The sequence below is a fragment of the Dipodomys spectabilis genome, unplaced genomic scaffold (genome assembly GCF_019054845.1).
Source record: "Dipodomys spectabilis isolate Male_0828 unplaced genomic scaffold, ASM1905484v1 ptg000051l, whole genome shotgun sequence".
In the NCBI taxonomy this organism is placed as follows: Eukaryota; Metazoa; Chordata; class Mammalia; order Rodentia; family Heteromyidae; genus Dipodomys; species Dipodomys spectabilis.
The window spans coordinates 22,440,945-22,729,302 of record NW_024870728.1 but is presented as its reverse complement, the minus strand read 5'-3'; the positions used below and the strand labels follow the sequence as shown (position 1 = coordinate 22,729,302).

The 288,358-nt window shown below is 43.2% G+C and overlaps 1 protein-coding gene across 2 annotated transcripts; it reads left to right on the top strand.

The window, feature by feature from the left end:
• Positions 1–54,617: 54,617 nt before the first annotated feature.
• Nrp2 (neuropilin 2) lies at positions 54,618–179,831 on the top strand. Of its 2 annotated transcripts, XM_042678995.1 has the most exons (17): positions 54,618–55,502; positions 70,323–70,500; positions 91,342–91,523; positions 98,326–98,556; positions 99,468–99,623; positions 101,323–101,492; positions 103,426–103,581; positions 116,948–117,092; positions 119,497–119,846; positions 121,898–122,042; positions 126,185–126,301; positions 129,305–129,445; positions 141,304–141,566; positions 143,088–143,184; positions 144,353–144,373; positions 175,450–175,500; positions 177,727–179,831. In XM_042678995.1, the coding sequence occupies exons 1-17, from the start codon at positions 55,430–55,432 to the stop codon at positions 178,029–178,031; spliced, it is 2,781 nt and encodes a 926-aa protein (XP_042534929.1). In that variant the 5' UTR covers positions 54,618–55,429; the 3' UTR covers positions 178,032–179,831. The 2 variants fall into 2 exon arrangements, with proteins under 2 accessions (XP_042534929.1, XP_042534930.1); XM_042678996.1 differs by lacking the exons at positions 175,450–175,500; positions 177,727–179,831 and adding an exon at positions 154,810–155,259.
• The last annotated feature ends 108,527 nt before the right edge of the window (positions 179,832–288,358 follow it).

Genomic DNA, 288,358 nt, shown 5'->3' with positions numbered 1-288,358 from the left:
AATTCTTTCCCCCTCATTTCTTTAGTCATACGATCACGCTGACTTTTCAAGTCAGGCTTGGCTTGCAAGCACAGAGTGAAAAGGAAGTGAACAACCCCAAAGACTCTCCCAGTCCATCCCCTGACTCAGAAAGTGTTCTGTTCCATCTGCAGTGCTGTTTACTACTGGAACATAAAACAAAACCTGTTGTTTATACCCTCGCTTTTTCTCATGTTTCCTGTGCTTTTATGATACCAAGTCTGTGCGTATGCTCTGAAGATGAATTATGTGAAATCATATTTTGGCATATGTGGATGGAGAGTGAATTCTTTACAAACTTTTTAAAGATGATCCCATTTACACCACAGAAAACATTTCGGATGTTGTTATATAAAGAGTATATAAATTTTTCTTGTGTTATTTTGCATTAAAATAAAGCTTTATTCAGTCAGTAATGCACCCGAGTCTTGGTTTTCACCTGTACCACTGGGCTGTTTGAGGACCTGAAGAGGAAAGCATGGGCTTCAGCCTTCTTGCACTGGGCCAATGTTTAGTGGTCCCCTAGTTTAAAGTAACAGCAATAAGAGCACCTGGGCCAAAGGCGAGAGAAAGGAGTCTGCCACATTCTGGACTCCCCAAGAAGCAGATGTAGACATTTAATTCTCCAGTAAGGGGTTTATTGGGGGATATATATGGGTTCAATATCTCAACAGAGACAGGATTGGACAGAACTTGAAGCTACGCTGCCATGCACTCCCAACATTGGCCTTAGTCAACCCACGAGGAACTCTTGGTCAAATTAGGATGAGGGAGCTGGACCTTTCTCCACAGGATAGACCAACAGGCATGAACTACCCCCATGAAAGAGGAACGACTTAAGAGTCAGGCAGCTTTCTGAGTTAAGGCAATCCCCAAAGAGGGCTTGGCAGCTTGGAGTCACCCTTGGGAGGTTGGGAAGATAGTCCCTTCCTGAAGTGAGATCTCAGCACCCCCTCACAGCACTCACGGTAGCATCCAACATTGATAACCTCTCTGCAAGGCTGTGATTTTTCTTTCTACAAAATGTTCTGAACACCATCTCTGTCTCTCTGGAGCTCCTTTATCCTTTATTCATTAATACTCATAATTTCAGCAAGATAACTACAGCTCCCACCTCTAAACTTACTATCTCAGCTCAGATCTGCTTCATTGATTTCTTCTTTTCTACTGCACATCTGAATGGAAGAGTCCAACAAGCACTGAAAATAAGATTTCTCCAAGATACCCCTACCTGGAAATTCTGTCCTGGCCAATGACAGGATGCGTCCTGTCCACAGTTACAAACCATGTCCACAATTACAAACCAGATGCCTTGGTCTCACCCAAATGATGAAATGAAGACCAAGATGATACAACCACCCTGTCAAGAATGCCTCCTGATGCCCACATATGCCTTGTCTCACTTCTGGAATGATCTCCCCATTTCTAGCCCTGCTTCCTTCCTCACAACCAACCTCTATAACAGTTCAGGCCTGCCACCTGCTCTTGTAAATAAAATTTTATTGGTATACATAGATGCTCATTCATGGCTATAATCATCTAAGGCTCTTTCTTGATACAATATCAACCCATACTCTATACTCCTTGCCAGAGGACTTTTCTGAGATAGAGATCTGGCCATGTATTATTTTTCTAAAGGCAGAATAGTCTTGTTGGGAAAACATTGGTTTTGAAAACTGGCATGCAAATTTCAAACCCTGATCAGTTTGAGTTGGGGGCTAGCCTGGGCTACACAGTAACAGTGTGTCCCCCAGAAAATCACTATTAGTCAACTAGTCAATAAAAACAAACCACACTAGTTATCAGTCATTGATTAGCTATGTAGCCTTCGATAAGTATTTTACCTATTTCTCTAACACCATTTGTAAAATGATGTTATAAACTGCTAAACATGTTTTGGGTTGTTTACAGTGTATAGAAGAGATAACTGGGAGGGAACACATGAAGGTCACAAGAATAAAATGCAGGATTATCTAGATCAGAACCAGCAGGAGCAGAGAAGATTAGAGGAGGCAGTGAAGGAAGTGAAGGAAGTACTTCATACACATATATCAAATTTAAAATATGAAGCTGGCTAAAAATCATTTAAAATATAGTAGGAGGGAGAATACAAAAAAATAATAATAGAGTGAATTTGACCAGAGTACATTATATTCATGCGTGGAACCATCACCATGAAACTCCTTTGTACAATCAATATATGCTTATTTTTTTCAAGTACAAAGAAGAAGAAAGGCTAATTATATGCATCTCTTCCCAACTCTGCACTCAATGATAACATGTTGGCAGGTTGAAATGGGCCATGTTGGAAATATTTACAACACAAAAATTGGCATATGCTATAAACTAGAGTTCCTTTCTTTTCCCTCCAGAGAATCATTTGTCAACCCACATCAGTCATGAAAAACAAATCCATGTCCCCTTTCATACATACCCATGCATATGTACATACATACATACACACACACACACACACACACACACATTCCTTAAAATGTATCTCTTTGTCCCTTCTACTTTCATCTTTAAGTCAGAAGTCTCAAGTCCTTCAAAATCAGTCCCCTGTGCACCTCTCATTTTACTACACCTAGTTTTACATTTTGTGCTACTGTTTGAGTTTTCTTTTATTTCTTTGACCTGGACACACACACTTTCTCAGCTCTGCACCATGGCAACAACAAAAATTGCAACTACCTCTGATGAAAACGCCTTCATCCCTCACCCAGCCTTGTCCTCTGGATCTTCATTCATCCCTGCAGTCCCAGATCAAGCAGGTCTTAGACGTTGAGACTTTGAATTCAGAAGTCGGGGCCTGGCCCCTCAGACCCAGCCTGCCTCCTGGTCTCAGGGCTTACTGCAGGCTTCTAGGATTTCTTTACAACCTTCATTCTAGGTGAAGCACCACCTTCTATCAAGTTATCCCAAAACACTAAAAGGTAGAACTGAGGACTAGACGTGCTTTTGCTGGCAAACATGGTCACAGAAAACTTGGTTTACACAGGCTCTTACTTCCTGGGGGTCAAGAGTCTCTGTGAAGGCAGCCATTGTTCTAGCCTGGGACACTGGAGACAGCATCATTTGCTGCTGCTGTCCATTGGCACACTGGCATTTTGAGCCTCCTGACTTTCTGATTGTTGCAAAGGTAAGCAACCAACCCCTTTGGGCCAGTTCTGTGTCGTTTTTTATGAGGCTTTTTCCTAGAAGTAGTGCCTAAAACCTGCTTCTTCAGCTCTTTCAACAATTCTGCAAACACTTCAGTCCCCTTCTATTTCAACTACCCAGAAGGGGCTTGGGTTATCTGCAAAACCAACCAAGACACTTTCTATTCCCCTCCTCCCAAGGCAGAGTTGGTAATTCCACACTGTAGGTTAGCAAGATACTTTCTGCAGATCCTCAATGAAAACTTTTATGACCCGTATTTACAATGATTAGTTTCCATGGCTGTGTGGCCTTCTACGGCATTCTACATTTGTAACACATTGCCTGGCTCCAGCTATGCGCTCAAGAAATATTTGTTGAATTCATTTGAATGAAGAAATGAGGTGTGAGGATTCTTTCCCTGCATTGCTGCTCTGCTGACATTCTGCATCCAAACCCAAAACTGTAAATCTCAAAACCCTGTTGTTCAAGATCGCCTGGTATTACTCTTGAGGTGAAAGGTGTTAGCCCACGTGAATAGGCCAGAGTCATTTAAAACATGGAAAAAGCAGGCCAGGAGATTGTAAATGCAGTGGGTAATGTATTATTTAGAGAGTAAAAAGAGATTTAAGTAAAGAGAAAATGTATTACTTACAACCTACTAAGATGGAAAGACTTTTAGTTGCAGAAGATTACTATTATTATTGTGTAATTCCTTGGATTTTAGGCAAGCTCTTTGCAATCACTTGTATTACCATTCCTTTCAACGAGTGCTGACGGTGAGTCAGAACAACTTTCTGACTTTTCATAAAGCAACTGAATCCTACTTCCAATGGCACTAAAATCAAGATTTAATGAAAGCTCTTTAGACAGATCCAAAGAAACTATAGATTTCTTTATGTCTGAGCAAAGAAGTGCATATCTCCTTTGGTAGGCATGTTGATTCTGACTAATTACTATTTACATTATGTGCTGCCTGTTTCATGGTCCCAGATATTTTGGCTTCTCTCACAAAGATATCCGGTTCAGGCTTACTTTCCAGCTGAAGAAAACGAGGCCTAGAGACTCTCTGGAGACAACCCTGTATTCAATATGGAAGTTTCAAAGAACCCACTGTGTTCTAAGTCATTGAGGTGGGCTCTCTGAAAGCAGACATGGGTGGGTACCTCAGCAGGCTCTATTAAATAGGTTTTTTTATTTGTGTCTTCCTAACTACTAGATTCTCCGAGGTCATTGGTCAGAGTTAAAGATGATTCTGCTGTCAACATGAGCATTTTTCCATTATTATACGATAACAACTCTCCCTAGGTAGGCCAAATACTTAAATTGAAACTAATCTTAACTGGACAGATCTTCTCAATCTGTGACTTTGGAGCTCTTCTGCCTACTCAATCTAATAAGAGGTACAAAAATAAAATGACACTCAATTATAGCCCGACAGATACTTCTTGTAAAACATTGTGGCAATCCCAGATATGGAAAAGCCTGGGACTCTGCCCTTAAGGCCCTGAGAATTGAGAACACAAGAGTAGAGACAGGAGGCTCCCAAATATATGTAATTAGGGAGTGAGGAAGGTTTACAGGCTAATAATAGCCAATCGCTTTCTAATGCTTAGTAAGAGCCACATACAATGGCTTACATACTTTTTCACCAGTGGACATCTCAAAGTTAAGAGAAAACAAAGCCATACATGAATTAAGTAACCTGCCCTTGCAAACTCAGATCCACCAAAAGGAAATTACTTAGGAACTCAAGATTTAACTTAGAACTGGGCACTGGTAACTCACACTTGTAGTCCTAACTACTCAGGAGGCTGAGATCTGAGGATCACCTTTCAAAACAGCTCAGGCAGAGTCCATGAGACTCATTTCCAATTATCCACCAAAAAGCAGGAAGTGAAGGTATGGCTCAAGTGGTAGAGTGCCAGTCTTAAATGAGAACAGCCAAACAAGAATGTGAGGCCCTGAGTTCAAGCTCCAATACTCTCTGTCTGTCTGTCTGTCTGACTGTATGTCTGTCTCTCTCTCTCTCTCTCTCTCTCTCACACACACACACACACACACACACACACACACACAGATTTAGCTTAGGTACTTAAATTAGGTATTTAATTAAAATCTGCCTGATTGAAGCACCAAGTGCACAGAACTAAAAACTTCAGGAAGTGGCGCTGTGCCTCAAGCGGTAGAGCGCTCACCTTGAGCTGAAAGAGCGCAGAGACAGTGTTCAAGCTCAGAGTTCAAGCCCCATGACCGACCAAAAAAAAAAAAAAGAGAACTAAAAACGTCAACAAATCAGTATGCACTAGAACAAAGAGAGGCCCAATACTTATTGAGTGTATAGAATCCACAGTTTTCCTACATTTATCTCCTTTTTCTCTTCAAATCAACATGGTGAGCAGGATCCCACTGTACAGATGAGAAAACTAAGGATCTGTGAGTAGCCAAATCCAGGTATGGCTGTTCTGGTTTCAAATTCAGCCTTGCTCCTCTCTGCAACACAAGCAAGGGAGATAAATAAATAAATCTCCTCTTCATTTCTTTTACTTCTTCATAGTTGATGTTGTGTGTGTTATTCTTCATAGCAGAGTGTGTAAGGTTGAAGATAATTCAGGATGTGTAAATGCAGATTTTGACATTTCCAATTCAAGCAACAGGCAGTCTTGTGTTAGTTGCACTATATATTAAATTAAAATCTATGTAGACAGCAGTTTTGAAAGGTATCCAGGCAAATAAGTTGTACTTCTTGTTGAAGTCAGACAGGTAGATGAAACTTTGATGACTTAATTCCCCCAACGATTAAAGGTATAAGCAGCCCAGGACCCTGAGCTGGGAGAGACTGCCAGAAAATTTATTAAGAGCCATAAAGTGCAGGGCCATAATTTCAACAGGTTATCTTGCTTCCCTGGCTAATTGTTTTCCAAGGCTTCTCTGCTCCCAGACATTCAGCCTTCTTATCACCTGGGAAATGCACACACTCCGTAGGATATTTTCCAGCGTGGAACCACTCCTCTCCTCCAGTCACGGCTGGATTTTTGCTCAAAGAGCTGTCGATTAGATTTAAGGGCTGCCCGGCCCTTCGATGCAGCGTCTTGCTGATCTACGGAGAGGGCTGTGGTGTTGCCCTTTGATTTATGAAGAGTGCAGCTCAAAGCCAGCCCCGCACTTTATTAAAGCAGCTTTTAGTCATATTCCACCTCCCCCGCTCCAGGCTCCCAAGAGCTCCACCACCTAGCATCAAAATCCCTTTGATAAGCAGCCTTCTCTGTGATTGGAAATGAGGGACCCACCCACCATCTTGCCTGCTGAACCCCTCGGTGGAAGATAGGGAGGGGGAGGGAGGGATGGGGGATGGAGACCCAGACCTCCTCTCAAAGAGGCCTTTCTATATCCATTCTTTGACCCTCTCTTGACCTTCTCAGTGGGACAGTGTTTGGCCTGGGGCTATGCCTCTTCACAGTAATTTTTTTTTTCCAATCCAGGCTTTAAAGGGAAAACCTCTGAGAGGTGTGGCCATACTGCTTTGGGATCCACTTTCAAAGGCTTTCTGGCCTGCCTGTGTGCTGTAGAGCCAAGTGACAGGACGGAGGCAGTCTGGGAGAACACATTAGATCAATGGGCCTTTGCATATCTGCAGGTGAACTGTCTGTCCTCCCCCCCAGGCACCGCGTGCACAAACCCAGGCTTTGTCTCCTGCAGTGGAACTTTGCCTGTGCTGGCGTCTCTCCCCTCCCCCACCACAAACCAAGCCTCTGGGGGTGGGGAAACCGGTATTTGTTGCCACCAGGGTCTTTCCCAAGCAGTGTGGTTCTTCCTCAGGAACCTGGTAGCAGACTGTCCCAATTGTCCTTAGCAGTGAAGCCCCAACTTCCTCTGAGAAAAGCCTCAAGGTTTTATTCCTCTCTCGCTAAGACCCAGTGAGCTCAATGGAGCAGGGTAGAGAAGCAGGTGGAGGTGGGGCTGTGATCACTGAAGGAGACAGCTGCCTTCCCCTCCCCAATTCTAATGGAGGAGGAGCAGCCCCAAGTCAGGCACTATGACCCTGGCATTGGCAATCTGGGAGACTCAGCTACTTACTGACCACCTATCAGCCCCTCAGCTATCTATTTGCAAGGTGGTGATACTCACATTCTAACCTCTGAGTGTTATTGAGGATCACACAAAGCATTTAGTAATTAGCCTGGTTGGGGGAGGGGGGCAGTTAGGGCTATGTTACTTAGCGTCATTGTCCCTGATTTCCACAAAAATTCTGAGGGTAAAGTGGTATTTAATAAGCACACAATCACCATGAGAAAGCTGTTCTCTACTTTTACCCTGCCTAGAACTTAGATGTGATCTGTTCAGCTACTCTGCAACCATGAGGTGACAAAACTCAAAGGCATGCTAAACCTGAGGAAGCAAAAGATAGCACTTAAAACAGTCAAAATTAATGTCTACTATGTGTGGCTGTGTGTACATTTATTCTACCCCTGTTGGATGAGTATATTGGCTCTCCCTATATTCGTATATATACATATATATGTGATATATATATATTTATATTAATATATTTATACAGATGTAAAAATATGTCTTTACATTCATATAAGAATAGATGCCATGAACCCAGGCAGTGCCTACAGAATCCATTCTCTTAATAATTATAGAAAATCTCTGGGGTCTTGGTGGCATCATTGAGCTGCTATTTGGCTTCTTTTGATTTTCAAATTTTTATTTTCAAACTGGTTACAATTCTAGGATTTGCAGCTGATTTATTTCTTGGCTGGTCCAGTGATACTTCCTCATAAGCCATCAAAAAGATTCAATGAGGGCTGGGAAGGTGGCTCAGTGGTAGAGCGCTTGCCTTGCATGCTCAAGGCCCTGGGTTCGATTCCTCAGCACCACATAAGCAGAAAAAAAAAGCCAGAAGTGGTGCTGTGGCTCAAGTGGTAGAGCGCTAGCCTTGAGCTGAAGAGCTGAGGGACAGGGCCCAGACCCAGAGTTAGGCCCCACGACCGGACCCCAAAAAAAAAAATGATTCAATGAGAATACGTATCCCTATGGATGGAAGAAGACAACAACAAATTTATTAATTGCATCAAAAGCACAGCGGTTCACAGTAAATAATTGGTTTTAATGTTTAATCATTTGAAGAAGGAGGATAGTTCAATCAATAAAGTGGTAGGCAGGAGAGTGTCTTCCCAAAGGAATCTTCACCCTAATTCTAAGAACCTATGCATATGTCAAGCAGCTTTGACTGAGGTTAGGACCTGAAGACAGGGAGAGGAGTTTGAATTCTTCAGGTGAGCCCAATCCAATCACACTGAGAACCCGCCCAGCTACGGTGAGAGATTTAATGGCAAAAACTCAGAGGTTGCTTGTTCTAATCTGTAGCAGGCTGAGTGTAAGGACACAAAGCCCACTTTAGAAACCAGTAAGAAAGTGGGAAATTCAGTCCTACAACTGCATGGATTTGAGCTTTACCAACATCCAATTGAACATGAAAAGGAACTCTCTTCAATTACAGCCTACAGGAAAGAATATGGCCCTGACTGAACCTTGCTAGACCCATCCTAGACTTCTGGCTTACAGAATTGTAAGTTAATTCATTTATATTATTTAAGCTATTAAGTGTGTGGAAACTTGTTAGAACAGCAATAAGAATAGGGAGATGGGTAATAATGAAATTTCAGATTTCATTATTGCTTGTTAGAAAAGAAGTTAGCTTAGCGGCTTTAAGAAGCTGAGAAGATGATTACAAAGGCCAGGGAAATTTTCATCTGGATATAGAATCACAAAGATTCTTCGTAGGATGTCTTTGTGCCTAATGGTGTTGGTGATTTTATTTTAATGTAGAATCCAAGGGACAGTCCCATAACCCTGAAGGCTAGAGTGGACAGTGTCTCCTTCCATTGTGTGGTGCAATGGTTGCTAGTATACGAGGTCATCTTTGAAAATACTGGCCAGAGTTCCATGGGCCAGGGATAAATGGAGCCAATGTCTATGTGGGCATTGTGCAGCAGCCTTTCTGAAAAGCACTTGGCTTGCAGTCCAGTGATGTTGGTATTTGATAATGAGGACCAAATGCCACCTTTTAATGTCAAAAACTGCATTTAAAAAGAGAACAGAAAGGAAAGCTTCCTGAGTTTCCCTCTCCTGGCTGAACTTCTCCAGTTTGATAAGCTGGGGTTATTGTAGACTTTGGGTGGCCCAGTTGATCTCTCTGTAGTGGCTAGTGAGGAATAGACTCTTTTTAATAGGCCAGTCAGGCTTCCCTTTGAAGGTTAAACTGAGGACAAAGTTGACTCTGAGATGACAAGGATCTGGATTGTGAATCAAAATTTGGTGAGAGAACGATTCCAGGATCTTGAGAAATTCCTATCCATTGTTAACCTTCTTCCTAGAGAGAATGGAGACTCCTAATTAGAGCTGTGAAAACCCACTGAAGCCCATGACCTGCAGGGATCCAGATTACAGGGCTGGTTTGTCAAACACAGTTACAGCTGCTGACAAGAAACCAGTTATGTAAAGATGCGAGAAATTGAAATGCCGCACCAATTTTCCAGAACAAAAATCTGTCTCTAAAAAGGTGTAACTTCATGCAAAATATGCTTCATCATTTGAATAACAAAATAAGATATGCAAAAGAAAGAAAAAAATAAGATTCCTCAAAGCGAGTCTGCATTCAGGTTGCAGTGAGTTACAAGAGATATGCATATTTCTGGTGCTATATTTAAAATGTTTTGTGAGAAAATAATGTGTTTCAGAAATGGAGCTGAGATAATACCAGAGACTTCGCTTTAGCAACTATCAAATAAGTTTCCAGGCAGGTCTTTCTGTGTCTTAAAGATTCCTGCAGGTAATGGCGAATGCTGCCATTAAAATTCATTGGCTGAAAGCTAAACTTGTATTACAATTGATGACATTCTCCTTTAAATGGTTAGCCCTATTAGTGACACACCTCTTGTCTGCCAAACTCTACTTACAGTATCTATGTCTTCCTAAACAGTCTCTTGCATTTAATCTAAGGATGCTGGATTTCTTTCATGCCCCTCCTAGCACCAGGCGATCTATGAACTATCCCTGCAATGCTTTTCAGCTTTTAGAAACAAGATACTGAGGTTGCAAGTAAATTCTTCTGTTTCTAGCATAGAGGTTGGGAAAAACAACCTAAGAATGATAGGAAAGGATTTTTTAATATGCTAGTTACTATGACCTGAAATGCAGTTTGTTCAGCTGAGAACATTCCCTCTATGCTTTCCCACTAAACAGCCATTAGGTTCAAAGCAATTCAAGAAGCCCAGAGATGGTGAGGATCCTCCATCTTTGCTTACCAACAGCTGCTGTTCTCACCTAGCTGGGCCCCTCCCACCACTTCTTCCCATAGATTAGATCGACAGGAAGTGGAGACCTCATCCCATTGATGCAGTCACCCCTATCGTGGTCCCAACGTGTGTTGTCTCCTCCAAATTTCCATATAGAAAGCTGGACCGCAGTGTGATGGTATTTAGGAAGTAACTGAAATTTAATGGGATCATGAAGTAAGGTTCCTGTGATCAAATCAATACTGTTATAAAAGACAGAAGAGAGGGTTCCCTGCTTCTCCCTGTGCCATGTAAGATACAGTGAGAAGGTGGCCATCTGCAACCCAGCAGCCAATCTTCTACACCTATTGGATTTCCCAGCTAACATTCCCCCCATCCCCACTTGCCCACAAAATGGCATGATCATTTCTTTATGGATTTCCCCATCTATGGGGACTGCTTTTGAAAACTTGCCTTCTGCAGAATGTGCCAAGGTGTTCAACAGCTTGGCAAAACAAAATCCTTAGAGTCAGAAGTGTACTCCAGAAGAGTTCTAGAGCTAGCTCACCAGAAAGGTTGCATTCAGCTGCATGAACCCTATGCTAATCTGCTCCTGTGGGAAAAACCAAATTCATCTCCCTGATAGGCAGAGGGTCACCTCAGGAGAAGCACCTCCTTTGTCCACAAAACCTGGCTGCAACAAAAGCTGAGGGAGAGAAGTGGAATAGAAAAACTTTCTTCTCCTCTCCCAGGCTTCTCCATTTGCTGCACTAACTGGAGGGAAAAGCCCTCCCCAGCAGGTCCCAGTACATGGCAAAAGACTGCCCTTCTCAGCCAGATAGGCATGGTTAGAATCCTTGCTCTGCCATCAACTGTATAGGTTTGAGTGGGTTCTTGAACTCTGAAATGCACCTTCTTCATTTATGAGGTAGTATTAAGGATTCAGCTTCAGGGGATAAGAAGTTAAAGATACCTGTGTGAACACACCTACCAAGACACCTAGAAAGATCTCTATCTTCTGCCCTTTGTTCTTGGCCTCTGTCACCTAAGACTTAACAACTCCCACAGGTGGGTGTGATCTCTTCCTGTAGTAACAACCCTCACTCTTTCCAGGCATTCAGTGGCCCATAGCTTAGAGCACAGCCTCCTAACAGTATATGGCGAGGCTTCACAGGAAGGAGTCTAGGCTCTACTGTCCTTAGGTTTACCTCTGGAGAAAATAAGCATGAACCGTAAAGCAGAAAAAGTAAGAAAAGGTGGTCAAACCAAGCAACCACAAAAAAAGTCCTGAGCTCAATGGTTTCCTACCTCGGAAAAAGTTGAGTATGAGTGAATCATTCTTGAGAGCTTAATGATAGTACTTTGCCTTCTCCCCACTGAAGCTGCTGAGAAGTTTGGGCCCTTGATATGAGCTTTGTATTGGAAATGAAATTGACTTAAAATCTATTCATAACCCAGCTCTGAATCTCATCCTTTCAGAACTTCCAGCAATAAAAATAATAATAATAAAAGCTAAGGAAAGAAGGGTGAAGCAATTCGACTTATTTCATTACCTTGGATTTTACACTCTTTGTTTGCTAGCTTGATAAGGGATGCTACAATCTTTTATGACATCAATCTTTTATGATATCCTTTTTATTGCACTGGATGGCAGGGGAATTGCCCCAAATTAATAAAAACCATATGCTAGATTTTGATTAGAGATCACCTTGGAATAATGATTGATCTGGCTTGGGAATGAAAATAGGCTTTTCCCTTTCCCTTTCTTTTTTTAATCATATGCCTTTCAGAGTCCCTGTGGCCTCCTTTTCTCCCTCACTCTTGCCTTTACACACAAGATAATGAAAGGACTTATAAATCACTGGTGTATATATTTGTTTCTAAAAGTTGCATCATAATCTGAACTACTGACCTATCCAAATCCATTTCTAGTATACAAGGGATAGTAATAACAGACTTTCCTGCCTGTATCTAGATGTATGTGAGCAACTAACATATATGATGATATCTGTCTTCGAAGTATGTGGTATGTGACGTGGAGAAGGACCCATTTCTAAGGGAATGTCCAGGCGAAGAGGGAAAATTCTCCTGCAGTAAGAACAAGCTTCCCTGGTTAGCAGAACTTGTTCCCTAAGCAATGGAAGAGTTCCTTGCTTGTGGTCCCCAGCCCATTTAGGAGGTTAATTTGTCAATGTTTGACAGTACTTCTTTTCAACACCATCAATAACCAGAACCAAGATGGTCCATCTTCAAAAATCTTTCATCTTACTCCCTACTAAAGAATTTCCCCAACTGCACAAATCACCTGGGAACTCTATTTAAAATGATGATTACTGGGCCTGTCTCCAAATATTCAGATTTACTAGAGCTAGGGTTATCCAGGGATTCTGCATTGATATCACATGGTCCTATGTAGGTGGACTAGAGGCCAACCTTGAAGAAATAGTAGAACCTTCAACTTAGCATAGTTGTGTTTACGACCATTATCTTTGGAATAAAATCTCAGTTCCAGCCTTGCCATGCAGAAGCCATGTGTAATCCTGAGCAACTTAATTATTCTTAAGAATCAATTCCCTAACCTAGAGAATGAAGATAATAAGAACTGTATCATATGGCTGTTGAGTATCAAATAGAATAATAAATAAACATGTTTAAAACTAAACCTGATAATGGTAAGCATTCTGTATCTAGTTAGCTATTCCTAAGGGAAAATGTTCCAAGGAGAGGAACCACCAAAAAGCTGGCTACTGTCTTACTGTGATGTTGATTTTCTATAATAAAAATAAGGGATTAAAAACTAAGAAATCAGGCTGGGAAGGTGGCTCAATGGTAGAGTGCTTGCCTTGCATGCATGAGGCTCTGGGTTCGATTCCTCAGCACCACATAAGCAAAAAAGAAAAAAGCCGAAAGTGGCACTGTGGCTCAAGTGGTAGAGCGCTAGCCTTGAGCTGAAGAGCTGAAGGACAGCGCCCAGGCCCAGAGTTCAGGCCCCATGACCGGACCCAAAAATAAATAAATAAACATAAACAAATAAAAACTAAGAAATCCTTGGAAACATCAGTGGTAGAAAAGGGAATCAAAGTTAAATTATGAAGTAATGATAGTGAGAAAAGGTAATCAAAAGATGGTAGTGATGGAAATTCCATGATTGTTCTCATTTGTGTACTAGAGAGTAACATCATGTGAAATGGAAATGTGACTTGGTCACTGTCTTTAACTGGAGTTGAACTACGATTTAAGGAGATGTGAATGGCTGACAAATGACCATGAGAGGATGATGGCATTTTGATGTATCCATCTTGCTAGGCTACAGCCCCCACTTATTCAAACACTAATTTAGCTATGGAAGGGAATTTGCAAAGTAACTGATGTCCTAATCAGCTGACCAATTTAGAGATTATCCTGGTAGGCCTGAGTGAAAGCCTTAAAGCAAGCTGAATTGTTCTTCAGAGAATGATGAGACTCTAGCCTATGGACCACAGATCCAAGCCTGTGCTTGTAAGGTTCTATACTGTTCCTGATCTTCTCTTCTTGATGGTCTGCCCTATGGATCTTCAACTTGCTTATCCTGTATGTATCAACTGATCTGTGTATATAAAATTGTCTCTGTCTCTGTCTCCCTCTCCCTTCCTCTCTCTCTCTCTTTTTCTCTTTCCCTCCTTTCCTTTCTCCCTCCCTCTCACTGGTTTGCTTCTCTGCTTGGGCTTAATACAATAAATCTTAACCTGACCCAGATGATAGACACTGGATTACATTACATGACTCATAACTAGACCCCCTCTGTAACTAAGACCAGTACATCTCTGCAGAAGCTCATAGACAATGTTTAAAACATGCTGTCTTTACTTTTAAAGTGAATCATTTTTTAATATCACGAAAGGACAGTTTAGAATTCTTAGATAAATCCATAGTGTCTTATATTTATCACTCTATCAGTAATCTAGAGCAATATGTAAATTTTATCATAATAGAATGCTGGAACTATCCTGTAGGTGAGCTAGGCAAAGAATTAATATTCTTGTCTTACATAAAGAAATGAAAAGTCTTGTGAGAGCTCAACCAGCCACCATGTGAGACCCCACAAGACCTGGGGATATGAATTTCAAAACTCTCACACTAATGTTGCCATCTGATTTGTGGAAAATAAAGGGTTTCTTAAAATGGAAAGAGACTTCACTTTACTTGGAGAAGTAAAAAAGGGAAAACACTTGTGGATAATAGATCTCAAAGAGAAAAATACAAGAAGATATCATTAAAAATACCTTAGATAGTTAAAAGCTTAGTTTCTTTTTAATATCTTTATTGTAAAGGTGATGAACGGGTAAGGTAATGAGTACAATTCTTTTGTTGTTGTTGGTTGTTGTTGGTCACGAGACCTGAACTCTGGGCCTGGGCACTGTCCCTCAGCTCTTCAGCTTAAGGCTAGCATTCTACCACTGGCCACCTTTCCAGCCCCAGTATATTTCTTTTTAAACACTGTTATCCCCACCCTCATTTTCTTCCACTTACCCCTCCCTAGTCCTCTCCCCCCAAGTTGTATAGTTCATTTCCAACATAGTGTCTAGAGAGTATCATTATTGCATTCATTCATCCTTTGTCCTACTGTTTCTATTATTCCCTTTCCCTTCCATGGATCAGATAAACTTATATACAAGACAAAGGATACAGAAAACTAAAATAGAAAAAAAATAAATAACTGTACACAGGACATAATAAAAACCTCTTGTTTCCAATTCTTGGAGTTCATTTTGATACACTTCATTACATATGGTCCTATGCACTTAGCAATTGGACTATTGTGATCCCCTGTTAAGAATATCATAGACGTATTCTAGTTACTACAAATGAGAGAAACCATGCAACCTACTTTTCTCTGGGCCTGGCTTGCTTCACTTAATATAATTTTTTTCAAGTCTTTCCATTTCCTTACAAATGGGGCGATGTCATTCTTTCTGATAGAAGCATAGAACTCTGTTGTGTATATATACCACATCTTCCTGATCCATTCATCTACTGAGAGGCGTCTGAGTTGGCCTATATCTTAGCTACAGTAAATAATACTCCAATGAACATGGTTGTGCTGGTAGCTTTGGTATGGCCTTGTTTGTGGTCACCTGGATAAATGCCCAGGAGTAGGATTGCTGTGTCATAGGGGAGCTCCATGTGTAGTCTTTTGAGGAACCTCCATACTGCTTTCCAGAGTGCCTGACCAAGTTTACACTCCCATCAACAGTGTAGTAGCTTTCCGTCTTGGCTACATCCCCACCAACATCTGTTGTTATGGATTTCTTGATAATGTACATTCTAACTGGGATAAGGTAGAATCTCATTGTTGTTTTGATTTGCATTTCTTTGAAGGCCAAAGATGTTGAGCATTTCTTCATGTATTTGTTAATCTGTTGGCCATTCTTTTTTTTTTTTTTTAATTGTGAGAATACCGTACAGAGGAGTTACAATTACTTGGCCATTCTTATTTCTTCTTCAGAGAAGTCTCCTTTAAGTCTTTAGCTCATTTGTTAGTGGGGTGGTTGTTTCTTTGAGGATTTGTTTTGGTGAGATTTAATTTTTTTAGTTCTAGTTATATTTTTTATATGAGGCCCTTGTCTGTTGTATACTGGTGAAGAACTTCTCCCAATCTGTAGGCTTCCTATTTATCTTGCTAACTATGTCCTTTGCCATGCAGAAGCTCTGCAGGGTTTTTTGTTTGGTTTGGTTTGGTTTGGTTTGGTTTGGTTTTTTACATTTTTTTTCTTTTCTTGTAAAGATGCTGTACAGGGGGTTACAGTTACATGAATAAGGTAATGAGTACATTTCTTGTTGAACATTGTTACCCCCTCCTTTGTTTTTCTCATATCAGCTCTACAGTTTAATGCAATCTCATCTATCCAACATTTCTTTGAATTGTGTTTCTGGGTCCTCTGCCAAGAAGCCCTAGTGTTTCCCCTATTCCTTCCTGTAATATTGTCAGGGTAACTCAGATAGTTTTTTAATGGCCTGTGGATTTTTTTTTAATTAGCAGCTAAGTACAGGTATGCCTCCACTTTCATTTCTACAATGCACTGGGAGACAGTCCGAAAGAAAACATACAAAGATGTGTGATAGGTGGATAGGTGATAGGTGGATTTTATCCTGTTTTTGTTTCTGTCTTTTTATTTAAATTATTTTTAAAAGCCTTTTTAAAAAAAATCTCCTTTTTTATATGGGGCTTACAGTTCCTGTTGTGATTCAAGGAAAGACCTGATCATTTGGCTACATCAGTGTGCCCAAGGATCTAATGGAAGTTTAGAAGAGATTTGGGGAAACCCACAGAATGTACATCTCTAATTAGAATCCCTAGGGACTTCTTTTCCAGTCCATCCAGAGATAACCCTTTGAGAAATGATCTGATATGGACCACTTCTTACTGAGAAGAGATCTCTACAGTCATAAAGTAGTTGCGTACTAAATATGGATAACTGCAGAAAATCAAGTGCCGCCTATCATTGCATCCAACTTCCTTTTCTTGTTTTTTTTCATGCATTTTTATTGTGATTATAAAGGGGAGGTATAGAGGGGCTACAGTGACTTAGTCACATAAAGGGAACATTTCTCTTTGGACAATGTCACCCCTTCCTCATTCTCTCCCAGTTCTTCCCTCCCATCCCCACCCACAAGTTGTGTAGTTCATTATCAACATATTGTGAGTACCATTGCTGCATTTGTCCTTCCATTTCTGTGCCCCCCGACCCTCCCAAAGACAGATGAGTGAACAAAAAAATGACAAAGAAGAAAAGAAAAACAGCAACAGAGAAAGGAAAACTCTTGTCTGCATTTCTTGGAGTTCATTTTGATAAATATTATTTTATATGATTAGATGTGCATAGGTATAACACCTTTGTGCTCCTCTCTGTAAGGTCTGCCCTGGGAAGGTGACGATTCTTGGCTAAGTCTCCACCCAGTCAGTACCTGCCTCACCTAGGTAACTGGCACACCAGGAAGCAGTCACCTCTTCCTTCCCTGAGGTCACATCTGCATCAGGCATGGCCATACCTTCTCCCCACTCCTGGCCTTGATAGGTCCTGGCCTGGTTTGAGGGGACTGTGTGGGCTTCTAACTTGATCAGAGGCCAACAATTCAGCCCCTGCCTTGCGCAGGGAGTCTGATATCTACTGCTTCCAGGTGTGCCAGCTACCTAGGTGATACAGGTACTAGGCAAACACTTATGAAGGAGGTGGGGAGGTCAGGGTCTGTATGGCCAAGTAAGACCTTACACGCTCCTCAGACCTTCTTTTGGTCTCATTGTGTGTGAATGACTAGAGACTTACACACAGGTTGCATGGTTTCTCTCATTTGTGGTAGCTAGAATGTGCCTACAAATCTACTGGAAGATTGAACATACACAGACACACACAGACACACACACAGTTTTGTTTTTAATGACTGATGAACAAAACTTTCTCTCACTGTCTAGGCCTCAGGCTTCTGTTTCTCATGTCTATACTCTGCTTTTATGCCAAGCAAGCACACTTGCTACCCAAAATTGTGGTCCATACCACCTCAGCAATACCCCTGAGATGGAGACTGTGAGCTTCCCCTCCAGACCAGAGCCTCATCACCTGTGTTTCAATGACCTCAAACACCTATAGGTATCAGAAACAGCCACTGAAATCCCCAGTTCCTAGATCCTCAGACATCCTTTCCCAGAATCCCCTGTGGAGTGACTCTCTCTGGCACTTCTCATGCTCCCTGACTACAGGGCAAATTACTGGGGCCTCTCCTAAGGTCTGGGGCCTGGAGGGCAGGTCAATGCCATCCTTCCTGTGTGGATGTGTCTGCTGTTAGTGCCTCAGATCAGTGACTTCCTCCATTGGCCTTTCTTCCTCCCTCAACTAGCCAGAGTTTCAGAGTCATGGGACAGCACTGTCCTATGCTTGAGTAGAGACTATTTCCAACCATTCATTCCCCCAGTCTCCTCCCTCTAACATCCTGGACAAAGTCAGACAGTTAAAGTTAGCCTTGTCATCATATTAGCAAATGTGGCAGTATGAGGGCAGAAACACAGGAAAAGACCAAGACAAAAAGGAAAACCAGAAACTAATGCACCACACCCTGTCCTCTCTACAAAGCCGGATATTCCTTTTGCTTGCCTAGCAGGATATGACATATCCGGTATATTTTTTTTTTCCTATTTGTACTCTTTTTCTTTTTTTCTCCCCTTTTCATATAGACACATTTCAAATGTCAGTGGGTGATAGTGGAGCCAAGTCAAATGGGATACAGGAGACCAAATAGCTAAAGGGTTTGATCTTTGCCATGGCTTCTTCAAAGGCAGGCCAGAGACTACCCAGCAAGGCAAGTTCCTGAGAAACCATGTGAGCGTTCCCGATGCTAACTCAGGTTGACCTGTATTTACAGACTTGAACCAAGTCTCTTTCTGTTCACAGGCTTGAAGAAGAGGTTTACATCCCCCTTCACCCTGATCTCCTGTTCCCTTTTCCCCAGGATGAAAAAGAAGGCAGAGGCTAAGTGAAAAAGACAATTTCTTTTAAAAAAGGAAAGAAATTCTTATCGAAAATCTGAGTGAGTGGCTTTGAGTGGCAGGTCTGTGTTCAGCTTCCATTTTTTAAATGTTCTCTCTTAAAATCCCAAGAGAGATTTAGCCAAATGGATCCCTACCTCTCCCAGTCAGCCAAATGGAAATTAGGCTCTAAGCATCTCCCTCCCAAGAAGAGCTAAGGCTAATCAGGTATCCTCTCAGAGGGCCTGAATATCCAGAAACATCCCATATTTTAGCCAAGTAATTCAGACTTACTTGCCTAATACCTTACTGAATCTTGTCATCACAGTAGCCGCGTAAGAATTATGTCTCTAGGCCATGAGGAGCCATAAATCCTGGAACCCGCATTCTCAGTCATCCCATATTTCAAGGCAGGAAAGCTTATTTCTGTAAGGCTGTTAATAACAAAAGTGACTATAGAAGAAAAAGGAAAGCTTGTGTCTGCCAGGGAGCCTGCTCACAGATCCATCCTGGATCAAAAGCATTTGAGGCACCTTGTTTCTATGGGACTACCAATGGGTGTCAGAAAGCTCTACTGGAGTCTCATCATGTCCCAATGGTTGGAAGAGGCAGCGTCTCTTCATTGGTTAGGTGGGGCTGAGTGGCCCTCTAGTTTTAATGTGACGATGGGAATCATCCAAGTTTGATGGGAGAAGAAGATGGCATGGGAGATCTAGTAAGGAAGGAGGAAACTGAGTCCGTGGGCTTTAAAAAAGACAACAGGGTAGAATTAGCTGAGCCTTCAAAAAAGGCAAATGCATCTTGGGAGGAGCAGTGAGCAGTTCCAGGTAGAGCAGGCTGGAATTCTAGACAGGAAGAAGTATCTGGTATGAGTCATGTAGCTTTTCCCAGATCCTGGATCAAAAGCAGGATCTCTCCTGTACTGGATTCAATTCTAATGCTATTTTCTGTCCACAGAGTCTCTTCTTCCTCTCCCTACCCTCCTAAAAATACCAATTCATTCTTCAAAATGTTCATTATATTTTACAACCTTGTCATAACCTTCCATTTTCCTCATCCTGGATGCTTGTGTTTGTTAAATTCAGCATACACCACACTCCCCTGAGAAGCATTCTAGGGCCATGGTAAAAAAGTATGCTTTGTAGTTTGTCTGTCTGGCTTCAAGCCCTGCTACCTACTTACAAGCTAGGCAAACTTGGGCAAGTTTTGTAACTTGTATCACTTTGAAATTCACTCAGAGTTAAGTAGTACCTACCTCAAATGCTTGTTAGGAAAAATAAAATAGATTTTTTTGCATAAAGAGTTTAAAATAGTGACTTACACATAGTAATCATTCAACAGGGGCTGGTGATCCCAGATATGTGGTATATTGCCTACCGTCGTGCAATACAGTACAGTTAATGACAGAGGCTAAAGCATCTTAACCCAGCATCACAGCTATTGACACAGAGGAGCTGAGTGAATGACAGATGAAAAACTGTTCTGATTTGTTAGTACTTCAAATTTCCCTATTGTTTATAGAAGAGTAGTTGCTTCACACTAAAGATAAATAGTCATACTTATTGTTACATATACTGGTCTAAATCCATAGTTTCCAATGCCTCACCATGAGAAGGGTACCATGATAAAGAGGCAGAGACACCTGGAAAAACTCTTGAGTGGGGACTGCAAAGATCCAAGTCCCATAATTATTGATCTGACTCCATCTTCCATCTGAGGTGACTGATATAGAGGGAAAAGGAAAGGTCAGGATGATGGTAGATCATAGCTCTTGAAGTGCATTTGCAACACTAATTCCAAGAAAAAGTTTCTGTGGCCAATTTCAACTCTCCCAGACACTGCCAAGTTGCTGTCCAAAATAGATCGAACCAATCCACATTCTTGCCACATTGTCTGGAAATTTCCATTACTCTGCAACTTCTCTAGCACTTGGAATGCCATAATTTAAAAAGGCAGAAAGGCAGAAATTAAATACAGTGGTTCTCCCTTTCCCTATACCCTAAGAAATTCACAGTGTTGATATTTCTGGTGTCCAAGAGAGAAGGAGAGCAGGAAGGAAGGGAAGGAAGAAAGAAGACATTGAGGGAGATGAAGAGGGAGGAAGAGAGGAAGCGCTGAGAAGCAGAAAGGGGAGAATAGAAGAAGAGGAGGCAGAGACAGAAACAGAATAAAATAGTACAAGAGAAAAAATAAAGAGAAAGTGGTCTGTTTAACCTTGCTTACCCTGATGTTCTCCAAACTTTATTTGACTATGAAACCATCTCCCTTTTAGGATCTATTACCATTCTGGGGAACACAGAATATGATATTTGGGGGCTGTGGGGCTTGAACCTGATCAGGGCCTTGGCACTGTCCAAGTCTCTTTGTGCTCAAGGCTAGCACTCTACCACTTGAACCACAGCACTGCTTCAGGCTTTTGAATGATCAGTTGGAGATAAGAGTTTCATGGAGACTTTTCTGCCTAGTCTGGCTTCAAACTGTGATCCTCAGATCTTAGCCTCCTGAGTAGCTAGGATTCCAGGTGTGAGCCACCAGCGCCCGGTGTATTTGGGAAATTTTGCAACACATCAACTGTCTTTTTACCACCCCAGTTGGTCTTTAAAACATAGTGGGAAAATACCAATGTTGAGATTGTATAAGCACTCACATTTGTATCTTTAGACCACAGAGCTCCAATTCTCACAACAGTATGTTGAATTTTCCAAAACAACTGCTCAGTTAAATGTCATAATTTACATTAAGTTGGACAACACATTAAGCCATGTTTCTGCATGCCCCATTTAGTCTATGCATGGACTGTTTTGTTTCTTTTTTGAGGTTAAATATTTAATTAAAGGGCTCTGTGTTGACCACAGATCTACCTCATGCAAACGTCTGCCTAGCCTGGATGGCAGACCTACCAGCTCCACCAGGCCTCTCCCACTCTCAGGCTGTATGAACTTCCCAGGCCTCCATTCCCGGGGTGATAAGATGAAAGCATCTTTAAGGCTGCCTATTCATCACCAACACGTCTATTTCAAAACACTTGCCATAGCAAACCTCATAGCTGTCTGTCTATGATCTAAATATTTGACTTGTAAAATGTGGGCAGATTTCATTTACTAAAAAGCCTCTAATCAAGACCAAAACCTTTTACTTAAACAATTAGAAAACAATTAGCCAGGGGAATAAAACAATTTTAATTTGCTAAATGGGCTTCCTTCCTTCTAATAGATATGGACAAGACCCTAACTAATGCTTTTGACCACATGGAAACCACACAAGCATCGCTGAGTCTGTGGATGGAGGCGCGGGTTGGCTCGATTTCCTATTAGGAAAGTGAAAGGCACTCGCATTAACCTCAGGCTTTTGCAGTGATTCATGTTTATACATATGCCTGTTTGTGGTACTTAGTGCTTTCTACTCATTGATCTAACCTGAGGCTGAAACACAGATAGCCCAATGTTGTGTATACACATCACTAGACCTCTTCCATGGCCATGAATTTATGAGCCTCTCCCGTAGACATAAGCGCAGTCTTGAGCACATGTCATGTGCCCAACAAAAGCCACTTTTAATTAATGAAATGTGACAACAGTGGCTTAAATAATTCCAGTAGATCCTACTAGAAAATGTCTTTATTTTACATGACACTCCAAGGAGTCAATAAGGAAGCCTCCCATTTTCATCATGACCCAATAGCAGTTTAGAGAGCACTGCCTTTATATACTTTTAATGTACTGCTTTTGTTTAATGGGAAGTAAATTATTCCATTTATAGCACAAAAATGGAACAAGTCCCATTTTAGGGGTTTTGTGAACTGATATCTTTCTTTGTCTTTATGCCCCTTTTCTTTTTTGTCTCTGTGCTTTTTACCTCTGTGTGTTATTTTGTGCTCAGATCAGCCTGGATTGTGGTCCTTCTATTTGTGCTCTCCTGGGTCACTGCTTTGACAGTGCTATCATGGCCAACCATTGACTGAGGAGTCAGGTGAGCTTTCATGCTCAGACTAGCCTCAAACTCCAATCTGATCTCAGCCTCTTAAGTAGATCCAATTGCTAGCTTAAGACACCACGCTTAGCTCTGGTTCTTCTTTTCTTATTCTCTGACATACATATATTTTAATCTTGGGTGAGTTATTTTATTCTTCTGGATTCTTTGCATTCCACTTTTAAAGCAAAGCATAGGTTTTGGCCATCTTCCTTTAAGACATTCATTTGCCTTCCCTTACCTTCTCAAAATACATATATTTTTTTCTTGGTCAAGTTCCTTGCTTTTCTTAGCCTCAGCTTGCTTGCTTTCTTATGGATGAATGAATTCTCCAAGGTTCCCTCATATTCCATTTAATGAAGGTGGTGGCAGTGACTTTTCATGCAAATATTGGGAGTAGGGGCTTGTACTATTAGTCTGCCATGGCTACCATAACAAAGTGCCACACTGAGTGGCTTGAACAACAGGGATGGTGTTCTTTATGGTTCTGGTGTTTACAAGGATAAAGTCAAAGAGATGATAAGATTAGTTTCTTCTGAAGCCTCTCTCTCTTTGGCTTTCAGATGGCCACTTTCTCACTTCTGCTCACATTGCTATTATTTGACTTAAGCTGTATATATCCTAAATTCTTCATATGAAGATAGTTATAATGGATGGTGGCCCACCCATGTGCTCTAATTTGACCTTAATTACCTCTTTAAAAGTCCTATCTCAAATATAGTCACATTCTAAGGTACTGGAAATTAGGACTTAATATATGAATTTGAGAAAGACATAATTCAGCCCATAATGTGACTGTCTTTTCTGTCTTGAAAAAAATTCTTTAAAATTTCCTGTCCTTTTATATTCCTTCTTGACCCACATCAATTTATGTTCAGTCTAACAAGGGTTAAGTGGGTTAGCTTTCTCTAGACTACTTGGACCTAAAGGACAACTCTGCAACTGACCGTATCACACAGCAAACCTAAAAAAAAGACTGTGAGGCTCATTGAGCTAGGTTTCTCCTCCACTAAATGGAGATTAGCTGGGCACTGGTGCCTCACAGCTGTAATCCTAGCTACTCAGGAGGCTGAGATCTGAGGATCATAGTTTGAAGCTAGCCTGGGCATAAAAGTTCTTATCTCCAATTAACCACAAAAAGCCAGAAGTGGAGCTGTGGCTCAAATGGTAAAGCACTAGCTTTGAGCACAAAATCTCAGGAACAACTCTTAGGCCCAGTGTTTAGGCCTCAGGACCACCCCCCTCCCCCAAGAAAAAAAGTAGATTAAAATAACAATGCCTATCTCCCAGATTGGACAGGAATATGAAGAGATCCAGTACAGGTGCAGTGTTTAGAAGATTGTCTGGCTTTGTTGGCCTTCATCATTCATTTTTTTTGCAGATAACTATGAGGATGTCATTGAGGGGTCAATTTACCTGAGTAGAGATTCATGATACATTCTGGTTGGGAGAACTTAGAATAGGGAAGAAAGATAATTCTAAGCCAAAGATCAGTGCCAGAATGAATCCTTCATCAATGCTACAGAAGCCTGTGGACAGAAAGAACACAACTAGCACTAGCACAGAAAGACACACACAGAGCTCTTTGAGAAATTTTCTGCATTAAAAATAATAACTCAAATTCAGGCACTGATAGGTCATGCCTGTAATCCTAGCTATTTAAGAGGATGAGATCCAGAGGTTCTAGGTTTAAATCCAGCCCAGGCAGAAACGTCTGTGAGACTACATCTCCAAAAGGAGATACGGCTGTTAGCATCATCCATAGATAAACCAGTTTTGAGTTCATACCTGAATAGGCTATTAAGAAGTATGACCTGGTTGGAGGAATTGGTCATAAAAAGTATATTTAAAAGGAATATCTTGTCTGTTGCTGTTTCCTGTCACTCTCAACTTCCTGACTGCCATGAAGTAAACAGCTACCCCATCCTTCCGCCATAATATTACATCCTTCCGCCATAATATCACATCCTTCCGCCATAGTAGCACATCCTTCCGCCATAATAGCACATCCTTCCGCCATAATAGCACATCCTTCCGCCATAATAGCACATCCTTCCACCATAATATTCTGCCTGTTGCATGCTAACAACAATGGAGCCATCCAACTCTTGAATGAAAGCTCTGATACCGCGAGCCAAAATAAATTTTCTTCTTTCAGTTGTTGAAAACTAACCCAGGAGAAAGGAATAACTTTAGTGGTCCTGTGCAAAAAGAGCCCTAGAGCAGAGAAATATAAATCCTCTTATAGCCAGGAATGTCTGAAGATGGAAAGCTAAGCTGAGAGTGCCTGGATCTTTCTTCCAAATTTAGCAAGTAATAAAAGCAGATGCACCAGAGGTATTGCTCACATGAAACTTTCTCCACATATAAACATGAAAGAAGGGAGATGTGGTGCTTTCCCTACCAAACCGCATCTGAGGGTCACAAACTCAAATGTTTGTAGGTTATGGGGTTACTATGGAAAGTGAGCAGTATTAGAGTATTAGAGCAGCAGTGAGCAAACCTAGGGTCTGAAAGATGCTGGGTGGCATGGGAGCGGGACAGAAGTCCAGCTTAGGGAACAACAATGGTGCTGCCCCCTGCTCCTGCCGCATTGAATGATGCAGGCTACTTGGCTCCCACAATTATTGCTAAGCAGGAATGCAGTTCTGGCTACCACCCAAGCTTCTCAACTAGGATTCTTTTTTTAAATGTGAAATCTGATTGTTAAATAATGACACAGAATCCAACCTTAAACATCCTGTGAACTTCACATAGCTCATTTGAGGGCCAGCTCTGGCCCCACTGTCTAGTAACCAAGTAGCAGTCTGAGAATGGATGAATCTCAGAAATAAAGGACAAACCAACCCTAAGGCGAAGTTATAGGCAGAAGAAAAGAAAAAGATTTCCTCAACAACAAAGATAAGTCCCAGGGGCTGGGGACAGAAGACAGGGTCTTCTGTTGTAAACAGGGTCGTCTGTTATAAACCTTGATCCACAAACACAAGAGGATCAAGGGTTCTCGTCTGAGAGAGACAGTTTTGACCACATTTTGCCTGGTCCTCCAACTCACACCCTCCATTGTCTTCAGTCCATTCAAAGGCTTAAGGAGGGGCAGTCTCAGAAGCTGAGTCACTCAGTCTGGGAGGAGAGCTTCCCTTTCTGCTTCCCTCCCCTCACTAATTGTTTCCAGGGCTAGTGCTGGGGGCAGACACATCCAAAGGCCTTCTCTGTTCACTTTCCTGACCCTCTACTGAGTAGGCCACACAGGCTGCCCTGTGTTGCTAATGCCCATTCATCTGGAACTAGCTGTTCACAGTCTGACTAAAAGGACCTTTCATCCACTCATTATCCTTCCACCAAGACCTCAGACAGGAAGAGACTTCAAAGTGCCAGGGCTGAGTTTGATTTCCAGTCAGCAACAGATCTCCCCATCAGTGGAGGTGCTAAGGAAGTATGGCCCAACCAGCCCCGGGTTTGGCTTCTGCCTGTGGAGCTGTCATCTGTTCATCATAGCATACAGTCTGCCGTGTGCCTACCCTTTCGTGTCTACTGGAGAAACCAATATTTCAAAGGAGGGCTCCCTACAGCCCTGAAACACCCTCCTCTATTTAGAATCCCTTGGGACACAAGCTACAATGCTGTCTTGAGCTCCCAGTGGGTTGAGTTTTAAAACCTAAAGGTTCCTGGCACAGTTCTGGATTTTTCCATCAGATTTGCCCCCTCCCACTACTTCATTCCTGATTAGAGCCATATTTCTAAGAGCAGGCCTCATGTGGTATTTGTCAGTAAGTAGGGTGGCCAAGTAAGGTTTACTTATCCTCATCTGAAGAAGCTATGCTAACATTGTCTGGTCCTTTGTTTTAATATTATTTTAAATTGAGATTGTGATGAATGTTCATAGTTCAGGTATCTCTGGAGATTTGTGGTAGTTGTATGGTTCTCAAGTCCCACCAGAATCAAAGAGTGAATTTAAAAGCTGAGCTGCTTCCTTCTTCCATACCACCTTCTTGTTTTCTTTAGCAAGAGATGCTAAGCTGATTGGACAGTACTCTACACCACATTCTGGCAGCAAATAAGCTGCTCAGTGAATAACTCTAGCTATGCTGGATTCTTGAGCAACCAATTTCTGATCCACTTGGAAATTAAACATTTGATTCATGAACCAACCAGAGAGTTGGTTCTTACCTTATTTGGTAATAAACCAGTCTTGATTTCTTTGTGTGTGGGGGGTGGTGGTTGTGGTGGTGGTGGTGTGTGTGTGTGTGTGTGTGTGTGCACGTGTGTGTGTGCGTGTGTGTGTGTGTGTGTGTGTGTCTTAAAGTAGCCTTTGAGAAAACCCACAGAAGTTGAATTAGTTTGCATTGTTACCTCTCAGTTGTCTCTCAAACAATTCACTTCCTAAAGGCCAAGACTTGGTGGTGTGTGTTTTTTTTTCACCTTGTTCCATCATGTCTAGCATATATATTAATCACCTGCTACTACTAAACTAAGTTGAAAATTTTTTCCTGTAGTACTTTATTATCTCAAGCACTTAGTTCAAGGTCATGCAAATACCAATGGGGGGAAAACATCAAACCCATACTTTAGCCCCATTGTACTGAATTTCAGAAATAAACGTATTGGCCTTGGAACCCAAAGACGATTCAAATATGAATTCTTCTACTGGAGCTTAGCCAATAATACTGGCCATGTGACTTGTGCCCATTCTTTACCACATGGACCTGTTGTAGAGACAGCATTGGCCTCTAAAATGGAGATGAAAAAACTGACATGGTAGGGAAGGGTTATGAAATGTAAAATCCTGTTGGATGGGGCTGATAAGACATCACTGTTGATGGGCAGAATGGCTTTCCCAACAGCATCAACTGGTATTTGTAGCTTGTTGTTGAACAGAACTATGGTGGACGGCTCTATCTCCAGTTGGATCCATGCCCCCAACTTGGATTTTCTGAGAGGCGCCATCATCAGATTGCCCAGATTAGAGATGGCTTTCTCACTGGAAGCATCCTTGTATCACCTGTCCCAGCCCCCATCAAATGATATGTTTCAAACCTCTCAATTTACAGAAGTTGAAACTGAGGCTAGATATGTGAAGTGATTCATTCAAAGAATGTGCCAGCTGGGTATCAGCAATTGCCTTTGGTCAAAATCAAATGCAAGGACAAGAGGCTATTTACTCTCCCTCTGACCAGATAGCCATGAGAATACACTCTCATCCCTTACTTAACTACCCTGAGAATCTTACTTAACTACCCTGAGATGACACGTTGATTCATTGGCACCACACTCTTGAAGCCCAGGAGACTACCCAAAAATGGCTGCCTTGACATGTCGGCTCCTGGAGCAAGCAAGTTCCTCTTCAGTCTGGAAAGCTGTGGTCATGAATGTGTGCAGTATTAAAACCAGAATATGGGAACAGAGGTATCATCGAAGTGCTACTCAAGTCTGACTAGCCAGCCTCTTAGCATGTTGAAGTCATTTGTCTAACAGGAGGATCATTTTCCCCTTTGGATTTATTTCAGTTGTAGAATGGTTGGGGTTTCAGGGAGCTGTCCGGGTTCTGACACTTGAGCTGCTTCAGCAATGCTGATTTATAGCAGACCCTTCCTGCTGGAAAAGCTAGTATGTAGCCCAGACTTCCTCTCTACCCACACCCTTAATTTTATTCCCCCACACTACACAGGGATGGAAGAAAAAACAGAATGTAAAATATAGAATCTACTGGTGACAAAAAGGGAGGAGGGGGGACAGCTACTGGCTGCACTGGGTTTCTAAGTGGAAACCAGGTGCATTTTCTCCAGCATGGCTGCAGACTTTGAAACAGATGTCATCAGCTCCCCTGCCATTCTCTGCATAAGGGAGGCACAGAGTTCCAGAATGGGAGACAATAGGCATTAATATCCATTGGAATGACAGCTGTTTATGACTTGCTTTGCTTGGGACACGTGTCCCTCAAGCAGAATGATTAGTGCTCTGGCAGAATACAGTATTTGTGGGTAATCAAAAGTGAATGGCAGATCGTTTGGACTAATGGGAAGCAGGGTTCACGTGAACCTTTCTGGAAATTCCCACCAAGAATAAATATTAAAGTGAGTTTATAGCAGTAGCCTCCCTCCCACTTATAATATGGTAGATTTGTTTAGCGTATCCTGGGAAAACTTACCTGCCCTGCCAGGGTGTTATGAGGATTAATTAATGTTTGTAAAGTGCTTGGAATTCTACTGAAGAAATGTATCTTGTCGATGCTAATTATTATCATTATATAGTGCCTTTCATCCCAGAATCTCAAAGTGCTTCCCCAACAATTAATTAAGCCTCACTACACCCCTTTGAGAGGAAAGCATCATTCTGCCCACACTAATACAGCCACGCTTGTGCACCTGAGTCACAGAGTCTAATGTTCAAGTCGCCCTCCAGGAGGGAGACAGACTCCATTAGCCAGCATCCCTAAGTGCTTCATAATACATGAGTCGCTAACAATGCAAGGCAAAGCACTATACACCATACCTATAGCCATAAGGACTTGTTTAATTTTGTTTGGTTTCTAATTGTCTGCACTGCTTGTTTTATTTTCTTCCCTCCCCTGTAAAGCAATAAGGTGCTTGTCAGATGAGAGCCTAATTAGCAGCTGTAACCAGTTACAGTGTTCTGACTACACCTTCTAATCCTATTCCTTAGCATCTGTAATGCCAGAAACAGATTGCACCCTTCCCTTACTGCTTACACCAACCCCATCAAAACCAGTGAACTTACCTTTTCAGTAAACATTTTAATGGCATTATGAACAGAATGGACAGTTAGGTCTGTGTTAGCAATCTGGAAGATGCATGCCCGTCTTACCTGTGAGTATCTCAAGCCTATATTGTAATTCTCCTTTTGTGACAACCGTGGTAATTCATAAGCATGAATCTCTTGTATTGGACCTTTTAGAAGAAGAAGCCTGAAAATCAAGTGAACGTATGCCCACATTCCAGAGGTGCAGTATGCACTAGAGACAAGTCAGCCAGCACAGTCCTTAGTGAATGCGTTTTGAAACAGAACTTTCTGGCATCCGTTCTGGACAGGTTTTAAGATAAGAATTTCCTTAGGAGGCCAACACTGTAGTTTGAAAATCTGGGAGGAAAATCACCATTCCTAACTCTAATCCTATCTCAGGGGTTGAGTTGCTATATGACCTCAGAATTGTCCCCTAAGCTCACAGGAAGCTTCTCCTTGGTCTCACAGGGCTTCTTGAACAGGAAGCCCTGCATTTCCTGAGTTGACCAGTTATCACTCATGTTACCCCCTACACAAGCCCCTCACCTCTTGGAGTCTCCTTTCCCTTACCTATGAATGATGACTACTCCATACACTTTCCATGCTACCATACAGGTAGAACGCAAGATATTTATGTGGAAGTGTTTTGTCAATCACGCAGGTACCCAAGTATAAGTAGCTGCTAATAGCAAAAGTCCAGTCAGCATAAGAACCCTGTTGTTACAGGAAGACAGGCTTGCTTCTAGTCATAAAGCACACGGGGTAGCTTCTCTAAGGTGTGGCATGCTTCTTACCTGCACAGGTTTCACTGATAAGGGAAGATGAAAAGCTCTAAGATGGTCAATCTTAGGTATTACCAGTTCTGGTTTTTGTCGACCTAGCTTCTCCCATCCCTCCCTATCTAGTCTCTTAATTCCAATGAGAAATTCTTCTCCAACACCATGCAGTCCTGGTTGGGCTTCCATGCATGGCATCCTACTCACACCCTTGGATAGAGTGAGCACATGACTAGGGTTAGCCAATCAGAACATTCCATTTCTGACCTACAGGCTTGGCATTAACTCCAGCTTGGCCAGCTTGGAGTCTTTTCAACGGCTAATGTACAGATAGATGTTGGTAGAACGAAACCCTGTTTTCACTAACATTATTAAGTCAAAAGAATATGAGTTGCTTGTCTTGAACAAAGCCTTCTTGTGAATGTCATCAAGCAGAAACATGCTGAGACAGGAGAGATGATTCCTTAGAGCACATGTGTAATGTGAGGCAATAGTTTAATGCTTTAACAATATTACTTGTGTTCCTGGATCAAGCTGTGCCTTGACTCCTGATTTCCTGGTTATATGAATCAGTGAATTCCTCTTTTTATTTAAGCTAATTTGAGTTGAATATCTATTCCTCCCAATAGTGAAAAGCTTAACTAATACTGTCATGAACCACTGAACAACAGACAAAGTTTATCAGTTTTGCCTTTGGGAAAAAGTGAGCCACATAACCTCCTACTTCCATGCTTTGGATGAAGCAGCTGCCTTGTGAATCTTCTCACAGAAAGTATGAAAAAGATAGAAAACAATCATTTGAAATATTCCTATTTTTCAAAAAGAATATAACTGGCCTCCTCTGAGTGGGGCATCACCAGAAATCTGAGGTCCATTCTCCCAGTCTGCTTCTTACATTTCATTTATATTCTCACTCAGTTACTATTCCTCTACTATTTATTCATGTCTCACTGCTCTGCCATGGCATCTTATGATTGTCTATAGGTTAGGAATAAGCTGAGTGCTGTCCTATGGATACACTGGAAGTTCTGTAAAGACAAAGTCAGAACTGATAGCTGTTTAGTACCCTGCCAAATTATGTTAGCTGTTTTCATCATTGTGAGACTACACCTGAAGGTGAAAAAATACTTAAAGGAGAAGGAGTTTATTTTGGCCTATGGTTTCATAGATGTGGTCCACTGTCACCTGACTCCATTGTGTCCTGTGGCAAGGCAAAAACATGGCAGAAGATGAAGAAAGACTGCTCAGCTCATGATGGACAAGAGGAGAGATGGGGGAGAAGAAAGAGGGGAAAAGAGAGGAGAGAGAGAGGGGAGAGACCAACCAGTGGCTTATTCCTCCAACTAAGCCCTTACCTCTCATTAGCCCTTTCAGCTTTGACCTAATCAGCAGATTAATCCATTGAGATCAGCATCCTCATGATCCAATCATCTCTCCATAACACATTTGCGGAAGACTAAGCCTTCACCACATGAGCCTTTGGGAACTTTTTATATCTAAACTATAGCACTGATATATGGTAGGATCTTGTGTTTGTTAAGTTGGTATTAGTTGTCACAAGCTGCTCATGAGATTTTAAGGAAGGATAGGCCAAAAGAACAAATTTTCATTCTGAGATCAGTGTGATTACTTAGTTCCATCAAAGCATTAAGATGTAACTCGTGCGTGTGTGTGTGTGTGTGTGTGTGTGTGTGTGTGTGTGTGTGTGTTGACTAATTTACAGGATTTTGTTGACTGGATTGGAGTACTTATAGACTAGAGAGCATTAATGCTAATGCTCAATGGCCCAGATTTGAATCCTGACATACTCTGTGACTTTAGACTAGTTACTGTTTCTTTCTCAGTTTCATTCTTCTTACCTGCAAAAGGGGGAAGCAAAAATAAAGCTACCTCATTATTGTAAATATTAAATTGTTTTGCACCAGTATAAGAGTTGAGATAGGGCCTGAATCATAGCATATACTCAAGAGATAGATGCTAATATCATAAGTGATATCTAGCCTACAGTACTCATTTGACTATGAGTGTGTAGACACAATCCCTCTACTACACAAGGTGTACTTCATATTCTCTTGATTGTTTTACCTGTGAAATCCAGGTGCTGTTTCTCCACACTGAATCCTTGTCCTGTGGGGTTGGACAGCAGGTGGCATGCTCAGGAAAGCCTATCACAGAATGTCACCACTATGAAGAGTCGCAGATGGCATCCTGAGTCACTGTGAGGGAAGCCATCAAGGGGAGACTAAGGACACTCATCAACCTTCAACAAAGAATTTCGAAGCTTTTCCTTTTATGCTTGTCAATAATTTTTTTCTGGCTTGTTACTTTTGTGAACATTTATTTTTCCTTATCATATCCCAATGGTAGGTTTTCAGCCTATACTTTTGGACATTAACTTTTACTTTGGGGCCAATTTCCTGTCCCAGCAGCCCTCATCTGATCTTCATTTGCATCCCCTTGCTTTCCTGAGAAATATAGCTTGACATGAGTGTCAAATGAATGAAATGTTTTCTCATAGCAATGCAAGTTTATGTGTCTTCAGAGGTCTCCCACAAAGTACCTTCTGACCTACATGCACTTCATTCACATAGCTTTGAAATTTGTTCAACTTGCTAACAAGTCAGAGAGTATTTACAGAGCAGGGATGAGTCAAATGGGGAACATGAACAGATGGAGAAGAGCCAGTTGTTCTGCTTCAAGTACATTTCCCACATTGGAATGCGTCAAAGCCTGGCGGTATACCCTGGATACAAGTCACCCACATGGTATAAAATGATTTAATTTACTACCAAGTGCCTTTGTTTTGCCATTACATAATCATAAATGTGCCCCCAAAGAGGCACTATTAGAATGTAAGCCAGGGCAAAAAGCCAACCAGACTTGAGTTCTAGTTATATTTTATAATATCTTCCATGTTCCTACAAATCCTCAGTGGCCTTTCTGGTCTGGGACAGGGACATTCCATGACACTACTCTTGCCAGTTGACTTGTCTTCTATTTATCTCTGGTGGACTGTGGAGTTTGCCTGCCAGATCCTGAACATGCTGGAGAGACACATATATGTAGGCTAATTGGAGCTGGTACCTTGAAATGTCTAGCCACATCCCTCTACAAAACCCTTCTCTTGAGAAGTTCCTGCTTTTAAAACAGTGGGCCAGCACAGCTGGAGAAAGTTCTGGAGAGGACAACCCTCCTCACATTTTCCCCCAAGGCCTTGCTGTTAAGTCTCCCACAAGCTCTAAGAGCAAATTGTCAGTGAGCCACTTAACCAGCTCTAAACACCTCAGCCACATCCACCCAGATGAAGGAAATTGCTTTCAGGATTAGATGCATCTCAAGAAAGTTGGCTACAAAATGGATTTCTATAAAGAGAATTCCATTTTCTCCCGGCTTCCATTACAAAATTGGAAGATTTGTCACACTGGGGGAAAAGAATCCTCACAGGAGACAAAAATGAGCATTTGGGATGAAAATGAAATTAAAAATAAAGCCATAGCATTGGCACATCTCTCCTAAGGATATGCTGGTGCCTGCTGGGAACCACCAAATGGTTCATTTTGCCTTTCAATCATTTCCAATGTTTGGTGGACGTGCTGGAATTCGTAGTCCTTATCCACTCCACCCGTCCTTTCCTGTCCATCTTCATATGTTTTAGAATTTTCCTCATGACTGGAAGTTCTACTGACATGTTCTTGAACTTCACAAAACTGTGAGTGAGTCAGGTGCTGGTGGCTCACACCTGTAATCCTAGATACTTGGGAGGCTAAGATCTGAGGATTGTAGTTCAAAGGCATCCTGGGAAGAAAAGTCCCCACGAGACTCTTATTTCCAATTAACCACCCCAAAACCAGAAAAAGAGCTGTGGCTCAAAGTGGTAGGGTACTAGCCTTGAGCAAAAGAGCTCAAAGACTGTGCTCAGGTCCTGAGTTCAAGCCCCATACCAACAAAACAAAACAAAATAAAAACAAGTGACAGACTACTCACTAATATTAGTCTAATTTGGTGTTAAGGCTATTTATTCACTTATTTATACCTTACTTCAGTCCTAGAAATAATTTTATGTGACTTGTAGGAATCAACAAAACACACTGGTATACTTACATCTTACATTTAATTCTATTTGCTTCATTTTACTTGCATTTTAGACTTAATTCCACTTGTTTGCCCTAATTAAGTCAATTTTGACATTTTAATGTCATGAGCCATAGCATTAAATAATAAATATTAATCTGTTTGTGTTGGAAGAGTTGGAGAGGTCAGCTAGCCTACCTCCTACCAATGCAGCTCCTACGCCACCCTGTTCTGTGAATGGGAGAGACATGTCTACTTCACTCTGTAACAGATAACTGAGAAACTTTCCTTCAAGGCTCTTGTTGATGCCATGAAGCTTGGTGAGTTTCCCAGTAAGCCTATCTTGGGAGACTATGTCACCAATTACTCAGGTAATTCCCCATTGCTATGAGAAAAGAACAGAGTTCATTCTTTTGGGGGAAAAAAAAGCCTTGGGGCATTTCAAGCTTCTCTCTCAGTTTTGTTTATTTGCTTTTGTGTTTTTTCACGTTTTTTTTTTTAAGGTTTCTATAAAATCAGGAATCTTTACTCTCTCAAGCCCAGCTTCACACCACTTCCCTACATCCTAAAAAAAAACCTGCTTGTTTTAAGCTGGGCATTGTTGGCTTGAGCCTACAATCCTAGCTGCTCAGAAAGCTGAGATCAAAGGATCAAAATTCAAAAATCCATGAGAGCCTTATGCCAGAAGTGGAAGTGTGGTTCAAGTGGTAGAGCACCAGCCTTGAGCAAAAAAATGCCAAGCAAGAGGCCTTGAATTTAAGCCCCAGTTCTGGCACAAAAGAAGCAAGGAAGGAAGGAGAGAAAAATGAAAGGAGAAAGGAGAAAGAGAAAAAGAAAAATCATTTCATTTTTCACCACACTGTAATTCAGTGGAACTTCCTGGACTCAGAATCCCTTGCCCCAAACTTCCTTTTTCTGTTGGTCAATTCTGCATTCTTTCTGCTTTGTAAAGACTTGGTGATAGTGAATGAGGCAATAGGATCCTTCTTTGGGTCCTGTATGAGGTGGGTATAGCTGGGAATGTCCTTATTTGAAAGCTTGGCTTAGAAGTCTCTGCACTTTTGATCTCTCCCACCCACTCTGTGGGGGTTGAAAATACCTCCTTCTGCCAAGGTCATACCTTGTCTCAGAACCCTAGGAAATGCCACTTCTCACTTTGTTCAAAAATCAGGAGGGACAACCACACAAAGAATAAACGTCAGTCCACATTTACTAGATTCGTTTGGTACGAACCCAAACATCTTAATGACTCTCAGCACAAAGGTTGTATCTTGCTCACAGCATGGTTCTGCCGCTCATGACCTCTTCAAGCTGAGATCCCAACTCACCAGGTGCCCTGCCTGATACATGGTATTCCTGTGGCAAGGACGAGGGGCAACAGCCAAATCACATGGCTCTCCATATGCCTATTCACAGGCAGTATCTGTCACCTTCACCCGCATTCTATTGGGCCAAAATGGCCAGGGCCACTTCTGATGGCAAAAGGAAGGAACATCCATTGCGCCATGGAGAAGGACATACACTAAAGAAAAGACAGATACATAAACCTCTGCAACAAGTAAGGTGAATCATTAGGATCAATAGTACAATCCATCTCAGTTAGTAACATTAGTGTGGGGAAGGCTCCTGCTGGGAAGCTAACTTCTTTATATCAAGTAAACGGTCTCAGAGTTTCCCTGTCCCCAGCATCAGCTACATGAGGGTGTCTGCAGCCTTCTATTCCCTCCACAGATCTTCCTGCCACTTCTTCATGCCACTCTGTTCATCCACCGGCTCTCATCCTGTCCTATACTCACATAAGATCTGGGTTTTCTTATTCACATGAGTACCAACTCTTTTTTTTTTGGGGGGGGGGGGGCGGTCCAGTGTTGGGCACTGTCCCTCAGCTCTTCAGTAAACGCTAGCGCTCTACCACTTGAGCCACAGCACACTTCCGGCTTTTTTTTTTTCTTATGTGGTGCTGAGGAATTGAACCCAGGGCCTCAGGCATGCAAGGCAAGCACTCTACCACTGAGCCACCTTCCCAGCCCCAAGATCTGGGTTTTCTTTTCTCTGTCCTCCCAAATGTTCTCCTTCCCCTTCATTCCCAAAGATGAGGCACTAATAGATGTTCTTCCTGTTTCCTCTCTGGGTAAGGTGAGTTTCTGAGAACCTGGCAGAGTCTCAAGTTCTCATGGAAAAGCAAGGAGAGACAAGGTGGACTTAACATTGAAGCAGCTTGATTTTGCTTGTTTTTGCATTTCCTCCCCTCTCCCCCAATATGCGAAATAAATCCAGTAACTTACACCGCAGTTTTCTTCTACCAATGAGCTTCCTTTGTTTATAGATGGGGCTTCTTTTCTCCCTTCTAGAAAAGCTTTTATTATCTTCATATGCTTAAAGGAGATCTGTCTTCGTCATAACATTTGGTTATGTACAAATTACCTTCCTATTAACTTGAAGGTGTGTAATCCTAGCTACTCAGGAGGCTGAGATCTAAGAGTCACAGTTTGAAACCAGCCCAGGCAGGAAAGTCCATGAGACTCTTATTTCAATTAATTACAGAAAAAAGCCAGAAGTAAAGTTGTGACTCAAGTGGTAGAGCATTAGCCTTGAGCAAAAAAGCTAAGGACAGGGCAGACCCTGAGTTCAAGCCCTAGGAGCTGCACAAAAAAGAAAAGAAGAAAGGAAGAAAAGAAGAAGGAAGGAAGGAAGGAAGGAAGGAAGGAAGGAAGGAAAGAAGAGAGGGAGGGAGGGAGGGAGGGAGGGAGGAAGAAAGAAAGGGAGGGAGGGAGGGAGGAAGATGTGTGTGTGTCTGCGTGCATGCAGGTACATGTGTGTGTGTTCTGTGTTTGCTCTTTCTTTGCCTGGACTGCACAGAATAGGTCTAATCTGTTCTGCTTGACCACAGCAGCCCCGTGTGCATTACCAGCCACATCATAGCACTGACCTCCCCCTTACTCCACCACATTTCCCCTTTCTTCTCAAGGTAGGACCCTCCTACCTTCGTAGGATCCTCCTCCTGACCAGAAGGTGCTTGGTTCAGATGAACTGTCTTACATGCTTCTCCCAGCATTAGAGTTATTATTGACTCTAAACCACTGTGTAAGCCCCTAAATATTTCAGGGGAATAGCCTGGGGTTGTCACACAATGACACTTCTAGATCACTGCCAAAACAACACGTACGTGCACCAGGATTTTCACTTCTCGCCATACCACACTGCCTTCTTATGGTAACAAATAGAACTCAGCCATGGACTCTGCCTTCACCGCCCAGTCTCTTCTTTCGGACTGGGCAAGGAGCCCCTACCTTGTACATGACAGAATACACCAGAAGAAGGGACCTTGCCACTGGTCCAGATCAAGATCCTATTGCATCCATTATGCATTTGTCTTATCCATGACCCAGGAAGAACATGGCCTCTGACTCTCATCATCTTTGCATTCCTGAACTTGGGCCTCATTCTGCAACTTTGGGGTGAAGGCTTCTAACCTATAAATTGCCAGGCTCTCTCTTCCAATGTGAGAGCAACCATTTTCATTGTGCAAAGCCAAGTGCCTCATGGAAGTATAAGGAACTTGTGCTTTATAAAACTATGGAACTCAGATGGTGGCTCACACCTGAAATCCTAGCTACACAGGAGGTTGAGATCTGAGGATTGTGGTTTGAAGTTTCTAGGAGAGACAAATCCCTGAGATTCCAATTAATCAACCCAAACTAACCAATACAAAGCAGGAAGTGGAGGTATGGCTCCAGTGATAGAACACCAGCCTTGAGCCAAAAGAGCTAAGGGAGAGTGTGAGGCCCTGAGTTCAAGCCCCTCTGCAGGCACAACACACACACACACACACACACACACACACACACACACAAACACACACTGTGGAGCACAAACTACAGTCATCTAAGAAAATAATCTCTCCAAACTCCCCATTTTATTCAGCAAGAAGTAAATGCTGAGAGTTGTGTGAAATGAGTGCTACTCATGATATACACAAGACAACATGTTGGAAATGACCTGTACAACTTGGGGGTAAGGAGAGGGAGAGGGAGAGTAGGGGAAAAATGAGGGAAGGGATAACAAGTTTGACAAGAAATGTACTTATTACCTTACTTATGTAACTGTAACCCCTCTGTGCATCACTTTGACAATTTAGAAAATGTAAAAGAAAATAAGTTAAAAATAGAAAAAAATGAATGCTACTCAGCTTTGCAATTGCTATGATAAAATACCCGAAACAATCAACTATTTTTTAAAAAAGAAAGAAAGGTTTATTTTGGTTCACAGCTTCAGATGTTGGCCCTTGGGCCTGAGGAAGCATAGTCCAATGAGGGGAGTACCTGGAAAAGGAAGCAAAGAGGAAAACAGGAAGGTACCAAGATCCCAATATTGCCCTCAAGAGCATAATCCCAAGGACCTACCTTTCTCCTTAACAATGCTATCACCTCCCACAATGTACCACAGGCTGGTGGCCAGGCTTTCAGCATATATGCCTTTGGGAGATATCTGAAATCAAAACCAAACCAGCTTGTTTGCAAGGCTGATGAATGAGTCTGCACCCCCCACACCTGGCCCCAACACGGAGCTAAGCACAGCTGTTTGGGAAAGGATGGGGGCTATCAGGAGATAACAACTCAAAAAGAGCTATTTGAAATGTTCTGCTTTTAAGACTGCTGTATGGCATTGAGGTAAGATTTGGTGTGTTTAACTTAGCCCCCATTGGAACTAGTAAAAAATAACCTTCACCCAAGTACCTCTATCTGCTTGATCCTGGCTGCAATATGCCACACAATATGCCATGTTATACTACTCAAGAGTATGAACTCATATCCGGGCATGCTACATCTGCTGCTGTCCCACTCCTAATCACCAGCAGTTGAATTGGGTGTGTTTATGCTTATCAATGATCACAGATATGCTAGAGAAGGAGCTCTCTCTCTCTCTCTGCATGACACCAACTACACACCAGGCACAATTAGGTATTTAGTAAAAGCAAGATACATGTTTTCACTTAGGGTAGTTATGACCTTTTATTTTCGGGGACAGAGGGTGTTGTTTTGAATCATCACCCTGGTAACAGAACCCAGATTGGCCAGCTAATGCTAATTTGTAGTATGTTTTGGAATCTCTTACCTAGTCTTTTTGTAGGTGTATGAGTAAATAAACCATGTGGAAAAATGTGGGAAGACTCCAACTTTAGTTGGAGTCTGAACATTGCCCCATGGTGAGAGTACAGAATTTTGTGTCAGAAGTTTAGTTTCATTTCCTTGTCAGCCAACAATTCTTTGTGTGATAAATAAACTGGCGCCCCTGTACACATAGGGAAGAAGACTGTCTAAACAACTCCAGAGCAGGGGGAGCTGTTTATTTTGCAATTAACAAAAGGTAAAGGGTCTTGTCTGAAACATTTAGTTAGGATCCCAGACTTGACATTCTTCCTGGGCTGTATCTGCCTCCTTTGTCTTTAAACAAACTTTCTACTGCCACCTTTTAGACGCTGAATTTTTTTAATGTTCTAACAGATACCACAGTAGTCTTGATTCAAATTGATTTTTACAAATCATTTCAGCCAGGCACCAATGGTTACTCAGGAGGCTGAGATCTGAGGATTGGGACTTTGAAGCAACCCAGACAGGGTAAGTCCATGAGACTCTTATCTCCCATTAATCAACAAAAATTTAGAAGTGAAGCTGTGGCTCAAATGGTAAAACACTAGCCTTGAATAAAAAAAGCTCAGGGACAGTGCCCAGGCCCTGAGTTCAAGCCCTAGGACCAGCACACGCACGTGCACGCGCGCGCGCACACACACACACACACACACACACACACACATTTCACTGGATCTAGTGATTCTTTTATCCTGTTAACCTTAAATATATATGATCAAAATATGAAAGCTAGTGTAACTGTATTCCAGTCGAATTTCCCTGATGAGTATTTTTAAAATAGCAGCAAGAGAGGCTTTGATTTCTTCCTCACAATGTTGCAAAAGTGCCTAAATACAGCTTTGCATTTGTTTAACTGAAACCTGCCGTCACTCAGTGTCATTTGGGTATCTTAGCTTATACTGATGAGTTCAGTTAACTTTAGCAACTGAAAACAAATGAGTCTTAGCATATCTTCACCAGTGTCATTTTTAAAAAAAAGTCTATGAGACACTCTGCAATGGGAAAAAAATATACAAAAGCTGAGGTGATATTTGATATGACTTACAGTTGGTCATGCAAAGAAAATTTGAATACATCGAATTTCCCTTATCTGGGCAACTTCATCACTGGTAGCAGCAATAGCAATACAAGTAAGGTCTTTTGAGAGTTTTACACATTTTGGACTAAACAGTGTTTTCAGAACTAATTCTAAGCAAATATGCTTCGGTAAGTTTCATGTCAATTGAAATTTACAGGGCTCCACATTCACTTCAAAAAAGCAGTGCAGGTCCTGGTGGCTCATGCCTGTAATCCTAGCTACTCAGGAGGCTGAGATCTGAGGATCACATTTCAAAGCCCGCCCGGGCAGCAAAGTCCATGAGACTCTTATCTCCAATTAACTACCAGAAAACTGAAAGTGGCGCTGTGGCTCAAGTGGTAGAGCGCTAACCTTAAGCTGAAGAGCTGGGGCTCAGAGTTCAAGCCCCACGACTGACCAGAATAAATAGGTTCAGGACTATCAGCTGCTCAGGAGGCTGAGATCTGAGGATCAAGGTTTCCCAGACAGGAAATTCTGTGAAAATCTTATCTCTAATAAACAACCGAAAAGCTAAAAATGGAGCTGTGATTCAAGTAGTAGAGTGCTAGCCTTGAGCAAAAACACAAAAGCTCAGAGACTGCCCCAGGACTTGAGTTCAAGTCCTACCACTAGCATGTGTGTGAGCTCACACACACATGCTAGAGCATACACACACACACATATACACTCACAGTAGAGGAAGCCTCTTAGCTCCAAGAGTCCCTTCTTTTAGATTATTTATGAAACACTTTGATGCACAAAAATGTGATTTTCTATATCTCCAGTGAATTTTTGCATCAGCCAATATGTTCCTTAATGGAAGCATGACATTGGCTATTGGTGTGCACTAGGTGAGCAGTGGCAATGGGACTGGAGTGCTAGCTTGCTACTGTTTCCTCTTGGTGTGTGTGTGTGTGTGTGTGTGTGTGTGTGTGTGTGTGTGTGTGTGTGTGTGTCTGCCCTGCTCTGGAGGAGGTGGGAGAGCATGGTTACAGAAGGATGAGTGTGGCAGTCCTAAACTCTGAGTCAATTTGTCTGGCCATGGATTTTCAGGCAATTAAGGAAATGAACTTGAAAATTAACTCATGAACACATGCATTGGCTGTGAGCGGGGTCCATTGCCTCTTGCCTTTCTTCAGGATGATGTATCATTGGTTCCTCAATGGGATCTCCTTGGTCTGGTTCTCCCTCCCCAGTGGGTGTCAACAAGGGTTTCTGGAGAGGAAAGATAGAAGACTTGGATCATCTATTTCTAATCAAATGCATAATTTTTGAAAAATGATTTTGAGACTGCTTTAAAGCCTACTAGTTAAGCCATAACTAGGGGAAAGAAGTTGTATTTAAATAAGATTACTGCTGCTCAGCAAAGATGATTTAGCAAATGACATCTCATGAGGTCAGAAGAATTTTTAAGCGGGAAGAATTATCTGGCTCCCCAAGGACAAGAAATAGAAAACAAATTCCCTAATAAATCTGTTCTTTCTTGAAGAAGTACAGTTTATTGAATGATAGTTATAAGAAAGAGAAGAATAATGTTTTAAGCTCTTTTTTTGTTTTTCCCCTTTAATCTCAATAGACTTTCCAAAAATTTCAAGAAAAAGATAATTCCTAGTTTCACAAGGAGAAAAGCCAATATATTTTTTAATTTGGCTTATAAGCGTCACATTTGGGGAGATATAATAAATTATTTTGAGACAACTGATTGGTAAGTTTGCTCAGTTATTCATTTAGGCTGTATTTATAATAAGACAAGACCTAGTATATAAATCTTACTTCCATTAATTTGAAACAGATTAATCAACTACCCATCATGGTGCCTGTGACTGAGTTAGGCCTTCAGATACTCTGATGACTAATTCTATTTATTCAATGATAAGAGCAAGCAAAAACTATGCTACTTTGGGTTCTTCTATAACATTTTAGTAGAATCCAAGTTTGAAACTTGAAAATATTTTAGAGATCTTATGATCCATTGCAATGCACAAAAGAAACACATTTTACATATGGCTCATAAGTCAAGTATATTTACATACATATGAAATATATGTGTGTGTATTCATGGAAAGTTCCATGAAACAAAATAGTCTCTTGTTTTTCTTGTCTCTTACATTTTATAAAAATGCAGATCACAATCCCCATAAATTGATTCTCTAACCCACTAATAGATCTTAATTTAAATTTTGAAAAGCAATAGTGTTGCACAACCCCTTATCTTAAAAAGAGATTGAGTCTGAGCTGGGTGACTTGCTCATATGAGAGCTTTGGGTAGTAAAAGGGGCAGATTTCCTGTCTGTTTATTGGTCTTAGTCATAGTCTCCTCTATTCTTTTCTTTTTTCTGAATTCCCTATCACCATCTGACTGGTTTTTATTCATTGTCCTCTTGAGTGTTATCAGTTTTTTCTTGTAAATCTAAGAACAGCCATCTTCATTTATGTATCACTGGCTGTTATTCTGTCCATGCAGATCCTGGAATATACTACATGCTCAATAAATACTGAATCAACAAATGCTCTAAACTGAACCCACCACTTCACAGAAGTAGTCTAGGAGGGTCATTAATGTGAAGGAACATCACACCCTTTTTGAGTGAGGGAACGGAATCATAGAGATAAAAAAGAATTAGCTCTAAGGCAGTCAATATCCATACAAAAGCCAGAAACAGAAACTAGGATACAATGTCCTATATTTCTAACCGAATGTTCAGTACTTTTAGATCGTCTCATCCTAGAGTATTCCTTTCCACCAAAATGTAATCTTTCTACTTTCTAAGTCTGGAGAACCAGTCTCAGAGAAGTCACTGTTTATGATACAACTCTCAGACACAGAAAGAGGAAAACATGTACCCATTTGTATTGACAGGTCAAACATATTTATTTCTCCTAAATTACTACCATTTTCATATATAATATCCTTGCCAGATCTCTTAACAAAGAATCACTGAAAGGTTCTTGTTTCAAAAAGGTTTCTGGGTTTTTTAAATAAATTTTTTATTGGGAAAACACTGTACAGAGGAGTTACAATCACATGAACAAGATAATGAGTACATTTCTTATCAAGCATTGTTGCCTCCTCCTTTGTTTTTCCCCTTCCCATCCCTTCCCTCCCACCTCCACAACTACACTCCCCCATTCCTCACCGCCCCCTGCCTAAATTGTAAAGCTCTGTTTTTGACATAGCCTCTTGTAATTCTCATTGTTGCAATGGGTCAACCTGTATCCCTATTTAAACAATATGTTTTTTCCCTTCTGCTCCCCAAATTATACCAACATCAAATACAGTGAAAACAGGGTTATACTGTGGGGAAGGGACATACAAAGCAACAAAAAAAATCATGTATTACCTTATAAATACGTTAGAAACGATAGCAAGAAAGAAAAAACCACTTGTGTCCTTATCTTGGGGTTCATTTCACTTAACATCATCTTATCTGACCTTTTCTGCTTGTCTCAGATATATACTAGTTATTGCAAATAAGGGAAAACATGGGACCTATGTTTCTGGCTTACTTCACTTAATATAATTTTTTCCAAGTCTTTCCATTTCCTAACAAATGGGGAAATGTCATTTTTTCTGATGGAGGCATAAAATTCCATGTGTAAATATACCACATTTTCTTGATCCATTCATCTACAGAGGGGCATCTGGGTTGGTTCCATATCTTAGCTATGATAAATAATGCTGCAATAAACATAGTTGTACTGGTAGCTTTAGTATGGTCTTATTTGTGATCATTTGGGTAAATGCCCAAAAGTGGGACTGCTGGGTCATAGGGGAGCTCTTATGTGGAGTCTTTTGAGGAACCTCCATACTGCTTTCCAAAGTGATTGAACAAGTTTACACTCCCACCAGCAATGAAGTAGGGTTCCCTTCTGGCCACATTCTTTCCAGCATCTGTTGTTATTAGAGTTCTTGATTATAGCCATTCTAACTGGAGTGAGGTGATATCTCAATGTTGTTTTGAGTTGCATTTCTTTTATGGCTAGAGAGGTTGAGCATCTCTTCATGTGTCTATTGACCATTCTTATTTCCTCTTCAGAGAAGTTTCTCTTTAAGTCTTTAGCCCACTTATTTATCGGGCAGTTGTTTCTTTGAGGATTTGTTGTTGGGAGATTTATTTTTTTGAGTTCCAGGTATATTTTAGATATGAGACCCTTGTCCACTGTATGGCTAGTAAAGATCTTCTCCCAATCCAGGGCTTTCTATTCATCTTCTAGCTATGTCCTTTGCCATGCAGAAGCTCTGCAACTTCATGCAATCCTATTTGTCCAACCTTCAAAAAGGTTTCTGTTTGGTCAAGCTTACAGTATTCATTTTAATGTTTCTTAGATACTAAATTCTATGAATTTATGTCATTGAAAAGGGGGAACTAGAGAGAGATTAGAGAAAACATCTCATTTCTAAGGGAAATCCCAAATTCTGTAAAACAACCACTGTTTTTTAAGTTGTTCACCTTACACTAATTCATTAAAACTCTGATGTCCAGCCAGGCACCGGTGGCTTATACCTGTAATCCCTGCTACTCAGAAGGCTATGATTTAAGCATTGTGGTTCAAAGCAAGCCCAAGGAAACAAATCTGCAAAGCTCATCTCCAATCAACCAGCAGAAGAAAAAAAAAGAAATGGAGGTGTAGCTCAAGTGGTAGAGCACCAGTTTTGAATGGAAAAAGCCGATCAAGAGTGTGAGGCCAGATTGGGAGAAAATCTTTACTAGCTATACAACAGACAAAGGCCTGATATTCCAAATATACATAAAACTCAAAAAATTAAACCCCCAATAAAAAATCCTCAAAGAAACAACTACCCTGATAATAAGTGGGCTAAAGAATTAAAAAGAGACTTCTCTGGAAAGGAAATAAGAATAGCCAATAGACACATGAAGAAATGTTCAACATCTCTGGCCATAAAAGAAATACCACACTGAGATTCCACCTCACCCCAGTTAGAATGGCCATTAACAAGAAAACAAATAATAGTAGATGCTGGAGGAGATATGGCCAAAATAGAATTCTACTACACTGTTGGTGGGAATATAAAATGGTTTAGCCACTCTGGAAAGCAGTATGGAGGTTCCTCAAAAGACTAAACATAGAACTACCCTATGATGCAGCAATCCCACTCCTGGGCATTTACCCAAATGAACAAGGCCACACTAAAGCTACCAGCACAACTAGGTTCATTGCAGCACTATTTACCATAGGTAAGCTATGGAACCAACCCAGGTGCCCTTGAGTAGATGAATAGATCAAAAAAATGATACACATACACACAGACACATACACACACACACACACACACACACACACACATTGGAATTCTATGCTTCCATCCGAATGGCATCACCCCATTCATAAGGAAATGGAAAGACTTGGAAAAATCTTATTAAGTGAAGTAAGCCAGAACCAAAGAAACATAAGCTCCATGGTTTCCCTTATTTGTAATAATTAGTGTATGTCTAGGATAGTCTTAGCAAAGGATTACAATAGCTCAATAGCTATGTGCATATGATCATATAAAATGATGCTAACTGAAATGAACTCCAAGATAGGGAAACAAAGGGTTTGGGTTTTGTTGTTGTTATTGTTGTTAATGTACTGTATGATGGTATTTCTTTTTTCTTTCATTTTCTTTTTTCTTTTCCTTAGGTTTATCCCCTGTTGTCCCTGTTTTTGATTTTGGTATCATATGTCTTGTATATCTGATTTGGAGAAGGGAAGGGGAATAAAAAGCGGTGAGCAAAGAACAAAGGGGAACCAATGCAACAGTGATATTCACAAGACACTATGTTGGAAATTAACATTGCAACCTGGGGGAGGGGCAGTTGGAGGGAAGGGAAAGTGGAAGAAAAATGAGAGAGGGGGGAACAATTTTTGACAAGAAATGCACTCATAGCCTTACTTATATAACTGTATCCCTTCTGTACACCTTTACAATAAGATTAAAAATTAAAAAATAAAGTACTGGGCACTGGTGGCTCACACCAGTAATCCCAGCTACTCAAGAGGCTGAGATCTGAGGATTGTGGTTCAAAGCCAGCCTGGGCAGGAAAGTCCACGAGACTCTTAACTCCAATTAACCACCAGAAAACCAGAAATGGCACTGTGGCTCAAATGGAAGAGTACTCACCTTGAGCTGAAGGCCTCAGGGTCAGCGCCCAGGCCCAGAGATCAAGCCCCACAACCAACAAACAAACAAACAAAAAAGAGCATGAAGCCCTGAGTTCAAGCCTCAGTACACACACACACACACACACACACACACACACACACAGAGACACACACACACAGCCTCCAGAGTCCACTTGAGAAAGCTCTACCTTTGTCTACCACAAGGTTCAAGGCTTTCTTGCAGCAAACACATTGCTGGCATTTTCTTTAGTAACCCCAGCATGCCCAAAGTGTCCACTATCCATCCTGGCTGTTCAACAACTTACATGAATCCATCAACTGTGTAGGAAAGTTGAGATTGACTTGAAAATGAAAGTTTTCACCAGATTTTGAAGCATGGCACAGGGAACAGAGTTGAGAAGAGCTTGGGATGTCTTCAGAATCAGTAGATACTTATACACAGAGCATGTGCAAGCATTGCATTTAGTATGTTGACTCTAGATGAGGCTTTCCAGAACTTCTTGCCAGGGGGAGTTTGAATTCAAGACCAGAAAGCATTAACTAAAATGATCAGTATGTATTATGCTCTAGAAGCAACTTTTCATTTAATTTTATCTCCCACATCAACGTTGTTCCTGTATTCTATTCCCAATGCAAAACATCAGGGTACACAGCTCCCATGAGGGCTTGTTTCTGCTTAATGTACCCAAGGCAGGGGACAGGAAACATTAAAGCAGTAGCTAGGAGCTTTAATGAAGTTAACCTGCTGCATCCAGGGAAAGTTTGCCCCAAGTACACCTAAAAGCACTTTGATTATGGCACCAGCTTCAAAGAAACCATTCCTTGGTTTCTGAGTTCTGCTGCACAGAGAAATAGAATTACACCTTTACATTCAGGCTAATTTCACTGCCTGGCTGAGGGCTGAAAGCATTCCTATGCATTCTGAAGATGTAAGGGAAGGGGGCTACTCTTCCCCACTCTCACATCCCACCTCCCATACCTGAGTGGGCACAGTGTGCTCAAAACACTTCTGTTTGAAACAGATCCTGAGAATATAAAATCTAGCATAATAATAGCTTCTGGTTCCAAAAAAGATAAACCCCTACTTTCTGCTGACAGGGAACAAATTTAAGCTCAACAGGTTGGCTTTAAACACACACACACACACACACACACACACACACACACACACACACACACACACACTTGCAGGCCTTTCGAAAATGGCTCTTCTGCTGACTTTTTAATTAGCTTTTTAGTACTTGGACTCCATTCTCCATTGCTCTTTATTTTGTAATGCTTTGGGTTTATTTACTTCTTTTTTCTTTCTTTCTTTGTATTTTCCTCTTTGGCTGATCTCTGTTCTTAGCATTCCTTTCATTTCCTTTTGGTCTCTCCCTCTTTAAGATTTTGGCTCTTCATTTTTTTGCCTGCGGTTTTCTTTTTTGGTCACAGCTGCCCCCTAATGGTATTCAAGATCATTACTGCTTAGGCTGGAGGAGAGGAAGAGGGAAGGAGAACTGGAGAAAGCAAGCTGGAGAAAAACATCAAATGTATCCTAGCTTTTGTAGCTTTTAACTTGGAAGATCCGTCTTGGTCCCTGGGGGGAAGGGAAGAGTGAACTACAGAACTTAGAAAGGGGCAGGTATTAAGTTTTCATTAAATAACCTTTCGTGCTGTTTGAATTTTTTAATGTGTATGAATGACTTACTTCCTCTTCCCCCCCCCCCCAATTCAGAAAGGAAATAGAATCTAAATGTGGAGCCTGAAAGATTATTTCTATAAATGATTTCTTGGTCTCTGCAGCAAACACATGCCATTCCAAACCTCCACCCTTTGTCAGTGCGCTCATCCGGATACTAAGGGTTGATTGGCAGCTCAGTAAACTGTGTAGGAGTAAATATGAAGGAGGAGAGTGAGAACTAATGACTGTAGTGGGTGTGAATTAACCCACCCTGTGCAGTATCCTCAATAGCAAAAGGTCAGCTGCCTGACTCTTGCCTTTCCATCACAACTTTCATGCTCAAATTAGCAGCTCTTGGCCATCATAATGTAACAATCACCTGCCATGTAGATGTCTAATTAAGGCACCATAAGTCACAGGTTACAAATCTGAAAACAGAAATAACAAACAAAAAATATCCCTTACAAATCTACAGGGATGGATAGAACGTTTGTACATGTGAATGAGGACAAAGCAGTATACAAGTGTTGAGCTCCCCAGAAAATTAGCCTGTGAATTTAGGAAAAGAAGGAAATTTTGCCTCCCAAGAAGATTTTCCTGGTTGGTAAAATACTTCAGATTTTAACCCTAAGATTCCCAATCACATAGCCAGCCAGTCCCTGCTGAAAAGGTGAAAATAAATTCTCAGAATTTACTCTTGGTTAGTAAGTGGAATCTGTTTGTATCTGTTTTTTATTGTCTTATTTTTTTCCTGTCAGTTGTAGAGCTTGAACTCAGGGCCTGGGCACTGTTCCTAAACTCTTTTGCTCAAGGTTAGTGTTCTACCACTTTGAGCCACAGCTCTACTTCCAGTTTTCTGGTGGTTAATTGTAAATGAGAGTCTCGTAGGGACTTTTCAGCCTAGGCTGACTTCAAACCATGACCGCGATCCTCAGATCTCAGCCTCCTGAATATCTAGGTTTACAGGCATGAGCCACTGGTATACAACTTCTCTCTCTCTGTCTCTGTCTCTGTCTGTCTCTGTCTCTCTATCTCTTTTGGAGCCTTTGTCTAAAAATACCTTAGGAGAGCCTTTATCCAAAAATACCTCCCATGGAAGCTCTGTGCAAACACCTGACATACTATAATTCTTGGAGAAAAGAAGATGGGTTGGCAGTATTCAATGAAGCCCCATAAACACATTTAAATTCTTAAATAATAATTAATTTCAGAAGACTGGAGGTGGACTGTGGAATCCAGACTAAAACCAGTTTTAATTTCATGAATGAGACTAGGACTAGGAAAGAGATCTAGCCCAAATCCAAAAACAAATAGGGTTAAAAGTCATTCAAATTGCCGGGCGCTGGTGGCTCACGCCTGTAATCCTAGCTACTCAGGAGGCTGAGATCTGAGGATTGCGGTTCAAAGCCAGCCTGGGCAGGAGAGACCGTGAGACTCCTATCTCCAATAAACCACCAGAAAACCGGAAGTGGTGCTGTAGCTCAAGTGGTAGAACGCTCGCCTTGAGCTGAAGAGCTGAGGGACAGCACCCAGGCCCAGAGTTCAAGCCCCACGGCCGACCAAAAAAAAAAAAGTCATTCAAATCAAACCTTTCATTAGAAATGTGAGATGACCTATGGTCATCCACTCTGCCTTCAAGGTGTCTGCTGTTCCTGTCTGCTTCTCTGTCTTGTTTTGAAGTGTGAACTTTTTAGTGACTTTTGCCAAGAAGAGCTGTTTGAATGAATATCATACAATTCTTGCTGTGTTGAGGTTGTTTTCATTTATGAGGTTTCCTCCTACCAGATCCACTGTTTGTGTCTGAGGAAGAGGAGGAAGAGACACATGTAGTTCAGGTAAAAGAGATTTCAATACTTACTGGAAATCTGCAAGGACTGTGGGAACCTACTAGAGATAAAATCAAATAAAACCTAATTAGCCATGTTGAGGGGGGGTTGATTGTTTTCAAAGTGAGTGGGAAGGGGCTGGTGAATCAACGCTATTGATTACAACCTGGACTTCAATGTCAAACAAGAGAGAGAATAAAAAATGAGGACCTATTACTTTTTAACTGAAGGTTTGCTTCTGAGACAGATGTAGCTAAACATTACCGAGGACAGTGTGGTAAATTACAGATTAAGATGCAATTATGCCTCCTCTCACCCCTTTCAGGGTGAGAGCTTGTCAGTGTTCAGGCTGAGGTAAGGGAAGCACTATGTGACGGGCAGCGTCTATAGTGGAAGCACGAAACTTCTGGAGCTCTTAGATCCTGTGTTCCCAAGAGGCAAGACCTTAGGTCTGTCTTGCTTCCATACCTCCTGTGCAGTCATGCCTCCATGAGCATTTAATAAGTACAATGTGACAAGCACAGATGGAAAGCCATACCTGATGCTAACTTCCAGTAATGGTCTATGGTTGGGAGTGGGTAAAGGGTGGCCCTAGTTCACAAACCCTGCCCACTGGTCCTTTGAACATTCTTGCACACCTCCTGCCCATACAGGATGAGCTCTGTGTGTGTGTGTGTGTTTCAGGCTCCGGGTTATTAAGGCTGAAACTCAGAGGGTAAACCTGGGAACCCAATCACGTTGGTATTTTAAAAGATGTGTTCTTGTAGTTTTTCTCTGCATCCTGAAACAGCTTCCCCTTCTCTAGAAAGTGTCCAGAGAGAAACTGTGAAGGGATACTTGTCCAGATGTCCTTTTGTGGAAGAACATGTATTAAGCCTGTATGTAAATATAATACATTAGAATTATTTCTTGCATAAGAATCATCTAAAATGCATGTGTATTTTAATACAGATTGTGCCAGCACAGGTGGCTCATGCCTATAATCACAGGAGGAGAAATAGGAGAATGGAGGTTCAAGACCAGCTGGGAAAAAATGAATTTAGACTCTTTATCAAGGAATAAGCCAGGTATGCTGGGGTACCCCCTGTAATTCCAGCTATATGGGAGGCTGTTGAGGGCAGAAAAGCATGATAAACTTTCAGAAAAGTAACAGAATAAAAGGAGGGGGCCTGGAAGTGTGTACAGCATTTGCCTAGCAAATACAAGGCCACAGGTTCAAATCCCAGCATGGATATATATGACCTGAGGAGTCCAGTTGGTGGTCCAGGAGTCCAGGAGTCCAGGTGGTGTTCAGGGATCTATACTTGTCCTAGATGATTTTAGGGCTATCTGGAAGCAACCCAACTTTCCACTGGGATGTGACTGAAAAACAGCTTTCTCTTGTCATCATTTACACATTCATTCCATGTTCCCCCACATCCTTTCCTGTCAAAAGAATGGAATGTAGGATAGGATGATCTCTTATTATTTCACAATTAAAGCTAATGAGTGATGTGGTCACTAGCTAGCTGTTTCCTAGCCAGTTCAGTGATTCTACTCATAACCCTATTGTCTCTTGCACCAATGTGGCCTTTTTGTAGGCTTTCTTGCAGGTCAAGGACATGAACTCACAGAGCCCTTTGATATCTGGCTCCTCATCATTGCACCTCTGGTAGAAACCAAACCAATTGAAGCTGAACCCCAAAGATTCTAGTCTAGAAACAAACAAGGCTGGCAGGTGTAAGCCAGCCCCTATCTGGAGAATTTCCCTACAGCTGTCAAGACTGTGGGGCACATGTGGGATTTGTGCCTTGTTCTTAAGAGTCCTTAGCAATTCTCAGCCCTCCCTAGGCTGGTAGGGTCTTGTTCAGAGTGGACTGGAGGAGAGAGAGCTAGCCTCATTCTCAATTTTCCACAGCCCCATGAAATGCTTTGAGCTCTTAGAAGCAAAGGCACTCACCACAGTTGTGATTGTAGGTGGTGGTGGCATTATTTATTGAGTGCTGCCCCCTTGAGGACTGAAAAATGTTATGGCTGCTTGGAGTCCCTAGAGCTCTGGACCTAAGGCTCTTCTCCCAACCCCATGCAGGAAAGGAAGCCTTTACCCTAGTGGGCTGCTTGAGTAGTCTTGCAGCAGACAGAACACAGGCTCCCAGGAAGCAAGTTAGCGCCCCCTTTAGGGTACCTCTGAAAAATGAAAATTGTCATATTGGGTGTGGATCCAGGAACAGTACAGTGACACTCTCCCTGACTTTTTCCAGACCATACTCAGGACTCTGGAAATAACCTGATAGGACTTCAATTCTGGGACCCCAAGGCTAGCAATCTAGAGTTACCAATTCTGGGTTCTCTAAGGGCTCCTGTTTCCTTTTTCTCACTCTTGTCTTCACCATGCCTTTTACCTAAACTCTAGCTATGGTGGCCAGGCCAGCACTCACCTGCTGGTTTGGTGAGTAGTGGGAGAGGTGATGCTAAGTGATCCTTTCTGCTCATGGACTCTCGTAGCATATCGTGTTATTTGTCCTTTGGTTTGCATTCTGGCAATGGCATAATCTGGGATCTCTGAATGAGGTTCAAAATCCAGACCACCCCCTTTTCTTCATCAAATATGTGGGGCTGGGATTCATTTAAAGTTCACAAGTGAACTTTTAAATAGGAACATTGTTGAACTGGAGTAGTTTGAAATACTTTGTGCTTTCCAGTCTAAGGAAGGAGGTAGAGAGTGGAAGGAAAGGGAAACTGAGTGATTAAGGTTGTGTATGCTGCATGGTCCCTAGCAGAAGTCAGGAGGCCTCTGCTACCTGCCCTGGATTTCCAAAGCAAAATCCTGTGGATTTCCAAGGCAAAATCCCTCTATCATTTGGCTGAACTAGTTGCACATCACTTCTGATTCAATTCTGTTCGGGTTATCTCCGTGTAAATAACAGTTAAGTGGGAGTTACAGATTTTTCAAACACTGAAAGTGATAAACAGAGCTAATGGCAACTCCAGATAAGAAGGAATACCACCCAGAAGATCCGCAAGTATAAGCAAAGAAGGAAATGGTATAGTCAGATGTGTGTGCCTTGGTCACCCAAACTTCGCTTACCTTTCGTCTGCAGACCGGAAGTAAAGGCATTGATGCGGAGGGGTATGAGTTTTTTTTTTTCTTTTTCTATTGAGTCTTTATGATAGCAGAGTAATAGGGTCCAGTGAACAGACATTTGGGAATCCATGGTCATCCCCAGAAACAAAGATGCAAGTGTTTTCCTCCAACTGTCAGCTTCAGCTAGCAACCCTTACACAATTTTCACGCCTCCGCTTAAAAATAGTTGGCATAATGCTGTGAGGATGTGTGTGTGTGTGTGTGTGTGTGTGTGTGTGTTGACCACATTTCCATGTAAAAAAATGTGAACAGCATTTCCGGGAGAAGGCTTCGTGTACTTGTGCTTTCTGGGGTGACTCTTGAGGGCTGGACCCAATGTCACTACCTGGAGAAATTCTTTACAAAAATCTTCACTGGTCTGAGGAGTCCTAAATAACTAACTCCTAATCCAAGGGAGCCTCGGAGCCTGCTGGGACACAACAAAGGACCCGAGTAGTAAAGGCTGGGAGGGTGTGGGGTTCGAGGCCGCGCGGGCGGACGGTGCGCGTGTGTCGCCGCCACGCACGGCTGCCTCTGCGAACGCACGGCCGAGCTGCGGAGCAGTTCCCTGCCCCAAACACCGCAGCCACCCAACTCGTGAGGCGAACGCCATTGCGCACCGGCATTGTGTTGGGCTCTGCGTGTGTGGCCTCGGAGTCACAGACTTGAAGGGGAACAAGCATGCCCCCCCCAACACACACGCACACGCACACACACGCCCTGGTCCGCGATGCTGCGGAGTCCCTCCGGCGGGGGCGATGCGGCCAAGGGCAGCGCGCCCCGGAGGTACCCGGGGAGGCAGAGGCTGCTTCCCTGGGGCATAACGCACTCTCGGCGGCGAGCACTGAGGTGTGCGGGCCGGGTGGAAGGTGCGGGGTGGCAGAGGGGTGCGTGAACTTAGACCGGGCGGCAGCCGGGAGTGGAGGTGGGGTGCGGAGGGGAGCGCGCGCCCCGCCCGAGCGGGTGCAGCGGCTCCGGGCTGTGCGCCGCGCGTCTCCGCCGCTGCCTCTTTAATCAGGAACACAGAAGGGGCGGGCCCTGAGCCGGCGCGTAATCGGATAGCTCTGCGCGGCTCTGACATCCACATGCTGCTCGGCCTGAAAAGGCAGCGGGGGGAGCCGGAGGGGAGGCAGAGGAGGCGAGCGAGCGAGGCGGCAGCCCGCAGTCCGCTTCCCCCCCACCCCCTCCCACCACCACCCCAGCCCGGCCACCTCCTCAGACGCGCAGACCCTCGGCGAGCCGCTGGGCGAGGTGGAGGTGAGGGCGGGCGCCAGCGAACTCGGAGAGGGGCTCGCTCACTCCCAGGCGATCCCAGCTGCCGCCGCTCCAGCCGCAGCACCCGCCGCCGCCGCCGCCGCCACCGCCGCCGCTTCCTTCCTCCGACTCCCCTCGAGAGGCTGGCCAAGCGGGTGTCGCCGCTGGGAGAGTAGGGGAACCCAGCGAGGACAAGAGCGAGGCTGCCGCCTCCCACTCCGGCTGTCCAGCCGTCCCTGCCTCGCCCGCGTGTCTGTCCCGGGTGCCGGGCGCGGAGGGTCGGGGTACGCCGCTGAGATCGCAGCGCTGCCGGGGGCACAGTGGGATGCCCAAGGCAAGTCTTGCCTTTGATTATTACTATTATTACTACTACTACCACTATCGTTATTATTATTCACTTACGCTTGGCTTTCGGGAAATACTCGCGATGTTGTAGGATAAAGGAAATGACACTTTGAGGAACTGGAAAGCACATAGATGCGTTTTGTTTTTGAGAGGAAACCCGTGCCCTCTTGCCGGCTTGTTCCCTCTTGGCTGATTCCGAGCGCTACCCTCCTCCTGACCAGGTGGGAATTCCAGCAAGAAGCAAGGTGAAGACGGGCCGCCCGGGACCCCAGGAAGGAAACACTCACTGACCATTAGAAGCCTGTGCAGAAGACATTGAAAGCGAGAAAATAGGAGAGAGGAGAAAAAACACAAAGACTTATAATTACACAAGAATCCTATAAGCCCAGCCCTGGAGAAAGCCTGTCTCACCAAAATGGATATGGTTCCACTCACCTGGGTTTTCTTAGCTCTCTACTTTTCAGGACAGGAAGTGAGAGGCCAACCAGGTAAGCCCCTCAAAGTTCCCCCCCCCCTTCATTTCAATATGGTTACCCCCTTTGAAAGCGGATGTTAATGCAGGGAGGCCCGCGCAGAAAGGCTTTGGAGGAGGCTCCCTCAATAATTTAAAGAGAGATCTTAGCCAGCCCTCCACACCACCAGGGTTACTAAATCCAACTTTTCTCTCCTGCTAGGAGTGTGTGTGTGTGTGTGTGTGTGTGTGTGTTTTGTAACAGAATTTGGCAGTGTTCAGATGTCACATATGGACTGAATCAAAGGTTTAAAAATACTACAAAGCCTTTGCATTACAGTTTTGGGGAGATTTTTTCCCCCCTGTCTTGAAGCAGAACACATCTCCCTTGAGTTTTTTCAACCTAGCCAGGGAAATATAAATCATTTGCATTCTCTCCACTTAGCTACATTGAGCAATGTTGGGTTTGGGAAAGACCAGAGTCTAGTTCGGGTTTCAGATGCTGTGGATTTTTATACAGAATGGGTGCTTCAGCCTGGAAACCCTAGAACTCAGGCTGGTAGAACAAGCTGGCTGGCTAGCGGCTGAGACAGGAGCTTTCTGCTGGGCGCTGCTGGCATTCAAGGCAGTTGGTGGTCCCTGCTCTCTTTCTTACATCCATGTGTTTTCTGGGAAAGTAAATCATATGTTCTTTTCAAAAAATTATTAGTAGATAAAACAAACTGCATGGCCCTGGAAGGCCTCTCACTCTTGTGAAGTGGTTAGAAACTTTTGAGTGGAATGTGTTTTCAACCTCTGCCAAAAAGGGTGTGTGGACACAGACTGCGGAGATAAGCATGGTGAGGCCCACTAGGGTCCTAGCATTTATTTGTAGGGTGTGCCTAGAGGTCCTCCTCTCCCTGAGAAGGGATCTCTCTTTTCAGGGACTCCTGCAGTAGGGGCTTATAGCCCTTCCATCCTGGGACCACACTCCAGGTGAGCCCCTCTCTGCTCTGCGAATCTGACAAACTCTTAACAGCTGCTACAGGTGATTGAGGATGGGAAACCATCTATGGAGGAAATAGGAAAGAAAGTAGGGGAGGAAGATTCCAGAAGCGTCTTTACTCCGGAGGACTGGAAAGGTACGGGTCGCTGGCGGCGGGGCTGACTCCGCATAGCCTCCCGCGTCTCTCTCAGCACCTTGAGTAGCGTAGCGGGTCCTGAGCAGAAAGCTATGCGCCTGGTCGGTGCACTGATTTTTCAGCCCTCCTCCTCCCCCCGCAATACACGCAGCGGCTTCGAGCTGGGGTGTTTCGGGATGTTTTTTGTTTCTTGGAGAGGTTGGAAGATTGAGGTTTGCCTTTGCCGTCTAAATCTGACCATTTGGCAGCTCTTCCTCTGCCATAACTGGTCAATCGACAGCTGCAGATCCCACCCAAGGGACTAGTGCGAGTCCGACCATGGAGAGGTTTTCGGGGCCTCCTATCCCTTCATGGCTTAGTTCTAAATTCCCAGCTTGAAGTGAAATTAAATTACTTCCTACAGATCTGAGTGCCGCGTAAATTATGTATGTTTGTGTGATTTGCTCTGGATGCGTGTGCGTGTGCGCGCGCGCGCGCCGTGAGAATGCCCACGGTGTATTATGCATCCAGGCGTGGACTCCGGTAGGCCCCGGCGTGCGAGTGCGCGCACACTGGCACACACATCACACACCCGGACGTATACACAGGACAACTTCAGGCTCCGTGTGTTGGGTGCAGGTTGGGTGCACAGGGAGAGGTTCCGAAGATTCCCGAGGCCATCTCCTAGTCCAGATGTTCCCACATCTGTCCCCGAGCGCTGTGCAGAGTCTGCGTACGTGTGTGCGACACCCGCTCGGACCCGCTCCCGCTCTGCCACCTGCCTCCCGCGCTCTCCGCAGAGCCCCCTCCCTCCCTACCCCTGCTCGCGCTGCGTCACCGAGGCGCGGAGTGCGGGGGGGGGGGGGCAGGTCACCCACTCCGGAGGCTGCGGGCCGCTTTGGCCACGGGAGTGGAAACGCAGTCGGGACCTGCCCATAGCAGGTCTTCTCCAACTGCCAGAAAAAGCCGATCGCAAGCCAGAGCGACCGACGGGCACCTCGGGAGCTGGCGTCGGGTGGCAAAGGGCGAGGCCGAAGGAGACCTCTGACTCACCCGGCGTGCGCGGGCTGGGCGGTGGGCCGGCCCAGGCGCCCCAAGCGGCGGCCAGAACCGATTCCGAGAAGGAATCAAGGGGGGAAAGAAGGCGGAAAGCTTGCCCCGGGGAGCAACTGAGCAAATACCCGGACCTGGGGGTGGCAGAGCGCAGATCCACCTCCCCCCCTTCCCTCTCCTGGGTTGGCAAGAGGCCGGGTCCTAGGCACCACGCACCACGCGTCTCCTCTCCGCCCGACGCTGCCTGGCCTGACTGCAGCCCAGCCGCCAGCCTCCCTCTTCCGCTCGGGCTCGGGGATTCCGGGCGGGCTGCTCTGCTGCCGCTGCCCGGAGCGCCCCCTCCCGCCCTGGCGCACGGGTTCTACGCCGCAGGCTCGCCGCAGCCTCTGGAGAGTGGGCTCTGAGGGCGCGGGGGGGCCCAGAGGCTTGGCGGAGCAGGGTGGCGGGGAGCCCGAGCCGAAGGCGGTGGGGAGAGAAGCGGGAAGGAGCCAGCGGGAGCCGCGGCGATGCGCGCCAACTCGCACGCTCTCGGAAGCGCTGCGCGCTCGCTCTCAGGGGCGACCGAACAGGTGAAGAGCACGCGGCGCGCTGGCGTCCACGTGGTGGAGGGAGATGCGGTGGAGATGCGGTGTCTCCCCCAGCCACCCCCCCCCCCCCCCCCCGGCACCGCCCGGCCCCGAGCGCTGCATCGATTTGTTTGGGCTACGCAGCAGAAACCGAGCTGAGCAATCCATAAACATTCTATTAGGCAACAATATTCCCAGGGAAGAGCAAAACCCAGGCTCACGCCTCCCAGACGCTGGCGCCTCACACTCCTCCTCCGGACTTGGGGCACCCGGGGCCGAAGCCCGCGGCGCGTCCTTGGCGTTGCTTTGCTGGGTGCCAGAAAGTTGTGTCTGGGCTACGGCTGCGGCTCTTCTGCTCTGAACCCGCCCCGCAGGGCCCGCAGCCCAGGCCGCCCCTCCTCCCAGAGCTTAGCTTTTGCATATGAGTGGGGGGGAGGGAGAGGAGAGAGCTCCAGTCCCCTCATTTTCACTGATCGATCTTTTTCATATCAACGTAAGTTCTTGGAAGCCAGGCAAACTGCCATTAAACGACTGCCCCCAACCTTCGCCTGAGGCTGGCGGCGCCCCCACCGGGTCAGGCAGTTGGAGGTGATGGAGGAGAGGGCGACCAGAAGGGAGTGACGTCGGTAGGGCTAATCTTCCCAGAGAGAGAGAGGGAGAGAGAGAGAGAGTGTGTAGGTGGAACCCACCGAGCCGCCTGGGGCCTGGGGTAGGAGGGGTGGGATGGAATGGACAGCTTGGGGAATCTCATCCCAGGGTTACAGGGCGGGAATCAGCTTTCCAAACCAAGTTTGGCGAATCCCGCCCATCCTTGCTTGCGGCCGCCTCCGTGGCTCGGGTTGAATTTCTTCGGGCAGAGTGGGGGCTCCAGGCTGGGATTATTGGCGCGTGCTCACTACTCGGCTCGCTCCCTCCCCCTATCCTTTCCCTTCGGTTTCTGACTGAGAGGAGAGCCCCCTGGCGCTAGCCATTCCCCTGCAGTGCTGGCTTGGAAGCTGTGTTAGCGTTCAATCCGTGTGTGGGGGGGCTGGGGGGGGGAGGGCACCTCACCCCGCCCAGCCCTGACAGTGGATGAGGATAGCACCTCCCCCTCCTAAAAGTTCCCACCTCCTGCCTCGTGGACACATCACTTGGAGCCCAAAGAACCCAGACTTCAGTACCAATGCCCCCCTCCCCCTCCCCCCCTTGGCTGGGAAAGCTTTGATCTGTGCTGGGCTTGAACACCATCGCCATAGACACGGGCTGACACAGTCTATCCAACCTTCTGTCTGGACTGTATGATCAGATAAGAGGTGTAAATTGGCTATGTGAGATGGGTCTGAGTTCAAACAAATCCCTGCAAGAGAGACAGTGATGGTCTCAGCACCAGATTTGAAGATTTCTTTTAACCCCTCTCCCCAAAGCGTGGGATGGCCCCAGGGATGTGCTTCATTTGTAAGGAATAGGTTAACAACAACAACAAAAATAAATCCTAGATTCTAGCTTGAACTGGGTTCCCAGAGACTGGAGTCCTACCCACATTAAACAGTGCCCAGTCAACTTTTCCCCAGAAACACACCGAGGTAATGGAGCTGTTGCTAGTTGCCAAAGGAGCACACAGTGCAAAGCAGTGGAAAGGGGCAAGCTCCCCACAGGACTTCAGCACAGGCCCTTACTTGTCCCCGCTGTGCTTGGGTAGATTTGTGGATGCCCAGCGATAGCACCTGGGTTTGAAGTTTTATGTCATCCCCTGGAACCTTTAGCAAGCCCTGGAGCTCTCAACTGGCAAAATGCAAAATAAGAAAGCTGTGGAGACTGGAACCCAGGCTCTCCAGACAAGTCTGCTACTGACTATCAAATGGCTCCTGTCTCCTGCTGTTGCATGGGAAGTCTGCATTCTGCTGTAAACTGGCCAGCTCTTAGCTTCTAAACACAGGAAAAACTGAGTCCCAACACCAATTCATATGCAACAAGGCACAGATGCGAATAACAGTTAAGGGAAGGTTGGGGGCAGGAGCGGGGTTGGTCAATAGGGAAAGACACCATAAACTATGTAACTCTGAGGAAGGACTTCGGTGTTTTGTATCTCATTCAGCTGTTCACTAAAGCAATGGAGAATAAACAGACTTGGGATGAGCTAAGTATGGACCATTTCTGAGTTCACTGTATTTTCAGAACTGTATTTTCAGAACACATTCCTCAAAGATCCGATTTGGAAAGGTGTTAGAAATCAGAAGTGAGATTTTTTTTCCTTTATAAAAATATAAGCATCAAAGCATGGTATATAAAAAATGTTTAGACCATTGTCTTGGATTAGGCTCCTGAGCTAACTAAGCCTGACAGCAAATCAGACCAAAATATATACCAAATAAGAATGGAGTATTTCATGTTAGCTTCTGGGTGTCAGGTTATCAAACTGAACTCTGAACTGGGCCAGAACAAAACCAGAAAGTGATAACAACCAATGAAAGGCTTCCTGGATCCTTTGGCTGATACATTAGCAAGACCTGAAGTCCCCTCTACTTTAACCTTATAAAAAAGGTAACCTTGAATCCAGGAATCAAGTTTGTGTTCTGTTCCCATTTCTGCACACCTCCTTTGCTTAACTCACAAGAATCTCATCCTAATCTTGTAGATGCCATGTTGACCAATTCATGAATCGGAAAGCCAATTAAATCCATAACTAAATTTGTCATGATTTGGCCTTTTGACAAGTATAGCACTTGAAATTTCTTGAACAGGACTTGAAAAGGGATACCAGAGCAGTAGTTGACAGTATCATAAACATATTTGAGATATTTACCATTTAACCATCATTTTCCAAATAAGGCATTCCTCCCCAACACTCCCTCCCTACCCCCCCCCCCACCCCCCCACCTCACCCCCCCCCCCCCCCCCCCGCCCTTGCCAGTGGCAGGTGTATGTTTTGAGCTAGAAGTTAATCCTTGTACTATACCTTCCAGGTAAGGACTTAGCTATTTGTGTAATGCTTTAAACTTATTCCTGGAAGATGTTAGTTTTTTTTTTTTTTCTTTTTTCTGATGCTCCAACAGCGTTTTTTCCAGGCATTACCTGTCTCTATGATAAAGGGCCCCAGGCTTAATGGTTTCCTTACCCAACAAGATTCAGTGGGGTTGTATCCTAGGACACTCTGGCCTTGTCCCTTTGCTGGCCCTCTAGGAGAAAGCTTCTTCTAAAGGTTTAGGAAGCTGTCAAGTTTAGATAAGACTGAGCTCCCATCCTATGGGACCTTGGTTGTATTAATAAGGAAAAATTAATTTTTAACCACTGGGAACATTGCCAAATTATGTGACCTTTGGCAGACCAGCTGTGCTATAAAAATAAATCCCCCATTTCTGAAAATGCTGCTCTATCCAATAGAACAATAATAATGTGGCATTTAGGATAGACAAGAGGGGGTTTAAAAAAAATGGGTGTTGACAAAAAAAAAAAAAAAAAAACTTTGATGCATGATACTTGATTTCAGACCTGTGCAAAGTCTCTCCTCCCTAAGGAGTTTTTAGAACACAGGAAGAGGATCTGGATGACAGAGTACGGGGCCTGTATATACAGAGTAGAGGTGTTAAATGCTTCCAGCCTGCTCCCACCCAGCCTTGAACACATCTCTTATTGTTCACACTGGCATATTGCTGGCATGGGCACAGAAAAAGGGGTTTTCAAACTGGCAAAAACATTTGTCATTCCTTACATACCACTAAATAAGTGTGTCACTGAGAAGTTAGGGAGGGGTGTCATCACTGCACTTCTTAGCATCTGAATGATGGGAGCCAGACAGCATGGGTTTAAGAGCCAATTGTTTAAGCCAGTTGCCAAGAATACCTGCAAGTACTCTGTGTAATCACTGAGCTTGGTCACTCTGCCTGTTTCCTTGTCTGTAAAATGTTTTCAGTTAATAGTATCTACCCCTAGGGTGGTTGTACTATGTCAAACTCTTTCTTGCCTTTTCTCACTCAATACTCATGCTCTACCCCTGGAGCCACACTTCCACTTCTGCCTTTTTGCTGACTAATTGGAAAAGAGAGTCTTTGCTTGAGAGAGACTCTCAAGAGTGTCTCTTGGAGAAGAGAGTATCTGCTTGGCCTAGTTTTGAACCCTGATCCTCAGATCTGGCCTCTTGAGTAGCTTGGATTACAGGTGTGAATCACCAGCACCTGCCTAGTTTATTTTATCTTTATGAGATTATTTTAGGGGGAGAAGTAAATAATTTTTCAGTCTCAGCTCTTCCCCCACAAAACACTAAGGTTTAATGTACCAGATTATCTCTCCCCACACTGTTCTTCAAAGATGGATATTCTCTGCTGGATTTTCCTCTGAGATTTACATCTCCTTTTTGCATTTTTTTTTCTCTCCTTGTTCTGTTTTCCATGTTCTCATCCATACTTTTTTTCTTTCAAATCTTTCTTCTTCCCATTCCTTTTCCTCCCCTTCCATCCTTCATCACTGAAAGTACACTCAGCAGGGATCACGGTGTTTAAGGCGCTCTCCAGAATTTGTAATAAGTTAGACTCTGGCATTAAGGCCCCTTAGCAGCTGAACTCAAAAAAAGTCGTCAGAAAGACAAAATAGCTTTTACCCAGCAAGACTCTTAATAATCCCATTTCCCTCTAGATCTTCATAAAAGAGTCATGATCTAATCCAGGAAAAAGGGAAGGAGGCTAGGAATAACAAAAGAGAGCTCTCCCTGGTTGCTTGCAGTGGATGGGGCTGCTAGATGGGGCTACATGCTCCTGCTTGTTCCTGGTACCCTGCTTCCTGCCTCCAAAGATGCTCTGATAACCAGCCACTGGTTTGGTAGTCTGGAGAGCAGAAGATAAAGGGAATTGCAAATTACACTAGACTGAGTGATAATAATAATTGTTTGAATAAAGGGAAAAAACATAAAACAGACTTCAAAGGCATATTAGGGGCCAGATGTAAGGGTACTGGGACCCACTGAGTAGAGAGAGGTGAGCTGAAGCCAAGCAAGGCAAAATCCAATACCAGCAAGTGGTTTAGGGATGAGGTAATGTTTCCTCTTCCTGGTGCTGCTGTCAATAAATGCTTAGAATTTGCCTTTAGGAGTCAGAAGGGGGTGGAGAGAATACATTATTGTATTATTACTAAAATTAAAATGTGTGCTTCCATTATCACAGGCTAGAATCAGCTAGAAGACAGTTTACACCAAGTCCACCTTGACCTCTACCTAGATGTGACTATCCCAGGAAAGTTAGTTAAACTCTCAATTTACCCATACAAATATCTTTGCTTAATAATAGCTGTTGGTCAGAAAAGAAAGGTAGTAGCTAGAAAAGTGGAATCATAAGAAAAAAAAACTCCGAAATTTTTATATCTAGTGGTACTTTTGGAACTACTTTAGTTTATTCTTAATTTGTTATAATTAGTCAAATCTCATTGACTTTGACTTTTGCGTAAAGCTCTGGATTTGCCAGAGGTAGTCAGAAAGGGTTTATATACTCAGGTAGCTGATGGTCCAGCAGAGAGGATAAGAGGCCAAATTCTCCTACTTCTTAGAAGATGCCGAACTTCTGCCTTTGTTGTACAGGGATTGGGAAAAATACTCCTGGCACCAGTGGTGTGTGTGTAGGTGAGGATCAGCAAAGGCCAGGTGAAATTTACAACAGAGAAGCAGATGCAGAAGACAAGACAGATGAGACCAGAGACCTGGACACTAGGTTAGTTTGGGGGGGGGGGGGAACACCTAGAAACTGCATTTTAGAACATGTGGTTGCCTAGCTACTCAGGAGGCTGAGATCTGAGGATCATGGTTCCAGGCCAGCCTGGGAAAGAAAGTCCATGAAACTCCTATCTCCAACTAACCACCAAAAAGCCAGAAGTGGAGTTGTGGCTCAAAGGTAGAGCACTAGCTATGAGCAAAAGAGCTAAGGGACAAGGCCCAGGTCCTGAGTTTCAACTCTAGTCCCAGCATGACAGAAAATAAACAAACCCACAATGTATAAGTGCAAATAAGGTTAGAAATAACAGTGTGGATTAAATGCAATGCAAGGTCCAAGTCACCAGGCTCAGGAGAGGGGTTGATGATTTGGGAGAGGGTTGAGCAGCATGTGCTAACCAATGCGGGGAGCCATTGATATTTCAACTTGAAGCTTCAATTAATCAAAATAACTGAAAACAATATATTCTATTACTATTTTTCCTCCTTTGGATTTTTGGAGAGACTTTAATATTATTCTTCTATGTTTCCTTCCCCCAAATGTCTGTTAAAATGGTCAGGATTTGTAATCCCAGATCTCTCATCAATGGCATCAAAATTGCATTTGCAGTGAGGGCTGGAAAAGAGTGGACATAAATATAAACTAATGATATTATATCGGCTGCCCTATTGGAATTGCATTTGTTTATGATATAAGATGACAAATAACAAGGTTACCACAGGTGGCATGATTCGAGGTCAGGGGAGGTAATCACATCAAACTTACATTTTACTGATTAAATGAGGGTTCATTTTTAGCATCCAGATTGAAGGGAAGAGACGTTCAAAAGGCCCCATTTCCTGGCCCAATCTCCAGTTGTTTGCGCATTGAATTCCTTGGAGGTGTTTGAGACAAGGCAGCTTGCTCCAATCCTTCCTGTCTTCCATGGACACGTGCAGGCTTCCTCTGCTGCTCCCTGGTCCCTTCTCTCATCCCCTCCCAGATGGCCCTTTTATTCAGATTTTGAACTTTATCATTGCACACGTTCATAGCGATTCCCATTGGCTACGTTTTTGAGAGCATTGCTCAATGCCACCTGGCTCTATAAATTGAATAGATTGCATCCTTTCCTACTTGCCTTAGGAAGTGGTCAAACAGCCGCATTCCTGGGCTGATGGATTGGCTCATTTCTTCCCAGCTTCAGCCAAGATACGGGTTTTATGAGAGTGTCTTGTGACAGGCTCAAGTCACTTTGAATAAAACAAAATCCAGCCTCAGCTCACAGAAAGAACTCTTCAAAAGCAGCTTATCCTGGGTTGGTGAGCAAAATTTGGTTAAAACCCTGAGCAGAGGGCTCAGATGATCTGGGTGAGGGATTTAAAGAAACTCATTTTCAGTCTTTCTTTTTCATGTATCTCTGTGGTGCTCACACACTGAACTGCGTGTCCATAAATATGCAGCCACAGACTCAGTGCAGAAAAGCAACTCACGTCAGTAGAGCTAAATGTGATTAAAAGAGACATTTGAACCCTCCATAATGTGGGACAGACATGTTCATCTGCAGATCCTAGAGTTTTGTTTCAGGCTTACCAAGCAAACACAAGTAGGGTAACACCTTGAATAAATAAATGTCCTATTGTTTAGGAGAAAAGAAAATCTTTTGAATGTTTTGTGTTGATCGATCTATGGCTTATAGAGTTTTCCCCCACTTCACGATGTAGGCTTTGAAGTTTGAATGGAATCTGACCTTTAAGAGCCCAGAGTGCTTGACTAACTTACCAATGGCCATACAGCTTTCCAGTGGTGAGACTAGATTTGATTAGGTTTTTGTACTTTTCTCTTTTTTTTTTTGGTGACAGTAGGGGGCCCTAGTTTCTCCTTTAGCTTTTTCCTTTTAAGTCTGCTACTCTACCACTTGAGCCACACCCTCACCTCTAGCTTTCTGCTGAAATTCATTGGAAATAAGAGTCTCATGGACTTTTCCGCCTGGGCTGGCTTCAAACCTTGATCTGAGGACCTCAACCTCCTGAGCAGTTAGGATTATAGGCATGAGCAAGCAGTACCCCTTGATTAGGAGGCTCTTAATCCTTACCCAATGCTGTTTCCAGTAACGTGCTCTGCCAGAGTGAGTGACATGGCAAGGTGACAGCTTTCTCTCCCTTTCAGTAAGTAGGCAAGATAGTTTCTTTCTTGGCCTGGCTACCGATGATCAAATTAAAACAATGCTGGAAATTGGAGATAAGACAGGATTATGTGGTGAGCAAAGAATAAATCGTAATAAATCTCTTGTTCTTTTCAAGAGAGCTGAGACTGCTTTTCTCCACAGTGCCCTGGGCTACATCAGACCACCCTCAACCTCAGATGAACACTGTTTGTTCCTACGTATACATTCCCGTAAAAAAAAGTTTAGTTTACAAATGAAGCTTTTCAAAGAGATGAACCACAATAACTAATAACAAAAAATAACAAGTGTTGTCATATACTTATAGTGAACATTATGTAGATGTGGTTTCTTGGCTTCCAAGATATCGTCCTCTCCTAAACTCACTGTCCTCATGACAGAGTGGGATGATTGCATACCTAGTCATGAAATGCAGTTCGGTGAATGATGACACATTGTGAGTTGGGGTTAGGCTTACTACTGGCCTCCTGACACATGTCAAAGGAGGAGGCTCATTGAGCTATACCAGTGCAGGTTGACTGCAGGTGAATGAGATTCTGACCCCATAGAATTCTGTATGGCAAAGAAGGGATTAAGAAATAGATGCCTGTAATCCTTCCTCTCCTCTTCTCAAGGACACATTAAAGTCACAGAGACATAGGGTTGCAAGAGGAGCCCCTGGGCCTAGGAATCTAGTGGGCTCTCAGCTCTCTTCCCAAAGCAAAAAGATCTTGTCATACATTCAGTTTTCCACGAAAGCAGTTTTAGCGATTTTTAACCTCTCCTTCATATTCTTCAAAATGAAATTCTGCCAACATGCTAGTGATCTGCCTAGAATGGCTCAGAGGATGAGCTCCTAAGTGAATAAGCACCAGCATCCCCCAGACTCTTATCCTGTTCAGAGCTAGGTTATCCCTGACAACATCAGATGATGCTGTGTATTTAGGGGAGGTTTTATAAAATCACCTGGCATTTTATATTTCAGATACAAGCACCTAAATAGTCATCATATGAGAAAACTAGTGGGTGACTTTAGAAGTTAGAGATGTCTTTCCTTGAGATTACTTGGAGAGGTGTCACATGGGGCCTTTTATACGCTGACCTCTGACCTGACCCTGCTTATCCCTTCAGCGCCGCCCCCCCCTTCCCAGAGGCAGGAGAAAACTGCTCTGAACATTCTAGGACTGGATTTTTCTGCTACTTTTCTTTGGGAAATGAATTTGCCCCAGGTGAAAGGTATTCAAGGAGTAGTTGGAGAGACTGGCAGTCCCTTGTCAACTCACCAAACAGGCTCTGTAGCTCCTACTTCAGCTCAGTCAATTTCTCCTCTGTATATGGAGATTGGCCTTAAGGGGTTTGCCCTTGAGTTCAACTCTCCCTTGGCTTGGTTTGACTCCTCTGAAACAGGACAGAAAGCATTTATGAAGTTCATTTCTTGAACACAATAGTTGCCTACAGAGTAATGGATGGTATAGCTCTTCAGAAGAAATTCTAGCTAATTTCTATTAGGGCATGTTTGTATTTAAGAAATAAAGGGCTTCCAGCCGTGGAGATGAAAGTTCAATTATCAAGAAGAAATGAAGAAGTGTGTTTTCTTTACAGTTTTTCCTGATGTCTTTCAAGAATTCTGGGCTCTCCAAGAAAAATAGAGACAGAAAATTCTAGTATTTATCTTTGTAGATATATGTCTGTGCAAATGATGTGTGATATTTTCTGAGAGGTGTGAACGTGTGTACAGGACTAAAGTGTGAATTACCAATATGTACGTGTAATTGATGTATGTTCAATATCTGTGCCTGTGTGTGCTTGAGTGTGAATGTAATCTAAACAAGAAAGGGAGTTTGTAAATGTTTGGGTATTAAAGAGGTTAACCACATATACACTGAAACAGATGTTTTAATGGCTTCTGAGATATTTCAATAAGTCCCTTGATTTTCTTCATATAAAGGACAGACCCAAAGAAAAAGAAATGTGCTACTCTTTTTTTTCTTTTGATAAGAGAAAAATTAACAACAGAAAGTGCAAACTATCAGCCTTGGAATACATGATACAGTTTTTTTTTTAATTTTTTTTCAGGGCAATGATTGCTCCTAGTGTAGATGAGAAATGAAACCATCCTGGGAGGATGATTTCTTTCCTGTCTTTGTTGCTGATCTGTGGGCCTGGTCTAATTACTAAACGCTTAAGCCTGGGGTCTAGGGAATTGAGGAGAGAAATTCTTCTTTTAAGAGTAATTGGAGAGAAGCAGGGGAGGGGTGGCAGGGGAGGGACAGCACACGTGGATGATGTGAAAAACATAAGGGTTACTAAACAGGAGCTCAGCTCGGGTTTCCTCTGATGAGTTCCAAGGCCATAAATAAATAAATAAATGAAAGTATAATTTTGGGTGAGGCAGTGGCCAGCCTGTAGTTTTCTGCAGAATAGCTGGCAAAGGGGTTGGGCACGCTTAGAACATTCCTTCTGCAGCGAGTTGGGTAAAAGCAGCTGGTGCTTTAAAGTGCCCATACCTCTGCCTTCTCAGCCACTCCCCGCCTCTTTTCACATGCAGGAGCCAGAACCCATAGGCCACCATGTGACTGAAAGATAAGGTGCCCAGTGTGGAGGAGAGCTATGGGTGCTTGCAAAGCCTGCAGGCATTGGCTGCAGAGGACCCGCCTGCATCTGTATAGAAGGGATGAGTCCATTGTCTTCCTGGACTGGGGAGGGTGCAGGGTCATTAGGTAGAGGGTGATATGGTAGCTGCTAGCCTGAGGAAATGGCTCGCTTTTGTTTTCCCCCCAGTAGGAAATGGACCTGAATCCCATTAGATTCTGGGCAGTTCAACACAGCACAGTTGGAGCTCTTGAAGCTCTTGGAGGCTGGATGGCAAAAAGGCTACTTGTGTGGATTTGTGTCCTCACCACCATTGTGCAGTGTGCCCATCATTTATGCATTTAAAGCCTGTCAAGCTGGTACTCTGGAGCTGAGGTCTGGAAGACAATAATGCCAACAGACACGGGGAATGGCAAAGTGCACCTGTAGAGTTAAAAATGCATGACCCGTTCCCTCAAAGAGGGAACACAGGAGAAAGACCCCATCCTGGAGGGCGGCTGTTGAGCTGTAATACATAATTCACAGGCCCATGCTGCTCCACACAGATGGCGACATTAAATCGTGATTGATGCTCAGAGACTCACACAACTCAGGAAGGTCTCCAAGAGGCTCCTGAATATTTCCCTGGCTCTCATGCCTCTCTGTTCTAACTGCTGTGGTATTAAGCAAAAACCCCCATTCCCCAAGAACCCCACTCCCAAGTAGATGAGATTCTTCAAATGTCATCTCCCACTTCTGCCTTTGAAGGTCGACCCTGCCCTCCTGGCCCACTGAGCTATTTACCTCCAGCCAGGCACTGCAGGATAGAGGAGCCCAGAGGCAGCCCAAGCCTCCCGTAGCCACTGCCTGTCAAGCAGCTGCTCCTGGCTGGACAAAGCAGCAGCACACTCTGGTGGTGGTGACCAGGCAGGAAGGACAGTGGGCAAGAAAGCACAGAAAAATCACCAGCCTCCGTTTAAGCACAAAGCACCTTTGTAGGTAATTCTGAGATCAGAGCCAGTGAATTCTCCAATAGAGATTTTTTTCCCACTCACTCAATAATAAAACAATAAATCAGCTTTGTGGTATATGTGCAATTAAATGTTTTTTGGGGAGAAGGGTGTTATTTTTTTCTTTGTTAAAAAGGAAAAAAAAAGTAGAAGAAAGTGAAATCACCCTCCAGGGTCTGTTCTAGTCCAAAGCTGAAAGTGATTCCTTGTACCACATGTAATTGTTGCCAGGCTTGATTGTGGGTCGGCACCACAAAACCACAATTGTCAGCTCCTGGAGCCGGTCTGCTGGCTGCCTGAGTGAGGCCCGGCTAGAAGACAGGGGATAAATGAAGGATTTATGAGGAACAGATAGAGAATGAGAGGCTTAGAATGAGGAGAAATGGGCCCAAAAGGGCAGACAGGAAAAGGCAGGCATATTAAGTGTACAACCTTCTTGTTTTTAGAATTTCAGACCATATAATTGGAAATATTTATGACCATTTTCTGGAATATTTGTATGCCTATGCATGTGCATGCTTGTGTGTGTGTGTGTGTGTGTGTGTGTAGTTGGTAGATGAGGGGTGTATGTATGAGAGCTGAAATAATTTCTTCCACTAAATGAGTAAGTAGGTTAGCCTCCTGGATTGCCATAAAAGGTCTGTAAAATAGTTGTGATCCACCCGTGGGAGAGGAGGAGGCAGGGAAAGAAGGGGGGAAAGGCTGAACGTATCTCAAGTTCTTTGGACATTGCTTTCTCTTTCAGACCCACCCTGTGGAGGCCGACTGAATTCCAAAGATGCTGGCTACATCACATCCCCGGGGTACCCCCAGGACTATCCCTCCCACCAGAACTGCGAGTGGGTCGTCTATGCCCCAGAGCCCAATCAGAAGATCGTCCTCAACTTCAACCCTCACTTTGAAATCGAGAAACACGACTGCAAGTAAGCACTGCTCTGATGAATACACCTATGGCCATTCCCCTTGTTCCTCTTCCTCTTATCACCCAAGGGCCACAGAGGGAAACTTCCACCCCAATCGCTTTTGGGGGAAGTGAATGAATTTCCATGGGAGGCAGGGGGTGGCCTCCAAAACTCTACCCCTTGACTCTGAAATTGACCTTCCCTTGGAGATCTCTCCACTCCCACTGTTGCCTCCTGGAAAAAGCCCATGGCTTCCTTAATAAAGCAGGAGCCAGGCACTCAAGTAGAGATTCACAGTGCCTCCAGCCATGGAGGCCCAGCCTGTTAGTTTATAATGTCACAGCTGGTGCCTTATAGAAAGAGAGAGTAGACAATTCTGAGTCTGTAAGGGTAAGTCTGAGACTCAGATTGATTTCTGATATCTATTATGCTGCTCAGGTTAGAGAGTCTTAAAGCTGCTCTTATGGATTAATTTTAAACCAACATTATAACTGTTCTACAAATAATCATAATGCGTTAATTTCTTACAATGGCCCTGAGAGGCTTGTGCCCTCATGAGTTCCATTTTGCAGTGAGGCATAGAGAGGTTAAGTCAGTTACCCAAGGTGACTCGGTTGGTTTTATAACTGTAAGGTTGGTTTTATAACTGTGAGGTCTGCTCCTGGATGGCTAGCAGACTCCACCCTCCTCACAGCAAAGTCTCCACCCAGTACCTGCATTACCTAGGCAACTGGGACACCTGGTAGAGGTCACATCTGCATCCGCTGAGGTCACATCTGAATTTGATGTGGCCACACCTTTCTCCACCCATACCCTAGATAAAGCCTAGCCCAGGCCCAGATGCTCTGTCTCTGCTCTTTTCTAGCTTTTTCTCAGCTCTTTCCTTCTCTTCTCTTTCCCAGCTCTCTTCTCTTTCCTAGCTCTCTCTTTCCCACCTTTCCCAGACTCTCTCTCTGCTCTTTTCTAGCTCTTCTCTCTTTTCTAGCTCTCTCTCTTAGCTCTTTTCCCCAGCTCTCTCTCTTTCTCTCTCTTTCCCAGCTCTCTCTCTTTCCGAGGCCTTTCCCAGCTGTGTGGAGTGCCAACATGGCCTGGTGCCAGCCAGAACGATGAATAAACCTACCCCTTACCTGAATACCACGTGCGTGGTGCTGTTCTTACTCGGCTACCTCTTTTTAAAAACCTAACAATAACCAGGGCATGAAGTCAGCTACCTTAGAAAAGTAGGGTTTTGGTAATGCCAGATGGACATTTCGACATTTGCAAGTGCTTTAGAAACACTGTGTTTAAAACCAAAGTCCCTGCACGTTACAGTGGGGAAGCATGAACATTTCGATGTCAAGAGTGCAGACATGTGTGCAGTCCTCCGGAGCTCTATCTTAAATGCTTTCCCTGTTGAAAAAGAAAAAGAAAAGAAGGGGTGGGACGGGGGTTGGGGGGAGAGTTTTCTGTGAAGAAAAGAATGCACCAATGGTCAGTCCTGCTCCAAATGAGCACTCAGCCTGTCTAAGTGCTCAGATAAATGTTCATTGCTCCCACGTGATTAACAAATAGTCTGAGCATTCCTGTGACCAAACACTGTGAGTCCCAAATAATGATTAAGAGACAGGTATAAGGAAGCAGGCGACACTCCACTCCGGGCCTTCATTTCTGAGCGGGCCTCGGTCCAGACCCTCGCTTCCTCATGGCGGAAACAAGACCCCTCTTTAACTGTACCAGGCTGTGAAACCCAGTGAACTGATGTCATTATTGCCCTCCCAGGACTACTTTACAGCTACTGAATGCTGGGTTTTCCCCCCCCCCCCTCCTAACAAGAGGTAGTCTTTGTTGAAAACCAAAGGGTTTCCCATATGGATGCTGTGTGTGACCAGTAGTCATAAGATGAGTTTCTAAATCCCAGGGCCACACTGAGTGGGAGACATCTGTTTCCCTTTTCTCAGTTAAAGGTACACCCTAGACATATTGGCTCAGTCTCACTCAAGACTTCTGCTTCTCTAGACAGTGAACTTTCCCCAAAATTTTGGTTTTCAAAGCTTCTTTAGAAAGTGTGTGGGGTCTCTCTGGCTGGGTTGCAGGAGATGGACAGAAATAAAACACAATGTACAGGGTGCTAGGTCCCAGCTCAGAGAAATTTGACTAAGCACCTCTCCTGACTGAAGGCCAAATTGGGTTATGCTGATGCCAGTGAATCTCCAGAGGAAATTGCTAAGAGGTCCTTTTATGTTTATTCATAGTGACAGAGCGGAAAAAAAGGCCCAGCTTTTGGGAAGGAAGAACTCTTTGGGTGCTAGTAAGCACAGCTTCAAATGAGTTGGGAAGCAGGAAAATAGTCTTGCCTGGCTTTGGGCTCTAGGACATGCTTTCTTCTACCAGCCTCAGCCCCGAGAGGAGGGGTGGGGGGGATGGATGGGGGTGGTTTGGAAGCAGGGGTGGGGGTGTTGCAGAGCCTCTGTCAGCAAAGGGGACACAGACCTGGCCATTTCTGGGGCTGGAGGAGAGGAAGCAGGCATGTGGCAGGTTATCTCCTGGGCTCTCAACTTCACTAAAGTAGCTTCCTGTTTTTCTCTCTGCTCTTCATCCCAGCTTCTGGCTTCAACCTAAAAGGTCAAAGGTCAGAAGGAAAAGGGGGAGGGCAACTTTCTGGAATCTGTTTCTCCCAGTACCAAATTGTCAAAAAAGCTTCCCTGGGGTAAAGTCTTCTATTCAGCCTTCCCTACCCCCACCTCCACTTCTCTACTGCCATTTCTTTCTCCGATTTTTATATATAGAAGGACACCTCTGGTCTCTCTGTCTCTCACTCTTCAATGTTGTTGTTGTTTTAATATTTCCCCCTGCTCATTTGCATTCAGAATAAATAAGGTTCCCTCTCCCTATTGCCTTGCTTGACTTTATAACAAAAGGAACACTTAATCTAATTGAAACCCTGGAAATTCTTTCTGTCTTGCTCCTGCTTCTTTCCTCTCACTCTCTCTTCATTTTCTTTTCTATTTTTCATTTTGTGCCAGTGTTGGGGCTTGAACACAGGGTCTGGGTGTTGTGTCTTAGCTTTTTCCACTACCACTTGAGCCATACTTCCACTTCTGGCTTTTTGGTAATTAATGAGAGCTAAGAGTCTCAGGAACTTTCCTGCCCTGGCTGACTTTGAACCACAGTCCTCAGATCTCAGCCTCCTGAGTAGTTAGGATTACAGGTGCTAGCCATCAGTGCCCAGCCACATTTCATTTGTGTAACAGGGGAAAGGAAATCCACCAGGTTCCTCCTTTCATTTTGGAGATACGTTTCAAGTTGGAGTTGGCTTTCAAGGTCTCAACAGTGGACACTTCCCAAAAGAAAAATTCCTCAACTGTCCTTCTGATGGTCATGTTCAGCAAAAAGCCAAAATGTTCTGAAGCACCTTAGCAGGAAGGAAAAATGAGGAAGAAAAGCAAGAAAAAGCCTAGCTCAACATGTCTGTCCCAGTGTTTTCTCTTCTTCTTTCTGTGTGTAGGATTAACAGCAAAGATTGCCCACTAACCCGGCCCTGGGACCTGATATGAAGGATTATCCTGGGCGAAAGCTCCAAATCTCTTCGTTGTCTGTACTTTGAAGTCTCCATCCCAAGGGTCAGGCTGTTGCTGAGCAAACCCCAGACAGATCTTTCCCCTGACCACAGCTTGCTCATTTTGTTCCATTGAAGCTTTCTGTCTGCGAGGAAAATTTTACTCACTGACTAAGCTTCGCCTGAGTCAGAACAAACCCAAGGCCGTCATCTCTGGTGAACTACCCTGACTCCTCCCTCACCCTCCACCAGGAGCGCCCAACCCTGAATGTCTACCGGCTTTCCCAAAGCCTGCATAGCAGCTCCCAGGAGAGACCAAAGCCCACAGTGGCTTTGGGAGGTTCTGGTGCTGAGGGACAAAAGGACAGGGCTCCAGGCTATCTGGCCAAACAAAGAGAAGCCACTTACTTGGTCTCCCAAGAAGCAGAGAATACTGCTAGGCTAATAATGCCTAAGGAGACAGAGGCTTTTGGCTTGAGTCACAGCCAGTAGATTGGTTGGATTTTAGAATAACACACACACACACACACACACACACACACACACACACACACACACACGATTTTCCATTTGTAAAATTTAAAATGTTTAATAACACAAATATATCATCTGCAGTTTAGACTTGACTCCTCAATCAAGCCAAGCAAGCCCCCATTACAGAGCCTCAAACAACCAAAATCAAGAACCTGGGTCTTTTTCATAACTGGTCATTTCTACATCTGTATCTTAAAAAACATTTCCAGAAACTGCCAAAGCCACTAGAAAGACTCTAGTTTCTGCGCTCTTCAGCTCAAGGCAAGTGCTCTACTGCTTGAGCCACAGCGCCACTTCCGGTTTTCTAGTGGTTTATTGGAGAAGTAGAATCATCCTTCTAGTATTTGGGTTGTTAATTGGAGATAAGAATCTCATAGATTTTTCTTCCCCAGACTGGCTTCCAACCACGATCCTCAGATCTCAGCCTCCTAAGTAGCTAAGATTTACAAGTGTGAGCCACCAGCACCCAACTCAAAAGAATATTTCTTAAAGATTCACAAGGAAGTGAGGTCTACACTAGTGAGTTCATATGTTATGTTTCATATTTCATGTTATGAGTGCAATAGTGTCTTATTTATCTCAAAATGATCATTATCAAACAACAGTATTCCAATGAAGTGAAATACTAGAACATACTCCTTTAAAAGTTCCAAAAACTCCTTCTCAATACTAAGGATTAAACTCAGGGTTTCATGCTTGCTAGGTAAGCACTCTGTGATTTGAATTACACTCCCAACCATTTGCTCTCAGTTTGTTTTTCGAATAGGGTCTTACACTTTTGCCCAGGCCATGCTGGAACTATGATTCTCCTATCTCTGCATCCAGAGTAACTAGGTTTATAGTGTATACTACAATACCCAGCCAAGAGTTTGTTGTTGTTGTTTAAGTTTCTGGTAGGGAACATTATAAATTATGTGCTACTCTTCCACATCTTCTTAAGCAAAATCAACACTTAAAGGGTATCAAGTCTTTTCTCGATAGATCAAGATTCTAACTCTATACAGTACCTATTATGTGCCAAGCTTGATAATAGCACTGGGAATACTGTGATGAGTACCCTTGGACCACATAGAGCTCTGGGTTTGTAGGAGTCAAACAAGAAGATATGGCTGCATGGAAAACTGGCCCAGCTAGGCAAGCACCTCTGAGCCCTTCCTCTGCTGAGCACTTCATACTATCTCATGTAAAACTCACAACAAAGCTATGATAGGGTGCTACTCCTTCCTGTTTGCCCATGAAGAAACTTAGCTCAAATAAGTGAAGCAACTGGTCTATGTTTCTGCCTTCAAAAGTAGCAGAAAAGGGACTTGAAGTCAAAGATTCTCCTTTTTAATCGGTGTTCTTTGCCCTTGTGCTCCCTGCCTCCTGCATGTCCATACCCATACTGTGTGCTATGGCCAGAACATGATACAGGACTATTATGTGAGCTCATAGCATCCAGATCCAGCCTAGATAGTGAGACTTGGGAAGGTTTCCTGGAGGAGACAATGACTTGCAAGGATCTGGGAGAAATTAGCCAGGAGTGTGTGCATGGCTGATGGTCGAAGTAGAGACCCATATGCCCAAAGACAGGAAGGGGATAGTCTCATAGCTCTGGGAACAGTAATTGAACATGGCTGAGCTTGACTTCCTTTCCTGTGAGTGTTACAAGGGTAGAGCAAGAGAGACAACCCTTGTGACTTACTAATACAAGCCCTCTTCCTGGCAGAGGTTCCTTGGCAATGCTATTTAATTTTCCTGGCCAGGTGACTTCCACCATCTCCTTAGAAAAGGGGCTGTAGTCAGGAAGCAGGAAGGACTGATATTACAAGGACTCTGCTGTCTCTACCTTCCCTGGCTGTTATAGGACCTCTAGTGCCTCATACCCATAGCTATGTCCAGGGCTTCTGGGTTTGGTGCCTAAGAGTGTGTTTGGCCTAGTAAAGTATTGGTAACGTGCTGGATTAAGCTCTTCTACACAGACTCTGAATCCACTCTCTTTTCTATGGGTAGAGGACAGGAGGCCAAACTGCCCAATTAGGAGTGTGGCTTCAGCTAGAGTCCACTAAAGTCTCTAGAAAGCCAGCAGAGCAGAGCAAGACTTCTCTGTGTGCAATAGGGCAACTCCCACTCACTCAGGAGAGAGGCCACAGGTTGATTCCTCATGACATAGGACAGAGTTAGTGCCTGCCCAACCCAGAACTGTTCCTGTTCCCCAGAGGAACCAGTAAGTGGTATCAGTACCTCATTGTATTGCAACAGTCCTCTAATGACAGAGACAGACTGGCCTCTGACTGGTGCAGTAAGGCCCAGAGTCCTGCTAACTGGGACCCAGCCAGCTACTGACCCTGATCCAACCCAGAACTCCACCAAGGAACTTCAGCACACCCAAGGAGCAGAGGAAAAAAATTTAAAGCAACAACAACAGCAACAACAACAACTCACAGATTGTTCTCCTCTTACCAAGGTTAAAGTGCAGTTGGGACAAAGGTTATTTTTGGTAGTTTGTTTTTAAATATGCGATGTTGCAATCACAACCCTCTCAATGCAAGCTTCACGGTGGATCTATTTCTTAACAATGCATTTTATCTTCTGATTGAGAAAATCACTGGAGATTTTATCATGCACAATCCCACTTGTTCTGCCTCTCAACCCTGGCACCTTCTTGAAACCCAGAGATCCCAGAGGGCCTGAGTCTCACCCCATGTAACTCCTTGTAATTCTCCTATCTAATTACACCGGCTGGAAAGCCTGTCAAGAAATTCAGTGGGAGCTCCAGGTGTGGAGGGGATAAAGCAGAGACCAGAAAGACACAAGTCAAGACATTAGGCTTTTCTAAAAAGAGATTTGTGGGTTTTCTTGTAGTCATGAGACCTGTAGGAAGAAAAAAGAGCACACTGTCTTTGTTTTGTCTGTTTTAGTAGCAAGAGGATTTAAATCTTTAGATAACGAGAAACTCAGAGATAATTTAATTCCATTCCATTCTTGTATTTCTGCATGGATAAATCATCCCAGAAAAAAAAGCACACACACACACACATATATATATATATATGTATGTATATTCATGTGTGTGTGTGTGTGTGTGTGTGTGTGTGCTTCCCTTATCAGTTCTTCTACAGAAACCTTCCATAATCATCCTTCATTATAAGGGATACCTCACCCCAGTTGATGGCAGGATAGAAGTTGTATTTAATTTACATAATCAAAATTTTTTTCCTAGAAGGAAAAATTCCTGGAAAAAAATTTTAGCTGGATCAAAAATTTAAGAAAGAAGAAGCAGCTACATGTGGGTTGGGCTTAGGTTTTGGAGGATGGCATGGGATTTTATACATTGAGAGAAAGATCATATGATAATTTGATGTGTTTTTCTAGTTTTGTAGCCAAACACCTTGGCAATACATAAAATATATACTATTATATTATCTGTATATTACATATATAACATGAGTATGTATATATTATGTATACTATTATATTACATCAATCAATTGATTGATAGATGATAGATAGATTTTTGTGTGTGTGTGCCAGTTCTGGGGCTTGAACTCAGGGTCTGAATACTGTCCCTACCTGAGCATTTTTGCTCAAGGCTAGTACTCTATCACTTGGGCCACAGCTCTACTTTTAGCTTTTTTTGAGTAGTTTATTAGAGATAAGAGTCTCATGGACTTCCCTACCTGGGCTGACTTTGAACCCTGATCATCAGATCTCAGCCTTCTGAATAGCTAGAATTATAGGTGTGAGCCACCACCAGCACCTAGTATATTTTTTTTGATGCTGCTCATCATTTATTTCACTGTTATCTTGTAACCACAAGAACAACTTAGCCTAGTCTCTGAGATAAATTCTCTATATCCAGCTTCCAATCCTCATTTTTACTTGCCACAGCATTAACATATTTGATATGACAATCATTTTTTGTTTTGGGGTTTTTTTGTTTTTGTTTTTCAAATTCTTTATTGTGATTAAGTGATTACATAATTTCCCAAATTTCACAGTATTGTGGGATAGTGATGCTTAGTTAAAGCCACAAACACATTTTAACTTTCATGGGGCAAATTGTCTATCATGGTCTATAACACTTATGAGTTCTATGAGCTTTGCAATATAGTTATTTCTTCCACATTGGGTGATATGTACATTTCTTTTGTTTTGCATATTATCACCTGTTCCCTCTTTCCCACTTGTTCCCTCCCTCCCATTGCTGCCATTGAGTTGCTTAGTTCATTTTGGTCAATGTCCAGTGCAGCTGATGGGTCCTGCTGTTGTATGTTTTTCCCTGATTCCCTCTAGTTCTGTGTTGTCCTCCTGGTTTCCCTCTGGTGTGCACATATATACCATATATGTGATCAGCAGCATGGGGTTATTTAGTAGTGATTCGACCAGATGAGTGGAAGTCCTTTGTTTCTCAAGTCTTGTTAATTTTGTCGTATCACCTTACATTTTGGATTTAACATCCACTTATCAGGGAGACCATGTACCATTTGTCTCTTTGCTCTTGGCTTACCTCACTCAAAATGATTTCTTCTAGCTCCATCCATTTCCCTGCAAATGCCATTACTTTTTACTTTCTAATGGCTGCATAATATTCCATTGTATATAGATACCACAATTTTTGGATCCATTCATCTGTGGTGGGACATCTGGGTTGTTTCCATATTCTGGCTATTGCAGCACCTAGTATATTATGTATATATTTTTAAAAGATTTTGTTTGATGTGCTCTGTTTAGGGGTTTTACTTGTGTGTGTGTGTGTGTGTGTGTGTGTGTGTGTGTGTGTGTGTAGGGAGTATGGGGGAGATTAGGTAACAGTAGAAAACATTTAAGGAGCTCTTAGAGACAGCAGGTGATAGCCACATTTAACTCACACAACAAACTATGAAGCTAGACTCCTATTATTCCCACTAAACAGATGGAAATACAGGGGCTCTGGGAAATGATGCAGAGCTGAATGGAAGCCTGTGAACCCAAAATTCTTTCTCATACCTGTGACTCAGACTGTGTCAGTGTGTACCTAGGGTGCCATCCTCTCTCCCCTGCTCAGATATTTGGGGCCCCTGACTTCTTGAGATAGGCCTGACTAGTTTTCCTCTCTTTTCTATTCCTTTTATTTCCTTCTTCCTGCCACATAGTCACAGGCGGATGCTAGTGGAGCCATCAAGGAAAAAAAAGTCTTTCTGTTTCTTTTAGGATGAGCCTGAAGCCTGACTTAGTCAATAGTCTTCATCTACCCGCCTGTCACCCACCTCTTACCCCCCACCCCCACTACCCTCTTCAAATAACCAGTCCTGCTAGTACCACCTTCATTCTCTGTCTGGAATCTGAAGACGTGAAGGCCAGTAATGGAGTGTCAGCGGAAGTAATTGATTCCTCACACACAGAGAATTCTCCTGCCTTTAGTGTCAATGGAGCTGAACCAGATTCTGGGCGGGTGAGCGAGACGTGTAAACAGTCCATGGCTGAGCTGTCAGGACTGAGCTAGACACACCACACCGGAGGGTGAGCGAGAGGGAAAACCATGGAACAAATAATTGTTTTGTAGCAAAGGAAAGGAGTAAATAATATTTCAGCCCAGGGATTGGCAGTTGGAGAGGGATGGTGGCAGGCTGGCAGCCCAAGGAAGCATGTGGTATTCGTGGAAACAGGTATTCATGGAAGAATTTTTTTTCCCTTTGTCTCAAGGTAGGAGGTTTGTCTCCACCCCACCCTCCTCTTCCCATTATCGTCATTATTATCATTAAAATAATTACCGTAACAATTACCGTTGATGAGACCTCAGATTTTATACTGCACCTTTCATCTGAAAGTTCAAAGTGATTTATCTCTGTATCAACCCTTGGAAGAGCAGTGGGAGATTAAGAAAGTGTTAGGACTTGGGGTGGGGGTGGGGTCTTTTACCTTGGAACTGAAGTCCAAGCCCAGGTTAAGTATTCGGGTGTGGCTTTCTCTTCTGGGGGCTCTGGGCTGCTGTACTCTTCCTGCTCGGCTCTTATCCACATGGGGCTTTTACAGCTCACCCCGGGTACAAATGCCTCCCCCATACTGTGAAGCCCTGCTGTTCTCTGCAAGATGGTGACCAGCCAGCCATCCAGTCAGCCAGCAGTTCCACAGACAAAACCAGGCTGCTTACATCTTTCGGGTCTGACTTAGACTTCACCATCCTGCTCTGACATCCTTTTTACCCAAAGTTCCCAATATTTCCCATCATTGGCTACTTCTATCCCCAACAATCCCCTGCCTGATCCTTTTAGCAGAGCAGACACATTTCTATGGCAGGCTAAGGCCGGGGCTGGGACAGTCATTGCCTGAACTAGACCAGCTTTGTACTCCCAGAAGCCATGACACTTCGTGACACAGCATCCAGGATGCAGTGTCCAAGTGACACTTGGAGAAGAGGAAGCCGTTCCAGCTGAGTAGCCACTAAGAGCTATATTCAGAATGTCCACCCTGGTGTGGCAGCAGTCCCTTCCTGCCTGGACATTAGTGTGGGCCTGTCATTTCCACACTCCAGTGCTTTTTGCACAGCGGTGACAAAGTTTTGTCCCTGGAGCCCAGAGAAGACGCTCTGCGCTTTGTAAGTGAAGCTCTGAGGAATCCAAAATCCTGCTGCCATACTCCCTACCTCCTCTCCAATTGTCCCCTTCTTGGGCTTTCAACAGAGGATGTTTTTCTGGCAAGTTCTGTGTCTGCTGAGTTTTGTGGGTACCAGCAGAAAAGGTAGAAAGAAGACTGGGAGCCTAAGACCCGTAGGAAAAAAACCAACAGGACTTGTTTCATGCCATGATTGGTTCCCTGATGCCTAGCATACCTCTGTTCCCAGCAGGCTTCCCCCCCTCATTGTTTTTTTTTTTGTTTTTTTTGGACAGATGGGGTGGTTATGATTTTGTTCTCACAATTGGGTCCTCCGGGAGCCAAGAGTTAGTGAACTCTTGTCCCACAGGGAACAGTTCACTCCGCCAAGTGGAGGGATGCTGCCAGAACACCAGGGCCCCCGAGTGATGTGTTCTGATTTCCCCTCAGTGGTTACCTGTTGCCTTATACCCCTGCCCATCAGCCCTGGGAGACACACAGGCAGGATCACTGCACTTATTTATGAGGTGAGGTAAACTGAGGCCCTGGAGTATGATGGATCCAGGCCAGCATTGGATAATTGAATGAGTCTTGGGCTCTGCTAGTATTCATCTTAACATATAACCACCAAAGGCAGCTGCTACCCTTGAGAAGAAGCAGACAGACAGAAGTTGTGGGTTAATCTTGCTTACTTTGTACTCCGGTAGCATGGCAAGGGGTTTTTGAACGTGCCAATACCACGTGAGGATACCACAGATGCAGAGCAGACCAAAAGGTGCACAATGGCACTGGAAAGAGCTTATCCCCAAACCTTGAACTTCCCACTTCCATAAGCAAACACGGTCCCTCGAAGCAACCTGCCAGAGTCATTGCTGGCCCAGGAGCAGCAGATCTGTGACTATGAGGCCTTAGGAATGTACTAGGGCAGGGAGGGTGAAGTGGCATTCACCCACAGGGTCAGGGCAGAAGTGCTGGATGCTTTGTTGTGTGCCCTCCATTCTCTGAAAGTCATCGGTAGTGACATTTATCAGACACCCTGTGCAGAGAGCAGTCTCCTTCCTCACGTTGAACATGTTCTTGGCAGCCTGCTCCACAAGAAACAATGGGACAGGGCCCTCTCCATCATCCCCAGGGCTTCTGCGGAAAACATGACCAGGGATTATAAATAGATCTTATTTGTAGTTTTGTTTCCATTTTCTTGCCTTCAAGGGTTTGTTTTTTTTTTTTTAAGAATAATTCCCTCCGTTTGTTTTGGGTTATTCTCTGTGCATACTTCCTTTGCTGGGTGGTCAGATTTCTTCCTTTCTAAAGAAGCTGTGGTGACTCTGATTCTGAAGAGGTAGCAAATAAAAAGTACCCAATATCAGAGATTTGTGGTAGAAAAGAAAAAAAAAAAAAAAGGAAGAAAAATGTAAATAATTGCTATGAAAAAGACACGAGGCACCAATGCAGATATACAATCAAGAGAGTGTTTTGGGGAACCATTTGTAGCCTGGAAGTTAGATAAATAATAATGACATTAGTGGCACCAAACAAACAGCCACTCATTGAGCTGTCATTTGGTGAGCTGGGCAGGAGTTCACAAGCAGTGGGGAGGGAGATCCCCCACTGAGTTGGGGAGAGGTGGTTTTGAATCCAAGCATGGCAGGTTGGTTCTACAACCTGGGCTCACAAGCACAAGACTAAAGTCAAATCTCTAAGACTCAGATGAAGGATTTGTGTGGGTGGTGGATTTGTGGAAACCTCGCCCCAGTGCTTGTGAAGTTGGGGACATTAAGACTGTAACTGCCACTTGATATGTCATCTTGTGTCATTTCCAGAGTGCCAGGTCTATGTGACTCTTCTTTTCCCCAAACTCAGTTTTGTTGAACAATGGTGACAAAAAAAAAAAAAAATAGCCTGGGTTTCTCAGGTATCTGGCACTGGGTTGAGCCTGAATAGAACTCCAAAATCTTGGCCTGACTTATTGTGCACCACTAGCAAGCAACTGAGATTAGCTAGGGTGGCCATAGACCCCATAGTTACATGCCTTAGGTTCCATCATATCCTACTGGACAGAAATATTTTTTGTGTAATATTAATTTCAGGTTTGTATTATCACAGACTCCTTCCATAGGAAAATGCACTTCCCCACAAGCACACACAATTTTAAAAAATATTTATTTTGTATTGTAAAGATACTGTACAAAGGGGCTACAGTTACATGAGTAAGGTAATGAGTACGTTTCCTGTGGAGCATTGTTACCCTCTCCTTTGTTTTTCCCCTACCATCTCTTCCCTCCCCACATCCCCAACTCCTCCCTCCCCCCCAAAAGTGATAAAGTTCATTTTCAACATAGTGTCTTGTACATCTCATTGCCACAATGAGTCAACCTGTATCCTTATTTCAGCATTTTATTATTTCCCTTCCCCTCCCCAAGTTAGAAAAAAACTGTATATATAAGATGCAGGGCACTGGAATCAAATGCAGTGATAACAGGGATTGTACCATGGGGGAAGAACATTCAAAAACAACCAAAAAATCACATAGTACATTATAAGTACATTAAAAACAACAGCAAGAAAAATAAAAATAAAACCTCTTGTGTCCCTATCTTGGGGTTTATTTTGCTTAGCATCATCTTATATGATCATATGTACATAGCTTTTGACCTTTTCTGCTTGTCCTAGACATATACTAGATATTGCAAATAAGGGAAACCATGGGACCTATGTTTCTTTGGGCCTGGCTTACTTCACTTAATAGAATTTTTTCCAAGTCTTTCCATTTCCTAACAAATGGGGTGGAACACACAATTTTAACATGTGATCGTGGGGGTTTCCCAGCCAGTGAGACTCTCATGTGGACTTCGCTGGAAATCCTGTGGACTTCAGAATCTGTGGCTGATACTCTAGGAGCATATAAATAGCCAGGATCCTATTTTTCTCACTCTGTGGGCCATATGTTCACATATGGGTGCACATTCGCTTATAAAAATACTACACTTAGCAAAATTAATATGTTATCCCATCTGAACATTTACAAGCTAGATTTCTACTGTGTGAATCTTGAGACCGTGCCTTTCAAAGCTCGCTGTTGCTCTTGGTGATTTGTCTGTGAATTTTGGCACATCTTGCAGGCTTTGTTTAAATAGAGGGCTAGGTAAAAAGAGCAAGATTTGCTGAAATCTCTTACATTCATTCTGCCCATTTTGTGGGAAACCTGAGACTAAAGGTTTCCTTCTGTCTGCTCCCTATGAGACTCTCTAGAAATCTGGATTTTTCATGACTCTAAGGTCTTTGTTCAATGAGGCAAAGGGAGGGATGAGAGCTGGCTTCTAACCACCATTCCACGTCATGACATTGAGTATAACATTAGTGGTTTTGTTGTTTGTTTGTTTACCTGTAGGTCTGTGTGTGTGTGTGTGTGTGTGTGTGTGTGTGTGTGTGTGTGTGTGTGTGTGTGTGTGTGTGTATACCAGTCCTGGGGCTTGAACTCAGGGCCTGTGGACTGTTTGTTAGCTTTTTCTGATCAAGGCTAGCTACTTGAGCTACACCTCTACTTCTGGGGATAAGAGTTTCATGGACTTTCTTGCCCAGGTTGGCTTTGAACCTTGATCCTCTGAGTAGTTAGGATTCAAGGTATGAGTCACCAGTGCTTGGATAGCTTCAGTCTCTGAGTCTGTTTCCACACCTGCTAATGAAGGGCAACCATATCAGGACGTGGCACGTATTAAAGCAGGGTTAAATGATATAATATCTAAACCCAGAGCTAAGCCCTCATAGTAATTGCTCAATAAAATGTGAGCCCTTCCCATTGATACACTAGCTCATTAAGTGAGTGGTACCAACAAAAGGGAGTAGTGTAAAGAAATAAAATGTACTTCTTAAAAGATAGGACATGACAGCAAGCAGATCTCTCCAGAAAGGGCTGAGCCCAAAAGCAGGTGGCTTGGCTTTGAGCCTGATTTGACCAGGGAGCTGAGCACTATGCAGACCCACCCTACACCCTACTTCTGTCTCCTGTAGCTTCTTTGTTGGGAACTTGCACATGACAGTGGTGGCTTTTCCTCCAATTTTCCCCTGCAGATTTTAATATCAGGATTAATAAGACAGTGTTTGTCATCGTCTTTGAGCTTCCTGGAAGAAAGGCACTCCGGGAGGTGGTAAATTCTCTGGCCTGGATAATCTACTCATGAAATATGGAACTTTGAAAGTGTGAGAAAATTCTCAAATCACTTTGACAGCATTTTAATTATAGTTGATTTGTTTGCCGCTAATAGTGAAAATGCTGTCAGCACGATATGAGCTGTTTCTTCCCTGCAAAATGTTATATTCGTGTTTGTGTGTGTGTGTGTGTGTGTGTGTGTGTGTGTCACAAGGCAACATTTATGTTTTCAGATATAACCAGAATAGCTCATGGAATGTGTTGGGGCACAAAGGTAGAGGCTAGCACATAGACCAACCCATCAAACCCCTCAAAGTGTCACCACAGAGTATGTCTTCTTAACAGCACCAACCTCAAGTTTCTTATCTGTTTATTCACTTAGCACACCGTCAGTGCTATTAACATTGATCCCTCCTGTGACAGCTACCAAAGGAGTATGTCAAATCTGAAAGAGACAAGGCAAGTCCTTGCCCATGGTGCTTGCTACCTACTGCAGGAGAGACACACATATACACCACAAGACTATTCCAGAGGACAGTCATAGCCACTAAAGAAATAAGAAGTTGGGTGATCATGGCTCATGCCTGTAATTCTGGTTATTCAGGGAAGCTGAGATCTAAGGATTGCAGTTCAAAACCAGCTGAGACAGGAAAGCCTGTGCGATTCTTATTTCTACTTTATCACCAAAAAGCCAGAAGTAGAGGTGTGGCTCAAGTGGTAAAGTGCAAGCCTTAAGTAAAAAAGCTGAAGGTGGAGCTCAGGCCCTGAGTTCAGGCCCCAGTACTGGTGTACATGTGCATAGATACACACACACACACACACACACACACACACACACACACACACACACACACACACACACAGAATGAGAGCGAGCGGGACAGTGAAGGACGCATGCAAGGGAGCAAGGGAGCAAAAAAGTAGGGAAGGGAAAGAAGGATAGAATAAGATGGAAAAGAGTGTGCCATCTAAAATGAACAGTCAGAGCAGACATCTCTGAGGAGGTGATATTTGCACTTATGCCAAAAGGATGAGGAAAAAACAGCCTTAGACAAGGATAATACAAGTATTGCCATCAGAGGAAAGAGCCTCAGAAATAGCTTGCCCATCTACAAAATGTCTTAAATATTCTGAGGCAAACAGCATGAAGGAAGGAAGGCATCGCCTGTTGGCAAAGGTTGTGAACCCAAGCATTTGGATATAGAGCCCCAAATCCCATAGATGAGCATAGCATTCTTAACTTAGGAGACTTAAGGAGTCGGACTTGGGCAGAAATTAATCTCGCTCTGGGTGCAGGCCTCATTGGAGAGTCTTCCTACATGGGCTCCATTGCCTTGCTGGCAAGTATCAAGCATGGGCAGAGCAAGGGACACCAGAAAGCCTTTCATCGTGTCTGCCAGTGATGAAGGAAGGGATGAGATTGTTGCTATTTCATCTCTCCCCCCCATGGACTCTTAAAATTAATTCTACTGTCAAAATTCCCACACCCCAGCTGTGGGTTTGGAGAGAAGAAATGAAGACTTTGAAGCTGAGCGAGAAGATTAAGATAGTATTCTCTAGACCAATGTTCCCCACACAGATGATGGAATCTGTGGAGATCAGAAAAGAGACACACGGGGAACCATTATGGAGAGAAACAAATAGCCAGTAGTAGAAGTGGCCGGCCTGACTCGGGAAAAAATAAGTAAGTAAATAAAATAATGATGGGCAGTGTTTAAGCTTTCCAAGGAATTTTTTCATTTGAGCGAGATTATGAAGAATGAAACACAAACACTGTAGTTAATATGTCTCTTAGCTGGTGTATGTGGGCCTTCCAGAAAAGAAGTTAATAAGCTCTAAGAGGAGCTTTTCAACTTATCCCACTTGACTATCCTGGGGTGAGCTCTGAATCTGTACCTCAGATTCTTTTCCCAAACAAACACAGGAGATTGGAGGCTAGATGCAAAGCTGTATTTACTCCCAGGACACAAAACTTCCTAAGCTCATGCCTGAGCTCTTCACAAATGAACCTGACAACACTGAAATTTCTGAGATTTACTTCAGCTGCACTAAATCCCTAATGATGATGATGATGATGATGATGAAAATTCCCCAAATGAGTCAGTCACGGGGGAGGTAAATCACACATTCTCTATGGAAGTCAGTAAGTCACTGCGAGTGTGACCAGACAGAAGGCCTTAAGGTTAAGTGGGGCACAAGGAGGCCCCTGGAAGATGAGGAAGTTCAGCCGCAAATTGTAGCTCCAAGCCACTTCTCCTTTAAGCAAACAAGACAGAAAAAAAAAATCTAAATATTCTTTAGTTTTTGCAAAGCTCAAGGAAGGGCATGAGTCCATTCACTAACGAGCTCAGAGAGACAGTGTGTAAGTAAATTTTTCACACTCTATGTGTAGGTATAGGACTTGTGAGTTTTTCACACGATACATGTATGTAGCTATGTAAGGATGTGTGTGTTGCTGGCCACATTACAAATAAGGATGGGGCAGTCTATTGAGCAAATTGAGTCGCGCTTGCAGTGATGGTGTTTATGGGTAGCCCTGCCTCCTGGCAGACTCAGTTAATCCCCTAAATGACACCAAGGGTGATTAGGCAGCCTGACAAGCCATCCCACTTTGGAAGACTAAGCCAGTAGGATGGCAGGGTCTCCTCTTTTTCCTTCCAGAGAAACTAGCAACACAAGGCTAGTATGAAACAAATTTTTTAAAGTGTTGATTATATGCCATGTCCTCCCCACACTATTCGAGGTATTGTGACCTGCCATGTCTTATTTGGTCCTCTCTCCAGAGCTGTGGCTTAGCTGCTGCTGCTGGTGGTAATGATGAATTTCTTTCCCCCTCTGCCTAACCTTAAGAGCTTATTTTTCTCAGCTCTTCTGTATTTGGAAAAACAAAAAAAGGAATCTTAATGGAAGCAGCTCTATTTTATAAAATTTTGACTTATTAAAGAAATGCAGGCTTATAAAAAAACAATTGAGATAATAGAAAAGTAAAAAGAAGAAAGCAAAATTATCCTGCCACCCATGCATTTAACCACTGTTGGTATTTTAGTACGTAACTTTTTCAGATGCTTCCTATATGTTTATGCAAGGAAATACAGGCATGTATTTTTAAGCATATTTTTTTAATCTGCTCAATTTTTGTTTTTGGTTAACAGTATATCACAAACACTTTCTACAAAAAAAAAAAAAAAAAAATTCTCCTTGAAGCACTCTTTATTCTCACAGCCGATATTTCATTTTATAAACGTACCAAAATTGATTTACTTGCCCTCTCTGGTTAGGCTTTTTTCAACATGATGCTATTTATAAGCAAAGTGTCTTCCTACTTCATATGCTTTTTTTAAAAAATTGCACAAAAGATGTATATACATCTTTCCACAACTGTCTTATTATTTTCTTAGGAAGAATTTCTAGCAGATGAACTTCTAGATTAAAGGTTATGTACATGTTAATTTGTGTCACATTTGGCCAAAAAATACCTTCTATTTTACTTATATGATGCCTCTACATATTTGTTCTCTCTCTTCCCCCCCACCTCATCTCCCCCTCCCCCTTCTCTCATCAAGTATCTTCTCTATAGTCCAGCTTCCCTATCTCTGCCAGGGGTCTGAGGCTACAGCAAACCACAATTAACCTTCTTAAGCACACACAGGGCCAGCCAATGGAGTATTAACCCATGTACCTCATGTAGATTAGATTTGCTCATGTAAATCTCACAGCAGCCCTAGGAAGATAGAGGGAGGTCTGAATGGCCCCTATTTTTCCACATTTCTGAGGCTCAGAAAGGTCCTGTCATTTGCCTGAGGGCATCCAAGTGGTCTAGTAGGACTCCAAACCCTGCCTTGTCTCCTTCCAGGACACAGAGGTCTTTCCTGAAGAGCCTGGGGACATGCCTAATGAAGGAGTAGGTTGGCAGGATTTTCCACCTGTGTGCGGTGTGTTGCTAGTCGGTCGCCCTTGCTCAGCTGACTGTGATTCAGGACAGCACATACCCTCTGGCTAGAAATAGCAAGGAGGGGTTTTCCAGAAGTTCCTGGGAGTTTCCCCTGAGAACAAACTAATGGTCTTTTTACTCCTGTTTTGGAAATGAGGAAGCCTGCTTTCAAAGTCACCACCATTTCCCACACTGAAACCCCAGACCCGAGCAGATTGCCCTACCCTGGGCCCTTCCCCATGCCTTTCTCTCTGTGGCTCCTGGGGGAGTTGCTCTCTCCCAGCCTGGTTCTGCTTCCCAGGCAGGAGCATGATCCTCTGGGGTCTCAGAGCGAAGTACTCCTGGTCCTCTCATTCCTCCTTCACAGTTGTCTTTATCTGGTGGTGGATAAGCACACTGAAATGTGGCTCAGGGGCTCCAGAGAGGCCTCCACACTCTCTAGCTCAAGGCAGGCGCGTGTGGAAGCATTCACTGTACACAGAGCCCAGCATGACAGGAGCCAGCAGGCATATCCTAAGGGGGGCCACATGGCCAGCCACTTTCTCTTCCTACAAGGAAGAGATTTCTCATGTGTTGTTTTAACAGGTTGATGCCAAATAAATAGAGAGGGAGGAGGGAAGGGAAGATGGCTGAATGTTAGCAAATAAAATCTACAGAGAGCTTCGTGTGGTGGGGAGGAAGTTTCCTACCCTAACAGCTGTGGCAAAAACTTCACTGGAGCCTAGAAAGGAGCAGAGACAAGAGTACAGTGTGACGGCTAGAGCTTGCTCCTCCGCTAGTGCCAAGATACTCCATGTACACACCAGGCTCAGGAAGGCTTTGCAGCATCTTTCGGCCACAGCAGGCCAGTTTGATTCTATATAAAAGGGACTGGGACTGAGCGGCCAGGCGCTGGTGGCTCAAGCCCGAAAGCCTAGCTATTTAGGAGGGTGAGAACTGAGGATCAATGTTGGAAGCCAGCCTGAGCAGGAAAGGCTATGGGACTCTTACCTCCAACAAAATACTCAGAAAAAGCTAGAAGTACTGTGTGCCTTCAGTGGTAGAGCATTAGCCTTGAGCAAAAGAAGCTCAGGGACAGCACCAAAGCCCTGAGTTCAAGCCCCAGGACTGGCTTCTGCCTCTCCCTGAGGATATTGGTATGCACAGACGTTGGATTCCCAGGAATTCATTCCTTCTTTTAGAGAAATGTTTTTATTATCTGACACGGTGCTGGTTCCTTTCTAAAACATGTTGTTGACTAAACACTGCTGATGAGACAATCATCTCAGGGAGGGAGGTGGCTCCCACCCTTTAGTCTCTTATTTTTTAATTGATGGTGGTTCCCATCAATTAAAAATAAGGAAAGCAAGATGAAGATGATAAACACTTCTGAGCATGGCTTGGTGGTAGCTTCCTCTTGTTCTAGTTAGTATCCCCAGGCCAGCCCAGGCAAAGAACAAGAGAGATCCACTGCAACCAACAGACTTGCGCATGTTGAGGCATGTCTGAGGTGCCAGCTACATGGGAGGCATAGGTTGGGGGATTGAGGTACAAGGCCAGCCCTGGGCAAAAACCTAACAACCTAGCTGAAAAACAATTGAAAAGCAAAACAAGGCTGGCAACTTGGCTTAAATGGTAGAGTGTCTGCCCAAGTAAATGTGAGCCCCTGAGTTCAACCTCCAGTACTGCCAAAAGCAAAGAAAAGGAGAAAAACTTCTAAAAACATCCCCAGTGTACCTAGCACAGGGTCTGGCTCCCTCATGGGTGCTTTTCTCAGTCCATTTCCATACCAGTCTTCAGAATATTTTTCTAATCTAACAGATGAAGATGTCGATGCTCAAAAGGTCATTACCAAACCTAAGGAGAAACTAAGATTCAGAGAGATAGCTGTGGAAATAGAAAAAGGGAAAAAAATGTGCTGCCCAAGGAAGAAAACAGTTCTTGTTCTGAGATCTTTGATAGAATGATTGCTTTTGCTTTTATGTGTGCGAGAGATAACACCTCCCACCCCTGCACTCATTCTCTGTGTGTCTCGAACAAAACATCTTCCCCAGACTGCGGGCGTGCCCAACCAAGCACAGTGTGGTCTTTGTTTATCACTGAAACACCTGACCGCCTATAAATGGATGGAGAGAACTGAAGGATTTTCTTCTCTCTCCCGGGCCCCTTTTTGCCCTCCCCTAGGTATGACTTCATTGAGATTCGGGATGGGGACAGTGAATCTGCGGACCTTCTGGGCAAGCACTGTGGGAACATCGCCCCGCCCACCATCATCTCCTCCGGTTCTACGCTCTACATCAAGTTCACTTCTGACTATGCCCGACAGGGGGCAGGCTTCTCGCTGCGCTATGAGATCTTCAAGACAGGTAGTGTGTGCTCATTGGGGATGGGAGCATGTAAAAAAGATGGATAGTGGGATGGAGAGGAGGAATCAAGGCTAGGGGGTTGGAGTCAGGTGGTAAGAGCTGGGCGAGGGGTTCTAGGTCTATCTGGAGACACTTGACATGAAAAGCCAGACCAGGCTGTCATTCAACTTGATGGGGTAGGCCAAGCACTAAGAGATTGGGCGTGGGGGGCTCAGAAAGGAGGAGAAAATAGATGCAAAAGGACTTTGGAGAGAATCTAACTTTTATATCGGAAATTCAAACTCATTGTCATGGGGAGAAGGAATATTTGATTATACTCCTTCCAATGGCTTCCGGTTTAACTTTGCCTTTCTTTGGACTCACATGGAGCTGGAGGACAGAAGCACCATAATCCTCACCCCCTCAAAGTGGGGAAAGGCCATTGTTTTAAAATACAATTTGGGGGGGCTGGGAAGGTAGCTCAGTGGTAGAGCGCTTGCCTTGCATGCCTGAGGCCCTGGGTTCGATTCCTCAGCACCACATAAGCAAAAAGAAAAAAGCCGGAAGTGGCGCTGTGGCTCAAGTGGTAGAGCGCTAGCCTTGAGCTGAAGAGCTGAGGGACAGCACCCAGGCCCAGAGTTCAGGCCCCACGACTGGACCCAAAAAATAAAAAAATAAAAATAAAATAAAATACAATTTGTTGATCCAATTTACCATCGCTATAGAGTGAGCTCCTACTTGTCACAGGCTTGTGAAAGCAATTGAGAAAATAGCAGAGAAAGAGGCAGAAAATGCTGCTGTTGTTGTTCTTGTTGTTCTCCTCCTCTTCCTCCTTCTCTTCCTTCTCCTCCCTGTCTTTCTTCCTCCTCTTCCTCCTCTCTCTTCCTCTTCCTCCTCCTCTTAGTCCTTCTTTTCCTTTTCCTTCACATCTGCTTTCTCTTTCTCCTCTTCCTTCTCTTTCTTCTCCTCCTCCTCCTCCTCCTTCTCCTTCTCTTCTTTCTCCTCCTCCTCTTCTTCTTTTTGTACTGGAGCTTGAACCCAGGGCATAGAGAATATCCTTTAGCCTTTTCTGCTCAAGGCTGTTGCTTTACCACTTGAACCACACCTCCACTTCTGACTTTTTGCTGGCTAATTGGAGATGAGAGTCTTTTGTATTTGTCTGCCTGAACTGGCTTCAAACCACAGTCTTCAGATCTCAGTAATTAGAGGTGTGTGCCACAAACACCCAGCTTTTCTTTTGAGTTGACTGATTACATTGGTGCCCTCTCACCCTCAACCTTAGATCCCTTTAGGCCCAAAGAACACAGACCAGAGCTCATGTCCTTGACTGGGTAGAAGGGACTTCTATTTATAGGACACTGCTTCAGCATCCACACATACAGTCTCCAAGTAGCTGCCCCCTGTTGAGCCAGTGGTCCTGCGATGTGAAGGCTAAGGGAGGCCTAACCTCCAACTCTCCCTCACCCTGCCTGGCTTCCCACAACAGAGGCTCCTGCACCATCTTTAAATGTTTTCTTCCAGCAGTAGCCTGGATAGGGTCTGGTTCACAGGGAAGCTGTCAGCCCTGTCATCAAGAGACCCAAGACCGGCGCCTGTTGAGTTCAATGTGAGGGGAACTATTCATATATATTTTCTCTTTCATTAAACAGTTCTTGAAAGGAAGTGGTAGCTGCTGAAAGCACTTTTTATATCCACTCTGTCTAAATATTTGTCTAATTTGTCTGCGCGAGATGGTGAAATCAAATGAAGGGGTGGGGTCAGGGGAACTGAATTGTACCAGAGTAGGAGCCTGTGCAGTCACAGGATACTGGGCCCAGATTATTCCATGTTGGCTTTTCATGCGTTGGGTTACAATGAGGTCCCAGGAACAAATGGTTTGTGTGTCCAGGCTTCATCCTAGTGTGACCTGTATCCCTTGATGTTTGTTCAAGATGCAGACCAGTGCCACCGGTTCTGATGAGGCCTCTTGTAAAGCAGTGGGAAGAGAAAAGAGGGACAGACTAGAACTAAGTATTGGTCTCTGCTAGTGGGAGAGACTAGTGTGGGAACCGTCAGCACTGGGGATGATGTTGGGTGAACATATATGCAAATTGAAAGGACAATTATACTATGGCTAACTGCTGAGTGAAGGTACAATGATATGCTCTGGGCATAAAAATGAGAGAGCCATTGAGGGACTAGCTCTTTGGAGTCTATCAGATAGCACGGTCCCGAGTAACTGAAGCTGTCACTCAGCAGCATAGTCCTAACTATGAGAGGAAAACAGCCCACTCGAGATCTTCCGGGGAGCTAGCCAAGGGAAGTCAGAGCCAGGGTGAGCCGGGCCATGAGAGATCATCTCTAATCTCAGTGTCTCCCAACTCAGTATTTTATAAGGCATGGTGCCAATTCTCCAGAAAGCCACATGGGGGGAAAAAAGAGGAATGTTAACTCAGTCTATCACGCACACTTGAAAGGAGGATATTAAAAGATAACACACAAGAGGGTATCATAATTCAGTCCTTCTGATGACATGTTGAAGTAGAATTCTGAATGAGCAGCAAATCTGTAAATAGCCTAGAACAATGGTGGCAGCCGACAAAGGTGGGTGGCTTTCGCCTGGAGCAACGGGGTAGCCTGCTCTCATGTCTCACCTCTGGAAGAGCCAGCTGCACTGAGTGGCTGCCCTATCAACAACTATGCTTCTGTAGGTGAGAGTCCAGAGGTCTCCATGGGGCCATCACTATCTGCCCATCTGAACAGCCCCTATAGAGAAGACACACACACACACACACACACACACACACAAGCTCACACCTAGAATCCTAGCTATCCAGGAGGCTGAGATCTGAGGATCCTGATTCAAAGATAGCCCTGGCAGGAAAATTTGTGAGACTCTTATCTCCAGTTAACCATCAAAGAGCTGAAAGTGGAGCTGTGGCTCAAGTGATAAAGTGCTAGCCTTGAGTAAAAATACTAAGGGACAGCATCTAGGCCTTGAGCTCAAGCCCCAGTACCAATACACACACATACACACACACATACACACATACAGAGGAATGTACAGAATGTACAAGGAAGCAAATTCTAACCTAAGAAGTTTCGAAAGACATGTGTTCTTCTTCTAAGTGCCACATCTTCTACCCGTATTTCCACGATTGCAGTCCTGAGAGAAAATACACATTCATAGAACATAAAAGAAATGGGTGGACATGCTGAAGAAATCCAAATAAACACAGCTATGTTTGCTAGTTGGATTCATAAAAAGGAAGAAGAGGGAAACTATAAACACAGATACTCAAACAGCCATACAGAGCATTCTCAAAGCTGCACTGCAGAATTACAGTGACAGATATATTTTCACAGTGTGGGGACCTAGACAGGGCATGTGGCTGAAGTAGAAGGGTCATATCTGCACTTTGTGGGGTATAAAAGATCCTAGATAGTACCAGATCATCCACCACGAGAAGAGTAAGCCCAAACAAACTCCCAAGAGCAAGCAATTTCCACTCACCAAAATCTTGAGAAGACTAGAAGAAGGAATAAATAACTTGGAAAGTAACACTGGAAACAGAATCAGTGGGAAAATGTGTGTGACCTTTGTTTTTCCTGATGCTTCTTGGACCAAAGTTCAAAATCAGGCTTTCTCTCTTGGTGCCCAGTGGCATTTCTGAAAGTGAAATGTCTAAGGCCATTTATAGACACAGGCAACCTGAGGCACCCAATACCCCACCCCTGAATTAAGGGTCTACCTGAATTTACCATCTGTGGTCCACTTTAGATAAAATCCACTGTGTTTCTACATACAGATTCTTCTGCTCACAAAGTTATGAAATGTACAGCGGTCAACATGAAGGGAGGGTTCTTTGTTATGAAATCATTCACTGCCACCCAAACTTCTGACTTGTACGGACAGTTTTAGCATCCAGTAGACTTGAATATTTGTTGACTGAGTTGTTCTTTTGTAAATTCTATCTTTTCAACACATTGCAGAAAAGTATCGTGCATTAGTCAGATTTCTGCATGACTCAACTTCTTCTTTTTTCAACATTTGACTTCCACTCTAATGGCTTGACCGTGATGCAATTAGAGACGAAAGTATGAGCTTAATAAACAAGTTTGAGTTTTCTCTATTAAAAAAAAAAGAAGATAAAACTGAGCTGGGAAGGTGGCTCAGTGGTAGAGTGCTTGTCTTGCATGCATGGGGCCATGGGTTCAATTCCTCAGCACCACATAAGCAGAAAAAGCCAGAAGGGTATTGTGGCTCAAGTGGTAGAGCACTAGCTTTGAGCTGAATAGCTGGGGGACAGCGCCCAGGCCCAGAATTCAGGCCCCATGACTGACAAAAAATAAAGAAAAATAAAAGTAGCGTGGTGCAGGAGTTTGCACCTCTAATCCTTCCTCCTCAGGAGACCAAAAAATCTGATGATTGGGACTTAGAGCCAGGCTAGACAGGAAAGTCCAGGAGACTCATCTCCAATTAACCATCAAAAAGCCAGAAGTAGAACTGTGGCTCTAGTGGTAGAATGTTAGCCTTGAGTGAAGAAGCTATGGGATAGCTCAGGCCCACACGTACACATGCACAAAGATAAAGCTAGATAAAAGCTTTCCTACCTGATCTAAAGAAAGCAGTGAATTTTGTCATTTCTAGTCATATCAGTTAGGTTCACTTTTAGGGCTAGGGAATGCTTAAATTCTAAAGTTGAAACTTCCTTCCAGTTATAAAAGTTGAAAAACTCCCTCTATCTAGTTGAATGCAGGATTCAGAACTCTGGAAATGGAATAAAGTCTCCCATGCTTCAGGCCTGCCTTGGGCTCGCTAGGTGTCACGTGGAAGCCTTGGTCCTCCAACCCCATCAGTGAAAGGGATTCCACCATCAAGCCCCCTGCCCCAGGGGGTTAGAGATTCCCCCAGCTTTCTAAGAGAATGACAATGGCACTAGTTCTAGCAGGGAATGTCAGGGTGCCTTTTCTCCCCCTCAAGCCAGTTGGAAATAGTTAATTTCCACCCAGCCTTGTGTGAGGCTCCCGAAGTAGCCAACATATGAAGAACGCTGCATAACAGCCTTAAACTCTAACCTTTTCAAAATTCCTCTCGGGCCCCCTGAAGACCTGCCAGCTGGCCTGGCTTTGCCCAATTGCATCACCCTGGGCCATTGAGGAGGCCCTCAGGAGTTGGAGGCCCATGGTAAACAAAGCTGAGGGGTAGAGGCCATTCCAGCTCCTCCCTCTGAACCCAGTGGCCCCCTCACAGCTGTGGCCCCCTGCCTCAGAATGATGGGATGCAGAGCCTCTGAGGTAAGATACCTAGAGCCCCCAAAGAACTCATGAAGGTTAGTTCTCGCTCATGAGTCCCCCCGTTCTCACACTGCCAAGGCTGCCACTCAAGGGGCAGCTGATGAATAGATAAATAGGGATATGGCCCTGCCCAAGCTAAAGAAAGTTGGAAGACCCTCTCCTCCCCCACTTATTTGCATGGTACCTTTTTCCAATTGAGACATGCAATGTTCCAGAAAGCCTTCATCAATGAAGAGACTTGCAGAGGAGCTGTCTACAGGAGCAGCACATAAAGACATGGCCGTGGGCTAAGATCAGTATATTGACATCACGTAGTTATATTTCACTACCATCCCCAGAAGATGCTTCCTGCCAGTAAACACCTGGTTTATTAAGAATTTCTGTGGATATTTTTTTCTTCTCTTTTCATGCTTAGAGTGCCTTCTTCATAAATCCTGCTTCCTTTTCTTATTTTAGAACATGAACACAGTGAATAAATCTACTTGTAATTGTCAAGCATTTACATTGACAACACCAGGTCTTGCTCTGTGTAGATTTGGAGGGGCCCTAGGGCCTGATTGTCCCTGCTTCCCAAGACCCATCCCTGGTTCTTCCTTGGCAAATGGTGGCTGGATTTAAAGCCCCAAGAAGGCTCTTTTAGTAAGACTCCACCTAGAGGTATTAAGAGATATGGTAATTGTAATCCTCTTAGAGTTCCTGCTGTTGTCCAAGCCTGCACCAGGCTGAGAATGTGTACCGCATTTAATCGGGATGCTTCCATGTGCCCAGCAAGCAGACACATAGAACTTAGGAGAGAGACAAGGCCATCCTCACCACAAAAGAACCAGAAGCCCTCCAAATGTCAATACACTGCTGCATCTTTCCAAACTTGCGGCTTTAACATCCCCAACACCCCGCTGTGATCAACCGGCTAAAAAACATCGATTGTTAATTGTCTGACCACTACAGAGCAGCTCGTTTTAATATAGTCATGACATGAATAAGACCCGAGCTCCCCTTTGCCCCTCCCCTCAGGCACCTTGGATCTTGGGGAGAGAAGGGGCACTTTAGCTGGCTGTGGTACAATAGGGGCTAGTGTTGAGGTCAGCAATAAATAAGGGGGGACATTGTTTTCCCTGCTGGCAACAAGCAAGCCTTCCTTAAGGATTGAAATAACTTACATTTCTGGAGTGAGCAGCTGAGTGGTTGAGAAAGGAGACTCTGTTTAAGAGAATTCACTCTCTTACACACACACACACACACACACACACACACACACACACACACACACACACTTCTTTCTACCCTCTAGTCCCCCAATTCCTCAATGGCTACTCTTGGTCTAATATACAGAGCCTCCCTAATTTCTCCTAATGAGGGCCTGGCTTGAGGGCATGGAACTCGGATGGGAAGAGTATGTTGCTCCAAGAGCCACTAGGATAGCCATAAAAAATTTAAAAAAAAAACCTTGTGAGTGAGATTTGGGTCCAAATATTTTAATAACCCATATGTCAGAGGTAACAAAGACAGCTTCCTCTTAATCCTATGGTTCTCTTTGGACACACAGGCTCTGAGGATTGTTCCAAAAACTTCACCAGCCCCAACGGGACCATTGAGTCCCCTGGCTTTCCTGAGAAGTACCCACACAACTTGGACTGTACCTTTACCATCCTGGCCACACCCAAAATGGAGATCATCCTGCAGTTTTTGACCTTTGACCTGGAGCATGACCCGTTGCAGGTGGGAGAGGGAGACTGCAAATATGATTGGCTGGACATCTGGGATGGCATTCCCCACGGTGAGTGATGAGGTCACTGTCGCAGGCACTTCTCGGTCCTGGCCTTTGCCTGTGAATTGCTTCCGTAAGGAGGAGAAAGGACAACACACTTCAGAGCTCCTTAGAGCTCTTAGGAACCCATTATGACTTTCTCTTCCTCTCCAAGGATGGTTCTAGAAAAATTACCTGAAGATAGTCTACCTGCCTGGAGATACTTTCTTTGGAGGATGACAGGAGACTGAGTCAAGGATGGGTATTAGTGGTATTCTTTTCCACACCAAGTTATCAGGATAGAAAGTGACTCAATAGCTAACCCCAAGGCCTTAGATGCTAGCATCATCATTGCTGTTACTATAATTTTATTTTTTTGTTAAGCTAGTCATAGATGGATGTTGAGAAGCCGAGAGAAACGTTGTGCATGTCAGGGGGAGACCATAGATCTCTGAGGCCCTCAGTATTGGGAAGGATCAGATCTTTCACTTTTGTAGTGATTCAAATATTTTCCAATATAAAGAAGATGTGATGACTAAGCAAGAGCAATTTCATCTCTGGGGAGAAGCACATAATTTAGTCAAGAAACCAGAGTTTGAGCCCCGGCTCTGCTATTTCCTAGCAGTATGAGCAAGGAAACATTAGATGACCCATCTGAAATTCAATTTCTTCCTCTGCAGAGCAGGTATTATAATGATACCTTTCTGGCCCATCTCCCAGGGCTAGAAGAACAGAATGAAGCCAGCTCAGTGAAAGTACTTTTTAATGTACAGGAAAATACTCAACATCATTCTGAAAGCACGTCTTTGGTTTTTATGGCCAGGCACACGCAGTGATGCTTGATTGAGTGTCGTGTTATGGTAGGATGGATGGAAGAATGTATTGGAAATTAGGTTTGGAATCCCCATGACCGGTGACCTCTCTTTGTCTTGTCTGTTCAGTTGGCCCTCTGATTGGCAGATACTGTGGAACCAGAACACCATCTGAGCTCCGTTCGTCCACGGGGATCCTCTCCCTGACCTTTCACACGGACATGGCAGTGGCTAAGGATGGTTTCTCTGCACGTTACTACCTGGTCCACCAAGAGCCACTGGAGAGTAAGTTGAATGTCTGGGAACCTCCTCTTTGTCCTCCTACCAGGACCTGAAATGGGTACAGGTAAAGGACTGGCCACTGTGAGAAGAGATGGTAACATGACAAACACAGTGGCCTCTTGAGTTCAGAGGTGGGTGCCATGTCCTTCTGCCAGGCAGAGATCAATGACAAAAGAATCAGCATCAACCTGTGCTCATTTCAGGAAGTCTGTCTGTCAAGTTACTATCTTATCATCTATCTATGTATCTATCATCTATCTACATATCTGTCTCCCTAGATTTTATTGTTCCTAGGGAAAGTCTGGAGCTACTCAAACCCCCATCTATTTATGAATGGAAAGTGGGGGGGGAGTAGTTAGGATGATCTATAGAAGGTCTAACATTTTTTTTGAGACTGGGACCATGTTCTCTCTCTCCAAACCTGAAGTCATCATCATACAATGAGCCCTTCTAAACATCTCTGTGGCATATGTATTTTGACATGAAGCCTCTGTGGCCCTGGGTAGGGTTTCTCTAGCTACACAATACAACTGCTTGGATAGTCTGTGTCACACTTCTACGAAGTACAGTTTTCAAGCTCTTATTATGGGCTGAGCACTGTACAAACCACTGCTCTGGCCCTGGCTGTCATGGAACCTGCAGCTCAGGCTATCAGCCTCTAGTCCTGAGCTCTATCTTCAACCCAACTGCTTTTAACCACATGCTTCAGACATGTGCCCGCATCTCCTTAGAAACCCAGATGATCTCTGGAAGGAAGGAAGAAGTAATTTAAGGATGGTGAGAGCTAAAGAACCCTCCTATAGTTGCAGACATCTCTCCACCTATGTAACTACAGACATGGCAACCTGGCCTACTGGAAAGTGGTTAGGTTCTGCTCTGGGGTTTGCTTTCCATATCTTCATCACAAAGTCCATAAGAGACCGAATGACAAAGGAACAGCATGGCAAGCTATAGCACAGTGCAGTCACAGAGATGAAGAACACATTTGATACCTGAAAAAGATTGCTGGTTCTTATCAAACACATGCATATGCAAATGCTGACCTGTATCCACAGTGTCCATACGGAGAAGAGCAATTTAGCTGATGGCACAAGGCCACAGTTAGGGCTTTCGGGGTCTGTTTACCCAGACAAGTAATACAGGGGAATATAGTGTGACACACTTGTGTTTCCCCCAAAACAGGCCTTTATGCTTTGTAATGTCTATCTTCTGTGCCAGAATGCACAAGACTGTTGGATAGAAGAGAGAAATGCAAATGTGCCTCCTGGGTATGCGTTAATAAAGCAGGCTTCCCACCGTGGATCAGCCCACCCAAATTGCCATGAATCTAGCTCGTGTTCACCTGTGTTGCCAGTGCCTCTGGCATCTGCAAGCATCCATAGCCCAAAGCAGGAACAATTCTCATGTTTTAGACAGTATTTTTAATTTGTATGATGATTCTTATTTATCCATCATCTAATTTCTTTTTAGGTCCAATTTAGTTTCAGACCCAGAGGAGTTATTAGGTTCAGTGGCATGATATAGGTTTGTTTTGGGGTGGGGTTTTTTTGGTGATTTTTTTATGTGATTGTGTAATTAGTGTTTTTAAGTTGAAGGAGTACTTGCAAGAACTTGTTCCTAATATCAGGCAATGCTTTGAGGGTCCCAAGGATTTGAGGTTGAGATGCCTAACTCTGCCCCTTGACTTTCCTCACTCCCTCAGACTTTCAATGCAATGTCCCTCTGGGAATGGAGTCTGGCCGGATTGCTAATGAGCAAATCAGTGCCTCATCTACATATACTGATAAAAGGTGGACCCCTCAACAGAGCCGGCTCCATGGTGATGACAATGGCTGGACCCCCAACTTGGATTCTAACAAAGAGTATCTTCAGGTACTTACTCAGATACCAGAAGTGTGCAAATTATGTGTGGTGATGGGACAGTGATCTGGTTCTCAATAGAATTGGATAAAGGTGATACACACACACACACACACACACACACACAGCATACATAAGAACTCTAGCCATTCACTTGCCTAAATATGTATGTATATATACATATATACTTAAATATATACATATATATGTATACACACATACCCATATATATGTGTGTGCAGATATTATATATGTATATATATATATATATATATATGCATCAAAAAGACTATGCCAGGCACTGTGCTATATTCTGTGTTGGAATAAATTGATGAGTAAGTAGGTCCTTGTTCTTGCCCCTGTGGAGATTAATGGGCTTGGAAGAAGTTGTTTGGCTGGGATGCTGTTTGCTCTATCAGTATCCAGGGAACATTCTATAAATAATTCCAGATCTTCCTCATTCTTGGCACAGAGGGGACATCAGAGATGTGGAGGGGGAGCATTTTCCTAAGGGCAGGTTTGTTGGGTGCTAGCTGAATATGGCAACTTCTCCTGATCTTTGCTGTTTAGAAAGAGCTCTGCCAGGAAGGTTTTGCACTTAGCTATCAGAAGAACACATGGGAAAATGTCACTATGGAGAATGAAACTCAAGTTGCCCAGATGCTCTGCAGAGTCTTTTCAGACTATTGTTTGCTTTCTTCCTGAACAAGTCTTGCAGCTCATGTGGAGTAATCTCCTGCACTGCAGACGAGTCCAGTTCTTGTCCCCTGGGAAGAGGTAAACAGGGGAAGAGGAAGCAGCTAGTTCCATACCAAAGTCTGCTTTTAGACCCACACAGACAGCCTTGTGACCCAGTGACAAGACTGTCCTAGCTGTGATGTGACACAATGACCCTTGCTCTGAGAAGAACACTGCAGAGCAGACAGCAGGAAAGGTCAGAGACCACTTAGAAACTCCAGGGAGCCGGTGAAGGTTCTAACAGGACAACATACAGCCATTTGTCACTGTCATTCCTCTCCAGATATCTTTTCATTTTGAAAAACATCCAGAAAGTTCTTTGTAATTGGCAGTCTATTGACTATGCACATTATTTTTGGTCCATAATCACTGACTTTTTAGCATTGCTATCCACCTGATTCTCATACACATAGGTAATACTGCACTCTCTTTTGAATGATTTATGACATTGCACATATTAAGTAGCCAATAAGTGCTTTCTAAATTGACTTTTACCAATGTGCACAGGCTAAATTTTGGTCACACAGAAACTGCCATTAAGAAGCCCCATTCCAGCAAAGGAACAATATCCAGCAATTTCCAAATGACTTTGGCATTGTGAGAGGGGAGGTACCTCAGAATGTGGGCCAGCCTCCTTGTGGAGCAAAAGGTCAGAACTTGGTGCATCAGCCTAATTGCTTGGGCAGATTTTGCATGCCCTTTGACCTCTTGATGACCTGAGCAACTAAAGACACAATGGACTAAGAGAGAGAGAGAGAGAGTAAGGAGTGGAGACAAGAATGATCTGTGACTTTTTCAACTAAGACATTATAAGTGAATTGGACTAGATTGTAGCGGAGCAGATTTAGCCATCCATTGCTTCTTGAAGACAGCTGTGATTTCTCAGTCCCATGGTTTAATAAGGAAGGATCATATTTCTAGGTATTTGATAGGATAATTTGAATATTGTCTATTTATATTTTTTTTTAAAAATCAAGCGGAGTAAAATCAAGTTCTGTTTTCAAAGTATCCTTTCTGATCTCAAATAAGCCAAGTTTAATTTCCCAATGGAATTGTAAACTGATACTAATTACTAATCCATCTCATGAATCATGCTACCAGATTGTAAGCTTTGTATGATCATTGTGTTCTTTGCAGAAAAAGCCAGCTGGTGTTAGAAGGGCGTTGGGAATGGTGGTTCCCTTACTCCTTATTCTCTCTTCTCCAGGTGGACCTGCGTTTCCTCACTATGCTCACAGCCATTGCAACCCAGGGAGCAATTTCCAGGGAAACCCAGAATGGCTACTATGTCAAATCCTACAAGCTGGAGGTCAGCACTAATGGGGAAGACTGGATGGTGTATCGGCATGGCAAAAACCAAAAGGTAAACCCACTTCCTTCGCTCAAAGGAGCTGAAAGATCACAGATGAATGAGATGAGAGGGGCTTTCATTCAACTCAGCCCCACACAGGAGAGAAAGATGTATTTAATGAGGTTCAAAGAACAGACAGAGTCAAGGGACAGCTGGCCCTGAAAAATCTTTCTTATGCTAAAGTGATTGGAAAAACACCATCTCTCTGACAGTCTGGCTGCTGTTGTATCTTGCACAGGATAGGGAGAGAAAGTGAGAGAGGTTAGGGAGTGTTCTTTGACTACAAATGTAGGAGAAAATGTATTCGCTGTCCATGTCTCCCGTACAGGATCCATTGAGCCTTTATGGCCTGAGTCCTTTCCCCATGCTGGGTTAACAATCACAAAACCACATGAAACTGCAGTTTGGGAGTTACCAAGGTCTGGAAATGAAAAGGTACAAATCCTGAGAGGAAATCACAATGTCCCAGAGAAGAAAGAGGACAATAAATAATGAGAAGTTCCGTGTGTCAGGGATGGATCTGAACCAGCAATCATGCTTAGCAGCAAGGCATTGAATGCTCTCAGCTGGTGCCTTTAGCGTCTGAGGCTCCCAGATGTGTGGTCTGTGTGGGTGATGTGAGGCTTTTGTAGAGCACAGGGGATGAGTATCTAACACTTGACTTCCTTAAGCACTTGGCATTCTGGGTCTGCAGCTGGTGATGTGCTGCTTGTACTTCGCATTCAGCATAGGGAAGGTTCAGTCTTGTGGGTGGGGCCAGGGGCTGTGGGATGGGATCACAGGTGGGAGTGGGCTGCTCAGGCTGTGGCGGTTGACTCTCAGGTCAGGAAAGGAAGTGTGACATCTTGGGAACTCCTAGAGGCTGCTCATCCTTCCTGGGGAAGGAATCAGGAGTGAGGAAATTGAGGCCACCTTTTTTTTTTTCTTTTGTACTGCTGTTCTGCTGGCACTGGTCTGTTCAGTTGTGGTATCAATAGAAGGCATATGCAGTCAAAGAGCTTTTCCAAAAGGGAGTCTCCTTAGCTTGTGTAACTGCCCCCAGGCAGTTTGCTCTATGATAGCAGATATAACCAGAAGCCAGCCTTGCATCCAGAAACGCCTGCCCTATAATATTGGCAGCCCCACTCAGGAAATGAGAATTTTTAAAGGAGTTGATTAACACACCATACACACACACACACACACACACACACACACACACACACACTTTAAATCGCCATAGTAACATGGCACCATTCATATGAAAACCATAGTTTCTAGCAATTACCAGGTGTCTCTCATACACACACACATTTTTTCCTCTCATTTTCCCAGTCAAGGAAGTAAGGTGTTTAGCAATGCAATGACACTCTCATCTTGATGTGTGGGTCAGGCAGGTGTGGCTTGCTATGGACTTGGTTTCAGGGAAAGTTGCCACACCAGTCAGGACTGGTAGCTAAACTGGCACTGGGGGCCAGGAAATCCAGGGGTGAGTCCTCATATTACCCGACTGGTTTTTCACTCTCTCTACCTACCTTTGCTTGAAGAATCTGATGGAACCAGAAGCTCAGCTAATGGCTGAGAGCCAGCAGCTGGGTAGCAATGGTCCTTTGAGAGGAGGCTCACCTGACTGTCCCCTGTCCAGGCTCAATGACTAAGCAGCGCTGGCCAGGGGGATCCTGTAGCATAAGCTGATTTTAAAAGCACAGATGGACCGGGATGCTATTTAAAACACCATTTGTAGGAAATCTCCTTTTGGAAATACCTTAGCACTGCACATTTTGATAGAATGCTGTCCTCCTGGCTTTATCCCTGGTATTCATTCTGCAGGGAAGATATTCCTGAGAATTACATTTAGCTGTCTGGTTTCAGAGTCTCATCCTTCTCAGTGTTTTCATGTTGAATATATTCTCTCTCTCTCTTTTGCCTTTTCTTTCCACCCTGGGCTAAAAATTTCTTTCCCCAGTAGCTAATGGATAGCTTAGGGTTTTTTTTTATTGTTGTTGTTGTTATTCTGTTTTGTTTTAGAGAATTGGTTTCATCCACAGACAGGAAGCTGAAGCAGAGGAAAAGCCCACTGCTACTTAGAAAGAGGCAGAGAAATGAAAAGCCTGCCAATTAGGCATTGTCCTAGTCCTGGAACTCCCTTGCTCCACGGTGCATGCGGCAGCCAGCCAGCCCACTTTCCCTCCCTCTTCTGCAAGGGTGCTCTTCACTGCCCTTCATCAGAAGGTTTTCCCCGTATCTGTGTTCAATGTGTAGATTCTGCTCTGCTCAGGGTGCATCCACACAGCATTCATGATTGCTGGACTTGAACTAGTTGAGTGAACCATGCCAAATAGATTTGTCAAGTCTGCTGCTGTTTGACTTGATGGCATGAGCAGAGGACAGGCTGGAGAGGGGACCTGGGGGCAGTGTGGAGGAGGGTTCATCCATGCTGGTAATATCACTGTGTTTCCCTTTGTGGCTTCTGGTTGCTGGGCAGCGTGCCAAGGTAACTGGGGCTACATGGTGGGTTTGAAAGTGAAATTCAGACAGCAGGACCCAAGGAAGAGGGTAGAGCAGAGAAGGAGGCAAGGCGGCAGCCTGTTTGGCTCTGGGGTCCTAGGGGGAGGGATTGTAAACGTCTTCACAGCAGGCAGGGAGTGAAGAAGGGGTTGTGATATTCGGGACAGAAATTTGGAAATTCAATTTCAATTCCCCAGTCACTGTCAACACCAATGCAGCATATCAAAGATGAGGGGGTTAGTAAAATGGGAGAAAAATAAGATGAATGAGCACTCAAGTTTGATGGCGCTTGGGCTATGCTGTGTCCTTGCAAAACAGGCCTTGCAATTGGGGCCTAAACTGGATGAGAGAAGGTCTAAGCCTAGAGGTGGAAGATGAAGGAACCCTCTTTCTATCCAGTGAGGTTGCCTATAAGAAATCTGGTCACACTCTTGTTAGGGATTTTAGCATCCTCCTAGCAAAATGAGTCCTGGTGATGCAGACCACATTCGCAAATCTCCAAGTGATTATCCAGTTCCATATGCTGCCAATATGGAACCTATGATTTTCATACAGGGCGGGTCCTCTTTATGCATATTTATGGTGTAACCACAAGGCGGAGAGCTGGTCTCCTTGATGGAACCCATATCCAGCCCACGTGCTCCCTTAGATTATACAAATTACTTCACATACATTTCTGCAGAAACCACAGTAGAAACTACTGCTTTTGGTTTCACCAGCTGTATAACTAACATCCCAGACATAGGCACATGTATGTTTGTATAGTTACAGACACAATTACCAAGAAATATGCATGGAGAACAATAGAAAGTTCTCAAAGGTATGAAGTCTTGGTCAAGGTCTGAAATTCGGGTCTGTTGAGCCTGCCTGAAGAGTGTGCCTGAGGAACAGAGCCATGACTGGTGCCAAGACAGTGGGCCATTGCCCTTCCCCATGTAAGGGAAAGTCCTTGTCTTGACTTTGCCTTATTTGGTAAATGTGGGTAGCTATGCCTGCCTAGCATAGCTCTGGTTACCTTGCTCTTAAGTCATGGTGTTTCTGGGCTGTTCTCATCTATTTGGGAAAAAAAAAGGAAAAAAAAATAGTAACAAAAAAAGAGAGTCTGTAGACTCTGCTGGCCAGAACAAGGATGGAAAGTTGGAAATTTTAGATGGAAATTTTAGAATTACTCAATAACAGGTGAGGAGAATGTACTAAGCTCATTATAATAATGACTCCAAGGGCCAACCCTCAGGTACCAACCCGGTTGCTTCAGCATTTCATTGTGTTTCAGTCGCTGTGGGATTGCAGCTGCCAAAGACAAAGTAACCTGCCTCAGGGACAGGGAATCTTGGTCCCCATGGAAAGGCTCCTGGGCACCCGGCTTTGCTTTCTACGCTGATGTTCTCCATAATCTTCCCCAGGCCTTGTTTCTCATCTTGCATCCAGAAGGAAATTAGCTTCCTGAGGGCTAAGAGGTGTGCATTTTCCTAGAGTACCTGCCTTCTAATGGCGAGTACTTGGACGGCCTGCCTAGCATATGTGGAGGGGGATTTGGGCTTCATCACAGAACCATGAGGATGGAGAGTTGAAAGAAGTTGCTATTTATTTGATTTGGCCACAGCCCTCCAAAACAAACATCCTACTTCAAAAATGCTTGGGTCTATATTTATTTTCTAAATTAAAACAAATCATTTTTAAATCACAGACTTGGAAAGAAAGGGTAGTATCAAAAAACCAGATGCACACATCCCCAGCTGAAAACAAGTGGCTCATGCCTGTAATCCTAGTTACTCAGGAGGTTGAGATCTGATGATCTTGGTTCAAACACAGCCAAGGCAGGAAAAGTCTGAAAGACTTTTATCTCCAATTAACCACCCCAAAAGCCCAAAATAGTACTGTGGCTCAAGTGGTAGAGTGCTAGCCTTGAGTGGATACAGCTAAGGATAGTGCCTAGACCCTGAGTTCAAGCCCCAGGACTGGTGCACGCGCCCGCGTGCACACACGCGCACACACACACACACACACACACACACACACACACACACACACACACAAAGAGACCACCACCAAATCAGCTAGCTATGAGCACACACACACACACACAAAGAGACCACCACCAAATCAGCTAGCTATGAGTTAGGAGCACGTGCCATCTTATCTTCAGATCTTCTGAAGTGATGCACTGTGTGACCTTGGAAATCTCTCTTCTAGGTTGGTGTCTCAGAGTTTCCCCCCACCCAGATGAAATGGTGCTGCTGCTTCTGCTGCTATTGGCAGGGCACCCACTGAGCTCAGATGGAAGGCTCTCTGCAGATGCAATCAATGGATTAGACCCACAGAGCTGTTCTTGAGCAGAAGCAAGTTGTCAATTTAGAAAGTAACAGGGTCCCCATGGGATATTTATCTGCCTCTTAAAATCATAGGCCTGGAAAGGACCATGAGAAGCCATTCACTTTTCCCTGCATCTAATGGGCCTGCATTTGAGCGACCTCAGATAAATACCACCCCTCCTAACCTAATTCTTTTTGTTAGGGATGCAATTATTCATCCAATTAATAATTTGGAGTTTATTTTGTTTTACTTTATAGTTTGTTTTATTTCCTGGTAGATCCCTGACTTGTCCTTAACTCCTTCTGCAGCAGTTATTTCGTTTGTCATGTAAAGATGTGGACAATGACTCAGGCCCCAAGTCAGCCTTCAGGAGCCACAGATGCAATTGCATCATCTAACCGTGGCCCTCTATGCTCTGAAAAGCATACTATGCCAATTCTAAGTCCAAGCCCCTCGATTTATTTGCTCCTTCCTCCAGTACAATGGCGAAGAATCCAGTGCCCTCAGTAATTAAGTTTTCTCCATATCCATTTCACGAGATGAGCTCAGACCTTTAGCCTCTCCATTTAGGAAGCTGGAGGGAAAATTTCATTACACCTATGCTTGAACCTTCGCTCTGTCAGGCTTCTATGGCTGGCTTCGCCCAGCCCCCGTGGGTGTTGATGGCCACCAGAGATGAGGCCAGACTCCCTGACGCTGATGTCTTTGATGTTGAATTCCTTGTGCGTCCAGCTATGGTTATGCACAGGCCATTGGGAAAGAGCACCAAAGAGGGGAATGGAGGGCACCATGACTTTACTGGGATCGGTGTATTTTCCTTGGCCAACTACAGTGAGCATCAGAACAAAGGCCTTGTCTGATGGATTGTCATATTCTGTCTCTCTTTCCTACTGTGTGGTTGTAAACATTCTACCAGAGAGGTATATGGGTAGAGGGAACACTCCAGAACCCTGTACCCTGTTCTTATGGGTCTGTTTTATCTACTTGGGAGTTAGAAGCACCTCCTTAAAAACAACAATGACATCACCAAAAGTCTCTTAAGGCCTGGCATGGTGCACGCCTATAATCCAAGCTTCTCCTGAGGCAGAGGTAGGAAGATGAAGGCCTGGGAAAAAGTGTAAGACCCGCTGAATGCCATTCTTTCATGTTTGCCATCCTTGCTAACCTGAGAGACTGGAGTCAGGAGAATCATTATTCCAGGCCAGCTAGGGCAAAATAGTTTGTGAAACACCTTCTCAACTAGTTGCTGGAGTAATGGCACATGTCTGTCATCGTAGCTGCATGTGAGACAGAGATCAAGAAGGTCATGGTTCCAAGCAAGCCAGAAAGTCCATGAGACAAACCTTTCTCAATGGAAGAAGCTGGACATGATGGTGTTCACCTGTTGCCCCAGCTATGGTGGGAAATGAAAAATAGGAGGATCTCAATCCAAGAGCATGCCTGGAATAAAGGAAGTGAGACTCTATCTAAAAGAAACTACCACCACCCACAACAACAAAAATACTGGAGGCATGGCACTGACTGGGAAGTACAAAGCCTTGAGGCCAAACCCCAGTACTGGGGGGAAAGACAAGGTGGGGGGGGGGGGGGGGTTCAGGAAGAACCATTCAACCAACTGCATTTTTTCCTCCATCTTTCCTGGATGATGTGGGTTCTTCCTCCCAGCCCCTCTCTTCTCCAGCTTTGAGTCCTTGTACACCTCCCTCCCCTGCCCTCCTCTCCAGTCCCCTCCCCTCCCCTCCTTCCTTCCTTTTTTTCTGTCCGCTCCACGCTTCTCTTCTCTTCCCCTCTGCTCTCTTTCCCTCCCTTACCTTTCTCCCTCTCCTCTCCTCCCCTTTCTTCTCTCCTTTCTTCCCCTTTTCCTCTCCTCCCCTCCTCTCTTATCCACTCCTCCCTTTTCTTCCACTTTTCCCCTCTCCTCCTCACTCTTCCCCTCCCTCCTCTCTTCTCTCCTTTCCGCTTCTTTCCTCCTTCTCCTCCTCTCTCCTCCCCTCTCTTTTCCTCCCCTTTCCCCTCCCCCTTCCTCTCTTCACCATCTCCTCTCCTTCCCCCCATCTCCTCCTGTCCTCTCTTCTCCTCTCCTCTCCAGTGCTTCCTGTCTCAAATCCTGAAACCCTAATCCTGTTAGTAGGCTGTGTTCCAGGTCTCAGTGTCTCCATGGGGTAACATAATCCTGCATTAAATCTCATGGCCCCACAAGGCCCACACAGATGGGGATGCGCACTTCCCACCCACCTCCACCCCCAGAACGAAACGGCCTGCTCCTCTGTCTCCTCTTTTGTGACAGGAAAACTGCCTGATGACAAAAACAGCCCGAAAGTAAAGGAGGAGAGCAGAGGTCATCAGAGTCATAAATGAACATTTGGTTGTTGGGAGCTTCTTTGCTTGCCCCATCCCCCACCCTCCCTCAGATTCTTTCTCTTCCTCTATGTATACACACACACACACACACACACACACACACACACACACACTCCTGACTCTTGACTCTGCATCTGGCTAAATTCCAACATCCACTAGAATGAAGGCTGCTTAAATGTTTTTTTAAAAAAATAGTCTTTTAGGAGGAGTTTTAAGAGAGAAATGTCAAGACCATGATTTACAAACAGGGAGGGAGAAAAAAAGCCATTACCTTAACATCATCCCCCCACAGCAATGCCCCTCTCCTTCTCCCTTGCCTGTTTGGTACGACAAATTAATTAAACAGGACGGCATTCATTGATTAACAATTTATTTTTATGTGTAGACCTGGTGGCTGGTTTTAGAGAAAATGCTAGGGAAGGGGTGGCGGAGGGGAGACAGGCTCAGGTCCAGCATCAGGATGAGTTGTGCAGTTGTGTCCCAACCTCATTTTCTAACCACAACAGCATTTTCCCAGTTTCCTCCCTCTCCTACCTCCCTTCCTTTCTGCCTGCTTTGTTCTCTTCCTCCTTGAGTATTTGTGACCAAGCAGATTGCAAAGGAGAACTTTGGATGCAATGAAACATTTATTAATGGAGAGACATATTCATTTTAAGAAGAAAAAAAAAGCCAAAAGAGAAGAATATCTCATGCACAATTTCTACCTCAGGGCTCCAGCACAATGTTGTCTTTGAAAAATTTTCCTGCTTTTCTTGCGGTTGGTCCCTGGAGCCAGGAGAGTTCAGATATTTACAGCATGATAGAAGTGAACAGTGAGTCACACCATAGGAAGTGCAGGCATGTGCAGGCAGAATGCAAAGCCCTATTCAGATCAGAGGCAGCAGTGCATGTGAGGAAACCCTGTATCCACCTACCAGAGGGTCCACTTCCTTTAGGAAGGCTAAACTATCAGGTAATGCCTGATCTTGCACTGTATATCTACTCCAAGGAGCTCATAGACTTTGCCAGAATCTTCTCATTGGCCCTTGAGGCAGGCATGATCATATGTAGTAACCTCACCATCCTGGGATAGATTTCAACTAGGCAGAAGGTAGGCAGGCCACAGTGTACACTGTGTCTAGCAAGGACAAGGTCACTGCCTGTCACTCAAAGATTCAAGGAAGGTTAGCTAAAAGAGAGAGGTGACTAGGAATAAATATGGGTGAGAAATAAGGAAAAATACTTGAAAACCATCAGTGATGTTGTCAGCTAGATCTATCTTATTATACATGTAACAGACATATAAAATGAGGCCAGGTATGGTGGTTTAAGGCTCTAACCCCAGCTACTCCAAAGGAGAAAGTAGGAAAAGTACAGTAACAAAGCCACATGGGTAAATGTGCAAGATCCTCTGACAACAAACTAAACCAAAAAGAAATAGAGATGTGGCTCAAGACGTAGCGTGCTTGTGAAACAAGCATGAGGCCCTGAATTAAAACCCCAGAACCAACCACTAAAAGAAAGCTTTTTTTAAAAATTGCTTTAATATTGTATTATGCAGACCAATAATCTATGCCTGTGGACTCTTGGGCTTGGTCAACACATGAGGGTTGTCTTTTCCTGGCTGTCTTTTCAGGGGTGTAGATAATAGACAAACTGCGTTGCTGAAAGGCAGCCGATTTACTTAGCAGGTGCCTCCCCTTCCCCCAGAGGTGCAAATCAAAAAATCCATGAAATACTGCTGGTTTTCAGATTCTGTCTTACTGAAAATAAAACAAAGGTCTCAAGAATCAATTGGAAAATGTTGGATTATGTTCAGAATTTAGTGAGGCACCCAACAGATTATTATCTGAACCACTTTGTGCCCTGAATTGTTTTTTTTTAAAAAAAAAAAACAAAACACTTGGTTTGCAGAGATGCACTTAAGAAATCTCTATGTTCAACATAACAATGTACCCATGCAAATATTTAATCATTAGAATATAATCAACATTATTCCAAGAAAATGAGGGTCAGAAAACATACTCCTTATTTACATTCTTCACTTAAAATGGATAAAAATGTGTACCTTCTATAATAGCCAACTTTTAAAGCAGATGTTAAAATTAAATGATTATATTAGTACATGCTTCTCTAAACATATGTGAAGAATCCACTGATTTTTCTCAGCATTATGAACATCTCACTGAAGAATTATAACATGAAAATTTTGGATCTCAAGGTGAGACTTGGGAACCAATGACTTTCTGAACTTGAACTCTCTTATTTATCCAAAGACTCCTGTGTTATTTGTGACTTAGCGCTTTTCATTCCAAAATTTGGCCTGCATGTTATACAGGCATTGGAGCCAGCAAGAAGAACTGGTAAGCTTTAGTGCCCTTATTTTCCTGAAGAAGAAGCAGGTATCTAAGTCTTATTGATTTGCCTATAGTGATTCAGTGAATTGGCAGAGAATAGAGAATAAAACCAATTTCCTGGCATCATTTTTCCATGTACACAAACCCTTATCTAGCAATGGCTAGACTGGAAGCCAAGAATCCATCTTAGAGAATTTGATCAGAAAACATATGTAGGGTAATTCTAAAACCACAGAAGCATTGAAAACGTCATAAAGATGTATAATATATGATAGCATTTACCAGCTATAAATAGGGGAGGTGCAGAGAGAAAAATAGAGACCTTGTAAATCCACTGGGTAAGGAGACATAGAAACTACTTAATATTTCATTAAAAATGGATTTCCATAAATTGCACTTTAGGTGAGAGAATATGTAAGGACTGAGATGTTGTTATTCATTACTCTTGGTTATTAATAATTTGAACTGTTATTGAACCAACACATCAACAAGGTGTATTCTCCCTGTGAATGGAGCACTTACCATGTGTTCTGGGCGCTATTGAAAGTCTATTAAAAAAATCCACATCACTTGTCCATAAAAGCACTTAAGCTATAAAGGACAGTAGGCAACTAAAATGCCCTATTACAAAGTGGACACTCTTAGAGGACTTCAAACTACAAAACACGTGCAGAGAGAAGCTTTAGAATCTTGGGACCAAAGAGGAGGTGAAAATCAACTCAGGGAATCCCCTCTTTTTACAGAGGAGGAAATTGGGATCTGAGGGAGCTAGAGATATTTTCCCACCTTATGAGCCAGTTAACAACAGAGCCGATCACCTGGCCACTTTTGATTTGCTTTTTGTTTTTCCTGCTGATACTTGGGTTGGAACTGAGGGCCTTATGCCCTCTCTCACTCAGCTTTTTCCATTCCAGCTCAATTTTTACTGGTTAATTGGAGATAAGATTAAGGATTTATCCATTCATGTAGGCTTTGAACCATGATCCTCAGATCTGAACCTTCCAAGTGTTAGGATTACAGGCACGGGCTCCTGGCTTCTGATGGAGTCTGATAGAGTTTTGTTTTCTTTATTTCACTCTGCTATAGGCAGAGGGAGGAGCATGTGGGAATTTGAAGAACGTGGTGCTCATTCAGTGAAAGGTCTAGACCACAGAGGGCAGATATAAACACAAGGTCAAGAGCAAATGAAAATCAGTACAGAACTAGACTTGGTACCATGAAGAATAACTGGAGGCCAAGAGGCTTCCTTTGATTCCAGGGGTGGAGAAGCCTGAGCCAAATGGAATGACAGAACAAAGTTCCATCTGAGCTGCACACACATGGCCTAGGGAAGATCAACTTGTGCTTGTCTCCCTTCCTGTTGATGCCACTGTCAGCAGAGATGGAGGGGCTTCCCCAAAGCCTGTAGCCACACACATCCAGCAAAACTAGCCTCCCTCTGGTAGGATGCTCGAGTGCATGTGTCCCCGTGCTCCACACGCACAGCCAAACTGCCCTCCCAAAGACAGTCCATCTCTGCAACCGTTTTCTTACTGAGGGAGTGTAGAAAAAGTTTCCTGTCGTTGTCTGCCAAGGCTGAGAAATAAGAGGGTCAGCTAAAATAAAATTGGATATTAAAAACACATAAGGCATGCTGTGTTTCTAAATGGTGCCAGCAGGGTGTGTTGCTGTAAATTAGCAGCTATGTGCAAGTTCAAATCCACTCAGTTCTCTGATTCTGTATTCATATGACAAACAAAGCTTTTTTTTTTCCATGACACAGACTCCTTAGCATCTCCTGATAGTGGCCACACACACAGTCACCATCACCACCCTTGGGGAGTGTCCAGAAGTGGCCCCCTGCTCACAGTACCCTTCTGAAATCAGCCAAGTACTTCATTTGCTTCTTTCTTGCCAAAACAAAACAAAACAAACAAAAAAGCCTCTGTCTCCTGCTGAATTCTAGGAGAACTGATTCATCTCTTTTCCTTGGATTCTGTTCCTCCTGCCCTTTCCTCTGTGGAGCCCTTTATCAGCATGAAGGAAGCAAGAAATAGGAATGGTGACATCAGGTTTTTTCTGGGCCCTGTTCCCTCTTCTTTTGGCCATCCCTCTCAGAGAAACTCAAGAGAGTAAGGAGCTCCCTGAATAGGCCTTCTTCTGGGTGTTTGGCACTAGCTCTCTGTCCACCCATTTTCTTAGCTTTCTCCTTCTCTCACTTTCTCTAGAGCAAGGAGTTGGGTGGATTGAGTGGGAGTCCCTCCACTTCGTCGGGCTTAGCACTAGAAACATTGCCTGAAATAACTGTGGACTGATAAACTCCTGTTTCCTTCTTTGTCTTGAGCAAGCCACTTCCCTTCATTTGGTTCCAAAAGCATAATATTTCTCACTTTGTACTGCCCACCCATAAGCTTAGGAAATGGGAAATATAGAGAGTTCAAGATTGCTAAATGATGGAGTTAGAAGTTCATGGAAAAGAAAAGACAATGTTGTTAACTGCATCTAAACTATGCTGCTCTTTCCTGTTACTCAAAGCCATTCTGTGGTGGGATGACAAACACACACTGGGATCACATCACTGGACAGAGGCCTTGCTTCCATTTAGCCAATGATTAGAGCTCAGGATAGAAGACTCTGTGATGTCCAGCTCTCTGCATAAATGCTGTGAATCAATCAAAATAGATGAGTCAGCCTAGCAAATCACAGATAGAAAGTCTGTGGGCCAGAAGCACCTTGGAGCCTGTTTCCTCATCAACGAAGTAGAAATAATACCTCTTGGAGTGTTGTGCACATAGTTATATAAAGACAGAATCTGCCTTAAAGGTACTCAAATACCAACTTTCTCTTCTTTTCCTAGCCCTGTTAGTGCTTTAAACACTTGACATATCCTGGAACTAGAGCATCTAGTCTCCCTAAGCAGGTGAAAGCATTCATTGGGGAAGAGTTGCCTATGAGTACATTTTCAGGGTGCCTTAACTGTTACAGAAATGGACCATGACTTCGTTCAGGGGAACGAAGAGAAACTCACATATACTTAGTCCAATTATTTTTGTTAATGAAGATTTCACATACACACAAAAAAAACCCATAAGGTCCATATGGCAGTTATTGATTTGGGCCATCTGGTATGCCAGAGCTTGTGCCTACCATGTTGATCAGAAGCTATTCCAAAAAGCCGTTCCTCCCATAAGGGATGTATTGGTCAGCTGGGGATGGGGATGGATTTCATTACAGGGTGGGGACTATTGTGAGAGGAAGCCAGAGCAGGACTCCAATGAACTGTCTGTAACCCTGACCTTACAACAAAGACCAGAGAGCACCACAAAAGTCTTGACTGACAATGGGTGCACTGGAGGAAGATGGTGCCCCTTTTCTGATCACTTGCTCATGGAATGGGAAAGCATCTTCAGTAACTAACAAAAACAATCACAGAGGATTTTTAAGTATAAAATCCCTTGTAAATATCCCAATATGCAGACAAGATGAGGTGGAAAGAGTGTCAGGTTCAAGCTAGAGGATAAATTCTGCTAACTCCCCCCACTCCCCAAAATGGCATGCCCATTTCCTTTGTAATGGTTATTCTACATCATCCTCTCTTTCTTAGCTTCTGAAATTGTTTTTCTTTTCACGGCTCCTTCCTCTCAGGCCAGAGGCAAAATGTCCTTTTCCTCTAAACATTTTTGTAAAGACCATTTATTGTTTTCAAGTTGCAACACTGTAAGAAATTAATTTTTTCCAGTGTTTCTAAAAGAAAGCCCTAAACAACAAATGCACTGATTATTTTTAACCTGGAAGAAGATAAACCTCAAGAGAACTTTCCCACCCCTTCAACAACTCCTCAAGCACCAACACTACAGACAAACAGGGTTTTCAGCAATGTGGTTTTGAATCTCACGTTGCAGGTATTTCAAGCCAACAACGATGCAACAGAAGTGGTTCTGAACAAACTCCATACACCACTGTTGACGAGGTTCATCAGGATCCGCCCTCAGACCTGGCACTCAGGCATTGCCCTCCGGCTAGAGCTTTTTGGCTGCCGGGTCACAGGTAAGGTGGGCCCTCTTTAGAAACTGCATGTCTACCCCATGTGACCTTCCCAAAAGTGTTACCTCAAGAATTCAAGCCCTAGAAGACTTAATCTTTTCATGAATTCTTGGCCTAGGCACTGTCCCTGAGATTTTTTTTTTCCCCTCAAGGTTAACACTTTACCACTTGAGCCACAGTTCCACTTCTGGCTTTTTGGTAGTTAATTGGAGATTAACATACTTTCCTCATATACTTTCCTGCCCAAGCTGACTTTGAAAACAATCCTCAGATCTCAGCCTCCTAAGTAGATAGGATTCCAGGCGTGAGCCATTGGCACTCAGCCATCCAGTATATTTTATTAAGCAAAAGAGGTAGATCACCCACCAATAAACAGTAGAGAAAGGTTCTGAGCCTAAACACTCTGCATCTCAGCTCTCAAGTAGCACTCTCTGCTGCCCCGTATGGGGACTGAGGGCTGAACGTAGTGTGTGGGCATAGCGAATCTCTTTCTTATGGGCCTGGGACAAGGCCGGCAGACAAATTAATAGGAAGCCCATACATAAATGTGAAATCAAAACTATGATAATGCTGGAAACGGGCTCATGGTCAACAAAGAGTTCAAGAAGGACTTTCTTGAGGAGCTGATATGCAGGTTGGCGGTCAGATAGGTATTACTTGGAGGAAAAGTGTACATGTTGGTGATGACAGCTAGCTCCATGGCAAGAGGAACAACAGAGAAATTAAGATATACATATATACACATATGCATATATATGTATGTGTACACACACACACACATATATGAAGGAAAACCCAGGGTACCCACGTAGGATGAAATCATCTGGAGAGGACCAGAGTGGCAACCAGGATACCATTGTAAACCTGGCACAGTGGTATGGAAGAGAAACAATAGTATGGAATTAGTGCTACTGATGGACAGTCTGGCACCCTTCATCTTGTAGATTCTGCCCAGGGTAGGCAGGTTGCTTCTTTGATCTGGAAGGGTCTTCAGTGTATATCCACCCACCTGCCTGTGCCCTAGTCATTTCAGCCCCAACAAGAACTGCTCCATAGCGTAACCCTGTTTGAGATTCCTAGTTCAAACACCTTGCCTTCATACAGTCTCTGTGCCTTCATGTCTCTTTCATATATATTCTTTGCCTGATCATCCTAATATCCCTTTGAGGTGAGTGGGGGCAAAGGCTCATTTGGAAACAGAGCCTCAACAGAGGCAGCAGCTTGACCCAAATCACCCAGGTAGGAGATGGCAGAAGCAGGGCCTGCACCTGCATTTTCGCTATACAAATCCTCTGCATTTTTCACCTTTATACAAAGACCGAGCTCTTAGATTAATCCCAATCCTGAGTAAGGGACTGCCCCTTCCATATTGTTGTTTGGGGATAACAAAGGCTAGCTAGCAAGGATCTAATTGAGGATCATTTCCTGGAAGACTGAAAGCAAAACCCAGTGAATTTGAAGAAAACCTGGAGGACCATTCTATCTGCAACTTAGTTTGCAAACAAAAGCATGTTTGCTGTTAGACCCTATACTGCATGGTACCATGATTTATGAATTACCCACTCACTCCTTCACTTCATGAAGGCACCTCCACACCAAGCATGAGGACAGAAAAGTGAACAAAAAGATCTCTAGTATCATGGGACTTTCAGACTACAGGCATGATCAATATTAAGCAAATATAAGCACTCATTATTCTACCCCAAAGGTGGGTGACACGGGAAGAACGGGGTATTCGGAGAAGTGACTGGGGATTAAAAGAAGGGGGGCAGCCTTTCTGAGGATGTGACCTTTATGCCTTAGGATAAATGAAGACTGAGAGGAAGAGCATTTGGGACGGTAGGAACAGCATGTGGATAGGACCCAAGGCAGTAGAGAGTTATGACAGCACCTAGAGAAGGAAAAACACACCTGATGCAGACCCCAGGAAGGTTCCCATCTAGTAAGCAAAACGATCCCCCAGGATATAATTCAAGGCGTGGCTGAGCGTCCTTGGTTCTCATTGAAGGGGCAGCAGGCATTGGATACTTAGGCAGGCATTATTATAAGAGCTACCAGAGATTGTCTAATAGCATTCTTACAAAACTCCCATGAAGTAGGTGCTGCTCTTAGTTCCCTTTTAGACCTGGGCAAACTGAGCCATGGGACAATTAAATAATTTGTTCATCCCGCTAGAAGATGACAGAATGACTATGAAACCCAGGCAGTCTGGCTCCTAGTTCAGCTCTTCCATCTGTGTATATGACCTCAGATCACAAAAGCCCGTGGCTGATCTAAAGCATTTGATAGCTGGCTCCTTTTGCAGCTCCCTGCTAATGGAAAGTGTCTCCAGTTAGTGAGGTGGGGGGTGGGGGTGGGGGAGGGGGTGTCAACCATGACCTCTTGTATTTTCCTTCCTTCTCCACAGACGCCCCCTGTTCCAACATGCTGGGGATGCTTTCAGGCCTCATCGCTGACTCCCAGATCTCTGCCTCCTCCACCCGTGAGTACCTCTGGAGCCCCAGTACTGCTCGCCTGATCAGTAGCCGCTCCGGCTGGTTCCCTCGGATTCCTCAGGCTCAGCCAGGTGAGGAATGGCTTCAAGTGGACCTGGGAGCACCCAAGACAGTGAAAGGTGTCATCATCCAGGGAGCTCGTGGGGGAGACGGCGTCACTCCGGTGGAAGCCAGAGCATTTGTGCGCAAGTTCAAAGTCTCCTACAGCCTAAACGGCAAGGACTGGGAATACATCCAGGACCCCAGGACCCAGCAGCCTAAGGTAGGTAGTTTTGGGAGGATTCAGTGATGTACCAGACAGGGATGCTAAGTAGGGCAAAGGGAGTTGAGGGTCCTGGTTTCCCATCAAACCCCAGAAATGCAGTAAAACAAGTACCCTATGTGACAGACAGGGTCCTTAATCTCCACAGCCATTCTGCAAGGCTGATGCCTTGCTAACTCCCATTTTAGGGATGATAAAACCAGGCTCTCCATCATTTCACTGAGAGTTGAGCTTACTGTTAGCTGAGCCCACAATTCAGAACTTGTAAGTCTGATTACAAAAAGATAAATAACCACTACTCAGCATGGCCTATTTATAATAAAGTTGAACGCCCTTCACACCTCTTTCAGATAAAGTTTCCCTGAAATTGGCCAGACATCGTGAGAGGATGTGGTTATACTGGAGGTTCACTTCCAAAAATAACGTTTCCTGAAGGTTGCTGTGCTCCTTTGTGTTCTTAGAGTCGTGACTGCTCAGATCTTTCCCACCTCTCCTGCTGAAGTTGGGAAGAAGGAAACAAAACTTATTCTGGGCCAGAAGTTCAGACTGGTACAGCCCAGATCCTGCCTTCAGAAAAGTGAAGGCCAGTTTCTATGGCAGGGCTCGAAGAGCCCTGAGGAAGGGAGAGGACATCAAGCTCCCCTTCCCCCCTTCCTTCACACTCATCTCATGGGGGAGGGTCAGTCTCTCCAGGCCTTATTTCTAAATGACCTTAGAAGAGCAGAGTGTCTGTAAAGGCAAGAGTTATGGCCTACCTGTGTCAGCCACCCGTGCTAAGCAAGTGCTTCCATTCCAAATGCAGACACCAGGCCTGAGTTGGAGGTTTGGCAGTGCTGATTAAACTCTTCACTACATGGGGCTGGGAAGGTGGCTCAGTGGTAGAGCACTTGCCTTGCATGCCTGAGGCCCTGGGTTCGATTCCTCAGCACCACATAAGCAAAAAGAAAAAAGCCGGAAGTGGTGCTGTGGCTCAAGTGGTAGAGCGCTAGCCTTGAGCTGAAGAGCTGAGGGACAGCACCCAGGCCCAGGGTTCAGGCCCCACAACCAGACCCAAATAAATAAACTCTTCACTACTAACTTCTGAGGCTTGAGAAGACTCAGGACTTGATGACCAGAACTTTCAGTAAATAGAGCAGAAGTTAGATCTCAGGCTTCCCCAGGGAGAGCCCACCCTGGCTCTTCTTAGGAAAAGGGGCCCAGAGTAGAGCCTGTCATTCCAAGACAGTACTTCTCAACTCCCCCTGCAGAATGGCTGCTCCCACAGCATTGTGGAGCATAAGCTGCCACAGCCCCTACCACCCAAACAGTAGCCCTGGCTCTAGGTGAGTGGCTCCAAGGTGCAACTGGGTTGATATCAATAAGAGCAGCTTATTGTCATCAGTTTTATGCATTGGGGATCTAGGTGATATTTCTTTTGAAAGACTTGCTTCTGGTGAACAAAGGTTTAGGAAAATTTCTCAGAAACCAATTTGTGACCAAAGGACAGTATCCGGAGCCTAAAGAAGGGAGTGGTCATTTTCCCTTCAGGCTTTCAATGAACTAGGAACTGTCCATCAACTAATACTTTTGGGGAGATGGTAGTACTGGGATCAATCTCCGGGCCTGACTCATACCAGGCAAGCACTCTACCAGTTGAGCCATATTCCCAACCCATCCAGGGACATTTGAAGCCTAAACTTTCAAACATTAGGAAAAGAAGTTATTTCTCTTTCAGTAAACCAAGGAATTCAGAATGATCAAGACAGCCAGCACTACCTTCCCTTCTCTCTAACCATGTTAGATGTTTCAGTTCCAGCCTAAAGTATACTTACAGCCTAATCTTTCTTAGTCGTCAGTATCTAGTTCAAGATAAAAGACATAACTTGAAAACTGCCATCTTCTTTTCTTTCTGCTTCCTAAATTCCCTATTTGGGGGTCCCTAATGACCTTCAAATGAGTAAAGATCCTAGTCTGAAAATAAAGCTACCTCTGGGTTAGAAGTAAGGGGGTGAAGACAGAATGAGAAAGGAGAGGTCTCCTAAGAGAAGGACTGAGCATCTGTCTCCCTACAGCTATTTGAAGGGAACATGCACTATGACACCCCAGACATCCGAAGGTTCGACCCCGTCCCTGCGCAGTATGTGCGGGTGTACCCAGAGAGGTGGTCGCCGGCGGGCATTGGGATGCGGCTGGAAGTGCTGGGCTGTGACTGGACAGGTAAGGCTGTTTTCCTCTCCAGATCTCACTCACCTGGTCGGGAGAGCACCCAGGTTGTCCTGGAAGGGGAAAGGCCAGCCAGCGCTGGTGAAGACCTGTCACTGGCTCCTTCCATGTTCTTACACCCCTTCTGAACTCAGGATAGTTTCTCAAAGGGATGTGTTTGGTCCTGTTTAAAGGATTGTTTTAGTTCTTCAACCCAGGTCTCTCAAACATAAATCATAACCAACATACTACCCACCCAAATTCAATTAGACCTCCACTCTTCAGGCCAGAGGGCTGTGACTATTGATTTAGGGAAGGAAAAAAAAAAACCCTCATGATAATAAAGTAATCGATTTATGTCTGAATCTGGCCTCCAGATGTTGTGGCCCAGAGACTGCATTTTCGTTTGGAAGCTACATCTGTAAAAGGCATTTATTTGCGCGGGAGGGACCCTGTTCTAGAGGAGCCGATGGGAGCTGGATTTCTTCCCGGTATACAGCCAGAATCTTGCTTATTCCTTCCCCCACCAGGTGGCACTGGCCTGGGGTCCGGCTTCTAATTCTCCCCTAAGGATGAGGCCTGGAGCCCATCTTTCCTTCCCCCCATCCCCGTTGTTTTCCAAGTGAGGGCCCTGCCCTTCTGAGTCAGACCTCACCCTCTTCTCTGGGCACCAGCCCTGCTCTCCCTTTAGAGCTGTCACTAGCTGCCAAAATGAGCTTCAAGGAGCCACCCTGGGCTCAAAGCCCAACCCAGTGCCAGGAGGAGCAGCCAGTAGGCTGAGCTGTGCTGCCCCTCCCCACCAGGGCCCCAGGTATTCCCATTTGCCTGTCTGCACTGTACCTGCCACCAGCTCACCCAGCAGGATGGCATGAAGGATTAATAAGGGCATGTCAGAGAAGTGCTTTTGGCTCCCAGGGAGAAAAGTGTTGCCTGTATGTGGCTGTAGTACACGGAGGAGCCCCATTGAGGCATATAGGCTGGGAACAGGGCCCCAGTTAGCCATTCTCTCCTTGGAATTGAAGACCCTCCCAATGAATACATTCTGGCAGGAGGACTCTTTCCCCCTTATGTAGGGCAATGCCAAGTTCCCTGCTGCCTGCTTAATGTGTCACCTGCCATCCCACACATACTGGCCTCCTAAGACTTGGATTAGTATTGTAGGGGACACAGAAGTTTTCAGACCAGTGGCTTCCAAATGTATTTGACCACTATCCCCAGTTTAAAATAAATTTCTGTCACTACTCTGTTCACTGAGAAACACACCCATACAAGTGTTCATGAGGATATAGCATGTGGTCAAGGGCTTGGATTCTAGATACAGATCGCTAAATTCAAGTCCTGTCTCAGCCATCACTGTCCGCATAACCTCGGGCAAGTGACTATGTCTGTGAACTGGAAAATTGGGGTGATAGTAGCATTGCACCTAGGATGATGAACGTGAAATGCTTAGATTACTGCCTGGCACCTCACAAACCTGTGATTGGTAAATGTAATGGAAAGAAAAGGCGCCCCAAAACAAGTGTTCATCCTTACAATATAAGTACACTCTGAAATATTACAGTTCAGATTTTTTTTAATGCTACTCCTGACCCATTAAATTCATTGCACAACCTATTGATGAGTGTGATGTGAGGTTTGAAAACAAAAACAAATGCACAGAGCAAGATCAACTCTTCCTTCATAGACTAGCACTGAGCCTCAGAGAGAGAAAGAAGCCACTTTACCTTTGGTCACTGAGCTACCTAGGGACCAACTCAAACCTCTCTACAGTTCTCTGTCCTTCTGTGATATGCCTCTCCCAGCCTGGCCCTGCTTTATGACTGCCTGGGGAGTTGCTAATGACCTCTTTCCCCCAATACACCCTGTCCCCTCTCCACTCTGACCCCATCCTGTCCCAAATTGTACTGCCGATAGTGATAGTTAGCAACAGGTTTCTCGTTTCAAAGCCCTCAGAAGATCAGAGTGGAGGCGTGCGACCCTCTGCCCAGCCTCCTTCCCTTTGAAGTCAGACATCTGGTTTGAATTTTGTGGGAAGGCTGCTGTTTGATGGGCAGTTACCTTGGAGTGTCCAGTACAAACAGTGGACAGAGAGACCAGTGCTGTTTTCACTATCAGTGTGTAACTACACACACTGCCCTCTGCCACCCAGCCGGCCCTGAGTGTCCCTGGATTTAACTTTATCTTCACTGACCAACTAGCTGATGTACCCCAAAACTTTCAGAAACTGTGACTTTTTTTTCCTTTTTGAATTTCCATCTATTTCTGTGACTCACCCTGAGTTCACTTTTTCATTCTTCCTTCAAAAAAAAAGTCAGCAGAAAACTAAAGGGCTGAGTTGAGCTGCTGCAGCTAAATAATTTGACAGGGCCATTTCGCCAGTAAGTTTGTTTGTGTTTCAGATGATTACTTCTTGCTTTGCTGCCTGTAGTTTGCTTTACAATTGAGTTGGAGATACTTATGACACAGTGACAAATTTGAACTTACAAACTAGGACGCATTGAGGTTATTTGCTATTTACATTGAACGGGAGGCAGACGTGGTAAAGAGAACTATGAAAGGTTATGTGTGTAGTATTTAATAGCAGAAAGGTAGGAAGTCGACCGTGAAAAACCCATTCAGTGTATTTAGCAATTTCCTTCAGCTCCTGGCTTTATTAAATGGTATCCTGAAGAGTGTCTGACAAAGGCGCCTAATCACATACAATAGCAGCAAGGAGCGTGTATAGAAATGGGAGAAACAATGTACTGACTTCTTTGGGGCATCTTGCTGGAGAGCAGCTCTGGGATGCAGATACCACCCCACACACCTAGAGAACACCAGTTTCCAGAACCCTTCCCACCCCACCCAGCCCTTGACTCATAGCCCCATTCATTCTTTGAATGGTTACTGGATGACTGACTGGCATGAGCAAAGACATAAGCAAATGAATGGATGAGTGAATCACCTAGAGAGCCCCCCCTTCCCCCCCCCCCCCCCCCCCCCGCCACAGCCCCCACCCCCATCAACACTGATGGCCTGCAGCCAGGTTTGGCCTCACCAGGTTTTATGGCTCATTCCTTATTATCACATCTGGGATAAGCTGCCAACATCTATGTGCCTGGAGATTTACACAGGGATTTTTGTGGCTGCTTCGTTGAGGGTTGCATTTTAGAAGAGCTAGCCAGACTGGGCCACCTCCTCTCCAGGCGTCAGTCTGCTGGAGCCAGTCATGGTACCTCCCTTCAGCCAGGCATGCACAGCCCCTGCTGCCACCTTGTCCACCATGCCTTGCTTGCTTCCTTCCCAGCTCCCTTGGTATCAAACCCCCCGCCCCACCCCTGTCTGCTTCCCTTACTGACAGCCACTGTCTGGATACAGCAAGCACCTGAATGAATTTGCCGCACCATGACCTGAAATTACTTTCACCAGGTCTGAATCCCTTTCAATCCGTATTCCCCTCCATGCCATTTGGAGCAGACATGTTCACAAATGGCTGGGGTCTCCCTTCCCACAGTTAGATTTCACTTACGCCTACTGTAGGTAGGCCCTGAGGTCAGACTGCTTTGTAGGGTTAGCCCAGTTTCCAAAAAGTTCCGTTGGGAGTAAAGAGACATAAGGGTGTAAAGAAAGAATCTATATCTGCATGAAATGGGAGTGAGCAGGAAGGTCTGCCCTAGGCATGAAGGGAGGAGGGGCAAACAGGTGCATTTTTACACCTAATGGGGGTTCACTTCATCCATTCAACATAAAGATTTTTCAGACTAGTTTTCATAACCTTGTGTGTGTCCATGTGTGTGTGTGTGTGTGTGTGTATGTGTGTTACTTTCACTCCTGTCTTAAGCAGAAAAGCTGGATGTGGTTCAACCCTGCACTGCTCACCTCCATTATTACCTCTAGTGCTTTTATGCTGCCCTGGGGGCCTCTGTTGTGACCTCTACAGCATGAGCTTGTGTCCATATCTCCATCATAGCTGCTTCTGCAGCGCTACCAGGTTCTCATTCAACTTGGCTGATGCTCAATAAGCAGAGGTGACTTCAGGGCTTGGGCACATGTGTGCATCTTTGTTTTCCTTTTCACAAGACCACCATGGGAGAGGAAAATTCATTTAGGGCATGTTCCCCTTGCTGGGTTGTGGCCAGGCTGCTGCAGCATTCTTTCTTCTTGTTTCCCTTTTATAGACTCCAAGCCCACAGTAGAGACACTTGGGCCCACAATAAAGAGTGAAGAGACCACCACCCCGTATCCCATCGACGAGGAAGCCACAGAGTGTGGAGAGAACTGCAGCTTTGAAGATGGTAAGGATTGGGGTGGCTGTTGTATTGTATCTGAGATGATATGGTTGTGGACCAGCCACAGCCAGGGCTGGTCAGGGATTTGGGGTCCCCCGGTCTAGGGGAATTTCAGAGAAGGCATCAGAGAGGTAAAAATATTCACAGGTTGGGGCAGTGGCTATTTTACCACCAATTTAGAAGCATTCAGATATTGTAACAACCAGTATAGCCCCACAAGTGCAAACCGACTGGTCATTTGGTGAGATGAAGTCTCAGTGTGGGAGCCCTCAGCATCCCTGATTTAAGAATGTGAAAGAAGGGGCTGGGACGATGGCTCAGAGGTAGAGTGCTTGCTTTGCATGCATGAGGCCCTGGGTTCGATTCCTCAGCACCACATAAGCAGAAAAGGCCAGCAGTGGTGCCGTGGCACAAGTGGTAAAGTGCTAGCCTTGAGCTGAAGAGCTGAGGGACAGCGCCCAAACCCAGAGTTCAAGCCCCACAACTGACAAAAAAAAAAAATAATAATGTGAAAGAAATGATTCTTCAATACAATGTATTACATCTTCTATGACTGAGAGCAAGTTGAGGACACAGGCAGAAATAAGAAGAGGCACTCTCCACCAGCTCTTCAAAACATAGGAGATCCTCATTTTTGGATCATTTCTTCACTTGGAAAATCTGTAGTCCTCATTTTATCTTCTAAGCAACATCCAAGTTAGATTAAAAACAGTTATTGGCAGAGCCCAAAAGTAAGTCACATTTTAAATCATATCATTTAGGCCACCAACTAACTATTAGACCATTCCCAATAAGTCACAAATTCTGGAACACCTGGCATTTTTGGATGGAATTTTAAGTTTGACAGCCTCCATTTACAGTAAACTACTGATTATTATTAACTGTTCATTACTGAGTACTATTAACTGTCCATTAAACAAAAGGAGGGAAGACTGGGGAAGGGACTTGAAAATGTAGGGATTTAGTGCGATCTGTCAAACCTGCACACGAAGCCATCTGAAGTGTGTATGGAACTGCATGGATGCAGTGGATGGCTCCCAAAAATGGCTACCAGGAAGAATGGGAGGAAAGCCAGAAATAAATGCTGAAGTTGTGTGGCGGCAACATGATAATTTAATGCATATGCTTTGGGGAATGTGCGTTTGTATAGTGTGTGGGTGGGGAACACAGTTGGTCAGGGTTAGTTGAACACAGAATCCTGACATTTTCATGAACTTGTATTTGTTTCATAAAGAGAAATAGATGTGGAGAATCTTCTAGGTCATGTTTAAGACAGTTTGAGAGCCTAGCATGGAATACATAGGAAGTTAATATATACAGTATTAAATTCACAGAGTTAACTTGCTGGGGTGAGGGACAGAGAAGGAGGGGTTCTATCTAAACAGCAATCCAAAGGAAAATTTAAGGGTTCTGCTGTGAGATTTCAGGAGTTTATTTTTAATACAATTTAACCATTTCTAGTGGTTTGTTTGATTTGAGGTTTCTTTGATAGGCCCTCCTTCCCTTCCCCCCACCCCCTTTTATTTTGTAAAAGATCTTTTTTTGTGTGGACTTGGGTTCCTGAGATACAGTATGCATGTAAACATTAGAGATGAATTATGGTATATTGAATTACTCTATATTTTCAAATGGAAAAATAGACATTCAGAAATTGTGGAGAGAAGGGGATGGCTAGGGCTAAGGGCTGACTTTTCCAAGCCACAGGTTGATGCTTCTATAATAGATTCCATGTGTTTCTGCTCCACTCAAGCTGACGTTGGCCAGGGGTGGGCAAACATTAAATATTCTCCCTTGGGAAGGAGGAGACAAACAGGGTCTGCTGGCAATCTGTCTCCTGCTGCTAAGGTCAGCAGTGTCCTGTCCACCTAGACACCAGCCTAACCCTCCCTTCCTGTCCACAGTGAGCAATTTGTTTCTACCAGTCTGCTGTTCCCTTTAGACGTCCTCACCTGCATTTTGAGCCTTCCTTTCGGAAATTCCTCTCTGGGAACCTAGGAAGGGAAGTGAGAAGGCCAAAGACCCCACTTCCTCCCTGCTACCCGTCAAAGCCACAGCAGGCAGATATCCAAATTTGAGTTCCTATTTCCTTCCTTCCCACCAACACATCACCTCCACTTAATCATGTATTCGGCACTGGCTCATACTAAATTTTTGGATCTGGATGGAGAACCCCAAAGAAACTCTTAGATCAGTCTTTGGACCCAGGCAGGTAACCTTCTAAAGCAGATAATTAGGAACCATTCTATAGTCACTTGTTTGGTTTCTGTGGGGAAAGCATTCTCTGCTTCCCCTGAGATCCTGGCCTTCGGGGACTCTCAATACAATGTAAATATGCTTTTCATCCTGGTGAGCACTTGGCTTGGTAGCCTTCAAGTCTTGCCTCTTCATTTTACTAGCATGTCAAATGGCCCAACCAGAGGTGCCACTCTCTCTATGTCTTCTGAAATAAGAAGTGTAGCACCAAGAGATGAGAAGAGGAGTAAACAAGCTGGCCTCATGGTTGAGGTCACTTTTATTTCACTGGCCAGCACCTCCCAGGCATTTCAGCCTCTCCTCATGCTAATGGGCTGCTCCATCACTTCTGAGAGCCAGGCTGGCAGGAGATGAGATGATCCCTTTTTGGGAGCCAGCCTTCCACTGAGGCACTGGGGAGATATTCTTCTCTGGCATTTAGGGAACAGCAATTTTCACATTTGTCGGCTCTCTGAGGTAGACAGAAGAAGCTGATTAGAGCCTGCAGCCATTTGGTGGCCTCATTTATAATTGCTTACTATGGAAACCACTGGCAGACTTGGCTCTCACGCCTGGGAAGGATGAGACCAAGGCCTGACCCAAAAGCCAGCAATCGCCAAGATGAGTTAAATGAATAAGCAAGGCAGCCACTTCTTTTTGCACTCTCCACTCAGGCCTTGCCAGCCATTTAAATAGCACCACTGTTGCTATTCTGTAGACCCATTGCATTTGCCTTTCTTTCGGATTATTTTTTTTCTCTCTCTCTCCTCCTTTTAGACAAGGATTTGCAGCTCCCTTCAGGATTCAATTGCAACTTTGATTTCCCTGAGGAGCCCTGCAGTTGGATGTATGATCATGCCAAGTGGCTCAGGAGCACCTGGACCAGCAGCACCAGCCCCAATGACCGGACATTCCCAGGTAAGCCCACTGAGGGGGTGATGTCAGATGAAAAGCTAGACTACTCCTCAGTTTTCAGCTGCAAATGCTTTGGAAGCTTTGTCACCTTCCACTGCAGAGAAATTCTTTGGTCTGGGCCCACAAACCACCACATTCTAGCTGGTTGGTGGTTTCCAGCCCCCTCCTGTGATTACAGCATAGCCTGGGATCTAGGAGGGAAGGAGAGAGGGGGGGGAGAGGAAGAGGGAGAGAGGAAAAAGAAAGAAAAGAAAGAAAGAAAGAAAGAGAGAGAGAGAGAGAGAGAGAGAAGGGAGAGAGAGAGGGAGGGAAGGAGGGAAAGAAAGAAAAGGAAGGAAGGAAGGAAAGAGAGAGAGAGAGAAAGAGAGAAGTGTGTGTGTGTGTGTGTGTGTGTGTGAGAGAGAGAGAGAGAGAGAGAGAGAGAGAGAGAGAGAGAGAAAGAGAGAGACAAGATAAAACAAAAAAGAAGCAATTTGAGGTCCTAGGAGATGGGAGGAGTCCATCAGAGTCCCCTTGTCCCTGTCTGCACAGCCTTGGAGGATTATTCCTAAATTGGCTCATTGAGAAAACAATTGGTCTTGACTCTGACACACACTTCTGATTGGTTCCTGGAGCCAATCAAATCAAGTGATTGAAATGTTGTCATGCCCTTGGGCATGATACCCATGCTGTGCCTAGCAGAGTTGTCTGGCACTTGGTCTCAAAGAATTTTTCTGCCAGTCCTTAAATTATTGTTATGCCTACCCTTTGGTTTTCAGAGAACCAGATCTCTGAAGACAGTCCAGCCCTGCTTATAGAGATGGTTGGCGTTTAGACCTTCTAAACATAGAAATAAGAATTGTTTACCATCTCCACTGTCACATGCTTTAACAGTAGCCTTCTGGTAAATGTGTAACGGAATATTTCCAAGGACTGGGGGAGAAAAAAAATCCCAAACATGCTTTATAACATATGCCACTTTCAGTAGTGTAAACACTCGCCACATTTCAGGTTGAGCCACCAAACATACGATTGGAGTTAGAGTTGAGAGAAACAAGTTTTTCCATTTTATAGATACAACAGACCTAAATAACCTCTACAGCAGAGATACTAGTGAAATATATTAAAAGAATCTGCTTGTGTTGGGATTGGTAGTATTTGTTACCTTTCCCATAATTTAACTTTTGGTAATGGTTATATTTAACAAGCTTGCAAAATTCCAGAAAATGTAACAAGCAGCGCTCACAAAGCAGGTATGCATTGGTCCAACATGCCATTCCTTAACTTTCCATTTTCCTGTACCTTCAGCCTGGACCTTAGACACCCCCATAAACATTTGAGGGGAAAGGGGTTAATTGTGGGAATTTAATAGACCAAATGTTGTCAGCATACGATGGAGAAGGGCTAAAATATTAATGTGGTGGGGTCATCTCTATTGACTTCCTCAGAGCTACTCCACGGTAGATCACCCCAAGGGGCCAGTGGTGTCCCCTGTTCCCAGGGGATGTCGATGGGGCTGGCACTAGGAGAACACTTGTAGTCCACCTCCTGCCATGGCCTCCTGCCATAGCCCACACTTGGCTCTCCCAGAGGGTCACAGTGTCTGCTCTGAAGAAAAACACTTTCGCATTTCAAGTGTTTATCTCTTCATCATTTGAGAGGCCACTAGGAGAGATTAGTATCTGAGGACTGCCACTGCCTCAGGCATAGGAGAAAACACTTACCCCAGTCCCAGCCTTAATCGCCTCCCCTTCTCACTCACTGGAATAATGTTTAATTAATATAATGAGCCTCTTGCACATTGGAAAAAAAAATACTTATTTTTATAACCCAGCCTGGATTTTTTCATTTCATTTCCTCTCCTTTGAGACTTCCTTCCCAATTAATTGGTAGTTTTCCCCAACCCCCATCCTTTATCTGACGTTGGGCAGGTTAGTGGGCTGTAGTTGGTGTCTGTATATACATATACCGCATGTCTGTGGAGGAAGGCGTCTGTGATCTCTGTGCATGGCTATTGTCCATGTAATCTTGTGAGGTGTGTGATAAAGGTGCAGCTTGGCACAGCCATTCTGAACCATGGGCTGTTGCACACATGGTCTCCATAGCGTCAGATCTTATTGAGTGTCCATTTTCAGATATTTCTGGCCCTCTCCCTTACACTCTTCTAAGCAGATTTTCTCTAAGAATGTCTGAGGTCAGCCCTGCCCAGACTTCAAGGTCACTACTTTGAAAGTAGTCCTTCTGGATGAGCTTCAGTCACCTCCCTTTGGCCCTGGCCTGTTCTGCTGTTGTCTTTTCCTTCCCTCCACCCCATCCTGGTCCAATCACAGCCCTCACCTGAATGCCCCATTTGTTGACCCTTGCTACTGGTTGGGAATTCTAGTCTTTGTCCTCATTCTAGTTGATTCATTTGTGGTTTGGGCGGGCTTCTCAGAGCTGGCTCCACAAAGCAGGCACAATTCCAACCTTTGGCTGAATGGATCAGGACAGAGAAAATTAAGGCCATAAGGAACTGCTAGATGTAATGTCCTTCAGCCCTTAAGATATTGAGAAGGAAAACAATTATTTTCTTCTTCCAGAGGAGTCCCTGAAGTTTGGAAAAGTGGCACTTGTAACCTGCCTCTGGGACACCAAATCATAATATTGTTCTCAGAGCTCTTCCCTCTCCCCGCCTCTGATGATTTCCAAACTAATTTTCTCTATTTTCCACTTCCTTTCTGCTTATAAAACTCAAAAGCAGCCCGTTAACTGGAGAGAACACTTTTTTCTTTCTTTCTTTCTTTCTTTTTGTCCAGGGTGGTCCTTTCTTCTTTAAAAAAAAAAAAAAAGAAAGAAAGAAAGAAAGAAAAGAAAAAGAAAAGAAAAAAAGAACGGGGGCCCTGAGGGGAGCAGTTGGGAGAAAGGACACAGCTGTGCATGGTTAGGGGCAGGGCAAATGCTAATGGGTTCAGAGTGGCTGGCGCCATGGAGTCAAACCTGAAAGCCACCGTGTCACCCATACTTTGCTAAGCCACAAAAAGGAGACCATTCTCCTCTTGGAGAGAAGTGTGCCAAGGGCTTTATCCCTTTATTGGATAGGTAAACAGAAGTAATTAAATTTCAGAGAGGAGATGTCTCCATCTAGGGAAAGGGAATGAGGGATGAAAGGAAGGGTAGGAAGAGAGGAAATAGCCATGTTGAAATCTCACGCACAGGCCATTCGATGAGAAGTGTCTATGGAAACTACTAGCATTCCTTAGATATTTTCTGATTTAGCTGTTTTCTCATGTTTTCTTTCTCCCTCCTTCCCACCCGCTTTTCCTTCTCCTTTTAAGTCAGCAATTAGTTCTGTTCTTTTGGCTAGTGGTAATCGTTGCTTGAGGCTGACAAGACACCCACTGGTTTTTATTCCACTGTTTTTGTTTTTCAAGATAGTCTTTCAAGTCACTTGGAATTTCTTTTTTTAGCCATTTGCTTGTGGCTGAGCTGCCTGAGTGTATTCATACCAATCCCCGGGGAATGGGTTCCAAATCCACTGACCCCTGGTGGTGACAGAGCAGCCTGCCCCTGTTCTCCAAGAAGACTTTTTCCTGTAGCTACAATGACAAAAGAAAGTGTTGCCCTTAGTAGAGCTGGCATATTTCCTACCTACTAGCTCAGCTGCTTTGATCATAAATGGTTTTGAGGAAAATCAGAGTCACATCTTTAAGGAACAAGATGATTGGGTTGGCCCAGGCATCCAGCGCTGCAGTGTTTCATATCAGAGTCCAAGCCACATGCAGCTACTTAAAATTTAATTTTCATTAATTAAAATTAATACAGCTAATGCTTCAGTTCTGCTGTTGCACCAGCCACGTTTTATGGATGCAGTAGTCACATTGTATTGGTCATTGCAGATAGAGAATATGTCTCATAGTACAGAATTGGATAGTACCACTATAGGGTATTTGTACATTAACATGAAAGCAACCTTGAGTCCCTTACTGATACATTCATTCCTTGGCTTGATGTAAACCAAGATTCAGTAATTAGGGGATGAACCCTTGCAGAAGTATTGGTATTGTTAGCCTTGTGTATCATTCTACCTCACTTTGCAACTATCATAAAGTAACTATCATAAGTAGGTAATACACTGGTGTAAGATATATTTCTAGTCAGTCAAAAAGAATACCAGTCACTCACACTTGTAATCTTAGCTACTCAAGAGACTGAGATCTGAGGATCACAATTCAAAGCCAGCCCTGACTGGAAAGTCCATGAGACTCTTATCTCCAATTAACTACCAACAGCTAGAAGCAGAGCTTTGGCACTAGCCTTGGGCACAAAATCTCAGGGATAGCACACAGGCCCTGAGTTCAAGCCCTGGGACCAGCACAAAAAAAAATTTTTTTTAAAGAACACCTTGAAAAAACACTAAGTAATACAACAACAATAATAATAATAATAGTGATTATTGCCGTCATCAATGTCATTATTGTTAAGAACGAGGCATACCTAGAGTTAAATAGTGCTGTGCCAGGTCAGTTTGATAATCCTCAGGTATATGGTGTTCCTAAATATGTATATCAGCCCTTTGGTTAACCTTATCAAGTTTGATCACAGTGTTACTTCATGCCAATAATATCAAATCATAGAAGTGATATAAGGAAAACAAGCAAAGCCACTTGGGGTAGAATACTATCATGAAAGGACCTTTACTCCATTTATATAAAGAATTAATAGAATGGTTCTTTCACCCTGGGTTTAAAAATTAATTCAGGTGGAGTAAGTCAAGAACCTTAGCATTCAGATTTAACAAATGTCAGCTATTCCTTCAAATTTAAGTTGTAGACTTTTGAACTCCTCAGTGGGGCTGTTTTGATGCAGATTGGGTCAAAGATAAAGGACATTAGAGTGGAAGGTCAGAGCTGTGGTTCTCTATGGCTATGCATAGAAGCGGATTAAATGTCAATGGTTGGTGGATGTTATTGGCAAAGTCCAAGGAAATAACTGATCAATGAACTTACTTATGATTTGGCTTGATTTTTGACCATGAGCTAATAGTAAACTGTATTAAAAAAAATAACAAAACTGCGCTCAGAAGATCAAGTAGGAACAATGTAGAAGCTGGATTGACATTAGATTGAATTACCTTTAGAGAGATGTTACTGTGGTTTGGCTGGGATACCACCACTGAAAATGTAAGGGTAGAAACATCTCAGGAGGTCGACCATGATAGATAACAAGAGACCAAGAACAGCTTGGCTAAAAAAGAAAGCCAATGTTGAAGGAATAATGTCAACTAGGAAGGGATAGAGTGGAGACCCTTATTTAAGGGAAGGAGGAAAGTATCTCTGGCTTTGTAGTAAATTCAACAGTATAAAGAAGCTGTTGCCTGTTTCTCTAGAAGTCTGATTGGCTGTGTTCCCCAGCAGAGTGTGGATTGACAACAGAGAGAACCAATGCCAACAAGACTGTCTCCATGGCAGAACTTTTTTATGAAAGCTGACATAACAAACACCAGCTCTAGATAGACCCATTCAAAGACCAGCTTGAAAACCTTATTGTGTCTGCAGAATGTTCTATTGTAAACCTTGAAAACATCCTGCTGAATTCATCCCAAACCCATGTTTTCCTTCACTGGTTGTTAATTTGAGGATCTTAGCACAGGCAGACTGACCTTGGAGGCCAGTTGAGGGGCTGACTCATGGTTTAAGTATGACCTATACTAAGAGACTACATCTCCTGCTGTCCTAAATATTCTTTCAGATGGTTGTTCTAGTAGGAGGGCAACACGCTAGCCAGGAGATGTATTTGTTGGACAGATGGCGTGTTTGGCTTTGTGATAGCCAAAAGGATGAAGCTGGTGATTTATTTCAGGGTTTGGTGAGGTGTAGACACAATTGAATCCGTTGCAATTCAATTGGGCCCAACAGCACTCACGTGCTCATTGGACCCTTAAGCCGCTGAAGCCAGATGGGACCATAAATCGCCAGGTGAAATATCAAGAGGCCCTCTGTAGAGACAGCAGCGGGTTGAACGGCCCAAGCCACGCTGGCCTCTGCTCTTCCTCTCTGCCCTCTTGAACCCCTGTTGTTCCTTCCTGTGTGGTTGTTTTCTGTGCGTTGTTGGCAACAACAGATGTTTTGAGTCAAGGACCGAAGCAAAATGCCTCCCAAATATGTCAGGTCCAGGAGGGATTATATCTCAGGAACATTATTTCTTCATTTTATTCCAGCAGCTCGATGTATTTCCCTTCCATTGTCTTTTCATTGGAAACTATCTATTGCTGACCTCACAGCCATCGGCTACAAGAACAAGAAGGTGGCTCCTAGCAGGCAGGGTTGGCTTTTAGTCAGTTGACAATCCAAAGTGCTTTTCCTCTAAAGTCCAAGGAAATCAATAAAGTAGTCCCTGCCTCCCGCATGACATGCTAACCCTTTTCACTGTCAGATAATCAACAGCCACGGTATGCTCAGAGCTTCTTTGCTATTTGGCAGTGATGTGCCATAAGTTGGGATATTCCAGGACAAACTGCACTTGCAACATGTGTTTAATCTCAGTATCTATGTACGAGTGTCATAGATACTCAAAGAGGGGTCAATGGAGATCCAGCCCTGTAGCCAAAACCTTGGAAAGGGGACATTTAAAGGAACGAGGAGGCTTTGTTTCCTGGGAAAGCGCAGACTAGATGTCTCAATTCTTTATGAGTGAAAATGTTTCTACATTAGCAGACAGAAACTGGCCACATTCCATCAGGGAGAGAAGGAAGAAATGTGTCCAAATGACAGCAGGACGGCTTAAACCTGGATTGAAGAAGTTCTTGACAGTTCAGGTTGTGACCTACACAACTCATTGCTGATGTAGCCTGTGGAGGCTCCTTCTCTAGAGAACTTAAAGTGAAGGATGGAAAGTTGGATAATGTTCTTGGAGACGTTTTGGCATGCTTCTTGGGGGGGGGGGGGCAGAGCAGGGTTTCCCTGTCCCAGATGACCGCCTTTTCCTTCCTTCTTTCCTTCCTTCCTTCCTTCCTTCCTTCCTTCCTTCCTTCCTTCCTTCCTTCCTTCCTTCCTTCCTTCTTTCCTTCCTTCGTCTTTCTTTTTCTCTCTTCCTTTCTTTCTCTCAATCTTTTTTCTTCCTTCCTTTTACTTTCTCTCTTTCTTTCTCTCTCTTTCTCTTTCTTTTTTCTTTCTTTCTCTGTCTTTTTCTCTCCTCCTGTCTCTCTTTCTCTCTCTCTTTCGTTCTTTCTCTTTCTTTCTCTCTGTCTCTCTGTCTTTTTCTCTCTTCCTTTCTCTCTTTCTTTCTTTCTTTTTTTCTTTTTTCTTTTACTTTCTGTCTCCTTTTTACTTTCTTTCTCACTTTCTCTTTCTTTCTCTCTCTCTTTCTCTCTCTCTCTCTCTCTCTCTCTTTTCTTTCTCTCCTGCCAGTACTCAGCTTCAACTCAGTGCTTTGGCTTTTACTTGGCTTTTTCCTCAAGACTGCACTCGGCCGTTTGAGCCATACTTCCTCTTCTGGCTTTCTGCCAATTAATTTAAGAGTCTTATGGACTTTTCTGTCTGGGCTGGCTTTGAACCTTGATCTTCACATCTCACCCTCTTGAGTAGCTAAGATTACAGATATGAGACAGTGGTGCCCAGCTTGAAGCCCCACTCTTGATGGAGGACCATGTCATCTTTTGTACATTGACACAAAACACATGGTGAGCAGTGCAGGATGCACGAAGTTGTTTTCTGGCATTAGGGCAGCTGTGGGGAACTGCCTTATTCCAGAGAACACTGTGTTACCATCCTCAGGCCAAACCATACTTTGAGTCTTGGATGAGAGTTCCAAGGTTATTGTTAGTCTGTCTATATTTTTCTCTCCCAGTAAAACAAAGGCGAGCGTGGGAGGCAGTGTGTAGAGTGACAACAACAGTGTGTAGAGTTTTCACTGTGTCGCCATTCCTGGGCAAAACGACTTTACATAGTTCATTTTATCTACTCCTCCTCATGCCCTATTCAGTCATACTGTTGTTATATCCATTTTACAGATGGAAAGTTAATGGCTTTACAAAGTTAGTAAGGGCTAGGCTAAGATTCCATACCAGGTAAGTTTCCAGAGTCCCATCAAAGTTCAAGTCCTATTTCCAGCCCTCTCCAGCAGTGGTGTTGAACAGGTGACCTCAGTTCTCTGAGCTCTAGTTTCCTTTTTTCCTAAAAAAAAATAAAATAAAACTATTGCATGGGAAGATTACAAAAGATAGGGTAAATGGAGCCTCCAGCTCCACACTGGTCATGTAGATGAGCAGTCTGTTCGTTCTCTTCCTCCTGGTCCGCCCCCCTTTCCTTGCACTTTTTCTGGCCTAAGTCATTCTTTCATGATGTCCCTGGTTCTAATCAGACCTCTTTCAGTGACAGGCAGGGACATTTTGCAGCTCAGTGTCCCTGTGACGGATGTCGACTGCTAATTCCTTAAATTTACATATCATCTTTCTTCCCTGGAGCTCATAGCACTTAACAGACAAGTGGGGCACAAATGATTTAACTAAGTGAAATCCAGAGGCCTGCTTGTCTGGAGATTCTGCAAACTAGTGGATTAGCTCAGATGTCAGCACTGAATTATGATCCTTCAGCTGCTGGCGCTGAGCACGCCACTAGCATTAACTCCCTGGTCTTGCCACAACCCTTTAAATCATGCATAGTGATTATTGTCCTACTGTGGTGGTGCGGTGCGGGGAGAAGAGAAGAAATGAAAGGAGAGGGAGAGGGCCACTAAACACCCTCCACCCTACCCCAGAACCCTTGGCCTAGTTGTGTGCCTGATATGTTAGTGACAGAACGGGTGAATAGAGTTCCCCCAGATAAAATCCAGTTAACCTGCTCCCCCCTCCAGCATATGTTACTTAGCCACTTCTAACTATTATACTGTGATTCCCCTGCCGTTTATGAATGCAAATTTACACAAGTGACAGTATTTCTGCCAAGCAATTTTCAAGCAGCAAGTGGGTCTTATTTGTGAAACTGTGAAGGAAGAAGGCTGAATAATAAGTCTCTGAAATCTGGTTTCTTTTATAGATGAGATGGAAACGGCAAGGGCTTAGAACTTACCCAGAGTATAGGAACATTTGGTAGTTTCTGTCTGGTATGCTGGTCAGCTGGGTACTTCATAGGTCACCTTGTTACCATCAGCTGATGTCACCTTTGAAAGGGGCAGTTGGCTTCAGAGAATGGAGGGGATTGGATAGGGATTATTTGAATGTTGAGAAGTTTGCAAAGGCTAGCTGATTCTCCCTCTGTCTTCATTTCTAATGTAGAGTCTCATCCCACTCTTTATCCATCATTCATTCATTCATTCATTCATTCATTCATTCATTCATGGGAAGAAAATCACATTGAGTAGTGCCATGTACATGGCATTGTCTGGGAAAAGGAGGACAAAGCAATGTTAAGCCTTATAGACATAAGACCAGTACCTTGCACTTTGAAGTAACAAAGAAAATATACATGAAATACATTGCAGGGCCAGACCATGCTGTAAGCCACAGAACATGGTACCCCCAAGTCCTTTGTTTAAAAAAAAGGTAAAAATTAAAAGGGTAGGGCTGGGAAGGTGGCTCAATGGTAGAGTGCTTGCATTGCATGCATGAGGCCCTGGGTTCGATTCCTCAGCACCACATAAGCAAACAGAAAAAAGCCGGAAATGGCGCTGTGGCTCAAGTGGTAGAGCGCTAGCCTTGAGCTGAAGAGCTGAGGGACAGCGCCCAGGCCCAGAGTTCAGGCCCCATGACCGGACCCAAAAAAAAAAAAAATTAAAAGGGTACAGTTGATGCTAGAGTTGATGAGAGAAGATGGGATTGATGTTGTATATGCCAGAATGGCTAGGAGAAGAACTGGCAGTAAAGATGGAAGAGGTGGAGATATGAACGAGGGAGTGAGGAATTACGGGTAACAGGAGAAAAGGCAGCAACAGGTCCAATGGGGAATCTAGTTTGCCTCAAACAGAGTGTGATTGATTGCAAGGTTTTGGAGTGAGGCACCTATAGGCAGCTGAAATAAAACTGAAAAAAATGGTTTTTGGTTTTGTTTTTTTTAATGGGCTTTACCATTAAAGCAAAGTAGGTAAGGGACTACTTTGACCATGTCACTTTAACTTTTCTGAGCAACCTTAGTAAGTCTTAGAAGGAAATGAAATAGTGCACGCCAGTGTGCTTTGTAACCTGTAAAGTATTATGCAAATCTGAGCTGTAATTATTATCATTAGTAGTGGTTAGTGATAGTATCTGATGGAGGAAGCATAGGTTTAGAAGATCATTGCCTGATTATGGTATCTGTCTCTCCACCCTCAGCAACACCCATCATTACAAATTCTCTTTGGAGACAGACAACTGCTTTTTCATTGTCTGAGTTGACTTAGGCCTAAAGAGTTCAGATGTTGTGTGTACGCAGATGTGACCGTAGGTGGTGCAGAAATCACAATCTGAAATTAACCATATGTATCCTAAGCCCATCTAATTTGATCCAAGAGAAGGTAGTTTCGAGCAATAATCCTAGTATACAAAGGGGCTGAGGTGAGCTAGAGAGGTGGGCAAAGAGGCTGAGGGATTGAGGAAGGAGGAGTTGTTTTGCTGGGCCACAAATGGGCGATTTATCACAAGCTTAGAAAGATGACATTGACAGGATTAACCACAGAAAACCAGTAATCCCAGAAAATGGGTGTTGATTCTATCTCTCCATCAAGAGCCCTAGCCTCTGCTCCCCCAAAAAGCTCAGGATGTGCACAGACACTGTTGAGAAAGTTCTGTGCATAGATAGCTCAAACCATCATGGCATCATATTAACACGATCAAGCTCACATTCCATGCTGGGTATGTAGTGGAACCATGCCTTCTTGCACAACATACCCCTATGTTTGAAGGCCCACAGCAAGCCATGACATTCCTCCTCAGATGCACCTTGCTGTCTGCACACATATCTCAAGTGCTGCTCAACTAGCTGCAGTTGGAGATGTTCTATCCACCTCTGTGTCTGCAAGGCATAGAGCCTGCCAACTATATCCAGAACTCAATCTTCCACCCAAGTTCCTAAAAGATTTGAAAGCACTTTGCTAAAAGGCCTCTTCTTGAGGCATTTGGACTGATGAACCCTTAGTTTCAGAGAACTTGTAGATTTTCTGCTAAACATAGCCTTTGTTAACAATCATGACTGGATCTTTATCACTGGAGGGGTGTGTGCCTGATTGCTTAAGAAAGTCCAAGTGCAGGCATAAGGAAGGGAATGGAATATTAGATCCCTGAATCACCCTGTTTGGCCACAATCTCCTGTTCTGCCTGAGTCGCAGTCACCGGAGCCCAGGCATCATCCAACAGCTCTGGCAGAGACAGAAGGTTTTAAATGTCTTGCATTTGGACATTGCCCAACCAAGACAAGAGAAGCTCAAAGCATACACCACCTGGCTACACTTACTCGCCAATCCAACAGCCACTGCACTCCCTGTAAACCATTCCCTGGTAATTCATTCATTAGACTGTATTAGCCCATTGTGAGAAGCCAATGATGAATAGACAGGGGTCTGGTTTCTTAGAGGCTGAGGAGACAGGGCAAACCCATGTACAACCAGCGAAGTCTTAAGGCTGACCTTCCCAGGTGCTTTATATGTAAGAGCTACAAAACAAATGATGTGGAGTTATAGAAGGATGAACTAGTGTGATTTAAGAGACTGCACAAAGGGCTTCAGAAGAACATACACTTGACTCAGGGATCTGAAGGGATCTATCTTCAGAAAGACACATGGCCTGGAGAACACTGACATGAATAAATTTAAAAAGATAATAAACCCCAATTCCATTCCCAATTTTCCAATTTCCCAATTTGGAGGGGCCCCAACTGCACGCTGGTGTCTTTCCCAAGCATTTACCAAAAGCTTGTGTTTGGGTTTGTCTCCCCTAGATGAGAAGAACTTCTTGAGACTGCAGAGTGATGGCCGACGAGAGGGCCAGTATGGGAGGCTCATCAGCCCACCTGTGCACCTGCCGCGGAGCCCCGTGTGCATGGAGTTCCAGTACCAAGCCACAGGTGGCCATGGGGTGGCGCTGCAGGTGGTGCGGGAAGCCAGCCAGGAGAGCAAGCTCCTCTGGGTTATCCGAGAGGACCAGGACGGCGAGTGGAAGCATGGGCGCATCATCCTGCCCAGCTACGACTTGGAGTATCAGGTGGGGTGGTGAAGGCGAGTGGGTGGGGAGATCCAGGGGACTCACTGTGATCCTGTATTGCAGTATTTCAAAGGGCTATGCCCATTCATCATTAGGGGATGTGGTTAAGCTCTGCTGTTTTCATTGTGTTCCTCCTGTCACCATGGCAACTAAATGACACTCTTATTTGTTATTCAGAATGTGCCTATCTCTACACCCAGACTTGGTTCTTTGTTCCTCCTATTGCCTTTTATATTGCTGAAATCTTCTCCAACAAATGTTTCTTCTCTCCATTTTATTTTAGATTGCTATCAGTTAGGCTGACAAAGAGACAGAGAAGCCAGAGAAATAAATACAAACAAACCCTCCACACACTGGGGACAGGGGATCTATGGATTCCCCTCAGAATGGAGGAAGAAATGGGTACACCCTCTCAGACCTGTCCCAGGGAAATAAGAACCCCGGAAAGGGTACAGATGCAGTTACACTAGCCAGCAGCCTGAGAGTGTTAAGTGGCTTCTCTCTCAACAGCTCCAGGAATTGAGTTCTATTATCTCTGTCCCATGGAGCAGGAGACTGAGGCCCAGATGGTCACGTGCAGCTGGAGCTGTATCTTAGGTTGGAATAGTCAAACTGGACGAGGTGACTGAGAGGCAGCCAAGGCATTAACCTGCTCCTCCCCAGATGAGGAGCAACAGATGGCTAGTGAGACAGCCAACTGCTCGCTCAGCTTGCGGAGGACAAGGGCTCATTTGCAGCGAGAACCTGGGGAGGGAGAGCATGAGGAGTGATTGAAGACCACAGAGCAGAGGGGCTTGTGTGGGCAGCCTGCAGCTGCTTTCTTGTGAGGAAGATGCAGTGTCCTGAAATCCTCCCTTCCTCCACCTGGGTTTCCATTGATTAACCTTGATGCATGTCTTGTAAGAACCTGTTTTTGTGATGTTGTCTCACACACTAGATGGTTTCTCTGAGCAGCAGTCTTACTAGGTTTTCTTAACGATTCTTGTGCCTAATGCTTACTAGGTGTTTGTTCAGTAGACTGAGGTGGAAGACCTAGTCATTTCTCTCCTACTTGTAATAATGGAGTCTCTGGGCTGCACAAGACCGTCCAATCCTATGTTCTGAATTTCTCATATTACCCTCACCTGCTCATGACCTCTGAGTTTTCAAAATACCTGATTTGGGCATTTGAAAGATTTATGAGAATGGAACCTCACAAATAGCTAGGGAAATGTCAATCTCCCTCCCCTCTTTAAACACACCCTGATTGTGGTCTTTTTAATCAATACAGCTTAGTAACTGGACAACAATATCCATCACCTTGTTATATTTTCTTATTCCCTCAAATATGCATTTGATTTGAACTAACTCTTTTTAAATTAAGATCTCAAGAGCTGTAGCCATGTGGTCCACAGATGTGTGGCAGGTACAATCACACACACACACACACACACACACACACACACCAGAAAATTGAAAATGTTTGTGCTGTTTGGACCAGGAAGCTCAGTTAACCATGACTCTTATTCTTCCGGCTTCTAGATTGTGTTTGAGGGAGTGATAGGAAAAGGACGTTCGGGTGAGATTGCCATTGATGACATTCGGATAAGCACTGATGTCCCGCTGGAGCACTGCATGGGTGAGTGACTACCTGCTTCTTTGTGGCTCTTTCAAATAAGACACTAGGACTGGGGCACAAAAGAGAAAGCCACAGGCTGTCTTCAAACACAGTATCCCCAGTGTGGGTAGACCTTGAGCTAAGATCAGGAAGAGAGGGTTGAGAGAGGAGGTGAAGGCTTATATGTTCCCAATCAGAAATAGACATACATTAAGTCTATGAAGATTCAGAATGCCAAGACCCCATCATCAAACTCTAGGGGTGTGTGTGTGTGTGTGTGTGTGTGTGTGTGTGTGTGTGTGTGTGTGTGTGTGTGCGCGCGCGCGCGCGTGCGCTCACAAAGACAATGGCAGAAGACAAGAGCACCTGCCAGTAAGAATTATATGCTGGGTTTGATGGACTTAACAGAAGCCTGGGTACTAAGTGAAAATAGTACACACGCTCTATATGATAAACCAATTACCCAGGCAATCATTTTACATGAATGAATGGCAAGGCAAATTATGGCATAAAATAAGATGTTACATTTTGCTTTAAAGCTCAAATGGCCAAGATCCTGAAGTTGTAGGTTGAAACATTCTATGTACCTCCATGACCAATATCAGAAGGACACCATAACTGTCCTGAGATGCACCCATTTCACCCAGGGCTTTATTCTACAACGACAGCTCCCCAGGGATACTTTGGCCCCCTTCCATCAGAGCCATAGATTTCCCTAGAAATAGAGGGAAATCCTGAGAATGAACAGGATCTGCTTCCAGTCAACCCCGTAGCTACCATCAGTCACTGAGTGCTTATCTTGGCTCTTGGTCCCTGGTGTGTGTGTGTGTGTGTGTGTGTGTGTGTGTGTGTGTGTGCCTAATGATGTCAGAAGCAATTGGGACAGCCCCAGTCTCTCAGGCAACTCTCAGAATCTGGGCATCTAATAGTAATCCTGGCTCTGAGAAAGTAATCAGTGGTAAGTGACTGATTACAGTGCTTTGGGGATCCATTACTCTATGAAGGTCTTTTTATTCCAAAGCAATAGTTAGAATCCTTTCCACCAACCCAGGCCTGAAATGAAAATATATTTACATACAATCTAGATCACACAGAGATACAGAACACTTTCCATTGTGTGTTATCAAGTAATCTAATGGAAGTAATTTCTTCCCTTTATCTAATTCTGTTTTTCTATTTTTTTTTCCAGAACCCATCTCAGCTTTTGCAGGTGAGGATTATAAAGGTAAAAACAAAATTGAATTTTGCATGCTTTTCCTTCTCCCAAAGGATGGGAATCAGGTGGGCAGAGAATACCCAATGGTGACAAAGCTTCTAGATGCCATACCTTTCCACCACTAGGTGGCGCCAACAACACCCCTGATGTGGAGATCCTCACTGTCTGTTGTTTAATTAAAGTTTAGGAACCTATAATAGAGACAAATAGGTTACAGATAAACCTTTCAGCCTTGCATTGTCCAATGGGGAGCAATGGGGCTGAAAATGCAGGAGCAGCGAGACAGGAGAGGCTGTGAGAAGACTCAACCAAAAAAAAAAAAAAAATCCACAGTAAATTAAAAGTGAAATGAGGTGGCAATGATTTATTTTAGCCTGAAGATGGTTTCTTTCCAGGGTCTCAGGCAGTGGTCTCAATTAACTCTCAGAGAGATGTAGTGATAGGCAGCCTTGTGAGGAATGAATGTTAAGGAAAGAAACAGGAAGGATAATTGTAAGGAGGAAGTTGCCGAATTCAGAAACTGGCACCTGGTAGAAGGATGAAGGCACATTTGGTGACTGAAGTTAGAACACTTTAAATTCAGGATGGAGAACCAGAAAAGGACAATTTTTCCCCTAAGCAAGTAAATAGTAGTGCAAAGAAAGAAGAACTTAGGAAGCATACCTCATCCAAAAGGGGGAAAAAAGGCCTCCAATCTTGGGTGATGGTTATACTCGTGCTTTGCTTTTCAAGAGTCTGGATGTACCCCCTTAGCTGTTTCTCTCAAAGCTGGCACTCTACCACTTGAGCCCACTTCCACTTCTAGCTTCTTGCTGGTTAATTGGAGATCATTTCCTGCCTGGTCTATCTTAGAATCATGATCTTCTGATCTCAGCCTCCTGAGGAGCAAGGATTGCAGACATGAGCCACCAGCACCTGCCCGCATTTGTGCTCTTCTAATGCAGGAAGGGACTTTTACATTTTTGTCCTCTTTGCAACCAGTTAGTGCTGCTAAGTTTCCATGGTCTCCTAATGCTAAACTCTTAGGAGCCATTCTAAGTACTTCCCCACAACTGGCCTGAGTGTGAAAGTATGCTGGAGACCCCGAGCCTTCCCCAATAATGGGGAATTTTCTGGACTGCCTGGTGCCAAAAACTTGAGGGCTACTATACCGTTTGTACCGACTGGTCCTAACCACATATCACATAGCATTTCAGAGACAAGGACTGCCATTTTATATCCCATGTCTAGACTCCTATCTTTACTCATATTAACCTGCCTAGCTCTTGGCTGGAAAGAAATGGTTTCTTGGCTTGCCTCTACATGTGCTCCCAGATTCCAGGTCACCTTTAGACAATGGATGAAAGGGGAATGTGTCAGAAAGAGGAAAATGACAGGCCTAAATAGTGTGTATGTATGTGTGTGTGTGTGTGTCTGTGTATATATATGTATATTTGTGTGTATATATATACGGATATATATACATACAAATATACACATATACATTCTTCTTTCTTACCCTTCCTCACCTCTCTCAACTTCATACCATGCCCTATTCACATTTTAACACACTAAGAGTATTTGTGCACCTTGGGTGTGAGTGAGCTACGTGAACATGCATCCAAAATGTTCAAAGGAAGGCTGACGTCCAAACTGAACAGCTTGGATTACAGTTGAGTTCAAGCCCTAACCTTCAGGACCCAAGGTAATTCTGTTGCCAGGGAAGTAGACCAACTTATGTTGTTTCCTCTGCCTCTCTGGGTGTTGAGATGAAGCTCCCAGAAAGACTGATTTGAGCACATCAGCAACTTCCGCAGATAATGTTCTGTTCAAGCACAGGGTCTGGTCGTGACTGACAAGTGCAGTGGCTGAGGGCTTTGCTTCTGTAAGAGAATAAACAAACCAGGCACATATGCTTTCCTTAAAGCCGTATGTTTCCACAGGGCTGCACGGTCCAGTCATGTCCACTTGTATAAAATACATAAATAAAATCTCATCTAAGCCCAGTGCATATTTAGCCAAAATAAACCCAGGGCTTAATGTCTTGAAGGTAAGAATTCCCAATGGATTGCCTTGGGAATTGGGCAGAAACAGGGGGTGAGTTGCATGGATTGTTGAGAGCAGGCAGCTTTGGAATGAAGAAACCAAAGAATATAAGGGTCAAGAGCCAACTTGGAAGTGAGAAGGAGCAATTTTAATAACACTGGTATACTTCATGTGCAACTGCAGGTTGATAGCCAGATGAACCCAGGGCCAAGAGGTCACTTCTGTCAGGCTATGAGGCTCCGAGGCCTCAGCATATGCCTCGCTGTCTTTACTCATTTGAGAGGAAAGAGGACATCACGATCCACCTTACCTGTCCCTCTCCTAGTCAGGATAGCAGGAGCCTTCTCATGGTCAGGCCATAAAAATCAATCTTTTCAACTAACAAAAAGGGAAACAGACAGAAATCAGGTTTGGTCAGGCAAGATATGGGAGACTGATGCTAAAATACCATTCACAATAAGTATTTACATTGCTAGTGTGGGTTTTTGTTTGTTTGTTTTTGAATTGGTATTATTTTTCTTTTCCATTGTAAATTAGCCATGGGACAGAAATAATCTCATTCATTAGGAAAGATCAATGTGTACTCAGTTAATCTTTAGGGAAATACAGTAAGAATGATCTTCCAACCTGGGCTTAATTAGGAATTCTTGATCTTTCATATTTTGAAGTATCTTTCAGTTTCTACTTCTTCCTGGTTTCTTTCTTGCTATGCAACATTGTCTTTTTATCCTAATTGTCTTGTGTTTGCTGTTTTGTGTGCATGTTGCAATTGTGTGCCAGGATGTGAGTTAGTTCTGAAGAGAAGCTGTGGAGAAAAAGAACTATATAGAAAAAAAGAGGAGAGAATGAATGAAGTGTGTTGTCATGAGATTCTTAAGAAGATCTTTATGTTGTTGCTGAGTCACATTTTAAACAATATAGTCTAGGTGTGCATCTTTTCTCTTTTTCTTTTCTTTAAGCAAGCATTGGCTATAACATGGTGTCGTCATGTACCTTTTTCTAGGACTTGAGCTTTTAACACATGAGAAACTTGGGTGGGCAACAGAAAAGTACTGAAGTTAAGATGATGGATTATTTCCTCATTCCTGATATATTCTTTTTTCAATAGAAGAACAAAAAGACTAATAAAGAAGTCAGTAAGAGTATATAAAGCTGGGCGTTGGCTCACACCTGTAATCCTTGCTACTCAGAAGGCTGAGATTTGAGGACCTCAGTTCAAAGCTAGCCTGGGTAGAAAAGTCCCGGTGAGACTCTTATCTCCAATTAACCCACTCAAAAACCAGAAGTGGTGCTGTGGCTTAAGTGGTAGAACACTAGCCTTGAGCAAAAGAATTCAGGGACAGGGCCCCAGGCCCTGAGTTCAAGCCCTATGACTGACATTTAAAAAAAAAAAAGAGTATATAAAGCCGGTAATCAGAGCTTGGTAGCTGTTGACCAGCTAGTTAGCTTTAGCAGCTCAGGATAATGACAAGATTTCTTCTTGTTGGAGGCTGCAGGCTTTGAGTATAACTGGAACAAAGGCCCCTGGCCTGGTACTCTACTTGTCAGAGACTCATGGAAACCCAGACCTAATGCACAGGAAAGGTTGTCCACAGAGCAGAGGACTGTGAACTGCTGCCTTACACTAATGAATGATAAAGAAAACTCTATTGCTGGATATGAGTACACATAGGTTTATGTCTCAGACCACTTCTCAGGGTGCTGGATGCCTTTGTTTGTTTGCTTTTTGTTTGTTTGTGGTTTTTTTTGTCAGTTTTGGGACTTGAATTCAGAGCCTGGGCACTGACCTTGAGCTTCTTTTGCTCAAGGCTTAGCACTCTACCACTTGAGCCACAGTGCCACTTCCAGCCTTTTCTGTTTATGTGGTACTAAGCAATCAAACCCAGGGTTTCATGCATGGTAGGCAAGCACTCCACCCACTAAGCCACATTCCCAGCCCTACTAGATGCCTTTCTGCTGTCCTTTGTAATTTTTATTCAGGTACAACCAGGAGAAAATGCACATCAAAGGCTTCTCATAGCATGGAGGATACGTCTCTTTTTTTTGGTGTTTGTTTTTTTTTTGTCAGTCATGGGGCTTGAACTCTGGGCCTGGGTGCTGTCCCTCAGCTCTTCAGCTCAAGGCTAATACTCTACCACTTGAGCCACAGTGCCACTTCCAGCTTTGTGAGTGGTTTATTGGCAAGAAGAGTCTCAGGGCCTTTCCTGCCCAGGCTGGCTTTGAACCATGATCCTCAGATCTCAACCTCCTGAGTAGCTAGGATTACAGTCATGAGCCACCAGTGCCCAGCTTTTTATTTTTGCTTTTGTTTTTCTTCTCTGCTAGTATTGAGAATTGCCTTTTCGCGCAAGGTTGGTACTCTACTACTTGAGCCACAGCTCCACTTCCAGCTTTTTGTTGGTTACTTAGAGATCAGAGTCTCATGGACTTTTATACCTGATCTGGCTTTGAACATCAATCCTCAGATCTCAGCCTCCTGAGTAGCTAGAATGACAGGGGTGAGCAACTAGCACCCAGCTAAGTCTTAAGAGACCCCTGTGGGGATAATACCAGGGTGGCTGGCATCTGACTCTAGGCCTTGTGTTAAGTTGTTTACTTGGTGCCAACATATTCTTTTGTGTGTCTCTTCTCCATCCTCAGCTTCACCCTCATTGCCTCTATCCCTGGCCTGGACTTGGGCTGTCTTTCGCCTTCAGCTCCCTTTTCCTATACAGCATGGTGTCCTTGAAATCACAGAGAGGGTTAAACGGTGATCTTTTTATGTAATACTCCCGTGAAAGGCAGAGAGAGAAGTGCTCCCAACCCCTGCCAGGGTCCCAATATAGGCAGCTGTGATGTGACAATCCTCCTCTTTCTCCTGCTCCCATCTCCAGCTGCCAGATGAAGGCGAGGTGTTGCTGAGGAGGAAGGATGAGGGTGGATGTGTGAGCCGGGGAAGGTCTTGGCTGCCATTCTTGCCCAAGGGACACCAAGGCAGGCACTCCTTGTGAAATGTGCTTGTGTGCACAACCTCTCCTGTCACCAAGGTCAGACATAGTCCCTCCCCACCAGTTACAGCTCAGCGAAACAGCTGCTGCAGGCAGCTTTGTCGAAGGATAGAAGAAAATGTTTCTCAGAAATTGCATCTCTTTCTAAGAATACACCAGACAGGTCTGTAAGAGGTAACACAGGTGCCACCCAGACCAGGGGAAGGGTCCGGAGGCTTCAGCCAGCCAGGGATCTGAATTTAGAGGCCTTCTTAGAAAGGCATGGGGGTGCAGACAGGGCCCACGTGTCTTCCTGTGAGCTCCCCGAAAACCTGCCGTGACTCTCCCTCCATGCACTGCTCATCAGCCAGACAGAAAGTCATTTCTCAGATATGCTTTGTACTTCGACATCCCTTTTCCAAACAAGTCGGCGAACATGAATGCATTCTTCTATTATCTTCTATAAACTTTTCTAGTGGACTCAACCCTTTGCTGCTATTTAATTTCATAAATTAAACAAACCTTTTTTATCTGAAATGTCCCTTCACCAGCACTTCATTCTCAACAGGTATAGGAAGGCTTCTGTAGACAAGACAGGCCTAAAATAGTTTTCCGTTCAAAGAGTCTTGTTTTACAGCAAGGGAGGAGTCACCCTTGGTGTCTTTCAGACAGATCCTATATGGCTCTTTTAGGTCTGGGTGACATTCTGTGAACATAGACATAGGAGATGCTTTCTCTTTAAAGGTATTCTGGGAGAACCTGCCTTGACTGAGCTATGACAATCCTTAGACAGGTTCAGACAGAGTGAGAGGCAGAAAGTAAGAGGGCTGCTTTCCAGCCAGGTCTTTCTTGGTTACCAAAGGGTCTTCAAAAGTGTTCTGTGAAAGGCCAAATAGTCAATATTTCCAGCTTTGGAGAATATACAGTCTCACACACATTCTGCCACTGAAGTGCAAAAGCAACCCTGCAGGACTTGTAACCAAAGAAGGTTGCTGTGTTCCAATAAAGCTTTATTTATAAAAACAGGAAGTTGGCTGAATTTGTCCCATTCAGCCTGCAGTTGGCTGACCCATGATTTATAACATAGGCTGAGGAGTCAGCTCACTTGGTTCCAGTTCTAACTCAGACACTTAGAAGCAGTGTGTAGTACTTCTGAGAGCTCTGGGCCATCTTTTGGGTTTTACTCTGCCTGTGTCTAAGTTTTCCTCCAGGTAAAACCAGGAGAAAAATCACATGTCCATACAAATCCTCCTGTGTTCCATCCAAGGGTCTTGAGAAATAAACATGATAATTCATGTAAAGCCCATACACCAATGGCAGTCCCACAGAAGTCCATTCACTGCTGCTGTTCTTATAACTACATTTCCTAATGGCTCATTTAATCAGTAACCTCACTTGCAAATAGGAATGGAAGAAATACTACCTAATTGTAATTTCTTTTCTTATTTTTCCCGTGTGTGGTGTCTCAGAATTTATTGTTTCTCAATATTCAAATTCTTTGCATTCACGTTGCTTTTCTCCAGGGAGCCTAGAACTTTTACAGATGGGAGCCAGCTCAACCTTTCAAATATACTTGGAGTCATTGACTATTTAAATATGTTTCTCATTACCTCAAACAATGAGAAAACTTTGTGGGAAATTAGGGTGGAAATTAATGAAAAATAGTTCAGGAATTGAAAGCATTTTCTGAATGGGGGGAAAAAGATATGCAACAAGCAGTATAAGTTAAAACCATCAAAGGGAAAGTTAGGCCAATATATCACCAGTGCTAGGCAAAGTTAAAGGCTTATTGGTCTTATTTTCTCCCAAGTAAGGGTATCTGGCCCAGGATCCTTATTGTAAAGCAATGGTCTAGCCATTCCATAAGGCTGAGCAGGTAGGTAGGGCTAAAGTCCAACTACTTATCAATCTGGACACCTGGTACAGGTGGCATCTGCTCAAAGTAGGCACTTTTTTCTACCTTCTCATAGAGGTACCATATAAGTAAGCAACATCACTAGCATTTTCTGAGAATAATTGTTCTATGACGTACCAGTGGGCCATCAGTGTTTTGCAGAAGGTCTGAAAATCAGTTCAAAACCCAGTCCTCCATCCATCTGTCCATCCATCTGTCCTTCCATCCATCTATCCATTTATCCATCCATCTGGCATTCATTAGATTGCTAGTGTGGTCTGGGCGGGTGCTTTGGGTACAGATTTAACTCACTGATTTATCACCTTTATTTCTCTAAGTGTCAAACCACAGCCCCATTAGCATATAGCCCTTCAAGGCTGGGACAAAGCCAGATTCTAAGCAGCACAATCTATCTGCACAATCTATAGCCAGAAAATGTTCTGGGAAACCTGGCTCCCAGCATCAGATCACCTAAAACGTGTTCATTTGAGGATGAGGAAAGCACTGTTAGTCATATCCTGTCTTTTGTAACCTCCATTAACACAAATTCACGTTGTATGTTTTCTTAGATGTCCAAGTAACCATTCATTTATCTATCTATCTATCTATCTATCTATGTATTTATTTATTTATTTATTTATTTATATGGGGCCTGAATTCAGAGTCTGGATACTGTCCCTAAGGTTTTTTGCTCCAGACTCACACTTTACCACTTAAGCAAAAGCACTACTTCTGGCTTTTTTGGTGCTTACTTGGAGATAAGAGTCTCACAAACTTTCCTGCCTAAATTGGCTTTGAACTGCAATACTCAGATCTCAGCCTCCTGAGTAGTTAGGATTACAGGCATGAGCTAACACACACCCAGCTAAGTAAACTAATTGAGTGGCCAATTTCATGTCAAAATTACTTTTATCATTCATTTACTATATGCTGATCATTTCAGGGGAGGGAGCATTGGTAGGAAAAGGGAAGATGGTGTTTTACCTAAAGTGGAGTCCACTTTCCAAAACAGAACAAACCTCTGCGGTGGTAGGCCTTATCTCTGATTCTGGGTTTGTAATCCAAGTATTGTGAGTTAACCTTCCTCCATCAGGGAGGAAGATTCTCTTCATTGCTCCCCAACTTTGGGTTTATCACTGGAAATGCTTTCCAAGTAGTTGTAAGACTTCATCCTCCTTCAGCCCCAGCACTTGGAGCCCTGGGTTGTATATTTCTTGTTAGGAACCAATGTATTAACTGAGAGAGAAAGTGAACCTTTGACCTTTGAACTGAGAAGACCAGCTGGTGACAGAAGTAACATTAGTAGTGGTTACTATGTTCTGCTTGATAGAAATTTGTGCTTCTACCTTTGTGGTCTGATCAGGCACTTTTCTGTGATGGGTGAGCCACAGTCTCATTATAGAGGATTACCCGTCACTATGGTCAGAGGCAAATCTGACAACATATTTGTGGGGGGAAAAGAGGGATGGTGCTCAGGAATTCTGAGTTCATCCCTACGCTCTGTTGCTTCTGCATTCTTGTGAACTCATACAAACATCCAGCTGCAAGATGGGTCTGAAGCAGTAGATATCTTTGGTGATCTGGTTTGTGAGTTGAAGGCCAGTTTACTACTTCAAGGAAGCATTTTTAGGATCTTTCTTTTTCTTTCTCTTTCTGTGAGCCGTTTCCAACATGATCACAAATAAATGAGAAAGAGAGGCACCTACAGTAATGAAATTATTAAAGGTAGGAAAATAGTTTGGGGACAAAGAAAAGAAGAAGACGTGGTAATGTGTGCGAAGGTGAGTTATTAAAAGTGGTCTTCAGGGGACCCTTTAATTCTGGGACCCCACCTCCACCCCAGGGATGCAGATGTGTCCAGGGGAGGGTGCAGCCTTGACCCCTCCAATTTCATTGGACTTCTGATGGCCCGAGGGGTAGCCGTGAACCTGCACCTTACTGGAGGGAGAGCTCAAAAAACAATTGAAAGAAGCAGCGATTCAGAGCTGGCTAGTTCGGACAGCTCTGAAAGATTTTCCAATACAAGATAGCCTTTTGTGTGTGTGTGTGACTTCTGAGAAGACATTAGAAGTTCTAACATACCTCTCAGCTATTCCTCCAAAGGAAAAGAGAGGCATTCTGGGGTTCAAGCTACAGGAACTCAAGAATGCCGAGTAAATTAGGAGTATATGCTTTGGTTGAGTGGCATTTATTGGATGCTGCTTTTATGCAGATTCTTAGGTAAAACGGAGATGAGAGTTCCTTCTGTTTGAGGAGGAGCTCGGAGAGACTCCAGGAGGTAGAATATAAAGGAAGCCAGGCTGCCTGACAATCAGAGGCGCGCACACTCACAGAGCAGTTAAGTTGATGCATGAAGAGGCAGCCGCATACCCCCGCTTCCATACCCCGGCTCTTTGGCTTACCCTATGGGTAGGAAGACACATCTTTTGGCCACCAGCACTTGATGCCAGCAGCTAGGGAGGCATTTTTCATAGGTTAAGCATACATCATTTTTCAGAAGTAAAGATCATGTCTGGTTTTGGCAAGCTCAAAAGCGCCTAGTCCTTTCTGGGCCAGATTCTCATCTGATGTAAATCTTTGGGAGAATCAAGTTGTAGCACTGTTTTGCATCAAGTGGGAATCTAGCCAGTCTTTCTCCGGAGTTACCCTGGGCTTAAATCTACTACAGCGTCTCCATGGCAACCAGAGGCCGGCCAGTGAACGTGGCAGCCTTTAAATCCCCTGCTAGCTTTCCCTCCTGGTTCTCTTTTCCATGATTAAGAATGATCTCCCTCCCTTTGCCTACTCACCGTGGCTCGCACGTACCCTCTTGCGCTTTGTGCCCACATTTTCTGTTGTAACTTCCCATCCAATCGGCTTTTAAAATCCTATGTCCAATTGTTTAAAAAAGAAGAAGAGTGAGTCGTTGCTTGACAGTAGTAATTGACCTGTTTATACAAGACCAGGCTGATTTCAATGGGCGCAGAAACCTTGGCAAGCCAAGTTGGAATTTACCTTCATGTCTAGCCAGCTTAATTAATACATTGTTTGAGAATGCTGGCCAGCCACACCAAATATGGCATTTCCACCCACGTGAAGGATACGCCTAACAGAATCCCAGCAGTCTTTGCAGCATCTATGTGTGTGTGAGAGAGAGAGAGAGAAAGAGAGAGAGAGAGAGAGAATATGTAAGTGCTTTTATATTTTATAAAGTGGTTGTGGTTATACAGGAAGAGGAAAGAAAAAAAAAAACAGTTCTGTAATTATCCAACTCTTGGTTGAATCCCAGACTTATTACATACCAGCTGAATCACTTTTGTTGATGGAACCTCTCTGAGCCTGTGTCTTCCTCTCTAAAAACATGAGGGATGAGTAGGAAAGAGCATCACATACTAACGACTGAGCCCCACCTCGGTGCCCCCTTCCCCTTTCTCTGTGTACCCCCAAAAGCATGTATGTGTTTCTCTCTCTCTCCTTTTTTTTTTTTAAATTAGTATTGTTCTTTTTCTTTTGGATGAGTCTGCATGCTCTCAGCCTAGCAACACTCTTCTGTGTCTCTCCCCCAGGGGGCACCCTCCCGCCAGGGGCGGCGCCCACCGTGGACACGGTGCCCGTGCAGCCCATCCCAGCCTACTGGTATTACGTAATGGCCGCCGGGGGCGCGGTGCTGGTGCTGGTCTCCGTCGCCCTGGCCCTGGTGCTCCACTACCACCGGTTCCGCTATGCGGCCAAGAAGACCGATCACTCCATCACCTACAAAACCTCCCACTACTCCAACGGGGCCCCTCTGGCGGTGGAGCCCACCCTAACCATTAAGCTAGAGCAAGACCGCGGCTCGCACTGCTGAGGCCCGAAGCAAGGACAGCACCCAAACAAACGAGAAAGACTGCAAACACGTGGCCTCGATTTTTTGCACTTTTTCCTCCTCGCCTAGTCTCTGTGTAAACTCTCCGTCCATCTCTCCCCCGGGGCCCCGTCCACCCCCAATCATTCTCCCCGGGTGGTTGGTTCCTCCGTTTGTTTGTTTGTTTGTTTGCCTGGGGGGTGGGTGCCTTGTTTTGCTCTTTCTTTTCTTTCTTGTTCGTGTTCTTTTCTCTTTCTTTGCTTCCTTTTCTTTTTTCCTTTCTCTTTGTCTGTCTTTCTTCTTTCTTTTTTCCTTTTCTCTTTATTCATTATTATTTTATATATATATGTGTGTGTGTATATATGTATATACACACACACATATATATATAGTGATTCCAAACCAACAAAACCCAACTGTAATGCTGCATCTTGGAATATGAGAAGAGATCTACCCTAAGCAGTTCACAACTCCAGGCTCAACTGGTTTTCTTTCAGAGACTGGTTCTCTTGTTTTTCTCTCCTTGCCTTATCCCATCCCTCCTCTCCATGGGCAGGCTGCCAGGAGTCTTGAGAGGAACCTGGCTCTGTGTGTATGTACATTGTCTGTGCCCGTGCGTGTGAATAGCTTTGTGTCTATGCAGTGTGTGGGTGTGTGCGGGAGAGACTGGTTCTATTGTGTATGGGGGAGTGTGTGGGTGTGTGCAGAGAGGGGCCCCTTTCACTCTTGTGTTGCTTCTCCTGGGGGACATGTTGTAAGAAAATAATATACTGTACAAGTTTTGTTTACTTGGAGAAGAGATTGAAGCTTTTTGTTGCCTTATCTAGCTCTGGCTGGGTTTCTGTTGGCTCTCATGGTCATCTCCAGGTATCTAGAAAATTCCTTACCTCCCTACCCCATCCCCAGCCCACCTGACCCCAGAGGAAGGTTCCTGACCCCACTCACACATGACCCTCTTGTCATGTTTCCATGAGTTAACCGCCACTGGGTGTGTGGAACCATCTCTCCTTCCAGCCCTGAAGCAAATGTGTCTCATGTTGCCTTATTAAAAAGAAAAAGAAGAAGAAGAAAGTCATAATGAATGTTTAGCTTTGATCAGTTTAAGTCCAATTATGGAATAAGTCATAGAGAATAACAAATCTGGGACAGATGTAAGGAAAACAGTAGTCTGCTTAAATTGAGAACAAGAGGAAGAGGAAGAGGAGAGAAAGGAGGAGAAGGAAGGACTCATGTGTTGTCTTTTCAAAGTCTCCTTACCCCAGGGTATTTCTGCGCCCAGTGTGGGAAGGGGTTGAGTAAGAAGATATTCTTTTGTATTATATTGGCCATTGTAGTAATGTTTGTAAAATATGGGGGAGAAAGGGGGTCATTTGCTTTCCTTTCATGGTGTTAATGTGTGCCTGAATCCATAAGGCTGTCCAACTGACTTATTTCGATATGAAAGAATAGAAAGTAATCATTTGTTTAAATGTACCAATGTGCTACCCCATAATGCATTCATAGCATCTGGCAAATGTACCCTCACGGGCTGGCCTGGCATATCCAGATGTTTCTGTATGGTCAGAGAGAAGATGCAAGAGTAAAAATGTGTCCATCCACTGCTGTCCATTTCTTCTCTAAGCCACACAGAGAGAAGGAGGATGTCACAGAGCAGTCACCTAATGATACTGTACATAGGCTGGATTAAATGACAAGTCCATTCCACTGGCAGAAAATGAGTACTTTAAGATTTCCAGCGTACTGTGCCTCAGCCTTGGGGGCATTTGTTTTTGTTTTTCCCTTCCTGCTAGGAATCCACTGGGGAAGTGTAAAATCCTCTCCAAAGACAGTTGCCTGGACTGAAAGCCTCCAGGTACCTTCTAAGAACAAAATACTAATGATTTTTATTTTGGTTGCTTGGGAAGAGAAGCTTTTAGCATGCGTTCAGAATATCCAGATAGGTCCCTCCAGCACACACTCGGCTTTTGCATCTGCTTCGTTTCATCCTCCTGAAAGACCTGTGCTCTCCCACTCTTGTTCTATTTCAAAGAATTACTCTGTCTCCGCTACAGCAGCCCTGCCAGGAAAAGGAAAGATGAAAGGCTAGAGCAAGCTACCTTGAGATTTCAAGAAGTGTCCTTCCTCAGCTGGAGATGGAGGAGGAAGCAGGAATGGGGGGCGGGGGGCAGTGTGTGGAGGAGAGGGGAAGAGGAGAGTGGGGAGCAAGAGCCCAGGAGGCCATGTGACAACTCCCATGCCTGTCACTGAGGGCTTTGTACTAAGGGTGATCACATCCAGATGAGTTTGGGGCCAGACATTCCTTTGAAATGGTCAACATTCCTGCAGTTGCCCCATAGAGGGAGGCATCAGGAAAACACACCTGGAAAATCCAGCCAGCCTGCTATAGGACCCAGTTGTTGGTAGCCCTGAGCATTACTCCCTCCACCCCCACTCCACCCAATGCCTTTCTTTTAAAGTAATGGCAACCACTTTGTGGATTTGCTTATATCCAATGCCCCATGCAGCATCTTTATGTACAGGCCATAGCTGAGACTGTGAGGCTCTTCAAATCTTGGTGAATCCCATGACACACACTTCCGCTAGAGATATTCTCTCTCTCTCTCTCTCTCTCTCTCTCTCTCTCTCTCTCTCTCCTCTCTCTCTCTCTCTCTCTCTCCTCTCTCCTTTCTCTTCCCTCTCTCTCCATCCCAGCAACCTTCATAGTATTATCCAGGTACTATGCTAAAAGGGCAGCTCTTTTGTAAAATTCAATGCCTTGCAGCTTTAAAAAGCTCGGAGGGAGAAAAGAGTCACTCCCTTCTAAGAAAAATGGACTGGGCAGGCGGATGCATGTATGCATGTGTATACAGTTGCTTCTCAGAAGACAAAGCAATGAGAGCAACTATTAAAATATGAAGTGAGAGAATGCATGAGCTGAAGGACTAGCTTGGGCTAGGAAAGCTTTGGCCTTACAAGAAGTTTCATGGCATCTCCCAGAGGGAAGCCTTTATCTCTGGGGTGAAAAAAAAAAATCCTTCTTCAATGTTATACTAGCAATTGCTATCACCTGATTGCTGAGAAAGGCAGAACAAAGAATCATAGCATTGACATTGATAAAACAGGACGTTCAAAATAAAAGTAAGATCATCTTCTTTCCTTTGTCCCACATTTTGGGATTAAAAAAAAAGAATAGGAAATATAATAATATTTCTGAGATTGACATTTAATCTTTAAAAAGACCCTGTCTTTAGAACAAAACTAACAGGCAAGCAAACACCTAATCAAAAATTACCAAAGAACAACAAAAATCAGAAAAACCTAAAGATTTTTACTTCCTATTCTTATCCCTTCTCCTATAACTGTGACATCCCTACATCGCTCAGTTGCCTGTGTGTCAAAATAACTTGTGGACGTTGGAAACTATTTGAAAATGTATTGTGTGGAATGTAATAAAATGATGATATTTTTTATACAAACATCTGGGTTCTTTTTAATCCTTTTGCCTGTGAGAACCAAGTGTAGTCTTTGAACAACTTGATGTTTTCAAAGTATACACATCACCTTCTGAGCTACGGGGCATTTCTGTGGGCAGTAGGTGGGTTTTCTCCTGGAGGCTGAATGCCAGCCTTTCCTTCTTTTTATTTTTATTACTGCTTGTTAAGAGTTTCATCCAATTTGTGCAGCTGAGCCAACTTTTATGATTGGTGTGGGATTTTGTGAAAGTTGCTAAGTGCTAAATTGCTAAATGTGATTCCACAAAATTTCTCTTGATGGCAAATCCCTGGAGGTTGGACTCTACTTTCAAAGGGCCTCAGGGGGACTGGGACCAGCTCAGCTGAATCATGTACTCAGCTCCACAGAGACAAAAATCACTTCCTTTGAAGAAACAATACTGACATCTTACCCCTCACCTACCAAACTCAGACTTCACGGGGCATTCATCCTCAATTTATGAGTGATTCCCCAGGAAAAAAAGGAAAAAACAAAAGCAGGGACAATAGCATTTTTTGAGCAAGCCTTGAAGATAATGATACTGTGATCCTGGAACTATCATGGGGAAACATTTTATAAGAAAAAGAGCCTATAAAAAAAAAAAAAAAGAAGAAAAACTATGGAATAGGAAACCCCACTCAAAAAGCCTCATCTTCTTGGGAAAGTATTTGTCCTTGGTCCTTCTGTTTGAGCAGTTAGTGATCTAGTTAGAGAAAATACTTTAATCACAGTGAGATTCACAAAACATATAGAATGACAAGTTGGACAAGGTTTTCAAAGAGGAGTCAAGAATGGGTCACAAAGGATTTTCCATTACTGATGAATTCAAGAGAGTCATCAGAATTCGTCCATCTGCCAAGGGGCCTTTCTTGGTGCTCCTGAAAGATCCTGTGGAGAGTGAGATGTCCAGAGGACCCTATTTTTTCCAGAGCCCTGCTTTCCTACGTCCTATCCAAATCTAGACTTAGGAAGCCTGCTTTTTACAGCTGTAAAACCTGTAAGCACTGTTCCAAGGAGCCAGGCTTCTGTTTTCAGATCTTACTGAAAACTGTGTTAGTACAGATGGCTCAGCATAGATGTCATTATCTGCCCTCTGCAGGAGCAGAGAGTAGAATGTCCATGATTGCCGCATTGTTTGTTCCCACAATGCCAAGCACAATTACCCATTTTGTCTAAATATCACTTGGCTCTCCTGAAAACCATTTGTTCCCATTAGTAAAAAGATAAAATGAAAATATCTCAAAAGTGTTTATTTCAAGCAACAACCCCAACTCAGTCAACATTTTCCTGAGATGAACTAGGACCAAATTTGCCCAGTCTGAATTAAATTAGCCATTACTTATGTTTCATTAACATTATGGTTTAGAAGCCACATTGAGGAACTATCACACCTGAATACTAGTGCCAAGGCTTATTTTAGAGGGACCCATTCACCTCTGACATGACAGACTGTTAGACCTCCGATTTTATATGTCAAACTGAGCATAGTTACCAGTAAACATTCTTCATTGAATTACCCTTAGACTTAGCTGAAGCATAAATGTTACAGGAATTGTATTTCCATGGATCATAAATACCAGATGTCAAGGCCCAGTATGTTCTGTTTCTGCTCCTACCTGGTCCTGTTTGATGGTTTGCATGTGTGTTCTGCCCTCCTAGCCCAGATAACCGAAGCCCAGCCAAGCCAATGTGGCACGGTGTTTGTTTTCCTCCAAACTCTTCACTGGCTCCATGGTTGTTTTGCACAAACATTGTGGCCTTTTTGTAATCCATGATGAAAAGGGCTTCATTTTGAAGTTGGGATTTGTCTGTGTTGTGGGCTGCACATCTGAAGCAAGCTGTGATGGTTAGGTGCAGGCTTGTTTTTTCTCTTTAATTGTGCAGAGCACTGGGGCTCTCACAGCTATAATTTCCCTTTCATCCACTTCAATGATGGCCCAAAGAAAACACAAAACAAACCCAACCAAAGAGAGTAAAAGGAGGGGAGAGGGGAGCACCAGTTGATGATCTTACAATCAGCAGGAGGGAAAATTGCCTTATATAAATAAGTTAGAGGCTAGTAGTAGCATAGGACTTAATTAAGCCCTGATCTAGACAGGTGCAGGGGAGTGTGTTTTAAGGTCAAATGCAACCAGAAAACTCAGACCCTAAGGAGTCATTGGACCACAAGCCTTACCCTCAGTATGTTTTTACTGACTGCTTGGAGGAGTTCTTTTGGCTCCATACTTAACTAGAAAGATGAAAGATCTGGAAACTCACCAACGAGCAAAACTCCAGATAAGCATGATGTAGAACAATGGTGAACCAGAGAGCTTCAAGATTACCAGCAGAAGCCATGCCAGCCCCAAGTCCAGTGGCCAGGAGACCCACAAACATCTCTTCTGGGGACAGATATCACTGTCAGATATCCAAGGACACTTCTATCCCCATCTCCAAACAAAGGAAAACTAAATTCCCATAAGCATTAGACTAAGAAACGAGAGGAGCCATTTGAAAGGGCAGCAGCATAGGTACTGGTGACAAGACTGGCAGGTGCAAACATGGTTTCTGGAAGTCACTCAGCCAGCATGGTTATTACTAAGCAATGTGATCAGAGGATCCTATCTCACGTATCTAGCAAGGTTTATTTCAGTTATAGATGACCACCCCTTGAGAAAGTACAATAATATAAAGCAAAAGTCCATTTTATTGTTGGCACCCCAGTCTCTTCCCCAGAGGGAAGCACAGAGGAAGTTTGTGGCCTGATTTCCAAGCTTTGCTTTCTTTATTTTTTTGCAAACATGTATGTCTGTGTCAAATTGTGTGATTTGGTTTAGCTGAGGGTTTGTTTTGTTCTATTTTTACAGAACTTGTATCACAGCATTTGTTATTGGACAGCTTGCTGCTTCTTTTCATTTGCTAACATGTTGAGGACACTTTTGTACATACTATAGATTTTTTTCCATCCCTTTTAGCTGTTGCATAGCATTCCATATTGTGTTAGTAGGTGATAGTTTATAAACTGTACCCCCTGATGGACATTCCGGTTGGATTGAGGTTTTTGTTATTATTGTTTTTACTATTATAAACAATTCAGCAGTACACATCTTTGATATTGTCTCTTTGGGTGCATGCTTCTCTATAACAGAATTTCTGGGTCAAGTGCCAGTCCTGTGTTCATTATTTAATAGAGGTTTAAAATAAATGGCTGAAGTTTGTCTTTTGAAATTATCCTGTCTTCTAGATTTCGATCTCCTGCCAGGTTTGCACAAATCACATCATCCATGTGACTTTTTTCCCCCTCTATAAAGTACCAGTAGTGCTTGCAAGAGAACACTTCAGGCAGTCTTAGCGGAAGAAAAATGTGATCTTGGGGAGGGCTTCTCTAAGGATTTAAAAGAAATTTTTGCACTGCCAACTTGTGAAGAATATGGGGCTGGCTGTAAGTGTCAAGCGTGGCACAGGAGTTAACTGTGTCCCTGGGTTCAGCAGGTAGAGTCCTGTTTTCCATGATTAATGAGTTTCTCCAAAGAGTGACTGTGCTGTGACTTGCTGTTACTTATTTATGTTTTCTACTAAAAAATTCATGTAGGAAACATTTTTTAAGGTCAGTTGCAGCATTGTGCTGCAGACCAAATGATTCTAGCAGCCTCAGGTTAGAGCCACACAGCAAGAGAAAAATCGCAACTCCTAGGGACCTTAATACTCAAGTCCCCACACCAGCATGGAGAAGAGCAGACTACCTAGGCTGAAAGGAAGCATTCATATTCCTTCCAGGGAAAATTAGGGCTACCATGATCAAAGAAAAGCCATCAACTTGCAGGCCATTTTCTAGGGGAATGTTCAAATGTGTAAACAAATCTACCAGCCCTACATGGCTCCAGCCAGGATAACAGGAAGAAGAGAAACCATGAGACTTGACTTGACCAATTGCCCTGAGTTCTGTGGTGTACTAGGTCATCGGGTGGGAATAATGTGACTTTGACTCTGAGTGTAATGGTGGGGGTCTAAGACCATATTTGTGCTTTGCCAAAAATCTTGTGTCTCTTGGGCATGGGAGTTGAGCGTCAACTCAGGAAAGAAATAGCCAGAGTGGTCACACCGCATTAATTCAGTGCTTTGTTTGGTTTTCTCTGTGCTGCAGTGGTGCACAATTGAGCCCTTTTTGTATCATTATTAACATTCCCCAAAGCAAGGGCTTCTCCAGTCTACAGCTGGAATGATGGCATACTGGGCCTTGACTTTCAACACTAGCAGTTCCTCACTCTGGCCTAACATAATACCTGGATTAGAGTTCTGTGTGACTTGCTAAGGAGCTGCCAACTGTAGTAATGATGGGAGTGTGGAGAGAGCTTTGAGCCAGAAGTAGCCTTAACTAAAGTCCTGTTCTCAGCTGGCTTTGGTTATAGAGGATTTATTCTCTCACAAGGAACCTTTTTGTCCTTTGTGTTTCCTTCTATCAGCAAGGGCTTTAGGAGAAGTGTCATAAGTGTCACCTTTCTATTGCCTCTCTAGGGCAATTGTAATAGCCAGCATTGAGGGTCAGATGATAGGCATTCAGATATAGAAGGGGCTGGCATGCACCAAAGGAACCCCCAGAGAAGCCTCACCAGCCCAAAAGAACTGTAGGCCAAAAATGTGAGCTCAACGATCATGTTCATGAGAAACCCTGGACCCCTAAGGCCAACTCCACTTTCTGGGTACGCAATTCCAGATAGGGCCCCCTATGTTCCCCAGGAAGACCAGGTACCCCTGCTTCTACTGTTATGCTAGGAGTAGTTCATCCTTAAACTCCATCCTCCCCTATCTGTATCTTTCCCTGTGACTTGGTGGTCCCTTTTCTTCTCCTCTGGCATCCTTACATATGAACTACCTTCCTCCTCTAGAAGCTGTCTCCCAGAAAATTGTAGGTCATATTCCTTTACTCAAATATTTAATTGATTACTTCTTCCAAGTAGATGCATTCTCACAAGAAACTACTTAAATTCAGCAGCATCATTCTGCTAGAATTACTGCCTTTGGGCATTAGTAAGCATCTGGGGAAACTTTCTCTTGAATGAGTAAGAAGAGGCACCTCTTTGGAGAATTACTCATCTTCTTTTGCAGAAGAACTCAGTTTTAGGGGGGTTTTTGTTTTTGTTTTTGCTTTTGTAAAGCTCTGCTTTTAAGTATAGCAAATATGGTTACGCACGAGAACAGAGGTTGTTTTTTCTTTGTTTTGTTTTGTTTTTGTCCCAAGGATTTAAAAAACTAAGAGGGACAATTTTTTAAATGTAATTTTTTTAATTTTTTTTTATTTTTGTTGGTCATGAGGCTTGAACTCAGGGGCTGGGGCATAGTCCCTGAGCTCTTTTGCTCAACGCTAACACTCTTATCACTTGAGTCACAGGTCCACTTCTAGTTTCCTGGTAGTTAATTAGAGATAAGAGTCTCATGAACTTTCCTGCCCAGGCTGGCTTTGAACCACAATCCTCAGATCTCAGCCTCGTGAATAGCTAAGATTACAGGCACCAGCCACCAGTGCCCAGCTAAGGAAACATTTTTTGGGGGTAATAGGGGTCCGGTCGTGAGCCTGAACTCTGGGCCTGGGTGCTGTCCCTCAGCTCTTCACCTCAAGGCTAGTGGTCTACCACTTGAGTCACAGCACCACTTCTGGCTTTTTTTTTCTGCTTATGTGGTGCTGAGGAATCAAACCCAGGGCCTCATGCATGCAAGACAAACACTCTACCGCTGAGCCAACTTCCCAGCCTGAAACATTTTTTTTAAAACAGTAGGAACTGCAGTCATTTTGATTCTTCAACCCCATGCTCCCAGTTGACCAAGGTTTTATCAAACCACTCCATTTGAATGATTTGCTAGTTTGTTGCATTTATTGTAGTTTGTATGTAACATATTTTCCAAAACACATGTGTTGAAGGCTTGCTCCACAATTGAGGGTACATGAAGAGATAATTGCATCCTGAGGTGCTAATCATATCATTGGATTCATCCATTGATAAGGTAGTTGATAGCTGACTGGGCTATTAAAATGTGAGGCCTGATAAAGGAAAGTTGTGGGGGTTTTGTTGTTGTTGTTGTTGTTTTTGGTTGTGGGGCTTAAACTCTGGGCCTGAGTGCTGTCCCTCAGCTCTTCAGCCCAAGGCTAGCGCTCTACCACTTGAGCCACAGTGCCACTTCCAGTTTTCTGGTGGTTTATTGGAGATGAGAGTCTCACAGACTTAAGGAAAGTTGTTTTGACAGCTCTGAGATTCAGTCTCACCCCAGTTAGATTGGCCAACATTGTGAATTAGAACAACAACAAATGTTGGCAGAGATATGGGGGAAGGGGAATCCTATTGCGCTGCACTGCTGGTAGGAATGTAAATTAGTACAACCACTCTGGACAGCAGTATGGAGATTCCTCAAAAAAATAAACATAGGTCTTTCCTATGACCCAGCCATACCACTCCTGGATATCTACCCTGAACATCACGAGCCAGGATACCATAAAGACACTTGAATAGAATGTTCATTGCTGTACTATTCACAATGGCCATGTTATAGAAACAGCTCAGATGCCCCACAATAGATACATGGACCAAAAAAAAAAAAAAAAATGTGATACCTATACACTAGGGAATTTTACACAGTCATTAGAAAGAATAAGATTATGTCATTTCAGGGAAATGGATGAACCTAGAACAAATAATGTTAGGTGAGGTAAGCCAAGCTCAGAGAAACAAATGTTTTCTCTCATATGTGGAAGCTAAATCTAAAATACACTAGGACATGATAAATTATATGGGACTCTAGGTATTCACACAAAGAGAGACCAAAAGAGGATACTCTTGGGGAAGGAACACGAAGGCACAATGCCTATGTGCATCTAATTATACCAAATAATATTTATCGAAATGAACTCAAAGAAATGGAAATGAAGGGGTTTTTTCTTTATTTTTTGTCTTCTTTTTTTGTCTTGTTTGTCTATATGTCTTTTGGGAGGTGGGGGGGCACAGAAATGGAGGGACAATGAGTGAGCCATGGTATTCACTAGACACAACATTGAAAATAAACTATATAACTTGTGGGTGGGGATGGGAGTGAATAACTGGAGGTGAATGAGATGACACTGTCTAGAAAGAAATGTGCTCATTACCTGACTTATGTAACTGTAAACCCTCTGTACATCACCTTTGTAGGAACAATTTTTTAAAGAGTCTTAGAAGCATAAAAAAAAATGTGAGGCATGGTTGGAGAAGTTAAGCCACTAGAGGAGTATCTTTGAAGTATCTGTCATGGACCTGGCTCCCGCCTGGCATATTCTTCCCCTGCATCTGTTTCTCCTCTCATCCCTCCCCTCCCCTCCCCTCCCCTCCCTTCCCTTCCCCTCCCCTCCCTTCTCTTCCCCTTCCCTCCCTCCCCCTCCCCTCCCCTCCCCTCCTCTCCACCCCTCTCTTCTCCTCTCCTGTGGCCTCCATGAGATGAGTGGCTTTGCTCTGCCACTCCCTCTCTGCCATGACGTGCTGCTTAAGTATAGGCTCACAGCAATAGAGCTAAACAGTTATGATTGAAACTATGACTCAGAGCAAACATTTCCTCCTCTAAATTGTTTTTCTCAGGTATTTTATCACAGAGAAATAAAAAGCTGGCTAACAAGTACCTCTTAGATACTCAGGCTGCAGGATATGAGAAATGTCAAAGTCTACTACTGGGAAAAATTCCCTTAAATATAAAGTTATAAGAAATATTCCTAGCCTAGTAATGATGGTTCATGTCTATAATCTCAGCTACAAGAGAATGAGACTATAGTTTCAGGCCTAGGCAAAAGTAAGAGACGCTATCTAAAAGACAACTAAAATAAAAAAGACTATAAAGTATTACTCAAATGGTAAAGCATTTGCCTAACAAGCACAGGACCCTGATTTCAAACCCCAGTATGAAAGAAAGAGAAAGAAAGAAAGAAAAGAGAGAAATAGAGGAGGGAGAGGGAGGGAGGGAGGGAGAGAAAGAAAGAAAGAAAAAAGAAAGAAAGAAAGAAAGAGGGGGGAGGGAAACGAGGGAGAAAAAGTGAATTTCTCCCCTTTACATCTCAAGAAAAAATAAAAACACAGCAAGGGAAAGACAACACTTTTTCCTTAGTTTTCCCCACTTTTATCTCCAGTGAATGAAGTTCAAAGTACCAATTTCTTGTTGAAATATCTTCTTTGGGGACTGGAGAAATCTCTCTCTCTCTCTCTCTCTCTCTCTCTCTCTCTCTCTCTCTCTCTCTTTCTCTTGCTCTTTCCAATAACTTATAGTAAAAAATATTCTAGAATTTTCTCCCTGAGGGATTGCTGGGTTGTCTAGCCTGTACAATTGTGAAGACTACCTTTATAGCTAAACATTTCTCTGGCTGTTTTCACACCATTACTGGGGTTCAGTAGAGACTTTCTTGCCCCAGCTGCTAATCCACCTCCATACTTGAATGTGTTATTAGGTCATTTTACAACCCTCTTGTTTCTACTCAGTATTTCCAGATCTTTTTTAGGGTTTCCTCCTAGTTATTCAACTAAAACTAAAGCAAACAATGACTAAATTCAATATTGAACTCCTCCAATCATTACACACCACACCTTCTGCCGTTTTTGCACTTGAAACCTATGTTTAAAATTAAAAATTAAAAAAAAACTCCCTGGGCACCAGTGTCTCACACCTGTAATCCTAACTACTCAGGAGGCTGAGATCTGAGGATCACAGTTCAAAGTCAGCACAGGTAGGAAAGTCTGTGAGACTCTTATCTCCAGTTAACCACCAGAAAACTGGAAGTGGCGCTGTGGCTCAAGTGATAGAGCACTTGCCTTGAGCTGAAGAGCTGAGGGACAGCGCCCAGACCCAGAGTTCAGGCCCCACGACCAGCAAAAAAAAAAAAAACTCCAGCTCTTTCTCTTTTTTCTCTTCTTCCTTCCCTCTGTTATCTCTTGCAGGCTTGCAGTTTGCTCTCCCCCTAGTAAACTCTTTTCTGCCAAGAAAAAAAAAACCCAAAACTCCACACATTACCTGACTCATGTAACTGTAACCCCTCTGTACATCACTTTTACAATAAATTTTAAGTAAATAAATAGCAAATAAAAAAACTCCCAAAATTATTTTTTCCATGACTTTGCATAGATTTGGCTATAGCCCAAGAGAGAAATCTATGTTAAAATATTTTTGGGAGTAGGGGGGTTAGTATATATTTCAAGCCAAACCCAGCCAGGGGTTGAGTGAACAGATCTCAAGTAGCCCATCTTTCTAGTGGGGGGAGATTTGGCAAAGTTCAAATCGACATCTAAACTTCTAGCTCCTCGTTGAATCTGGGGATGAACAAACCAAATTAGGGAAATTAAGTATTATATGGAGGGAGGGCCTTCCGTCAATGCTAAATGTTAAACCAAATTGAACATTTTGAAGTGCCAAGAAATAGCTCCTAAGTCCTCCATTGTTCTGGTTTATTGAGATCCCAGGGTTGCATTTCCTGCTGGGACTAAAACAGAATAATGTCTCAGAGAATTGTCTGACAGCAACTTCCATGCGAACAAACCAATGATTGAGCTGACCCAGGGGGTTCAGAAACTTGGACTCTAATGTAGCAAAGACTCCAAGTGGCCAAGAGCTTATCCCAAATAAATCACAGGCCCCGAACAAGGTGTTGAAATGTGTGACTTATTCTCACTTCTGCTGCTGATATGTTCAATGACTTACTGCATTTTTTTTCCACCCTCCTTCCTCCATTTCATCTTTAAAGTCAAAGCGATGACACCCGATACCTGTGAAAATGAATGATTCCAGTGGTTTCCTGTAAGAGGCTATTAGATACTTTGAAGGCTAAAGATTGGTAGGCCCAGTGGACAGTCCTAGAGTGGCTTTCTACAGCGTTTTATGTGTCTAGCTTCAGTGAAAGTGGAGGCTTACAATAGGGACCCCAATCACCCACTCGGTCAGTTCTCCTGTCTCCAATTAATAGAACTAAGTCCTAAGCCCAGGAGATAAGTATTGAAAACATGGAACCTGTGGCTTCCATTTCTCTGCCCTTTTCATGGTCTTCTGGGTGAGTTCTGAGAATGACCACTTCTAGAAGAAGGCAGAAGAACTGGATGAAGAATGGGGCAGTGAGCATTGAGGGGTGATAGAGCCCTTTTGGTTAGAACTTCCCTCATGTACCTCAAGCTGCAACCCTCATCAGAAAGACCCTCACACTGTTCACACACACACACACACACACACACACACACACAAAGATGATGGACTTCTTGAGCAAGGGTAATTCTTAAGCGGAGGCAGAGGAGAGAAAGCACACTAGAGGAACACACTTGAGTCTTGGGTCACGGGGACTGCTGAAGGCACTCACTGATGAGAAATAGAAGTCAACTAACAAGCTTAGTGCTCCTCTATGTCTTATACTGTTTCCCTTTGGGAACAAAGCAATACTTATTCTGAGTCTCTGCTCAGTATTCTAGATGCCAGACCTGGCCTCTTAATCAACTGCTCAGAGTTGGCATGGGAGGGACTCTTCAAAGAAAACCAACACATGTCAGTCTCCCAGAATAATTTGCATGCAAGTGGCCCAGGGACTGACTGCCTTCAATTATTTATCCAAAAGTAGTCCATAGTGTGGAACAAACTGCTTTCTCCCTTGACAATCTTGTGAACCTCCTCTAGGATGCAGAAAGTAAAGAGAATACTATCAAGGCCAATACACTCACCATAGACCAAGCCAAACTACAAAAAAGGAAATTAGTGAAGAAATACTAACCCCCAAAGAATGTGAATTTAGAAGAAGGAAGAAAATGAGGAGGAAAGATAAGTGTAAGTGTGTGTGTGTGTGTGTGTGTGTGAGAGAGAGAGAGAGAGAGAGAGAGACAGAGAGAGACAGCGACAGAGCAGAGACAAAGACAGAGAAACAGAGAGAGAAGAGATGAATAGAAAGCATTATTCTTACTGAAAGCATTCTAGCAGGCGACCTTAAACCACACTTGGCGGGAATTTCCCAGCTGCAGGATTGAGTGCCATGGGGCTGTTTCCCCTGAATAGCATGTGTGGTCTTACTACACTAGGCACCGTTCCAGACCCTTTGGGGAAAAATGTATTTCATTAGAGGAGGTCCCATTTGTGACTTGGTATGGCTGCTCACGGTCCATGCTGTAGTGTTGCAATCTGCTGACCAAGACACTAGAGAATACTTGGCTCTTCTAGGATGAGGGTCTTTCTGGAATAGTTCATGGATGTTTTCATAAATAGCCATCATGTCTTCCACTCTGGAAAATCAGGATAAGGGATAGATGACTCCTGGAGTCACTTTTCACCATGTACCTTCTGTCTCTCTATCCTGCAAGGAGAAGGGCGAAGGGGGGCCTTTTTAGCTGGAGATTGCCATTATAAATAGGGGGGTCAGGAGGAGGGGAGTACCTTGTTTGTTGGAGCTTAAACTCAGGGCTTTTTGCCCTCACCTGACTTTTTAACTCAGGCTGGTGCTCTACCACATGAACCATACTTCCACTTCTAGCTTTTAGATGATTAATTGGAGATAAGAATCTCATGGCCAGGTGCTGGTGGCTCATATCTATAATCCTAGCTACTCAGGAGGCTGAGGTCTGAGGATTATAGATCAAAGCCAACTGGGCAATAAAGTCCATGAGACTTTATTAACCACCAGAAAACCAGAAGTGGCATTGTGGCTCAAAGTGGTAGAGTGCTGGTCTTGAGCAAAAGAGCTCAGGGACAGAGCCCAGGCCCTGAGTTCAAGCCTCACAACTGACGGGAAAAAAAGAGTCTCACCTAACTAGCTCGGATGATAGGCATGAGCCACCAGCACTGGTCCTGAGTTGGGATGTTTGTGTTTTTCATCAGTAACTCTGCCTCTTTGATTATTCAAACTCGATCCAATCCCTATATTGATCCTGAGCTCATGTCTTCTTCTCCCTGTACTGGTTTGTAGCAGCTGGTGTTGTAGAGAGTGGGGCAGAGATCTGCCTCACATGTAGATAAATACGAGTTAGAAAATGTGTGGCCAAGCAAGGCAATGTCTTTGAATTCCTTGGTGGGTCTGATTCAGATGAATACAAGCCCCAAATCAGGAAACCAGTAAGAAGATGAAAAGTTTCCTGTGCCAGGTTTGAAAACATTCCTGTCAATCAAACAGATAAGGAATGAATTCCCCAAGCCCACCTTGCAGCCACCTTCACACGTTCTCTTCCCTACCTCTTCATCTTTGCTAGCATTGGCTCAGTCCCCTCCTGCTTTGCTTTTATGCTATTATGGTGTGGGAGGGTCTGTTCATCCTAGCCACACTGATGAATGATCCCGTGAGTATGGCTTAGAAGCACAGACTCAGCCACAATCACGCTAGATGTTCCTTCATGTGACATCTGGACACCTAGTAAACTCTCTTCATGAGTGATAATTGGTTACTTACTTAGTGAAGATTTCCTTTGAAGGACAGTATAGTTCATCTTTTTATTTCTGGGTGATGCTATCATAGAAAAAAATATAGCCTCAAATTCCAGATGACACATGTGATAATGTCCGCATGAATTCCTACCAGACTAATATGCCTAATGATATGGCCAGACAGACAGAGCGTACATATCCAGACACCTAGGATCCGAGCCAAGGCAGACACCTCATGTCCATTAGGATGCAGAAGAAGAGCTGTGATGGTATGGTACTGACAGTGTTCTGTCTACCCAGAGAACTTAAATGCAGACTTGGTGGTCCTGTCATCCCTAACACAGTATATAAGAGTCCACAATCAGACCTTGGAGTCAGAGTATCCTGAGACTGAAAATACACAGAGGCTGGGAAGGAATCCAGATGGTGTGAGTACAGAGGTTGAAAGTGGAAGTTTTGTGGGTGGCAAGACCAGTTCTTGACCTGAGCTTTTGTAGAGGTGTGGCCCATTCCACTCTCTCTAGCCCGTCCCATACTCACAAACACACCCTCTGACTGATACAGAGTCTGGGAAGATCTTCTTCAACTTTTTCCCTATTAAAACAGAATGCTAAGTCTTCATCCCTGTCCCCTACCATTTCCTGATGCTTACCCTCATTTTTCTAGCTGGACACACCATCCTACGGCTGTCATCTCCCACTGTCACAGACATGCTGCTCCACTCCAAGCCTTTAGTTCCTAGCTCATCATTCATCCTGCCATCCCACAGAGAGTCCATACCTAACCCTCCCCGTGGATTTCCTCTTGGCAAGTGCCCTGCCCCACCTGCCTTTTCCTCCCTTTTGCTAGAACTACAGAGACTCATGGGAGAGCCACATTCCTCACTGCCAGCATCCAATAAGCTTTGCTTATTGGCCCTCAACAGAAAAGGAAGATGGCCTGTGAAGGGCAGAGAGAGAGAGAGAAAGAGAAAGAAAGAGAACAAAAAGAGAGAAAGCTCTTAATCAAATGTAGATATCAAGAATATGAGCAATGGGACTAGAGAAAATTGCTATCAAAGTAAATTGCTTTTTTCGTACAAATGCTCCCTTTATTTGAGTTTTCCCCAGTGTACCATTCTTTCTTGAAGGCTTGGTGAACAGATGCGCTTTTGAAAAAGTTGATTAACTTATCCTTTTCTCGACCCCTTCCCACTCACCCAAACCCCTGGGAGCAGCGATTACACATAAAGCAAAGTCAATCCCTGAAGTGTTCTTCCTCACCTTAAGTGGCCTTTGATTCTTAAAGTGAGAAATCTCAGCTGCATTGTAGCAGTTGTGTCTACAGAAATGATGAAACGGGCCAATCCTTGGGAAGTTCTCTTATTCAGTGATATGATCTCTTGGAATTAGATCTTCTCCAAGTGAGTACCATCATTTTTCCTCCAAGTTCAACGCCACCTCCACCTCCTTCCAGCCTGAGGTTATGAGACGGAGCAAGGTACCTTTCTAGTCTCCAAGAATTTATCATGTCCCTGGCAAAGACCAAATCCCTAAAAGCAAGAACAAAATTTGGCTCAAAAGTCACTGGCAGGAGCCCCACACTTCTTGTCCTCGTCTGATTCATGTATTCTTATCCAGTGTTCTCTGTATCTTTTATCTGTGAAGATATTGAGACATTAGAACACCCATCAAAACAATTGTGAGAAAGGTGATGGTTTTCTGCCGTGTGCTTTAAAAAAATAGAACTTCTGTATTGACTTTCGCAAGCTCACTTCCATCCCTGTGACAGACACCACCTGCCTCTTGTTGAAGGGTGTTCATATCTTCATTCCAAGGGAACAGCCTGCTTTGTGGGGGCCAGGAGAATAATGCAGGAGATGGGCATTGCGGTGGTAAAGATGGAATGCCCTGCAGGTGCCAGTTGCTGTGCTCTAAACATTCCAGGATGGGCTGGATTTATGGAGGATTGGTGCCACATGGCATTGATCCTTTCAAGTGGGTCCTTGGCAGGTTGTGCCGCATATCCCTTACTGGAGACCAAGAGGATGCGAACGTGCTTTGGGCACTCTGGCCAGGCATGAAGAAGACTTCTATTACGATTCAAACCACTACTTCCAGAGCAAGACTGGCTTTCAAGGGTGACAGTGATAAATCAATCTCAGTTTAGCTCATGGTCAAGTGGATCTTCCCCTAGGTGTAGTGCTGATGAGCAAGCAAGACATAGACATTCGGGATGGATTGAAAGACTTTGTTTCCTCTTGTCTGATACTTTTGCTGATGAAGATTTTGAGCCATGTTCAATTGCTTCTCTGACTTCAGTTTGACCCGCACAGGCTACATACTTGGGCCATTTTGAGTTGGAAAGACATAATTAGCTCCAAAGATAGGAAGAAATGATAAGTCCCTGCTCATTTTGATATATGTTTGGTTTTAAATGGCTTACCTTTTAGACAGGTACTTTTGATTGGCTCTGATTTCTATAAGATGAACAGTATCATGAATGGAAAGAACAGTGTCACCACTCCCTCAAAAAAAAATCCTAAAAAATAAAAAGAAGGAAAAGGAGCACAGTGATGATTCTAGGGGAAAATTCAGAGTAAATTAACTTAGTTTTATTCAAGCCTGGGTTAGTTAGATTAGATGAGCAGGGCTGATCTATTCTGAACTGTGAAGAGAGCCAACAGGAAAAATAGCCTGGGGAAGAAAGATGAGAGGCACTAGCCCCAATGTGTGAAGGTAGCCAGGCATTATGACATTCTTTTCCAGTCCTACTCCTAGATCAAAAAGAAAGTAATGGTAATATGTTTATTTGAAATCCAAAGGAGAAAGACTCTGGTGCTTTGTGTCCACTTAGAAACATGCATGTGAGGAGGCGTAGTCTGCTGTGCTATGTAAATGTCAGCAAAATGGTGATTGATGATGCCTGTAAAATGCCATTGAAGTTGCTTTCGATAAAACTCAAACTCCACTGGTAGTGAATGACCACCATTCCTTTTGTTAATGTGTAGCTTCTTTAATTAATTTATTTAATTTTATTGTCAAGGTGATGTACAGAGGGGTTACAGTTACATACATGAGGTAGTGAGTATGTTTCTTGTCGAACTTGTTACCCTCCCCCCTCATTTTTATCCCACTTTCCCTTCCCCCAACTGCCCCTCCCCTGAAGTTGTGCAGTTCATTTCCAACATATTGCCTTGTGAGTATTGCTGTTGCGTTGATTTGCCCTTTGTCATTTGTCTCACCGTTTTGTTGTGCCCCTTCCCTTCTCTAATTCAGATAAATGTACATATAATACACAGGGAAACAAAATCAAATACAGTGACAACAGGGGATAAACCATATGGAAAAAAACACAAAAGAAAAAAGAAATTACATAGAACGTTAAAAACAACAACAATAACTCGAGAAACAAAGCACTTCCACTCAGTTTGTCATATCGCTAAATGACTCCGTGTTCTTGAGTACATAAATGGTATATATATGCACAACTGAGGGAAGCTAGGAAGAAGACACAGAATCAGAGGGAAACGGGGAAACATAAAACAGAGGGGCCCATCAGCTACAATGGGCATAGATGAAAATGAACTAAGCAACTCAAAAGCAGTAATGGGAGGGAAGGAATGAGAGGGAAAGAGGGAACAGCTTTCATAAGGAAAGAAAACAAAAGGAAAGAAATGTACATATCACCTGATGTGGAAGAAAGAGTTGTACTGTCAAAGCTCATAGAATTCACAAACTTTATAGACCATGATAATGACAATTTGCCTTGTGAAGGTTAAAATGTGTTTGTGACTTTAAGTAAGTATCACTATTCCGCAATACTGTGAAATGTGTGAAATTTATGTAATCACCTAATCTCAATTAAAAAAAGAAAAAGAAAAAAAACAACAAAGAAAAACCTTGTTTCCATGTCTTGGAGTTCACTTCACTTAGTTTCATCTTATATATGACCACCATTCTTTTTTTTTTTTTTTGGGGGGGGGGGGTGTCCAGTCGTGGGGCCTGAACTCTGGGCCTGGGCGCTGTCCTTCAGCTCTTCAACTCAGGGCTAGCACTCTACCACTTGAGCTATAGCACCACTTCTGGCTTTTTTCTTTTTATGTGGTGCTGGGGAATCGAACCCAGGGCCTCATGCATGCAAGGCAAGCGTTCTACCACTGACTTGGCACTGAAGACCTGACCTTTTTAAAAAAATTATTATTATTATTTTGTTGTTGTTGTTATTATTATTATTACTATCTTCAAATAGTTGTACAAAGGGGTTTCAATTCAACATGTCAGTTTGGGAGTACAGTACATCTTGATCAATGCCACCTCTTCCATCATTCTGACCTTTGTTAATATTTCTGGTTTTCAGGTTATCATTGAAAGTAAAGACAGATTATTTGCAGGAGAAACAATCCAGTAAATACTAAATGATCTAGAAGTAGATGTGGTTTTGTAGCTTCCTGCCAGAATGGGAAATTCATCTCAAAAAAGATTGAGTCTTTGCTTTTTGGTTGTGGTGACAGAGCTTGTTATAACTTGGTTTGTTTTTTTCATTATAGTGGACATCCCAGAAATACATGGGGGAGAAGGCTATGAAGATGAAATTGATGGTGAGTATTGCTATATGATTTTAGCAGATAATCATGCAGTTGAACTTTGGTAATAAAGACATGAGTAATAGTCATTCCTACACTATTGAAGGTCCAAAATTTAGAACAGTCAGTCAGAAATATAAGTGAACAAGAGTGCAGAAAAGAATGAAGATTGCTTTGTCAAGGTCAAACTTAGAGATTTAGCACATGTATTGAGTTCCCTCTACCTAATCTGAAACAGGCTACTTTCCATATCGATGGACTTCAAATTTGGATAAACCCTTTAGAAATGAAAAGGAAGCTCATCAATACCTGTCACTGCTGGAACTTTCTGACTTCCTCCTTTTTAAAAAGGGCCAGAGTGAATGATGGTGACCGCAAATACTCTCCCAGGCCTGTGGAGGGGTCCAGTTTCATTGGTTAGGGGCAGAGAGACGTTTGTTGTAATCATCCAGGACTCCAAATATTCAATGCGAAAGACTTAGGGGTCTGTTTATGCTACTGCCCACCTTCTGCTTCCGTATTTATTCCATGCCCTATTTTTGCACATCCACTGACAAACTTCAAGAGGGCGAAGAGAGAGTCCTAACCAGAAGGCTACAAAAACAAATGTGCAGATGCAGCTTCTCCCTTCTCAAGTCAGAAAAGCACAGGGCGCTTAAGGGCACTCTGAGTAACCAAGCTGGTCTCCATGAGACCCAACAGCAAGATTCCACTACAAGAACAACTTCAGACCAAGATTGATGCATTTAAGAAGAGCAGTTTATAGAGCAGCTGCTTTTAACCTGACCTTAATCAAAAGTTGCAAGTGTAGTTATAGAAACCGGAGTGACAAACCCAAACAGCACCTTGTTAACTGGATGCAGGCTCTTCCTGCAAAACCCAGTCCAGCTCTCCTTTTATGGGCAAAAGTGCATGGCTGACCTACATGGGGAACCTGCAGTAGACCAAGTGGGCAAAAGTTTGGAAGTGGAAGGAACAAGGGATGAGGATGCAGAGAGCCTGGCTCTTATGCCTGCTTTGACTGCTTGCTGACTGGGTGCGAGGGTGATATACCTGGCCACTCTTCTTTCTTCATGGAATACTTCAGAAGTCTAAGAGTTCTAAACTTGGCCATGCCTTGGACTTACACTCTAGAAATATAAGGCTGTTCATTTTCTAGAGATGCCAATGAGAGTACCACAAACTAGTTACCTTCAACAACACCAATTTATATCCTCACAGTTCTGAAAAATCAAGATCAAGGTATGGACAAGGTTGGTTCCTTCCAAGAAGTGTGAAGAAAGTCAATGTCTCTCTGCTCTCTCTCTGTCTCTCTCTCTCTTTTTCTCATATAGATGGTCATTTTTATGTCCACATGGTATTCTCCCATGCATGCCCATGCCTAAATTCCTCTTTCCATAAGGACAATAGTCATATTGGACTGAAGCCTAACCAAATAGAATCATGTTAACTTAGTTACCTCTGTAAAGATCCTATCTCTAAGTAAGATCACATCCTAAAGTACTAGGGATTTGAACTTCAACAGGAATGGGCTGGGGTTGCAATTTAAGCTATGCATACTAAGGGAGTTCTGGTGGTTGGGGAAAATATGCTTATATGGCCAGGAATGCAAAAGTGGGAAAGCTCATTATGTAAAAATAATCCAGCCTGTTCTTTGATTTAACTTGAAGCAGTTAGAAGTGAGTGATGTGGTGGCAAAGATAAATGGATTCCTAGAACATAAGGCCATCCTATGAGGTACCCTTAAAGCCCTGTGAAGATCCAGGGCCTAAGGGTATAGCTCAGTGGTAGCACAACTGCCTAGAATATATAAGGTTTGGTCCCAAGCACAGGAAGGAAGGAAGGAAGGAAGGAAGGGAGGGAGGGAGGGAGGAAGGAAGGGAGGGAAGGAGGGAGGGAGGGAAGGATATTTAAAATCTGAACCTATTTCATGTTAGTCAGGGTATTTAAACATCAAATATTTAGACAGTGCTTACTACGTGTCACATACCAAGCACTTCATAAATATTACTTCCCTTAATCTTTCTAACATTCCAATCCATTGTGCTACTGTTCACATTTTTCCAGCTAAAGAACAGAGGAGAGAGGTTAAAAAGCTTATACAAAATGGCACAGGGAGGACACGGCTTTGAACTCAGGTTCCCAAGTTACTATTACTTACTACTGTGCTCCGAAGAGCTCGGGATGGACAGGTTTCCGTTATGTCACCCTGAAAACAACTTCATGTGTTTTGTACCATAGATGATTATGAGGTGGACTGGAGCAACTCTTCTTCGCCCACCTCAGGAGCTGGTTCCCCCTCGGCTGACAAAGAAAAGAGTTGGCTGTATACACTCGATCCCATCCTCATCACCATCATCGCCATGAGCGCACTGGGCGTCCTCCTGGGAGCCACCTGTGCAGGGCTCCTGCTCTACTGCACCTGTTCCTACTCGGGCCTCAGCTCCCGAAGCTGCACCACACTAGAGAACTATAACTTCGAGCTGTATGACGGCCTCAAGCACAAGGTCAAGATGAACCACCAGAAGTGCTGCTCGGAGGCATGACAGATTGCACCTGAATCACACCTGACATTTCATTCCAGTGAGAGGGGCTGGTGAAGATTACATTCCCCCCCCCCCTTTGGAAACTGAATGCCATAATCTTGATCAAACCGATCCAGAATACCGAAGGTATGGACAGGAAAGACAGGAGAGTCTAGGGAGGAAAGGAGATGCGGCCAAGATGGATGGGAACTGTCACTCAACTAGGACTGCAGTGGCCAAGTCTTTGCAGAAAGGGGACCAGGTTTTCTGCTGGGACAAAGACAGGAGCTCATCTCTTTGGAGTCACAGTTCTATTTTGTTTGTGAGTTTATTATTATTATTATTAATTATTGTTATGATATTTCTTTGGTCTGTGAGCAACTCAGAGGTAGAAGAGAATGACTTCCCACAGAAAAAGAACAGGAATTAGAATTCTCCATTTTCTCTCTCTAATCAACACTTGAAAAGCAAGGGGTCTTTTCAGCCTTTCCATCTTCAGAAATAAATCTGAAATAAAGCAAAACTCCAGGCCACCCACTTGTCCCATCCATCCTCTGATGGTCTCACAACTTGAGGAGTTCGCTGTGGTGGGTGTAGTTTCTTCCAAGCCAACCCTACAAGCTGCCGTTTCCAGTCCTAGTCTTGAAGTAGGATGTTGTTGCCTTTAACTTTTTTTATCCAGGGGAAAAATTGCCATTTCGAGGGTCAGCTTAAACAGCTCTTTCTTATATACCATTTAAAACAAACCGAAAAGGAAACTTCACCTGTCAAAATCCATAGATACACTTCCATGTTAGAAGCAGACTAGCCTTAAAATGCTTTATGAATAGGAGCCATTCCTTGATCTCGAGTTCTAGACCCAGAGTTTGTGGCTGTGGGGTCTCCTTTGTAGAGTCTCTGCTGGTGGTTTTTGCCTTTTCTTTTCTCTTTTCCTTATGCTTCTTAAACATATACATAGTCACACATGTGTACAGCACATACACACGTGCATGCATGCACACGCGCGCACACACACATTTTTCAGATTTCTAAGTGCCAGGAAATAGTACCCTTGGATAGTCTCAGAGGCAAGGTAGAAAGAGACAGGTTCTTGGCAATTTTCCTCCATCAGTGAGATGTGGTAAGCACTGACCATAGAATAGAAGGGAGAACAGGGAAGAGATGCTCAGCTTCTATGATCATCTGATGGGAAAGGCTGAGCAGTGGGTGCAGTCTGACTCTAACCAGAGGTCTGCAAACACAGTGAATGACCCCACACTGCTTCAACACCAGAGACTGAGACTCCCATACACCCTTGTGTGTGTACACATGCATATACATCCATCCACCAATTTATGTGTTTTTTATTAAGTGCCTTGGAAAAAAATGAAGGGAAAAAAGAACAATGTATTTTCCCTCTTTGTAGAAATCATCAATAGCTTACAAGTTAAGGCATTCCTCCTTCCCTAATCCCAGTGGCTCCATTCCTGGTACCCAACTCTCCACTGGCCCTACTAATGGAATGAGCTGTGCTACTTCAGGGTGGTACAGCCCTAGATGCCTCTCAACGACTCCTGAAATGGAGGCATCAGGAAGAGAATGGAACTATATGAAGGATAAGATTGTCCACATCAAGATCCCAATCTCGACTTTGTATTAATGCCTAAGGATTGCCTGCGTGCTGGAAACATGTTTTAAATCCACCCAGTATACCCAGCCAACTGGCACAACCATGCTAAACTGTCAGGCCAATGTTGCTGCTATGATCATCTACAATTTTCATTTGTTTTCTACCCAGGTGAAAGGGGTAGGGTGAATGGGACTGGCTGGTTCCTTTAATTTCTGAAAATGCTAGTTCCAATGGTAATGTCACAATGTTTTTTGTGTGCAGAGAAGGAGCATTCATACTGGCGGCTCTGTATTCATGTGTATGTGTGTGTGTCTTTGCGCGCCTTTGAGTTCTCTGTATCTACTGTGTTTGTGAGTGGTCACGTGGGACTTCGTGGTGGTGTTGTGACTTTGACCTAGGGGGGCTCTCCCCTCTTCCCCCCAAGTGAAGCTGCTGCTCTTGGCACTTGTTGGCACAGTGGTAGTTAGAGGTGAAAAAGCTATCCAGCCCTAAGCACTTAGTGATAGATAGCCCTCTGGTTTGGGCATGCAGTAGAAGCAACTTTTTTTATTAGTTCACCCTCCTCTTCACTCTCCCATGCAGCTCAGTGTTCAGTAAACTGGGAAGTCCTTGGGATTCCCCAAAGTAGCTCACAGAAGAAGTTCAAAAGCCCACTCAGAGGAGAGGGTTACAGTCCTAGCCCACACATGCCCAGTGAGCCATTTGATGATAGTCCCCCCCAAAGACCAGGCCCATCTCAGGCCTGTGATTCACCTCTAAGTTTATGTACAACTCAATCTTCATCTGTCTAAAACTCTTACATTCATATTTACCATTGGCTGATTTGAGACCTGAGGGGAGCCCTGAGGGCTAAACAGAAGCAGGGTCCCCAGGGCTCCATGTAGATACCTCACCAAGACTAGAGGCTTGTGGAAGACCTGAAGAAAGACAGCTGGGTCTGATTCTAACTCGGCCAGGGGATACCTTTGGTCCATTTGTTATCTTTATCTGCAGGTGGGCCAGCTGACCTGTCTGCTTGTTCCCTTTGGGAAACCCAACTCACAGTATTGATCTCCTTTTTGCCTTGTACTGAATGACACATTACCTCCACGCTCTCCCGGATGAGGCCGGCCACAGGGTTGCTTTCTCTCTCTGGCGGGAATGGGGAGTTGACAGACATGAGGATCCACTGAATGAGCATGAATGACAAGAAAACAAGGGGAAAGTTACACTGTCATGCAGAAGGTTAACTTTTCCAAGGTTGGCAGTTAAAAGGTATTTGACCATTTGCTGGCTGAGCCAGATCATGGGAACTTGAGAGCTTTTACTGTGATTCTTCGATGTAAAATAAAATAAAATAAAATAAACAATGTCAAACTGTGTTTATATAATTTGTATAAAGCCTTTTTAAAATTACTATTTAAATAAACATTATACCAGAACTATTTTCCTGCATTTGTCTTTACTGGACACAAAGAAACTTGGGACTCAAGTGACCGAATTGTCCCAGTGTTTTTCCGAGGAAATACCTTGTCTGTGTCAACTTGGGCTGCAATGGCAGAATAGCATAGACTGTGCAGTTTAAACACTTAGCGCTTTCAGTTCTAGAGGCTTGGAAAGTCCATAATCAAAGCCCAAGTAGAATAGGTATCTGATGCAGTCTGTCTTCCTAGCTAGTTGATAGCTGCCTCCTCCATGTGTGTTAGTGTGTGTTGAGCAGCCTCTCTGTGGAGATAGCAGTCTTCCCCTAAGGGCACCAAACCCAACAAGGGGATTCTATCCTTGCAACCTAATCTAAATCTAACTGCTTCCCCAAGGCCCATCCCCTAATACCATCACAGTGGAAATGGGGAGGTAAAGATGTACATGTCCTTCAATTCTGGGAAAACCAAGATGGCCAATCACTCTCTTGAGGCAGTATTTCACAATACTGGAGTCAATAGTTGGAATGGCTGGCTCCTATTTTATGAAATGAAAACATTAAGGAGATAAGTGATGAGCCATCTAGCCAGGTGGACTACGATAATTCCAAGTCTTACCTGCTGGGCTTGAGAGGCTGCAATCCTTATTAACACCCCCTTCCTCTGAGCCTAACCGGGCTGCGCACCTTTGCTGATTCCCTGCTGATGAAACTCTCACTGTCAACATCTCTGGTGATTCCAACATCTATGTAGTGCATCTCAAAGTGTGATCCTAGACTAGGAACATTAGCATCCTTTGGAACTTGGGCTCTATCCTTGGTAATTTGGGAACTGGGCCTAAGGATTTGCATTTCAACAAGCCCACTAGGGAATTCTGCTGTACTTTCAAGCTTAAGAAACACTGGTCTACCAGGTGAGGTGGCTCACCCCCATGATGCTAGCTTGGGAGGCAGAGATCAGAAGTACTGAGGTTCAAAACTCAGCCCAGGAAAAATTCTTTCAAGATCTCATTTCAACCAATAAAAAGCTAGGCACAGTGGTGCCTACATGTCATCACAGCTATGTGGAAAGTATCACTAGGAGGTCTGTGGCCTATACTAGCCTGGGCATAAATGCATGACCTTACTCAAAACACAATGAACACATTGTACTCAAAAACTATCATGTATAACTACTTAGAGATAATAAAAATATAATTTAAAAATAAAACAGTGAAAGCAAAGAAACTAGAGGCATGGTTCAAGTGGTAAAGTACCTGCCTGGATAGAGTAAGGCCCCAAATTAGAACCCTAGTACCATCAAGAACAGACAGAAGGAAGGAAAAGAGAGAGAAAGAAAAAGAAGAGAAAGAAAGAAAGAAAGAGAGAGAGAGAGAAAGAAAAAAGGAAGGAAGGGAGAGAGGGAGGGAGGAAGGGGAAGGGAAAGAGGGAGGGGAAAGGAAGGAGGGAGGGAAAGGGAAGAGAAAGAAGAAGGGGTGGGAGGGAGGGAGATAGGGGAGGAGGGAGGGAGGGAAGAGGGAGAATCACTGATCTACAGAAAATGAAAACCACCCTAGCCTCACGGAGTAACTAAGTTCTTTTCATCTGTTGTTACTGGATTCAAAACAAGCCAGACTTTGGGCTATGTGTACTCTTAGCTCATACAGTTAACGTCCCAGGCAGGTGGAGGGAAAGCTTTATAATGAACCCCATCCTGTAGTAGCTATAAACTAGAGCTAAGTTTGTCCCCATTCCGAGGCTCTGTTCATCCCCAAAAGGAAATATACTCCAATCATTTATTTGAGAAATATTTTCTGAGCACTTCTCTCATTTCATACTTCTGTCAGGGTCAAAAAACAAAGAGTCAAGCATGTAAAACAAGGACAGAAAATGCAATGGCAGTATGGGTAGTTCTAATAGAAATTACCAGGATTTCTCTCTCTAAATGGGTGAAGAGGGAAGATAATATTCAAGCCAAATCTTAAAGGGACAAAGAGAAGAAGCCCAAGCAAAATGCCACAGAAAAAAAGCTTTGCAGATTGAAAGAATGCTCCTGCTGAGGAAGGGAGGCTAATGCCTTCTTAGGAACACAAAGGAGCCAACAATTCTCAAAATGGGGCGGGAGGGGGGGGGGGGGAGCAGGCTGGGGGTGGGGCGAAGCAGAGGCAGATCACACTGTACCTAAAGGCCATGATAAGGCATAAGGCGGTGCTCTTGAATCTGTGGAGTCCCTTAGCTCTCAGTCTCTCCGCAGCTCATCCCATTTCCCCACTGTTTGGCCCAGAGGGTCACCACAAACAAATCTCTGAAACTTCTGGCTTTGCTCTTCCTGTAATCTTCACGATATCACGAGTCTCTTGAGATGCCGGGTTCTAGTGTATTACCGATCCTAGCAACAAGAATAGAGGTTAAAATGAAAGCACATTTCTTCTTTGCTTTAGTTGAGCTTTGGGGTATTTTTAAAGCCTTAATAAACTAATAACATCTCCTAGTCCCCAGCCATCTAGTGTTTACATAGGTTTTTTTTTTCCTTATCTGCATCCTTCTGGAAATGTTTACCCGATCCTCAGGGGAAGTAGACCAGTTAAGTGCAATTGGAACAGGTCCATCCTTGGGGGAACAGGACCCATCTGGACCCCGGGGCCATTGCTGCCCCATTATACTGGTGGGGTGGATGGGGTGGCGGGCTGGTGAGAAGTGGAGACATTTCTTGATTCCAGTTCTCACAGGCTTCAGCATGTCATCTCAGGCTTAGCTAAATCGAACTCTTGGGGAAATCTCTCCCAGAGGACCGGGTCTGAATGCGGCCTGGCCTGTTGGGGGTCCTGGGAGCCACCTTGCTGTCCTCTTCAGGGCCTCCCAGTAACTTGAAAGCCAATTCCCATCAACAACCAAACAGGTGGGGTCCTCAGAGCCTAGTAGCCAAGCCAAGACTAACCTTTGGATTTTCCACCTCACAATTCCTGAGCCTGCCTGGCCTGCTCCTCACCCTACCTCCCAAGGCACCATGGCCTTCCTCATTCCTGAGTTTTCTCCATGACCCTGAGAGGCAGCTCTTGGCGGAAGCACACGCCTTCCCAGTGCTCCCTGGAGACCCTGGAGAGAGACCTCCAGAAAGCCATGAGCCAAATTGTTTCTGCAGCTTATCCAGAGAGGGACACCTGTTTCCTCTCCTTTTCCTGCCAGGAAAAAAAAAAAAAAAACAGAGAGAGAGAGAGATCATGCACATACGTGTGTGTGTGTGTGTGTGTTCCTGTGCCAGCAGGTTTACAAGCACTATATAAAAATGAAGCTTTTACCAGGTGTGGAGGCACATGCTTGCAATCTCAGCACTTGGGAGGCTGAGGCAGAAGAACCAAAGTTTGAGGTCAAGAGTTGGGATGTTACTGGTTCATGCCTATAATCCTATCTCAGGAGGCTGAGATCTGAAAGATGGAGTTTGGAGGCCAGCCTAAGCAGATAAGTTCTCTAGATCTATCTCCAAAGAACCAACAAGAAAGCTGGACTGGTGGCATGGCTCATATGGCAGAGCGGAAACCTAGCACATAGCAGGCCCTCAGTTCAAACCCTAGTCACACACACACACACACACACACACACACACACACACACAGGCCAGAGGAAAGAAAGTATAAACAGATGACTCACATCTAAGATCCTAAGTATTTAGGAAAATGAGACCAGAAGAGTGAGGTTCAAAGCCAGCCCAAGCAGAAAAGTTTCCAAGACTCCATCTCTATCCAATTAACCAACAAAAAGCTGGACTGAAGGCCTGGTTCAAATGATAGAGCTCCAGAAGGACAAGCAAGCTAAGTAACCACAAGGTCTTAAGTTCAAACTCTAGTACACTAAAGTACTTATGTTCTCATACTCTAGAACACTCCCCTGCCCCAAAGAAATGAGGTTGTGGCTGTATGTTTAATTTTATAAAACATTGATTATTATTTTTTGTTGTTGTTGTTGGTTGTGGGGCTTGAACTCTGGACCTAGTCACTGTCCTTCAGCTCTTCAGCTCAAGGCTAGTGCTCTACCACTTAAGCTACAGCACCACTTCCAGTTTTCTGGTGGTTTATTGGAGATTAAAGTCTCATGGACTTTCCTGCCCCAGTTGGCTTTGAACCATGATCCTCTGATCTTAGCCTCCTGAGTAGCTAGGATTACAGGTGTGAGTCACCAGTGCCTGGCCAATGATTAATTTAAGAATGATTGTAACATTTTGCATTTCCCATAGTGGTGCATAGCTACAGCAGGAACCAGTCAGATGTTTTGAGCAATCTCTACTTTCTGGAGTTCATACCTGTAAAGTCATCTGTTACCATGCTATGTATGTCCTGCTTGGTTTCCATGACAATAACATAACAGAAGCAAGAGTATGCAACTTGTGAGCTTAAGTTATTTAAATAAATGGAAACTTGAATCTTGAAGAGGAAAAAAAAAATGAATCCGAGGTCAGTCTGGGTTACAAAGTAAGATCCTGTCTCAAAAAGCTAAAAATGAATCAGGCACCAGTGGCTCACGCTTATGGTTCAAAATCAGCCTGAGCAGGAAAAGTCCAAGAGACACTTATCCCCAATTAACCACCAAAAAGCCAGAAATGGAGCTGTGGCTCAGGTAATGAGAGTGCTAATTTGAGCACAAAACCAGGTCCTGAGTTCAAGCCTCAGGACCAGCACCGAAAGAAAGAAGTAAGGAAAGAAGGAGAGAGAGAGAGAAAGAGAGAGAGAGAGAGAGAGAGAGAGAGAGAGAGAGAGAGAGGAAAAGACACAAAGGAAAAAGAAGTTCATATACTAAATAGTTTGTCCCACCTGTAGCACTGCACCTGTGCCATTCCTTACCCTTTCCTCTGGTGCCGCACGGCACTGGGTAGTAATGAGTTCTCTCTCCACAGGGTCTATGAGAGGCCTAGCTCTGACCTCAAGCCCTGCCAGCCTGAAGATCCCACAAAGGAGACCAGGCCCATGCAGGAAGCTCTCCGCCAGCAGGGGAGCTAAGCCATAGGGCCAGACATTAGAGGTGTAAAAGTCTGGGATGCTTGATTGTAGGTTGTTTGCCAACTCCCTGACCAAATCAACAGTGGTCAGACTTAGACTCTCCACTCCCAGACTCAAACAGTCTCCCTGGAAACAATTCAGTTCCATGTGTCCCGAAACAGTCAGCAGAGCCAGGTTGCTGTGGTTTGGAACCCAGCTCCACTAATAAATCTCATCCTAAAGCACTTGACTGCCTCTGCTGGGAATTGAAGCGCAGCCTTTCCCATGCTAGCCTGCTGCCTGTGCATACAAATGGCCAAGCCCCAAGCACTGCTGCTCTGCAGGGGTCTTTATTCCTGAGCTGGGTGGCAGGTGGCCTTGCTGGATTTGCCTTCTTTCTACTGCTTTTTCCTCCCCTCCCTTCCTCTCCTCAATTCACCTCTCCTTGAGCTTTCTTGTTTCTCTTTCCAGCCAACTATTTTTAATGCTTTTTTTTTTTTTTTTATTTTTTAGGTCCAGTCCTAGGGCCTGAACTCTGGGCCTGGGTGCTGTCCCTCAGCTCTTCAGCTCAAGGCTAGCGCTCTACCACTTGAGCCACAGCGCCACTTCCAGCTTTTTTCTTTTTGCTTATGTGGTGCTGAGGAATCGAACCCAGGGCCTCATGCATGCAAGGCAAGCGCTCTACCACTGAGCCACCTTCCCAGCCCTGCTTTTTTTTTTTTTTTTTGTCAGTCATGGGGCTTGAACTCTGGGCCTGGGCGCTGTCCCTCAGCTCTTCAGCTCAAGGCGAGCACTCTACCACTTGAGCTACAGCACCACTTCTGGTTTTCTGGTGGTTTATTGGAGATAGGAGTCTCGGTCTCTACTGCCCGGGCTGGCTTTGAACTGCGATCCTCAGATCTCAGCCTCCTGAGTAGCTAGGATTACAGGCGTGAGCCACCAGCGCCCGGCTTGCTTTTTTTTTTTTTTTTGTAAGGAGCTTCCAATGATTTTGAAATCCCCAACAGTAGGATCCCCTGGAACTTGGACCCGCAGAGAAGAAGAGAAAAAGCTGCTGTTCTTGAGAGCTTTGAAGACTATGATTCGAGTCAGTTCTGCCTCTAGTTGTAGGATTTTGAGAAGCCATGACACATGGTGGTCTTTTCCATGCAGTTAGGCCAAGTAAATTTTGGCCTTTCAGCTTTGGCATCCTGGAGTGGCATCCGTTTAGATGTCAGTGAGGATGAAGCTAGGCTGTGCTCCCTCCCTACATCCCCAGAATCCCTTCTGCAGAGATGCTGGGTAAGGTACCTTTGGGTTGGTGTTATTCTGGACCCGGCCTCCCAGATTCCCTGCAGCAGAACTTTGTCCAGAGTCCTTCACTTCTCCTTACACAGCAATGGAAGCCAAGGGAAAATGACCCATGCCTGCAATTCTAGCTACTCAGGAGGCTGAGTTCAGGCCCCAGTAATGACATAATGACACGGTGGGGGGGGGGGGGGAGAGAGAGAGAGAGAGAAGTTGACATGGGTAGTTGTCTCTCTCCACTACCTCTTGAGAGAAAATTTTATTTCATATAGTCAATATACTTTACATCCAATGCTAGATGCTAAGAGGCAGCAATAATAAGCAAAGCAACCTAGTCCCTGCATTCAGGGAGATTAGTCCAGAGAGGCGTAGGTGACACAGACACCCACACAAGTACAATGCTGATGGCATGAGCTGCAAATGGAAGTAGAGAGAGCTATGGGAGGGGAGGCAGGAATCTCAGCCTTGTGTTCTGAGGGAGCTGAAATCCTAGGGTAGGCTGCATGTGCAAGAAAGGCAGACATCTGACAGGCAGAAAACTGCTCTATGCAAAGATGTAGAGGCTGAGGGACACCTACCAAGGGCCAAGTAGGGAGGACATCTCATTTACTTTTGTGTCAGAATGCCCAACTCACACCTGGCACTACTACGAGTACATAATGTTTGTTGAATGAGTGAATGTTGTGTAAATTTTCCTTTTAAAAGTCATCAAGCTGTGCCATGTGTGCAGACTAAATGGTCTTTTGGTACTTGCTTGTTGTTGTTGCCTGTGTTGTACTCTACTGGAAAACATACAAATAATTTTCTGAGAGTAGAACTGAGAAACTATGTCAGAAGTTCCAGCATGGAGATGCCCACTATTAATTTTTGTTTAAATATGATAATAGCTTAAATACCATAACAGCTTAAATATTATAATAGCTTAAATATAATATTCACATTAAATTCTATTGAAACAATTGGAGAGTTGTCAGATTTAGCAAGTAAAAATGCACTATACAGACACTATGGAAAGCAGTAAACATGAAATGGTAAACATGGAATCACCATGAGCTCCAACAATTCTACCTCTAGGCATATATACCCCCAAATAATGGAAAGCAAGGACTCAAACAAATAGTCATACATCCCTATTCAACACTGTCCCTCCTAATGGCCAAAAAGTAGACAATATTGCATATACTGATATATAAGTATCATTCACCTTTTAGAATAATGATGTTAGACAGGTGCTGGTGGCTCATGCTTGTAATCCTAGCTACTCGAGGCTGAGATCTGAGGATCACAATTCAAAACCAACCCAGGCAGGAAAGGCTGTGAGACTCTTTTTTTTTGGGGGGGGGGGTCCGGTTGTGGGGCCTGAATTCTGGGCCTGAGCTCTGTCCCTCAGCTCTTCAGCTCAAGGCTAGCGCTCTACCACTTGAGCCACAGCCCTACTTCCGGCTTTTCTTTTCTGCTTATGTGGTGCTGAGAAATCGAACCCAGGGCCTGCAAGGCAAGCGCTCTACCACTGAGCCACCTTCCCAGCCCTGAGACTCTTATCTCTAATTAACCACCAGCAAACCAGAAATGGAGCTGTGGCTCAAAGTGGTAGAATGCTAGCCTTGAGCTAGAGTTCAGGGACAGTGCACAGGCCCTGAGTTCAAGGCCCATAACTGACAATATAAAAATAATAGTATTAGGGAAATATAGTATAATTCTTATTTAAGTGAAAATATATTTATAAGAAAGTCCCATATTATGGTGTATTTTACTTATTTGTTCATTATTTGCTTTTATTTGGGTTTTTGAAGTTAAAAAAAAAAAAGAAAGGTCTCAAATAAGTAGCCCAGATTAGCTTCAAAGTCAATACAAACTGGTCTCAAACTTGGGATCGCTTTGCCTCAGCCTCCCAAGGGCTGGGTGTACTGGCATGCATCATCACACCTGGATGACGAAGATTAATTTTAATCAGTTCTTATCATGTGCTTAAATTTTAGTATTAGAATTTCCCTTGGGAATACAGTAATATAAGGCTGAGAAAAATAGTAACTAATTAAGAAAAGCAATCTTAAAAAATTTGTCCTAGAGGCTGGGAAGGTGGCTCAGTGGTAGAGCACTTGCCTTGCATGCCTGAGGCCCTGGGTTCAATTCCTCAGCACCACATAAGCAAAAAGAAAAAAAAAAGTGATGCTGTGGCTCAAGTGGTAGAGCGCTAGCCTTGAGCTGAAGAGCTGAGGGACAGCGCCCAGGCCCAGAGTTCAGGCCCCATGACCAGACCCAAAAAAAAAAATTTGTCCTAAAGGTAATATACAAATGGATTGCAGATATATAAGTTAGGTAAAGAGTACATCTCTTTTGGACAACATCACCCCTCCCCTCCCTTTCCCTCCCAGTGTTTCTGTCCAGTCCTCACTCACAAGTTGTATACTTCATTTTCAATGCAATCTGATTTTTTGAACATCAAAAATACATGATGTTCTGATATGTATTATATAACATGGGATGAACTTTAACATTTTTACCCTAAATGAAGTAATCCAGGCACAGAGGACAAATGTGATGGAATTGCACGTGAAGGTAGAATGGAGGCGGGGGGGGGGGGGGGGGGGAGTGGGGAAGAGGATATGAAAAGAGAAGAGAGTAGAGGGGAGGTCTGGGGAGAAGAAGAGAAGAGAGGAGAGGAGAGGGAAAAGGAGGAGAGGAGAGGGGAGGAGAGGGGAGGGGAGGATTAGCAGTTACCAGAGGCTAATAGGAAGGCAGAGTGGGAATCATTGTAAAGGATATGGAGCTTGAGATAATGAAAACATTTTGGAAATGGATAGGCATGGTGGTCGCTCAGCCTGGTGAAGGTACTCGTTTTCACTGAATTGTACACATCAAAATGACTGAAACAATAAACTTCCTATCAGGTAGATCTTAACAACATTGCTTTAAAAACTCATCTTGGGTGATACTGATGAAAATTTATGTTTATCAAATCGTTTAAATAGGGATACAGGTGGACCCATTGCAACAATGAGATGTACAAGTCATTATGTCGAAAACAAACTTTACAACTTTGGTGCGTGGGGGGGAGGGGGGATGGGAAGGATTGGGTAGGGGGGCGGGGGGGAGGATGGGAAGGGATGGGAAGGGGAAACAAAGGAGGAGGCTACAATGCTTGATAAGAAATGTACTCACTATCTTGCCCATGTAATTGTAACCCCTCTGTACAGTATTTTTTTGGGGGGGTCCGGTTGTGGGGCCTGAACTCTGGGCCTGGGCACTGTCCCTCAGCTCTTCAGCTCAAGGCTAGCGCTCTACCACTTGAGCCATAGTGCCACTTCTGGCTTTTTTCTTTTTGTTTATGTGGTGCTGGGAAATCGAACCCAGGGCCTCATGCATGCAAGGCAAGCGCTCTACCACTGAGCCACCTTCCCAGCCCCTCTGTACAGTATTTTCACAATTAAAAAAAAAGAAAATTTACGTTTATATAGTACTTTGTTGAATGGCAACTCTTTTGTACAACTACTTAAAGACAAAAATAAAAATTACGGGGCTGGGAAGGTGGCTCAGTGGTAGAATGCTTGCCTTGCATGCATGAGGCCCTGGGTTCGATACCTTAGCACCACATAAGCAAAAATAAAATAAAATAAAAACAGCTAGAAGTGGCGCTGTGGCTCAAGTGGTAGAGCGCTAGCCTTGAGCTGAAAAAAAAAAATAAATAAATAAAATAAAATAAAAATTACAAAGAGCATCTCTTCTTTCTTTTAAAAAAAAATCCCGTATAATAATTAGAACATACTTAAGCTAAATGATTGTTCACTGTGCATCTGAAATTCAAATTTAACTGAGTATCCTGCATTGTATCTGGTAATTTTTTATTGAGAAACTTTCTCTCTACCATGAGCTCCCTCAATTCTTCCCAGAATTAAAGGCCTTATTTTCCAAACCCCAAGTTAGTGCTGGTGATCTTCTGAGTATAAAAACAGTGGCAGAAAGTCAGGGGAGTCCTGCCTGCTCTAATAATAGACTCAACCACAGAGAAAGGCCACGATGTACCTCCCTTAGTCCTCACTCACCCCCTCAGTGAAGAGGTAGAGATTAGAAATCTTGGTTGGGTTTACCATCTGTTGTCTAATCATCATGAGCCACAAACGCAGTAAAAGCTGGTTATAAAGCCCTTCTCACAATTGACCACATGGCTAGAATTACAGTTGCAGATGGTGACACTCACACATGTGACTCAGACGATAGCCTTGTCCCCCGCCATCAATAGATTGTCACACCAGAGTTAGAAAAGAACCCATGGGGTGCCCAGATGCCTAATGGTGCCGCCATTTGCACCCATGCCTTCTAGAAGAAATAAACTTCCTACACAGCGCCTTGTGTCGCAAGAAACAAGTGTGAAAGGCAAAGGCCACGTTGGAGCCATTTGGAACCAAAGATGGGGACTCAGCCTAGCAAGAGTGCCACATGCGCGGGCAGGTCTGTGCTAATCTGCCTGGAAGATAGGTTTGGAGTCACACCACAGCTCCCGAGTCTACGGCTGTGATTCCAGGTGGTCCCACCTACTCCTTCTCTCAACTGAGAAGGAAAGGCAGCTGGGGAGGGCATCGCATGAAGAGATGGGTCGTGTCCAATTCATTTTTACTAGGTGCTGACAAGTACACTGTGAAAAGTCTGGAAATGTGTAGCACAGCAAAAACACACAGGTCACAATGCACTGGTGAATGATTACCAGAGGAGAAATTCATTACAGCCTCCTCTCAGCTCCCACCACATAAGGAAGTGTTACATTAACAAGATGGAAGGTCCCTGCGGACCCCTCCCCAGCACAGCCTCCACTGCCACTGCCTACCACCCCACTATTTCAATTTGGGTTGTGTGGTGGGAGCAGAGCCCAAAGGTGGGAGAAGTTAATTCAGCTATACTAATCAAAAAAGGGAGGTTGCAGTGGCAGCTGAATTAAATCGAAGCTTATCTGACCTGCATGCTACATGAAATTCTTTCCGCCAGCCAGCACCAGCTCTGACCACTGTAGTCTGCCCCCTGGAGAGAACATTCAACTACAGTGGATCTTTGTTACTTATTTCTATCACTTGTTTTCTGACTCCAGAGAGTGTGCATTGCCTTCTCCTTATGCCTGTTGGCACCAGGATCCTCTGTGTGTGTGTGTGAGAAAGAGAGAGAGAGAGAGAGAGAGAGAGAGAGAGAGAGTCATCATGGGGCTTGAACTCAGGACCTGGCTGCTGTCTCTTAGCTTTTTTGCACAAGGCTAGCACCCTACCACTTGAGACACAGCTCCAATTGGAGATAAGAGTCCCACAGACTCTCCTGCTCCAACTGGCTTGGAACAGTGATCCTACTCAGCCTCCTGAATAGCCAGAATTAAAGGTATGAGTCACTAGCTCCCAGCTCCCATGAGTTTTTAACCCATCTTTACATAGACATAGATCTTAGCCAGTACCAACACAGAAACTGGTTGGAGACTCAAATGTCAAAGATGAGTCAGGCACTCTGGGCTTGGATCTGCTTTAGACAAAGTTCTGGAGCCATGGAAACATTTTGGGGGAAAGGTGAGTCACACGCACACTGGGCATGGGTCAGCCCAAGTTCTTGGGTGATGGAAACAAAAGCCTCCATCCCAGGGTGACTAAAGAGATGGGATGGCCTTCAGGTCCTTGCCACTCACAGATTCAATGCACTCTGTCTCATTCCTCTTACTAATCTCTCTTCTCCAGTTACCACTCCCCACGTTAAAGTATTATGGACCACAAATGACAGGTTAGCCATGACACGAGACGGAGGGGTCAGTAGTTCCCTTAATGGGATTTCTGTTCCTTCAGGCTGCCTTTCACACACACAGGTGCCCAATCACAGGAATCTACTTTAAAGTCAAGGGCAAACCAGTCCCAGGACAGATGGGCTGTTGGTGGAGTCTGATGCCCACAGGTGCCTGTTGAAGGAGACCAGAAAGCCTTAGAACCTGGCTTTGTCCTTGTGCCCAACCGCTCACCTCCAAGAAGCCCCATGGAGCTTCTGTTGCAAATGTCAACCAAAAATGGAGAGGCCAAGCCCACCACATTCGCCAGCCAATACGATGTTAAATATTAAACCTCCCTGTAGCCTGCTCAGGCTGAAAACTACCATTTCATTATGCAGCTTTCTCCCAGCTTAAGAAGAGCGCCTGCTTCTCCCAGACACACACCGTGGAGCGCTGCCCTCCGCCTTCGCGGCACTGGGAAAGCCTTCAAAGCTGTTCAATTTGTCTAAGTCCCATCCATCTTTAATGTCACCGTCTACATGTTCTCCTCTCCTCCTTTTCCAAAGCAGCCAAAAAAGAAAATGTCACTGCATTTGGGGCCAACTCAAAAGGCAGGCTCAGATGGAAGTTCTGTTTCATTCTCCGAGTCTCTGGGTTTGCATCTCCTGGGGGAGCCTTCAGGGTACCTCAGCCCCACTCCACCCCCGGATTTCCTATGCTCATCGACTGGTGCTATGTTTTTGCTGTGTGTCCTTCACTCTTCTTTAGTGTTTCCCTATTTCACCTGCAAGAGGACATGGAGTTGATGTGTATAGGGGCAGGACCCATGGAGTGGGGATTGCCAGGTGAGACTATCACCACAGCTTCCTGACAAGGACTTAGAGGTCCGGCAGCTGTACAAACAAATATCCCCCAGGCTGCCTTTCAGAAACCAATATGCCCTCAATTTGTCCAAAGCACACAGAATCACCCCCACCAAGGCAGACACGGTTGGGAGTGCTGTGTGCACCTTCTCTCCCCTGGGTGCTTAAAAAGACCCTTTAAACTGAGCAGGGCAGGTGGCAGCTCAGATGAAGATGACAGTCAGAATGCATTCCTGACAGCCCCTGGCTCACCCAGGAACAGAGAGCTGATGCGCTGATTGATACCTGAGAGGGTGGCTGTCATTGGGGAGGACTCAGGAAGGAGATAAGGGACTCAATCAGTGTCAGACCTGGCCTGACACAACACAGCTGTAAATCACTTTGGGTAAAGATTCTCAGCTGCTGAAGTCAAGAAGGGTGAACAGGTAATAGAAAAAAGGGGGAGGGCACAGTTGGGAGGGGGGTGGGCAAGGTGCTTGGTTTCAGTCCCATGTGGGAGAGGCAAACCCCATTAGCAGAATTCGGTTCATCCAGTCTCAGCCCAAGGGAGGTGCCGTATTTTCCAGAGTTAATTGCACAGGGTTAAAATATAATCCGGGGTGAACCTACGGTGTGTGATCTATGTCTTAACACAGCTATTATTACTACACATATATTCCAACCAGCAGCACAGGATGACTACTGTGGGAGGAAGCCCGCCCTCCCCTCTCCTACCTACTCTACAGAGGCTAAAGACATGGTTGCTAATGTCCTGGACTTGTCCTTCTCACTGATACCTGAATTTACACAATGACCTATGAAGAAAACAGGCCTCAGAGGTTCTGAATTTTGCCAGGCCTTGGCTCACACCTATACTTCCAGCCACACAAGAGGCTGAAACCTGAGGCCGGAGATTCAAAGCCATCCCCAGGCAGGAAAGTTCATGAGACTCTTACTCCAATTAATCACCAGAAAGCTGGAAGTTAGAGGTGTGGCTCAAGTGGTAACATACTAGCTTTATGTGATGATCTTGGACAGTGTCCAGGCTATCAGTTCAAGCCCAGTACACACAATTACACACACACACACACACACACACACAAACACACACACACTACTCTGAGTTTTGAAAAGATTTCTCCAATTTCAGAAAGCTGCAAGACTGCCTTCAACAACTCCCAACCATATTGTGAAGTGATTAGCACTAGCCAAACCCATTTTAAAGATGGGTTTTCAATGTGTGTTAATTAGACATTTAAAAAATAATAACCTTTTTTTTTTGTCCAGGGGACAATGGTTCTGAAGTCACAAATAATGAAGGGATTAGTGACTAATTAATTGCTGGCAGGTGTAAGGGAAATGTGTATGGGCTCTTAGTGTTTCTCCTCTTTCTCTCTTAAGATTGTTCTTTCTTATTTTAATTAATTTTTTTGCCACCCTAGCACTTCTCTTATCAAATATTCAAATAAACTAAACAAATAGTGTGTATTGAGACCAAAGTACTCAATATGGTGTTTAATTGGAATTGTAGCCTGTTTTCTCCCAGTGGAGTCTCGGGGTACCTGGAAGCCTTCCCTGGCAGTGCAATTGGACTCCAAAAGTGCATTTTTAGCATCTAGTTAATCTTCCTTTCAGGTGCCAAGGGCATGGCTTGATTGAAACAAGAAAACATAAGCCGTTGGGTGGTTTGTGGTTTCTCTTGTCTGGTAAGGAGCAGAGGCAATAACATAACAATGCTGTGATGTCCTTCCATTCACCCTCCTCTACTGTGTGTGTGTGTGTGTGTGTGTGTGTGTGTGTGTGTGTGCCCCCACGCACTCCACAAATGAACTGACTACACAATCCAGCTGTTGGACAGGCCAGGCTTCGTGGCCAACGCATCCCCTGTCAGTGTCTCACAAGTTGGCAGGAGATCTGCCTTCACAACCACTACTTACACTGATACAACTAAGTCTATGCACTCAAACCCCAACCCCAGCCAGAAGAGGGGGCAGCCAGAGCGTGAGCGTGAGCCTGCAGCACTAGTGGCTCAAGGAATGTAAACTCTATGCTTTATCCTCTCCAGAGGGACACTGCTCAGAATGCCACGGTGCTGTGCAGCTCCCAGTATGTAGGACTGTTTCCTGAGTAAGCTAGCATCCTATGAAATGCCAAGCAGGGCTTCAGGGATATAGTCTGTAATGCAGCCAGAGCTGTTGTTGGCTCTTTTAAAATGAGTTACAGGTTTCAGCTCTGGTACTTTACCCTCCAATAGTCAGGAGATTCTTAAAGAGGAGGGGGACCTCTACTATCTTCTCAAAAACAGCCAAATTGTTGAGCCATGACCATCGATTTATCCAGAAATGATGATTAGGAGGAATGGAGAAGAAATGGAAGAGGAGTTTTATAAATGGGTCTCTGGTGGCCTTGAGTTCAGCCCAAGGCATTTTTCTCCAGACTGAGGCAAAGACAGAAGTAGTCTGCTGTGACTGATGGAGCCCAGATGATGCCCTCCCGGGCAGCTCATTATAAGTACAGCAGGGGTGGGGGTCAGCTTGGGGATGGCTGGTATGGAACCATAGGCATCAGGGACATGGCTAGTCACTTCATTTCTGAGGGTTTCTAAAGCCAAGTAGGTGGCATAAAAAACTGAGGAGGAGGAAAAATTTCCCAGTGCTTTGCTCAGTCTTTTCTCTCTCCCAAGTTTGGAAGCATCTAAGAGCTGGAAAATTGGGAAAGGAATCCCTGAGCCACAGATATAGTTTCTTTAGCATCATAAGAAATCCCTTCATGTCTAAAGATGAAAAGATCTTGAACTCAGGGCCTGAATACTATCATTTAGCTTTTTGGCTCAAATCTGGTGCTCTATCACTTGAGCCACAGCTCCATTTTTGGCTTTCATGTGATTATTGAAGAGTCTCATGAATTTTCTTGCACAGGCTGGTTTTGAACTTCAATCTTCAAGTTATAGAAAGATAGACAAGTAGATAGACAAATAATACATTTATTTATATACATATAACAATAGATGAGTTCTATAATCTATATAGATTACATATTTATTTATACATTATATAGAGATTCATATATACTATACACAGATGATTTAGATGGATGGATGGACAGACAGAACAGACAGATGACCAACAGACAGATAGATGGAGATATTTAAAAAGAAAGTTGTCAGGGCTCCTGTTGTCATGAACTCCTATTCTCACTGGGATTGCATATTATATGTGGAGGTTCTGTGGGTATAAAGAGGCTGAGAACAAAAGCCTTATATTATAATGACCAAGAATAACTGTCCCCTTCTTGCACGGTTACTCACTTAGCAGTGGACACAAAGATTTCAAGGATGTCGAATAAAATAGAAAGTGTTCCTTGCTCGACCCTCTCTGTGAAGTTCCCCTTGCTCTCAGGCACTATGTCTTAAGCACCTGGACCAGTAAGGATCTCACAGTTCACAGGTTGGTAAGTGCTGCTCTGCTATCTTCAGACCTCATTAATTGCATGAGTTGAAGGAATTTATCAAAAATAACAAGAGGAAAGCCAGGCACGGGTGGCTTATGCCTGTAATCCTAGCTACTCAGGAGGCTGAGATCTGAGGATGGAGGTTCAAAGCCAACCTGGGTAAGAAAGTCTGTGAGGACTCTTATGTTCAATTAACCACCAGAAATCTGGAAGTGGAGCTGTGGTTCAAAAAAGGTAAAGCACTAGCTTGCCTTGAGCAGGAAAGTTTAGGGACAGCTCCCAGGCCCTGAGTTCAAGCCCCACAAATGTCAAAAAGCAAAACAAAACAAAAAAGGAAAACATGATGATGCCATTTCACTAACAAGGCCCTCGCCTATATCTCCAGAATAGCAAAGAGAAAGGAAGCAGAATATACCATGTCCCTGAACCACAAGTATTCAACCTAGCACTAGTCTTCTTGTGCTGAGTACACACAACATGCTAAATAAGTCATTCATGCTATTCTCATGATTCCTGGAAGGCAGGCTCTACAGTTTTTCTCATTCTATATATCTAACCTTTCAGCCCAAATGAGGGAAGCCCCAATTTTAATGTAAATGCATCTTCTCAGCTGTTCCACCCACACAGAATCTTCTTCTTTGCAGAACACAAAAGGGTGAACTTGGAAGCAAGGTGAGCCTACTGTCATTTGGGTAGAGAGGGCATCAAGTCAAATGAATGCTGGGCCCACCATTGTTTGAGGTTCACATGAGTGCTTTGTATGGTCCTGAATCTTCTTTTCCTTAGAGACATTTCTAAAATGATGACAACTTGACAGCTCTTGGAAGCAACTCTCTCAAGATGTGCCATAAGCTCTCAAAGTGACAGAAGAGGTTAAAGTAGTTTAAGGATCATAAAGGGCACTTACTTTCCAAGTACAGATATGTGAAGGAAGTAATCCAGAGTCATAAAAGTTCAAGGTCAGAGGCAGATGTTGATATATTTATATTGTTGGGCACTGGTGGCTCACATCTGTAATCCTAACTCCTTAGGAAGCTGAGATCTGAGGGTTGAGATTCAGAGCCAGCCCAGCCAGGAATTCCTGAGATTCTTATGTCCAATTAACCACTAAAAGGAGCTAAAAGTGGACCTGTGGCTCAAGTGATAGAATGCCAGTCTTGAGCAAAAAAGTGGACCTGTGGCTCAAGTTATAGAATGCCAGTCTTGAGAAAAAAAGGTTAGGGACAGCAACCAAACCCTGAGTTCAAGCCTCAGTACCTAGATGGACACACACGTACACACACACACACACACAGAGAACTACATAGATATTGTAAATATAGAATTTTGATCCCAACATTAGTTTGGGAATTTTTCTTTTGAATTGCCTGGGACACTAGGAACAAGCATCTATGAAAGAGAATTGTGAAATGTGATGAAACAACACAACAAAACCTCCTACGTTGAACATGTAATACGCACAAATATAAAATAGAGAAGAAAAAAGTATTTCATACATATTTTTTCTTTTTCTTCTTTTCTTCTCCTTTTCCTCCTTCTCCGTCTCTTCCTTCTGCTCTTTCTTCTTTTTTGTGTGCTAGTACTGAGGCTTGAACTCTGGACACTGTTAAAAAAAAGCCTCGAGCAAAAAGGCTACTTTCAAAGAAACATAGGTCCCATGGTTTCCCTTATTTGCAATATCTAGTATAGGTATGAGTCAAGCGGAAAAAGTCAGATAATGTGATGTTAGGAAAACGAAACCTCAAATATGTATTTTAATGTTTTTGTTTCTTTCAAAAAAAAAAAAAAAAAAAAAGGCTACTTTGCCACAGCTCCATTACTCTATCTGTGTGTGTGTGTGTGTGTGTGTGTGTGTGTGTGTGTGTAAGAGAGAGAGGGAGTCCTAGGGCTTGAAGTCAGGGTCTGGGCCTTATCCCTGAGCTTCTTTGGTTCAAGGCTAGTGCTCTACTACTGGAGCAACAGCACCATTTCTGTTTCTTTTGAGTAGCTTAATGGAGATAAGAGTCTCACATAGTTTCCTACCCAAGCTGGCTTCAAACCATGATCCTCAGATCCCCAGCCTCCTGAGTAGCTAGGATTTCAGGTGTGCGCCACCAATGCCCAGCTCACTTTTGTGTTTTTGCTGGTTAGAAATAAGAATATCCCGTATTTGTCTGCTTGGGCTGGCTTCAAACCATGATCCTCAGATCTCAGCCTCTGGAGTAGCTAGGATTACAGATGTGAGCCACAAGCACCTGTGTGTGTGTGTGTGTGTATGTGTGTGTGTAAACTTTAACATCTATATTGTCTTATACTTATCATCTACTATCTTGAAAAGTTGGTTTTAAATACTATATATATTTTTTCTTCTTTCCCTAAACCTGACACATCCTTAATATATATTTGTTGAAATTGAGAATGAATGAATCACTAGTCAATAGATATATAGCCATAATCTTTAATGGCTATGTTATGCAAATAGTATCTCATTATGATAATCCAAACTATCTTTGTAGTCAACCAATAAAATATTCAAATGATTCTTATTCTAATGATGCATTGTGATAATTGCAAGAAATTCTGTTCCCAGTAATCAAGAGATAGAAATCAAACCAAACTGATGTCAAATTTACTCATCAAAAGTTGGAAAGTTAAAAAAAAGACCAATGCAACAAGAAATATTTTACAGATTAATGTAATATGTTGTTCTGAAGTGCCTAATTGTGCCTGTGTGATGTTGTCACAAACTATTCAATAAATACATGAAAGCTTATTTGGCTTGTTCAAATTAAAATACTAAGAGAAAGGAGAAGTTTGACTGATTTTCACTAATCCAATTGCCACAGTAGACTGAAAGGAAATACAAGCATTTTGGATTAGTGTAGTTGTTAATATAGTTGAAAAGTAATCATCTTTCTAAGCAAAAATAATTCAACTGCCACATCTGGACAAACCAGTTGTAGAAGAGAAGGTGTGCCTTGGTAGCCAAAAGAATGTATTTCTGATTAGGGAAATGGTTATCGTTTTATGCTAATCAACATGCAGTCTTTTCTCTTTGGGAATGATGGAGCACTGGAAGAGAAAGAAGATGATTTGAGAACTTTGACACAACTGATAAAAGCCATGCTTTCTTAGAAAAGAGCCTAGCTGAATCTTAGCCAGGTGAGCATTCATTACAAGGAGATCAAAGTATTAAAAGTTTCCAGTAAAAGCCATGGAATAAGAATGACTGTCGGTAATTAGTGAGGAAAAACTAAAGGCTAGGGAAATTTCAATAGAACTACTCTACGATCTAGCAATTCCACTCCTGGGCATTTACCCAACAGATTTCAAACCAGGGTAGAGTAAAGCCACCAGCACAACCATGTTTATTGCAGCAGCATTCATCATAGCCAAGGAGGTATGGCATCAGCCCAGATTGCCATCAATGGATGAATAGATCAAGAAAATGTGGTAGATATACACAATGGAATTATGCTCATCCATTAGAAAGAATGGCATTGTACGATTTGTAAAGAAATGGGAAGACCTGGAAAAAATTATGTTAAGAGAAGTGAGTCAGGCCCCTAAAGAGACAAAAGAGACATGTTTTCCCTTAAATGCAGAAGCTTACAAATTCATATGTTGGATGGTATGCAAGCATATACAAATGTATTGACTGAAATAAAGTAAATTCAAGGGAGATCTCAAAGAGTAATTCCTTAGAAAGGCAAAATCAAAGTTCAGCAAAATAAAATACCAGGAAATGGATACTCACTTGAAAGGGGTAGGGTAGGGTCAAAAGGCTAAGAGGAGAGAAAATATAGACAAGAATCCAATGTAAATCCTACTGAATTAAGAAGAATGACAGAAGGAGTGGGTACGAGGAGAGAAGGTGAGAATGTTGAAAGGAATGACACTGACCAAGATATATTATATTCATGAATTGTTAAATGTTAACTCCTTTGAACAACTTCTTTTTTTGTGTTTTTTTATTGTAAAATAGTGTACAGAGGGGTTACAGTTACATGAGTAAGGTAATGAGTACATTTCCTATCAAGCATTGTTACCTCCTCCTTTGTTTTTCCCCTACCATCCCTTCCCTCCCCACCTCCCCAACTCCTCCCTCCTGGACCCCCAAGTTGTAAAGTTCATTTTCTACATAGTTTCTTGTACATCTCATTGTTACAAAGGGTCAACCTCTATCCTTGTTTCAGCATTTTATTATTTCCCTTCCCCTCCCCAAATTAGAAAAATATCTATACAAGATGTAGGGCACCGACATCAAATACAGTGAAAAAAGAGGTTACACAATGGGAGAAGAACATACAAGAGAAACAAAAAAATCACATAGTACATTTTAGATACATTAAAAACAATAGCAAGAAAGAAAAAAACAAGTTGTGTCCCTATCTTGGCGTCATTTCACTTAACATCACCTTATATGGTCATGTGTACATAGCTTTTTACTTTTTCTGCTTGTCCTCAACTTATACTAGTTATTGCAAATAAGGAAAACCATGAGCCCTATGTTTCTTTGGGCCTGGCTTACTTCACTTAATATAATTTTTTCCAAGTCTTTCCATTCCCTAACAAATGGGGCAATGTCATTCTTTCTGATGGAGGCATAAAATTCCATTGTATATATATACCACATAGCTAGCAAGATCAATAGAAAACCAATGAATTGGGAGAAGATCTTCACTAGTCATACATCAGACAAGGGTCTCATATCTAAAATATACTTAGAACTCAAAAAACTAAATCCCCCAACCACAAATCCTCAAAGAAATAACTGCTCAATAGATAAGTGGGCTAAAGACTTAAAGAGAAACTTCTCTGAAGGGGAAAGAAGGATGGCCAATAGACACATGAAGAAATGCTCAACCTCTCTAGCCATAAAAGAAATGCAAATCAAAACATTGAGATTCCACCTCACCCTAGTTAGAATGGCTATAATCAAGAAATCTAATAACAACAGATGTTGGAGGGGATGTAGCCAGAAGGGAACCCTATTGGATTGTTGGTGGGAATGTAAACTTGTTCAACCACTTTGGAAAGTAGTATGGAGTTTCCTCAGAAGACTCCACATAGAGCTCCCCTATGACCCAGCATTCTCACTTTTGGGCATTTACCCAAATGATCACAAACAAGACCATACTAAAGCTATTAGCACAACTATGTTAATTGCAGTATTATTCACCATAGCTAAGATATGGAATCAGCCCAGATGCCCCTCAGTAGATGAACGGATCAAGAAAATGTGGTGTGTGGGCTGGGAAGGTGGCTCAGTGGTAGAGCGCTTGCCTTGCATGCCTGAGGCCCTGGGTTCCATTCCTCAGCACCACATAAGCAAAAAGAAAAAAGCTGGAGTGGCGCTGTGTCTCAAGTGGTAGAGCACTAGCCTTGAGCTGAAGAGCTGAGGGACAGCGCCCAGGCCCAGAGTTCAGGCCCCACGACCAGACCCAAAAAAAGAAAAAAGAAAATGGTGTGTGTGTGTGTGTGTGTGTGTGTGTGTAGAGAGAGAGATCAATATATATATATATATATATATATATCTGTATATATATATCTACAGATATATATATATATATACATATATATAATGGAATTCTTTGAACAACTTCTTAAAGTTAACTTAAAAAATTAAAGACTTAACAATAATTGAAACTCTACAACTTTTACTTAAAGGAAAAGAATAGTTACTTTTAATTTTTTGTACTGGGGCTTGAAATCAAGTCCTGGGTTCTATCCCTTAGCTTTTTCAGTCAAGGCTGATACCCTGCCACTTGAGTCACAGATCCACTTCTGACTGTTTGGTGGTTAATTGGAGATAAGAAGCTCAGACTTTCCCACCTGGGCTGGCTTTGAAACACAATCTTCAAATCTCAGCCTCTTTACTTGGTAGAATTACAGGTATAAGCCACCAGCACCCAGTTCAGAGCTACCTTTAAACAAGTATTGATAATAGTCAAATGCAAGTGGGAAAAAGAAGTTAACTTGAACACATTGTTTTTTAGAGTCTCACTCTGCAGCTCAGCTTGGTCTTAAATGGTCCATCTTCCTGCCTCCACCTCCTGAGCGCTGGGATTGTAGGTGTGTGCCACTATACCCAGCTTCTCAACATATATTTCTATATGTTGTTCTTTTGTTGTTGTTGTTGTTGGTTATGTGGCCTGAACTCTAGGCCTGGGAGCTGTCCCTGAGCTCTTCAGCTCAAGGCTAACACTCTACCACTTGAGCCACAATGCCACTTCCGGCTTTTTCTGCTTATATGGTAGTGAGGAATTGAACCCAGGGCCTCATGCATGCAAGGCAAGCACTCTACCCCTGAGCCACCTTCCCAACCCATATTTCGATATGTTGTTCTATGTTGAATATCACTTACTATAATGTATTTACTAGTATACCAGTTAGACTTAAGGGGTTTTATTTACATTTTTTAAATCTCAAAATGAATGATTTTCAAAAATTTAATTATAACTGAATTATTGAAGAATCTTTTTAAAAAATGGAGATTCACAAACCCAGATAGTACAACTCACTGAGTGTAGCATGAGAGAAATCCATGTAAACAAGTGAAACATTAAAAGTCACAGGTAAGCCAGGTGCCAGTGGTTCATGCCTATAAGCCTAGATACTAGGATCTCAGTTCGAAGCCAACCCAAACAGGCAAGTTTGTGAGTTGCTTAACTCCAATTAACAACCAAAGAAGCTGGAAATGGAGCTGTGGCTCAAGTGACAGAGTGCTAGCCTTGAGCAAAAGAGCTCAGGGATAGCACCCCGCCCAAGTTCAAGCCCTAGGACTGGCCCCAAAAAAGTCACAAGTAGTTTGATGCGAATGATTCACATCTCCCATTTGAGAAGGGACTCTCAAATGTGATTTATGTGCCAGGCAAAGTTCTGAATCCATGTTCTGGAGTAAAGAATTACCACCTAATGAAAATTTACCAGTCTGGCAAGTGTGGGGCCCATATTTCCATCCTCCGTCTCTGAGAGAGACAGAGGGGGGGGGGGGCAGGGGAAGGAGAAAAAATTAAATTACTGGCATAATAGAATGGAGAACACTGAGATGTCAGTACACAGATTCTGTCATTAAACTATAAATGCCAAATAATCATTCAATAAATGTCTCAAAATGTAATTGGCTTGAATTTAAAACTTTAAGAGAATTAAGGCCGGGGGCTTAGCTCAAGTAGGAGAGTTCTTGTTTAGCAAACAACAGACAGAGTTCAAATCCCAGTACTGCAAAAACTAAAATAAAAAATTACGAGATTTAAAGGATGTGATTTATGTGCCAGGATGAGTTTTACAAACTCAATGCCAAATGTAATGTGAACGAAAAACAAGCGGTGGGTTTGTCTAGGGAATAGTTGGTTGCAGTTTCCCAGTTCAGGACACATGGAAATGAGGGAAGCTGAAGAGCCACAGAAACTCAAACTTTCTTTCCAACTCTCCCAGCATCTCTGTAGCAGTGATGTCTGAAAACCTTGCAGCCAGTGTTAAATGCCTTCACTCATTAAGAACTGCCTACAGATCTCTACTTTGTCCCTTCATCTACTGTAAGGGATGTCCTTACAGTTCAAACATGTTCTAAACTTCCTCTCTAACCCCGTTCTCACTCAAGAGGAGAACTGGACTGAAGAAATAGAAGCCCTGTCCTGGATGACATCTTGTCCCATCTCAAGTTCATACCCAAGATCAAAGAGTACAAGCTTTGAATGACTCGCCTTGCCCTAATGGAGAGATGTTTGACTTGCAGTCAGAGACTTCCATACACACCTCTCATCTCTCCCGGCACCAGCAACAGCAGATGGCACAAGGCATCCGGCCCTTGCAGGAAGCAGCTGCCTTACAGCGGGACGTGAGAAAGCAAGGAGCATTTGGCTGGAGACAGTAATTTGCATGACCAAGGGCAAATTGTATAGCCAATCTAGCCATCATTTCTTCTCTCTATTAAAGGGTCATTCCTGCCTTCCAGGGTTGTGAGATTTTTGAGATAAATGTATGCAAAATGCCTGGGACATAATAGGTGTTCAATAAATGGCAGTGATTATTTTATGCATGAGCCTTGGGCTAATGTATGTGTGAACATTTAGTTATTAATTAGAAGGCAAATGAAAGTTGGCTGGAGGGAATTGCATTTGACCTTTAGCAAATTATTTCATTTAGATGCGCTGATGCAAAACTATCACATCTTATGAAGAAAGATGAAAATAAATCCGGCTGACAAAAGATATTTTAATAAATTCTCCGTCTCCCTCGGCACCCCCACAGCCTGTGGCCACCCCACTGTCATGTGTGTGCTGTCTGGAGAGGCTTTTGTGCCTGGTCATAGTTCATCACTGGCTGATCAGGGGCCAGATTCAGCCCGGAAAAAGCTGTGTGAACACTGCCTCAAAACAGATACTTCAAACACGTTTCTTTTTCCTTTTGAATAAACCTGCCACCAAATCAGCATGGGTATCCTGGGGTTGGTGGCATCTGTCTAAATTATTCCTAAGCTAAGTACAGCCCTACTGGTGCAACATGACGCCGGCCTGACTCGGTTGTCTCTCCATGGGCCCATTTTATTGGCAATCAGAGACCCTCTGTACTCCACATGAAGCATCCAACAGGAAGTCATCCTATGAGAGACATTGCTTGTAAAACTGTGGTCTGTCTTGGGGAAAGCCATGAGTCTGCTCTAGCTGATGGGAGGAAAGGGGAAAAGAAGAAGTGGCAAGGGCCTGCTGCAAACCAGGAAAAGGACACACAGATGCGTCCTGACTTTACCTCAGGAAGCCTTGAATATGCACATGAAAATTCAAGGGTCCCAATCTTGATAGCTGAATGGAAATGAAGTAAGGAGGGTGGAGGATCTATGAAGGTACTGTGGGAATGGAGAACAATGCAGGAAAGAAGTGGTAGGCTGCAAAAGGTCAAAAAGACTTAAGGGGTTGGCAATAATAGGGAAGAAGAGGGCTAAACCATTGTGCAGAAAGAAAGAAAGAGAGAAAGAGAAAGAAAGAAAGAAAGAAAGAAAGAAAGAAAGAAAGAAAGAAAGAAAGAAAGAAAGAAAGAAAGAAAGAAAGAAAGAAAGAAAGAAAGAGAGAAAGAAAGAGAGAAAGAAAGAAAGAGAGAAAGAAAGAGAGAAAGAAAGAGAGAAAGAGAAAGAAAGAAAGAAAAGAAAGGAGGGAAGGAGGGAAGGAGGAAAGGAAGGAAGAAAGAAAGAAAAAAAGAGAAAGAAAGAAAGAAAGAACTATAGCCAGATGCTGGTGGCTCATACTGTAATCCTAGCTACTCAGGAGGCTAAGACCTGAGGATCGAGGTTCAAAGCCAGCCCAGGCAGGAAAGTCCATGAGACTGTTTTCTCCAATTAACCACCAAAAAAAGCTAGAAGTGGAGCTGTGGTTCAAGTGGCAGAGTGCTAGCCTTGAGCACAAAAGCTCAGGGACAGCACCCAGGCCCTGAGTGCAAGCTCCAGGACTGGCACAAAATAAAAAGTAAAATAAAAACAAGAAAGAACTATAAAAGAAAAAAAAAGAGCACGATAAGAGGGAAACATTTGCCAATACTATCTGTGGCAGATCCCACAGCAAAATGAAGAAAGGTGTGGAAACAGATGTGGTGGTACATACCTATAATTCCAGCTACTTGGGAGATAGAAATTAGGATTACCATATTATACAAATTCTAGGGCTGGGAAGGTGGCTCAGTGGTAGAGCGCTTGCCTTGCATGCATGAGGCCCTGGGTTCGATTCCTCAGCACCATATAAGAAAAAAGAAAAAAAGCCGGAAGTGGCACTGTAGCTCAAGTGGTAGAGCGCTAGCCTTGAGCTGAAGAGCTGAGGGACAGCACCCAGGCCCAGAGTTCAGGCCCCACAACTGGATCCAAAAAAAAAAAAAAAAAATTCCAGCAAAAAGAAAAATCCTATCTCAACCAACAAGCTGGGCATGGTGATCTGTACCTGTGAGGCTCAGCTACATGGCAGGTATAATGGGAGCATTGTAGTCCAGGCTGACCTGGACAAAAATGCAAGATGGAAAAAATACTACAGCAAACAAAGGATGGGGATATGCCTTAAGTGATAGAACACCTGCCTAGCAAACATGCATCCTGAGTTCAAACCCCAGGAGAGAGAGAGAGACAGAGAGACAGAGAGAGAGAGACAGAGAGAGAGACAGAGAGACAGAGAGAGACAGAGAGACAGAGAGAGAGACAGAGAGAGAGAGACAGAGAGAGAGAGACAGAGAGACAGAGAGAGAGACAGAGAGACAGAGAGAGAGACAGAGAGAGAGTAGAGTTGTAGTTTTCATGTGGGACTCTCACCTGAAAAACAAAGGGGTAAATGGTGCTGTCAGGGGCCTCATTTTCAGTGTCTTCTTTGCACCCTACCTGGGATGAGGATGTATTAGGAAGACCAACCCAATGAACTTTGCAAAAGGGCTGTGATTAGCTTCAGAAGGCTCCAACTGTGCAAGAAACCAATGTAATAAGCTCACATGTTGTGACTGATTGCCCCCATTACCTTGCCTGCATATTTCTACCTTCTAATGCCCACAGAGGAGCGGGAAGGGGAGTCAGGAAAATATCTTTTGGACTGGTTTATTAGGTTAATATACCAGGCATTGCCCATTTTGCATCCTGAGAAGCCATCAAGCCCTTTGAACTTAGCATTTTCATTAGAAATCATCAATTTTAAATAACGACACACTGAATCTTTGGACTGCTTTTTATTCAAGGACTTCAAAATATATTAGTATTGCTGCTGATTCTCAGCATTTGGTAGATGGCATTGCATTAATTTTCTAGATGGCTAAACTAAAGCATCTAATGGTGAAATGCAAAATCAGCTGCCAAGGTAGGAAAAAGTATTTAGAGGGTTCAGGGGCCAGCCTTTAATCTACATAACTAAAAGTATCCTGTCCATGCCAAAGTCACGTGCTCAGTGATGAGCGAGGGTAAGAGAAGACCTCATGGCTGTCCACTTAAACTTGGTTATGTTGGTGGCTGCCTGACATCTTTTTTAGTGCAACTTCCTGTTTGGGGGAAGGTCACTTTCTCAGTCTGCCTTGAGGCTGAAGTGCTGGCACATGACTTGGGCTTTCCCACCAATCAGATTCACAGGTGGGAGCAGCAAACTCATCACTGGTGCTAAAGTGAAGGTGAGGTAAGCAAATCACAGGAGCAAGTTCATGGTGGCTTTCCCATCAGAAAGCAGACTCACAAGCATTGTTCTTAGAAGTTTTTACCTCTAAGTCTGGTTCTTCAGCCCTCTCAATGGTTTTATGGGGTTCCCCAGTTTATTTTTAACAAACTTGTCTGCAAAATCAGCCAGACTTAGTTTCTGTCACTTTCAACTAAAATGCCTGATGTGGTCCTTCATATCCCATGAAAAATAGAGGTTCACAGACTTCTTTAGTACTTCTAGATTAAGGTGACAACTGGCTAACAATCTATTTCTGAAGTCAAATGTCAATTAACTCAATTAGCATTTTGTACTTATGGATAGCCAATGCTGTTGCATATCTACTATGTACAAAACTCTGTGCTCAGTATTGTGGGAAATATTTGAGGAGAAACTGGACACAGTTGGTATATGTCTTTAATACTAACACTTGGAAAGCTGAGGCAAGATCACGAATTTGACTCTGTCTGGCTACTAGTGATAGATACACTGTCTCAAAAACAACACTTGCAGGGCCGGGAAGGTGGCTCAGTGGTAGAGCGCTTGCCTTGCATGCCTGAGGCCCTGGATTCGATTCCTCAGCACCACATAAGCAAAAAATAAAAAAGCCGGAAGTGGCACTGTGGCTCAAGAGGTAAAGCACTAGCCTTGAGCTGAAGAGCTGAGGGACAGCGCCCAAGCCGAGTTCAGGCCCCACGACCGGACCCAAAAAAAAAAAAAAAAAAACACTTGCAGAGTAACTTTTACCATATGGAAAACTAGAAATGTAAGAACAATGAGCCAAAACAGACAGGGCCACCCACTGCCCTCTACAATAGCTCCCAGTCTCCACAGAAAGGCAGAGAGTAGTTGAGGAACTACACTAAGAGCTGTAAAATTATCACCATGACAAGTGCTAAGTTGGGCAGAGAAAGCTGATTGAGTGACTTGGGAGTATGAGATGTTATATGCCTTTGGAAAGAACATGCTAGAGTCCAATAGAAAGGACCTGGAAAACCAGGCATCAGTGGCTCACGCCTGTAATCCTAGCTACACACTCAGGAGGCTGAGATCTGAGGATCTCAGGCAGGAAAGTCTGTAAGACTCATCTCCAATTAACCACCAGAAACCGGAAGTGGAGCTGTGGCTCATAGAGTGCTAGCCTTGAGCAAAAGAGCTCAAAGACAGCACCTAGGCCCAGAGTTCAAGACTCACAACCACCACCAACAAAAAGAACTGGAAAGAAAAAACAACAACAACAACAACAAAAGACAAGTGCAGAAAGACCAGGTAGGAGGCAATTTTAGAAATTGGGGGGGGGGGGGGGGGGGAGGGGAGAGAAAGGGGGCGGGAAGTTGACAGTTTCTTTGACCAGAAAGTTAAGAGTAGACATATAGGGGAAAATGGTAGACCCAAGAGATATTTAAGAGGCAAAATCAAGAGGACTTAACAATGAATTAGATACAGAGGAATGTATGGCTGACTCCCAGATTTCTGGCTTAAGCCACTGGACATTTGATAGTGGAAGAAAATCAAGTTTTATAAACTTGGTCTCAGAAATGTTAAGTTGCCTCTCAGGCATCCACAAAAGAGTTGCCCACAAAGGTCTGGAATTCAGAGGAGAGAATGGCTGAAGGCATGACAGAGGCCTGTCATAACTGAAGTCACTGTGCTAATGGAGCTTCTCAGGGAAGAGCACAGCCGGAGAACCAGGGAAGGCCTCAGGCTGGTTCTTCAGGAGTATAAAATGCAGTCCAGACATGAAGGAGGCGCTCATCGAAAGCTAGTCTGCTGACAAAACAACAACGAGGCCAAATACATTAATCCAAGAAATCTGTCTTGAGTCTCAAGCTACGAAGTCCCCTACAGTAGAGATTGCAAAAGCCAGTCCAGTCTGATACTCAAGTAAGGGCTAAGTAGGGCCTGTGACATTCGGAAGAGCACGTAGCTTATCTAAATAGTGTAAACTAAAGCAAAGGGCACCCGATGATGAGATACTCATATCCAAATCTCTCCATCAAATCCCCCATTGAAGTAACTGCTGTGGGTCCCATTTCCGAATGGAACCTTGACAAAATGTCTAGAGTCAGAGCCTTATTTTCTGGTTCTGACACTGACATAATCTCTAATCGCTTTAAATGGTTTCTCCTATGAAAGTTCTCTATTTTTTTTTCCTATTTACAAATCACATGAGTACTTTTCAGAAGACTGATCTTCTACTCTAAAACACTCTACCTAGCTTATATCCCGCCAACTATTTTCCAATGCCAGATGCTCTAATCAAAGTAGGCCCATCCTAAGAGCCTCGCTATGACTCAAATCTATCCCAAAGAAAAGGGTATTCATCAGGATTTTCCATCACTGTGAAAATACCTGAGAGGAACTATTTAAGGGAAGTAAGGTTTGGTTTGTTTTGAGGTCCCAGTCCAAGGTCAGCTGCCTTCTCTGTTGTTTGTAGGCTGTAGTGAGACAGAACATCTTGGAGGAAAGACAGAAAAGTTGCTGTCCAGATCACCATAGTAAGAAGCTGATAGGAGGCAAGGAGCTGAAGACAAGGAGTATCTTTCCAGGGCATATCCCGGTGATCTACTGACCCAAAAGGCTCCACCTCCAACAATGCCATCATAATATGTATCCATCACAGGATTGGCCCACTGATGTGAGAACCCTCAGGATCCAATTACCTCCCAAATCCATCAGCTAGCAACCAAGCATAGAACATATGACTCAGATGGCAAGAGATAACTATTGGTATTCAGCCTCGTAGCCTGGATGTCCAAATGCATACAACAGTTGAACAAAGAGTAATCACCTCCTGGCACCACAACTAGGAAGCAAGAAAGCAGGCTACTAAGGGTAAAGAAACAGTCTTGAGGAGCCAGTGAGAGCAGTGGAGGACAACTATGTTTTGTGTTGCTCTTGAAGATGGCCCAGAGCAGAAGAAAATGAGAAAACAAACAGAGGAAGGAATTGCTCTCCGTGTTAATTAATTCTGGGCTCCAATTTTTTTCCTTTTTTTTTTTTCCTCCCAGAATATTTGCCTGAAGGTCTGAGAGACACTGTCATTACATACATTCAGGTCTGGGAGCCTTCTCAGTCTTCCTCTGCAGTGGTACATTGCACTATGAATTAACTCATGCATTAATTATAATTGCCAGCTATTGGCTAAACCTGATATGGAGTTGAACTGGGTTTATTTCTTAAGTTACTATGGCCACGCACAAACATACATACATATGATCAAGTTCTCCTCCATCCTCACCTCTTCCAACCTTGAACTATAATTATGAAAACAAGAGGCATGAAGCACAGCAGGCCACTGCACATGTGCATGGTAGAGCAGCCATTGGGCCCACGCTTCAGCATGCACCAGGTGAGTCAAGCACATACCTTGCCCACTGAAGCATTACCCCGCACCTGAAGGAAAATCACAGTGAAAAATCTGCTGGTATTTTAGGCAGAATCCTGGGAGGTGTAAGGGCTTGTCCCTTAGATCCCTTTTCTGTTGATGTTTGGCAACACTTCTAATCCAGAAAAAAAAAAAAATCAACCAATACCTGGCAGAATGTCTGGCACATGATAAATACTTTATGCTGGGTAGTTTAAAATCCAAAGGAAATTGAATAAAAATGGGTTGTGTCTAATCATATAATGGGTTAAAAGAGTAACACAGTGATGCCAACCAAATTAAGTGGTAGAGAGGTATTAGCTATTGGTGTTATCATCCTGAGCTGGGAGCTACACTGGCTGCTGCCCCTCATTCATGTCCCAGGAATCCAGAAGGGCCTCTCCCAGGCCTGTCTCTCACACCTTACTCTAAAGCCTTGCACAATTTTCAAAGAAATATAAGGGGTTGGAAGGAATAAGATCATTCTCATGCGTGTTAATGGGAGTCAGCACAACTTCTATGGGGGCAACTTAGAAGGGTTCAAAATTATAAAAATGTATGCCTTTCAAACTAGCAAGTCACATGAAAGAGTTTATCTTGCTGTTGAATTCAGTCTGACTTATAATATGTACAAGTTATTCACTTTACATTTGTTTGAAATAGCAAGAAGAGGAAGAAGAAGAAGAAGGATGAGGAGGCACTAATTAAATATATAAACATATAACAGAATACTATATAGCAATGAATCAAATTTTGAATGAGGAAAATTTTCATGTATTTATATAAGGAAAGATCCAAAATTAATTGCCAAGCTAAAGAAACGGAAGTACAATGTATAAAAATCTTAAATCTTTATACATTGGGCACTGGTAACTCAACCCTATAATCTTAGCTACTCAGGAAGATGAGATCCAGATCCAAAGCCTGCCTAGGCAGGAAAATCTGTGAGACTCTTATCTCCAACTAACCACCAAAAAGCAGTGGCTCAAGTGGTAGAACACCAGCGTTGAGCAAAAAAAAACTAAGGGACAATGCTTATGACTTGAGTTCAAGCCCAGTACTGGCAAAAAAACAAAACAAAACAAACAAACAAAAAAAAAAACCTAACTAAATTTTGTATGAAAAAGTGGAAATAAGCCAAACAGGGACTAATGTCAGTAACCTTAGCTATTCACTAGGCCGAGGTATCTCTGCTAGCCCCAGCAAAAGTCTGAAAGACCTCATCTTGACTAATAAAAAGCTGGACATGAGGGTGTACACCTATCATTCTGGCTCTGAAGAAAGTATAAACAAGCCCCAACAAAGTAACAAAAGCAGAAAGCGCTGTGGTCATGGCTCAAGTACGTAATACAACACCTGATAGACAAGTATGAGATACTGAGTTCAAACCCCAACACACCACTACCCCCCAAAAAAGAAAGTGGAAATAAAGATATATTCAGTCTTCCATATCGATGGATTCAATTGACAAAGAATCAAAAACATTTGAAAACTTGCCCACACTGAATATGTACAGAAATTTTCCTTGTCTTTATTCCCTAAACGCTACCAGTATAACAATTATTTGTATAGCAGTTACACGCTACTAGATATATATACAATCTGGAGATAGTTTAGTATGTGGAAGAAGAATATGTATAGATGGCATGCAAATACTACAGCGTTCTATTAAAAAGTATTTGAGCATGAACTTTGGTATCCACAGAGGGTCTAGAACCATATACCATGGTGACTAAGGCACAAAGGAACTGGAATTTGATATGCTGAAGGAAGATGAAGGACTTTTAATACTGCTTATTTTAGCCACTACTTAAAAATAAAAGTTAAAACTTTTTAATGAAATGCTTAAAAGTAAAAAAAAAAAAAGATGAAGGAAACTAAGAGGAGTGATTGCTGTGTCTGGGAGTAGATCACTGGGCAGATGGAGGAGGACAAGGATTGACAGGAAAACTTTTTACTATGAAAGTTCTGATCATCACTCAAAATAGATGAGGGAAAAGGAAGGGACAGAAGGAAGGGGAAGGATAGATGTGGATGGATAATAAGAGATGAGAGAGAAAGAGGATAGAAACAATAGGTAGATAATAGGTATATTGCCCTTCTTTTAGATAGAAAGGAAAAGCTGGCCAAGAAAGTTGATGCCCTGTGCAGGAAGTTGAGCATCTTGACATCTGAGTGCTCCCACCCCTCCTCCAGGCTTCCCCTTTGCTCTTTGTAGGACACTGTTGCCTTTGGGGTGGAGAACTATGTTAAGGACTCTGTTCTCCCATGACCCTGTTATCACATCTATGTATCCTTCTGAACACAAGAGTATAAGTTAAGAAAATTCTCTTGGGTCATGAACTCAGCATTGTAATGCTTTATTTCTTTGCTCTCATCAATTCACATTCGAATACTTAATGTTGAATAGCCTCATGTGATCAGATATTAGAGGTCAGAGGACATCTCGGTCTATCTAAAACTACATAAACATAGTGCAGCAAAAATCCATTAAAAGTTGAAATAGCCAATCCTTTACATGAGGAGAATAAATAATTCACCTTGAGGCTCTCCCACCATAAATCAGCTGTGCCATTTTCAAATACCAACGCTGGAGTAGGAAAGAAAAGCAGCGGAATTAAACTTTGTCAATTAAAAGAAAAAGAAATAGAAGGGCTGGGAAGGTGGCTCCGTGGTAGAGTGCTTGCCTTGCATGTATGAGGCTATAGGTTTGATTTCTCGGCCCTACATAAGCAGAAAAAGCCAGAAGTAGCACTGTGACTCAAGTGGTAGAGTGTTAGCCTTGAACTGAAGAGCTGAGGGACAGTGCCCAGGCCCAGAGTTCAGGCCTCACAACCGACAAAAAAAAGGAAAAAAAAGAAAGGAAGGAAGGAAGAGAAAACAGACTAATAAATGCGCTGGAGAGAGACTAGTGACTTAACTGCACTTCTGAGTTGCAAACTTACCTCTCTTTTTACCTTAGGTATAGCATCTCCAAGTGTATCCAGCAGGTAGAGGGTTCAAGGTAGGCCATATGCCAATCCTCAGGTGTGATTTTCAGGCTCACCCTGATCTAGAGAAAGGCTCTGGTCCCCCTCAAGCTCAGCCTGAGGAAAGGAAGGCTTAGGAACAAATAATACAGGGCTCTTTCTACACCACCAATCTCCACTTCACAGGACCATGCAAATTCATATGCAGATGGATCCACAAAACTGTCACAAGTGTCCCATACCTCTGGGTAAGGTAGAGTCAGGGCAACTGTGGAAGAGAAGAGAAGAGCTGTAGAAGGCTTGGGTCAAGCTGGAAACTTTACCTGTGCAGACAACTCTGTACAGATTTTTTTTAATATAACTTAGGTAAGGAACATTTACATGGTGTTTGCTCTGTGCCAGGTGCTGCTCTAAAGAATTTATATATCCACTCCACAGTACTCACAGCATTCCCAGGAGAGAGATTCTATTATTATCTCCATTTGACTAGCTAGACTGAGGTGTAAAATTATGGAGGAATGTGCCAGGGAAGCCCAAGAAGGCTTCAGCTGGTCGCCAACATCACAGACAAGGCTGTCACCACTACCTTCAGTAGTGTTCTGGGCTCCAGGTGGTTGAATATGGGGACAGAAGAGAAAACAAGGAATCAGAACTACACTGGAAAGTGAGCGTAAGGGTTAACTGAGCTGCTTTTGCACTCTAGTATGATTATAATGAGAAATAGTTGAGCTCTCCAATAAGCCTACTTATCTTAGTTATTCCTAAACCTCTGAGAATCACAGTCAAAAACAGGAGGCAGCTCTTCTCTAATGTCAATTAATAACATGTATCAGGAGGAATGAGGAATACTTCTCAAGACAACTATTAAGGATGTATGAAATGTGAAGTAGAAAATATAAGTATTGTATCAATGCTATCACCCCCACTTTTGCTGGCTTTTACTGGGACAACTAAATACATGAGGGAAAAAAAAGATTTGAACTCTGACAGATACTTTGCATAAACTAACTCAAAAATGGATCAAAGCCCTGCTGTGATAGTTAAAAACATAAAACTTTTAGGGTAAGCTTACAGGTAAATCTCCATAATCTTGGACCTGACAATGAATCCTTCTTTTTCCCTGGCAGGGGAGGGGGTCATAGGGCTTGAACTCTAGGCCTGGGCACTGTTCCTGAGCTCTTTTGCTCTAGGCTAGCATTCTACTACTTTGAGCCACACCTCCACTTCTGGTTTTCTGGTGTTTAATTGAAGATGAGAGTCTCACCTACTTTCATGCCCAGGTTGGCTTTGAACTTCCATTCATAGATCACAACCTCCTAAGTAGCTAGGATTATCGGTGTGAGCCACCAGCATCTGGCTGATTCTTAATATAATACCAAATATACACAAGCAAGAAAGAGCAAAAGATCACCTGGACATTGTCAAAATTAAGAGCTTTTAGCTGAGTACTGATAACTCACCCCAGTAATCCTAGCTACTCAGGAAACTGAGATCTGAGGATGGTTGTTGGAAGCCAGACCTGGCAGGAAAGTCCATGAAGTAGAGCTGTGATTCAAGGGGGAGAGTGCTAGCCTTGAGCAAAAATGTTAAGGGACAGCACTCTGGCCCTGAGTTCAAGCCCCAGTACTGACACAAACATAAAAAACTTTAGAAACGTTTGTTTATAAAATAAATGTTAAAGAAAAAGTAGCCCACTCAATGGAAAGAAGATATTTGCAAATTATATACATGGTAAACATTTAGTAATCAAAGTATATGAATAACTCATCTCAACAATGACAAAAATAAATAACCTAAGTATAAAGAACATAAGTAGACATAAATAAATAAGTAGACATTGCTTCAAAGAAGAAACACAGATAACCAACAAGTACATTGAAAGATACTTGCCATCATTAAAATCACAATGATAAGCCACTTGATACCCCCTAGGCTGCCAATAATAACAATATTAGTAGTAGTAATAATAATAATAAATGTTGGTAAGAATGTAAAGAAATTGCAACCTTCCTAGACTGCTGGTAGGAATGTCTTATTTTTCCACAGCTCCTGCAGAAAAACAGTTTGTCAGCCATTCAAATATTAAATGTAGAATTACTTCATGACTCAGCAATTCCACTCCAAAGTCTAGACCTAAAATAATTGAAAACCCATGTACAAACAAAACTTATACACAAATATTCGTTTGTAGCACTACTCACAACAGCTCAAAGATAGAAACCACCCAAACATCTACCATTGAACTAAGGAAACGGGGTCTAAGTAACATGCCTTGCTGGGTGGTGAAGACTTTCCACCCAGCTCTGAAAAGCCTAGAGGTGAGACAGGCCATTCTCTGAATTGTAAGTGTTATGCTGTTTAGCCCCAGGAGAGCTTTGCTACAGAGAACACAGAGAATGTTCACCTCTGACTGTTCCCCTATATGGAAAGTTTTGCTAGTCTCTGAGGACTTCCCTAAATGGTCTGTTGCGCCCAACCTCTGAGTATTTCCCTGTATAATCTGCGTTTGTTGGGTTGGGTCGCCTACCCCAAAAGCTTTAAAAGCTTTGCACAAAATCCATTTGGGACTTTTGAGACAGGAGTCACCTGCAGTTGCTGACTCTCTCATAAAGACTCCCAATTCAACCTCTCAAGATGTGGCGCTTCTCTTTCTCATGACTGAATTCCCATACAACATCACCTGGAGAACTATCTGGGGCTGGATTAAGGATAAAATGACCTTGTCAGGACATTGGTACTTGAGATGTGAGTAGAGAGGTCAAGGGGATGGGGTGGGAGGAGAAACAACCGAAGAGAATAAGTGGGGGAGAATGCAGTCACAATATTCAATGCGTATCCTATAAAACTAAGAAAATTGAGGGGAGGGGTTAGGCTGGGAGGGATAGGAGAACTATCAATCAAGGTGCATTGTACTTATAAACTGACATGACAAATGGTAAACCCTTTGTACAACTACTTAATGATAACAAAAATTAAATTAAAAAAAATTATATATAGTCTGAGCTAAGCTAATCTTAGTTCCAGGCCACAGGCTGGACTCAGAGCTCCTTCACACATCTTTCATCCTTGATAATCAGTAGACTAGACTCATAGCGATGACAGAAGACAGAGTGTGTTCACAGATTTGGTTTGCCTCACAGCCATTAATAACCCATTGACCAGAACAAGTTACACACCGAGATCAAGGACAAGGGGCAAGAAATTACACTCCACTGCTGGGAAAAGGTATGACAAAGTTGATGACAGAAAATAAAGATAAAGGGGGGGATGAAAAAATAGAAACTATAACACAGTTATAGTTGATTAACATTAAAGTTGATCAACATTAAAGTAAATCTGATCTGTAGAGTTCACTTTTTCTTTATTCTGATATCCTCATGATTCGTTTCCCAACAGTTTCCCTTTCCTTGCTTGAAGAGCAAAGGAAGGGGCAACTGGTTATGTCTGACATCTTCCTTCTTGTCTCCTAAATGGAAAGGATTCCTCTTTGTCTTTTCTATCAACTTTCATTATTTTTTAGGGCAAAAGCCTTCTTCTAAGAAATATGACCTGATTCATCCAAACTAACTCATAAGAAATACAGGTCAAAAACAGTCTATCAAGTTATCTGGGCTTTTCTAAGGTTTAGCAGATGCGATTCATGGATTCCCAGGCAACTCGAGGTCTTAGGTATCATACAGTACATTTCCAGGTGCCTTAGGGTCTCCCACCATCCTTAGTGGCAGATTTTAAAACCAACATCAGTCAAGAGGACATGCAGGACTGTGCAGGGACTTTATGAGCCAGTTGGGGAAGTAGGCTACATTTCTTCTACCTGTATTCCATCAGCCAGGACTCAATCACCCTGGCTACAAAGTTTACAGCTGCAAAAGGAGGTTGGGAAATGCAATCTAGCTGTATATCCAAGAAAAAAAAAAAAAACCTTGTAAAGTGCCTTCTTGGTCAACCCCTGATAAATTCTGTATTACATTTAAAATGACAGTTGACTGTCAAGCCACCTCCTGTTGGCTTTGAAAAGTACAAGGGCATAACTAGTAGAAAATTTACCTAGCATGCATGCAAGGGGTCCTAGGTTTAACCCTCAGCAATCTAAATAAATATAGTGCTAACCTAATTGCTTGTAGGTGGGGATTTGGAGAGGAATTTCCTCAAGGCTGAGGAACAAGAAGCCCTGGGAGGAAGTGTGAGGACATGGTAGACAGGAACAGCTACAAAAGGAGGAGCAACATGGACTTGAAGAAAAAGCATGGAAGCTGCAATGACCCCAGGACTCCAATGCCTGAAACTTGAACCAGAAAATAGAGTGAGTTCTTTCTTGTCTTTCTTTCTTTCTTTCTTTCTTTCTTTCTTTCTTTCTTTCTTTCTTTCTTTCTTTCTTTCTTTCTTTCTTTCTTTCTTTCTTTCTTTCTTTCTTTCTTTCTTTCTTTCAGCTTGAGGGACAGCTTGGGCGCGCTGTTCCTCAGCTCTTCAGCTCAAGGTGAGTGCTCTGCCACTTGAGCTACAGCGCCACTTCCGGTTTTCTAGTGGTTTACTGGAGATAAGGGTCTCACAGACTTTCCTTCCCCGGGCTGGCTTTGAACTGCGATCCTCAGATCTCAGCCTCCTGAGTAGCTAGGATTACAGGCGTAAGCCACCGGTGCCTGGTGAAAAATCAAATCTTGGAGTCTTTATTAGAGCTGTTAGTAGTCTGCAGGCAGCCAATTGTTACAAAGGCCTGCAGCACGTAAGTACACTTAACACTGTTAGGAAACAGGCCAGAGAGGAAAGAAAGAAAAACCATACCAACAAACCAATTCAGCTCTAATGGAGAGCTGAAGTGAGACGCCATGGTGACTGGAAAAGAGCCAGAAGACAGGGCAGGAACATGGAGACACATGGCATGGCATAATGGCATCTATGCTGTTCCATGCCTAAATAGAGGTCAGGCCAGGGGGCAGGGTCACAGGACACTCCCAGTACCCAGCACTGGACTGACAGGTTCAGTAACCTAACAGCCAGCCAAGTGCTTGCCTCTGTCTCCAGGGATTCAGGCACACCCATCCCCTGGGAGGTGGGGGTTTCACCTTCTCCCACACTGAGGACAAGATGTCGTTCCCTACCATCTACCATGTGGCCAAGATGGTGGTGGCCAAGCCTGTTCTTACTGCTGTAAGACATATGCATAAGACATATGCATATGCATGCATATGTCCTTTGTCAGTATTCCATTAATGGCTTGCTCCTTCGACATTTATAATCATCCTGAATAAATGTAAGATTGAAATGTAATATTGCATTGGTCAATGCAATCAAGGTGATTCAGACACAAAAGCCTTCCTTCCTTTTCCTTCCTACCCCTTTTCCTAACCTTCCCCCCTCATAACAACTGCCCTGGACCCCAGTGGAGGGAAAGCCAGGTCAACAACGCTGTTAACACCTCTGAAGCCAATGCAAAACGAAATTAGTTTAAAAAAAAATCTGACTTCCAATGCGCTCCTTGGGATTTCCTGCACTGGCATGCTCTTGATTTTCCTGCAATGACCTATGCTTCTCCCTGGAAACTTTCAGCCAGTTGCCACCCCTCTCAACTGGGGGCTTTATTATCTTAAGGTGTGAAAAGTTTCTTCAGCAGAAGTCTGCCTGGGAGAGAAATCAGAGTGATTTAAGCAGTGCCCATGTGTGTTGAAATGGAAGCAAATCCCCAGCTGACACATCAGAGAGGAAAAATGTAAGCTCGGATGCATTTATTAAGGGAGGTTGAATATCTGCTCACCAACACTCTCTCCTCCACCCCTTAATGCTCAGATGCTATTTTCATGAAAAGCCACTGCAAAGTCCTCAACAAATCACAGCTTTGAAGGAAAAATGTCAATCCCTATCAAACTCTGAAGAATTGTTGAGGCTGATGGAAATCTAAATTCCTCCATTGGTTTCCCCCATATTTCCCTGCCATCCCCTCAACTCAGCTCTGAGCCTGCAAGTGCAGCCACAGAGCTGCAAATCAATGCCTGGGGACATCCCATCAGACAATGGGAAGGTCTACAGAAAGGTTAAAGCAGAAAGGAAACCAAATTTATAGACTTAGCATTAAAATCTTAAAGGACCTTAGGAACAGCAATGAATCTGATGTTAGGAAAGGCAGGGGCTGTCAGAGGCCATGGCAGAAAAGCCTGACAGGGGCCATAAATCTAAGCCAGGAGGGGAAAAAAAAATAGGCAACCTGATGAAAAGATTCCAACCTGGACTTAAAAAGAGAGGCAAGGCCAGGGAGACATAGTGAGGAAGAGGCAGACTGGGGACTGCAAATAAAGAATGAAAAGAACAACAGATTGTAAGAGCAGGGAAGAGGAGAGGGTTGGCGATGGGAGAGGGTTGGGGACAGCAGAGGCCAGCAACAAAGACAACAACATACTTCAAGCTGTGGGGAGAGCTTTGAAACTGATCTGCAAAGAAAGGGAACAGCATAGATACCCTTGCTCCTTGCCATTTGTATGAGATGGAATGCAAAGCAAGCATGTGAGCAACCTGAATCAACAAGGAAAGCCAGGCAGCCCAAGGTAAGGAAAGATGGTGGAGGGGGACCAAGGCTGCAGTATCTAGTGGTTAGAACACAAGCTGGACGCCAGCAATGCCTAGAATAAGTTTTCATTATTATTTGCATATGTTGCATATTTTGAATTTTGTTTCTTTCAACTATCCACTCCAGAAGCCAAAGCAAAATATATCAAAACCTTAAATAAATTGCAGAAGACAAATGAAATTGGAACTAATAGACCATAAATTATTATTAAAATACCACCCTTAGTTGGCAGAGATGGGGGGAAAACAATGGAAGGGAAGACATTGATCAAGGTACAGTACTCATAAACTGACATGCTGAATTGAAAAACTCCTTTGTATGACTACTTAAAAATAATAAAAATAAACAAGTAAAATTTAAAAGCCACAAAAAATTAAAAATAAAAAATAAATTAAAAAAAATGAAATCCCTCAACTGGCTTTTCCCTGAATAAAGGCCCAATTGGAAGAATAGGATTGGTTTTGCTTTGGTTGCCAAAGCTTGTACCACTTCACATATCCTAGAGTAAGGCATAGTGTCTTCTGCCTCAGTTTCCCTTGGTGGAAAATAAGGTTGACAGATCTGTTTTACAGTTACAGGAACTTAGTTGAATTAACATCATGCTGGTATATTTCAAAGCCTAGAGATTAAATCTAGTTGTTAAGATAATGATAATGGCATATATTACATGTATGTACACCCACTCATGAAATGCAACCTGTTCAGTTTTTTGAAATATGAAAATCAGTCTACCTTTGCCATATGTCTTACATTCCTTCCACGTGCTCACTACATTCCACTTTTCTTCTCTTTTTTCCTAGCTACTTTTCCCTTCTTATCAAATTTCTGCCCTCTCCTGCTTTCTAGCTTCTGTTTTCACTCTTTTCTGCCACTTCGACATTCCTAAGTTCTCACTTCTCTCATTTGCCTTGAGAACTAGAGAGCGCATGCCTGTGCCATGGCTTTCATAGGTGAATACATATGGCCATTAATATTCATTAGCTCCCTTAATCTCATTTTTTTCCTTCTAGTAAAAATGGGAGGGAAATGCTACCTTTCGGTGTGTCAGACTCATTAGCAGATGCTACTTTTAAAGTATCAAACTCTTGTTCTATGGAGAACTTAGAAGTTTGAAAGTTCTGGGAGGGTTGCTAACTTTCATTGGGCCAACCAAGGAGAAGGAAATTAGCTGAGTGGTGATCTTGAAGGAGAAATTGAAGCCTCAAAATGGTAAGCTTTATTACAACCTTCAGCAGTGAATTTGCCTCAGTATAGTTCCCAAAAATGATGATCACCTTTTACAACCTAGACTTACCAGCCAACCAAAAGCATTTCCTTGAAAAGTTCAAAATCTGAGATTACAACCCACTAAAGACCCTAGAGTGTTTTCTTTTGCCTATAAAAAGTCACTATGGATCAAGAATAACTGACCATTGATCTAAGACCTAGTATGCACTGTCTTAAAACACAGGGAAAAATGGCCAGGCAACAGTGACTCACACCTGCAATTATAGCTACTCAGGAGACTGAAACTTGAGGAACAAGGATCAAAGTCAACCCAGGCAGAAAAGCCCATGAGACTCATTTCTAATAAACCACCAAAAAGCCAGAAATGAGCAGTGGCTTGAGCGGTAGAATGCTAGCCTTGAGTGAAAAAGCTAAAGGACAGCATCCAGGCTCTGAGTTGAAGTCCCAGTAGTGGCCACACACACACACACACACACACACACACACACACACACACACACACACACACACACACACACACACACACACAGATGTAAAAGGTAAAGAGTAAAAAATTAATTAAATTAAAAGATAGGAAAGTAAATACCACCTCAGGTTTAAGGAAATCCTGACCAAGTAGTTCTCATAAGAAATGTCAGGACTTCTCAAAAGAAATAACATTGTTTTGGTTTAAGTCAGTGGATCCATAGATAAATGGATTTAACCTGACATCCAGCTCATTTAGTGCAAAACTAGTACACTAGGAGTTTGTTTGCAGAACTGAGGTCTTTCAGCAACTCAATAACAGGCTTCCTGTTTGACTTTGAGCAAGTTATTTAACTACTCGATATCTAAAGTTACTCATCTGTAACATGAGCAAAACAGTTTGATAGCCATGTTATTTTTGGCTCTTGGACTGCTCCCAACCTAGAATGTGTAACTGAATCTCTTAGAGGAATTTCACAGAATGAATGAATATCTGCAAACACTGCAGAACCTGGAGTCACATGTTGACTTCATGAGCTTATTACTACAGAGTATTTGTTAATAGGCCAGGTATCAATGCTTTTCTCTCAAGTCATCACTCTCTTGTCTGTTGTGATTTCTTTATGTTTTAAGTCTCATCTCTCCCTCCACTGGGAAGGTGCTCACTTCATTCTACCAACTGTTAGAGCCCTGCTACATTTGTCCTCTGGAATGGTTAAGAAATCTTGTTAGCTTTCATGCATCTCTTCTTCCTTCTTTATTAAAAACACATAATCTAACACCTGTTGATCACCTTATCAGTTTTGCTTGTGTAGAATAGTTCCCTGATATGTAAATCTTTCCCTAACTTTTACTTTTTTTTACTATTTTTTGTTTATATGGTACTAAGTCATCGAACCCAGAGCCTCATGTATGCTGGGCAAGCACTCTACCACTAAGCCACATTCCCAGCCCCTTCCCTAACTTTTTCTAGTGGTAGGATGGTTTATAGGTAGACTTCAGAGATGGTTTCATATAGTAGATAATCTCTAATGCTTCTGATAACTACTTGGCAGACGCCTATTTCTCTTCCTGCCCAAAGACATCTCTTCTAATTCTCCCTATTGCATTTCCAGTGATCTGTCTTACTGTGTCATCTTATTTCCTTTTTCTTTTTAATCATCTTTAAGTAGTTGTACAAAGGAGTTGCCATTCTGTGTCATTTTCTTATTAACTTCCTGTACACTCTCCAGCTTCTATCCCTTATCTCCCTTATCTCTTAGATCTGCAATATGAATTCTGTCCAAGATACTTATACTACTTATCCATGATCACCACAATAATGCATAACAAACGATCTTCAAACTTGTGGCTTAAACCATAACCAATCTTTATTGCTTGTGAGTGTGCATGTATTGTGTATGTTTTATGATCTGGGCCTGACTTGACTGCTGGAGATGTTTCTGTATCTGTGACACTGGGTGGATTGACAAGGACTGGGTGATCTCTGATGGTCTTAGTAGGGGCAATTGGGATGACCTGGCTCTGCCCATAGGCTTCTCATTCTCCATCAGGGCAATCAGGTCTTGCTCACCTGCTAATGGCAGGGTCACAAGAGCAAATGCAATAGACAGGCTCAATATCAGAATGCTATTATTTCTACCATACAACTCTTGACTAAATCAAGGCACGTGACCAGCCCAAGTTGAAGGAATAAGGGGAAAGGCTTTCCCTAAGAAAAGGATACATAAAATTATATTTTTAAAAGTATAGGCTGAGGGAGAAGATATATAAGAGATTTTTTTCCAATTATTCTATTACAATACTACCACATAAATATCCCCACAAAGCAAAACAAAGTTGATTCTGTCCCTGGGCTTGTTGACAGTATGATCAGCATTTGAAGACCCTAATCTCCTTAATATTACAACTTTCAACTCATCAGAAAATCCACCTCAAAATCTCTGCATTGCATGACTATATCACACCCACCTAGTCTCTTAAAGTAATTCCTATACAAATGTCTGCATCTCAGAAATCCATCACCCCTTCTAAGTCATTTACATTTTCTTTCTGTGAGTATTGCTTTGGATCCATCTCTAATAAAAATCTGATTCTGTTATGTCACTCCACAAATACTTGCATATATTGAACATCTTTAACAGTAGAAGAGAATGAGTGCCTTATTTTTTACATGAAAGAAAGTGAAAAGGAGGAACAAAATTAAATGACACAATAGTTTAAGTCCAGATTATCTGCATCCTCTAATTGAGTCAAACCCTGAAAAATCACTTTTTAATATCTTCAATCTATTCACTCATGTTGTCTATCCATCCATCTCTGACTATTTACAATAAACATGCATAATGGTTGGAAAGCTCATTAATCTAGGTCCCGTTGATATGGCTACTGTCAAAATTAATTATCCTTTCTCAAACAAGGTAATTTTTCTCTTGGTTAAATTCATTAGAGCCCATGGATAAAATAAAACGTGCCTAAATTTTCAAACATACTTTGAAAATTGTAAGATCCAAATGTGATCAATAATTTCTTTTTTTTTTTGAAGGTATGACTTTTTTATTGTGAAAATACTGTACAGAGGGGTTACAATTATACGGGCAAGATAATGAGTACATTTCTTACCAAGCATTGTAGCCTCCTCCTTTGTTTCCCCTTCCCATCCCTTCCTATCCTCTCCCCACCCCTCACCCAATCCTCCTCCCCCCCCCCACCAAAGTTGTAAAGTTCGTTTTTCCATATAACGCCTTGTACATCTCATTGTTGCAATGGATCCACCTGTATCCCTATTCAAAGGATTTGTTTTTTCCCTTCCCCTCCACAAATTATACCACCTCAAATACACTGAAAGCAGGGGTTATACCATGGGGGAGGGACATACAAAACAACAAAGAAATAATCTTATAAATGTGTTAGAAACAATCACCTGAAAGAAAAAAAAAAACATTTGAATACATATCTTAGGGTTCATTTCCCTAACATCAACTTATCTGACCTTTTATGCTTGACTCAGACATATACTAGTTATTGCAAATAAGGGAAACCATGGGACCTAAGTTTCTTTGGGCCTGGCTTACTTCACTTATTATAATTTTTTCCAAATCTTTCCATTTCCTAACAAAGGGGGCAATGTCATTCTTTCTGATGGAGGCATAGAATTCCATTGTGTATATATACCACACTTTCTTGATCCATTCATCTACTGAGGGGCATTTGGGTTGGTTCCATATCTTAGCTATGGTAAATAATGCTGCAATAAACATAGTTGTGCTGGTAGCTTTAGTGTGGCCTTGTTTGTGATCAATAATTTGTACAACTAAATTCTGCAACTGAGTCCTTTTTGGGCTAAAAATCAGAACCATTTTTCATTAGGTTACTCATTTTGTATTCCTATATTAGTCTACTTTGTGTACTTATAATAAAATACCTAAGGCTGAATAATTTATTTTTTTAAAAAGTTTATTTATCTCATAGTTCTAGAGGTCAAAAAGTGTGGCACCAGCATCTGCTGGTCTTCCCACAAAGGCTTCATGTTGGAAGAGAATCACATGGTGGACGAAAAAGTAAGAATAGTGAGTGCATTAGTACAGAAAAGGCCAAGACACAAGGGATGTCTCTGCTCTATAACAACTTGCTCTTTTGTAACGATGCCACAATGCCAAACACGACCCCTTGAGAACTAATCCTTTCTCAAGACCTAATAACCACATCCCTTGAGAAAGACAGGAGTCCACTCATAAAGGCAGAGCTACCATGACCAAATAATGGTTGAAGGTCTTGCCATCTCTCAACACTGATATATTGGGAATCAAATTTCAACATGAATTTTATATTTAAACCATGACAACCCTTTAATTCTTGTTTGCTGTTCTATCCAAAATGTCAGTGTCCCTGCCTGATACTTTAAACCTCTTCTAGAGGACAAGGGCTTTCCCCCTTCCCCCCTTCTTGTCTTCCTCATACTTCCCCATAGGGCCCTGGCAAGCTGTTGGCATTTAGTATACATTTACTCTTTTTTTTGTTTACAGTAGAACTATAGGGCTCTCTTCAAATGGACTGCCCCCTTGTTAGTGGTCTTCACAAAGGCACAAACTTACACTGGGAAAGTGCAGTCTTTGAACATCTGGAACAAACGCCAAGACTCTGATCGGAACATCCTTCCCTGGGGTCTTCAAATTTGGCTTTCTTGTGAGTGAGTAACTGTGTGTGCACATGTGTGTGTGTGTGTGTGTGTGTGTGTGTGTGTGTGCGTGTGTGAGTGTGGCTGTAGCTATTATTCTTAAAAACCCAATGTGTTCTTGAGACTTTAGCCTTGAACGAACTTTAACCCATAAAACACTAGTCCTCCATGGGTTTTTTTTTAACTTTTATTACTTCATTTTATACTTTCCTACCATGTGACTTTTAAAGCTTTTCATTCCAAGTCCAAGATCAACATTAAAGGTTCTTGGAGGGAGGACCTGATCTCACTGATCTTGTTTAGCATGAGTTTAGCCTTTGCACCTCTGTGTTATCCATGGCTTCCATGATTAAAAAGCCATATGGAATCTCAAATGCTGCTTCCACCTGCACAGTTTCAGGTATTCCGTGTCCATTCTTGGGAGTCCCCTTTGATCCTTCTTTTTTTCCCTTTAATACTGAAACAGGTCATTGACTTGTACTTCCTTTGAACTTCCTTGTACTTCCTTTCCTCTTTTTAGTATGAAGCCAAACAAACCAAAGGAATAGAATAACCAACTGGGCAGATAGGACCAGGATTGGAGTGGTTTAAAGTCCTCATGTTGTTTTCCTTCAACATGTCCCCATTTGTAAAGGCTCAGTCCTAGCATTTTGACCTTGTGATGCATACTTTACAAAGCTCCCTCTGACTGAGTTCACCTTAGCCCTCTTCTCTTCTTTCCCACAAACCGTGAGGCCCTGGAAAGTCTTCTTTCAATCCATACAAACAGTTCCACTTATTAGTTTGATTCAACGCCAAGTAACTTTTCTGAAACACTTTCAGCCTGTATTATAAGCCAACTCTCCCATGAGAGCTGGCCTGTCTCCTTCCCACACTGATGGTGTGAGGGGGTGGGGGGTGGGGATGAGCTCTGACACATCAAAAAATAATCCTACTCATGTCTGTGATTGGTTGAGACACAATGCAGGGCATGGCCACAGCCAGCCAATCAGGTCTTCTATCATCCTCTTTAACAGACAGAAGGGAATAAGTGATCAACAGGAAAATTAAGCAAATCAAATAAGAGAAATTAAAGGAGTTTGTCTTGCCACATGCTAATCTGCATGGCAATAGGGAGCAATTTCAAATCAAGATGTAAGCAGTAGCCAAAACTATTAGTAGGTTTGGAAATGGGGTGCATCAAGGGTCAGATTTATAAAACAGGGCCCTTCAGCCAAATCTCTGAAATACTAAACAAAAATAACACTCAGATCCATTGAAAAGACCAACCCAAAGCATCTGGTTTCCTTAGCTAGTGCACATAGCAGGAGAAATGTTGGCAGAACATTTGATTACCATAAAAGAGAGAGCTATGCAGAAACCACATTAGAGTAAACTCAACCAAAACAAAGTCAAATGTTTGAACTGTTTTGAATAGATTATGGTGGAGACTTGAAAAAGGGTCTAGCCTAGATTAATGAGAAATGCAAATGAACTGGCTCAGAAGCAAACTTGGTTCCCCCTGTGATGTGACCCTTTACTCCTCAGACTTGGGGGTGAAGTAAATACCTGTCATCTGTGGAACTTCTCAGAGGCACATCTCCTCAGGACCGGTGGCTTGAGCCAGGCCTGTTAACCATTTGTAGAGAAGTGATAAGTCAGCCTGATGCTGGAGTGTGTCTGCTGATCCTGCTTTCCTACTGGCTCCACCTCCTATTCCTTTCAATGAAGAGCTACATGGAACAGCTGGTTTTCATAATTCTACCCATGGCAAAGACTGTGAGAAACACATTTATTTTGGTAACACATAACAACATATATATACATTTACACATATATATTTGCACATGCCTTTTTCCCCTCTGAGCTGTATATGTGTCTATTTATTATCTAGGGTTGGCAATAACCTTCACTCAGTCTTTCAAAGTGTCCTCTTATGAGCTGTCATCAAAACCTTCCCTAATTTGGGTTTTTGGCAGCTGAATTCAACCACCACTGGTAACCAAACTGCTGGGCTTTGGAAAGCTCAGCCCATCCATCTGGATGGCCCTTGCTCAAAGGGATCCTGATGTCCCCTGGAGACCCTCCCTCCTCTTTAGCTCAACCCCTCCTAGCATCATTTTGATAAAAAAGAGACTGTCAAGACACTAATATTAGCTTGAGAGTATATGTGTGGTTCTGATTATGTTCCCCAGACCTTATCCAGAATGAGAGCAAAGACTCAATGATTTGTGGGTTTGAAGGTTCAATGAATCAGGAAAATTTTTCCCAAACTAAAGTTAATGAAAAGAATAGGAGAGAGTATGAAATGAGGTTGACAAGATGACTGGGAGGTTTGGTTATGGCTCCACTCTCCTGTCAAGGGAATGAGCGCTGAGTAATAACCTTGCTGATGGCGAGTTATTTTCATGAGGGCATTTTAACAGACAGCATCTTCTCCCCAGATAGCCAGGCTGCCTCATGCCAGGGAGGGAGCCAGCACTCCCCCTACAGCTTCTGCTGCCCAGGGCCTGGGGTTGAAAAATGTGAAGCAGCTGTGGGAGAGGAGATCCAGGCATCCTTCTATTTATTTATTTAAATACTCTGCTGGCTTAGGTGCAGTCATGAAGCTTCCATTTACATGATCTGCTAATTGGGTATCAGAACCTGCCTACCCTAAGGAGCTATTCTAAGGAATCCTACGTACAGGCATTGGCCATTTCATTTCAAGTAAGTCCTAAGGGGCCAAGGGTGGCCAGATTATAGTATACCTGAAAACAGTGTTGTCCATCTTTAGAAGAACCACCTAGTCAGAATGATAAACACGTCCTAAGTCATAATTCCCCCCCCCAAAAAAGAAATGATTGTAATTCTGTAAACTCAGGGTAACAAGAAGTTGCATTCTAACATCAGTGTTGGTGGTCTGCAGATGACACTTGGAGTAAGGTAGTACCTTGGAAGGAGAAGCTATCAGAATGCTGCTCCTTTCCCTTTAGTCAAGTCAATCACTCATGGTGTTGGAACTCAGCTTTCTCCAGTCAAGAAGACAGGCATGTGGTTCTCAAGTGCAGGAACTTATTTTCTCATTGTTGGTGGAGTTCTATAAATACTTCACAGCTTGGCCCAAGTCCCTCTGGATTCTGAACCATTTCCTCTAGCCAACACTACCATCTCTTTTACCTGAATTTCTACTAAAATTCAATAATATGCTGCCTGCTTTTATCCTCATGCTTTGTTTATTTGTTGGAACCAGGTCTTGATATGTAACTCAAGCTGGCCCCAAACTTACAATCCTCCTGCCTCAGCCTCCTGTGTGTTCAAATTGCAGCATATACCAACATGTTCGACTTTGCTTTTATTCTTAATTTAATTTTCCTCACATTTTTGTCATAGATCTGAACCCTAATGCAACTGAACAAAAGACTTCCCACCACTCACAGGGCCAGGAGTAGTCCCAAAATGAATTTCAAAGATCAAAGCAAAACTAAATTAGTGGGCTTCTGAACAGGTAACATTGGAGAGCTGTGGTCATAAAGAAACCATCAGATGAACACATCATCCTGTCATTTTGGCTGTGGGTATAAATTTTTTGTTTGAAGTGGCTGGCACAAGATAAAGAAAGACTCCACTGTGTGGAACATGAAGTTATTTTTTCCTTTTCTTGTATTTTTTTCCTAGACAGATTAGTTCATATGGTTCGCAAGGTGTTCACAGATTGAATACTGCTATATGAAACAGATTAAAAGGTTATAGGGTGGGAACTGATTTTGAAATAGAAATATGGGGAATGTGACAGGCCTTCTTCTTAGGTAACTACTGAATATGCCACTTAACTACTGAAAATTAGAAAAGAAAAAATTAAGTATCAGATGTGTATTGTATGCCCTATAAGAACCACTGAGGAAACAATTCCAGGAAAGGTAGGGTAATACACATCTATAACCCCAGCCTTCACAATGTGGGGACAAGAGGATTGTAAGTTCAAAGTCAACATGGGATTCATAGTGCAACTTTGTTTCAGAAGAAAAAATTAGATAAAATTAAACTAGCTAAAAATATTAAGGACTTTATTTTTATTTATTTCTATTTTATTTTATATACCAGTCCTGGAGCTTGAACTAAGGATCTAGAAACTGTCCCTGAGCTTCTTTTTGCTCAAAGCTAGCACTCTACCATTTGAGCCACAACACAACTTCCACTCTTTTCTGAGTAGTTTATCGGAGATATGAGTTTCACAGACTTTCCTGCTCAAGCTGGCTTTGAACAGCAATCCTCAGATCTCAGCCTTCTGAGTGGCTAGGATTACAGGTATGAGCCACTGACACCCAGCTAAGAACTTTTAAATACCCCTGTTGAAAATATTTGCTTAGGGCTGGGAAGGTGGCTCAGTGGTAGAGTGCTTGCCTTGTATGAATGAGGCCCTGGGTTCGATTCCTCAGCACCACATAAGCAGAAAAAGCCCAAAGTTTCGCTGTGGCTCAAGTGGTAGAGCCCAGGCCCTGAGTTCAGACCCCACGACCAACAAAAAAGAAAACTAAAGAAAATATTTGCTTAATGCAAAAGAAAGCAACAAAGGAGAGGCAAAAGGAACAAAAAGAATATGAAATATAAAGAGAAAAAGAAGCAGGTTTGTAAACATAAAGTCAACCATACCAGTGAAAACATTAAATATGATTGGATTATACAAACCAGTCAAAAGGTAGATATTGTCAGACTGGATAAAAAACAGGACCCAGCTGGCTGCCAGTGGCTCATCCCTGTAATCTTAGCTACTCAGGAGGCTGAGATTTGAGGATTCTGGTTCAAAGCCAGCCTGAGCAGCAAAGCCTCCATAAGACTCTTATCACCAATAAACTATTCAAAAGAGCCAGAGGTGGTGCTGTGGCTCAAGTGGTAGAGCTCAGGCCTTGAGCACAAAGAGGCTCAGGGACAGTGCCAGGCCCTGAGTTCAAGCTCCAGGACCAGGCAGAAAAAGAAAAAAAAAGGAAAAGAAACAGAAATAGGACCCAACTAAATACTGGCCCCAGGAAGCACATATTAAATTCAAATATACAAACAGGTCAAAAGTATAGATGGTAGATATACCAGGCAAGCTATAACCACAAAGAGGTTAAAAAGAGCACAAAAATAAAAATTAAAAGATATTAAAAGTTCCAGGCCGGGTTGAGCACAGAGTAAGACCCTTTCTCCAAAATTAAATAAATAAAACAGATGAAGATATAATAAAATGAAAACACAGTGTAATATCTCTTATAAATATAGAGATTATTCAATAACATACTAGCAAATAAAATCCAACTTCATCTAAAAAGAATTCTGTATCATGACCAACTTGGATTTACACCAAGAATACAAAGTTTACTTAACATCTGGAAATCAATCAATGTAATACACCATATTAATATAAGACAAAATCCACATGAGTATTTCAATAGATGCAGAAAAAAAGCATTTGACAAAATCCAAGATGATTTCATGGTTTAAAAAAAAAACAAACCAAAACACTCAGCAAACTAGGTGTACAACAGAGAGAATCTATGAAAAACTACAAGAACATTGTTAAAAGATTAAAAAGTCCATTCCCCTAAGGCTAAGAATAAGTCATGAGTATCTCTTCTTGCCAGTTCTACTCAATATCATACTGACTAGCCAGAGCAATTCAGTAAGAATCAGAAATAAATGGTAAGCCAGGTAATAGTAGTTCATGCCTGTAATCCTAGCTACTTGGAGGGCTGAACATGTCTAGGCCAACCTAGACAGCAGTTAAGGAGACTCCTTATCAACTCATAGTTGGGTTCAGTGGTACATGCTTGTGATCCCAGACTGTAAGAAAGGCTAAGATTGGGAGAGTTACTGTTCCTAGCCATCCAGGACAGAAATATCCAAGGGAGGGACTCCATCTCAACAGAGGAAAGGAGGATGCTATGTCCCAGGCCTGTCATTACAGAAGTGACTGGAAGCCTAACATAGGCAGATCATGATCCAATTGTATACCTGAGAAGTGAGACCTTATCTGAAGGTAGCCAGCAAAAATCAGGGCTGAATGTATGGTTCAGCAGTGGTGCCTGCCGAACAAATATGAGGCCCTGGGGTCTAACCCTAATACTTGAACTCTGGGCTTGGGCCCTGTCCCTGTGCTCTTCAGCTCAAGGAGAGCACTCTATCACTTGAGCCACAGCACCACTTCCGATTTTCTAGTGGTTTATTGGAGATAAGAGTCTCATGTGGCTTTCCTGCCCAGGCTGGCTTTGAACCTGATCCTCAGATCTCAGCCTACTGAGTAGCTAGGATTACAGGCGTGAGCCACCGGCGCCCGGCCCTAATACTATTTTTTAAAGGAAGAAATAAAAAAAATAGCAAAATTGGAATGACAAAATAAAACTGTCTCTAAATACCAGTGACATGAATGACTTGATATATAGAAATATACACATACACGGGTGAGTGCGTGCGCGCGCGCACACACACACACACACACACACACACACACACACACACACAAATAGAGCTAACAATGAATTCAGCAAGCTTGCAGGATATAAATCAATAAATACTAGTTGTAGTTCTATAAACTGGCAATGAAAAATCTAAAAATAGAATAAAAATCCATTTATAATACTACTTTTTCTTTTCTTTTTTTTGCCAGTCCTGGGGCTTGAACTCAGGGCCTGCGTATTGTCCCTGAGCTTCTTTTTGCTCAAGGCAAGCACTCTATCACTTGAGCCACAGCATCACTTTTGGTTTTTTCAGTTTATGTGATACTGAGAAATCGAACCCAGGGCTTCATGCATGCTAGGCAAGCACTCTACTGCTAAGCCACATTCCCAGCCCTATACTACTACTTTTTAAAACTACAGTGTATTGGAATAAAAAAGTATACAACTTATGCATTGAAAACTATTTAAAAAGTATACAATTTATGCACTGAAAACTATAAAACTTGTTGCAAGAAAAGAAAGAAGATTTAAATGAGTGGGAGTCACCCATGTTTGTGGATGGGAAGTTCTGGCATTGCTAACATGGCAGCAATCGATCTGCAGATGTAATCCTGAGCAAAATCCCAGCTGGCTTTTGGGTTAGGAGGAAACTGACAAGCCAATTATGGAAATATACAAAGGAAAGCTATGGAAGTACAAAAGGACCTAGAATAACTAAAACCACCTTGAAAAAGAACAAGTTTGGAAAACACACACTTCTCAATTTCAAGCTGTCTATAAAGCAGTAGTAATTAATACTAGATACCAGTAAAAGGATGGGCATAAAGATCAACAGAATTGAGAGTTGAGAAATAAATTTTACATTTATGGTCAATTAGTCTCAAACAAAGGTGCCAAGAAAATAAAATGATGGAATCGTTTTTCAACCAATGTTGCTAAGGACAATGGACCTGTCAAAGCATGAGCCTGGTCCCTTCTAGCACCAAATGTAAAAAGTAAATTCAAATGAATCCTAGATCTAAATGAATACACATCAGATCTGCATGACCTTGGAGTATAATTTTTTTTCGGGGGGTCTGGTCGTGGGGCCTGAACTCTGGGCCTGGGCGCTATCCCTCAGCTCTTCAGCTCAAGGCTAGCGCTCTACCACTTGAGCCACAGCGCCACTTCCAGCTTTTTTCTTTTTGCTTATGTGATGCTGAGGAATCGAACCCAGGGCCTCAGACATGCAAGGCAAGCGCTCTACCACTGAGCCACCTTCCCAGCCCCGACCTGTTTCCTTTATAAGAATGTAAAATAATTTTTGTTTTGGAAAACACTTTGGTAGTTTTTTAAAAAGCCAAACATAGATGGGTCAGTGGTAGAGTATTTGCCTTGCATACATGAGGCCCTGGGTTTGATTCCTCAGTACCATATGAGCAGAAAAAGCCAGAAGTGGTGCTGTGGCTCAAGTGGTAGAGTGCTAGCCTTGAGCTAAAAAGCTGAGGGACAGTGCCCAGACCCAGAGTTCAGACTGCACTACTGACAAAAAAAAAAAAAGGTCAAACATTGCTGAATGCCCATGGATCATGCCTGCAATACATGATCTGAGGATCATGGTTCAAAGCCAGCTCCAGCAGAAAAAGTCCATAAGACTCTTATCTCCAATTAACTACAACATGCCAGAAATGGATACATGGCTCATGTAGTAGAACACTAAGTTCCTTAAGCAAAAGAGCTCAGGGACAGTGCCCAGGACCCAAGTTCAAGTCCCAGTACCAGACTGCCCCCATTCCCCCCTCCACAAAAAGCCAAACATAGAATTAGCCTAGCAATCCTATTTCTAGGTATACACCAAGAGTACTGAAAACTTACATCAACATAAACATTTACAAACCAATACTCATGGCAGCATGAATCCCTTTAGCCAAAAAAGTAAAAAAAAAGAAAAAAGGCTGGGAAGGTGGCTCAGTGGTAGAGTGCTTGCCTCCAACACATGAGGCCCTGGGTTCCTCAACACCACAAAAACAGAAAAGACCGGAAGTAGTGCTATGGCTCAAGTGGTAGAGCACTAGCCTTGAGCTGAAGAGCTGAAGGACAGTGCCCAGTCCCAGAGTTCAGGCCCTATGACTGACAAAAAAAAAAAAAAAAAATTCAACAACTGAATGAACTTAGCATACTAAGTTAATAAAAAAAAGGGCACATAGTGCAACATGAATGAACATAGGAATCATCACAAAAGACTATGTACAAGGTAGGTGAGAGAATGGCTGCAAATACAAGAGGATTTGAGAATTTTATTCCATGTTGTTTCCTGCAGAGCAGAGCAGGCTTGTAGGGCTACCTGCTTCCCACTAGAAAAGCTGCAGCTCCAGGTTAGTCCCTGCACCACTTCTGGTAATGGAGCCATGGGAAGGCTGAATGTTGGTCTGCTTCTATGATCTTAGCGTCTGTAACCTTTGTCTTCATAGAAGACTTCCAGGAAAGACTTCCCAGAGTTCAGGCCCCACAACAAACCAGAAAAAAAAAAGAGAGAAACCAGACACATATACATTTTTTAGCTTTGATATCAACTCTGGAGAATATGTAAAGGATAATTTTAAAAAAATCATTCCACAGCTGAGAATATGGCTTAGTGGTAGAGTGCTTGTCTAGCATGCATGAAACCCTGGGTTCGATTCTTCAGTACCACATAAACAGAAAAAGCTGGAAGTGGTACTGACTGTGGATCAAGTGGTAGAGTGCTAGCCTCGAGCAAAAATAGTTCAGGAACAGTGCCTAGGCCCTGGGTTCAAGCTCCAGGAGTGGCAAACTAATAATAATAAAAAAAATTACTTCCAGTCTGATTATTGAGACTATTACCTTGCTTGGTAATAATACTGCTGCTATTCCTAAAATTATAAAAGTGAAGATTTATTACATAATTATATATGCTAACTAATCTAATCTTCACAAGGTTTTAGGAAGATGGTATCAGTCTTTCATTTCAACAATGAAAAAAAAATTGAGAAGTAACTTATCCAACCTCCCAGCTAGAAGAAGATGGAGTGAGAATTAAAACTCATGTTCTGTTCAGTAATTTTACCCAGCTCACAGGTATTGTGAAAACAACCTTTGTGTTATGAAATCCATCACAAGCCCTGATGACTCCAACATGAGACCTTGTTAGCGCATGATTAGTAAGGCTCATTGGGTGCTAGTGGCTCACATTGGTAATTCTAGCTAGTTGAAGGCTAAGATGTAAGTGAGGATCCTGGTTTGAAGCCAGTCCAGGCAGGAAAGTACAAAAGACACTTATCTCCAATTAACCACCATTAAAAAACAAAAACAAACCAGAAATGGAGCTGGGCTCAAATGGTAGAGCACTAACCTAGAGCAAAACAAGCTCAGGAATAGCACCCTAGCCCTGAGTTCAAGCCCCATGGCGTGCACGTGTGCACACACACACACACACACACACACACACACACACACAAAGAATAATATTGGTGAAGGATTGTTGCAGGATAGTTCTTTCTGTGTGGAATGATGGGAGGGATCCTGAGAAAATGTCTGGGATGTTTAGTTGACTATTTACTTCTATTTCTATGTTCCTTTTGGATTATGTTATGTGACCAGGTTCCCAGGAGAATGACTTCCTATTTCCTTCCTAAGTAATAGTTGATAAATGGTCTACATCTGCCAATCTAATGTGTTTGTAACACATTCTACATCTCTGCGTGCTTGTCAGGGCCAAATAAGCTTCTGAGGAGGCGGGCTCTGGGATGTGTGATTGTAGAATCTGTGTCAGAAAGCCATCACACTTGTTTGCCTTTCTCAGGGTGGCTGAAGAAAGTAGCCCCACTAGCCTTGAGCTGAAGAGCTGAGGGACAGCGCCCAGGCCCAGAGTTCAGGCCCCATGACCGGACCAAAAAATAAAATAAAATAAAAAAGAAAGTAGCCCCAGGCCCTGCGCATTGATTCAGTTGACATTTGGTGTTGACCAAAGCCCGCATGCGCCCTATATTTCAGGGAAAGAAGGTAAAATGATACAAATGGGCCCAGCGTTGGGGCCTCTCCCTTCCCTCTATGCCAGCCTGGAGGAGCATCTCCCAGGTTCTTTTCACTGCTTGATGGGTGTTTTGGACACGAATGTTAAACTGATCACCAAAATTCCATGGCAGCTAGCTTTCCACAGGAAATATATTCCCCTTAACAAGCAGGTAGGAGGTGCAGTCAGGATTCTTCTCTGATCTTTGCAAGTTACAGAACCCACACCAGGTACCATCTTGTTGAAGGTTCTTCGTTTACCAAGATGGACTTCATCAATGGCCTTTGGGGACTTGGTAAACATTATGGTTTAGATAGGAAATGTTCCCCCAATTCTGCCCTTCAAAAAAAAAGAAAAGGCTCATATGTTGAAGGCCTGGTTCCCAGCTGGTAGAATGATTGAGCTCATAAGACTACTAACTTCACCACTAAGTAATCCACTGAGTTTATACTAAATGAGCTAATAGAAGAGTTTACTTGGAGGATGTGATTCGCTTAGGGTACCTCTTTGAAGGGTATCTTGTCCCTGCTCTTTCCTGTCTTTTGCCACCTGTCCACCATGAGATGAGTCACTTTGCTCTACTACATGCTCTCCCATGAGCTCTGCTTCACCATGAACCAGCCCAGAAATGACAGGGACAAGTAACCACGGATTGAAACTGTGAACCAAAGCCTAAGTTGTTTGTCTCAGGTATTTCATTAATGTGATGAAAAGTGACTAACACACTATGGTTTCTGTTCCATGACAAGTCCAAGGTCACCAAGCAGTGTCAGCATAATGACTTCCTGAAAGGAGACAAGGAGCTCCCACTGACAACCATGTAGGAAGAGCCTCTCCCCTCCATCCCCCCTTCCCTGCAAAGAAGGCAAAGGGCAGGGAATGGAGCAGGTTCAAGAAAGCCAGTGACACCCCACCTCCCCTCAAGTCATTGGGGCTGTGAACATTAACCAGAGCCAGAAGGGAACAACGAGCCTCTACTGGAATGAGTTTAAAACTGAGATTGCAAAAACTAAATGAAATTAAATTCCAATAACCAGAATGAAACCATTCTAACAAGCAGACATGAGTGAAACATTACAGAATCCAACTGAAGGGTATGGGGCTCATGGCCAACAGAGAACAGCAGGTAGAAGTTACTGGAAAAAACAAAGGGGCTTCTTATTTATTTGTCAATTAGGTAAGAACTCGCCATCTAATCTCCAGTGCCTCCAACAATGAGACACATCCTTGCCCAGGTGGGCCTAGAGTCAAGGTTGAGAGGGCAGCGATTTCAGTGTAGAACCTCCAGAATGAAAGAGAACTGGGAGTGATAGCTTACTTCATCACTTACTAGCTTGTAACCTTGGGCAAATTCAACTGCTCTGTACCTGTTTTCTCACTGGTAAAATGGAGCTATTAGACAGTTTCTGTGAAGATTAAGAACCCACAGAAAGGTCAGGCACTGGTGGCTCATGCCTATAATCCTTGCTACTCAGGATCTTGATTCAAAACTAGCTTGGGCAAACACATCTGAGAGACTCATTTCCAATTAACCAGTAAAACAAACAAACAAATACCCAGGAATGGAGGTGTTCCAGTCTTGAGTGAAAAAGCCAAATGAAAGCAGAAGGCCCTGAGTTCCAGACCTAATACTGGCACAAAAAGAAGCAAACAAACACAAACCTACATAAAGCATTTAGTCAGCATCTGGTCAACACTGAGGCCTTACCTCTGCATTATTCTCATGACTAACCTCTTCTTAGAAATGCACAGCAGGTTCCACACATCACATCTTGCTCATTCAGCATACCTTGGTCTCTTTTCCTGGCTTTCTTGCTGCCCTCTCTGGTCTCTCCTCCTTTGCCATCTTGTAAGGCCTTTTCCCTCTTTTCAGCCTCCTCAGGTCTGTCTTGGACCTCTGCTCGCTCTCTCTCTCTCTCTCTCTCTCTCTCTCTCTCTCTCTCTCTCTCTTTCACCCAATCCTCCCTGGAGGTGACCACACATCCTCACCATTTTCAATATTACCTGCAAACCTCAAGTTCAGCCCAGGTACTTCCATCACATGGTTCTTGAGCCTCTCATACTTAATATGTGCAAGTACCAGTTTGAATATTCTCCATGTCTATCCTTCCACATCTTCCCATCTAGCTAACTCTGGCCAAGCTTGCTGGTCAATCTCCAAGCTGGAAGTGAACCTTTAAGCCTCTCTCCTCATCATTCGCCTCACCAAACCATCATCAAGGATCCTTATCTCTGCCCCCAAACATCCCTAATGATTCCCTTCTTTCCATGCCCATGCCCACTACCACCATCCTTAGCTCTCACAGGGAGCAGAATGGTGGACAGAGATTACAAACTGGTCTCCTAACTGTCATTCTTGCTTTATATGCTTTCTGGTGGTAAAAGATACATAAACTTCAGCATGATAACCATTGCATGAGGTACAATTCATGGCATTTAGTGCCTCCACAATGTTGTACAACCAACACCACTATCTACTTCCTAATCATTTTCATTTCCCCAGAAGGATTCCTCATACCCATGAGGAAGTCATTCTCCATTTTCCTTCCTCCTAGCCCCAGGCAGCCACTAATTTGCCTTCTTACTCTATCAATTTAGCTGTTCTAAACATTCCATATCAATGCATATTAGATGTGGCCTGTTGTGTCTGGCTTTTATTTTTTCTTAACCTAATGTTTCCAAGGCCCCTCATTTTGCAATACTCTTTTTTTCTATTCCTTGCTTCTACTCATGCCCCCTATTTACTCTCACAAAGATGTCAAAGTCATCTTGTAAAAAAATGAGTTATTCTCTGTTTAAAACCTTTCACCAGCTGCCTGTTGTACTTAGGACAGAGCATAAAATTCCTAATATGACCTTTGAGAGCCTGCATTGCCCGACCTCTGACCTCCCCTCCCCTGCACCTTCGTTGTGATTGCCTCCTGGATCGCTTGGTCTCAGCTGCATTGGTCATTCTCAGCTATTCTCAAGCCTTTTCCAGCTACACAACCTTCTGCCATTCCTTCCTCCTGTCTGTCTTTTGAAGAGGAACCCTCCCTGACCCTTCCATCAAAAGTCACTTCTTCCCTCTATTTCTCAGAATACCTATTGTGTTGTTTCATAGCACACATCACAATCTGCATTTTGGCATCCTTTTGACTCTCAATCTAATAAGAAATGTTTTATGTCCACCTTCCTTTTTAGACTGCAAGCTCAGCGAAGTCAGGCGCCAAGTCCACCTTCTTTGCCAGCGTTCTCTCAGAGAGTAGCATGATGCACCTAATAGATGCTAAAAAAAAAAAAAAAATCAGAAGAGGGGGAAACTAACTCAGCCACCTGCTCTCGCAGTCTAATTCAAAGTTGTTGAGCTGGATGTAAGCTCTCATTTACCTTCATCATCACCACTGTCATCAGCAGTGGCTTCCCGCTGGCCTAATGGTGGCTGCATTGCAGTAGCCTCAGGAAAAAACACACTTTCTGGGTAATTCCAGTTCTCCTCCTACAATTTTCACTCCAGGCAGCTGGAAACGAAAGGCCAGCAGCCAGCCCCAGGAAGAAAGATTTCAGAGAAACAGAGGGAGAGACCATGGGACAATGTTCCAGCTTCTATCTTTCTGGTGACCAAGTCACTATGAACTTCTTTATATACAGACTTTTTTATACATAGTTCTCTTAGTGAAACAAAAAGAATGAAATGAAATAAATAAAATAAAATAGCTCCTTTATAGCTGCTGCTCACTGTCCCAAAAGAAATGGAGAATTCAAGAGAACAATGGCATTGCCTTAATTGGAACACCAAATGAGGACCATTCTTAGTAATTGCTAATTCACACACACACACACACACACACACACACACACACACACACACACACACCAGTCCAGTCACATTCTCCCTACAGGAAACCAGCCTTGCAGACCACCAAAGAACCTGGACCACACCTCGAGATCCTCTTTCGAAAAGGACTTGGGCATTTCCTGCTACCTCCTCAGCTCTATTATTGTGATCCCGGATGAGACCAAACCCAGTTAATTCAGCATCATTTTTTTAACCAAGAGCAGAGCCAACCCCACTGTGGGTAGTTCACCACCCTCTGCCTTGCCACCCCACCAGCCCTGCCTTTTGTGTCTCTGTCAGCTGGCATCATCTTCCTCCTCTTTTGATGTGGCTTGCTATTTGCACATGTCCTGATCAGAGCACGTGGGAACAAGCCAAATAGGACCATTATTGCTAGAGCTCCAGGGCTCACAAACAATCAAAGGCCACAAGTGGCTTTTAAAAACAATAAGAGAACACAAATGGTGCTTTTAACATTCATCACCCCTGCTTACCCCCCACAAATGAGTCTCAAGTCCCATGGAACACGAGCAACACATCAGCTGGTCCATAAACAAATACTCACTAAACATTATTGAGTGCCAGTCCCTGGGTTGGGCATTGAGGATGTAATGGTGGTGGAGATTATGGTATCATTGAGAATAAACAAGTGAACAGCCATGCAGCTCAGTGACTGCTACAGTGAGGAAAGTGAAGGGTCTTCTGCAAGCTCCTAGAGGACATTACAAATTAAGCGCTGGATAAAGGAGACGGAGAAGGCTGCCCAGTAGACATGCCATCTATAGCAGTGATGTGAAAGATAACTGAGAATTAACAATGAGAGAGGGGGCTGGGAAGGTGGCTCAGTGGTAGAGTGCTTGCCTTGCATGCCTGAGGCCCTGGGTTCGATTCCTCAGCTCCACACAAGCAAAAAGAAAAAAGCCGGAAGTGGTGCTCTGGCTCAAGTGGTAGAGCGCTAGCCTTGAGCTGAAGAGCTGAGGGACAGTGCCCAGGCCCAGAGTTCAAGCCCCATGACCGGACCCCCCCCCCAAAAAAAAAAACAATGAGAGACAGGGCTGGAATTTAGCTCAGTGGCAAAGTGCTTGCTTAGCAGGTACAACATCCTGGGTTTGATCCCCAGTACCACAAAAGAAAAGACCTCCCCCCCAAAAAAAAGAATAGTTAAAACAAAAACCTGGTGAGTGCACCTGCTCAGTGGGCAGCCTTTTCACGGGTCCCCTAGCCCATTGGGGGGTCTCTCTTTGAGAGCAGAGTCTGAGTAGCGAGCAAGAAGAGTCATGGCTGGACAAGCATTTAAGAAGTTTCTTCCACTGTTTGAACTAGTGTTGGGAGAAAGGAATGCAGCTGAAACTGTAACCAAAGGAGGCATTATGCTTCCAGAAAACTCTCAAGGACAAATATTGCAAGCCACAGTAATGACCTTGGTTGGGATCAGGCTCTAAAGGAAAGGGTGGAGAGATTCAGCCAGTTAGTGTGAAAGTGGGTGATAAAGTTGTTCTCCCAGAATATGGAGGCACCAAAGTAGTTCTAGATGACATTCTTGTGAAGTATGTAGAGTGAATCCATCACTGGAATGGCGTCATGTGAAGCTGCCCTTCCATGGAAGTTCTGAGATCTTTTAGCACGTACATAAGGTAACTAAACTAATGATATCCATTGTCTCTAAAGTTTAATTCCACTGATCTGGTATAAACATTTCCAACTAAAACATGTAAATGAAAAAAAAACCCAAACAATGAAAATCCTAAAGTGGGGTATATCTGTCCAAGGTAGAGGAAACCTTTTTTCAATGACAAAACTTTACCTGTAGGCTGGGTGGTGGGAGATGAGTAGGAAAGATGCTGCTGAAGGAAGAGATCATGGAGAACTTTATAAGTTACTGTAGCATTAGACATTTCCCCTAAGTGCATAGAAGAGACTACACAGGATTTGAAATTAGAGAACAGAAATGTTGCATTTACCAGAGATATTTTTGACTATACTATGGAGAATGTAATAAAGAGGACTCCGAAGGGAGGTAGACACCATCTAGAGGTTATTAGAAAAAGTCAGAAGATATAGAGAAAAGAAGACACAATTGTATTGGAGCAAGAGGGAGATGATGGATTGGATGAGGACTGGGAGAGAGGAGGGGGAAGACTCCTGATATCAGTGAAACAAAAGGGTAAATGAATGGCTATATGTCACAAGCACAGAGACTCCTGAGAGGGACAAGTTTGGAAGACAGATAAATCAGGTTTGTATTTTTTGGGTGTTTTCTTTTTTGGTAGTGGGGATCAAACTCAGGACATTGTACTTGCAAAACGTTTTGCCAGTGAGCTTCATCCCAGCCCTGTGCATGTTTTTGCATGTGTTGTTTTACAAGTGTCCAAAGAACATTCATACTTGGTTATCTTACAGGTAGTTAAATGTGAGCATCCAAAGCTGTGGAGAGAACTTTGGTCTGCACACATTTGAGAATCAGGAATGTGTACGTGCTTTTGAAGCAATGGGAGCCAATAAATGATCTAGTTCCATCAAACCCCTTATCCACTAGGCTGGGAATGTGGCTTAGTGGTACAGTGCTTGCCTAGCTAGAATGCATGAAGCCCTGGGTTCAATTCATCAGAAAAAGCAGGAAGTAGTGGATCAAGTGGTAGAGTGCTAGCCTTGAGCAAAAGAAGCTAAGAGACAGTGCCCAGGCCCTGAGTTCAAACCCCAGGACTGGCAAAATAAATAAATAAATAAATAAATAAATAAACCTTACCCACTGTGGGAAAGCACTTCTGGGTGGAGGTTACAGATGAGCACAGCCTGAAGGGCACATAAGATTAATACATAAAATAAGAGTGTACAGCCAGATGCTGATGGCTCATGCCTATAGTCCTAGCTACTAAGGAGACAGATCTGAATATTGTAGTTCAAAGCCAGCTGGGGTGGGAAAGTCCATGAAATTAACCAGCAGAAGACCTGAAGTGAAGCTGTGGCTCAAAGTGGTAGAGAGCTAGCCTTGAGCAAAAGAGTTCAGGGACAGCACCCAGGCCCTGAGTTCAAGCCCCATGACTGACCAAAATAAATACAAGAGTATGGGAAGGAATAGCATTCAAGACAAAGCACATGCAAAGGATAAGAACTGAGAGGAACACTTGAGGAAATAAGTTCAGTAAAGTAAAATGATAAAGTAAGAGAGGCCTCATGGGAATTAAATACCAATGTTTAAACAGTAGACAGAAAAACCATCTGAAAAAAAAAGACCAAAGGGTTAGAGGGGTGGCTCAGTTGGTAGATCACAAAACACTGAGCAAAAGTGTCAGGCACTGAGCTTGAGTTCTGGACTCAGACCAAAAAAGAAGGGAGAGAGACAGAGACAGAGACAGAGACAGAGACAGAGACAGAGACAGAGAGAGGGGACCAAAGACTAACCAGAGAAAAGGGAGAAAAAAATAGAGAAGTCAGGAGAAGCAAGTATTCAAGAGAAAAGCCAATAGGACCAGCTAGTGCTCAGGCCTAAAAGGAAACAGTTGCTGGATTACATGAAGTGACATACATTTTTTTAATGTCCATTAAATTTGAACAAGGCTCCTTAGTTGTCTATAAAGCACTTTCACTGGGGTAAGGACCAGGAAAAGGTATAGGGCAACTGGAAATAAATTCAGGGTGATAAATAAACTAGATATCCATAGATACTTTTTTTCCTGTGAAATGTAATTCTAAACCTTTACTTCCCTTAATTTGGAAGAGCTTATTTAAATAGTCCCTTCAAACTTGCCTTTGATAGAGATAAAAGTTTAAAAAGCCATATAGGCAAAGGAAAGATCACTTAGGCAAAGACAGAAGAGATGGATGGTGAAGTTTGTTCTAGAAGTATATGATGGTGGATTAGATGTGAGGGTAATATAAAGTGTTTCCATTATTGTTTTGGTTTTGTTAAAGTTATATAAGCAAATAATTTAGAGAATCAAATAGTCTTATAACACGTGCTATTGCCACAGACAAAAGACTCTGCCCATGTTTTTCTTCCAAGAGGCATCCACTAGTTTCAATTGTTTCCATTATTTATTTTTGATATTTATATTCATATCAATAAAGAATATATGTGTATTTCTAATTTCTGCCTGGTCCATTTTATACATTATTTATGGACTTCCCACTAAGAAGATGAGAATCTCTTCCTTTTCTGTCCAACACCTCCACCCCTACCACCTATGTACTCTTCTTGCCCACCCCATTCTTTAAAACTACATCATATTTTGGAGTAGATTAATAGTCTGTGTTTATATACTTGAGTGAGTAAATGCTATGTATAACTGATCAAATGACTGCCTGGGGAACACTTTTCTTTACCTACACACATCTTTTGGTTTGCCTGCAATCATTTTGTTTTGCCTTCTTGTTTTCAATATCATTGCCCCTAATATAGCTTCAGGTTCTCTGCTTGGCACTATGTTTAAATCCAATGGAAGTACTCTCCGTTTCATTTTTGTTTTTGTTTTTCTTTTTTTCCTGAGACTTACTGAGTAAATCTCATCTAGGTTTTCCTGGCCTGCTCCAAGTTGGCCTCATCTCTTTAGTTCTGGGTACATGGTTATCTCCACAATCCTCCAAGTTCCTTTCTCCTCTTGCATTTGTTGGGTATTCTGTTCCCTGACTCCGGTGTCTTTCTCTTCCTTAGTTTACACCTTCATTTGGTGGGGGTATAGCCTCCAGTAGCTTCCTGAAAAAGAGAACAACAGAAGTAAACAATTGAGACCCTTCATGACTTAAAATGGCATTTCCACAGTACTAAACTCAAAGGCAATACATTCATATGGCCATTTAAAGAGAGGCAAACAAGGCACTAATAAAATTCAACATTCCTGATTTAAAGATAAACTCTTGTGTGGAATTATTGAAGTAGCCAAAAGATAGAAACTAGCTCTGCCCTAGGAATCCATGGAACATTCCTCAATACAATAATGGCTGTATATGACAAACCTACAGACAGCATTATACTTAATGGTGAAAAGCTAAAGCCATTTCCTCTAAAGTCAGGAATGAGATAAGGTTGTCCACTCTCTCTCCTTCTCTTCACTTCTCTTCAATCTAGTATTAGAATGCCTAGCTACAGCAATAAGACAAGATGCAAACATAAAAGGGATCCAAATAGGCAAAGATGAAGTAAAACTCTCCCTCTTTGCAGATGACATGATCTTGTATTTAAAGAATCCCACGGACTCTGCTCCCAAATTACTCAAGCTGATTAAAAACTTTGGCAAAATAGCAGGGTATAAAATTAACCCTCAAAAACCAATGGCTTTTCTGTATGCCAACAATGAGAAAAGCATGACTGAAATTAGGAAAGCAACTCCATTCGTAATAGCTCCACAAAAAATAAAATACCTAGGAATTAACTTAACCAAAGAAGTGAAGGACCTCGGGCTGAGAAGGTGGCTTAGTGGTAGAGCACTTGCCTTGCATGCTCGAGGCCCTGGGTTCGATTCCTCAGCACCACATAAGAAAAAAGCCAGAAGTGGTGCTGTGGCTCAAGTGGTAGAGTGCTAGCCTTGAGCTGAAGAGCTGAGGGACAGCGCCCAGGCCCAGAGTTCAGGCCCCATGACTGGACCCAAAAAAAAAAAAAAAAAAAAGAAGTGAAGGACCTCTATGATGAAAACTTTAAAAACCCAAGAAAGGAAATCAAAACAGAACTTAGAAAGTGGAAAAACCTCCCATGCTCCTGGATTGGAAGGGTCAACATCATGAAAATGTGCAATACTTCCCAAGGCTATCTACAAATTCAATGTGATACCTATCAATATTCCAACCTCATTCTTCAAGGAAATAGAAGAGGCAATCCAAAAATTCATATGGAACAATAAAAGACCCCGAATAGCAAAAATGGTCCTTAACAGAAAGAACAGTGGTGGAGGAATATCAATACCAAATTTCAAACTCTACTACAAAGCCATAGGAATTAAAACAGCTTGGTACTGGCATAAGAACAGATCTCAGACCAATGGAATAGAATTGAAAACCCAGAAATGAACCTAAAGACCTATAGCCACCTAATCTTCGATAAGGGAGCTAAAAAAATAGAATGGAAGAAAGACAGACTCTTCAGTAAATGGTACTGGCAAAATTGGTTAACTACTTGTAGAAAACTAAAGCTAGATCCTTATATATCACCCTGCACCAGAATCAACTCCCAATGGATCAAAGACCTAGGAGTCAAAGCAGACACTCTGAAAACATCACAGGATGGAATAGGAGAAACCCTAGGTCTCCTTGGCACAGGCCAAAATTGTCTTAATAGAGACCCAGAAACACAACAAAGCAAAGAAAGGTTGGATACATGGGATTGCATGAAGCTGCAGAGCTTCTGCATGGCAAAGGATATAGCTAGCAAGGTCAATAGAAAGCCTACAGATTGGGAGAAGATTTTCACTAGCCATACAATGGACAAGGGTCTCATGTCTAAAATATACCTGGAACTCAAAAAATTAAATCCCCCAACAACAAATCCTCAAAGAAACAACTGCCCAATAAATAAGTGGGCTAAAGACTTAAAGACAGGTGGACTCATTGCAACAATGAGATGTCGAAACCGAACTTTACAACTTTGGGTGGGGGGAGGATTGGGTGGGGGACGGGGGGGGGGGGGGGGGGGGGGGGGGGGGAGGATGGGAAGGGATGGGAAGGGGAAACAAAGGAGGAGGCTAAAATGCTTGATAAGAAATGTACTCATAGATGCTGGAGGGGATGTGGACAGAAAGGAACCTTACTTCATTGTTGGTGGGAATGTAAACTTGTTCAACCACTTTGGAAAGCAGTATGGAGGTTCCTCAAAAGACTCCACATAGAGCTCCCCAATGACCCAGCAATCCCACTTTTGGGCATTTACCCAAATGATCACAAACAAGGCCACACTAAAGATACCAGCACAACTATGTTTATTGCAGCATTATTTACCATAGCTAAGATATGGAACCAACCCAGATGCCCCTCAGTAGATGAATGGATCAAGAAGATGTGGTATATATTCACAATGGAATTCTATGCCTCCATCAGAAAGAATGACATTGCCCCATTTGTTAGGAAATGGAAAGGCTTGGAAAAAATTATATTAAGTGAAGTAAGCCAGGCCCAAAGAAACATAGGTCCCATGGTTTCCCTTATTTGCAATATCTAGTATAGGTATGAGTCAAGTGGAAAAAGTCAGAGAATGTGATGTTAGGAAAACGAACCCTTAAATATGTATTTTAATGTTTTTGTTTCTTTCATGCATGTGTTTCTAACGCATTTATAATATTATTTCTTTGTTGCTTTGTATGTCCCTCCCCCACAGTGTAACCCCCGCTTTCACTATATTTGATGTCAGTATAACATGTGGAGGAGACGGGGACAAACAAGTCGTTTAAGGATTCAGGTGGACCTGTTGCAACAATGAGAAGTACAAAATGTCATGTCAAAACCAGCTTTACAATGTCGGTGGGGGGGGGGAGGGGGGGTATGATTGGGTGGGGGGGAGGGGGGAGGCTGGGAAGGGAGGTGAAGGGTAAACAAAGGAGGAGGCTGCAATGCTTGGTAAGAAATGTATGCATTTTCCTGCCCATGTAATTGTAACCCCTCTGTACAGTATGTTCTCAAATAAAATAAAATAAAATTTAAAAAAAAAAAAAAAAGAAATGTACTCATTATCTTGCCCATGTAATTGTAACCCCTCTGTGCAGTATTTTCACAATTAAAAAAAAAAAAAGACTTAAAGAGAAACTTCTCTGAAGAGGAAATAAGAATGGCCAATAGATATATGAAGAAATGCTCAACTGCTCTGGCCATAAAAGAAATCAAAACATCATAGAGATACCACCTCACCCCAGTTAGAATGGCTATAATCAAGAACTCTAATAACACAGATGCTGGAGGGAATGTGGCCAGAAGGGAACCCTACTGCATTGTTGGTGGGAGTGTAAACTTGTTCAACCACTTTGGAAAGTAATATGGAGGTTCTTCAAAAGACTCCACATAGGCTCAAGCAATAGAGCACTTGCCTTGAGCTGAAGAGCTGAGGGACAGCGCACAGGCCCAGAGCTCAAGCCCACGACTGACCAAAAAGAAAAAAGTTAAAAAAAAAAAAAAAAAAGCTCCACATAGAGCTCCCCTATGACCCAGCAATCCCACTTTTGGGCATTTACCCAAATGATCACAAACAAGAACATACTAAAGCTACCAGCACAACTATGTTTATTGCAGTGTTATTTACCATAGCTAAGATGTCCCTCAGTAGATGAAAGGATCAAGAAAATGTAGTATATATACACAATGGAATTCTATGCCTCCATCAGAAAGAATGACATTGCCCCATTTGTTAGGAAATGGAAAGACTTGGAAAAAATTATAATAAGTGAAGTAAGCCAGGCTTAAAGAAACATAGGTCCCATGTTTTCCCTTATTTGCAATAATTGTATATATCTGAGACAAGCAGAAAAGGTTAGATAAGATGATGTTAAGTGAAATGAACCCCAAGATAAGGACACAAGTGGTTTTTTCTTTCTTGCTATTGTTTCTAACATATTTATAAGGTACCACGTGATTTTTTTGTTGCTTTGTATGTCCCTCCCCCACGGTATAACCCCTGTTTTCACTGTATTTGATGTTGGTATTATTTGGGGAGCAGAAGGAAAAAAACAAAATTCTTAAATAGGGATACAGGTTGACCCATTGCAACAATGAGATGTACAAGACGCTATATTGAAAAATGAACCTTACAATTTGGGGCGGAGGGAGGGAGAAGAGGAGTGTAGTTGTGGAGATGGAAGGGAAGGGATGGTAGTAGAAAAACAAAGGAGGAGGCAACAATGCTTGATAAGAAATGTACTCATTACCTTGCTCATGTAATTGTAACCCCTCTGTACAGTATTTTCACAATAAAAAACATTAAAAAAAGAAACTAGCTCTGTCAGCCAATGAATAAGTAAACAAATATGATTAATGAATAAAATAGAAAAAATTAAAACTGTGCTGCATGCTAAAACATGGATGAGCCTTAAAAATACTATGTTCAACAAAACAAGCCAGTCACAAGACTATTATGTTTCCATGTACATGTATTATCTAAAGTAGGCAATTTAATAAAGACAGAAAGTAGTTTCAAGCTTCCAGGACCTGAAGAAAAAGAAAAATAAGTATTATTGCTAATGGTTATAGTTCCTTTTAGGGGTATTTAAAAGTTTGAGGAATATAGAATGGTAATGGATATATACATTTCACATTGTGAAAATGATTTAATTGTACACTCCAAAATGGCTAAATTGACAAATATGCTATATAATGTGTGTGTGTGTATATCACAAGAAAAATTTGCAAAAGTAAAAAGGAACTTACTTAGCCTAGAGTATCTATAAATCAATATCTTATTTTTCTGGTACAATTGGGAACTGAATCTAAGGTGCCACTCATGCTAGACAAACTCTCTACCATCTGAGCCACAGAATAACTTTAAAAGATAGCTCAAGCCAATAACTTTAGAACATTATCCTGTAAAAGGAAACATTAAAATAATGTCCTTTCAAATGAAAATGTAACATGATGGTCCCACCTTATTTCTATTCTGATACAAAAAAGAAAAGCCAATACAAAAAAAGTGGGGTATGGAAAGGAAGAAATGGAATTTCTATTATTTTCAGATGACATTAGAAAGCAAAAAGGATCTATGAACAACTCATTAGAATGAATAAGAAAGTTTAGCAAAAGTCAACTGCATTTCTATACTCTTGGAATAAACATCTAAAAATGTAATTATATAGAAGACAACATTTACAATAGTTTCTAAGGATATGAAGAACCCAGAAAGAGCCATAAAAATATAAACTCTCTACAGAGAGACTTATAATATTTTATTAATAGGCAGTAAAATGAATGAGTTAATTGAAGAGTATATTGCATATGAATAGAAGACAGTAATATGTGGGTCTCATTTCAATAAAGTTGTAGTCAAAATGCTAACATGTTTTCAGGGAACTTGACAAATTGGTCTAAAATTCATATAAAATAGTAATAGGGAAACATTTTAGTCAGGACTTTTAGAAGAAAATGATCATCGAGGGAAGACTTGCTCCACCAGATAACATGCTTTTTTTGTGAAACTACAGTAATTAAGACAAGATGGTATTGGCACGAGGACAGAAAAATAGACCATAGAATAGAATAAAGAGCTCAAAACCAGACCCGCACATGCATGGAACTTTGGTATATGACGGAGGTTGGCTGCCAGATCAGTGGGAAAATAAATATGACTGGATTTTAAAAAAAAAGGTTATCCATACAAAAAATATGAAATTGGATCTCTGCATCACACCACATACCAAAATTAATTCCAGATGGATTGCGGGCTTAACTATATAAAAAAAAAAAAAAACCTTAAACCTCTTAGCAAAAATCATGGGCAACTATCTTTTAGACTTTGAAATAGAGTAAGATTTCTTAAACAATAGTCCAAAAGTGCTATTGAGAAGCTTTTTAAGGAAAAACTTACTTTGTAGGAATATAATTAGATACACGTACATGGATTTATGTCATGTCAACTTAGCTAAACTGAAGCTATATCTTCCAGAACTCTCTTCTTTTCATAGTTCTGGATTAGCAAGGGCTACAAAAACTTTGTCTCAATATTTGAAAGAGAGTCCTTCCTGATGTTCAGAAAGTAGTCCCCAGGGTGATCGCTTTTGTGGCTCATCCACATTGCAACACCCCACTAGCTAGTCATGTTGGCACAGCACAGAAGGTACATGCAAAGCAACCCTATTTTTTCATTCAGCCTCTGAATCCTGACTCTGTGAGTGCAGGTCCTAGGGAAGTTCCTGGGCCTGTGTCTCCTTAGTTCTTTCAGGGGCTTCTCCTTCAACTTCTCTACAACCTGGACTAGGCTAGTACTTGACAGAGAAGCTACAAACTTCTTACAGCAGAGGTTTAACTGATGGTAGCAAGTACAGAAAGTCAAAACTCTTTAACAAATTCCACATTTGGTATCACTACTATGGTTTTGCTTCTATGAAAAAGAAAAAAAAACAATGAATTAACATGAAAACAATTTAAAAGGGAACATAAGGGAATAGTGAACATAGGATTCTGGGTGCTGATGATGGGGTAAAAGAAGGCAGGTCAAACTGGGGAAGGACCACACAACTCATGCAACTTATTGTTGTAATTCTAGCTTTTGAATGGAGTTATTATTTTAATATGTTGCTTATTGTAAACAAGTATAATGGAATCGATTTATAGTCCAGTGAAGGATCATGAATACTCTAATTATATGAATCAAAGGCAAGTGGGAGAGAGAAAAAATAAAAGGGAGAAGGGGAAGGTGAGAGAAGAAAGGAGAAGAGCAATTGCTGTTGAAAGCACTTGAGTTAGAAATTACATTATCAATTTCACTTACACCCTGACCCAACCTCATTAATTTCAAATGAGTCCCTTGGCCACATTTAATTGGGGAAAAGGTTCAAAAAGATCTCCAGCCTGGCAGGCCACGTAAATTTCAGGAAGAAGAAGGCAAGGGTTACTAGGAGAAAAAGAATATGTCCCAAGAATGGACTATGGAAGCAAGACCTTTATGAGATATTTTGTGAACAAAAAATGAAAGGTGTAGAATACACACAGAGGTCAAAGGGCATCCCAACAATCAAGTGGGGGGAGAAGTGGGGGTTGGTAGACTGCCATGTGTTCTGAGACCTTCTTAAAGGCACACTCTAAAGGCGCCAAGCTCCCCACTTTGAATCATTTTTTCTACCGTTGGATACAATCCTTCCAGACTTTTCACCAGGCACACTGTTTTCCCACAGCCAGGGTGCTTGAAAGAGACTTCTCTTAGTCAAGATTTTTTTTTTTCCAAAGGAAGCCCTAAACGATTTAGGTCTATTTGATTTGGAAGGTGATTCCAGGAAGCAGTGTGGAAAGAGAGGAAGTACTGTATATGTACCTTCTCTCAATGTGGAAAAAGAAAAAGAAAAACACATAGCTTAATGAGGACGTGACTGATGTGGGCAACTGGAGCTCAAAGCCACCTGGGACCCCCTGAAGGAATGTGTAGGAACACTTCTCAGGCAGACAGGCCTGTGGAGGGAGGGAAGCAAGGCTATGGTACATAAACTCCTATGCATCCCTAAGGGATGTTCTTCTGTCCTACCATGGACCAATCATGCCACACAGACAGAGTGCCCAGTCAGGAAGGTACAGAAAGTCCTCTACAGCTAAGGAAACCATTGCACTGCCCTCCAAGGGGGGCATGGTTGGTACAGAGACAGTGTCTTCCCCAGTGAAGGAAACAGTGGATCCTTACTCCCAGGATGCTAAGTCAGCACAAGTACCTAGACACCATTTCTGCCCTGACCAGACAGCTCCTAATAGTATACCATCTTTACACAGCTCCTTTCTACCCTGCTGCAGAGCCCTTGTTCTTCATTTCTGGGAACTAATAATATTTGAAATATATTTCCAGTAATGTATTTCCTAAGATGATTTCTTTTTTTCCCATCTCTTAGACCTTCTTTATTCTATTTCTGTTGGCTTTTTTTATACTCACAGATGCATTTCCCTGTTCATCGGAGTGGGAAGAAGATGGTACTCCCACTTACAAACAAATTTACAGATGACATGCTGCCACACGAGAACTACCAACCAACGCCAGAATCCATGGAGACAGTGCCTCAGCTTGTCTTCTTGGCCATGCAAGAGCTCCTTGCCATTGGGCTTTCAATCAGCAAACATCCCTAGTGGGCACCTCTAACACTCAAACAGATTTTTACATTGTTCATTTACTTGGCTTCAAGGATCTTCCAGAGTTGATTCCTGTTGTCTGCCACTAGACAATATGACAGGTACACCTGGACCCTCCATACACCTGGAACGTGGAGATTGCTTCTGCTGAATGGATCTTTAAGAAAATGACCCATCCCTCTGAATGTCAGCTTCCTCATCTACACAAGGAAAAGATGGAACGGCAGCTCTACAAGTAACAAGAGGCCCCATTTGTGGGTTGACTGTGTACAAAGGCCAGAAAGATGTCAACAAAGAGGAGCTCCTAGATTCTACCACTGTCCTCCTACCTGGAAGTTCATCAAAAACAGAACAAAGGAAAAAAAGAACATATTTGGGAAGGGAAAATGCTTTACTTTTATCCAAAAGAATGCTTCAGAGGGTAGAGCCAGACTTCCTACAGAATTCCGGTCACATGGGATTCCTCATGCATACAAAATTGAATTTCTCTTCCTCACTCCCCTCACTCTTGCTTCAGGAAGGAGGGAGCGAGAAAGTAGCACACCATTCACAGTTGCACAATGGGCTCAAAAGACTATTATGAAAGTTGGAGAAACGATAAAGCTGCGGTCAGTTATCACACCCAGCTAATGATACAGTTCAACACATGCAGCCGTGTTGCAGAACAGGCACAGATTCAGAGCTCTGACTCTCCGTGAAGCCATGGTGATTTCCCAAGACAACGGGGGTAGAGCAGAGATGCCGCTGATAAAGTGCATGGTGTGGATTGAACCACATGAAGAAAGCAACTGACTGCAGCTGTCTGTGTGATTTGGCAGCCCACAACTATCCAGACAACTCTAAGCAAATCACCATTCCTGGCTTCCTGATGTCTCCAGGAAAGTCCTGTAAAGTCTGCTCTGCGCTACTCTCTCAGTAAGGGGTGAAGAAATTTTGCAGATTCCACAAGTTTGGGGAGGGGCAGCTTCCTGAAGCATCTGCTCAAGATAGCATCTGCCATTCTTCCAGAGATTTGGCTGATTTCTGCAAAAATCCAAGATTTTATTAACTAATCATACATTTACAACCCTTCCTACTGTCCCCACCGCATGAGTTCCCCCATAGCCAAGCCTTACATAGACCCAGCACCCAACAGGTTCCCCAGACAAGATTCTCTGCCAACCCAGTTAGTCATTGCTACTAGCTCTATTCTCAAGGCTTAAGTGGCAAACGTTAACCATAAAGCCCCTGGTCAGCTACTAGACATATTCTGATGAGGATTCAGAGCTGCATCTTTCTTTACCAGTCCAGAACAGGATATGGAATGCAAGAGAAATGCTGTCATTGATGGGTGGAGCCTACGGGGAGGTGATTAGATCATTAGAGGTCACCATCCTTGGAAGAGACTTTTTTCTTCTGAATTAATTCATAATGGGGTACAGTGTGATATTACAATGCATTTATACAAATGCTTAGCGTTTCCATACTTCTTAAATCAGGAGTCTCTCTCTCCTAGGTCTTTATCAAATGTACAATAGGTTCTTGTGAACTTCAGTTACCTTAATGATAGCTATAGAGCACTAGAGCTTGTTTTTCCTTCATTTTACCTTGCTAAACTTGGTGCCCAGTTTCTAACTTCTCTCATCCTTCCTAGGTTCTAGCCATTACCATCCTACATTCTTCTGTTTTCAGAACAACTTACTTAGCTTCCACATATGAGACACTATGCAATATTTGCCCCTTTGTGTCTGCCTTATTTCACTTAACACCAATGTGTATTCTCCAATTCTATTTTGGCACAGATGGAAATATTTCTTTATTTTATGGTAAAATAATATTGCAGTGTGTGTGTGTGTGTGTGTGTGTGTGTGATCACATTGTTCATTTATTCATCTATCATGTGTCATCTAGACTGATTCCATATCTTGGCTACAATGAGCAGTACTGCAATGAGTGTAGCTATCTCTTTGACATGCTGATTTCATTCTTTGGACATGCACCCAGAAGAGGGATACTTGGATCACAGAGTAAATCTCTTTTCAGTTTTAAAGAAATCTCATTCTTTTCTCTAGAGCAGTGTATAAAAGTTGTCTTTTCTCCATATCCTTGCCAGCACTTACGGGTTTTATTGTTGTTTTCTTAATGCTTTTATCATAGCCATTCTGAGAAGTATCTCTGTGCTTTTGATTTGCACTTCAGAAGAGAATAATGATGTTCTTGTGTAATCCCAGTTAGCTCTCAGAGGGAGTGGGTTTTATAAAGCAAGGTCGTCCACCCGTTTGGCCCCCTGTTGTATACAAGGGGCTCCTTTTCATTTCTCCACACAGTAGAGGCCTTCACCAGAGACCAGCCAGGTGGATGGAGCTGCCCAATCATGGACTTTCAACCTCTAAAACTTCTTTTTCCTTATAAAGTACTTAATATCAGTTATCTTGTTGTAGCAGGGAGGAAAGAAAGAGTAAGAAGGTACCAGAGAGAGAGCAGAACTGTGCTCTATGATGACTATAAGTCACCCTAATTACAGAAGAAACACCTGAGCACCCAGTTTGTTGCCATGTACACAGCAGGTGCTCAATAAAAACATGCTGATGGTAGAGTCGAATGTGACTTCTTAGTAAAGCCTTTACTGTAAGTGAAATAAATATCTGTTGAATTGAATTGAATTGAAACAGGCAGTGAGTTAGTAGTGTAATTTGAGAAGCAATGGAAAAATAGTCCCTTGCTCCACATCTCCTTCCACAGCAACAGCCAGAGAGCTGGAAATTACTAGATTCCTTTTCTAGGGTAATGGGGTAATGAAAACCTTGTTGAAAGGCAAATGCTGTCTAAGAGGGAAAACTGACGAAGCTACTATGATCTATCATTCATCCAGCATTACACATGGAATTCAGCTCCACATTTAGCACTGACAGGCTCCTGAAGCTGCTAGAGGTCTATCCCGAGCAGCTCTGAGCCACACCTGGACAAGCAGAGAGGAGCACTGGGAGTCCACTTGTGTCTGATGAAGATATGAAAAGGGGTTTAATACAAGTATTTGCCATCCCTGCCTGTTAGCCTGGATTCTTTGTACATATTACCACCAGTGAAAAGCAAGCTATATTCCAAGGGAACACAAGCTAGATAGACGTTAAGGAAGTTCAGATATGGAGAGTTGTGCTTGAAAATCAGGATAAGGTAGGGACTACATAGCTGATTGGAAGAGATGGGAAAGAATTATAAAAGGGGTGACATCGATCAAGATGCATTACTAGCCAGGCACTGGAGACTCACGCCTATAATCTCAGGAGGCTGAGCCTGAGGAACTTGGTTTGAAAGTCAAGGGAGAAAAGTCTGTGAGGCTTTTATCTCCAATTAACCACCAAAAATCCAGAAGCTAAGCTGTGGCTCAAGTGGTAGAGTGCTAGCCTTGAGCAGAACAGCTCTGGGACAGCACCCAGGCCCTAAAGACTGGCACACGCATACAAAAGATGCATTATAACCACAAACTGACATGTTGAATCTAAACACCTTTACAACTGCTAAGGAATGTGTGTGTGTGTGTGTTTGTACTAGTAGTCGTCCCTATGAATTTGGTGGTGGTGCTGGAGGAATATTACTGATAATGTACCTTTACCTACTTCCGTCTTGCCTCAAGTAAATGCCTACTGAAGAGCAGACTCTTCAGTCTTGAGAATGAACACAGACCTTGCTCCTCATGACATGAATGAGGTCCAAGCTCTTTTCAAATTTTTCCCATCAAGATCCTTCAACAATGAATGGATAACTCCATGGACACCCAGAAATAGTGCCAACAGCCTTCCATGAATGAAGTGTGTCTTCAAAGGAAGTGGAGGAAAACCATCACCTCAACTTAGAAATTTTATCGTATGACTCTTTGCTTTCATGTAGAAGTATTTAAATGACTTTCTGGTTCTAGCTGCACAAATCCCCAATGATTTAATGCTTAAGAAGTTAATTTCTCATTAACATAAAGTCCATATAGGAGTGACTACTCAGTAGACAGACTCCACCCTCATCCAAGAAATCTCAGCCTCTTCCATTCAACCAACAGATGAGGAGAGATTACTTCTTAATTGCTTGGACCCAGAACTGATGCCATTCTCCCCACATTCCATGAGCAAAAATTTGTCACATGTTTCCACTGAAATGTGTGGGTAGCTAGTGTGTCTAGTCCCCTGACCACCCAGCCAATATTGTCCCTGACCACCCACACAGCTCCACTTAAACAGATGGGTGACTAAGTTTTTACCTCATCTGTTGTTTTCATTTCTCCATCTCCCCAAATCTACAGGATAAATTAATGTTCAGTTATGACGTGCTGAGTTTTATCCCACATCTTTACTCATCTCAAGGATACTGCCATTTACTCCCGGAAGCATCTCCCTCTCTATTTAAAAAAATGCATAGTTAGTCCATTTTCAGCAAGACACAATTTCCATTTGTAGCCTCAATGAAAACCAATTTTAATGTATTACTCCATTTTATTTCCTCCTCTCTCTCCTCTCTCTTCTCTCCCTTTCAATCCAGTTAGGTACCATCAAGATTTTGAAAGTGGGCTCAAAGCCACATTGAATATTGTCAGGAAATGGCTGGCTGGCTGTCCACCAAGAGGCCTTCCAAAGTGGCATTATCTTAATGAATTTTTCACAGTCCATGGTCTAGCCAGAAGACTTACAAGTCCAAAAAATTCAATTTTGTTAGTGTTCCAGGATTTGATTGACTTAGAAGGGCTGTCTTATGTAAACAAAACTCGCAAACCACCAAAATTCACCAAAATGTCAAAACTTTGGTGGGGGTGCGGTATATGCAGTGTACAACTCAGAGAGATTATATGTTCAGCTTATCCTACTCAGAATTATTTTTTTTTCCTTCCTGAAGAAAATCTACCAAGAATAAGTTACAGTCTAAAGCTCCTTGGTGAAACCTGGAACCAGAGTATGGGTCATTCTGTGCAGTGATTTCAAAGATTAATGGCATTCAGCAACTGGGACCTGGCAAAGCTATTGTCACTGAAACATTGATCTAGCTCTTAAGTCTTCTGTCTTAATTCTGTGTTCACCAACTCCCTTTCTGATTGAGATATTCTCTCTTTGGATTCATCTATGCCATCCACAAAGTTTCTGCCCAATCTGTACTCTGCCTTCTTCTACCATGATGGGATTTTAGTCTCCAAGGTACATTTGTATGTAACTTATTCACTATGTAAATCTTATCTAGTTGGATGAAGACAAAGAGCTTTGGATGAAGAAAAGAGCAGGGAATTCACTCTTATCTTAGTCAACTGATTGAAATGTTAAAAGCTTATTTGGAAGTCTCATTAGAAAAGATATTTTTTACTTACAAAAAAAAAATCTCTTTTGCTAGGCCCACAGAGACCCAGCCAGATGCCTGCAATCCTGTCATTTCAAGGTCATAACCCAGAGCTGCTGGCAACAAGTTCACACTGAAGAATGACTCCAAATCAAAGCCAAGAAGGGTTGCCAAGCTCAGTGCCAGGAAAGGGCATCAAGTTTCAGCTGCCTGGGGTGGAAACTAGACAGTGGATAGCTCAGGGAAAGGTCAGCGGCATGGTGTAAGAAATGGGATACCAATGGCAAAGAGAAGTCAAGTGTGATGTAAAATGGTGAAGACTTTAAAACACAAGGGCACCAGGAATGCTCTTTCTAATTGGGTATTAGCTCATTGGAAGCACAAAAGTGAGGTAAGAAATGGGCTATCTAGAGAACTAACTTTCTTTAACTGAGTTTGCAACATCAAAAGGCAATTTCATGGGATGGTGAGGAAAGGGACTCAAGTGTAGAGAACCAAGAAGAACAAGCCTTAACATCCAATCAGGGTGTATAAAATAAGAGTCCTGGCTTTGTGGTTTTAGCCCTGACAATAACTAGAAGCTTGCCTTCTGCAATTCAATGTACCTCTCTTTGCCCTAATTTTCTCCTCTGTTAAATGAAGAATTTGAAATTAGTGCTGTCTAGGTTCCTTTCCTGACATAATCCTGTCATTCCTATGAAGATAAAGCACATCTCTACCTACATATCCGTTCTTGTCCTACTGGGAAAGGGTGTGCTGCCCTTTTTGTTGTTTTTATTTAACATATAATATGCAAAAACATTCTGGCAAAACAACCCTGCAAATAGCTCCCAGACTGAAAAAAAAAAAAAGAAAGAAAAAACAAAACTAAGACTTCCACCAGCATCCTGATAGTTTTCCTACATCCTTTTCCTGTTGCTGTCTCAACCCAAGAGTAGCTCAGCCCTTACTTCAAACAAGATGCTAGATTGGTTTTGTCTGTTTTAGAATTTTGTGTGAATTGCATCCTGCTTTTATGTCTAGCTTTGCTGATTCAATTATTTGTGAGATTTGCACATGTTGTTGTGTATAGCTAGGCTTTATTTTTTTGGTTGTTGTTGTTGCCTTGGGAGTCCCATTGTATGAAGGTACCATAAATGTACCCACCCATCTTATTGTCTGTGGATGTTGGAAATGTTTCCTATTTTAGGATTATGAAAAATGTTGCTGAAGAAATTGCCCTGTGTGCTGGGCACTGGTGGCTCACGCCTATAATCCTAACTACTTGGAGGCTGAGATCTGAGGATCACAGTTCAAAGCCAGCCCAGGCAAGAATGTATGTGAGACTCTTATCTCCAATAAACCACTAGAAAACTAGAAGTGGTGCTGTGGCTCAAATGGTAGAGCGCTCTCCTTGAGCTGAAGGGCTTAGGGACAGCGCCCAGGCCCAGAGTTCAAGCCCCATGACCGACAAAAAAAAAAAAAAAATGCCCTGTATGTCTCTAGGTCCACATTAGTAAACATTTATGTATTACCACCTATTGCTATATCTCCAGTGGCCACAATTAAAATAACACATATTTATCACTTCATGCTTCCTGTGGGTCAGAAATCCAAATGCAAGCTGGCTGAGTCTCTGGCTGCAGGGTCTTTCAGATGGCTGAAATCAGGTGTCAGGCAGGGCTGGGATTTCCCCTGAAGACTCAAGGGAAGGGAAGCTTTGTTTTACCCAGCTCCTGGCAGAATTCAATTTGTGGAAGAGTGAGACTTCAGTTCTTCCATGGCTGCTGGTCAAAGGCTACCCTCATTTTCCTGCCAGGTAGGCTCCAACATCAAAGAACACTAGTGGAGAAGCAGTCCAATCTGCTAGCAAACACAGGTATGGTTTTATGTAGCATGATCATAGAAACAATATTTCATCACAGTCATATTTCTTGTGTTAGAAACAGGTCTTCACAAGGAGAGGACTACAGAAGAGTACAAATCCCAGGAGGTGGTCACCTTAGAGTCATTGTCCCAGTTTTCACTGGGACTGTCACAGGCGGTGGAGTTACTTGGTGAAAGAGGCCCACTTCAGTTTTGGAAATCCACTGGTTTTCCAATGTGGTGATACCAATTGATAACCTGGCTAGCATTATTAGCTCCACATCTAGAACTGGATTTTACACGAGTTTCTTCCCAGTGTGAGTTCTCAAACTGACAAAGGGAAAAATGGCCTTCTGTCCCAATGGCTGTGACTTTTAAGGCCTCATTTCCTGGCTAAACAGGGAGGCAGAGTTCCAAGGTCCCCTGCCTTGAACTTAACAACTTGAACCTGTCCTCTGCTCTCCTCCAGGGATCAGAGGAGCAAATCCCTATAAATTTAGTCAGAAAGGATGCTAACTCCATAGGCACTATTGGTACTAGGGGCCACCAAGTTATGGAGTGAGACATACTGAAGACTCACAGATGAGTCACCATCCAGCTTGGGAAGAGCCACTGGGAGTAACCTGAACTGAGTCCTGATCTAACACCCAGTCCTAAAGGGGTGTTGCTGGGCAGTGGCATGTAAGGTTCCAGTGGGCACTCCTCTAAACAGACAAATGGTAGCCATTCATTGGCTGTTTAACTGTGACACAAGAGTATCACACTACAGGCATCCACCCTCCACAATTGCTCTCTAGGTTTCTCTATCTCAAATGAAAGGCTGGCCCCAGATATAAGTGAATTGGGGAGAAATTGCAATGGGCCAAGAGCATGTGGGGGATTTCCATGAGCCGCATTAATATTTATTTCTGTTCAAACATACGTAGTGAAATAGGTTCTTGGAAGGCCCTAGATGGTAGTAATAACAGCCCTGGGGTGGTCATATGAGTGAGCTGCCTATGGCTATGAAAAACTTTTCAAAATGCTTTTCAAAGAAAAATTCGTAAGTTGAGTAGGCTCTCCATAAAACAGAATAAACTTTAAAAAAGAATACACTCCTTCGGACACCTGTGAAATGTTGAGGCTAATTGGGGCTTCTGATGCTGATTGTGAAGGAGTTTGGGGGTTGCTGTTTCTCCTCCACTGAATTCCAACTCCTTTTCTCCTCTGTTTCATTGGGCTCTGAGTGTATCGGATGTAAAGAGTATTAAATGGAAGCGTGCTTTTGTGTGGAAGTCATTACTGTGAACACCTGTTCACTGTTGAGTTTAATTGGTCTACAGCTGGTGCTGATGGTGTGTGAAAGGGGTGGGGGGCTGCTCCTCACGCTGAGGAGTTCCCTGTCAGTGGTAACAGTGGGGAAGTCCACGCGACCATGTTCAGCTCACACGTGGTACAGTCAATGACTCTACATCCCATGTGGGTTGTTGCCCCTATGGTGTACTGTGATAAACTTGGATGGGTAGGAAGAAAAAAAGAAAGGTGACCATTGTTTTGGTCTATTTTATTAAATCAGCTCCTACCTGTTCATGGAAATTCTGGGGAATGTGGAAATAACTAATACAAATAAACTAATTATTTCCCCCCCCAAAAAAAACAGTAAGTTTGTTGAGAGTAACATTTTTAGCAGTATTAGCTGTTTATCTGTGTTCATAGATGTTAGAGTCTGGCTGAACATATGAACAGGACAGCCATCACTGTAGCTCGGGGAGGGAGGCAGAGAATGGCAAGCTAAGATTGTCTTTTTAATATAATTTTTACGATTACATTCGTGGTTGAAGCATTAAAAAAGAATGCATATGTAGCCTTTCAAAATGATACATGTTCTTTAAAGGTTTAAGTCATTGACTCAAAAAAGAACAGGTACTGACTTGCATATTTCAGTCATATTGCTGAGATTTGATTATTTGTTCATTTAATATAAAAATGCATTGAAACAATGAAACACTGAACCTACTTTATAAAGGCTCTGGCTTCATATTAATATTAGTATTTAGCTTTTGGGATTCTGAGGATGATCCACATGGCCCTGAGATGTCAGTAACTTCTCTAAGCTACAGACATCCAGGCCTAAGCAAGCCTGCTGAGTCTTAGCTTTGGCTGTGCAGTGGGGCCTGGTCCTCTGTGTGTAATGAACAGGGGTGAGAGGTGTGGCCCACCTTTGGGGAAAATGGAGTACAATTGTTCCTGAAGGCAATAGTCAGATGAATAGTTACCCCATACACTGTTTCAGTACTAAGGATGTAACTCAGTCATAAACACTTGCCTAGCAAGCATAAGGCTCTGCTTTGATCCTCAGAACCAAAACATAAAGTAATAAATTCTTCTAGGACTCTTTAGGGTTTTTTGGCAGAGAGTGGGTGCTCCTGGGATTTGAACTCAAAGCCTCACACTTGCTAGACAGGTACTCTTGAGTCATAGCCTTCGCCCTGTTTGCTTTATTTTTCAAATAGAGTCTCCGATCTATGCTCCGGCAGGGTGGCCTATGATCTTCGTATTTACATAGCTGTCATCCACAAGCACATGTTACTATCCCGTTTATTGGTTGAGATGGGAATCTGGACAACTTTGTGCTTGAGTTGGTCTTGAAGCATGATCTTCCTGATCTCCTTCTCCCAAGTAGCTAGAATGACAGGTGTGAGCCACTGTGCCCAGCAGGACTCCAAATTGTTGGTGTTTCTGTCCCATTACTCAAGGGATAAGAAAACCCAGCTGAGCCTGGTGTCCGTGGCTCATGCCTATAATCCTAACTACTAGGAGGTTGAGACCTGGGGATCACGTTTTGAAAACAACCCCACTCTAGCTTGTCCATGTCTAGCTGTGCAGTCTTGGGTGAGTCACTCCACCCCTGTAGATAGAACCAAATTTAAAAAACAAAAAACTTTGCAAAAATGCTTTGTCAACTGCAAAGAGCCTTACAAATATAGAGATGTTTATGACTCAAGGGATAGTTTTTCAGTCAAACTGAAAACAGATTTTTCCGAGTGAGAAACTGTTGCTAGGAAAGGCAACAGTGAGAGATGTAAGGGCGGGAAGTGTTTGCCCTCTCCTCTGTTCTCTTTTTGATTCCTTATGATTAATGATTCCCATCAAAGCAGACACCGAATGCAGCTTTGCTACTGATCAATAGATGTGCTTCCTTAGTTGCTTCTGTTTTGATACTCTACCTTTTAATAAGATATTACAGTTGTACTTTTTGAGTATATATATATATATATATATATATATATGCATGTGCTTACACACACACTCCATTTTCCAGCACAGATGGTAAGCAGTTTGATTTCATGTGAGTGAGGTCACAGATACTTCCTCATATGCTAGCATGGTCTTTCTATAGCTAATCTTCTTCACCCCCAGCAGTTAGAAACCACAATATTCTCTTGATTAGGTGATAGAAGCAAATCAAAGCCCTGGAATTATACCCCTGGATCAGTGGCCTAACAACTCCACCTCTGGGTTCACCCCAAAACCACTTTACTGTGCAAGGACTGTAGCCTTTACTGAATCATCTATTTTGATCTTAAATGACCAGGTGCCATGGGGGTCAGGTTAGAAGGGGAAAAGGTTGATGTTCCAAACTGGAACTTAACGTGCACCTCATGTGGTGACTTGATGCTGGCCTGACAGCTTCTGATTAAATTAGAAGTTTGGTTTGCCACCAGCCATACACAAGGTCATTAGTATCTATCAAGATTGAAACAACAAAGCACCAATCTTGCACCAACCAAGGTTGTGCCCTCTCAAGAGGTTTCCACAAAGGGAAATAAACACAGGCTGTGTCTACCCATGAGCCCAGGACCATCATCCAAGCAAGCATTTGAGAATAACACTGAAAGCATCTGGTCAACCAGGGAGTCATGGAAAAGGCACTCAGGCTATGCACTATCAAAGCCACCAAGTCTCCAAGGTTATGGCTTTTGCGAGATTCGCTCTGTTTGTAGCCAATTAAGCACACTTCGGTTCGGGCCATCGGCTGACACAAGCCTGATGGAATTCTTGGGGCCATGCACCTGACACCTGCAGCTTTGCATCTTCCCTATCCCCAAGCCACAACTTGCAATTAGCTCTGCCTGTCTGCTGAGTGGCGTGCCCAGGCCACGCCCACCACAGCTGGCTCTCTGAGTCCTCTTCCTCACAGTCCATGTGGGGACATTGAGTTTTTCCCCAACTTGGCAGAGCAGCCCAATCTTTCTCAGCTGGTGCCACCTCTTTCTCCAGCCCAGCTCATGTCATCTGGTTGGATTACACACAGCAAATGGGTGGGCATGTGTACCTCACACACAGCTCCCTCCCTGATCAAAGCCACATGTTTCCCCCTCCCCCCATGCTGCACAGCTTTGTTCAACTAATTTGGAACAGTGATCTTGACACCAGAAAATGCTCTTATCCTGCTTTGTGGCCCAGACTGCTCCACCCATGGGAGGACCAGCTCAGCTGAAGCCCCCCAAAAAATAAATAAATAAAAAGATCCGCTCAATTGCTCATTAGTCGCAGCCTATTCAGGCTTGGTGGCTTTCTCTGTGTCCTAGAGGATGTGACATTCTGTTTAGAAGACATCCATAGCTTTGTCATGCCCCTGTACTCCAGCTGATACATCAAGCCAGCCTCCCACACTCTATCCTGAGCTCTTTAGGTCTTCTAAGCAGAACTTTGTCATTCTTTTTGTCTCATGGTAATCAAACTACAGTGAGAATTCTATTGGAAATGCAGATCCTGGACTCTGTCCTGGAGATTCTGATCAAGTGCACTGAGTGTGTTCTAAGAAACTGGGGATGGGGGGGGTGGGTAGAGGGGTTGTTTTGTTTTGTTTTAGTCAGTCATGGATCTTGAACTCTGGGCCTAGGCTCTGTCCTTGAGCTCTTCAGCTCAAGGCTAGCACTCTACCACTTTAGCCACAGTACCACTTCCAGTTTTCTGGTGGTTAAGAATCTCACAGACGTTCTTGCCCAGACTAGCTTTGAACCGTGATTCTCAGATCTCAGCCTCCTGAGTAGCTAAGATTACAGGAAGCTGTATTTTTATTGTCTCTCCAAGTGATCCATATATGGTGACCCTAGAACCTTAGTTGTAAAAACCACTTCACAAGCTGGGAATGAGTGTCACAAGGCTACACCATAGAGACACATCATAGGGACTGAGTCTGGTTTGTCACCATTTCCCCCAACTTCTGGCAGTGCTGGTACACAGTAGATGCTCAGCAAATACCTGAACTTGATGGTAGAGTGAATGCATTGTTAGTAAAATGATTTGCATAAGAGAAGACTTGGGATCCCACAATAGAGGGATGACTGGTGTGTGTCCGCAATGAAAGAGCCCTGCTGCGCTACCAAAATGTGAGTGGCTGAGCCCAGAGAACATGAAACAGTGTGACGTGGATAAAGAGGGACCCAACATTGTCTGCTCCCTCAGAGCACAGGATTGATCTTGAAGGTATGCATAGAAGGTTGTAAGTGGTTAGTGGTTCATGTTATGTTGGTTCTTTTTATGTGCAAAACAGCTCACATTCATACCAACTAAATAAAAACAAATGAGGCTGCTGCCACGTGGCTGGCCTGGAGCTCCTGGTAAACATCTGAAGAAAATGATGGGGAGAGGCAGAAAGTTGGGCTCCGAGCAAAAACATCTGAGACGTGCATTGGTTTTGACAGACAGAGGAAATCACTCACAGATGCCTGGGTATATTCTTCGCCAGTTTCCTCCCTCAAACTCCCCTAGAAGGCTCTGGGGCTGCCTTGGGGTCACTCTCCCCATTCTCCCTTCTGCCCTGGATACTCTCCACCACCCAAGGCCCCCCTGGCCTGATCCCAACAGAACAACACCAAGTCTCTGTCTTCAGGAGGTAGCTCCTCTACTCAGCCTTTCCCAGCACAGCCCTTCCCAGACAATGTGAAGATCTGAGTGTATATTTATAAGGACTTAGCCCTGGCTTATCTTATTAGACCCTCCCTGTTTCAGGCAGTTCTTATACCACCTGCCTCTTGAAGAGATCTAAATGTCTGTTCTCTAGGCGCTCACCCCCTCCCCATCCCAGGTGTTTGTGTGTTAAACAGGATGACATCACCAGAAACAAATTGTCAGGAAGATTTCTTGCAGCTGACACCAGAGTAAGGCTGGCAAGAAAGGTGCATTCAGGGGAGTGAAGCAGGAAGAGCAATGAGAAAGTGGTTTCTAAGAGGCAATGAAGCCAGTTCATGCCAAACAGCATTAGCAGTAGCATCTCTCCCAAATGCCAAGGAAAGATAGAGCCAAGGAAACGGCGCATTTAAGCACTGTGCCTTTGGCTGCTAGTGCCTTAGAAAACAAAAACAAAATGTAACATCGTCCCAAAGTCTGCTAACAGCTCTAAGATTGTCAACCTGGGAATAATGTACCAGGCTTTCTCTTTTAGGATGAAGAGAGCATTAAACACTTTTACCCCCTAGGTCTCACAGCAGATTCCACTCCTGGAGCAAGGTGGTGAGGCAGCCATGGGCATTGGTTACAGACACTAGGAGGCTGGGGGGAGGACACAGACTAGGACAGCAGCTAGGAATTCAAAAGTTTGCCACTGAGCCATGGTACTCCACTTTATCCCCCACTCCATCGCTGGAAACATGGAGACTCCTGGCTTTCTGTAATAAAGGAAGCGGCTCCAAGTGACAAAAATGCCACCTGACTTCTGAATGTCCACTGCCAGATAATCCAGTAGGAACACTTGTTTGTCATTTATCTGAGCTTAGATCTGAGCTTGGGTTTACATTTAAACACCAAACATTTTGTCTGGTTCTCATAGTCACAAAGTTCCGAAAATGCACTTAACCTGCAAATCTGGAGATGGCATTTTTCTGTGTCTTTCTTTTTTTAACCATGTAAAATTCACATAACATAAATTTGCCATCTTAAGTGTACAATAAAGTGGCATACCTGTATGTGTTCATTATTGCGCAACATGACCCCATCCACTCCTAAGCCATTTCCAGCACCTCAAGAGAGATCCTTGTACTCAATTAATCAGTTCACTTCCTATTCCCCAGGCTACTCTCTGGTTTTATGATTTGAGATGTTTGTTACTATTAACCCACGGGTTTCATGGTAGATTCCTTTTGACTAGCCCTGGAGCAGGACAGGAAAGCAGTACATTTAGTTTCATACAAGTGGAAGAAGACAAGTTAGGACCCCCTATGTCCATTTTCTTTCATTTAGTCTACTGCTCTCAAGGTTTCACCGTAGTGTAGGATATGTATTAGTCCTTCATTCTTTTCTACAGCTGAGTCATAGTCCACTGTATGTATGTTCCAGATTATGTTTATCCATTCATCTATTGAAGGACAACCATGAGACTGATTAGAATGACTCAACTCTCCCTGATTCCCAGTTTCGATGAAGAAGTTTTAAATACTGTTACGAATGTTTGATTCCCAAGTATTCCTTATAACTATCTTTTAATGTTGGCTTTCTTTCCCATGCGAATGAGAAAAACTGTCCGGAGCCAGCATCGGACCCCTTGAATAAGAGCCAGTCTACCTTTCTTTATACTGAATGCCGGGAGTAGGGAGCAAAGCAGTCTCTTCTTTGACAACTAGTTTGACTGCCCTGAGCAATGCACTATTTTGAATACTTCACAATCACTCTGAGTAAATGCCACTGAAACTATAGCTGCTGTTCAAGCCATGACTCCTGGAGTATGAGGCCTTGCTCCAGTCATAACCACTCAAGGCAATTGTCACATTGTGACTTGAAATTACTCTGCTAACTCTGCAGCTTTTGTTATTCAGGAGCATCTCCCCTGTGGACTAAGCAAAGCCTATGTTTGGTACAATGCAGGTCTTATGACTGGTTCATTAGTGAGGCTTGTTATTGGTGCATATGTATGGCTTGTGAAGGCTCATGATTGGTGAAACTAGAAGCCTTGCACATGCAGGAGTCTGCTCTATAGTATTACAATATTTGCACAAGCATACCACACTCTTTTTGCTAGCTACATAAGCAGGCTATTTCTCAGTCTTTCTGGGTGACTCTAGAAGGCTTCTCTACCATGTATTACCTCTACACACTCACACACACACACGCACACGCATACACACACACACAGGTGTTGCAATATTAGGTCCAATAGAAACTTCTTGAGTGGTATCTTTATCTATTTGTGGTTTTTGGCATGGCTAAAGAAGGCTGAAGTGGATACACAAAGAGCAGACAAGGCCCTGGGGCTTATACTGGTGGCAGCATGAAAGACGTTGAAGAGTTCCAAAGAGCCACTGAGAACTGAGAGCCTTGATACTCAAAATTCTGAGCCCGAGAGTTATAACTCTCCATCTGAGCCATAACACTACATATTGCTGGAGAGCTGGAGAGCAACTGAGGACAGAACCTTTAAATAGCTAAGACTAAGAAGGAAAGCAGAAGTATTGAGAAGGTAAGAGACTGTGATGAGCCAAAGGTAGAAGCAGAAACACTGCAAGCCCCTATTGCAAGAAGGGTTTCAGAGAGCTGCCAAGAACTCTGAAATTCTGATACTCAAATCTCTAAAGTGTTGGCACTTTAACCCAGAGCAGTAAGCCTCTGCCTCATGCACCTAGATCAATAAACCTCTGCCTTGAAAGACAAAAGCCTCTAGTTCTCAAACTTTAGAAGTCAAACCTCTATGTTTGGAAGCCCAGCTCATGAGCCTCTGGAACTCAAGGCTGTCAACGCTCGCTGAGAGCTTCTCCTTGCCTAGCTGTAATTTCTATACGGATAAAGCAAGAGATACCCAATCAAACATTTGTAACATGTGTTCTCCATGTGGCTATTACTGATGGTGTTCTATGAGCATTCATGTACAGGTATTTAATCAAATATCTGTTTTCAATTCTTTTAGGAATATACTTAGGAGTGAAGTAGTATTGTTTAATTTCTTGAGGCATTTTTTGTATGAAATTCTACCAAAATAGCTGCTTACTGAAGAGTATCATCCTGCTAATAACCATGTCTGGATCAGTCTCCAGTTGTGAGAATTGAACTCCTGGTGATTAGTATGTAAGTGACCTCATTTGACTGTGGGTACTGCATCCAAGCATGTTAAATATTGCAAAATATCATTTCATAAGATTGTTTGCCTTTTACCTTTTACACGTGAATCTTAATTGCTCAAGTATGTTATCCATGCATAGGTTAAGACACATTATAAGTATTTTAAAGGTTAGTCTGATAAGCTTGAGAGGATTGATGCCAGGTCTGCATCTATGGGAACAGGGTGACATTGACACTGAAGGGTGGGCAAAGGAAATGTTTATATATTGTAAAATATGGTACTTTCCATTCTTATAGTTGAATATTTTCAGGTGCCAAACCTCAAAGCAGTCCATTATAAAAATCACCAAGTGGTAATATTCAAAGTAGAGATGTTGAGCAGTAGAGAAAGTAACATACATTGTTTCTGCTCAAATGAGATGTTCGTGGCATGCTTCATCATAGAAGTAGTTCTCTTCACAAAAGTCTAAATAATAATCTCCACACTGGCGTAAAATATATTGACAGAAAGAAACTAGTAACAAATAATAAAGTAACAGAGAATTTGGGGAGGGTCAGCCTCCTTAAATTTCAGTTGCAAATTTATGCAGCAGTAAATTAGAAATAGGGAAAGACAGAGATGTAGAACAGTTGATGAAAACATTGTACTTAAAATAGCCTTCTCCCCACAAAATTCATGATAGTAGCTGCCTCTGAGATGTGGGAGAAGAAAATTCAATCACAAAGAAATTCAACTTTCTTTGTCATGTTTTATTTCTTTTTTTTTTTTTTTTTGGGTCCAGTCGTGGGGCCTGAACTCTGGGCCTGGGCGCTGTCCCTCAGCTCTTCAGCTCAAGGCTAGCACTCTACCACTAGAGCCACAGTGCCACTTCCAGCTTTTTTCTTTTTTTTGCTCATGTGGTGCTGAGGAATCAAACCCAGGGCCTCATGCATGCAAGGCAAATGCTCTACCACTGAGCCACCTTCCCAGCCCCTGTCATGTTTTATTTCTTTTAGTTAAAAAAATAGATTAGAGGGCTGGGAAGGTGGCTCAGTGGTAGAGTGCTAGCCTTGCATGCATGAGGCCCTGGGTTCAATTCTTCAGCACCACATAAACAGAAAAAGCCAGAAGTGGATGCTGTGGCTCAAGTGGTAGAGTGCTCCGCCTTGAACTAAAGAGCTTAGGGACAGGGCCCAGGTCCAGAGTTCAGGCCCCACAACCAACAACAACAATAAAAAAAATAGATTAGCATGTTGATATTTGTAAATTCTAGGGAAATAAGAATATAGATATTATTTTTTGGTATTTTTTTTATTGTGAGAATACCGTACAGAGGAGTTACAATTACATGGGCAAGATAACGAGTACATTTCTTATCAAGCATTGTTGCCTCCTTTTTGTTTCCCCTTCCCATCCCTTCCCATATTCTCTCTCTTCCCCCCATATAGATTATTATTAGTTATATAGTCTCTGTAAGATTCTGTATTATTTTCTGAAAATTAAGTGTGTGTATATATGGTCTTAAAGCAATGCTAGGCATAAAATGAGCATTCTTGATAGCTTATGTGACCCCTTTGGCCCAAAATAACAAGAATCACAAAAAAGTAGATGACATGGGAGCAAGATGTTGAGGAGAGAGGAGGATCTAAGAGGACCAGGTCAAAGCAATTTCCTTTGACTTCTTCCAGAGACTGGAGAAAGGTCTCAACAGTTCATCCCTCCTATGGGATGATGGGCATTAATACCAGAGCCACTTGCAATAGTAATTGTGGTTTGGACATTTGTGGGCATTTAAATTGTCATTTTATATTCTGCATCTAGATTGGTTCAGTCATTTCAATTAATCTTTTATGTTCCCTGAATGGCATTCAGAGCCAAAGGGATTATTCTAAGCATTGCTTCAAATAAAAGTCTGAGGCCAGATAGGATCAATTGAGAGTTGATGCCTAAAACAGCCAAAAAGTTAGTTGCTTATGATAGATTAAAGATAACTACAAATTCTTTGCATCTCCTCCCATCAGATGTGTGGGGTGTATCTCCCTCTCCTGAACCTGAGCCAAGTCCTATGACTTGCTTGACCAGTAGAATGTAGAAGTATTTCCCTAGAACCTTAAAAGGTAAGGTCATAGAAACCTTGCAGCCTTCACCTTAGCTCTTGGAGGACCATCTGAGTGATACCAACATCATAAAAGGCTGACTCTTAAGAGACTGCCATCTTGTGAGGAAGCTCAAGTTGATAAGCAAATATGTGGTAGAACAATGACCGGCCAACCTGTGAAGACTCAACCCTTGCAAACTACACCAGACAGGGAAACAAAGAAGCCATGCTGGATGTTCAGTCCCAACTATATGACAAGAAGAATAACTGAGAAGTCCACCTGTCAGAACTACAGCCTCAGTTCTATGGTCTCAATTGATTGGTCCCCACCATCTCCAGCCATATGAACAATCTTAGGCATTGCAGAAGAAAGGAGCTATTCCTTCCTGTCCTGTCCAAATTCCTCACCCACAATATGCTGAGGAAAAAAATGTCATTTAATACCATTAGGCTTAGGGATGTTTTATTCCTTAGAAATTGATAGACAAGGGCTGGGAAGGTGGCTCAGTGGTAGAGCGCTTGCCTTGCATGCCTGAGGCCCTGGGTCCGATTCCTCAGCACCACATAAGCAAAAAGAAAAAAACCCGGAAGTGGCACTGTGCCTCAAGTGGTAGAGCGCTAGCCTTGAGCCGAAGAGCTGAGGGAAAGCGCCCAGGCCCAAAGTTCAGGCCCCATGACCGGACCCCCCCCCCAAAAAAAAGAAAACAAGAAATTGATAGACAAACTGGGCACCAGTGGCTCATGCCTGTAATCCTAGCTACTCAGGAGGCTGAGATCTAAGGATTGCAATTCAAAACCAGCCCTGAGAGAGTCTTTAAAACTCTTATCTCAAATTAACTGGAAAACCAGAATGGCACTGTGGCTCATAGTAGTAGAGTGCTAAGTTTGAGCAAAAAGAGCTCAGGGAGAGCACCCAGGCCCTGAATTCAAGCCTCACAACCAACAACAACAACAACAAAAATTGATAGTTCTACCCCAAACGAATAGTGTCTTAAGATTCGACTGCTGCCTAGATGACACATGCACCTTAAATATTCATCCAAGGTCCAACACAACCATCTGAAGAGATGCTGGTTACAAGGCAGGATACAGCCTCCCTGTGTGTACCTCTGAATTTCAAGCCTTCACTGTCCTATGGCTTCTTTCAAAAGACTTATACGTATAACCCGGTAACACACTGCTATGTGCTGGGCCTTACAAACAATGTGCACACATCTGGACTACATTCTTTGGCTGTCTATTATATCTTACTGTCCCTTGTCAAATGCCAAAGGTTTTTTTATGTTTTTATTTTTTATTTTTTTATTTTCTTTGTCGGTCACGGGGCTTGAACTCTGGGCCTGGGAGCTGTCTCTGAGCAATTCAGCTCAAAGCTAGCACTCTACTACTTAAGCCACAGTGCCACTTCTGGTTTTCTGGTGGTTAATTGGAGATAAGAGTCTCATGGACTTTCCTGCTTTGGCTGGCTTTGAACCATGATCCTCAGAACTCAGCCTCCTGAGTAGCTAGGATTACAGGCATGAGCCACTGGTGCCCAGCTACACTGGAATTTTTGTGGGAAGATAGGCTTCATTCTTGCAAGACTTTACAAAGCTATTAGTATACAAATGTTTGTCTGAGTTGCCAAGAAGAAAACAGAAGACAAAGCATTTTGGAAATCTCCTTAACTGTGAAACAGGCTTTCATGACCAGCTTGGCATCTTGTAGGATTAGTGTTGCACAGAATGATACCCCTTGGACAGATCATTCAAGACACAACCTGGCATCAGGGTTTGAGTCTTGGTTTACAACTCTTCATGGGCAGATGTGTATAAGTTGCTCTGGAGGCACAGCACACAATAGTGTGTTCTGCAGTTGCACATAGAACATGAACTTTAAAAAAAATAAAAGAACATGAAAAGAAAGGACAGTGTAAGTGTAAAATGAAAGAGTGTAAGGACAGAGGACAGTGTAAGTGTAAAACGACTCCATGTGTGCACTCAGACATGCCCATACTCCACCTTACTCGAAGTGTTGCCAAGTGCAATAGATTATACTAATGGCTGTTTTTACAAACTCCCTGGATTATAACGAAGAAACAAGTGGTAGTGACAATAATCAGGTAACTCATCTTGTTATAGTTAAAGTCACGTTGTCTTCAATTCTGGGAAGCGTATGCCTATGCAGAGCTCTTCAGGCCCCTTCCTTGACTCCAACAGAATGTCTCCTCTGTGCTACCAGATGAGCTTCCTGATTAGTCATGCCCAAGTGAGCTAACCAAGGGCCCCAGCAATGCCTGAGAATGGGCCAAATGTATTTCCTCCTGTGAGCTGTCAAGACCCCTCCTTTTCCTAGGTTATAGGTGGCAGTTCAGCCATGTTGAAAACAGATATATCTTGGTTTCCTGTACTCCCCAGAGTTACATCCAAGCTGGGCTTGCACTGAGCTGGCACAGGCTAGACATCAGTTAGAAATTCTTGAACCTTTCACACTGCTAGGGCTGGTGTCATTGACTTTCTCATTTGAGGAGTTTCATATAATTTGGGGCTTGGTTTTCTTTATGGTTCAAACCAGCCATGTGTCTTTTATCTTCCCTCTTCCCTGTTATAGGACTCTGGATGTTGCAGTGTGAGTTAATATTTACATCTCCCTATTCTCCATGGCCTACAAATGCTGTGACACAAAATCCCTTTATGTCCCCAGCACCTAGCAGAACTATCTGTGGGCTGCCTTATCTCTCATCTGTTCATCTGTGCTTTGAGCAAGAAGCAGATGGAAAAAAGCTAAGGTATGTCTTAGCTAAATCCACCTACATTTATCAGGGGGAAAAAAAAGTCTCTTCTGCCCTACAAATTTACTTGGTCGGTTCTTCTTATATCACAATGGCCAGAACTGAGTCATCTAAGCTACCATCTGAATAAATAAAACCATGCAGGCAAGAGGAAAATTTTAACCAGCCTCATGATTGTCTTAAACAACATCGTAAGAAAGAGGTATAGAGTGGATGATGAGTCAGAAACTAGTCTGCTGTTGATTGAAATGAATGGGTTAGGCCTATTTTCTTTCCCCTCACCCCCTGGAAAAAAAAAAAAGAAAGAAAGAAAAACACCTGAGGTTTAAAAAGAAGTATTTGAGCATGTCTAGTCACAGGTAAAGCTAGGACTTAATTTTATTTATGTAAGATTCCACTGAAATCCATGCTCATCCAGCCAGTGGGAAGAAGATGGTTCTTTCTAAAGAACTCACTCTGCTGTCAGAAATTGAGCACGGCCCCCTCATCCTTCGGGCTCCTTCATGAATCTCTGGACCACATCCCTTTCCATTTATTTGTCTGTGTTGTGTTGCAAATTAAATTTTAAAAGACATTTTTCCCAAAGAAATCTAAAGAATAGAGTACCCCACAACCACCATCCAGGATAATGAACTATAGCTGCTGTCATCCCAAGAGGGCTTAATGACAGTCTTCGATGTGTGTGTGGACAGCCCAGGCGTCCTTCAAAGTTGTCTCTGTGAATGGGCTTCAAGATGTTTTGACTATTATCTGTTACAAAGAAACTCGCTATTAATTGCATATTGCCATAGCTCTTAGTCCAACATAACCGTTAGTCCAACAAAGCATTCTCTCCTAGGGAGAAGAGAATGGGAACATAGCCTGATTTTTTCTCAGCTCCATTCCTTAAGTTTTCATGCAGAAAATCAAGTCAAGGGAAGGCACTGACTCCAGCTTCTACAGAACTGCATGAAGATGGCATTCCCTCAGTCAGCAGCACCCAGAAAGTAGCTCAGCTGCCTTTCTCTACCAGGCTTTTAGGAGACAAACAGGCATTAGAGTTACAGAGGCCCCACAGAGCTCTGACTGCTTCTGTCTCCTCCCCTACCCCCAACCCCTACCCCCTCCCTTTCCCCACTGCACTCTCTTCTACCCCCTATGTGATCTGACTCCCAAGAAAACATGGTATAAGAAGAGACTGGTGAGGAAGTCAGGAGAATAATGAAGTCAGGAAGAGGAGGACAAAAGTTGGGCAGAAATCTTCACAAATTTTAATGCGCGTAACATTAACTGTTAACTCCAGGAAGAAAGTTCAGCAGTATCATTGTTGTGCCAGGTTTAGGAACTTTACTCATCTTGGACAAATGCAAAGTACTGAGACTCCTATATCCCTAATCCATTCCTTATACCGTCATGGATCGATCATTTTAGAATACAGTTCCAGGCTGGAGATAGATGGTGGTGTAAAAATTCACTCCCAACTAGCTGGGAGGCATAGATTCTCTTAGAGAATCATGACTGGAGGCCAGCCCAGAGAAGGAGAATTCATTTCAAAGAACAAGGCTGGCTCATGCCTCTAATCCCAGCTACAAGAGAGGCAGATATGGGAGGATAAAGGTCCAAGGATAGCCTTGGGACCAAATCTGAAAAGTAACTAAAAAGCCAAAAGAGCTAGGGGAGTGACTAAAGTAGAAGAGAACTTGCCTCATAAGTCCAAGGCCTAGAGTTCAAACCGAGTAACACCAAAAAGACAAAAACAACAAAAGAACAAATCCAATCACCTACTTATTCATGTCTAGAGTCCCCATGGCCTGCAAAATGAAGTCCATAGCTCTCACCCTGGCACACAAGTTCTTCTCAGACTTTTCTCCTGCCATGGTTCACCCCCTCACCCATCTTCCCACGGTAGGCTTCCCATTGCTACAAGGCCAGTGCCCTTCGTTGCTTCATATCCTGGCTCTTCCTAGAGTACCTTCTCTCCATTCTTACCTAATAAACTCTGGATCTTTCTTCAGGAAGATTCATCTTACCTCAGGGCTCTGCACATGGCTTCCCCTTCACCTGCAGCCCCAATCACCTCTTACCACCTTCCTGGGTCTAGGTACTCTAGGGGTAGAAGTGATTGTCTTCTCGGCCAAAATTTTCTATTCCTGGCTGGTATACTTCCAGCAACCAGGACAAGTAGCAGAAAAACAGGTATGTTGGAATATTTGAGGAAGAATGGGCAGACAGATGGATGCCTGGAAGAGCTGAGTGGACTAGTGCATAATTTGTATTCTGGTAGGTATCTTGGGCCCTGAAAGAGGATCTCAGAAGCCTATGAATGGAAAGAAATCTGTAAACAAAGAATCATTGAACTGAGACTCCAGTGATCCCATTCCTAGTGGCTTTATAGGTCCCAGTGTCCCTATTTAATAAGTAAGGAAAGCATTTTCTGCTCTAATGGTCTGAGCCACTGATAGTCTAAGCCACTGACACTCAACAGGACTTTCTGCAGAGATGGAATTGTTCTAAAATGTGTTCTGTCCAGCGAGCTAGACAGAAGTTACATGTCACTATATGTACTTGAAATGTGACTGAAATGCCACTGAGAAATTGAATTTATATTCTTATTTTAATCTAATTAGCTTTAATTTGATAGTGAAGTCGCATCATATGGGCAGTGAGTACTGGATTGGACAGCCCAAGTGTAAATCATCATGGACAAATTCTATGTCACTTTCATGTGCTATTTAACACCATCCAAGTCTTTACTGTACTATTTCAAACTCCATAGATCCTTCTTGTCCAGGAGGTATAAACACCATTGGGTGAATTGGGTGATGTTCTCTCTCATTTCTCAACTACACATAACTCCTCCACTAACTTTGGGCCTCTAGCCTTTAAATAATATCTTACTGGGGCTGGGAAGGTGGCTCAAGTGGTAGAGCGCAAGCTTGAGCTGAAGAGCTGAGGGACAGCGCCCAGGCCCAGAGTTCAGGCCCCACGACCGGACCCAAAATAAATAAATAAATAATATCTTACCTAACCTGAATTTACACTATTAGAATTATGAAGAATTATGAAGCTCAGAGATAACCAGACAACATACCTACTAATGAATCTCAGAGTTTGACCTGATACATTCTCTTTTAATCCTGATCCTCAAACTTATTACCCATTCGAGTGCCAGTAGCTCAGGTGTATAAGCCTAGCTACTCAGGAGGCTGATACATGATTCAGTGATATAATGGTTCAAAGTCAACCTGAGCAGGAAAGTTCGTGAGACTCATCTCCAATAACCACATAAGGCCAGAAATGGAACTGTTTCTCAAGTGGTAGAGTGGTAGCCTTGAGTAGAAAAGCTCAGGACAGTACCCAGACCCAGAGTTCAAGCCCTAGGAAGAGGAAAAAAAAAAGTTGTCACCCTATCAAAGACAAGAATGTCTTGTCTTAGTCATGACCACATTTCTCTCAATATCCAGAATCACACTTGGCACTCGGAGTTCATTTACATTTGCTGAATTAATTTGACAGAATTGACTATGGGGAGGAGAATTCTCTTAACAAGCTTGGATTCTCATGACCAACAATTCCATTCCCAAAAGCCTGTCTGGCTATCTAAGATGATCACTCACAAAACCTCACTCAACATTCAACAAGTAATTGACAAGTATTACATGCCTCTATGTGTCTAATCCTAAGCAGCTGGTATTTATTTCATGCACAGGATGCAGAATACATAGAGACCCCTCCATCAAACAATTCACAGTGCAGTAGGAAACAGACACACACAACCACATACGCTGCAGTAGAAAGGCATGTGAGAAGGCATAAACTAGCTCTTCATTTAAAACAGTGTAAGATTCTCTGGCTATTATGTTGGACATTGGATTGTACCACCCAGAATTCTACAATGAAGAATTTGTTGCTATTGACCTCACCCAATGACTGGACAATGTGTGAGTATAATAGCAAACACTGAATCCCAGTTCTGGATAATTCTAAAACCATGTTAGCTCCAAGATTTCCAAGGAAACAGCTGAGGCTGTCTTCAGCCCTCTATCTCAGCTCAACTTTTCTCTCTGTGCTCTTCTGCTTCATTCCCCCTCCCTTTACAAGGGCTCCCTCTCATCAGCACCCAGCCTGCTAAACTCCATCTCAGAGTCCACTTTCTGGGGAACCTGACCTGCAGTGATTACCACAAGTAGTAAGAGCAAGCAGGGAAGTAAGTGAGGTTTCTCATCTGGCAATGAAACCCCAAAACCCACTGGTGGGAGCTAGAATACTGCTAGTCACTAGCTCAGTGCAGCAATCGAGTCCAGTTGTAAAAACAGCTCCTACTAGAACACTGAGGTTTAGACCAATGTAAGAGGAAGCATCTGATATTGCGGTGCTTTGGATATCTAAGAATTGCAGCAGCAATTACTAAGGATTACTAAGGATTACTAAGCTCTGCTAATACTCTGAAAGGGGAAAAAAAGCCCTGAGAGTACTGAACCCAACTAAAAGCAAGACACAGAGGCTGGGAGGCCTCCTCTATCATTTATAGAGAGGCTCTGATCTCTTGCTGTGGGCAAGAAGCCAAAGCTGAGAATGGGGCCAGGTACGGGGAGAGATCTGCTCGGCCACTGTCAAGATTATGGTGTGGGCAAACTGGATCACCACTACCCCAGCAGGAATGCACACATCTGATTCCTACCAACTGAACTGGAGAGAGGACACCCAAACATCGTGAGCCCTGATGGAGACAGGATCAGCCTTGACAGACACACCCAGAGGTCTTTTATAATGGGATCTTTTATTTGGGGAGCTAGATTCTAAGTGGAATTCTGTCCAAAGTCTGGACTAAGTCCGTGAATGCAGTCCCTGAACAGAGAGGCCGGACAAGGCCTGCCTAGTCCTGGTCACACTGCATCCGCTGCATCTTTGGGCTGAGGGCACACTTCTTCCTTCCACCTCCCAAAGAAGGTAGTAAAAAATGAAATCATATCTCAGTGTTTGTGGGCCTCTCTCAAGAGCAGCAGCTGCAGTAACCAGTCAGTAGCATTGGCCACAGGACGGTACTAAGAAGCTGAGATGCTATTCCTGCAGCTGAGGGACTGAATTTTACTTTTTTACTTTAATAAAATTTTAAAACCTACGTGTGACCCAGGTATTGGAAAACTTTTAATATGTTTGGAACAACCTGAGGATACGTGTCTTCTTTTTCAATTGAGAATTTTATGAAACCTAAATATAGATCAAGTATTTCTGATAAAATTTTAACATCAGAGTCTTTAACCCCCCCCCCCTTCCTTCATGAGGAACAGGAAATCTCTCTCTCTCTCTCTCTCTCTCTCTTTTTCTCTCTCTCTCTCCCTCCCTCCCTCCCTCCTTCCCTCCTCCCCTCTTTTCCTCCCCTCCTCTCTCTTTTAATCCTGCTGTAAGGAAATAAACACACCAGGTACTGGCAGCTCATACCTGTACTCCTAGCAAATCAAGAGGCTGAGATCTGAGGATCACAGTTAAGCAAAAGAGCTCAGGGATGGTGCCCAGGCCCTGAGTGCAAGCCTAGGACCAAAAAAAAAAAAAAAACTTCCTAAAACTTTATAAAAACTTACAGTCCATCATCTAAATTGGATTGGATGTGCCATAAATATGAACATACTTATTACTCAAAAGAACTATTAAAATATATCAATAATATTTGATATGTGTTGTATATTAAAATTTTTAACAGCTCCTGGAAGGCTGGCATCCACCTGTGGGCCTAGCTATTTGGAAGGCTGAGGTAGGAGGATCACTTAAGACCAGAAGTTTGAGACAAGCCCAACAACACAGCAAGACTAGGTTAAAAAAAAAAAAAAAACTTAAGCCAAGCTGGGTGCCAGTGGCTCACACCTGTAATCCTAGATACTCAGGAGGCTGAGATCTGAGGATTGTAGTTCAAAGCCAGCCTGAGCAGGAAAGTCTGTGATACTCTTATTTCCAAATAACCACCAGAAAACCAGAAGTGGCACTGTGGCTCAAGTGGTAGAATGCTAGCCTTGAGCTGAAGAGCACAGGGACAGTTCCCAAACCCAGAGTTCAAGCCCCATGACCAACCCTCCCCAAAAAAAATTAACAAACTGAGTTAGTAGAATATATTACTAAAATTAATTTTTTGTCTTTTTACTTTTTGATGTACCTATTAAACATATTAAGCCATATGTGACTCTTTAAATAAACACAATAGAATACTGTGGTCTAAATGATCAAAGATTCAATCATGTCTCCATTTAGTTTATTAGTCTGATCCCAGGAAAGGAAGGAAGGAGGGAAGGAAGGAAAGAAAAAGGAAAAAAGGAAGGGAGGAAGTGAGTGAGGGAGGGAGGCAGGCAGGCCAAAAAAGAAAAAAAAGAAGAAAACAAAAATCCTACAAAAACTCAAAATGGAACAGCCCTCTTTGCATCCATCAAAACAGGTTGATTTCTTTCCCAGGGCAGATTAACAGTGTCTCCAGTATGCATTGTTTAGACCTTGGTTTGACAAATGTGTTCTTTCCTATCTTTTCCTAAGCAGAAAAAGGAATCTGAGAGCATTTGCATTTGCATGGAATGGACAACAGTGATGGAATTCACTGTGATGGATTAAGTTCAAATCCCAATGCTTCCTCCCGTGTTTTTGGTCAGTTAATCTCTCCCAACTTCCCTTTCTTTTGTTTTTCCCCCCATAGGTATTATTAGATTCATGATATCCACCTTGTGGGGTTGCTGTGAAGATGGGAGTGAGCTCGTGTGTACAGAGTACTGTCATAAATCAAGCTGCCGTAAGTATAGTTCTGTCTTCTACCCAGTGGCCGGAGGAAAGCCTCAGATGATGAGACATGAAAAGCCTCTGCATTGAGTGCATCAGGCATTTCCTCTTTGTGGCTGTGATTCACTCTGGTGAGTGTAGGAAAGGCGGGAACTCGGCCTATCTTGGGGTGCCCGCCGTGCAACTGAGGATGCCAACAGGGTTCAGGTAATCCAATTACCTTGAAAAAAAATTGCCAGTCCTCAGGCTTGAACTCAGGGCCTAGACACTGTTCCTTGACTTCATAAGCTCAAGGCTAGCACTCTACCACTTGAGCCACAACGCCACTTCTGGCTTTTTCTGTATATGTGGTACTGAGGAATCAAACCCAGGGCTTCATGCATGCTAGGTAAACACTCTACCCCTAAGCCACATTCCTATCCCTGAGGGGGAGGGGGGGAATGTTTTTTTACTATGGATAGTCAAGTACCAATTCCAGAGATTTTTATTCATCTAATTTTTAAAAGTGATACTCAAATTGAATTGTTGGAAACACTTCAGACATTTGGGAACAATGGATTCAAACCCCCCCCACCCCCTACCCCCATCTCCCCCACAACCTCCCCTTCCCCCTCCACAGGAATAAGAAGCCAGGATGGAGGACAACTTTTTCTACTGGGTCTTCTTACATCTGGAATTAGGGCTATCCCCTCCTTGATGCATTTCTAAATTAAAACTGAATGCCCATCAGCCACAGAGCAAGATTAATGAGAAAATGGCTTCTGGGATGTTCTCTAAGATCCTTGAAAGGAGAAAGGAGGCTTAAGATACCATTAGGGCCTGGTCAGTGTATTATCACTTGAGGCTGAAGCAGGCGTGAGAAGAGACATCTCTCACCGTGCTCAGCCTCCATTCCCCAAGTCCTGGGTCTATGGCTCTGCAGGTGTCGTGAGGTCTGGAGCGGAAGGATGGCGTGAAAGCATATTCACGCAGCGGCCAGTCCAGCCCAGGTGTGCGCTGCCGCCTGATGCCGTGTGCTATGAAATACTACAACCCCCGTGTCAGCATATTTGCAACACATCTCAAGATGGGGTCAACAGGTCAGGAGCTGATGATGGATTTTCTCTTTATTTATATATTTATTTTGCTGACCAGCAAATTCGAGATTTGTAGGGTTCTCAGGCCGCAGCCGCCAAAGCGTCACAGCAGAACAGAGACACCCTGGCAGAGGGGGGAAAATAGCTTCTGCTGAGGGTGTTCAGTCAGCCCCCCCTTCCTCCACCATGGCCCTGTCTCCTGAGGAGTGAGCAGCAGGACTGAGGCAGGGGGCTGCTTGTCACTGACCCGCTGACACGAGACCCTGGAAAGCGCCCACTTCTGCGCTGGCCCAGCAAATGATCAGCTGTCCACTTCCTGTTACCTGTCCAGCCACTCAGCGCCCCCTCTGGTGGAGGTCCACTGCTCAGAGCCTGCCTTCACTGTGTGTCCCACTTGGCATTGTCAGGTAGACAGGAGGATACAGCCTTCAAGAGCAGAGGCCAGCCTCACACTGATGGCCTGTGGTTAACACACACGCCACAAGGTTCCGCCCCACAATGTCCTCTCTCACCACCCACCCTACACTAATCGTCTAACCGACTCATCACCAACTTTCTTGTTTTCAAATTCGTTGTCTCTGGTATTTTGTTACAGTGAAGGAAACACATCCTTTAAACGGAATCAAATCTATGAAGTATTTCGAGATCGAGGACCTGTGAAACCTTGCCTTGGGCTTGTTTCTGCCCCTCATCTCTTACTCTACAGCAAGTTGCGTAACACTCAGCCGAATTCACCAACCAGCATCCCGTCCACCACATACACCAAGGGCTATGCTACAAAAAGGACCAAGAGAGAAACTTACTCCACATTTCTTGTCCCTGTCACCTAGCTCTGCCTGTTGGTCATCCACCTCTCTGCCCTGGCAGTCTGAAATTATCTGAGCTCAAAACAAGACATGACAGGCAGGCACTAGGTCCAAACTGGCAAGTTCTAGCATAGAGAGATGTGATAGTTAAAAAGAAGAATAACACCAAGCATAGTGTTGGATTCCTGACCCCCATTAAGGAGACTCAGGCAGGAAGATTGCAAGTTTGAGACCAGGATGGACTACATAGTGAGGCCCTATCTAAAAAGAAGGAGAAAAGAGGAGAGAAAGGAGGAAGAAGGAGGAAGGAGAAGGAAGAGGAGGAGGAGGAAGAGGAGGAAGAAGAGGAGGAGGAGGAGGAGGAGGAAGAAGAGGAGGAGGAAAGGGAGAAGAAATGGGAAAGGGAGGGGGAGGAGGAGGAGGAAGAAGAGGAGAAAGAGCAGGAAAAGGAAAACCACTCCAAGGATATTGGAAGAAAGAAAATCTATTATATAAGCCAAGACTTTGGTATCAAAGTATGTTTAATTCTCAATTTTCTTAGTACTTGTGTAACTTAGGGCCATTTCCATGAGAATTTCTATAGAAATTATCACAATAATATTTTGCACAAAGTGAATGTTCAATAAACAGTGAAGGAAACACTGAGAGCAAGAGAAGGGGTGACATTGTCCACAAAGAAATGTACTCTTAGCTGGGGATTAGTGGCTCGCACCTGTAACCCTAGCTACTCAGGAGGCTGAGATCTGAGGATTGTGATTTGAAGCCAGCCTGGGCAGAAACCTCCCCATGAGACTCTTATCTCCAATTAACCACTCGAAAACTGGAAGTGCAAATGAATCAAAGACCTCAGAGTCAAAGCAGACACTCTGAAAACATTACAGGATGGAATAGGAAAAACCCTAGGTCTCCTTGGCACAGGCCGAAATTTTCTTAATAGAGACCCAGAAACACAACAAATCAAAGGAAGGTTGGACAAATGGGATTGCATGAAATTGCAGAGCTTCTGCAAAGGACATAGCTAGCAAGATCAACATAAAGTCCACAGATTGGGAGATCTTCACTAGCCATACAACAGACAAGGGTCTCATATCTAAAATATATCTAGAACACAAAAAATTAAATCCCCCCAACAATAAATCCTCAAAGAAACAACTGCTCAATAAATAAGTGGGCTAAAGACTTAAAGAGAAACTTCTCTGAAGAGGAAAGAAGGATGGCCAATAGACACATGAAGAAATGTTCAACCTCCCTAGCCATAAAAGAAATGCAAATCAAAACAACATTGAAATACCACCTCACCCCAGTTAGAATGGCTATAATCAAGAACTCTAATAACAACAGATGCTGGAGGGGATGTGGACAGAAGGGAACCTTACTGCATTGTTGGTGGGAGTGTAAACTTGTTCAACCACTTTGGAAAGCACTATGGAAGTTCCTCAAAAGATTCCACATAGTGCTCCTCTATGACCCAGCAATCCCACTTTTGGGCATTTACCCAAATGATCACAAACAAGGCCACACTAAAGCTACCAGCATGACTATGTTTATTGCAGCATTATTTACCATAGCTAAGATATGGAACCAACCCAGATGCCCCTCAGTAGATGAATAGATCAAGAAAATGTGGTATATATTCACAATGGAATTCTATGCCTCCATCAGAAAGAATGACATCACCCCATTTGTTAGGAAATGGAAAGACTTGGAAAAAAATATATTAAGTGAAGTAAGCCAGGCCCAAAGAAACATAGGTCCCATGGTCTCCCTTATTTGTAATAACCAGTATATGTCTGAGTCAAGCAGAAAAGGTCAGATAAGTTGATGTTAGGGAAATGAACCCTAAGATATGTATTCAAATTTTTTTTCTTTCATGTGATTGTTTCTAACACATTTTTAAGATTATTTCTTTGTTGCTTTGTATGTCCCTTCCCCATGGTATAACCCTGCTTTCATTGTATTTGATGTCGGTATAATTTGTGGAGGGGAAGGGAAAAAACAAATCATTTAAATAGATGTACAAGTCATTATGTCCAAAGCGAACTTTACAACTTTGGTGAGGGGGCGGGGAGGAGGATTAGTTGGGTGAGGGGGGGGAGGATGGGAAGGGATGGGAAGGGGAAACAAAGGAGGAGGCTACAATGCTTGATAAGAAATGTACTCATTATCTTGCCCATGTAATTGTAACCCCTCTATACAATATTTTCACAATAAAAAAATAATAAATTTAAAAATAATAAAAAATAATTTAAAAAAATAAAAAAAAAAAACTGGAAGTGATGCTGTGCCTCAAAGTAGTAGACTGCTAACCTTAAGCAAAAGAGCTCAGGGACAGTACCCAGGCTCTGAGTTCAAGCCTCACAACTGCCAAAAAAGAAAATGCATTATTTACCTGACTTATGTAGCTGCAACCCTCTATGTGTCACCTTTGTAATAACAATTAAAATGTACTAATTAGAAAAACAATGAGGAAGGCACCTCCCCCCAGGGGTTGAAGGTAATAAAGCAATTTCCTGGGAAATGGATGCAATCTTCTAGTTCAAAAATCACAACTAAACCTTGAGATAGTACATTTTAATTGGCACTGACAAACTCTAATAATCATCTAATGCCTGGTATCGGGTCATTTTTTGTGCATATATGTTAGTCATGGGGCTTGAACTCTGGGCCTGGGTATTGCCCCTGAGCTCTTCAATTCAAGGCTAATTAGCTCTACCACTTGAGCCACAGCGCCACTTCCGTGTTTCTGGTGGTTAACTGGAGAAAAGAGTCTCATGGACTTTCCTGCCTGGGCTGGCTTTGAACTGCTATCCTCAGATCTCAGCCTCCTGAGTAGCTAGGGTTACAGTTGGGTCATGTTAATACCTAGTACTGGTGTGCACATAGGAAAGAGCCCTTCCATGCAATGACTGCATGAACACAAGCTGACACAAACTTTCTGAACAAATGATAGCACTAGGTTTTTGGCCTCACACCCCATCACCTTCAATGCATGGCCTTCTACGCCTCCACAGAGTAGAGTCTGGAGAAGACAGGTCTCCATGTTGTTTAATTACTTAGTTTGTGGTGCTCAAGTTTGAACCCAGGGCCCTGGGCATTTGAGGGCATATGCTCTACCACTGAGCTGTATTATCTCCAACCGCCCCAGTGGGGTTTCTATAACCTTTTATGAAAATGCCTATCAAAAGAGATTTGTTTTCCAATCCGATTTGTACTTTACCAAATAGAACAAGGCAGGAGAGAACATTATTTTTAGGAACAGAGTACAAATATTACAACAAACTCCCCTACGTCCCCCCCACACCAAAAAAAAAATGTTGCCTGCAGTGGTAGGAACCAAGATGTTTCTCTTTCTGAGCTCCGTTTCTTTCTTCCTTCTACAGATTTGCCAATAAGATAATCACATTCTCTTAACCTCAGAAAATGTCACCAGCGGCACAAAAGCGATTGTATGTATCAAGGGTCAGGCTGGGTGTATGGAAAGAGACTCAGGAGAGGAAGGATTTAAGGCCAGGCTGCTATGTGAGTAGCCTTTAGCTCACTGCTTTTTCACCGGGCTGCTTTGGAGAAACACATTGAAGGTGTTAAGCCGAGAAGAATTATTATAATTGATTTCCTTCTTGATGCCGTCTTATATTTTCCAAATTTTCTACCGTGGCTATAAGTGACTTGTATAGGGAGGATTATTATGATGACTACGAGGGTGATGATTATTTTGAGACACAAGACAGCTGTCTTATGCCATCTCCACGGCATTGACTCGAGTTCCTGGAGGAAGCCCCAGGGCCCCCCGAGGTTGCCGCCAATATTTTAACTGAGAACAGGGACTTTTATTTCAATGGGATAAAACTGAAAACTCAAAAGTCCTGGCGCAGGGAGCAGGGCAGCACACCTCCCCATTTGCACAGTGTGATACAAATGTCTGATAACAGGGCAGGATTTGTCCTGATAACGGGACATCTCCTAACTCCTAACCCACAGACCACCCTGTAGCTCCAGTGGGTTGATTCTGCACTTTCCTGTTTCCAGGTTACTAGGTCACTAACTGAGAAGTGGGGATCCTGCTATTCATCATGGGGTGGCAAGGGCAATGCTTTCCACTCCACACAAAGGGCCACGGCTGCATGGAACTGCTCCTCCGTAGCTCCCATGCAGGCCTCCTGCATCAGCACGCCCTGATTCTCCCTGTACCACAGCCTCTGAAAGGAACTGAAGCCTCGGGTCAGCTGAGGGAGAAACCTCTTGGGCCGTATAATTTCCCACAGAAGATATTTCAAAGCCAGACTCACGGCTAGGCCCACCTAAATAGACTCCTGCATTGTTACTAGACCCACCCAAAGGACAATATTTTGGAGTCCCTGAGACTGGACATCAACCCTGCAACACTTCCCTCATCTGAAATTGAGCTATGGCTCCAATGGTAGAACACTAGTCTTTTTTTTTTTTTTAATCAGTCATGGGGCCTGAACTCTGGGCCTGGGTGCTGTCCCTCAGCTCTTGAGCTCAGGGCAAACGCTCTACCACTTGAACCACAGCACCACTTCCAGTTTTCTGGTGGTTTATTGGAGATAAGAGTCTCGGGACTTTCCTACCCTTGCTACCTTTGAACATGATC

Bases quoted from the DNA above. Each gene is read 5' to 3' on its own strand.
- Nrp2 (XM_042678995.1), top strand. From the start codon at position 55,430: ATGGATATGGTTCCACTCACCTGGGTTTTCTTAGCTCTCTACTTTTCA. The intron at 99,624-101,322 runs GTAAGTTGAATG...TCACTCCCTCAG, and splicing joins CCACCAAGAGCCACTGGAGA to ACTTTCAATGCAATGTCCCT. The intron at 101,493-103,425 runs GTACTTACTCAG...TCTCTTCTCCAG, and splicing joins CTAACAAAGAGTATCTTCAG to GTGGACCTGCGTTTCCTCAC.